Source organism: Bufo bufo, chromosome 5 (genome assembly GCF_905171765.1).
Source record: "Bufo bufo chromosome 5, aBufBuf1.1, whole genome shotgun sequence".
Taxonomy (NCBI): domain Eukaryota; kingdom Metazoa; phylum Chordata; class Amphibia; order Anura; family Bufonidae; genus Bufo; species Bufo bufo.
The window spans coordinates 135,015,474-135,303,831 of NC_053393.1; the positions used below are offsets into that span (position 1 = coordinate 135,015,474).

Here is a 288,358-nt window from a genome sequence, read left to right on the forward strand (position 1 = left end):
CTTGTGCAACACCTGAAGGGTTAACAAAGTTTGTAAAATCAGTTTTGAATACCTTGAGGGGTGTAGTTTCTAGAACGGGGTCATTTTTGGGTGGTTTCTATTATATAAGCCTCACAAAGTGACTTCAGATCTGAACTTGTCCCTAAAAATTGGGTTTTTGAAAATTTCTGAAAAATTTCAAGATTTGCTTCCAAACTTCTAAGCCTTGTATCATCCCCCAAAATATAAAATATCATTCCCAAAATGATCCAAACATGAAGTAGACATATGGGGAATGTAAAGTAATAACTATTTTTGGAGGTATTACTATGTATTAATATGTATTATAGAAGTAGAGAAATTGAAACTTGGAAATTAGCAATTTTTTTCAAATTTTTGGTAAATTTGGTATTTTTTTATAAATAAAAATGATTTTTTTTTACTTCATTTTACCAGTGTCATGAAGTACAATATGTGACGAAAAAACAATCTCAGAATGGCCTGGATAAGTCTGTGGCTTCGTTTCATAAAAAATCAAGCTTTTAAAATATGCAAATTACTTCACTACCAGCAGGTAGGGCGGTTACTTGCTGGTAGCCGCCGCATCCTCCTTTTAAAAAAACGCCCCCTCCTCCTGTTGATTGACAGGGCCAGCGAGCGCTCTCCTCCTCCAGCTGGCCCTGTCTGCAATTCAAATCCCGCGCCTTACGTGTCTTCATTCGGCGCAGGCGCTCTGAGAGGAGGCTCGCTTCCTCAGTGCGCCTGCGCCGATGACATCTTCTCTTTCGGGTTTAGAGGTGACGTCATCGGCGCAGGCGCACTAAGGGAGTGCTGAGGAAGCAAGCGTCCTTCTCTCAGAGCGCCTGCGCCGAATGAAGACACGTAAGGCGCAGGCGCGGGATTTGAATTGCAGACAGGGCCAGCTGGAGGAGGAGAGTGCTCGCTGGCCCTGTCAATCAACTGGAGGAGGGGGCGTTTTTTTTTAAAAGGAGGATGCGGCAGCTACCAGCAAGTAGACGCCCCACTTGCTGGTAGTGAAGTCATTTGCATATTTTAAAAGCTCGATTATTAATAAAACAAAGCCACAGAACAAGGTAAGAGCCCTATATAGGGAATAGTCGTCCAATAAGGATTTTAATATGCCCAAAAATGAGTTTTGGGGGGTGACAGAAGCCCTTTAAGGTGAAATAAGGCTGTGTCCTTAAGGAGTTAAAAGCAGAGAAATTGAAATTTTGAAAAAATTGCTAATTTTTCCAAATTTCTGGCAAATTTGGGATTTTTAATAAATAAAGGTTAAATATATATCGACTCATTTACCACTGTTATGGTGTACAATGTGTCACGAGAAAACTTGGATAAGTAAAAGTGTTTCATAATTTTTAACACAGTGATCTGCAAAAAAATGGCCTGGTCAGGAAGGTGAAACCTGGCCCAGGGTAGAAGGGGTTAAGCGGTGGCAACATCACGGCTTTGTTTCTCCAATGGACTGTGGAAGGCGCCACCGGCACCTGTCCGCTGTTACTAGGTGGCTGACCTATTCCCTAGAACAAAAGCAGTTTTCTGTGTTGTAACTGGGACTCAGCAGCACCCAGACTGGGCACCCAGGTCAAAATGGGAGATACAGCACAAGGACAGCCAATTCCCATTAGGTCCCTGTGACGCCCTGGTCTTCACAGCAGACTACCAGCAGCACCCACATCAGTCACCCTGCCTACAGGAAGACGTACTACATGGCAGCGCCTCATCCAACACTCTCACTCCGTGACGTCACGGCCTGACTGACAATCCAGCGCGCCGTCCCTCCCCTATCCCAGGTTCCCCTGTGAGTCTCTCCCAAACACCGCGAGATTTGGCCTTATTCTCGCGATGTTAGAGCGGCCACCGGAAAAAAGCAGCCTGAGCGATGCTGAGTCGTCAACAACAACAATAACAAGGAGATCTTCCTGAGTGGCGGCCGCACTGTGCCCGGGTATGATGGGGTGACGGCTGGTGGGTGGGCTGGTGGGGCGCCGGAGAGCCCCCATATGGCAAGCCCCTTTGTTGTGGTGTACATGTAGATGAGACAGCCAGCTGACAACTCCTCCCCCGGCCTGACACCCAGGCCCTGTCAGATGCTTCTCATTAATCCACCCTCAGCTGTAAACATGTCAGTGCCGAGTACATGTGTATACAGGAGGGGGCAGCGTCACCCCCAGCACGGAGACAGCTGCCCCCGGTAACACCTCCTGTCACTGCATTGTGTCCCAGCCCAGCCTGACCCCACACTACAGGTATCTACACAGAGCCAGCCTGTACACACAGGTACATATATACACACAGAGGTACATATATATACACAGAGGTACATATATATACACAGGTATATATATATATATACACACAGAGGTACATATATACACACAGAGGTACATATATATACACAGAGGTACATATATATACACAGGTATATATATATACACACAGAGGTACATATATACACACAGGGGTACATATATATACACAGGTATATATATATACACACAGAGGTACATATATACACACAGGTATATATATATACACACAGAGGTACATATATATATACACACAGAGGTACATATATACACACAGGGGTACATATATATACACAGGTATATATATATATATATACACACAGAGGTACATATATACACACAGGGGTACATATATATACACAGGTATATATATATATATACACACAGAGGTACATATATACACACAGGTATATATATACACACAGAGGTACATATATATATACACACAGAGGTACATATATACACACAGGGGTACATATATATACACAGGTATATATATATATACACACAGAGGTACATATATACACACAGGTATATATATACACACAGAGGTACATATATATATACACACAGAGGTACATATATATATATATATATATATATATACACGCAGAGGTACATATATACACACAGAGGTACATATATATATACACACAGAGGTACATATATATATACACACAGAGGTACATATATACACACAGAGGTACATACATATATATATATATATATACACGCAGAGGTACATATATATATACACACAGAGGTACATATATATATACACACACAGAGGTACATACATATATATATATATATATATATATATATACACGCAGAGGTACATATATATATACACGCAGAGGTACATATTAGGGCTGCACGATAAATCGAAAAAATAATCGAATCGCTATAATCGGCAAATGCGATATGGCGATTTGGCCGACCCGAAAATGCAGCGATTATATATGAAGGGGCCCCGTGCACATAACTGGCTTTGTGTGTAAAGTATTTTACTAGTGTGTGAAACAATCTCTCTCCTATTGATAACAGGTCCAGCCTCTGTACTCACTGTCACGATGAATGCACTACAGCGAGCAGGAGCGAGCGGGCCGGCCGGCACGTGACTGACGTCACTTAGTAACGCTCCTGCTTCCTGAAGTTGGAGGAGCGTTACTAAGTGTCGCGCGCCGGCCGGCCAGCTCGCTCCCGCTCGCTGCAGTGCATTCATAGTGACAGTGACTACAGAGGCTGGACCTGTTGTCAATAGGAGAGAGATTGTTTTACACACTAGTAAAATACTTTACACACAAAGCCAGTTATGTGCGCAGTTTAGGACACATGAGGGGACACATAGGGCCATGAGGGGGACCAGCATAAGATGCTATATGTCTTATGCTGGCCCCCCTCATGGCCCTATGTGTCATAGCACACATCCCCTATAACAGCGTCCTCCACGGATCCACCCCATAACAGTGCCATCCACAGGTCCCCATAACACTGTCCTCCACAGATCCCCCATAACAGCGTCCTCCACAGATCCCCCATTACAGCGTCCTCCACAGATCCCCCATAACACTGTCCTCCACAGATCCCCCACATAACAGCGTCCTTCACAGATCCCCCACATAACAGCGTCCTCCACAGATCCCCCATAACAGCGTCCTCCACAGATCCCCCATAACATCGCCCTCCACAGATCCCCCATAACAGCGTCCTCCACAGATCCCCCATAACAGCGTCCTCCACAGATCCCCCATAACAGCGTCCTCCACAGATCCCCCATAACAGCGTCCTCCACAGATCCCCCATAACAGCGTCCTCCACAGATCCCCCATAACAGCGTCCTCCACAGATCCCCCATAACAGCGTCCTCCACAGATCCCCCATAACAGCGTCCTCCACAGATCCCCCATAACAGCGTCCTCCACAGATCCCCCATAACAGCGTCCTCCACAGATCCCCCATAACAGCGTCCTCCACAGATCCCCCATAACAGCGTCCTCCACAGATCCCCCATAACAGCGTCCTCCACAGATCCCCCATAACAGCGTCCTCCACAGATCCCCCATAACAGCGTCCTCCACAGATCCCCCATAACAGCGTCCTCCACAGATCCCCCATAACAGCGTCCTCCACAGATCCCCCATAACAGCGTCCTCCACAGATCCCCCATAACAGCGTCCTCCACAGATCCCCCATAACAGCGTCCTCCACAGATCCCCCATAACAGCGTCCTCCACAGATCCCCCATAACAGCGTCCTCCACAGATCCCCCATAACAGCGTCCTCCACAGATCCCCCATAACAGCGTCCTCCACAGATCCCCCATAACAGCGTCCTCCACAGATCCCCCATAACAGCGTCCTCCACAGATCCCCCATAACAGCGTCCTCCACAGATCCCCCATAACAGCGTCCTCCACAGATCCCCCATAACAGCGTCCTCCACAGATCCCCCATAACAGCGTCCTCCACAGATCCCCCATAACAGCGTCCTCCACAGATCCCCCATAACAGCGTCCTCCACAGATCCCCCATAACAGCGTCCTCCACAGATCCCCCATAACAGCGTCCTCCACAGATCCCCCATAACAGCGTCCTCCACAGATCCCCCATAACAGCGTCCTCCACAGATCCCCCATAACAGCGTCCTCCACAGATCCCCCATAACAGCGTCCTCCACAGATCCCCCATAACAGCGTCCTCCACAGATCCCCCATAACAGCGTCCTCCACAGATCCCCCATACCAGCGTCCTCCACAGATCCCCCATAACAGCGTCCTCCACAGATCCCCCATAACAGCGTCCTCCACAGATCCCCCATAACAGCGTCCTCCACAGATCCCCCATAACAGCGTCCTCCACAGATCCCCCACATAACAGCGTCCTCCACAGATCCCCCACATAACAGCGTCATCCACAGATCCCCCACATAACAGCGTCATCCACAGATCCCCCACAACACAACGTCATCCACAGATCCCACCACAACAGTGCCATCCACAGATCCCCCACATAACAGCGTCATCCACAGATCCCCCACATAACAGCGTCATCCACAGATCCCCCATAACTATGTCATACCCAGCCGCGTCAGCGGCTCATTTGGGAAAATCCAAGCAAATAGACCTCAAGCACAATTCCCTTAAAATATCGCATCGCACATCGTTATCACAATTTTTAGGGCCCTAATCGCAATCGCACAAAATTCCCATATCGTGCAGCCCTAGTACATATATACACGCAGAGGTACATATATACACGCAGAGGTACATATATACACGCAGAGGTACATATATACACGCAGAGGTACATACTGTATATATACACACACACAGGTACATATATATACACACACACACACAGAGGTACCATATATATACACACACAGAGGTACCATATATATACACAGAGGTACATATATATATATATTTATATATACACACACACCCAGGTACATATATACACAAATAGGTACATACACACAGAGGTGTGTATATATATACATATATATATATATATATATATATATATATATATATATATACACACACACGTAGATACAGGTACACATACACACATATACGTATATACAGTACAGACCAAAAGTTTGGACACACCTTGTCATTCAAAGAGTTTAATTTATTTTCATGACTATGAAAATTGTAGATTCACACTGAAGGCATCAAAACTATGAATTAACACATGTGGAATTATATACATAACAAACAAGTGTGAAACAACTGAAAATATGTCATATTCTAGGTTCTTCAAAGTAGCCACCTTTTGCTTTGATTACTGCTTTGCACACTCTTGGCATTCTCTTGATGAGCTTCAAGAGGTAGTCCCCTGAAATGGTTTTCACTTCACAGGTGTGCCCTGTCGGGTTTAATAAGTGGGATTTCTTGCCTTATAAATGGGGTTGGGACCATCAGTTGCGTTGAGCAGAAGTCAGGTGGATACACAGCTGATAGTCCTACTGAATAGACTGCTAGAATTTGTATTATGGCAAGAAAAAAGCAGCTAAGTAAAGAAAAACGAGTGGCCATCATTAAGAAATGAAGGTCAGTCAGTCAGCTGAAAAATTGGGAAAACTTTGAAAGTAAGGGCTATTTGACCATGAAGGAGAGTGATGGGGGTGCTGCGCCAGATGAACTGGCCTCCACAGTCACCGGACCTGAACCCAATCGAGATGGTTTGGGGCGAGCTGGACCGCAGAGTGAGGGCAAAAGGGCCAACAAGTGCTAAGCATCTCTGGGAACTCCTTCAAGACTGTTGGAAGACCATTTCAGGGGACTACCTCTTAAAGCTCATCAAGAGAATGCCAAGAGTGTGCAAAGCAGTAATCAAAGCAAAAGGTGGCTACTTTGAAGAACCTAGAATATGACATATTTTCAGTTGTTTCACACTTGTTTGTTATGTATATAATTCCACATGTGTTAATTCATAGTTTTGATGCCTTCATAGTCATGAAAATAAAGAAAACTCTTTGAATGAGAAGGTGTGTCCAAACTTTTGGTCTGTACTGTATATACACACATGTAGGTACACATATACGTACATATATACACACATGTAGGTACATACACACAGATACATATATACACATATAGAGGTACATACACACAGAGGTACCTACTTTATTACTGATGTTGGCATGTGTGAAGAGGGGCACTGATGGTGTGCAGGTTGTGATGGTGCCCCCACTCGGTTCAGGGAATCATCCATTACTGGCTCAGCCAGTGCCGCTGATATAAGATACGCTGTGTCTGCTGATGAAGCAATGGCTTCCAGTACACGGGACCTTTCCCATCTGTCAGGACAAGGAGAGCCTATAGTTTCAGCTCTTCTGGGTATTCGCCCTGGTCCTGTGGTAGCGGTGAGCACGGCCCCTGTATCTGTAGTGACGTTCCAGTAATGACAGGTGTCACCACCTTCCCTCTACCACACTTTTCTGAGTACATGTCCGTCCCCAGAGCCTGCTCTGCCTAGAGAAGGAAGGGCCCTTACCTGCTCACTGGGGCTACGCTCTGGGGGTCCTGTCCCTGCAGCTTCTGGTCTCCAGTGTCCCGTCCATCGTCATGTGCACAGCTTAGTGGGGACACGTCCCCTATCCTATAAGATACAATACAGCAGCATAAAGCTCTTGTCGGGATTTCTCTGCTTCATGTCCCCAAGAGGCGTGTGGCCGGAGCACCGGGGAAGAGGCAGGACCCTTTCTTTTTTAGGCAGAGCAAATTCAGGGTCAAACAACCTCTTTAATTGTGTGGTTTTCACCACATGCTTGTCTGTGTCCTGTGCCGGACCATGTTACGTCCTCCATAGTGACGTCATGCTCCCTGGTCACATGATGCAGTCACATCTCCCGGCTAAGATGGACGTCAGTTAGCCTTAGAGCTCATGCACACGAACACATTTTTTTCCGTGTCCGTTTTTTTGCGGCCCATATGCAGAATCATTCACTTCAATGGGGCCCCCCCAAAAAAAACTGAAATGACTCAGTGTGCATTCCGTGTCCGTATGTCTGCATGGCCATGTCCTATTATAGTCCTCATTACAGACAAGGATAGGACTGTTCCATTAGGGGCCCGGCGGTTCTGTCCCGCAAAATGCGGAATGCACAAGTCCAGTATCTGTGGTTTGCAATTTGCGAACCACAAAACATCCAACGGTCCTGTGCATGAGCCCTTAGGCTGCATTAAAGGGGTTATCCAAACCTGAAATATCCCCCCGCTCCCCCCCCAATGCCTGGGCCCCTCATACAGAGAATAATTTCCTGGTCGCCGACGCCTGTGTCCTTCCGCATCTTTCCACGGCCATCTCTGCAAGATGGTGACCTGCCCCCTTGCGTCATGTGCGACGCCCCGCATCCCCGCTGATCAGCTGTTCTGCAGTAGCTCTGGGACCATTGTGTGTAGAGAAGGGAGCTGGTCAGTGTAGCGCTGCCCCCATTGCGGTGAGGCAGGCTATACATATAAGAGGACCGGAAAACCCTTTAAGGGTCCATTCACACGTCCGTATGTGTTTTGCAAAACACGGACATCGGCAATGTGTGTTCCGCATTTTGCGGACTACACATCGCCGGCACTCATAGAAAATGCCTTTTCTTGTCCACAACTGCGGACAAGAATAGGACATGTTCTATTTTTCTGCAGAACGGCAGTGTGGATGCGGACAGCACATTCCGGCCCCATTGAAAATGAATGGGTCCTCACCTGGTCCGCAAAATTGCCTGACGGATGCGGACCCATTTTGCGGACGTGTGAATGGACCCTAACAGATAAATTTTCATCACTCAACAGAAATAATAGGCTAACTTACTATATCCAGGAAACCCCTCTACAAATGACAGAACCGTTTACTTACCTTATGTTTCTCAGGGCAGCTTTGGGGACTCTTCGAGGAAGAGATTCTGGGGACCGGGGGATTACTGTATGACGTCACTTGCACCGCCATGTGATCAGTATGTTGCGTGTCCAGCACAGTGAACTGTAATGATGGGAGGAATAGCCGTGACTGCACCATTACGGCTTGTGGCAGTCCCAAGCAAACCTAGAACTGACAAAGGATTCGGAAGTCATTCTGAAGAACTCCCTAATCTTAAAAGGCATAGCCATAGGATAGGTGGTAAGTGTCTGATTGGCGGCGGTCCAGCCATTGAATCCCTTGGCAATCACAAGAACGGGTGCCTAGTGTTCTCCTGTGTGAATGGAGCAGTTGGGACACATGTGAGCTGTCTTTCCAGCAGGGTGGATTTGATTTAAATCACTAGTCAGTAAGGCTTGATTGTAGATGAAGATTTTTAGAATAACAACTTTTCATATTAGTTTGATTAGGTTGATTCTCCATTCATAGGTTTGTTGAAGTTAGGATTAAGGTATTTTGTTCATGTTATAACGTTTTTGCTGTGAAGAAGAGGCATGTGATCTCTGCTGAGTCCAATTCAGTTTTGAGAACTGCAAAAGTAAACCAAGCATCTGTGATAATATCTTGTAGGCAGAGAAACTGCCCAATAATCTTACAAAAACCTCTGGAAGAGCATGACATTATGAATGGATTAATGGAATTTATTTACCAAAAAAATTACACATATAGAAACATAGAATATGTCGTCAGATAAGAACCATTTGGCCCATCTAGTCTGCCCAATATACTGAATACTATGAATAGCCCCTGGCCCTATCTTATATGAAGGATGGCCTTATGCCTATCCCATGCATGCTTAAACTCCTTCACTGTATTTGCAGCTACCACTTCTGCAGGAAGGCTATTCCATGCATCCACTACTCTCTCAGTAAAGTAATACTTCCTGATATTACTTTTAAACCTTTGCCCCTCTAATTTTAATCTATGTCCTCTTGTGGTAGTTTTTCTTCTTTTAAATATTCTCTCCTCTTTTACCTTGTTGATTCCCTTTAAGTTTCTATCATATCCCCTCTGTCTCTTCTTTCTTCCAAGCTATACATGTTAAGGTCCTTTAATCTTTCCTGGTAAGTTTTATCCTGCAATCCATGTACTAGTTTAGTAGCTCTTCTCTGAACTCTCTCCAAAGTATCAATATCCTTCTGGAGATATGGTCTCCAGTACTGAGCACAATACTCCAAATGGGGTCTCACTAGTGCTCTGTAGAGCGGCATGAGCACCTCCCTCTTTCTACTGGTAATGCCTCTCCCTATACACCCAAGCATTCTGCTAGCATTTCCTGCTGCTCTATGACATTGTCTGCCTACCTTTAAGTCTTCTGAAATAATGACCCCTAAATCCCTTTCCTCAGATACTGATGTTAGGACTGTATCACTGATTTTATATTCTGCTCTTGGGTTTTTACGCCCCAGGTGCATTATATTACACTTATCAACATTACATTTTAGTTGCCAGATTTTTGACCATTCCTTTAGTTTTCCTAAATCCTTTTCCATTTGGTGTATTCCTCCAGGAACATCAACCCTGTTACAAATCTTTGTGTCATCAGCAAAAAGACACACCTTACCATCGAGGCCTTCTGCAATTTCGCTGATAAAGATATTAAACAATATGGGTCCCAGAACAGATCCCTGAGGTACCCCACTGGTAACAAGACCATGGTCTGAATATACTCCATTGACTACAACCCTCTGTTGTCTGTCCCTCAGCCACTGCCTAATCCATTCAACAATATGGGAGTCCACGTACAGCCTTATTCTACATAATTAAAAAACAAATCTTTATTTCATGATGGAATAACCTTTGTAAGGTAATATATTTTCCTAAAAAAGCATTTTATATAAAAAAAATCCGATATTAATTTTTTTTAAAATCATATATTTTTTTCCGCCCTGCTTTCCAGTCAACTCTGGCGCTGCTGGGGATATCCTAGTCCAACCACTGCGCCTTCTCTGGCAGATCCACAGAGGTGACTGAGGCAGCCCCTGTCAGGTCCCCTGCGTTACACTATTTGAGAGAAGCATAAGATAGATGGGGAGACCCTCAGCTCTGTTTTTTTGCGTAAAATGCTGTTTGACTGCAGCCAGAGAAAACCTGGGAGTCGTGCCCGCCCCGCTCCTGGAGGATGATTGACAGCCTTCCCAGCAAGGCTGTGTATATAAGGAAAACTGTCAATCATCCGGTGTGGGCGAGGCAAGCAGGACTCCCAGGCTTTGGCCTCATGCACACGACCGTTGTGTGGTCCGCAAATTGCGAATCCGCAAAATATGGATGGCGTCCGTGTGCGTTCCGCAATTTGCGTAATGGCACGGACAACCATTGATATAACTGCCTATTCTTGTCCTCAAAATGGACAAGAATAGGACATGTTATATTTTTTTGGCGGACCACGGAACGGAGCAACGGATGCGGACAGCACACGGAGTGCTGTCCGCATCTTTTGCGGCCCCATTGAAGTGAATGGGTCCGCATCCGAGCCGCAAAAACTGCGGCTCGGATGCGGACCAAAACAACGGTCCTGTGCATGAGCCCTTAGGCTGCATTAAAGGGGTTATACAAACCTGAAATAACCCCCCCCCCCCCAAAAAAAAAAACTGCGGCTTGGATTCGTGTGCATGAGGCCTTTCTCTGTGAGTCCTGGCATTAGTCAAACTGCATTTTGCACAGAAATGCTGAATAAAATTAAAGGGGCTGTCTCACTTCAGTAAGTGGCATTGATCATGTAGATATAGAGAAAGTTAATACAAGTCACTTACTAATGTATTGTTATCATCCATATTCCTTCCTTTGCTGTCTGGATTCATTTTCCCATCACATTATACACTGCACATTTCCATGGTTACAGACCACCCTGCAATCCATCAGCAGTGGTCGTGCTTGCACACTATAGGAAAAAGCACTGTCCTATGTGCGCTCCCACGGTCCCGGCCACCAGACAGACTGACAATTTCTCCTATATTGTGCAAGCACGACCACCACTGATGGATTGCAGGGTGGTCTGTAACCATGGAAACGAGCAGTGTATAATGTGATGGAAAAATGAATCAAGCCAGTAAAGGAGGCAATATGGACAATCACAATACATTAGTAAGTAACTTAATCTACCTGATAAATGTCACTTACTGAACAGCTCCTTTAAGGAAAAAGGGGAAAAGTGTCTCCCCAAGCTCAGTGTCTCCTCCTCTGGTACTATCGAAGACCTGATGTATCCTCTGAATGACAATATGGAAGGCTCTTCTGGGAGCAGCGCACCCTGGAAAAGTACAGAATGAAGAAAGCGTGAACATGTGTGGTCCCCTCTTCATGCAGAAACCCCTTTATCATCATGTAGGGTAGGTGCCCTGAAACATAACCATGTGCTTGGTTTCACGCAGGTAAGGTTTTCGGTGCACCGTGGATGGCGCACCGGGCTTTCCCTGCATGATCGCTACCAGTTCTGAAACGTCAGGGACTATTCATCATCACCCAGGAAGCCTGAGGCCTTACTGGTGTTACTGGGGAGGCGATGATGCACCTAAAGGGGCGGCCCTGTCCACAGAAAGGTATGGCCGTGTTTCTGGACCCCACCCTACATGGGGGTACGCTTAAGTTGAAACTGATTTTGGAGGTGACAGACTCCCTTTAAAATATGCAGGAAAGAAAACATGTTCAACAGGTTCCTATGTGGGTCAGTTCAAGTGTTTTCATGAGCGTGTTATTTCCTTTACAGTAAAATATTTCGGTAAATTTGTTGTTTGAGAAGGAACATTTAGCTATTCAGGGGGTCATTTACTATCCAGAAATACACCTATATTTGGCGTATTTCTGACGCAGATTGCGGCACAGAGGTTTTTTTGCGACTTTTTCCCGCCAGGTCTAAAAAAGTGGTCCTGGCGTGGAAGTGGACGGGCCGGAGTTATCCAAACCTGAAATACCCACTCACAATGCCCAAACCCCTCATACAGAGAATACTTTCCTGGTCGCCGACGCCTGTGTCCTTCCGGATCCCTCCACGGCCATCGCTGCATTTCCCTGGCGTGCAGATAACATCCATGGACCGAGGGGTGCAGCCAATAGCAGGCTGCGATGGTGGCCTACATTTAGACTGGTGCAGGAGGCGCCAAAGTTAGGTAGAGGCTGGCGCCTCTACCTAACTTCAGCGGATCCACCACCATCTATAGGGGATATTAAGACTGGCATCTAAAACACCAGTTTTAATAGATGACCCCCCAAAAATCCTCGCCAAAAGCACATGCAGAACTTCCCCATTGATTTCAATGGGGAATCTGCATGTTAAACTATACTACTATGTTTCTTTCTGCATGTGGTATTAGAAACCGCACCGTAGAAAAAAGTTATGTCTTGTCCATTTTTTATGTGGATTCTGCACAGAATCTGCATCCAGAATTCCACAGAAAATGGCCAGTAATTAAAATCCTTGCCGAAACCGCTTTAAAAAACTCTTGATGGAAAAAACCTCATGCGGATTCCTCGTCATGTTTTTTTTTCTTGCTCAAAATACTGTGTGAACCTAGCCTAAAGGGCTTTGCCATGGCTCCTTCACTGGTGAAGGCTGGACGGCAGGGATTCCCACTGATTCTTGAAGGGGTTGTCTGGACGGGTGGCACTCGCCTGCCCCGGTCATCCCTGTTCCTGTTAGGTATCTCCTTCCACTCCATGCTGCTTCTGGTTCTAGCCTGGCAAAAAACGTGAGGTGCCGACTCCCCGCACATCGCCGCTTCCAGCCAGTCAGTGGCCTCAGTGTTTCACAGTACCAGCAAAGTTAAAGAGGTCCCGCCAATCAGCTATTTGAGAAGGGGTCGATGCCGTGGCCTTCTCGCTGCTTCCCGCAGGCCAGTGACTCATGACTATGTCACATTGCCTGGGACGCCGGTCTTTTCTTTCCCACCTGCGCTGCTGGAGGATTCGCCTATTTTACATCGAGGCGCACCCCTCGTCATAAATTAGGCACCCCTCAGGCACTCCATGAGCCTGGAGTAAAAAGTACTCCAACCTCTGACTGGAGTCGTTTTTACTCCTCTTTTACGCCTGCTTTAGGCCTCATGCACACGACCGTTGTGTTTTTTGCGGTCCGCAAATTGCGGATCCGCAAAACATGGATGGCGTCCGTGTGTGTTCTGCAATTTGTGCAATGGCACGGACAGCCATTGATATAACTGCCTATTCTTGTCCGCAAAACGGACAAGAATAGGACAGGTTATCTTTTTTTGCGGACCACGGAGCGGAACAACGGATGTGCTGTCCGCATCTTTTGCGGCCCCATTGAACTGAATGGGTCCGCATCCAAGCCGCAAAAACTGCGGCTCGGATATGGACCAAAACAACAGTCGTGTGCATTAAGGTGTAAATTTGCCAGAGCTGAACTCCCAGCCCAGTCCCCGCCACTCACAAGTGGTGAGGATGGCCTAAAAATGTCTTTGTGACAAACTATTGTCGCACGGTTATTTAAAAAGTCACCAAAAGGGGTCTTTTGACCTTTTTAATGCCAAAAGCAGGCAAAGAGATCCTTATCTACACAATGCAGAAAAAAATATACTTGCATTCCCCATGTAATACCAATGCTGGGGCATCTATTCTTATGACTGTAGTTTGTGTCATTCCTTTATTATTCCTACTGGAAGTTTACAAATCAGTCGCCAGCAGTCTGCCGCAAAGGTCCAGTTGGGTGTTACCAGTTGGGGGTGTGTCCCTGCACAGTCTGCCACAGGCAGCACTGATTGGATAGTGTCAAGCTGTGCAAGGAAAAACTCCATTGGAATTTGATTTCTTGCTATTTTCATACTGTGACCCCGTTAGGCTACTTTCACACTAGCGTTTTTGACGGATCCGGCAGGGTTCAGCAAAAACGCTTCCGTTACTGATAGTACAACCATCTACTTCCGTTATAGAAGGATCCGTTTTCTATTGTGGCAGATTGTGGTAGCGTAAACAGATCCGTCCCCATTGACTTGTATTGGGGGTCATGCCGGATCCGTCTTGCTCCGCATCCCATTCTGTATTAAGTATGCTATTATTTTCCCTTATAACTATGTTATAAGGGAAAATAATAAAGATCGGGTCCCCATCCCGATCGTCACCTAGCAACCATGCGTGAAAATCGCACTGCATCCGCACTTTTTCACGCAGCCCCATTCACTTCTATGGGGCCTGCGTTGCGTGAAAACTGCACAATATAGAGCATGCTGTGATTTTCACGCAACGCACAAGTGATGTGTGAAAATCACCGCTCATGTGCACAGCCCCATAAAAATGAACGGGTCCGGATTCAGTGCGGGTGCAATGCGTTCACCTCACGCATTGCACCCGCTCAGAAAAAACGCCGTGGGAAAGAGGCCATATAGTGTACTGTACTGTATTTTCACTTTACAAAGTCTGATTAGAGTTCTGCCTTTAGCAGAAGTCTAATCAGCACCATGGACAGCCTCTGATCAGTACCATGGACAGCCGGATGCCTGTGAAGGCGTCCGGTTGCCATGGTACCCATCACTCGCTGCCACAGCAGAGCAGTGGGTGATGGGGAGGGAGGGGGGCCCCCTCCCTCTCCCATCGGGGGCTGAAAAGGCAAAGCAGCCCCCGATGGGAGAGGGAGGGAGCTCCCTCCCTCTTAACCTTTTCCATACAGCGGTCCCTACGGACCGCGGCATGGAAGGGGTTAAACGCATGGCATCTATGCCTGCACAGATGTCAGGCGTTTCGGGCAGAGTGTCAGCAATGTGCTGACACTCTGCAAACCGCTCGGCCATCCTGAGAGAGGGGGCGGGCGGATGATCGCATGCCTGTCCGCCCCCCCCCAAGCACCGCCGCCCGCCCTCCCTGCCGCACTCTCCGCACCCCCCCCCTCGCTGCGCCCGCCGGCAGATAACAAAGAGGGCAGCAGAGGGGGGTTAAGCATTAAAATTAAACTTATTTGAAGTTTCTGATCCCCGAAACCGCAGCAAACCGCAGGTCTGAATTGACCTGCGGTTTGCTGCGATCGCCGACATGGGCGGGTCACAGGACCCCCCGGCGCATCTAGCCAAGGTGCCTGCTCAATGATTTGAGCAGGCCCCGGGTTCCGATCACCGCCCGCCGGGCGGTGGTGATCGGAACCATACATGTGTCCTTAAGTACCAGGACAACATGACGTACCGGTGCGTCATGTGTCCTGAAGAGGTTAAACTAGCTGACATTAGTGATGTGCTAATGTCGGCTGAACCTAACTAGCCTATTCCTACTTTTATCTATGCCCCCGTAACTTTTGTAATATGCTAATTAGCCTCTAGGTGCAGGGGGCGTTGCCCCTGCTCTTAGAGGCTCCGTTCTCCCACCTCTGGCCACGCCCTGCTACACTAGATTGACAGGGCCAGACAGCGTTGGTCTCCTACTGCCGGCCCTGTCTGCCGTGTAAATCTCGCACCTGTGCCGTCTCGTTCAGCATTCGGTGCAGGTGCAGTGAGTGAAGGGCGCTCGCCGGCTTCCTTACTGCGCCTGCTCTGAATACTGAATGGCGCGAGATTTCCCCAGCGCACAGGGCCTGCAGTTGGAGGTGAAGGCTGCCTGGCCCTGTCAATCTAGTGTAGCAGGGCGTGGCCAGAGGTGGGAGAACGGAGCCTCTAGGAGCAGGGGCAACGCCCCCCCTGCACCTAGAGGCTAATTAGCATATTATACAAGTTGTATTTCTGGAGTAACGGGGGCATAGATAAAAGTAGGAATAGACTAGTTGGGTTCAGCTGACATTAGCACATCGATAATGCCAGCTAGTTTAATAGGGTTAATTCTGCTGACAGAAACCCTATAATAGTCTTTGTTATTCACAAACGTGCCTGATCTGATCTTATAGTGGCCCTCTGTACTGGCATACGGTGGGGACCCCTCTGCATAGGGATTGTATTCTTGAGACTACCCCTTTAAAGAGGACATTTTGGCTCTCCGAATATGTCTGCTTTACTTGTATCGCCCATAAAATAACATTTCTGGAACATTTTTTTCCGACTGCATTGTGCCATTCCCCTGTTATTTCACCTGAAAATTTAGAAGGCAGTTGACAACTGGGTGTTACCATTTCCTTTGGCAAAGGGGTGTGTCCCTACACTGATTGGACAATGTTAGCTTGTGTAGGGACATTCCCCCAACTGGTAAAACCCAGTTGTCAATTAAAGGGAACCGGTCACCAGGAAAGTCAGTGTTATACGAGGCACAAAAAACGGTCTTGGATTTGCCCATTTTATGACGAGGCGTGCATCTCGTCATAAATTAGGTGCACCTCTGGCAGTCCATGCGCCTGCTGTATAAACTGCTCCAGCCCCTGAGTGCCCTGGCCACGACCTCTGCCCTCACCATTCCCAAGTGGGGAGGACAGCGTAAAAACGCCAGTGTGACAAAATAAAAGCCGTACAAGACAAAAATGGGCTGTGCGACTTTTACGCCACGAGCTGGTGTAAAAATGTTCGTAAATGACCCCTAATGTCTTGTATGAACTTAATGATACCTTTTGCATAGTGATTCTTGCTGTATTCTGGAGAAAAAAGGACCTTTACTCCATATGCAAATGAGCAGTTCCCTTCACTGAGGGCATGTCCACGCCACTGTGTGCACGCTTGCTCCTCCTTCTTTCTCTGGTAGCCCCTCCCTCTCCTTGGTTGACTGGGTGAAGCGAGATGACGATGTAGGGGCCTAGCCCCATCAATCACGAAGCAGATAGAGAGGCTGGCAGGGTTTATCTGGGATTTACATATTGATGACTCAGGATTTCAGATCAGCAGTGGTCCGAGTCTCATTAACCCCACCGATCAACTGTTTGAGGAAGCTGCAGCGCCCACCGAAACTCCGCAGACTCACAAAGCACAGCGCCGTACGTTGTATAGTGGCTGTGCTTGGTATCGATTCTCAGCCCCGTTCAGTTTAATGAGGCTGAGCTGCGCCTAGGTCATGTGACCGATGAACGCGTCATCACATGGCTTAGGAAAATGTCTAAGTTCTCATGGACTGCCCCAGCCTCTTCGAACCGCCAATCGGCTGGGGTCCAGGGAGTCGGGCCCCTGCCAATCTGATATTGATATCCTATACCGGAATGGGTAAATCCTGGAAAACCCCTTTTAACTGCTCATTTGCATATGTAGTACTTTGAGTATTTTTTTCTCCACAATGAAGTGACAAATCGCTAAGGGAAAGGTATCATTACAACCTGCTGAGCTAGCCCTACAAGATATTGGGGGAGATTTATCAAAAGTGGTGCAAAGGAAAGCTAGCTTAGTTACCCATAGCAACCAAGCAGATTCCATCTTTCATTTTCAAAAGGAGCTCTGAAAAATGAAAGATGGAATCTGATTGGTTGCTATGGGCAACTAGGCCAGTTCCACTTTACACCAGTTTGATAAATGATCCCATTGCGCCTGGTTTATTTCAATCGTCTTACGACTATAAATTCCTGTTTCTGGTCTTGTCATTAAAATATAACCTTTATTTCTTTCTTTATTAAACAATATATACCACAAAAAACATAAAGTGAAATTGTTAAAAATACATCTGGAGGGCTTGGGACTGAGGGTGCAGTGTCTCTACTTTATTGGTGAATCAGAGGGATATTACTCCATATCTCACTGAAGACTAGTTTATACTCTGACCTGTGTTGCTACACTTTGATGCCTGTAATGTCACCCAACACCAAGCATTCCGTCATCTAAGCCGCACTGTATTAGCAGTTCACCCTATAGAGATGCTTCTCTAATTGTGTAAAGTCCCTCTCTAAAAGTCTCTCGGTGGCTGGACTTCTTATACGTTTCTATCTACACTGTCCCTCAGATACAACGCCGTCTGCAGATCGCCTTTTCCTATTCCATTTTTGGCCCTGCCATAATTCTTAAAAGTATTAAAGACGCAGCTCCCCCGACATGTTTCACCGCAGATGGAGCTACTATCAACACGAGCGCTTCCTGTCTAAGGTCCTTTATATCATTAAGGCGGATCTCACCTTCTAAATCACCTATCACCGATTCAGTCTCGTGTTGAATGATGTCTCTGGGGGCCAATCATATCCATCCTTTGTAACGGTGTCGGCGAACTGGGAAAGTCAGGTAAAATAATCTGCGCCTGCGTCCGATACTTTGATGCTTCTTCTGCCTCGGCAAGGCTACTGCGCATGCGTTAGAACTTATACTGAATTGCGTCTGTGCCCAAGGTCCATATACGCATGCGCTGGGACTTTGGATTTCCAACGCTCCAAAACCCATCGATGTATCTATATTCCAGGGGCATGCGTCAGAACTTAAAGTCCTTCCCTTCCATTTACAAGGTTAGTGCGCCTGCGTTGGAACTCTTACTCGGATCTGCCTATGTTCGGCGACCATATGCGCATGCGCTAGAACTTCGAATTTCCTCTCTATTGGAGGTGTGTACGTCTTAAGGCGCATGCATTTATACTTAGAGTATCTCGCGTCTCTGTCTGATGACAAAAGCGCATGTGCTGGAACTTTAAAATATGTTCAGATTTTATACTTTCAAGGGGCATGCGCTTGGACTTAGGAAATATCAGACCCTTAATTCCGATGATCCATACAACTTCAATAATAGGGCGCGCATGCGTGCGAACTCAGACTGAATCCGAGTTTAACAGGCTCCAGGGCTCAAAGAATTTTTTATATGTGTTCAGAGTCAGTCAGTGTCTTTCATTTCCAAACGCATGCGCAGGAACTTAGGAAATTTTAGTTTCTACGTTTTTGGTTAGTAAGTGTTTACATATATATGGGGATTATATGCCGCATACATATTCACTGGTCAGATATTTTTATTTCCCGTTTTTTTTTGTATATTTTTATATTTCCCAATTTTATATCTTGTTTACCCAGCAGCCATTTTTCTTGGCTGTATGCCCAGTCCTCATGTGTTCCTAGGATCTATATCTTAGATTGCCTGGATATTTATGCCCTATGTTTCCCTGGACATATTGACTTTTTAACCTTTTAGTAAACTTTTATATGATTCCTTAACGAAGGAGAGAGAGGAGAGACTTATTACAATTGTGCAGGAGTCCTTTGGACTCTTTTTACATATTCATAGTTTGTCATCTCCTTCTTGGGTATCATTTGAATGCTGTATACGTAAAGTCTTCATTTAGGCCAATTGGACTCATAGTATTGAGTCTCTGGATCCATCGTGCTTAATTCTGCAGGAGTTTCTTATCAAGATTGCCCCCTCTAGGGCCCATGGTTAATTTCTCAATCCCCCAGAAACGTAGAACTGATATTTTATTTTCATGTACATATTTTATGTCTTGCAATGGGTGTATCTTTTTCAGTTTCTATCGAGCTCAAATGGCCCGATATACGGCGTCTCAGTTCCTGTGTGTACACATGTAAAACGCAATGAGTTATATACATAGCATCATGTCCATGCCCCAGACTATATGTGGGTAAAACCACACAGGAACTGAGACGCCGTATATCGGGCCATTTGAGCTCGATAGAAACTGAAAAAGATACACCCATTGCAAGACATATAAAATATGTACATGAAAATAAAATATCAGTTCTACGTTTCTGGGGGATTGAGAAATTAACCATGGGCCCTAGAGGGGGCAATCTTGATAAGAAACTCCTGCAGAATGAAGCACGATGGATCCAGAGACTCAATACTATGAGTCCAATTGGCCTAAATGAAGACTTTACGTATACAGCATTCATATGATACCCAAGAAGGAGATGACAAACTATGAATATGTAAAAAGAGTCCAAAGGACTCCTGCACAATTGTAATAAGTCTCTCCTCTCTCTCCTTAGTTAAGGAATCATATAAAAGTTTACTAAAAGGTTAAAAAGTCAATATGTCCAGGGAAACATAGGGCATAAATATCCAGGCAATCTAAGATATAGATCCTAGGAACACATGAGGACTGGGCATACAGCCAAGAAAAATGGCTGCTGGGTAAACAAGATATAAAATTGGGAAATATAAAAATATACAAAAAAAACGGGAAATAAAAATATCTGACCAGTGAATATGTATGCGGCATATAATCCCCATATATATGTAAACACTTACTAACCAAAAACGTAGAAACTGAAATTTCCTAAGTTCCTGCGCATGCGTTTGGAAATGAAAGACACTGACTGACTCTGAACACATATAAAAAATTCTTTGAGCCCTGGAGCCTGTTAAACTCGGATTCAGTCTGAGTTCGCACGCATGCGCGCCCTATTATTGAAGTTGTATGGATCATCGGAATTAAGGGTCTGATATTTCCTAAGTCCAAGCGCATGCGCCTTGAAAGTATAAAATCTGAACATATTTTAAAGTTCCAGCACATGCGCTTTTGTCATCAGACAGAGACGCGAGATACTCTAAGTATAAATGCATGCGCCTTGAGACGTACACACCTCCAATAGAGAGGAAATTCGAAGTTCTAGCGCATGCGCATATGGTCGCCGAACATAGGCAGATCCGAGTAAGAGTTCCAACGCAGGCGCACTAACCTTGTAAATGGAAGGGAAGGACTTTAAGTTCTGACGCATGCCCCTGGAATATAGATACATCGATGGGTTTTGGAGCGTTGGAAATCCAAAGTCCCAGCGCATGCGTATATGGACCTTGGGCACAGACGCAATTCAGTATAAGTTCTAACGCATGCGCAGTAGCCTTGCCGAGGCAGAAGAAGCATCAAAGTATCGGACGCAGGCGCAGATTATTTTACCCGACTTTCCCAGTTCGCCGACACCGTTACAAAGGATGGATATGATTGGCCCCCAGAGACATCATTCAACACGAGACTGAATCGGTGATAGGTGATTTAGAAGGTGAGATCCGCCTTAATGATATAAAGGACCTTAGACAGGAAGCGCTCGTGTTGATAGTAGCTCCATCTGCGGTGAAACATGTCGGGGGAGCTGCGTCTTTAATACTTTTAAGAATTATGGCAGGGCCAAAAATGGAATAGGAAAAGGTGATCTGCAGACGCCGTTGTATCTGAGGGACAGTGTAGATAGAAAGGTATAAGAAGTCCAGCCACCGAGAGACTTTTAGAGAGGGACTTTACACAATTAGAGAAGCATCTCTATAGGGTGAACTGCTAATATAGTGCGGCTTAGGCTACTTTCACACCTGCGTTCGGGTGTCCGCTCGTGAGCTCCGTTTGAAGGCTCTCACAAGCGGCCCCGAACGCATCCGTCCAGCCCTAATGCATTCTGAGTGGACGCGGATCCGCTCAGAATGCATTAGTCTGGCGGCGTTCAGCCTCCGCTCCGCTCAGTGAGCGGACACCTGAATGCTGCTTGCAGCGTTCGGGTGTCCGCTGGCCGTGCGGAGGCAAGCGGATCCGTCCAGACTTATAATGGAAGTCAATGGGGACGGATCCGCTTGAAGATGACACAATATGGCTCAATCTTCAAACGGATCCGTCCCCCATTGACTTTCAATGTAAAGTCCGGACGGATCCGTTCAGGCTACTTTCACACTTAGAATTTTTTCTAAGTTATAATGCAGACAGATCCGTTCTGAACGGATACAAACGTCTGCATTATATGAGCGGATCCGTCTGGGCAGACCCCAGACGGATCCGCTCTGAACGCAAGTGTGAAAGTAGCCTTAGCGTTCAGGTGTCCGCTCGCTGAGCGGAGCGGAGGCTGAACACTGGCAGACTGATGCATTCTCAGCGGATCTGCCTCCACTGAGAATGCATTAGGGCTGGACGGCTGCGTTCGGGGCCGCTTGTGAGCCCCTTCAAACGGAGCTCACAAGCGGAGCCCCGAACGCAAGTGTGAAAGTAGCCTAAGATGACAGAATGCTTGGTGTCGGGTGACATTACAGGCATCAAAGTGTAGCGACACAGGTCAGAGTATAAACTAGTCTTCAGCCAGATATGGAGTAATATCCCTCTGATTCACCAATAAAGTAGAGACACTGCACCCTCAGTCCCAAACCCTCCAGATGTATTTTTAACAATTTCACTTTGTTTTTTGTGGTATATATTGTTTAATAAAGAAAGAAATGAAGGTTATATTTTAATGACAAGACCAGAAACAGGAATTTATAGTCGTAAGACGATTGAAATATTAAATTTGACCTCCTGGGTTCAGTGGGTCATCTGACATATTATGGTTTATACTAGATCTCATGCTGACAGACTACTTTTAATTCATAAACTTATCAGAGGAATAAAAGAGGAATGGCACTGGACTGAGCTCTAAGAAAAGATGCTTCATAATTGTCATTTAGAATTTACTTAAATAGACATTCTCACCTTTAAACACTGTTTTTGAGTATCTATGCGGGGGTCGATAGACCGGGCAGTGATTGGGGATGAGCATTTTACACGCAGCAGTGATCATTAGTACGATCATTCTTCCCCATAAAATGTCCTTGTTTGTTGTCACCACATCTCTCTTTACACAGGACAATGTGCGCAGACGACCAGGGATTTTATGGGCCACATTAGAGATGGGATCCACCCGACTAATGAACGTTTCTTGGTTATCTGACGATCAGCGTCACCTTTAGGTCCCATTCACACAACCGTATTTTTGCTCAGCAACTGATCCGCATTTTTTGCAGATCGGATGCCGACCCATTCATGTCAATGGGGCTTCAAAAAATGCAGACAGCACACCGTCACGATCCGTATGTCCGTCCCTCAGCCCTGCAAAAAAGATAGAAAATGTCCTATTTTGCGGACTAGAATAGGCATTGTTGCAATGGGTCCGCAAAAAAACGCATGCAACACGGTCGTGTGAATGCATCTTTACACCTCACAATTATTGGGATACAAATTAGAAAAAACAATAATGCGAAACAGCCCGCACACCGCGATATCCAGCATCATGAACCACTTTCCCAACTTCAAGACTGCGCGCGGCAGGAAACTCTGAATCACCAATGGGTCCAAGCTGTCACAAACATATCCAAAATTCCATCGTGATTTTATCAAGATGTGTCCTGGAGGAGAATTTTGTATATGTTTGTTTTTGCAATTGTTTTTTGATCCCCGACACGTGTAAAAGCGCCGTTATTCCGTACCTGTACTAATCTTTTGCAGTCCATCGTGATCCACAGCCGCATTACCAGTTCTGCAGAGCTCAGATCTCCCAGTTTCCCTGCGTCTTTAGCAGTTAGACCGCGTTTGTTAGGCTACTTTCACATTAGCGTTTTTTGCGGATCCGTCATGGATCTGCAAAAACGCTTTCGTTACCATAATAAAACTGCATGCATCCGTCATGAACGGATCCGGTTGTATTATGTCTTCTATAGCCATGACGGATCCGTTTTCTATTGTGTCAGAGAAAACGGATCTGTCCTGGCACACAATGTAAGTCAATGGGGGCGGATCGCACCACATCGCGGACAGCGTTGCAGCGTTATTCTGTCTGCGATGGGGACGCAACCAAACAGAACGGAATGCACTTTAGTGCATTCCGTTTCGTTCAGTTCAGTTTTGTCCCCATTGACAATGAATCGGGAGATCCTATGGCGGATCTCCATAGCGGAATTGAAAACACTAGTGGTTTTTAGGGCTCATGCACACGGCCGTTGTTTTGGTCCGCATCCGAGCCGCCGAGGCTCTGATGCGGACCTATTCAATTCAATGGGGCCGCAAAAGATGCGAACAGCACTCTGCATGCTTTCCGCATCCGTTGCACCGTTCCGTGGTCCGCAAAAAAAATATAACCTGTCCTATTCTTGTCCGCGTTTTGCGGACAAGAATTGGCAGTTATATTAATGGCTGTCCGTGCCGTTCCGCAAATTGCAGAACGTACACGGACGCCATCCGTGTTTTGCGGATCCGCGATTTGCGGACCGCAAAACACACAATGGTCGTGTGCATGAGGCCTTACTGTGATGTCCATTCTGGAAAGTATAGGTGAAACTCCAAAAATTAGAATATCGTGCAAAAGTTCATTTATTTCATTAATGCAACTTAAAATTATAATATTGTGAAAAGGTTCAATATTCTATGCTCAAAGTGGCACACTCTAGTCAGCTAATTACTCCATACCCCCTGATTAAAGGGTACCTGAGATTGGGACTTTGGGGTCTCATAAGCTGTAAGCCATAATCATCCAAATTATAACAAATAAAGGCTTGAAATATCTCATATGTTAGTTTCACCTGTAGTAAAATCTGATGTAGGAAAAACTCTCCTGTAGTGAGGCAGCATGATAGGAGCTCAGCCTCCAGGAATGTCTGTCAGCACGGCGACGACAGCCTCCAGTAACAACCAGCAGGGGCCTAATGCCCCTTTCACACGAGCGAGTTTTCCGCGTGGGTGCAATGCGTGACGTGAACGCATAGCACCCGCACTGAATCCTGACCCATTCATTTCAAAGGGTCTGTGCGGGGTTTTTTCACACATCATTTCTGCATTGCGTGAAAAACGCAGCATGTTTTATATTCTGCGTTTTTCATGCAGCCCCGGCCCCATAGAAGTGAATGGGGCTTCAGTGAAAAACGCACTGCATCCGGAAGCAAGTGTGGGTGCGATGCGTTTTTCACTGATGGTTGCTAAGAGATGTTGTTTGTAAACCTTCCGTTTTTTTTATCAGGCGCGTGAAAAAACGCATCAAAACGCATTGCACCCTGCGCCATATGGAAATGGTGGTCTGCTCAGCGACCCCTCTCTTATGTTTTACAAGTGTCTAGAGGCGTCCCGCTTCCTCCTATGTATACGGTACAAGGACGGACACCTCGGTCTTCTAATCTACTAGGTTCAAATGGAGATTCACTAATCCGTCTACTCCAAAATTTTGGCGCTCTTCTGGTGTAAAAATCAGTCTCAAAGTAAGCCACCCAATAGTTGGTATAGGTTCAGAGAAAAGTGCTTATCCCTGCAGCAGATTTCTCATCCGGCCTGAGCCCCCATCTGGTGCAGGTCCAGTCAGCCGGTCTCGAACCATCTTTGTGATTAGTACATCTGGGCCTCTGTCTCTAATTTAGAAGAGCATCTATTTTGGGTTACATGCGCTCTCTAAAGTGACTTCGGCCGTCCCGTGTGGCCAGATGCTGCATCTCCTGTCAGCACTTGCTCGTTCTGCTTGTTTTTTTGTACTTTGACCACTTTTTATGAATGTGGTACATACTGATGACTGACTTGCAGTTATTTATACCAAAATCATGAAAAAGAAGGTGTTAGTTGACGTTACAATTGAGATATATGTAAGGTATGGGCAGCACGGTGGCTCATGGGTTAGCACTGTTCCTGATCACGACTACATCCAGCTCCATAGATTTACCTGTGTAGATTTGTATAAGGATTGGCAGGTGCATAAACGATGGAGCGAAACCCGGTTGCCTGTGTAAGACTTTTAGGTCATCGCGGTGACTGTGATGACGTGGCTAGTGGGCCCAGCCCTGTGACCTTTTAGCTGTTTTGAAACTACAACTCCAAAAATGAGCAGCTTCTAAGGTTAACATTTTCCTTTTCTCCGCAGTTTCTAAATGAGCACAACAAGGTGTGAAGAAGGGAGAGGAACCTAGAGCAGTCATCATGAAGCTGTATGTGTTTCTGGTCAACACGGGAATCACCCTTACTTTTGACACCGAGCTTGCAGTTCAAACGTAAGAACAGTTTTAAAGTGTTAAGTTTTATTTTGTTAATAATTCCTTAGGGCCCTCTTACACAGGATGAGGATCGAGACAATTACTGTATTTTTCACCCTATAAGACGCACAGGCCCATAAGATGCACCTAGGTTCTAGAGGAGGACAATAAGAAAAAAATATTTTCATTAGACCTCCGATCAGACCGTTAATCAGACCTCACAGCCCCAATCAGACCCCCAGTGTAAATCAGACCTCAGCTCACAGTCCCAATCAGACCCCCAATGTTAATAAGACCCTCAGTCAGACCCCCAATGTTAATAATACATCAGCTCAGACCTCATTGTTAATGACCCCCAATCAGACCTCAGATAAGAGCCCCAATATAAATAAGACCCCCTCAGAACAGTCCCCCATGCCGCAGAGCAAATGAAAAAATAAATAAATCAACTTACCTCTCCTGCAGTCACAGCATAGCCGACGGCAGAGGACCAGGAAGCAGTGAGTACAGAGCCCGGGGAGCGCTGCATTCCCCACTTTCCTTTCCACTGCTGCATTCCCCGATTCCCTTTCTTGCACATGCACGGTGCGCTCTCCTTTAGGCTACTTTCACACTTGCATTTGGAGCGGATCCGTCTGGTGTCTGCACAGACGGATCCGCTCCTATAATGCAAACGCTTGCATCCGTTCAGAACGGATCCGTCTGCATAACTGGTTTTTACAGATCTGATTTTTCACTTCGTGAAAACTTAGATCCGACAGTATATTCTAACACAGAGGCGTTCCCATGGTGATGGGGACGCTTCAAGTTAGAATATACTAAAAGAACTGTGTACATGACTGATCCCTGCTGCCTGGCAGCACCCGATCTCTTACAGGGGGCTGTGATCCGCACAATTATAGTGCGAATCATAGCCCCCTGTAAGAGATCAGGTGCTGCCAGGCAGGAGGGGGCAGACCCCCTCCCTCCCCTGTATTAAATGTGACCAGTGCGGCCCCCCTCCCTCTATATTCATTGGTGGCCAGTGCGGCCCCCCCTCCCTCCTTCCCCAGTATTAAATGTCACCAGTGCGGCCCCCCTCTCTCTATATTCATTGGTGGCCAGTGCGGATTCTCAGTATTAAATGTGACCAGTGCGGCCTCCCCTCTTCCCCCCCCCCCCTAAGTAAAATCACCCCCCCATCATTGGTGGCAGCGGAGAGTTCCGATCGGAGTCCCAGTTTAATCGCTGGGGCTCCGATCGGTTACCATGGCAGCCAAGACGCTATTGCAGTCTTGGCTGCCATGGTTACTTAGCAATAAATAGAAGCATTATACTTACCTGCGATGTCTGTGACCGGCCGGGAGCTCCTCCTACTGGTGAGTGAAAGGTCTGTGCGGAGCATTGCTTATATCACAGACCTGTCACTTACCAGTAGGAGGAGCGCCCGGCCGGTCACAGACATCGCAGCTCGCAGGTAAGTATAATGCTTCGAAAAATTGCTAAGTAACCATGGCAACCAGGACTGCAGTAGCGCCCTGGTTGCCATGGTTACCGATCGGAGCCCCAGCAATTAAACTGGGACTCTGATCGGTACTCTCCGCTGCCACCAATGATGGGAGGGGTGATTTTAATTGGGGGGGGGGGGGAGAGGGGAGGCCGCACTGGTCACATTTAATACTGGGAATCCGCACTGGCCACCAATGAATATAGAGGGAGGGGGGCCGCACGGCACTGGTCACATTTAATACTGGGGAGGGAGGGGGGGCCGCACAGGCCACCAATGAATATAGAGGAAGGGGGGCCGTACTGGTCACCAATGAATATAGAGGGAGGAGGGCCGCACTGGTCACATTTAATGATGGGGAGGGAGGGAGGGAGGGGGGGCCGCACTGGCCACCAATGAGTTAAATACAGGGGGGGGAGGGGGGGGTCTGCCCCCTGCTGCCTGGTAGCACCTGCCAGGCAGCAGGGGGCAGTCATGTACACAGTTCTCAGTATATTCTACCTTGAAGCATCCCCATCACCATGGGAACGCCTCTGTGTTAGAACATACTGTCGGATCTGAGTTTCACGATCTAACTCAAATCCGATGGTATATTCTAACATAGAGGCGTTCCCATGGTGATGGGGACGCTTCAAGTTAAAATATACCATTGGATTGGAGAAAACTCCGATCTGATGGTATATTAATAGGGGACTCCTGACTTTACATTGAAAGTCAATGGGGGACGGTTCCGTTTGAAATTGCACCATATTGTGTCAACGTCAAACGGATCCGTCCTCATTGACTTGCATTGTAAGTCTGGACGGATCCGTTTGATCCGCACGGCCAGGCGGACACCAAAACGCTGCAAGCTGCGTTCGGGTGTCCGCCTGCTGAGCGGAACGGAGGCCAAACGGTGCCAAACTGATGCATTCTGAGCGGATCCGCATCCACTCAGAATGCATTGGGGCTGTACGGATCCGTTCGGGGCCGCTTGTGAGAGCTTTCAAACGGAGCTCACCAGCGGAACCCCGAACGCAACTGTGAAAGTAGCCTTACTTTGGTGGCTCCAGTTTAGAGATAGTTGTGGTTCCCAGAGGTGGAACCCGCACCTATCTGACATTGGTGGAATATTCTAGAGATGGGATGAGGTGAGACAACCCTTTTAAAATCCTCTTTTGTTGGCAGCAAGTTACCTGTGATTGAATCTGTATGGGGCTGAACGATCACTGTAAATGCAGCTCTATTATCATGCAGTCTGTTCTCAATCATTGCCCTATGCATCATGTACTGTATTTTTCGCTTTATAAGACATACCTTATAAGATGCACCTAAATAAAATAAGAAAAAAATATTTACTGGAAGCTCTCACTAGTATTCGCTTTTTAAAAAGTGAATTTTATAAAGCGAGCATCGGTACAGGGAGGAGGAGACGCCAGGATTTCTCAATGGGCGTCCCCTTCTCCCTGGCTGTGCCCAGATCCAATCATGGCGGAGAGCTTCACAGCCAGGGAGAAAAAAAACCTCACCTTCTCTCTGGCTGTGACGCTCTCCGCTGTGATTGGATCGCGGCACAGCCAGGGAGAAGGGGACGCACATTAAGAAATCCTGGCGTCTCCTCCTCCCTGTACCGAAGCTCGGTATTAGCATACTGAGCGGGGAAACTGCGGGGGGCCCAGGGGGGTGCAGGAGTGATATTTAAAAAAAACAGGCAGGGTGGCAGCATCAGCAGGGGGTACCCCGCAGGCAAAGGTATTTATCTTGAATAAAAAAAAAACGTGAAAGGTCCTCTTTAACAGCACTTAGAAAGCTTTAAGAAAATTGCTTTATGGCAGCCACATGGGCAATAGACACAATGGTCAGGAGGAGATCTTATTGACTTCTATGGGAGAGTTTTTTGGGCATGTTCTGTGTCCTGTGCAGAGGTTATTGTACAAGGAAAGAATAGATCAACACCTACTGTGAATGGTGGATCCTATCTTATCTATACACAGGGGTGATATCATTATAGGCAGGATTAGAATGACAGATAAGCAGGTAACTGCAGTACAGTGATCTGTACAGACTAATAAGTGGCGCCTATTATTAGGCTTAGTGGTCAGTGTAAAAACATTGGCATGGAAAAAAATCAAAATAGCATTTACCAAAAATTCTTTCAAAATTCTAGATATGATGCGTGTATTGAACATATAGCATCTGGACTAAATCCTGACCCATTCATTTCAATGGCTCTGTGCACATGAGCATCATCTCTGTGTTGAGGAAAAATCGCAGCCTGTTTTATATTGTGTGTTTTTCATTCAGCTCTGGCTCCATAGAAGTGAATGGGGCTAGTGTGAAAAATGGAAGGCATCAATAGTGAGATGAGAGTGCTGGATTCCTCTAGACGTGGTTTATCTCTCTTGAGAAACAAGGATCAGAAATGTTGGAATCCAGCTGTCAGATCCTTCTTTCCCCTGACATCTGACCAGAAAATACGGTTATGTGCATGGTGGCCTTAAATGAACGTCTCAAAATGACTTCCTCCATTTAACAGGTCAGAAGACAGAAAAGAAGGCATCTGTCACATAAAAGGTTACCACCGGCTACCATCTAGAAAACGGGAAAAACAATTCTTTTTTGGGTAAAATTGAAAGAAAAAAAATAATATTCCATCAAGGTTTTATAGGTTTTGATATTACCACATTAGGCTACTTTCACACTAGCGTTCATCACCATTTACTGACAGCCATAAGTTTTTTTTTTTTATTTCCGTCTACCTCTAGATGTATGAGGGCTTGTTTGTTTTTACGGGGTGAACTGTAGTTTTTATTGGTACCATTTTTGGGCTACGTACAACTTTTTGATCACTGTTATTCAGTTTGTTTGAGAGTACAAGTTGACATAAAAATGGGGAATTGCATGTTTTTATTTACTTATTTTTTCCCGTTACTGCGTTCACTGTGCAGGAAACATTTTAATAGTTCAGACTTTTTTTCAGTTGTGGAGATACCTGTTTATGTTTATTTTTTTCTTTATTGTTAATTTTTATATGTAAAATTGGGAAAGTGGGGTAATTTTGAATTTTTTTGATTTTTATTTTAACCTGCGTCCCCCAGCTGTTGCAAAACTACAACTCTCAGCATACCCTAATAGCTGTAGGCTGTCCAGGCATGCCGGGAGTTGTATTTTTGCAGCAGCTGGAGGCCCGCAGGTTGTCATCCCTGCTATAGACCATAGTAGAGAACTATTATGGTCTATGAGATTTTCATTGCCTATGAAGCTGTGTCTCGCGCACAGCTTCACAGGCAGTGTACCCTGACAGGCCTGGGAACCTTCAGCAAGCGTCAGGCTGTCGTGGTAAGCGATCAGAGCCCCCTTCCTCTGCCTAACCTCACATATGCCGCAGATTCTGAGGGGTTAAATGACCGGTTTCAGCGTAATTAAGGCTGGTTGCCTTAATATTATACAGCCGGCACCCGCTATGTATGGAGTGGGCTCAGCACAGCAGCCGGCTCCATACAAGCCCTTGTGCATTATGCCGTACATGTAGGGCATTATGTGTTAAGGGGTTAAAGAGTGTGAAAGTTTTTGGATGCCACCTGAACACACTTGATTTGGGTAGAATTTCTTTGTACTTGGTTATTTGTGGGGAAGGCAGCAGAGTTCCTTTTTAACTGCAATGTGGCAGTAGACTTCGTTACAATAAAGATATTGAGCAACTTAGGCTACTTTCACACTTGCGGCAGAGTGATCCGGCAAGCAGTTCTGTCGCCGGAACTGCCTTCCGGATCCGGCAATCTGCATGCAAACGGAAAGCATTTGTAGACGGATCCGGATGCGGATCAGTCTTATAAATGCATTGCAAGAACGGATCCGTCTCTCCGTTTGTCATCCGGAGAAACTAATCCGTTATATATATTTTTCACATTTTTACCAGTCTGCGCATGCGCAGACCGGAAGGACGGATCCGGCATTGCGGTTATTTGAATGCCAGATCTGGCACTAATACATTCCTATGGAAAAAAATGCCGGCATTCAGGCAAGTGTTCAGGATTTTTGGCCGGAGATGAAACCGTAGCATGCTGCGGTATTATCTCCGTCCTGAACAGTCAAAAAGACTCAACTGAAGACATCCTGATGCATCCTGAACGGATTGCTCTCCATTCAGAATGCATGGGGATAAAACTGATCAGTTCTTTTCCGGTGTAGAGCCCCTAGGACAGAACTCAGTGCCGGAAAAGAAAAACGCAAGTGTGAAAGTAGCCTAAAGATCCCACATCAAATTCACACTGGTCTTTCACAAGAAGATAAGGTAGAAAGAATATACCAACCGGCAAGTCCTCCACTTCGGTAAGCTAAGGTATTCTGTAGGTAACGAAGCTCGTAATAATGAGCAAGGTCCACTCCTTTCCCACATTTACTTGTACATTTAGGAATTCCTATCCTTGCTGTCAAGCTGGAAGTGTACTTCACTTACCTGGATGGACGCAGGTACAATCAGAGCATATAGTAGATTTCAGGCCTTAGTGATAAAGCTGGCGTGACGTAAAAGCAAAGATAATTGGGGTCATCACTGAAGAACGACGTGATAAAACCTAGGCATGGAGATGAAGGTCATCCAGTCTGTCTAGTTACATACGTCTATAGTTATCTCTGCCCGATCCTTCACTTCAGTTCCATCAGAAAATCTTTCCAATTAATAAATTGATCTTTTCATAAGGCTACTTTCACACTTGCGTTGTTAATTCTGGTTTTGAGATGCGGCAGAGGATCTCAATACCGGAATTAAACGTATCCGTTTAGATTTTTGCATCGGTTCTATTAGGATGCGGTTGTGTGAAATCAAAACGGAAAACAAACATGGATCCGTCATTAACTGCATTGAAAGTCAATGGGTGACTGATCCGTTTTCTTTAGGCTCCTAAACAAATGGGTCCGTCATTTTTGACTTACATTGTTTTCAGTGCTGGATCCATTTTTTTCAGTTTTTATGACCACCTGCAGCGGTTTTGTGTCCGGTCACAAAATGGAATGCCGACGGAACGGCATGCTGAACGAATTTCTTTTCATTTAGAATGCATGAGGACTGAACGGAAACCTCAATACCGAAAAACGACAACGCAAGTGTGAAAGTAGCCTAAGACAGGTTTTGTGTGCTAGAAACTTCACAGCTATTAATTTCTCATGTTAAGGCTACATGCACACAACCGTATGTGTTTTGCAGTCTGCAAAAAAAAACAAAAAAACGGATGCCACCTGTTTTTTTTTGGCGGATCCATTGTAACAATGCTTAAAATGGACAAGAATAGGAAATGTTCAAATTTTTTTGCAGGGCTATGGAACGGACATACTAATGCGGATAGCACACGGTGTGCTGTCCGCATTTTTTGCGGACCCATTGAAATGAATGGGTCCGCATCCTATCCGCAAAAAAAACTGAGCGGACACGGAAACAAACAACGTTCGTGTGCATGTAGCCTAATGCTCGTGACTCTCCAGTTCTATAACATTATCCTTACACGTTAGGAAATGCTAGCGATCACCCAAGAGCCCCCATAAAAATAGGTAGCGCTCTAAATCCCTTCGATACTTTGGTGGGGATTTATCGAGACCAGCATGTGGTATGCCAGTCTTGCTGGAGGATGCGCTTAATTCATGACGAGGCACAGGTTTTGTAAAAATCTAGGCGCTTCCTCCGGCAGTCTGTGCAACCAAACGAAATCTACGGCAGTCGTAGATTCCAGTCTTTATTTCGGCCAGTAAACGCACGCCGTCCAATCACATCTGAGCATGTCACAGCCATGGAGAGAAAACATGGGTGCGACTGGACAGCGTCATAGGCAGGGAGAAGCAGACGCCGGCATCTCCTCCTCCCTGTACCGATGCTGGAAATTAACATATGAGGCGCCAAAATAGCGTAGGGCATAGCTTGCATTTTGTGATTTATTTTTTTTTACATTTGGAGGCGTTCAGCTGTCTGGTAGGCATACCAGTTTATAATAAACCAATGAACTAGGTTTAAGTAGCAGTTATATTAAATGAGGTCTTTACATAAACCGCAGCTCTTGGTATACTATCAGTATACTGTCTCTTGTATCTGTCACCAGAACTAGAGATTCATTAACGCAGAGTATAAATTGTACAGTGAATTCAAATATGCCGGAGTGATTAGGTTGACACACAATAGTTAAAGGGCATCTGTCAGCAGATTTGTCCCTATGAAGCTGGCTGGCCTGTTGCATGTGCACTTGGCAGCTGACTGCATCTGTGTTGGTCCCATGTTCATATGTGCCCGCATTACTGATGCTGTTTTAATATATCAAATGAGCCTCTAGGAGCAACAAGGGTGTTACTGTTGCACCTAGAGGCTCTGCGCCCTCTGCACTGTGATTGACAGGGCCAAGTGTGATCATGTTTACGCTGCCTGGACCTGTCAATCAAAGTGCAGAGGGAGTTGGAGAGTGTAACAGCAACGCCCCCATTGCTCCTGGAGCAGGGGTCAGCAACCTTCAGCACTCTAGCTGTTGTGAAACTACAATTCTCTGTATGCTCCATTGATTTCTATCAGAGTTCTGAGAAGAGGAGGTATTCATGCTGGGGTGCCAGAGGTTGCCTACCCGTGTCCTAGAGGCTCACTTGCATATTATAAAACATACTTTTTCTCAGCAGTACAGGCATATACAGTCCTGATCAAATCCGAGCATGGCTGGATCTTAACAAGGTTCCAAGTAGAGCTTCAACATGCAACAAGAAGAAATGAGAGTGAGACAAACCATTTTTCGAGCATTCAATTAATTGAAAATAACGATTAAACTGAAACAGGCTGTTTTTCAGCTGATCAAAAGTTTAGGACCACATGCCTCTAAAAGGCCAAATCTGTGCAAAGATGTGGATTCATTGTCCTTTTCTGTCAGGTCGTCACACGTTGTGATGGCAAAGGCAAAAAAAAACTCTCCCTTTTTGAACGTGGTCGGGTTGTTGAACTGGATAAGCAGGGTCTCTCACAGCGCGCCATCGCTGCTGAGGTGGGACGCAGTAAGACAGTCATTTGGAATTTCTTAAATTCTTAAATGATCCTGAGGGTTATGGAACAAAAAAGTCAAGTGGAAGACCCAAAAAAATTTCATCAGCACTGAGCCAGAGGATCCAATTGGCTGTCCGTCAAGACACTGGACGATCCTCAACCCAAATTAAGGCCCTTACTGGTGCTGACTGCAGCCCCATAACTATCAGATGGCATCTGAGACTAAAGAGCTTCAAAAACAAAAAACGTCTTCAAAGACCTCGTCTCCTTGAACGCCACAGAACTGCTCGTTTGGACTTTGCAAGAGAGCACCAAACATGGGACATTCAAAGGTGGAAGAAAGTTTTATTCTCTGATGAGAATAAATGTAACCTTGATGCTCCTGATGGTTTCCAACGTTACTGGCATGACAAGCAGATCCCACCTGAGATGTTTTCTACGCGCCACAGTGGAGGGGGCGCCATAATGGTCTGGGGTGCTTTTTCCTTCAGTGGAACAATGGAGCTTCAGGAAGTGCAGGGGCGTCAAACGGCCGCTGGCTATGTCCAGATGTTGCAGAGAGCATTCCTCATGACTGAGGGCTCTCGTCTGTGTGGTAACGACTGGGTTTTTCAACAGGACAACGCTACAGTACACAATGCCCGCAGGACAAGGGACTTCTTCCAGGAGAATAACATCACTCTTTTGGCCCATCCTGCGTGTTCCCCTGATCTAAATCCAATTGAGAACCTTTGGGGATGGATGGCAAGGGAAGTTTACAAAAATGGACAACAGTTCCAGACAGTAGATGGCCTTCATGCGGCCGTCTTCACCACTTGGAGAAATGTTCCCACTCACCTCATGGAAACGCTTGCATCAAGCATGCCGAAACAAATTTTTGAAGTGATAAACAATAACGGCGGAGCTACTCATTACTGAGTTCATGTTTGGAGGTTGGATTTCTGTTTTAGGGGAGTTTAGTTTTTTTTTGGAGGTGTGGTCCTAAACTTTTGATCATCTGAAAAACAGCCTGTTTCAGTTTATTCGTTGTTTTCATTAAATTGAATGCTCAAAAAATGTTTTGTCTCACTCCCATTTCTTCTTGTTGCATGTTGAAGCTCTACTTGGAACCTTGTTAAGATCCAGCCATGCTAAATATGATTTTTTGCCATTTTTCAAGTGGTCTTTTGATTCATACAGGACTGTATGAACATGGGACCAACACAGGTGCCTTCAGCTGCCAAGTGCACATGTAACAGGTCAGACAGTGTCATAGGGACAAGTCTGCCGACAGATGGTCTTTAAAGGGAGTCTGTCACCTCCATATGGCCATATACAGCGCTTACATTGCCCTATAGCACACCTTATATGAATGTAATGGTACCTTTGTCCTTGTCTTTAGACTTGCAGAAGTTGGAAAAATGAACTTTGATTGATATGCCAATGAGCACTCAAGTGCCCAGGGGCGGCGTTCACTGTGTTGGTGCCCAGGCTGCCCTGCCCTTTTTCATTGTTCCCCCGCCCCAGCCTCTGCATATGCCCACCCTCCTATTCCCTTGTGTCATCCTAAGGTCCGGCCGAGATCCCGCGACACTGCCCTGCTTTGCTGGGCCGGAGCATGCGCACGGCATCGCTTTAACTACTGCACATGCTCCGGCGAACGGCGCAAAACCAGCCGTTCGCCGGAGCATGAGCAGTAGTTAAAGCGATGCCGTGCCAACAATGGGCATCGCAGTGCGCATGCTCCGGCCCGGCGAGGCACTGCACAGTCGCGGGATCTCGGCCAGACCTTAGGATGACACAAGGGAATAGGAGGGCGGGCATATGCAGAGGCTGGGGCGGGGGAACAATGAAAAAAGGCAGGGCAGCCTGGGCACCAACACAGTGAACGCCGCCCCTGGGCACTTGCGAATTAAAGAGGTTTTCTGGGCTATCCTAAGGATAGATCATCCATATCCAGTCAGCGGAGCTCCTGCACCCCCACCAATCAGCCGTGTCCTGCGGCCTCCAGTGGAAGCATATGTCCATTGAGAATGTAGCGGCTGTGCTGGGTTACCTTCGCTCAGCTCCCTTCGGTGGAAACAGCTCTGCAACCGTCCGTACGCTACACAGTGGATGTAGTTGTCTAGTTCTGGACGCTATTAGTGCCACTGCATAACTTGTGATCATCGGCAGGGGTGCCGGGTGTCCGACTCCGCAGATCAGATTTTGATGACCAATTCTAAAGGACAGCACTGGACAACCCCTTTAAATTCTTTGTCCATTCACTCAAGTGAAAAAAAAGTGACCCTTCACCAGGCTGAGTCTTCCCAGGTGCCCATTGGCTTCTACTTCCTGCTCCCTCTTGACATACAGGAAATGACTGGCCACACCGTTAACCCGCCTAGTGAGCTTGTTATTGTATGGTATTCTAAGGCTAGTTTCACACTAGCGTCAGACATCTCTGGCCGGCTGTTTCTGCAGGGGGCAGCCTGCCAAAGAGAGGTCTGCATCCCGTCTCTGACGTTTTCGTCTGGCAAATTCCTGCCAAGTTTGTGAATGGGGCCGGACGGCGATGCAGTAGCTTTCGGCAATGCTGGAATGCAGAGAGATCCGGCAGGGGAGAGCGCTTTTAGTAAAAATGGCCAGGGGCTGGAGAATCCATTTACAGCTTTTAGTTATATCTATAAAGTTACATAAAGAAATGAATTGCTGCAGAATTTTGGACCAATTTAGATTTCAAAAATATATTTATTTCTCTCCGGCTGTAATTCTCTAATGAATGATCTGCCGTCCCTTTATACTCTGTAAATAGCTCCTTGATTATTCCACTTTCTGCTCCAGTCCACATCATCTATGACCTAGTCTACATCATCTGTGACCTGTTAGCAGGAGCGCCATCATACGTGTCCACCCTGGTATTTCAATAAGTGGCATTCCAGATCCCGCCAGACAATGTCTGCTCTTGCTGTGTATTGCTGAAGCAATGTCCTGAGCTCATTACACAGAGAATACACAGACAACTGGAAAGAACATTTTAGGTGGAAATGAAAAAATGCTTTGAGCTGCTTGTTCCCTAATAGCGGTTGTGCGTTTTCTTCATTTTGGCAAAAGGTACAATAGCATCTGAATTAAAGGGGTATTAGGTTTAGGCCTCATGCACACGACCGTGCCATTTTGTGCGGTCCGCAAACCGCGGATCCGCAAACAACGGAAGCCGCCTGTGTTGCCTTCCGCTATTTGCGGAACGGAACGAGCGCCGGCAATATAAATGCCTATTCTTGTCCGCAAAGCGCGGACAAGAATAGGACATGTTCTATTTTTTTAGCGGGGCCGCGGAACGGAGCCACGGATGCGGACAGCACACTGAGTGCTGTCCGCATCTTTTGCGGCTCTATTGAAGTGAATGGGTCCGCATCCGAGCCGCCAAAACGGCGGCTCGGATGCGGACCCGAACAACGGTCGTGTGCATGAGGCCTTATACTGTTATCCCCCTGTTTCCACAGGATAGGGGACAAACAGAGGTTGCACTACATTTTTGGGGGAAAAGTAAAAATTGTCCTTTTACCATTTTTTTTGTATTTTTAGCTGAGGAGGAGTATGAAAATTTTAGTTATTCATATATATAATGCGTAGGCCTATATGACATTAAGGGGTTGCCATTTATGCAGGGAAATCATTACTCGTCTTCTCTATAATGTCTTCCGTGACGAAATAGCAAATTTTGACCATTTTAGATTTTCCTCTCAGAAGACTGAATCCCTACATTTCTCTAAGCACCAAATCTGTCACGTAGGAATCGGAGCGGTAAGTTGTGCAAAATTCAGTGCAATCAGAATTGAACAGGGCCGTCTGGTGGTTGTGGCAGGGAGCAGTAGTGGTCTGGGACGATTGCACAGGAGGCAGGACAGAAGAAAAAGAATAAAAAAAACCCTGCAGTTTCTCTAGATGAGCTTATGTTGATAGTAGTGTTAATAGAGTCTCAAAAGTAGGGTACCTGCTTTTATAGAACCCTGAGACTCTATTAACACTACTATCAACATAAGGTCATCTAGAGAAACTGCAGGTATTTTAATGTCTTATTTTCCTTTAAGTTACGTTTTAACGTAAGGGTCAGAAGCAGGGTTTTGTTTAGCCTCTTGGTTATTAGGTTTTCCATTCATAAACCTCCACATTGAGCTCCCTGTAGCAGATAGAAGCCTGCAGGGCATGCTGGGACTTCTTGTGTCCCATCACCTGGGCACATGGTCAGCAGAGGCTCCGTTCCCACCATTCTGTCCCTGGCACTTCATCCGCAGCCGGCAATGGCGCGGGGTGGCGCTCTCCCTGTTTTCATAATAACTGAAAAGGAATCTGCTGCTGCGTTCAGCGCGCGGAAGAAAGGGGGCGTGAGAGGAGCAGCCAATGGCACAGCAGCGCGCTGATACTGGCAAATCAGCAGCCTCCTCCCTAATGACAAAGCTCTGTACTGTACGGAGCTCTGTTATTGGAGCTTTCAGGCCCCCGCTCTATTGCTGCGCTGCCTATGCCGTTCACAGCGCTCCGTGCTGATGAATGGCAGTGAAATTATTGTGCATATTCATATGCATTAGACATTTTTTAGGGAGTAAAACTGGCTGTACAGGCGTCTATGGCGCTTGTACAGGTGTTATTGCGACCTCTGTGGACAACTATTAGATCGGTGGGGGTCCTACCGCTGGGAACCTCACCAGTCATGAAAATAGGAGGCCCCTACACAGTGCAGCCCCCAAAGTGAATGGAGCAGCTGATCAGGCATGCGCTCTGCCTGTCTATTAATATTTATGGGAGTTCCAGAGACAGTCAAGTACAGCGGCCATCTGTGGAACTCCCATAAAATCATAGAAATGAATGGTGTGGCCACATGCATGCCCGGCTGCCTGCTTTGTTTTGTTTTTTTTGTTTGTTTTTTGGCGGCGGGGGGAGGTTGCTGTACTGGTTAGGGCCCCCCTGTTCTCGTGATTAGTCGGGGTCTCCCACTGGGAGCTGTTGAGGCCTTGGGAGTGTAGCGCTCCTTGAAAAGAACTCTAGGATGCCATGGTTGCAATTTACCACAGCATCTGAGGGGTTAAATGTCCGTGATTGACGTTATCGCCAATCATGGACATTGCCTCTGGGTGTCTGCTGTGTAAAACAGCAGGCACCTGGCGGCTATGGAGCATGCTCGGCTTCTGAGCGGGCGCCACCTTTAAAGAATGGAGTTCCGCTGTACATGTACGGCAGAGATCTGGAAGGGGTTAGTAGACTATTCAAGCCTGTCCATTCACTATCAATGAGTGATCTGCAAAGACCTGCTGACAGACGTCCTTTAAAATCCACACCACGCTTCAATTTATGTTGCAGCGTGTGGAGGAGATTACTTCAACTCTAATCCACTTTAAAGGTACTGTAAAATGTGTGTTTGTCACAATCCATGGTGGAAAATCCACAGTGTACCCGCATCATGTGAACATACTCTTAATGAAGGAGCTTAGTCCGTTGCCTGTGATGCTGAATTTTCAAAGATATTTGTATTCCATCCCTGTCTATCGCAGTAGAAATATACTTAAAGGGAACCTGTCACCGGGATTTTGGGTATAGAGCTGAGGACATGGGTTGCTAGATGGCCGCTAGCACATCCGCAGTACCCAGTCCCCATAGCTCTGTGTGCTTTTATTGTGTAAAAAAACCGATTTGATACATATGCAAATTAACATAAAAGAGTCATATCTTGCTTGTGTGACCAGAGAAGAGTCATATTTTCAAGCTCTGACTCATCTCAGGTTAATTTGCATATGTATCAAATCGGTTTTTATACACCATAAAAGCACACAGAGCTATGGGGACGGGGTACTGTGGATGTGCTAGCGGCGATCTAGCAACCCATGTCCTCAGCTCTATACCCAAAATCCCGGTGACAGGTTCCCTTTAAAGGGTTCAGCTCTGAACCCAGACATACTCCCATTTTCACCCAGACAGCCCGCTGATATGAGCATTGCAGCATGCAAATCTTTTTGTGGAGATCCGGTGACGTACTGGGCTCTTCATAGAGTGACCTATGCAGAGGCTTCTGCCCAGCAGTGAGCCCAGTCATGTCACCCGCACTGATGGCCAGGCTTTAGCGCTGTCCTAGCCTACAAACCTCTAGCATGCGTTAAATAATCGCATCTAATATATAAAATTCAGTGTGTGTATGTCCGCAAAAGGAATCCGCACCATGGCATTTACAATCCTAACATTTGGCACACAGGTACAACAGTTGCCGGGGAAGGTTTTAGACCGGGTCTCGGCTCTCTAGCACATACTATTCCTGAGATATTCCCAAAAAAATCATTAGCCAATAGAAGCCTGGTCACATGACCCTTATCAGCCAATAGAAGCTTAGTCTCCACATACACAGTTTTACACCAGGTTTCCATAACAACCTAGCTGTTTTTCTTCACTGCTGTAGGTCAGCTTTAAAGGGGCAGGGCACTGTGGATGACACTGTTAAGGTAGCGGAGTGCTGTGGAGGTCACAGTTAAGGGGGCAGGTAGGGTGGCCATTCAGGCCACTTTCAAAAGCCACGCTTTGGCCCTGTTAGGCCATGCCCCCTCCCACCCCACAGCTTACGGGGATTGAAAAAGTGAAGTTAAAAACCAACTTCTGTCAGCTGCACGGGTGGGGGGGGGGGGGGGGGGAGGGTGACTTTCTCCCTGCAGCTCACGCTCAGACAGCACAGTGCTTAGGTCACATTTTAAGGAAACGGAGCTCTGTGGAGGTCACTGTTAAGGGGGCGGGTTATTGTGGAAATCACTGTTAACGAGACGGGGTCACTAATAAAGGGGTGGCCGCAATGGAGGTCACTGTTAAAGGGGCATGGTGCTGTAGATGTGACTGTTATAGTGGATACTGTCGATATCTTTTAACGACACACACAAACATTAAATGAAATAGATGAAATATACCCCTGCGAAGCCGGGTCATTCTGCTAGTCTTTTATATTAGTTGTTGTTTTTATACCACTGCTGAAAGATGATTTCCTCTTACCGAGAGTCCAAAACTAACAAAGGAACTTGGCACTTTTGTTAATTCTCTGTGGCCATTTTATACATTTGAGAAAGAAAGGAATATCTACGTGTCTTTGCTTGGTCACTATAAAGGGGAACAGTGCTGCAGTAACCAGGTGGATGGAGCTATGTAGGTCCGATACCTGATTCTGATGCTGGAGCTCTGCGGGAGGAGTGCCCCCTGATTTGCTATCTTAAGGGTAGGTCATCAGTAAGAAAGTCCCAGACAGCCCATTTAATGACTGAAGCGAAGCTGTCACCAGGTTCATGCTGCCCAATTCTTGTGGTCCGAAAAAAATACGGATGGCGTCCATGTGTATTCCGTATTTTGCGGAACAGAACAGCTGGCCCCTAATGGAACAGTACTATCCTTGTCCGTAATGCGGTTCAATAATAGGACATGTTCTATTTTTTTGTGGAAAGGACATGTGGACGGAATGCACACGGAGTAACTTCAGTTTTTTTTTTTTTTTGCATACAGTCCGCAAAAAAAACGAACGGACTCGGAAAGAAAATACGTTTGTGTGCATGAGCCCTAAATTGTACCAACCTCCTGTCAGAAAGCAGGTGACAAAAATGTGTTCTCCTCAATCTTGCATCCATTTCTTTACATTTTCATGTGTCCTTGAATCAGGGCTTTTAAACCAGTGCTCCATTAACTGTGGGAGCCAGAATTTCTTCGTAACATTGCTGTCAAGAGCACACACACTGACTGACGAAGGGCCTCCACCACAACATTGCTCGCTGCAGCCCCCTGTGACAGAATGGGGTTTTTGTGGCCAAGGGAATGTGAATGAAATAAAACATTAAATAAACTGTTTTTTTTCCCCTCTGTTTGTACACAGGGTGACTGACCTTAAACATGCTATTCAGTCTAAGTACAAGATCTCTGTTCAGCACCAGATACTTGTCGTAAATGGAGGAGAATGTATGGCACCTGACAGAAGGGTGTGCAGTTACAGCGCTGGTACTGTAAGTATTAATGTCTCATTATATTTTATAATCTGATTTAGATTTCAGTTTATGTTCATTAACCCCATAACAGTTTTGCCCGAGCTTGAAAAAAAGACCTAACAGTTCAAGTTGAGCAGAGTTTTAACCCCTAATATCTCGGGATCGGTAACAGCTAGAGATATGGACCTGGGATTTTTTTTTATAAAGCTGACAGTCTAAGCACACAGCATTATTTCCTCTACTTTGGGAGATATCGCTGTTAGAAATCCGGGCGGGAATGATAATATCTGAAAGTGAAAGCAGGTTTCAGCTGCTTTCACTCCTGTCCCAGTTTCTAACAAGTCTCTCTCCCGATATAGATAGTAGTGGAGCTATATCTCCCAATGTAGTGGAGATAATGCTGTGATTCTGGTCTTATTTTAAAAGTTAGATTGTCAGATCCATATCTCTAGCTGCCACCCAGGCCAAGATATGAAGAGTTAAAGCAGCCCTCTCCATTTCAGCTTGCTGTGATCTCAGCCAGCCTGGTGGAGGAGGGTCAGGCAATGGGGGAGCTGACTTGCTTTAGGGAGAAGAGAAAAAATATTAAAAAAAATATTAATTTGGCACACAGTGAACGCTGCAAAAATAAATTCCACAAAATAATGTGTTTTTTATCTTTCCCCCAAAAAAATAAAAGCAATTTAATACAGTATATGAACTAAATATGGTTCAAACAGGTCTCGTACAACTAAGGCTACTTTCACACCTGCGTTATGTGCGGATCCATCTGGTATCTGCACAGACGGATCCGCACCTATAATGCAAACGCTTGTATCCGTTCAGAACGGATACGTTTGCATTATTCTTAAAAAAAAAAAGTCTAAGTCAAAACGTTTTCAATTGCACCATATTGTGTCAGTGAAAACAGATCCGTCCCTATTGACTTACATTGTAAGACAGGACGGATCCGTTTGGCTCCACATCGCCAGGCAGACACCAGGACACCAAAACGCTGCAAGCAGCGTTTTGGTGTCCGCATCCAGAGCGGAATGGAGGCGGAACGGAGCCAAACTGATGCATTCTGAACGGATCCTTATCCATTCAGAATGCATTGGGGCTAAACTGATCCGTTTTGAACCGTTTGTGAGATCCCTGAAACGGATCTCACAAACGGAATTCAAGACGCCAGTGTGAAAGTAGCCTAATTTGAAGAAAAAAAAATACCATTGGTTACTGGTTCTTAAAGGGTTTGTCCAAGTCATGTAAAATAAAAATTAAGCACTGTAAATCTAATGGTCTGTTCTAGCCCTTTGTTTACATGCAGTTGCAGAGCTGTGGGGGTGTGAAACAACAATCTCTGAGGTTTTCCTCATTAATATTTTTGGGTGTCAATAAAGACTGCCTTTCCCTCCCCCTGCACTGCAAAAGGAGTGAATAAAATTGATACCTTGACTGCTGGAATCCTCATGTTGTATGTCTGGGACTACAAGTCTCAGCAGTGCAGTACAATGACATTGCTGATACACACAGGATCTTCCTTCTACCTGTTCTTGTGCAATGCTCTGCAGACACTTCCTTACAGCCAGCAGAAGAGTACAGAGGAGAGAACTCCTCCAGTCTTTGTCAGCTCTGTGTCTGCATGGTGAGGAGGGAGGGAAGATCCTATGCACAGCACTTGTCTCTTTACTGCCTGGAGAAGAGAAGACCCTGCAGCTTCTCAGTACTTGAGGCAGAGCCTCCAAACCTGTGCTGCTGATGGTGGAAGGGGTTAAACTTTGCTGAAGAATCCAATGGGAAGGGAAACACAGGGCAGGCAGCTCAGCCAGCAGATTGGGCAGTGCAGGGGGCACTGAAGCAGTGGAGGACTGTTTGGAGTTATTGGGATTAACTGAGAATATAGTCTCCCTTTGGCTTCTAAATATTTTTCTCCTTTTCTGCTCCTGGCTGGGTATGGGTGGGTGGAAGAATGCTGGGATGAAATTGGATTTATTGTAAATTGTAAATATGGGAACTTAAATAAAGCTTAAAGAAAAAAAAAACCTTCCCGGGAGGCGACCATGTTTGAGGCACACTGTGCAGCAGAGTGTGTTTGCTTTATGGCACCTTCATTGGAAAGGAAAGAGATTCCATTGCAGTCGATGGCACTACCAGACGTATCTTTCGTCATTCACAGTACAGTGGCACCTACACTTTGGTCATTCTGTATTATCGTTTGTTTTGCCAACACAGGACACCAATCCAATATTCCTCTTCAATAAAGAGATGATATTATGTGAACGGCCTCCGGTCATCCCGAGGACAACATTTTCTGCCGAGAATGAAATGGAATTAAAAGTTGAGGAGTCCCTTATGATGCCTGCTGTTTTTCACACTGTCGCCTCTAGGACACAGCTCGCAGTGGTAAGAAATGTGCTCTTTTTCTAATGGTCAGTGCTTAACCCCCTCTAAACTGGACTGGACAGAGAGGTGAGCAGTGTGCAAGTTGTAAGTAGGTTTGAGTACAGTTTATTTATTGGATTTTTTCGGAATTAAAATGAGGCGATATTTGCAGGTCATCACGTCCAATCCAAACAAACTAAAGCTGATCACAATCTCTTCTCAAACATGTATTAAGGATAAATTTACACAACTGTGAAAAATGGCAGTTTTCAGAACCATTGAAGACAATGGGCCTATTCACACCTATTATTTTAACAGCCAGTGAATAGCGACCGAAAAAATATGGGACATGTCCTATTTTGGGCCGTTTTCAGAGACCCCATACTACAGGGAGTGCAGAATTATTAGGCAAGTTGTATTTTTGAGGATTCATTTTATTATTGAACAACAACCATGTTCTCAATGAACCCAAAAAACTCATTAATATCAAAGCTGAATATTTTTGGAAGTAGTTTTTAGTTTGTTTTTAGTTTTAGCTATTTTAGGGGGATATCTGTGTGTGCAGGTGACTATTACTGTGCATAATTATTAGGCAACTTAACAAAAAACAAATATATACCCATTTCAATTATTTATTTTTACCAGTGAAACCAATATAACATCTCAACATTCACAAATATACATTTCTGACATTCAAAAACAAAACAAAAACAAATCAGTGACCCATATAGCCACCTTTCTTTGCAAGGACACTCAAAAGCCTGCCATCCATGGATTCTGTCAGTGTTTTGATCTGTTCACCATCAACATTGCGTGCAGCAGCAACCACAGCCTCCCAGACACTGTTCAGAGAGGTGTACTGTTTTCCCTCCTTGTAAATCTCACATTTGATGATGGACCACAGGTTCTAAATGGGGTTTCAGATCAGGTGAACAAGGAGGCTATGTCATTAGATTTTCTTCTTTTATACCCTTTCTTGCCAGCCACGCTGTGGAGTACTTGGACGCGTGTGATGGAGCATTGTCCTGCATGAAAATCATGTTTTTCTTGAAGGATGCAGACTTCTTCCTGTAGCACTGCTTGAAGAAGGTGTCTTCCAGAAACTGGCAGTAGGACTGGGAGTTGAGCTTGACTCCTTCCTCAACCCGAAAAGGCCCCACAAGCTCATCTTTGATGATACCAGCCCAAACCAGTACTCCACCTCCACCTTGCTGGCGTCTGAGTCGGACTGGAGCTCTCTGCCCTTTACCAATCCAGCCATGGGCCCATCCATCTGGCCCATCAAGACTCACTCTCATTTCATCAGTCCATAAAACCTTAGAAAAATCAGTCTTGAGATATTTCTTGGCCCAGTCTTGACGTTTCAGCTTGTGTGTCTTGTTCAGTGGTGGTCATCTTTCAGCCTTTCTTACCTTGGCCATGTCTCTGAGTATTGCACACCTTGTGCTTTTGGGCACTCCAGTGATGTTGCAGCTCTGAAATATGGCCAAACTGGTGGCAAGTGGCATCTTGGCAGCTGCACGCTTGACTTTTCTCAGTTCATGGGCAGTTATTTTGCGCCTTGGTTTTTCCACACGCTTCTTGCGACCCTGTTGACTATTTTGAATGAAACGCTTGATTGTTCGATGATCACGCTTCAGAAGCTTTGCAATTTTAAGAGTGCTGCATCCCTCTGCAAGATATCTCACTATTTTTTACTTTTCTGAGCCTGTCAAGTCCTTCTTTTGACCCATTTTGCCAAAGGAAAGGAAGTTGCCTAATAATTATGCACACCTGATATAGGGTGTTGATGTCATTAGACCACACCCCTTCTCATTACAGAGATGCACATCACCTAATATGCTTAATTGGTAGTAGGCTTTCGAGCCTATACAGCTTGGAGTAAGACAACATGCATAAAGAGGATGATGTGGTCAAAATACTCATTTGCCTAATAATTCTGCACTCCCTGTATTGAAGTATCGGTAAAGAATAAATCAAGGCAACTGGACTAACTGTAGATTTCTTGAAAACGTTTCACTCGTTCTTCCAACGAGCTTTCTCAATTCTGAGTGACTGTACAAGAATTCTCTGGGAATAAATATGTAACCGAATCAACATCTGGTAATTATACCCAGCATGGGGTCAGAGGTCATTATACCCAGCATGGGGTCAGAGGTCATTATACCCAGCATGGGGTCAAAGGTGTTGATACCATTATCCTAATTGGAGTCAGTAGGTGATAATGACCTCCCAGAAAAAGGTGTCAAGACCGCATTGTATGTGGCAGACAATAGATGTCTAAGCCCCCCGCCTCTATTCAAGCTTGGCTTCTCCATTTTTACGTAGATGGCCTCCTTCACACCTCGTTTGTACCAATCGGCCTCCTTATCCAAAACACGTACTTGACTGTCTTCAAAGGTGTGACCTGTTTCTTTTAGATGTAAGTGCACAGCTGAATCTTGACCAGAGGTTTTGGCTCTTCTATGCTGAGCCATACGCTGATGTAGTTGTTGTTTTCTTTCGCCGATATACAGTTCTGAGCATTCCTCATTGCACTGAACTGCATACACAATGTTGTCCATCTTGTGTTTAGGCGTTGGGTCTTTTGGGTGAACCAGTTGTTGCCTCAGTGTGTTGCTGGGTTTAAAGCAGACAGGGATGTGATGTTTATTAAAAATCCTTTTGAGTTTCTCAAACACCCCAGCTACATATGGGATAACCATATTCTTGCGTCTGTCATGCTTCTCACCCTCACTGGTAGTGCTCTTTCTTTTCCTTCCTTCTGTTTTGACAAAGGCCCAATCTGGATACCCACAAGATATAAGTGCGAAGGAGGCCATCTACGTAAAAATGGAGAAGCCAAGCTTGATTAGAGGCGGGGGGGGGGGGGGGGGGGGGGGTTTAGACATCTATTGTCTGCCACATACAATGCTGTCTTGACACCTTTTTCTGGGAGGTCATTATCACCTACTGACTCCAATTAGGATAATGGAATCAACACCTTTGACCCCATGCTGGGTATAATGACCTCTGACCCCATGCTGGGTATAATTACCAGATGTTGATTCGGTTTCATATTTATTCCCAGAGAATTCTTGTACAGTCACTCAGAATTGAGAAAGCTCGTTGGAAGAACGAGTGAAACTTTTTCTAGAAATCTACAGTAAGTCCAGTTGCCTTGATTTATTCTTTACAGATATACCATGACCTGGATAAATGAGAACCTTCACAGACATACTATTGAAGGGGGATGTTTTTAATGGCCGTAGAACGCACCCATATATATAAAAAAGAAAAAAAAACAGGCATTAAAAACATACAGTTTTGCTGTTTTTAATGGCCATTCTTTTAATATTCATGTAATGTTAGTTGTGCTCCATTTAAAAATGCTAGTGGCTGGGAGATACAGCTGATCCGATATTAATGTCCTGTCCTGAAGATAAGTCATCAATATTAGTTGCCCAGAAAGACCTTTAAGGCCTCACACACATGACCGTATGTATTTTGCAGCCTGCAAATTGCAGATACCTTCCCCGTTGCATCCACATTTTTTTAAGGACCCGTTGACTTCAATGGGTTTGTGGTCTACATTTGCAGCAAAGTATATGAAATGTTCCATTTTTCTGTGAAACGGAGATACGGATGCGTGTCCTTTCTGCAAAAAGGTAGAATATGTCTGCAAAATGTGGACCACGGACCCATTGAAGTCAATGGGTCAACAAAAAAATAAATGTGGCCACTGGCCAGCACACGGACTGCATCCGTATTTTGCGGATTTATGGTTTGTATGCCGCAAAATGGACACTGTTGTGTGCATGAGACCGAATGCTGCAGAAAACGTATTTTTATCTCCTGGAAAGGGTACAAAATCAAGGGTTAATAGACAGTCATTCTGTCACTTGGAGGAAAGAATTGCACAATACCCCTGCCCTGATATCACTTCTAGTATTTGTAATTTTGTAATCATAACTTAAGAAATGTTAAAATGAATTTTACACAACATAAAGTCTAGTCTTTATGTATGTCATTGAGGCAGAAGTGTTCATTTAAAGTGGTTGTCCGATCTCGGCCTTTCATGGCTGGGGGTGTCGGAGTGCCAGCTACTTGGATGTTTCCATATCACCACTTCCAATGGTTGGCAGTCATTGCGGTTATTCCCATCTTAATCATGAAAGGCTGAGAAAGGACAACCCCTTGAAGAGATTTATTTTATTTTTTTATCTCCTCGCAGGAAATGTATGAGGTAGCCAAGAAGCTTTGTTCCTTTTGTGAAGGTCTGGTACATGACGAGCATCTGCAGCATCAGGGCTGGGCTGCTATTATGGCCAACCTAGAAGATTGTACGCATTCATACCAAAAGCTGCTTTTCAAGTTTGAAAATGCCTACTCAAAATATATACAGTCTGTAGATGATATAAAGATGAAGTTAACCAGGTAAGTTGCCAGAATATGAGCGTCATCTGATTTATTACAAGGGTATTCCCATCTTGTAAAGTGATGACTAGAGATGAGCGAACTTCTGTTTTAAGTTCAGCGTCTAAAGTTCGGCTTCCGGTTAGCGGAGGATCCCGATATGGATTCCGAATTCCGTTGTGGTCCGTGGTAGCGGAATCAATAATGGCCATTATTGATTCCGCTACCACGGACCACAACGGAATTCGGAATCCATATCGGGATCCTCCGCTAACCGGAAGTCGAACTTTAGACGCCGAACTTAAAACAGAAGTTCGCTCATCTCTAGTGATGACATATCCACCGGGCTGTGCAAGGCATGCAGTCGGCCCTGTTCACTTGAGTAGCGCTGTACTGCGGTTCCTTCCAAAGCAGGTGCCTGGGACACTGAATTGCAGAGAAAAACAGTGATGGGGACTCAGCGCTCCACCAGTGCTGCAACCCCTTTCATTTTCAGGGCCATTGGTGGTCACAGATATTGGACCGCCGCCAAGCAATCCTAGCTGTTGTTACTGCTGTATTGCACATACACCTTTAGGGCTCGTGCACACCACCATGATTTTGTTGGCATCCGATCTGAATTTTTTGAAGAACGGATGCGGGCCCATTCACTTCAATGTCCGCATCCATCTGTCCGTACCGTGGCATCTGCAAAAACATAGAACATGTCCTGTTCTTGTCTGCATTACAGACAAGGATAGGACTGTTCTATTATGGACCAGACATTCCATTACGCAAATGCACACGGCCAGTATCCGTGTTTTGCCGATCTGCTAAAACGGCTGCGCTTGTGTACTCGAGCCCTTACACTGTGTCGTTTGTCTTAACAATGAACAGAACGGATTCTCATAGATTCAGCATCCTGATATATTAAATTACCTTTTCTGCATTGCCTGTTATATGCACTCATTATTTTTGACCTTTTTGTTTTTAATTTCTTTTTAAGTGTTTCTCATGAGGCAGACACGCTGCAGATTTTCCATCCTATTTAAGCAGACAATCCACAGTATTTCCAGTAGAAGCAAAGTGGATGAGCGTTTCCACACGCTGCAGAAAACATTGACCTGTGGTGCGAATCGTAAATCTGCAGAGTGCTACTTTATGCTGCAGATTGTCACTTTAGATTTTCGTGCTTAGGGTCAAGTCTCTGGCAAAATCCACAACAAATCTGCATGTCTTGCCACAAATTCATCTCAGATTTTTTTCTGCCCCAGTTACATCCAATGGGAAGATGACCTTATTAGTACTATGCAGGATATTTATCAATAGGGTACTGAGGGGAGGTAACCAATTGGGGGTGTGTCCCTGCACAGTCTCACTCTACCCAATCAGTGATGCCATTTTCAGTCTGTGCAGAGACACCCCCCCAACTGGTTACCACCCCTCAGTACCCTTACTGCAGACTGCTAGAAATTCATTCATAACTTCTAGTAGAAATAATAAAGGAATGGCACAATATACAGACATAAGAATAGATGCTCCAGAATTGTTATTACATGGGGAAGGCATGAAGCTATTAAAACAGGCACATCAGGAGTGCTGAAGGGGCTTCTTTAAAACGACTTTTTCAGGGGTGTACTGTTTGTGATGAACATAGTAACCCGAGTAATAATTTATCCAATCAATTTTTGTAGTAGTGCTTTTCTTTTAGAGCCATATTAAAGAACATAGAGAAAACCATAAATATCAGTTCTCTTAGGTGGAGAAGAATCTTGTATGTATAAAAAAAAAAGTAATGACATCTATATGTCTCATCTAGTTTAATGGTATCTGGCTATTGCAGCATTTACAGCGTCACTGTGGTTACGTTTTTATTACATGAATTAAAGGGGATGCGTCACCTGTTTTATGGTGTCCAAACTAAGGGCAGAATAAACTAGTGACACACATCCCCCTGAGCAAAACTCTGGGTTACTATCTATAATTGCCCGCGCTGGTTTGATATGATCTTGTACCGGGCAGCATGCCGATGAGTCCTGATATATGTGAGCTCCTAGCTTTCCACGACCACCTGCTGCTAAACTGTCAGTCAGAGGAGACCATTCATTTGAGGACTCATCGGCATGCACTGGAAATGTTAGGACTGACAACTTAGTCCGAAAAATTGGTGACAGATCCACTTTAATGCTCATGTTTGTCACCGCTCCTTACTCCATGTCTGTTTTTTTCCAAATACTTGTATTCCCCATGAAATAATACATAAATTGACAACTGGGTGTTACCCTTTGTCCCTGCACATTCTGATCCTGTCAGCAGTGATTGGAGCAGCATGGTAGATTTTGCTGATATTTGTCCTGTTTTTGCAGAGTTTCCGGTCCCTCTCTTGACACGTCTGTTGTAGCAAATTCTTGTTTTCCTTAGAATATAATAATTCTGGAGCATCTTTACTTGGAATGTAGTGTTCTCCCTCTATTATTTCTCCTGGAAATTATGAGGGAATTGACAAGTAGTTGTCACCAGTCAGGGGGTGTTTGATGATAGAGTCAGGGGTAGTCTGGCATCGGGTTTGGGCATGGACAGCCATGCTGAAATTTAGCTGAAAACTCACCGGTGGCTGCGCCCTTTCTGCCTCCCCCTTTTTTTCTATGGGAGCACTAAGGATCGCGGAGGGTTGGCTTAAATGTCCCTTCTCGTTGTGTGGCCGCTACTATAAACTGCCACTCCACAATCATTGGCGCTACCTCCCATTGAGAAAGAATGCATCCGCTGGCGGGTTTTCGGCAAAATTATGGCGTGGCTATTCATTCCAAAATTAGTCCAGGATTAGTAAAAAAAGCTCTGTTTTTTCTTTAAAACGTTGTCACTGAAATCTGCCATGCCTCACTTATAAATAAAATTGTCAGTGTTTTGGGGGAAAAAATGCAGATCTTTTCAGGCATTCATTCATGTAACGTCAGTGAGATGGAACGCACACAGTCCTAAGTCATTAAATTCTTTGAATTCTTTTTCTAGTTTAGGAACCGCTGTTTCTGTCATGGCCAAGATCCCGCTGCTAGAGTGTCTAACTCGACATAGCTATAGGATGTGTTTAGATAGGTTGATGTCTTCTACGGATGGAGAAGGTGATGAACTGGAAGCTGAGAAGACAACTGACTTGGTGCAATATGATGAAACAAAACAGAGAAATCCGGCTTTATTAGCGTCTCTGTCTACATCGGGAGAACATGTGTCGCAGGATGTACATGACAATCGTACAGAGCAAGAGAACCCAGAGTTTGTGGACCCTATGGACGAGGAAAGCCCACTCTTCAATGTGTCACTGCTGGACTGGATAAATGTACAGGATCGGCCCAATGATGTCGAGTCGTTGGTCAGGAAATGTTTTGACTCTATGAGCAGAGTAAGTGGATGACAAACCAGTCATGGTCATTGGATGTGATTATTTAGGGTTTCTCAAAACCGGTCCTCAGGACCCATCTACTGGTCAGGATTTCAGAATATCCCACAGTATGAATACCTGTGGTAAGTCCTGAATCATGGACACTAATTATATCACCTGCTCAATACTAAGGAAATCCTGAAAACATGACTGGTAGGTGGGTCCCAAGGACCGGAGTTGAGAAACCCTGACTTAGAATAAGTGTGATATGTCTATGGATTTACAGTCATCTCACCTAGCCTGGTCTATGTTCAGCCACATAAACTACACTTTAATAGTTTCCAGTGAGTGACTGAGTTGGGTGCTGAAATCCATTTCAATTTGGGAATTTAGGTGACCTTCAGACTTGGTAAAGTTGCAGATGACTACAGGAAGGAAAAGTTGTGCGACAGTCACAAGATTTCTGGTCTTGTTGCAGTGGTTGTAATTGTCGTACAAGTTATGTTCCATAAGGAAACATTGTGATCACACCAGCCCGCCACTTTACTGTGACTTCAGTGGGCCCAAAGACACATTGCAGTCCTAGAGAGGTGTTTTCGGGGTGGACGCAGCATTCACAATAGAACAATAAAAATCCCCAGACTTCAGTAGACTATTAGACCAGGTGCACATGCCTAGCACATCCGTTTTTTGTGTCCCAGCCCGAACGCCAGTTTACAGACCCGAAGTCACAGCATTATAGTTATCTATGATGCTGTGAGTTAGCTTCAATTAAAGAGGTGTTCTGCTTTTCCCATATTGATGATGTGTCCTCAGGATAGGACATCAATATCAGATCTGCGTGGCTCCAACTCTTGGCACCCCTGCGATCAGCTGTATGAAGAGAATGTAGCACTCCTGCGAGCACAGCATTCTCTTTAATGTTTACCTGCTCACCGTCGGTACTGCAGCGGCGAGCAGTAATTACGGCTCCTCCATCCCATTCATTTGAATTGGGACGTAGTGTAACTACAATTGCTGTGTTCAAAGTGAATGGGATGGAGGAGCTCTAATTACAACTGCTCGCCACAATGTTGACGGTGAGCAGGTAACCATTGAAGAGAACGCAGTGCTTGCAGATCGCTGCATTCTCTTCATTCAACTGATCGGCGGGGTTGCTTAGAGTAGGATAGGTCATCAATATGGGGAAAGCAGAAAACCCCCTTTAAACCTGCAGTCGGGCGTGGTCTGTCATATATCTTCTATATAAGAATCTTCATATAAAAGAGAGGATAAAAAAAAAACCATAAAAATTATATTATCCTTCGGGCGGACATAAACACACCTCTAAGTTCTTTTTATCAAGTATCTTAATTTGATTTGTGCAAGCAGTGAAACAAAGGGACAATTGTATATGCAAAAAGATATAATCGTTTATTCTAAAACAAAGAATATAAAAATCAATACAATTGCAAAACAAATGATGAAGTTACAAAATAATACCCAAAATGTACCACACGGTGGTGTGAACACACCCCTATCTGACCAACACAGTGTGACTTAGTGATTTATGACAACCAGTGTCATACTTTTAACAAACAGACTAATATACCAACAGAAACTTATGTTTATCAAACAGGCTATAGTAATAAAAACACGGATTATACAGGAAAATAACTGTTATCCCTTGACTCTGTTTTCCCATGACCAATCAAAAATATATGATATTAATATGATAAAAAATTCAGCTCGGCAATCAGACTATGGAAAATAACTTTCCAAGGGTTTTAGTCCTCTTTTCAAATAATGTCAGATATATAATATAATTATGAAACTATAAATTTAACCTCATACAGCAAGTGTGCCTCAAGGATATGAACCCTTATCATGTCATGGCTTAGCCATGAAACAACCTTGTTCCCTCCAGACAGACATGTCTTAGGAAGTTGGTATACTCCCCATAGATAACCCATATCCTTAGCAATAACTTTTAAATACAATGTCCATTTATGTTCACAATTATTTTTATATAAACTGAACTTGCCATAAGCTCATCTTGGCTTCCTCAGCCACATAATAGAACTTTGGTTCAAGCTGATTTTATTCTTAAAGGCAATGAGATGAGCATTCATTTTGGTTATAATGTCATTAGATAATATTGTATACGTATGAAAATGCACAACAGGTCACACATCCTAAACATGGAGGCATAAAACGGTATTCCAGTTAGATGAAATGATTCCTTATTCACAGAAAGGATGAGCTTGTGCTGTGCCGCTCCATTAATTCTCTGAGACTGCCGGAGATAGCTGAGTACAAGGGCTTGGCTGTCTCTCCAGGTCCCATAGAGATAAATGGACTGGCAGTATGTTAAGGGAAATATTAATTATTGATATTTGGGTCATCTCAATAATTAATATTCATGAATAGGTGTGAGTCGTCTGTAGATGACTCCGCCTATTTATACTAAAAATACTAACTACCTCAGTTGCCTTACCTATTTACTGAACTAAACTACGTGCGACTTACTGCTACAATAAGAGTATACACTGTATGTTATGACTAAAGAAATATTTATTACACAATACAAAGTCTATTGTGCTATATCATATATATATATATATATATATATATATATAATATCTCAATGGTTATAAATATATATACATATAGACGCACACACCACAGTACAGTAATACAACACAGCAAGATAATATTACACCTAACTACACTACACAGTACAATATAATTCCAATTCCACCCCACAATCTAACTATACATTACACACTTACTTACATACGTATATTTCAGAAACAGCCCAACCTGGCTACACACTGTGTCTTTACGGGGTAAACACAATAGTGGCACTGCAAGGGTTAATATATGATGCAGGCCAGGGATATACTACAGGGAACACAATGGAGGCTAGGGGTGAATTGGGGTAAATCAGGGCAGAGGTATTAGGGGTACATCATGGGTTAATATTGGTGGCAGCAGTAAAGGGGTTAATGCAATGCTGGAGGGAAAGGGTTAATTGTAGACACGGGGTATGTGGCACTGCAATGCAGGAGGGAAAGGGTTACTCAGCCATCTCCAGGGGCACGTGGGGCTCTGCCTCTCTTCATGGCCTCTCTTCCTTCATGGAGCTGTTCAGTCCATCTTCCTTCATGGAGCTGTTCAGTCCATCTTCCTTCATGGAGCTGCTCAGTTCATCTCTTTCTCTCCCATGTGTGTCTCTGTTTGTGGTCCAGTCCCAAGAAAAAGAGCCTTTTTCCTGGCTTGGGCTAATATAAGCCCAAAAGCAGCCCCCCTCCTCAACCTAAGGTGCATGGATATGACATCATCGTGTGCATGTGACGGAATGCATGCAATCAGACTGTAACGGATGACTGCTAGTTGACCCCCTGAAGCTCGGGATCTGTACAGACAAAGGAATCAAAGGAATTCCTGCCCAAGGTGTAAATGTGAGAGACTCCCCCCCCCCCCCCCCCCCCCCTCCCCAGATACACAATGGCACCACACACACACACCCATGTAAGGTGGGGGAGAGCATAATAACTAGGCTGATATATATTACACAACCTGGACATTATATAAGTGTGTGTATATATATATATATATATATATATATATATACACACACACACATACAGCGGATATGAAAAGTACACACGCCTGTTAAAATGTCAGGTTTCTGTGATGTAAAAAAATGAGACAAAGATAAATCATTTCAGAACTTTTTCCACCTTTAATGTGACCTATAAACTGTACAACTCAATTGAAAAACAAACTGAAATCTTTTAGGTAGAGGGAAGAAAAAATATAAAACTAAAATAATATGGTTGCATAACGGTGCACACCCTTAAACTACTACTTTGTTGAAGCACCTTTTGATTTTATTACAGGACTCAGTTTTTTGGGTATGAGTCTATCAGCATGGCACATTTTGACTTGGCAAGATTTGCCCACTCTTCTTTGCAAAAACACTCCAAATCTGTCAGATTGCGAGGGCATCTCCTGTGCACAGCCCTCTTCAGATCACCCCACAGATTTTCAATCGGATTGAGGTCTGGGCTCTGGCTGGGCCATTCCAAAAAGTTAATCTTCTTCTGGTGAAGCCATTCCTTTGTTGATTTGGATGTATGCTTTGGGTCGTTGTCATGCTGAAAGATGAAGTTCCTCTTCATGTTCAGCTTTCTAGCAGAAGCCTGAAGGTTTTGTGCCAATATTGACTGGTATTTGGAACTGTTCATAATTCCCTCTAGTTTAACCACTTCAGCCCCCCTAGCTTAAACACCCTTAATGACCAGGCCACTTTTTACACTTCTGCACTACACTATTTTCACCGTTTATTGCTCGGTCGTGCAACTTACCACCCAAATGAATTTTGCCTCCTTTTCTTCTCACTAATAGAGCTTTCATTTGGTGGTATTTCATTGCTGCTGACATTTTTACTTTTTTTGTTATTAATCAAAATTTTACGATTTTTTTGCAAAAAAATGTCATTTTTCACTTTCAGTTGTAAAATTTTGCAAAAAAAACGACATCCATATATAAATTTTTCTCTAAATTTATTGTTCTACATGTCTTTGATAAAAAAAAAATGTTTGGGTAAAAAAAAAAAAAATGCGTAACACAGTAGTGGATAGCTCACCACCTCTCCCAAACGGAACTGGTGCTCTAGCCTAATAACTGATCACCCAATCAGTCAGGAAATAATGCAATAGAAAAAATGTAAGGCTGGCACTCAAATATGTGGTACTATTGAAGTGACAATTTATTTAGACATAGAGTTAAAAACCAAATATGGTATGCACAATAAAATACAATCGATTAAAATATGTGGAAAATATAGAAAATATGAAGCCGCAGGATGAAAAACTCACTGTTGGTTTGCTACAATCAATGAATATTTGTAGCTATCCCCTTAGAAGGCTCAGATATGTCCCCTTAGTTGTATCTGCAAAGAAATCCTTTGGAGCAGTTGCTCTATAATATAGGATTATATCCTCCTTGAAATAGTCCTCTGATTGGAATACAAAATGTTCCGAGGTCGGCACTATGGCCGGGTGATACTAACAATTCAGGAAGAAATGTTCCGACTGGTGTTGATACACCACAAGATAAGTATAGGGCTGCAGGTGAGAGGTAAAGCTAAACCGTTTTTTTTACCCTTCTGGTTCGGGGCCGGTGGCTGCTTGTCGCTACTCACCACACTGCGCCGGCTTCTCCTCACGCTGTTTGGCGTCCTCGTTCGAGACGCGTTTCGGGGACGTCTCTCCCCTTCCTCAGTGGCTCACTGAGGAAGGGGAGAGACGTCCCCGAAACGCGTCTGGCATAGTTCACCCCCAGAAAGAAGGACCCGGAGTCATTAAGAAAGCTTTGCAAACTTTCTTTGGATGCTGGAGCGCTCCACAGGACTTTGACTTGAAATTACTCCGGAGAAGAAACAAAACCCAACAAACTGACGGGCAAATCCCGCGAGACAACCATCACGTGGTACGGAAGTCTCGAACGAGGACGCCAAACAGCGTGAGGAGAAGCCGGCGCAGTGTGGTGAGTAGCGACAAGCAGCCACCGGCCCCGAACCAGAAGGGTAAGAAAAACGGTTTCCCAGTCGGAACATTTCTTCCTGAATTGTTAGTATCACCCGGCCATAGTGCCGACCTCGGAACATTTTGTATTCCAATCAGAGGACTATTTCAAGGAGGATATAATCCTATATTATAGAGCAACTGCTCCAAAGGATTTCTTTGCGGATACAACTAAGGGGACATATCTGAGCCTTCTAAAGGGATAGCTACAAATATTCATTGATTGTAGCAAACCAACAGTGTGTTTTTCATCCTGCGGCTTCATATTTTCCACATATTTTAATCGATTGTATTTTATTGTGCATACCATATTTGGTTTTTAACTCTATGTCTAAATAAATTGTCACTTCAATAGTATCACATATTTGAGTGCCAGCCTTACATTTTTTCTAAAAAAAAAAAATGGTTTGGGTAAAAGTTATAGCGTTTACAAACTATGGTACAAAAATGTGAATTTCCGCTTTTTTAAGGAGCTCTGACTTTCTGAGCACCTGTCATGTTTCCTGAGGTTCTACAATGCCCAGACAGTACAAACACCCCACAAATGACCCCATTTCGGAAAGTACACACCCTAAGGTATTCGCTGATGGGCATAGTGAGTTCATAGAACTTTTTATTTTTTGTCACAAGTTAGCGGAAATTTTTTTTTTTTTTTTTTTTTCGTACAAAGTCTCATATTCCACTAACTTGGGACAAAAAATAAAAACTTCCATGAACTCACTATGCCCATCATGAAATACCTTGGGGTGTCTTCTTTCCAAAATGGGGTCACTTGTGGGGTAGTTATACTGCCCTGGCATTTTAGGGGCCCAAATGTGTGCGAAGTAGTTTGAAATCAAAATCTGTAAAAAATGGCCGGTGAAATCCGAAAGGTGCTCTTTGGAATGTGGGCCCCTTTGCCCACCTAGGCTGCAAAAAAAAGTGTCACACATCTGGTATCACCGTACTCAATGGGGCCGTAAAAAAATGTGGTCCGCTTTCGTATGTCCATGCCGCCGTCCCATAAAAAAGATTGAACAGGTCCTATTCTTGTCCATTTTGCAGACAAGAATAGTCATTGTTAAATGGGTCCGCAAAAAAACGGATGCAAACCGGACGACATTGGGACATCATCCTTATTTTTTGCGTATCTACATTTTGCGGACGGCAAAATGCAAACAGTTGTGTGAATGCAGCCCAAAACTCAGACAGGACCTGCAGCTCGCCAGCAGATCCCCGCACAGATTAGCCGCATTGTAATTTGCAGCGATAATGAAGCGCACAGAACTTTTAAGTGTTATGTCTATGCCCAGCCTTCGTGTTCACATGGCCAGCAGATCCGTATGATAGCCTAGAAGATCTTACACAACAGCGCTGCTTTGGCCTGTGAAACATCCTTGTGTAATCGGATGAAGTTCCTTGAAAATGGAAAAGTTGACGTTTCTTTACAGATAATATGTTCAACCTCGGCCATAAATATATCAGCACTCCTATGTTGTAGCAGATACGGCCAGATCAGAAGATGACGCAAGGGCTTTGAAACTAACTTTTTACTTCTGTTGACTATAAGGAATTAGAATTTCGCATAATGTCTGACACTTAGTATTTCAGAAAGTTTTGAAGGAATAACCTGGGGCAATATTTCACTGGAGGGGTAGGCTCTTTGCGCACAAAGGCATAGCGATCTAATTGATGCAGTGTGCCGAGAAGTAATCAGTTTAATCTGCTCACAGAGATGACAACCGCTTATTTCGGACCACTGAGTTATGAGCAGCGTAGGATACTTCTTCAGCTGCACCAAGTAGGACAGAGCCAGGTATCGGATGGCATCGCACCCCATGGCATTTTGGCATTGGGCACGTAAATAAATCCTGTATCATAAGCTGTCTAAAACCTGCACCGAGAAGGAGCATTTATGTTTGTATTAGTCTGGTGTGTTCCCCTCTTACCCAAATTGCTATATTTTGCCTGCCCCTCTTCTAACATGTCCGTTTTTGCAACTGCTTGTATTCCCCATGTTAAGACAATTCTGGAGCATCTATTCCTATGTGATGTGACATTCCTTTATTATTCCTCCTAGAAGTTATGAATTGATTGCTAGCAGATTGCAATGAAGGTCCAGATGGGTGTGTGTCCCTTCACAGTCTGAACATATCCAATCAGTGCTGCCATACCCCATCTGGACCTTTACCGCAAACTACTAGCCATTCATTCATAACTTCTAGCAATTCTCTGATGTGACATTCCTTTATTATTCCTCCTAAAAATTATGAATTAATTGCCAGCAGTTTGCAATAAAGGTCTAACTGGCTGTTTCCAGGTGGGATTGTGTCCCTTCTCAGTCCGGAACATATCCAATCAGTGCTGCCAGTGTCATGCTATGCAGGGACAACTCCCCCCCCCCCCCCCCCCCCCCAAAAAAAAAAAGAAGCTAGTAACACATCTGCCCATCTGGACCTTCATTGCAAAATGCTATTCCTTCATTCACAAAATAAATGGTACAACATAAATTCATAGGAATGGATGCTCCAGAATTGTTATTACACGGGGAATGCAGGTGGTTACTAATACAGGCATGGTGGCAGGTCTGATACTTCATAGATGCATGTGAGAAGATGGTACTGGAGAAAAATGGGAACTAGCAATGATTTCTGGAAGAAGAGGTCTCTATAGGTTGAGACCCCTTTGGCACTGCTTAGAGATTTATGTTACTGAATATCTTAACAATATTCTAAGTAAAGGGCTGTGCAAACCATTTACACTGTGTTTAGAGGGAACCTGTCAAGTCCATTATGCTACATTTGCTGAGGGCTACATAGTGTAGTTATATACAAAATGGTTTCAGCATTCTGTCACTTAAGGGTTAACGTGAAGTAGTTTTTGAGGACATACATATAAACTTACATAGTTTGTGGCCAGAAGGACATGGCCTCCACCTACAGATTGGCCCATTCTCGTTATGCTCCGTAATAGGGAGAAACCTGTTAATCAGCGGCCGGAGGGCAGGGAGAGCTGTGTGTCACTGGACTCCTCGCTGGCCACACACTGCACATGTCTGTCACTACACTATGTTCCCCCAGAGAGGGCAACACGAGGGACCTGAAAGTTTCCTTATGAAATCTAGGAGCATGCCATTGTGGTTTTAGCACTCACTTGCGAGCCCTTGCCTGCTGAAAAATTGGCGGTGGTCTGAGTTCGAATACAGAAGACGTCGTGATGGGCGCAATTGTCCGTCGCCCATATTTTTTTCGACACAGTTCAAAATTGTTCTCCTCAAAGCCTGTCTGTAACATATACCTAACCAGAATTATAAAATACATCTCAGTCCCAAAGACTTTCCTTGTGATCCATGTGCTACACATGTTGGTGGCACTTGCACACAAAAAAACACTTCTTGAAGGAAATTTATCACCAAATTTTGTATTTTCTGCCAGTTAAAACCAGATGGTGACATACATCTTTTTTTTATTTTTTATTCTGTTTCTTGAACATTATTATGGGGCGGCCATCTTGCCTGAGCTGTTCTTAACATCATTTAGAAATCATTAAGAAAATAGCTTTACGGCAGCCTCATGGTCCAAACACAATGGACAGGAAGGGACCCCATTGACTTCTATGGGAGAGTTTTCTAGACATGCTCTGTGCCCTGTGCAGAGGTCACTGTACAAGGAAAGAATAGATAACATTTGACAATCGCCTATCATGAATGGTGGATCCTGTCTTATCTACACAGCCTGTCCAGAAAAAAAGTCACCACCTTGATTTAACTAAGCAAATAGGTATTAGCCTCCTATTGGATAATTACTGCATGGGCGATTATCTTTCAGCTGGCAACAAGTTAGGCTACTTTCACGCTGGCGTTTCTGGGTCCGCTTGTGAGATCCGTTTCAGGGCTCTCACAAGCGGCCCAAAACGGATCAGTTCAGCCCCAATGCATTCTGAATGTATAAGGATCCGTTCAGAATGCATCAATTTGGCTGCGATTGGTCTCCGTTCCGCTCTGGAGGCGGACATTAAAACGCAGCTTGCAGCGTTTTAGTGTCCGCCTGACGATGTGGAGCCATCTTACAATGTAAGTCAATGGGGACAGATCCGTTTTCACTGACACAATATGGTGCAATTGAAAACGGATCCGTCCCCCATTGACTTTCAATGTAAGTCAAGACTGATCCGTTTTGACTTAGACATTTTTTTGAATGAATAATGCAAACGGATCCGTTATGAACGGATACAAGCTTTTGCATTATCGATGCGGATCAGTCTGTGCAGATACAAGACGGATCCGCACCGAACGCAGGTGTGAAAGTAGCCTTATTTAACCCCAACTCTTGCAATGAGTTGCTTCTCATTTCTTAAACAACCATGTCGAAAGACACATCTCGTGGTCGTGGAAAAGATGTTAGTCTGATTGAGAAGGGTCAAATCATTGGCATGCATCAAGCAGAGAAAACATCTAAGGAGATTGCAGAAACTACTAAAATTGGGTTAAGAACTGTCCAACGCATTATTAAAAACTGGAAGGATAGTGGGGACCCATCGTATTCGAGGAAGAAATGTGGTGATAAAAAAATCCTGAATGATCGGCGATCACTTAAACGTTTGTTGAAATCAAATCGAAGAAAAACAACAGTAGAACTCAGGGCTATGTTTAATAGTGAAAGTAAGAGCATTTCCACATGCACAATGCGAAGGGAACTCAAAGGATTGGGACTGAACAGCTGTGTAGCTGTAAGAAAACCACTAATCAGTGAGGCAAACCAGAAAAAATGGCTTAAATTTGCTAGGGAGCATAAAGATTGGACTCTGGAGCAATGGAAGAAGATCATGTGGTCTGATGAGTCCAGATTTACCCTGTTCCAGAGTGATGGGCCCATCAGGGTAAGAAGAGAGGCATATGAAGTGATGCACCCATCATGCCTAGTGCTTACTGTACAAGCCTGTGGGGGCAGTGCTATGATCTGGGGTTGCTGCAGTTGGTCAGGTCTAGGGTTCAGCAACAGTATGTGCTCCAAGAATGAGGTCAGCTGACTACCTGAACATACTGAATGACCAGGTCAATGGATTTTTTCTTCCCTGATGGTACGGGCATATTCCAAGATGACAATGCCAAGGATTCATCGGGCTCAAATTGTGAAAGAGTGGTTCAGGGAGCATGAGACATCATTTTCACACATGGATTGGCCACCACAGGGTCCAGACCGTAACCCCATTGAGAATCTTTGGGATGTGCTGGAGAAGGATTTGCGCAGCAGTCAGACTCTACCATCATCAATGCAAGATCTTGGTGAAAAATTATCGCAACACTGGATGGAAATAAATCTTGTGACATTGCAGAAGCTTATCGAAACAATGCCACAGCCAATGCATGCCGTAATCAAAGCTAAAGGCGGTCCAACGAAATATTAGAGTGTGTGACCTTTTTTTTTTTTTTTTGGACGGGCAGTGTATATACAGAGGTGGTATCATTACAGGCAGGATTAGAATGACAGATAGGCAGATAACTGCAGTAAAGTGATCTGTACAGACCAAGAAGTGGCGCCGACTATTAGGCGTAGTGGCCAGTGCGAAAACTGCATTATTTCATGGTTTTTGTTTAAATATAATAAACATGGAAAATTCAAAATAATATAAAAAATTATTTTAAAAATATCTTGAGCAAAAAAACAACAACGTGATTTAAACTGTAGGTCATTTTCTGATTCCCTTTAAATTTTTAATACGAGTCTTACACGGCCGTTAACGAAGCGGCAGGAGCATGCTCCGTCCGATGCTGAGATCATTTTATTCTCCCCTCAACAGTCAGAGAAAATCTGATCCTCATTTTCGATCTTTACGACATCTGTTTTACAGATCGCTGTGTCAGACAATACTGAGGGACATCTGTGTAAAAAGACTGGGTGTTAACGTTTTACGGAAACTGGCTACAGAATAATTGGGCGTATGAGCTGCTGCAGGGGCAATCCCCCTAGGCACACGACCCACAAGCTTGTAATTTTATCCTTAGTGTATACTTCTGTCTATAGTTCTGCAGAAAATCATGTGAGACTTGTAAAGCACGAAATAATCTTCACTGCAAAAATACTATTTCTAGAACTGCGTTCGAAATGTTCCATCTGGAGCTGCCTGACTAATGAGCTTAACTACTGGCACCACATGAAAGTAGCGAATCTCAAAAATGAATAAGGCCGCTATTGCATAATGCGGGCGCGCATGGATCATTTTAGTGGAATCTGTTGTGTTTGTGTTGGAGACACCACGTAAGGTCAGAGGAGGAGGTGACAGGCCATGAAATGGATTATTCCCCTTCACTTAGAAAAGCCGGTTCTCTCGCTCCAGCGTTCATCGCTCGGCTTGATAAGCACCGTCTTCATGAGGGATTTGATTGTATTTTTCTACTGTGTACATCTAATGGCAAATCTGACCAGAACAAGTAGAGGATCCCGAATATACTCCAATGATTTGGTCATGGTGGAGGCAGTTCAAAGCTTGATTACCACCAACATTTCCTCTAAGTAACCCATTAAAAATAAGTTAAAAGCTCCCAAGCGAAGCGTACAGCTTCATTTCCGCCGTTACTTCATACCTTTTTGATCTTAGTTCCCAGTGAAGTCAAGCGGTGGTTTTCCCATGATGATGTGAATTGTGGTATCAGACACTGAGGGTATGGGTGTTATTCTTCATAATGACTTCCGTCTTAGGTTGAGTTCACATCAGCGTTCAGCCTTTCCGTTCTCCTGCTCCATTATAGGAGCAGGAGAATTGAAAGGGCGCATTCGGCACATAACGGAGCCCACGGGCCCCATAGACTATAATGGGGTCCATTCGCTTTACGCTCAGAAGATGATTTTGGAGGGGAGACAAAAGTTGTGCATGCAGGACTTTTGTCTCCGCTCCAAAATCATCTTCTGAGCGGAAACCTAACGGACCCCATTATAGTCTATGGGGCCCGTGGGCTCCGTTCGGCTCAGTTATGTGCCGAATCCATCCTTTCCGTTCTCCTGCTCCTATAACGGAGCAGGAGAACGGAAAGGCTAAACGCGGATGTGAACTCCGCCTTAGGCCGAATGCCGAATGTTCTGTATTACTGTACAGCAGCGGCGGCATGAAGCGCACGGCGTCATAGCGACCAATGACGCCGTGCGCTCCTGCTCTGAACAGGAATCCAGCCCGGCATACCACGGACCGCTCTTAGTGTGTTGACCTTTAATATCATGTTACGGTCTCAACTTGCGTAAGATGATGGTTTACTCTAAGGCCTCATGCACATGACCGTATTTTTGGACCCATTTATTCTTATGGGGCCTCAAAAAATGCGGACAGCGCACGACTGTCATCTGTGTGCTGTCCGCATCAGTGCAGCCGTTACGCAGGCCACAGTATATGTCCTCTTCTTGCCCATTTTGCTGACCAGAAGAGCCATTTTTATAATAAGGACTGAGGAAAGAGCGACACACCCACGGCCAGTATCCTTATATTGCAGATTTGCGGTTTGCCAAAGTGAGATGAAAGTACCGCCAGCACATTTTATGGTATCTTTTTAGTGCCCTGTAGGTGTTTTGTGTGTGATAGACATGAAAGCTGTGTAGTTGGCACATTCTGACAGAATTTAGCAGTGCAGGTTTTTAAATCTGCAACATGTCAACTTCTTTTTCCAGTTTTCACTCCGGTTTTTACCCCTTTCAGGATAGAGCGGTGAAGTTGGGAGCAAAATCACATGCAGAATGTTCAGCAGTTTTTTGGACAAAGAATCAGCAACATGACCCTGCTTTAAAGGGGTTTGTTTGCCTCATGGGCATTTTAACCAGCCCCAGGAGCATAAACCTGTCAGGAAGATTACAGTCCGGGGGCCAAAAGATTGTGCACAGTGACCTGTTACCTGTTCATATGTGCCCGCGTTACTGAGTAGAATGAAGTTTTAATATATGCAATTGAGCCTCTAGGAGCAACAAGGGCGTTGCCATTACACCTAGAGGCTCAGCTCTCACTGCAACTACCGCAAAACATCATTTTTCTCAGCAATGTGGACACATATGGACTTGGGACTAACACAGATGCCTTCAGCTGCCAAGTGCACATGTAACAGGTCAGCCAGTGTCATAGGGACAGATCTGCTGACAGATGCCCTTTAGATTCCAGGGGGCTGGATTTCTACATCAAATCTGCAACAATAGTGCTAGATTGTGGATTTCTGCTGATTTCTTTTGGGAAAATCTGCAATAAATCTGTTCACTTTTTACGCAACAGAAGTTCACACACTGCAGGTCATCTTCCATGCAGACACTTTCTGCTGCACGTGTAGGAGATTCATTGAAATCTCATCCACTTGCCTTGTGCTGTATTTTGATGAGGATTTTTCCAGACCACAGTATACCTGTCTCCATCTATCCTCTTTTAGTCAGCTATAATATAATACAAAATGCCGTATACTGTTGGTGGAGAGCGACAAATACTGGCGTTCCTACCGTACACCAGGGAGTTTATTTTGTATATTAGGCAATGGCTATCAGAAAATGTGGGATGTGATCATTACTAGGGATGAGCAAATTTTATGTTATGAAATTCGTTTGCTCTCCGTTTGGTGGTAAAAGCAGAATTGCGTTATGGATTCCGTTACCAATTCTATGATGGAAAGCCTTTAGAGGCATTCCGTTATTCATTCCGTCATAATAGAAGGCTATGGCCTACATAACGGATCTGTCCCATTTCCATTATGCAGGAGAGGACTCCCCTGCATGACGAAAATCGGACGGATCCGTTATGCAGGCCATAGCCTTCTATTATGACTGCCTCTAAAGGCTTTCCGTTTTTCATTCTGTCATAGAATCGCCTTATGGTCCCTGGTAACGGAATCCATAACGCAATTCTGCTTTTACCACCAAACGCAGCGCAAGCAAATTTCAAAATACGAAATTCTCTCATCTCTAAGCATTACCTATGATTGTGTATATTCCTTGTCATGTGATCAGTTTATTCTCTGAAACATCTTTATTTTATTCTCTGAAACATTATCTTTTTTTTTTTGCTTTTTAAATTTGTAGCTGGATCCACGAATAATTCAATCATTCATGGCTGAGTGCAGACAAAATGTTGCCAAATTGGATAATCAGAATATGAAAGCCATCAAGGGGCTTGAAGATAGACTTTATGCACTGGATCAAATGATTGCTAGCTGCAGTAGGTTGGTTAATGAACAAAAAGAACTTGCTCAGGTAAGTGCGCACAGACTCGACTTTCTTGTTATGTGCCTAGGTCTGTTCAGGGGAATGTGTTCATTTACCTCATAGTCAGTACCTTTTATATTGAAGTACAAAAAACATAAAATTCCAGAACAAAACTTTTTCTTGCAATGTATGAGACCGTCAAAAGTCATTTATTGCGGTATCTTCCGTTTCTTTTCTCCATCGTGGTTGTAAGTACGAAAGCCTATGAACTGGTGGAATCACTGGTCGAACTGTGAAGACCACCATTCACATAAGAGAAAAGTCATCTGAATAATTTTTGGCGAGACTAGTCAACTATCTTGTATGTATTGAGGCCTCGACTGTTTCTGTAGCTCTAGCTCTAGCTGGTAAAAAATGGGGTTTACCATCTTAGCTATGAAATATCTGAAATTGGAATACTCTATCAAGTGATGCGTTTAAATCTTGGGACAACCCTTTTAAGCCTCCCTGTCTTGAGTCTGTCTTGCTCTGATGGACTTGGGATGTCCTTGCAAAACATTGACCGTTCTTCACCAGAATTTCTGTTTTTGGACAGCAGATGAGTAATTTTATTTCTGTTTGTAGAAACTTGCCTTTTGTCCTAGTGATTTGTGAAGCTGCTTTTTGTATCAAAAATATTTACTGTGTTGTATTTCTCACTCTATAAGACGCTCCTAGGTTTTAGAGGAGAATAATAAGAAAAGAAAATATATTTTTCATTAGACCCCTAATCTTCATCAGACCTCAGATCAGACCCCGAATCTTCATCAGACGTCAGATCAGACACTGAATCTTCATCAGATCAGACCCTGAATCTTCATCAGACCTCAGATCAGACCCTGAATCTTCATCAGACCTCAGATCAGACCCCGAATCTTCATCAAACCTCAGATCAGACCCCGAATCTTCATCAGACCTCAGATCAGACCCCGGTCTTCATCAGACCTCAGATCAGACCCCGGTCTTCATCAGACCTCAGATCAGACCCCGGTCTTCATCAGACCTCCGATCAGACCCTCAAGCTTCATCAGACCTCAGATCAGACCCTCAAGCTTCATCAGACCTCAGATCAGACAAAAAAATATAAATAAATCAACTTTCCACCCCATTGAAGTGAATTGCAGTTTGCACATAGCACCTTATCATGAGCGCCATTATGTGTAGAGAAAAAAATCCAAAGTGACCGCTGTGCTTTATTATGACTGTGTTCTTTACTAGACTACAATCCAAGGGTCCATAGGAGACCTACCCCCTCCATTAAGTAAATTATAACTTATCCTAGGCACTAGCTGTCATCCTTTAGCCAAAAAACATAGTCGGGGCAGGCACACAAAATCATCAGGCATTATCATATGCTTGGGGTGCGTTCACTGTAAAAACTGTATAAGTACATTCTTATCTGTATCACTGTCCTCTCTGTGGTGAAAGATCATTTCACGCAGTAAATGAGCGTTTTGCTCATTCATTGGGTGATCGGCAGCACATTTACACAGGCAGATTATCGTGAATGAGCATTCGTATTAACATTCATTCCCAATAATCTGCTCAACAATTGTTTGGTCTAAATCTGCCATTTCTTTGGTTGTCTCTGTCCTTTTCACGGTTGTGTCTTTGTGTTGCGTTCTCTGTCTTTCTGTTTTCTCCGTGGGTTTCTTTCATTGCCCCTCACTTTCTCCTTTTGTAGTTTACTGTCCACTTTTTTACCACAGACTATATCCTGCAAGTCAGCAGGCTTTGTCAACCTATGCAGGTTGCAAGCACTCCTAGGTGCCCTGTTCTATTATCAGATCCCTTCTACTCACCTTGGAGTCATTCCAGGACTAGACTTATAGTAGTGAATAACTGAAGGATACTTTACATATTAAGGACTCATGCACACGAACATATTTTGTTTCCGTGTCTGTTCTGTTTTTTTGAGGATAGGATGTTGACCCATTAATTTCAATGGGTCCACAAAAAGTGCGGACAGCACACAGTGTGCTATCCGTATCCGTATGTTCATTCCCTAGTCCCGCAAAAAATATAGAGCATGTCCTATTCTTGTCCGTTTTGTGGCCAAGTATAGGCATTGTTTCAATGGATCTGCAAAAAAAAAAACAGATGCAACATGGATGTCACATGAACGTCTTCCATATATTTTGCGGATCACAAAATATATACAGTCGTGTGCATGTAGCCTAAAGGTGTTTTCCCGAGACTTTTATAGTGATGACCTGTCCTCTGAATAGGTCATCAGTATCTGATCGGTGGGAGTCCTACACCCGGGACCCCTGCTGATCAGCTGTATGAGAAAGCATTGGTGCTCGCAGTAGCGTTTTGGCCTTTTCTCAGATTTCCAAGCACTGTGCCTTACATCGTACAGCGGCTGTGCTTGGTATCACAGCTCAGACCCAATCACTTCAGTGGGGCTGAGTTGCACCTAGGACTAATGAACCTGAAGTGACCAATTAAGCTGTGAGAAAGCCACAGCACTACCGCGAGTGCCGGTGCCTTCTCAAAAAGCGGATAGGTCCCCGGGCTCAGACCCCTCGACCATCAGATACTGATGACTTATCCAGAGGATAGCTCATCCAGTATAAAAGTCTCAGAAAACCCTTTAATAGCCTTGTTAATATATGTTTTTTTTATTGTAAAGTGTAAAAAAAAACTCCAGAATCTATAGCTTTGTTGCCATTAAATCATACATGAAAGGTGTTACCTACCACTGTCCTTTGACGCTACATGACTGTTGCACAATTAGTATTACATTTTGTAAATGAAGTGTGGATTTTATCAGAAAGGTCAGCCAAGGACTTGATTTGCTATAAATACCATAAAAAAAAAATAGCAGCCTTTGTAACTTTCCTGGGATTGGTCCCATTCCCATGTAATATCAGGAGATTGAGTAATCCTATTCCACAGCCTTGTACATGAACAGTGCCAAACCATTGCCCTCTCTGTGTACTGCTGGGGCATTGATTTGTGTGGTGGATGACGACGTCCTTCTCTTCTTGAACTTTCAGTAAACACCTTAGTCAGATGCAAGTTTCATAGCTTTGAGTCACCGCTGAATAATGGAATTACACATGTAGGTGAATACCGACGTAGTATGTTATTGCTGCCAGGTTTCCCTATTGTTTGTTTCACTGCCTTTCTTCTCATTTGCCACTTTCCGCTTCTCCTTCCATTGTTTTTGAAGGGAGACTATCATGTCGTACGTGCAGCATGTTATAGAACAAGAGTTGCTGAGCACCACTGTGAAAAACAGACAACAAATGGGAGCGGGATCCAACTCAAAAATTCCAGTCTCCCCCCCCCCCCAAAAAAAAAGCAGCACTCCAATAAAAGGTATATTATTTATTCACCATATGTCCACAATGCAATGTTTTAGCTGCTCCGTGCAGCTATTTTCAAGCCTTTTTTTTTTTAATCAGGGGGAGATTTATCAAATTGGTGTAAAGTAGAACTAGCTTAGATGCCCATAGCAACCAATCAGATTCCACCTCACATCTCCTTTGGAATATGAAAGGTGGATGCTCCTCTGCCTATCTTCTGAGTGCTAATCTGACACACACGTCAAACATGCTCCTGTATACCTACTGCCAGTGCTAATTGTTGAATCTCCTCTTTTCCCTGTGCTTACTATTTAACAGAGAAGGTAGAAATAGGCATAACTGCCAGTGATGAGCACCGGCTGCAAGTCAGACAGACAGGAACAGATCAGAAATACCATAGGGCAAATGTAGGGGGAGAAGAGGCAGGCTGAGAATCCTGCCTCTGTATGTCACACATAATAGTCTTCAGTAATCAGTATATATACGCAGTACACTCACTCAGATAACATTAAAAGTATATTACAAAAAAATTAATATAAATGGGTTCATTTATCAAACTGGTGTAAAGTAGAACAGGCTTAGTTGCCCAATCTACCCACCTTTCATTTTTGACAGCCTCATTTGGAAAATGAAAGGTGGAATCTGATTGGTTGCTATGGGCCAGTTCTACTTTTCACCAGTTTGATGAATAACCCCCAAAAGCGTATTACAAAAATGCTTAAAATCACTGTACCTTACACAGTATTACAAATAAAATGACAGATAATTTAAGTGAATAAATTACACCTCCAGCTTGTAAACTTCGAAGAGCCTTCCTTTTGGTTCCCCTACTCATATCTGTTGAGCGGGTAACTGTGGACGGCTACTTTGGAAAGAATTTTGTACTTGCTGAACAATCCCTTTATATAAAAAACTATTATAAAAATACCCTATTAGAGAATTGTATCCTAATAAAAGGGGCAACTACTTTCACGACCCTGAGTTCTCGAGTACTTTTCCCTTGTAGTGACTGGGTTCACCAGAGATTGCAGAACATTACTAAGGTCCTACCAAACTGTGATCCGTATATTGTAGGTCGACCCTTAACCGAAAATGGACAACCCCCTTTACTGGTATTATGATGGCAGTGCTCTTGAAGGCCTTTATTCGGGGTGGGTCTCAGCAAATGGATACACACCAATACACACTTTTGGCATTTCTCTGTAAGCATGTAGGTATGAAGACATTTGCATATGCTTTATGTCGTAATAATAGACCACACTGCTCTCAGTCAACAACGGTAGCAAAAAATAGTGGAATTTCTGAGAAATCCCTGGCTTGCTGATGAAGTAGGAGGCTAATACTGTGCGGCATTTAAATGATTACAGGCAAACGTAGCACAAAGTTTAGACATGATTCATCGTCCGGTCAAGACGTTGGCTGCATAAACCATTCTGAGAATTTGTCTTTGCTGTTTTTTAGGAATGGCTATACTACTTAATATAGTAATGGTACATGGGTTCTAATTGTGATCATGCGATTTCCGTGCATGTCTAAGTAGGTAGTAAGAGTCTATACATTAGTCATTGTGGCCCAGAACTGTCTACCCGTGTTTATCATTCTTTCTCTTTCCATCATCCACCTATTAAAGGTACTGTGAACTAAAATGTTTTTCTTATGTTTGTTTTCTTCTAGCTTTCTAAAGATGATGTGACTAGGAGCCTATGTTTAGCTTGTGAAAGTAGTTTTTTTTAGCAGGCTTTCAAGTGGGGAAAACAAATCTCATTCTGGTTGGTAAGCCAAGCTTCCAACAACTTCTGTATGATACTTAGTAATACATTTACTAAAATGGTAATATCAGGCTTTTTATCACCAACATCAACATAACATGTATTTATTGGAATATTTTCCGGATAAACAAACCCATACAATATATTGTTATTTTGAAGTCCGGGTTGGAGTCTGTACATTTCTTCCAATTCTGAATCCATCCGAGACTGGCTCCTGCTTCGTAATGCTCTTGGGGTATCATTATGCCACATTCAGACAACCATAATGTGGCCACATTTTAGTGTCTGTATGACATTCTAAACCTTAAAGGGGTTTTCCAGGATTTGTTCCGTTTTGAATTAGTCTTGGTAGCATGTTTAGCTAATGAAAGAATCATATGCAGCACTTACACATGGCGCCACGTGCTCAGTTGCACATAATCCAGCAATGACGTGCCGCTTGTCACCACTTTTGGCCACATTATCTAAGAATTCAGTTATGGATTCCGCTACCATGGACCATAAGCTATGGTCCGTGGTAGTGAAATCCATAACAGAATTCTTAGATAACCTACCCGAACCCAAACCTTGTACGCCAAACTTGAAAACACTCGTTAACTCATCTCTAATGATGGAGCCAGGTCGCTAGAGCAGAGTGGCGGGGAGCGGGTGAGTACGATTCTTTCGTTAGGTGCCACACTCTCAGAAATCCCAGTGCCACAAGCATCAGTAGAGAGACAGCTGGAGCTTAGGGAGTTAAGTAAGTGGCTCAGAAGGTGCAAGAAGGAAGGGTTTGCGTTCATGAAGAACTGGGCCGACTTCTCTGTCAGCTACAGGCTCTACAGTAGGGACGGGCTGCTCCTTAATAGGGAGGGTATTACCGATTTAAAATAGCACACTGAATGATGTATTAAAAATAATTGAAACAATATTATGCAAAAAACACATATAAGCAAAGAACACATCATCCACAAGTTGGGTCAGAATCTCAAATTGCAAGGAATGGACACAAAATACTAAGTTATATACATAAAAAATAACCAGGTCCAACCACTAAATAGACATAATACAGACCCAAATGTTGCACACACCTGTTCAGTCCAAGCCTGTTGCTTACTTGAGTATCTTGAGCATAGGTCATCAATATGAAAAAGCAGACAACCCCTTTAAATCCGACTGCTTTACGGCAATCTAAACATGACTCAAGCCAATGTGGTGCTACATGTATATCATCCCAGCTAAGCTTCAAGCTTCCAACGACTTCATCAATTAGATGCCTTTAACAGGCTAGTCTGTGAGCAGTAAATTAAAGAACAAAGCCTTATATGCAAATACCTGAGCAGCTTTTCTGATTTATAAAAAATACACCATCAAAGTGACCTTCTAATTATTGGCATGTTTTCTTGCCCCACGTACAGTCCTTTAAAGAAGCACGCCAACAAAAAATGTTATTCTCTGACCTGTTAGAAAAGTGCATGATGTAAACTGTAGTGAAGGTAATCCTCTTATCAGAGACTGTATTTGTGAGTTATCCCCTCCCATCTGGTCCTCAGCTGTGTCATGTGACCAGCATTCTGACTTTCCAAACAATACAGCGTCTTATATGTGGACTGGAAGTCAGTTTCTCTGTGTATTCCTATGGGAGCCTCAATGTCAGTCTGTTAGGAAAGAATAGAGAAGTAACTGACTTCCTGCCCTGTGTAAGTCGGAAATCCGAGTGCTGGTCACATGACACAGCAGAGGATCAGAAGAGAGGTTATAACTCACAATACAGCATTGCTAAGAAGATTACCTTCACTACAGATTACATCATGCACCTTCCTACGAGGTCAGAGAAGGAGTGCTACTTTAGGTGCTGCATGTTTGCAGGCTTTTGTCTGCTGTACTACCACGGACGTGTGCTGTTCGTGTTCTCCACGGACAGCACACTTCCCCATTCATTTCAATGGGTCTGCGCACATGAGCGTTGTTTTTCACGCATCAGTTCTGCGTTGCGTGAGAATCACAGCATGTTCTATAGTCTGCGTTTTTCACCCAACCCTGACCCAATAGAAGTGAATGGGGCTTTCATTGAAAAACGCATTGCATCCGCAAGCAATGCGTTTTTGACTGATGGTTGCTAGGAGATGTTGTTTGTAAACCATCAGGTTTTTTTTTCACGCTCGTGAAAAACGCATCAAAACTGATTGCACCCGCGCAGAAAAAAACTGAAACGCGGAACGCAATTGCAGACAAAACTGACTGAACTTGTTTGCGAAATGGTGCGAGTTTCACTGAAACGCATCCGTATCGTTCATATGAAAGGGACCTTATAGTTAGCTTCTGAATTATACCTGGGTCTCTTTGTCTCCCCCTTCTCCTCCCCAGTGCCCTCTCCGTAGACATGTCGGATCCTCCAATTAGCTAGCAGCCAGTCTTGGTCTTACAAGATAGGATTATCACATGAGAGAGAATGTTGGTATAGGAAAGGGGAGTGCGGTAGCTGACAACTGGAAAATAAGGCATTTTACGTTTCTTATATTCTCTTGTACTATGGATTTATGCAAGGTTGTGTGAAAGTACAGTGACCATTGAAAGCTGAAATAATTCACTGAGGGTGAGCTGCAGAGCAGCCTGTGAAATGTCATCTCTCTCCTTCATTCTTCATCCACTTCTCCTTCTTCATCCACTTCATCCACTTCTATTGAGGCATGCTAAGCCTAGTCATTGAGCAGATCCAATTACTTGAAATTTGTGAGAGAAGTACGCTGTATGTCCTGTAACAAAGTTACTCAGTGAAGTTTATGAATGAATTCCCAGAAGTCTGCATTGAAGGTACATCTGGGTCTTAGGCTACTGACGGCTGCGTTCGGGGCCGCTTGTGAGCCCCTTCAAACGGAGCTCACGAGCGGACACCCGAACGCAGGTGTGAAAGTAGCCTTAGTAGTTGCGGTGTGTCCGTGTACAATCTGACACTATCCAGTCAGTACTGACAGTGACAGACACCCTTCTGGTAGCATCAAGATGGACTTTTTTTTTTGCTGTTCATGGCAATTCATTTATAAACTTTAAGCAGGAATATTAGAGGAAAAGAACAACATAGAAGCAGCTAAGGGTGGGTTCACATCACGTTTTTTTTTTCCCATCCATTTAACGTATACAAAAAACATATACTTTAAACGGATGCCTCATACTGATGACATACAGGGGCATTGTAAAAAAAATAAAAATAAAAACATGTTATTTTACCATTGTAAAAAAATATATATATCCGATTATTTTTTTTTTTTACTGGACTGTGCAAGATACAAGAACGCATGGTATGCTGCGTTTTTATATCTTTTTTTCTAACATATACGTCAAACGGAGACCTAAAACGTGATGTTAACCCAGCCTAAGATATACATAGGTGGACAAAATTGTTGGTACCCTTCTGTTAAAAAAAAAAGCTCACAATAGTCACTGAAATACTGTATTTTTCGGATTAGAAGACTCACTTTTTCCCCCAAAAGTGAAGGAAAAATGTTGGTGCATCTTACAGTCTGAATACTAATGACCACTCTACTTACTCTCCGTGGTCTTCTTCCAGGGCCTGCTCGACACTGTGTCCAGACTCCGTACAGCGTCAGAACACAGTGCAGAGTGGGCCGCAAAAAGACCAGGGAGCAGTGAGTGAGTGGCAGCGCCATCCAGAGCAAGTAAGGTAAGTTGATTTATTTATTTATTATCTAACGCTGATGGGGGTCTGATCTGAGGCTGATGGAGCTTGGAGGTCTGATCTGAGGTTGATGGAGCTTGGGGGTCTGATCTGAGGTTGATGGAGCTTGGGGGTCTGATCTGAGACTGATGGAGCTTGGGGGTCTGATTAGGGTTTGATCTGAGGTGTGAAGAAGCTTGTGGATCTGATTTTGGGGTCTGATCTGAGGTCTGATGAAGAATGGGGGACTGATTTTCCTACTCCAAATCCTAGGTGCGTCTTATAGTTCGAAAAATACGGTAACTTTAAACTGACAAAAGTAATAAATAATTTACTGAAAACCAACTAATGAAAATCAGACATTGCTTTTGAATTGTAGTTCAGCAGAATAATTTATAAAACAAACTAATGAAACTGGCCTGGACAAAAATTATGGTACCCGTAACTTAATATTTTGTTGCACAACCTTTTGAGAACATCACTGCAATCAAGTGATTTCTGTAACTCTCAATGAGGCTTCTGCACCTGTCCACAGGTATTTGGCCCACTCCTCGTGAGCAAACTGCTCCAGCTGTCTCAGGATTGAAGGGGTGCCTTGTCTGATCTGTGTCTGCTCCTTCCGCAGATGTTCAATAGAATTTAGATCAGGGTTCATAGAAGGCCACTTCAGAATAGACCAGTGCTTTGCTCTTAGCCATTCTTGGATGTTTTTAGCTCTGTGTTTTGAGTGATTATCCCATTGAAAGACCCATGACCTGCAAATGAAACCAAGCTTTCTGAAACTGGGTAGCACAGTTCGCTCCATAATGCTTTGATAGACTTGGGACGTCATTGTACCCTGCACAGATTCAAAACACTGTGCCAGATCCAGCAGCACAGCTCTAAAACATAACCGAGCCTCCTCCATGTTTCCCAGTAAGTACAATAGGGGTCATTTGTTAAGACCGGTGTTATAGACTGATGTTCCTCATCTGTTCATAGGACATTCTCCCAGAAGCTTTGTGGCTTGTCAATATGCATTTTGGCAAATTCCAGCCTCACTTTTTTATGATTTGCTTTCAACAGTGGCTTCCTCCTCAGTTGTCTTCCATTAAGTCCACTTTGGCTAAGTCAGCAGTGGATTAGGCTATCTGACACTGATGTACTTTAACCTTGGAGTTCATCTCTAATCTCTTTTGAATTTGTTGTGGGCTCTTTGGTTACCATTCGTATTATCTGTCTCTTCAATTTATCATCAATTTTCCTCTTGCGGCCACATCCAGGGAGGTTGGCTACAGTCCCTTAGACCTTAAACTTCTGAATAATCTGTGCCACTGTAGTAACAGGAACATCGAGCTGTTTGTAGGTGGTCTTTAAATGGGTTCTACAATTTGTTTTACCTGCTGATCTATCCTCTGGATAGATCATCAGCATCTGATCGGCGGGGGTCCGACACCCGGGACCCCCGCCGATCAGCTGTTTGTGAAGGCAGCGGCGCTTCAGCAGCGCCGCGGCCTTCTCACTGTTTACTGCTAGCCCAGTGAAATCATGACTGCTATCAACTGGCCTGGGCGTGGCTAAGCTCCGTTCACTTGAATGGAGCTTAGCCCCACCCAGGCCAGTTGATACTAGTCGTGGTGTCACTGGGCCAGCGGTAAACATTCAGAAGGCCGCGGCACTGCTGGAGCGCCGCTGCCTTCTCAAACAGCTGATCGGCGGGGGTCCTGGGTGTCGGACCCCCGCCGATCAGATGCTGATGATCTCTCCTGTGTGCTTTTGAGTTTGGCTAAAGGCTGGCATAGTCCATGCATAACATTAGTTGAGCAGAGCACAAGAGGAAACACTTTTTTTTTTTCTGACGGGAAACCATTTAAAGAGGACCTTTCATCAGTTTAGCCATAGTCTAATTATGGTCTTACCTTATAGGGCGGCCCCCACTGATGCCATTCCAAATTAATTGTAGCAATGGTCATACTATATGGGGCAATTAATCATTAGTATGGTGCAGAGACACTGTCCTTTTTATGCCCCATAAAACATGAGATCAGGGAAACAACATTTGTGCCGTCGATCGTTGGCCCATGTAAAAATGCCTTGAAGGGAATTTTGTCATCTGAAATCAGGAATGTTATTATCTGCAGTCCTACTAAATTAGGACTACAGATAGGGAGTTTGGATCAGTACTTTTGTATTTTCATGCTGTGTGCTGGCAAAGCTCCACAGGAATATACTGTCCAGACTGCTGACAGTGTAAATCAGCGGAGCTTTGCCTAAGCACAATGGGGTAACAGGGAGCAGTATGAAGATAAAAAGTACCGTTCTGGACTCTAGCTACAGTACTAACTGGTATGAACACACGTTTTAGGCCACATTCACACAGGTGTCTAGGTGGACGCCTCTGGAAACCACAAGGTGTGCTCACTTGTGCTTTGTTCCATTCAGATCTGTGGCCTATACTGTAAATTGAAAAAACTTATCAAAATCTGCTGTGTGAACTAGCTCTTAGAAAGAAGTTAATAACACTTTATGATCTGAGTAGTTCTGACCTCTGGGTCCACAGATCTAAAGGATAAAAGCATCACAACACTGGTTTAGCCCTGCATCCCCACCCTCTTGACATCAACACTACGTTACTTTTATTCTCAGCAGCAGTGGGGGTCCCAGTCAGATGGAAATTACACTTTAAGCCCTTATTACTTGGAAGTTGCCAACATTTATGATGATGCCCAAATAGAGGGTTTTAATTGCAAAAAATAAAATTAAAAACCGAATTAAAATAGGTTTTTGGTTTACAGTTCTTTGTAATGTGTTTGGTCATCAAACCGACAGAAACATTTCTTATTCCCTCAAAGATTTACGGAAGAGATATGCACAGTAAGACGGTTAGTGCGCACAGGTCACGTAGCAGTATTAACCTTTACTAAAGATTGTCATTATTTTATAGAAGCAAATAACATTTTAGTGCATGGCAAGAGCTGAGAAGAAGCAGTAGCTGTTTTGGCATGACTCCACTGTAAAATACAGCTATATGATCTTTTGGCTTTGCTGAGGTAGATATATCTTGGGTGGAAAGTATTTTAATTATTTTCCATTAAAGGATGAAGTTGCATGATTATTTTTACACTGAGTGTGGGGGAAATCTAAACATTTAAGCCTGTCACAAACTTTTAGGATTATATTTTGTGTGTGGCTCTGTTAACATAACGCACGTCAGCAAATATGTCTATGTACCAGAAAAAATGTACACAGACATGTATTGTCGGTTTCTGTATAGCAGCTAAAAGGGTGTCTTTTGTCAATGAAAAAGTCTTTGCCCCTGATCGAATTTCTTCTTTTTTTAAAATAAAAACCAACATATTGTCCCGCAAAAAATGAGTCAGACCCCCACAAATGTGATATTGATGACCTATCCTGAGGATCGTTCATCAGTAGCCTGAAACCACAACACCCCTTTTAAACCCTAACGTTCTAGTTTTGTCTCATCCATCCACAAAACATTATTCCAATAGCCATCTGGCTTATCCAGGGTGATCTTTATCATACTGCAGATGGTCATCAATGTTCTTCTTTGTTGGTTGACCACTCATAGGGAGGGTAATAATGCTATTGAATTTCCTCCATTTGTACACAATCTGACTGGGGTTGGTGGAGTCCAAACTCCTCTTTTGAAGTCCTCAGACCTCTCCTTCGTTTGTGCCATCATCCACTTCCACGAACATGTGTTGTGAATATCAGTCTTTGATAGATCCCTGTTCTTTTAATAAAACAGATTACCCATACACACCTGATTGACATCCCATTGATTGAAAACACCTGTCTTTGATTTCATCTTCAAATTATCTGGTAATCCTAATGGTTTACATACCCTTGCCACTCTCAAACTTGATATTGGATCATTTTTCTGAATAGTTATATGACCAAGTCTAATATTTGTATCTGACAGTGCGTGTGGACCCACTGTGCCCACTAACCAGTTTGACATAAGCTAAACCCAAGGGTGTTGTCCTGGCGATTCCCTGGTATTCACCCTTTAACCCCTGTACAGGGATCTGGACTTAGCTGCAGGGAACCAGTCAGGCTGCTTCCTCCTGGAGTAGTCCTGGTGTAGTTGTTATCTGATCCATGGAGGGCAGAGACACTGTTGCAAAGCACCAAGATATCTGACAAAAGGCGTAGTCTGAATACAGTCCAAGGGCAGGGCAGGCTGAGTATGTGCGTATTCCATATAGTAGATCCAAAGTTAGGGCAGGTGGCAAGGAGCAAAACGAGACATAGGCCAAGGTCAGGACAGGAGACGTGAGAGCAGAATCAATAATCAAGCTGGGTACAGTAGATGTTTAGTCAGACATGAGAGTACACTTTCGCTGGTTACTAGATACTAAAACAACTTGAGGAGGAGGGAAGAGAGAGTGCGGCAGCAGGCGGGGACCTTCAGGATAAGAGTTGCGGTGGGCGTGAACTGCAGGCATAGCAATATTCTTTTGTCATTTGTTTGATTTGGTTATCTTTATTTTTAGCACTTGTGTTAAAATCTAATGTCATTTAAATCAAATTTATGCAGAAATATAGAAAATTCTGAAAGGTTCACAGATTCTCAAGCACCACTGTAAATATGAAACATTCTTGTAGCCTGGAGGCTTATAAGTCTGTGGTCACACGTTCAAAATATGACAAGGATGTAGACAAAGATTTCACGCCTAAATCCTCATCAAAGCCATTAACATTCTGAATCCCATTCACATGCTCCAACTAAAAAGCAACACATTTTGCCTGTGCCGCAAAAAAAATTCCAAACGAACAACGAACATGCACATTATTTCTGCAGATTTCGAATGGAAAAGCTGTGAATTAGGCCGAATGCACACGGCCGTGTTCCGCGGCCGAGAGCGGTCCGTGGTATGCCGGGCTGGATTCCTGTTCAGAGCAGGAGCGCACGGCGTCATTGGTTGCTATGACGCCGTGCGCTCCTGCTCTGAACAGGAATCCAGCCCGGCATACCACGGACCGCTCTCGGCCGTGGAACACGGCGTGTGCATTCGGCCTTATTCTCCTTCAAATGGGTTTAGACCTCAGGAGAATTGGATGGAATCTCCACAGCAGATATCCGAGTGTCAGATTTCTGCCACGGATCCTCTTGTAAATATATGTTGGATTTGTCATAAGCAGATCCTCTACATGTGAACTATGCCTGTTTGTAGTATGTTGGTAAAAAAATAAAAAAAATTTACTGCCAATTTGCCATTTTTGTCACAACTTCCCTAAAAAATCCCTTCAAAATGGTATCACTGAAAAGTTCAGATCGCCCCACAAAAAATTAGCCCTCACACAGTTCCGCTCGCATACAAAAAAGTTATATCAATCAGAATATGGTAATAAAAACAAAAAACACATATGTTTTCAAGGTTTTTAATATTTTTTCAGTATTAAAACGCATCTATAAAAGTGTGGTAACGTTGTAATTGTACTGACCTGGAGAATGAAGGTAACATTGTAGGTCAATTTTACCCTATAGTGAACACCGAAAAAAAAAAAAAAAAAACTGGCAGAATGAAGTTTTTTTTTTCCAATTCCATCCCATTTGAATTTTTTCCCCGCTTCCCACTATATTGTATGTAAGTGTAAATCGTGCCATTAGAAAGTAAAACTTGTCCGGCAAAAAATAAGCCATCATAAGGCTATGTGATCTGAAAAATAAAAAAAGTTATGACACTGGGAAGGTGGGGAGTGAAAAACAAAAACGGAAAATCGCCCGCTTCTCTAGAGGTTAATGAAAAAATCCATTGTGAATATATATTCAAATGAGCTGTTAAGTTCCCCAATGGTGGGTCTGAGCCCCCTTGATGCACCCTAGTTTCACTTCTTTTGTGAATGATTGACAGAGCCAGGCATCTGACCCTGAAATCTGAAAACCGTGAATGCCTTCGCCAAATATTACAACCGTGGTGCAAATACAGTACAGCACATTGCCTTGACTCAGCCCAAAAGAACTTTACTGCTCAAGCTCTACCAGGCATTGTGCCTAGTGTCACACTCACTTTCCTGCTGACAGATTCCATTTATGGGGAATCTGTCCCTTTTTTTTATTTGCTTTCCTAAGAGCAGCATGGATCTCTTTCCGAAGACTAGACGATAGCGGAGTGGCTCCCTTATGGGGGTAGTGCTGTGCTGGACGCCAGAGAAGGATTACTTGAAGAAGAATACATTACAGTGTAAATAAAAAGCATGCTGCACCGGAGGACTCCAATCAGATACTTGTTTATTAAAAATAAATAAAAATACACAGAACTACGCGTTTTTAGTGTCGGTCCATCACCATGATCGGCCTCTGTTGTCAGACCTCCACTGAACAGATACTGATGACCTATTCAGACGATAGTTCATCAGTCTAAAAATGTCTGAAAACCTCTATAAAACGGTGATCCAATATTAGTGCATAAATGTTGTTTGTATAATGAACAGTGATAGAGATCTTTCCGATGTTCTTTCTAAAGAGCGTTCTGTTCCTTTCAGGGATTTTTAGCCAATCAGAAGCGGGCTGAAAACTTGAAGGACCCCTCTGTGTTACCTGATCTGTGTTTGAGCCATGCAAATCAACTAATGATCATGTTAACAAACCACAGAAAGCTGTTGGATATCAAACAGAAATGTACCACTGCCAAACAGGAGCTTGCCAATAATTTACAAGTTCGATTAAAGTAAGATTGTGTCTTCTTCAGATACTTGGATGTTTTAGCTTTTTATGTTTTATTAAAATTTTGTTATCGGCATTTGAATTTAGTTATTGATATATTTAAAGGGTAATTAAACTTTTAGAGAACTCGTGACTTGTCAAAGGTTTTGATTGGTTTGGGTCTGGTTGCAGAAACCCCATCTAGTCGCTAGGGGCAGAGTTTTGCACAGTAATGGACTACCTGTGCTGTATGTAGTTGTTTACTTCCTTCAAATTGTGCAGTTCAGTGATTTATTTATTTTATTATTTTTTTTATTTAGGTGGTGCTGCTTCGTAATGCTGCATGCTGATCAAGATGGGGAGAAGCTCCAGGCTTTATTCAGACTTTTAACAGAGTTACTCGAAAGGATCAAAATAGTGGAGGCACTTAGCACAGTTCCTCAAATGTATTGCTTAGCAGTAGTTGAAGTTGTAAGAAGAAAGATGTTCACAAAACACTACAGAGAGGTAAGTCCGATTCATTTACTCATGTCTTTGTACTGTGAATGTGAAGTGGACACACACAATTCAAGGAGAACATACAGACTCCATTCGCATGTTGTTTTTGGTCAGATTTAAACCCAGGATGACAACCTCTGTCCATTAGCCTTAATAAGACATAGTGACATCAAAGAGATGGAGTCCTCTGCTGAAGACACCCTTCTATGTGTTCTGTTTGACCAGGCACATCCATGCATTACATGAGAATGGCTACTGTGTTTAGGTTTGTGTGGACCCGGCACATTTATCTTCACTTATGCCAGTGGTCTGGTGTAAGCGAAGACAGAAATCTTAGGACACCAAATACCAACCTCCATAAACCTAAGCATGTATGTCATCGGTGGAACCATAATAACTTCATATACCCACCCAATTAAACCACACATGTAATATAAAAAAAATAGACTTTATTGCACATAATCATATCAAACAATATATCACAGAAGCACATCAAAAAATCCGCGGGTGAAAACTGTAGAGTCAAAATCCCCCCCCCAGATACCGTCAGCCTATATTGCATGTACAACATCACATATAAATGAAGTTAATCATATATGCACACCAACAAGGCAACGCATAACAAAGTGCTAGTGATATATGATATGGCACAGTTATCTATAGCAGGTCAGTAATAAAGATCTGATACTCATCTCACAGATAGCCAAAACACATGCTGGGTCCTCCACCAAGTATGGTCCAAACAATGTGGCTCCAATTTGGGGACATCCCAGTAAATATCGCTAACAGCAATCAGAGTAGTATAAACAGATATTACCCAATACAAACATACAGTATACTAACCCTAGTATCCGTGGGGAGGGAGAAAGAGGACGATTCCCTGACGTACGTTTCGCCTTAGAGAAAAGATAAAGCTATCATATATCACTAGCACTTTGTTATGCGTTGCCTTGTTGGTGTGCATATATGATTAACCTTATGTATATGTGATATTGTATATGATAAAGGAAAGGATTTTAGCAGCTCTCACCTCTGGTCACCTGCCTGAAGCACGGAAAAGGAAAGTGGCTTGAACCTAGCCACACTTGATAAGTCCAAGAACAAAGAGAAAGGTTGATTCCAGCTTCAGCATATAAAAAGTTTTCTTTATTCGGCTTGTAATAAAATCCAACAAAGATGTCACATGGAGAGACACAAGATTGTGACGCGTTTCGGGCTGTGGTATTGAGCCCTTCTTCAAGACATATGTGATATTGTACATGCAATATAGGCTGACAGTATCTGTGTGTGGGGGGGATTTTGGCTCTACAGTTTTCACCCGTGGATTTTGATGTGCCTCTGTGATATATTTTTTTGATATGATTAATAAAGTCCATTTTTTTATATTACATGTGTGGTTTAATTGGGTGGGTATATGAAGACAGAAATCTATGGCAGCTCTGAGATGCAGCAGGTTTCAGTTCAGGTGCACGGACTGCCGGAGGATGCACCTGATTTGTGAAGAGGCCTGCGCCTCCTGCGGCAGTTTACAGTGGGCAAATGCCTTAGTAAAAGCACACGCCGGTCCTAATAAATCTCCCACAGTTTCCATTTGCCTTAGACAATCAATCCAAGAGCTGCATTAAAGAGGCCCTTTCACCTCTCCTGACATGCCTGTTTTAATAGCTTTATACATTCCCCATGTAATAACAATTCTGGAGCATCTATTCTTATGGCTCTATGTTGTGCCATTCCTTTATTATCTCTACTAGAAGTTATGAAGGAAATGCTAGCAGTCTGCAGTAAGGGTACAGAGGGGAGGTAACTAGTTGGGGGGGGGGTGTACCTGCACAGTCTGAAAATGGCAGCACTGATTGGGTAGAGTGAGACTGTGCAGGTGCACACCCCAAACGTGTTACCACCTCTTTGTACCCTTACTAAAGGCTAATATCAATCCATTCATAGCTTCTAGTCCAAATAATAAAGGAATGGCACAACAAAAGAATTAGATGCTCCAGAATTGTTATTACATGGGGAATGCATGAAGCTATTAAAACAGGCCTCTTAAAGTGGTTGTCCGGTTTCCTCAGTATAGTTCAGGGGTAGGCAACCTCCGGCACTCCAGCTGTTGTGAAACTACAACTCCCAGCATGCATACTTGCTTTGCTCATCTCAGAACTCCCATTGAAATAAATGGAGCATGCTGGGAATTGTAGTTTCACAACAGCTGGGGTGCCGGAGGTTGCTGAACCCTGGTATAGGTCATCAATATCAGATCGGCAGGGGCCCAACTCCCAAGCAGCTGTTTGAAGACAACGCTGCTCTCCTGTGAGCACTGCATTCTCTTCCTTGTTTAGCTGCCTGCTGTCGTCATTGCAGTGGCGAGCAGTTATAATTACAGCTCCTCTGTCCCGCTCACTTGAATGAGAAGGAGCAGTTGTAGTTCGAGTGAACGGGATGGAAGAGCTCGCCACTGAAATGTCGACAGTGAGTAGGTAAACAGTGGAGAGAATGCAGCACTCGCAGGAGCACCGCATTCTCTTCATACATTCGGGAGTCAGACCCCCATCATTATAGGAAACCAGACAACCCCTTTAAATGTATTCAATCGCTAGAATTAATTGGCAGTGTCGCTCTTTTGTATCACTGCAGTCCGTTTGAATATATAGATGAAGTTATTCAGGGATAATAAAACTTGAGAATTGACTACAAGCATTGCTTTAAAGGGGTATTCCGGTAGGTATTCTCCTTTTCACAGGTCGGATCTGCTGTCCAGCGGAAGGACCCCCACCGATCACGAGAACAGGGGTTCTGGACTCCTCTGCAGGCGCTCTTCTCGGCTATCTTCCGCACTCCTATAGAAATGAAAGGAGTGACCGTGTACATGTGTGACCAGCCGCTCCGGTCATTTCAGGGATGCTGCAGGTGGTACGGGACCCCCGTTCTCATGATCAGTGGGGGTCCCTCCGTTCTGATAGTTATGCTCTATCCTGTGGATAGGGGATAACTTTTCCCTACTGTAATACCCCTTTAATGTTTATCTGACAATTTATCAGTATAATATTGTGCACATCGTAGTAGTTAATACAGTCCATGGCGTGGCCCATGTTCTGAACAAATAAACATGTTTTCAATTGAGGTTCTTCACTTTTAACTTCAGTATTTCTTTCATTACAGTGGGCAAATGCCTTAGTAAAAGATGGAAAATCTCTTTATGAAAATGAGAAGGCAAAAAGGGAAACTTTTGGGAAAATATTTAGTAAGTCTTGTGATTTGTTGATTTGTAAGCCTGAGCTCATATCTGTGCCATTGATTCATTTGGATAAAAATGGCGGCATTATTTTACAGTGCTTTATGGAGTTTCTTCTGTCTAGTCTAGGACAAACTCCTAGTGGAAAGCAGGAAACACATAAAAGTATTGTGCACTTGGTCACAGAACAGTTGTGCAGACATCACGTCTTTTCTTCATCGATACCTACATTTATAATTCAAAAATTCAGTTTTTGTAGTTATGGATACGATGAACTAGTATGGTGTCAAATATAGTGTGTGTGTGTGTGTGTGTGTATATATATTTCTGGTCTCTTCATACTGGGTAGGCTTTTTCCAATTTGGGCTGTGCACCCGCTTTCTTTTTCTTTTTCTTCTATGTTCCCGGTGCTGCATATAAAAAAAATATATAATTTTTTTTGTTGATAATTTTTGTCAGTATGGCTTTAAAAAAAAAAAAAAAAAAACAGCATACCTCACCGATCCTCCTCCCGGTTTCTGCCACTTACGGAGTCCCCTGCTGTTTTCTACTTCCTAGTCCCTCTCAACACACAGGAATTGTGACTGCACCAATCATGGCTGATTGAGAGGGCAATATCTTGTTTTGTAAGGTGGTAGAGGAAGAAGGGGCTGATGGAGAACCCGGAGGCTGCAGAATGGGAACAGTGGGGAATAGTTTTTATTTAATTTTTTTACACTATTCTAATCCGGCTGGGCATTCAGGGGAGGAAGCCCTTTGCATTATAGACATTTCTTCTGTTTTACGTGGTGCTTTGTCGACTAATCCCATTTTTTTTTTTAAACAGGGAAATCCTATTTACGAAATCGTCTCTTTAGAGGACTCGACTCTTGGCCTTCATCTTTCTGTGTATGTATAATGTAATTACGTCTTAATTTCTTCTTTTGCTTGGCATTATATTTTATTGCTTCTCTCAGTCCTTATATTTACCGTCAGGATTTGTAGTACAAAATACTAAGTTTATATTAGGCATTTTCTCTGTTTTTCCTCATTTTTTACTGAAACTGTAGAGAAACATTTCCATTGACGTCACCATTGATTGCTTTAGGATTCTTCTATAGGCCAAATGCCATGAAATGGTTTCAGTTAGTCTTTGTTCCATCAGGTCTTCAACAACTCCCACCCCAACATGGACTCCAATTGAAGTTGTTTATTAAAGCTCACAAAATCTTTTTGCAAAGCCTGGAGTTCTTAGTGCTAAATGAAGATGACTTCTTTCCCATTCCATTGCTTTTTGTGGTTTGGATAGCTTGATCTACTATGGTAATCTACCCAGTAAAAAGCAGAAAGCTTACAGTCAATAAGAAATGTCACGCTCCAGTGGCTTTATGCTCAAGGAGAGTAGTTTGCCACGTTACAGTGGACATAAATGGCTCTACTTGTAAAATGACGTTACGTTATTGTAAGAAATTATGGGGCAGATTCATCATAGCCTGGCGGCATATGCCGGTCTATGATAACCAGGCACACTACCGGATGCTGCACCCGATTTAGGACGAGGTGTATAGCTCTTCATAAAGCAGCCGTCAGTCTGTGTGCCTATCCTGATATCTGCGCCAACCACTGTTCTTTTATGTCATAAAGCTGGCATAAAAGATGATAAATGCTTCTCCCCACCCTTACCGCACCACCTTTTTAGGAAAGTGGCGAGGCCGGCGGAGAAAAGCCACTTGTGCAAAGAACGTTGCGCAAGTGGCATTTAAAAAGTTGCAAATGCGCAGTTTGTGAGTCACAAACTGCACATTTTCAACTTTTTAATTGCCACTTGCGCAATATTCTTTGCACAAGTGGCGTTTCTCCGCCGGCCTCGCCACTTTCACTCCAAAAAAGTGGCATATTTAAAGGGAGTCTGTCACCTCCATATGGCCATATACAGCACTTACATTGCCCTATAGCACACCTTACATGAATGTAATGGTAGCTTTGTCTTTGTCTTTACTCGCAAGTGCCCAGGGGCGGCGTTTACTGTGTTGGTGCCCAGGCTGCCCTGCCTTTTTTCATTGTTCCCCAGCCTCTGCATATGCCCGCCCTCTTATTCCCTTGCGACATCCTAAGGTCCGGCCGAGATCCCGCAACTGTGCACTGCTTTGCCGGGCCGGAGCATGCGCACTGCAATGCCCATTGTGGGCATTGCATCGCTTTAACTACTGCGCATGTTTTCTATAGAAACCCATATCCTTTCAGAGCAGAAAATGCCACATTGCCGCTGGTTTTGCGCCGTTTGCCGGAGCATGCGCAGTAGTTAAAGCGATGCTGTGCCCACAATGGGCATTGCAGTGCGCATGCTCCGGCCCGGCGAGGCACTGCACAGTCGCGGGATCTCGGCCGGACCTTAGGATGACACAAGGGAATAGGAGGGCGGGCATGTGCAGAGGCTAGGGCGGGGGAACAATGAAAAAAGGCAGGGCAGCCTGGGCACCAAAACAGTGAACCCCGCCCCTGGGCATGTGCGAGTGCTCATTTGCATATCAATCAAAGTTTGTTTTTCCAGCTTCTGCAAGTGTAAAGACAGAGGTGCCATAACATTTATGTAAGGTGTGCTATAGGGCAATGTAAGCACTGTATATGGCCATATGGAGGTGACAGACTCCCTTTAAAAGATAAATCTGCCTCTATGCATTTTGGGTAGCAGTCTTAAAGGAAACCTGCCTGGAGATTCATGCTGCCCAAATCGTATGCATGATGAAGTCCCGCAAAGGTTGCTGGTTACAAACAGCTAAGATCAGAGAAACGATGGAGTCAGGAGCAGGTAGAACAGTGACTGGTGGATCTCCATTCCTTTCACCCAGCTCAGCTAGATTTGTAGAAATAGGAAGAGATCCGTCAATCTGATCCAGCCTGGCAGGGAGTTGTTCCTCTGGCCGGTTCTCCCCATTTCTGTTAGTTTTGTTTTCTATAGAAACCCATATCCTTTCAGAGCAGAAAGTAGTTGTAACTAGGGAGCCTGCCAGGATTTCATGATGCCCATGTTCTGGCAGATTGAAGCTCCTAACAGGTCCCCTTTAATGCTTTCAGCGATCTGTATTTGCTTTCTTATTCCAAGCTGTTCCTCATACATTAGACTGATGTCAATTGTAGCACAATGCACAGTATTTTATATCTGGTATTCCTCCCTTTCTTTGGATTTTTCTAATGTATATTTTAAAAGTGAATCTCAGAAATGTGGCATTACAATTTGTAGCAGTTTTTATTATTTCATTCTTTTTTTTGTTACTTTTGTAATTCAGACACGAAAGCCACGAAGGTTCGATAGTGAGCTTCCTGATATCTCTTTAAACGACCTGCAGTTCTTACAGACGCTCTGTCCTCCAGAAGTCCAACTTTTCCTCAGGTATCGACTCTCATATGGTTTCATTCCCAAAAGGGTTTTTTTTTTTTTTTTTTTTTTATGTTTGTGACTTTTAGATGTTTGCGACTTCTTAAGTGCAACTGAGACTAAATGTACACGCAAGTTTAAGCGCAGTCATTTTCTGTAAGGGGGCTTAGTGAGGGCAAGAGAGGTCATCGCCAGTGGGCTTAGCACATTTATCTTATTTTACGCCAGTTTTTGTGCATGAATGAAGACTGAAACCTACAGCAGCTATGAAATGCCATAGGACTGCCAGAGGATGCCTGTGCCATGCCATAAATTATACTCATCCTCCAAGACAGGTGTACCACAAGCGTCCTTCATGTTCAGAAGTTCTGGCTTTAGGATGGAAATGCACTTGCAGATTTTGAGTTAGGGCTTTGAGCCAAAGCCAGAAGTGGATCCAGCTGGAAGAAGTACAACTCTTTTCTTTATTTCTGATTCCTCTTGAATCCACTCAAGACTTTGGCTCAAAGCTGTTATTCTCTGTGGGGAAATAATATGAAAAGAGGTATCTCCTGGAGAAAAAGAGCCAACTATTGGACAGCAATCCCTATGAGCCAGGTTTCAACTTTTTAACAAGCCTTGGAACATGACGAGGGAAAATAGCCAAGCCAAGTATCCATCTGCAGACAGCTGTTTTGGGTGCCCTTTTCAGTAGGTGGCAAACTGGGAGATACCTCTGCATGTATTCCACATAAAAAGACAATTCTGGAGCACTTATGACTCTCTGTTGTGTCATTCCTCTGTTATTGCTACTAGAAGTTAATTAAAGGGGTTCTTTACCTGGGCGCAGATCAGCCCCATTCAATTAGATGAAGCTGAGCTGCGCCCAGGCCACATGGCATAGTTATGACGTCACTGGTAGAGATGAGCGAAGCGAACTTTGGATGTTACATCCGAAGTCGCTTTGTTCATAACTTCGGATTAATACTGTACGGAGATCCGTCTTTGTACAGTATTAATATGTATGGGCTTCGAAGAGCCGAAGTTAGTTATTCGTGAAGTCACGCGTGCCTTTGTTTAATAACTTCGATAATTGATTTTTAAAGTGGAAAACCACTTTAAAACTTGAAACCAAACTCTTCTTCGGTTCCAAGGTACCAGTCGGAACAGAAGCCGAGTTAGGTTTCAAGTTTTAAAGTGGTTTCCCTCTTTAAAAATGAATTATTGACACATCAACATGAGATTTAATACTGCCAGGTAGACGTATATGCCAAAGCTGTACACTGGGCATGCACATTAGTTATTTTGGGTTCACATAGTCCCTATACATGTACATGGTGTAATCAGAGCTATTAAGAAAAGTGCTCCAGTAAACCAAGCTATGGGAGTCATCAGTTCGTGTTACTAATGTCCCATGAGGTGTGATGGCTTAAAGGGGTTGTCTCACTTCAGTAAGTGGCATTTATCAGGTAGAGAAAATTAATACAAGGCACTTACCGTATTTTTCGCCCCATAATACACACTTTTTCCTCCCCAAAAATGGGAGGAAAATGCCCCTGCGTCTTATGGGGCGAATGCTGACAGTTTTAACATCGCTGGATGCGATGTACGGAGCGGGGGCCGGGGGAGGGACTGGGAGGAGGAGCTGGGGGCCGGCAATAGCGGTGGGGCGGTCCGGTCACTGTACTATAGCCCCGCCCACCGCTCCGGTATACTAATATAAAATGTATTATTGAATTAAAAGTTATTAAACATTGCCCCCTCACTCCTAATAGTACCGTATATCCTAATTTCTTCTGTATAATGCCAGCAGGCAGGAGGGGCGGGCGGCAGCGTAACTTCCTGATGTCACGTGCCTGCGCCGCCTGCTTTATGAATGAAGCAGGCGGCGCAGACAAGTGACGTCACTGAGGGACACGCCTGTCGGCATTATACAGAAGAAATTAGGATATACGGTACTATTAGGAGTGAGGGGGGCATGTTTAATAACTTTTAATTCAATAATACATTTTATATTTGTACGCGGGGGGGGGGGGGCACACGGAATTTGTGGATGGCACAGTTAAGGGGTGGGGGTCTGTGGATGGCACTGTTATGGGCTGGGGGGGGCACTGTGGATGGCACTGTTATGGGGTCGGGGGTCTGTGGATGGCACATATTTAACAGTGCCATCCACAGATCCCCCCCCCCCCCCGTAACAGTGCCAGCCACAGATCCCCCCCCTTAACAGTGCCAGCCACAGATCCCCCCCCTGTAACAGTGTCCGTCATCCACAGATCCCCCCATAAGTGTCCGTCATCCACAGATCCCCCCCATAAGTGTCCGTCATCCACAGATCCCCCCATAAGTGTCCGTCATCCACAGATCCCCCCATAAGTGTCCGTCATCCACAGATCCCCCCATAAGTGTCCGTCATCCACAGATCCCCCCCATAAGTGTCCGTCATCCACAGATCCCCCCCCCCCATAAGTGTCCGTCATCCACAGATCCCCCCCATAAGTGTCCGTCATCCACAGATCCCCCCATAAGTGTCCGTCATCCACAGATCCCCCCTATAAGTGTCCGTCATCCACAGATCCCCCCATAACAGTGTCCGTCATCCACAGATCCCCCCCATAACAGTGTCCGTCATCCACAGATCCCCCCATAACAGTGTCCGTCATCCACAGACCACCATTAGTTCCAAACCCACCAAAAGCACACCTTTTGGTTAAAACATTTTTTTTCCTTATTTTCCTCCCCAAAAACCTAGGTGCGTCTTAATGGCCGGTGCGTCTTATAGGTCGAAAAATACGGTACTAATGTATTGTGATTGTCCATATTGCCTCCTTTGCTGGCTGGATTCATTTTTCTATCACATTATACACTGCTCGTTTCCATGGTTACAGACCACCCTGCAATCCATCAGTGGTGGTCGTGCTTGCACACTATAGGAAAAAGCATCACCCTCTCTGATGGCCGGCACCATGCTAGTGCACATAGGCCAGTGCTTTTTCCTATTTTGTGCAAGCACGACCACCACTGATGGATTGCAGGGTGGTCTGTAGTCTGTAACCATGGAAACGAGCAGTGTATAATGTGATAGAAAAATGAATCCAGCCAGCAAAGGAAGCAATATGGACAATCACAATACATTAGTAAGTGACTTGTATTAACTTTCTCTACAAGGTAAATGCCACTTACTGAAGTGAGACAACCCTTTAACAAGGTAATCGGACCACTTACGGTATATGCCTAGCAAAATGCAGATTAAAGTGGCTATATAGAGCTACAGGTGCCAGGGTAGCTGGGTCAGTAGGGAGTACACACTAAGGGTACTTTCACACTTGCGTTAAAGTTTTCTGGTATTGACTTCCATCCTAGGGGCTCTATACCGGAAAAAAAACTGATCAGTTTTATCCTAATGAATTCTGAATGGAGAGCAATCCGTTCAGGATTCGTCAGGATGTCTTCAGTTCAGTCACTCTTACGGTATTTATGGTATTTTCTCCATCCAAAATTCCAGGACACTTGCTGGAATTCCAGATCCGGCATTATTTTCCATTGAAAGGCATTAATGCCGGTTCCAGCACAACGGATCCGGTTTTCCGGTTTGCGCAGAACTTTAAAAATGCAAAAAATAAATAAATACTGCATCCATTTTTACGGATGACACCGGAGAGACGGATCCGGTGTTTTAATGCATTTGTTAGACAGATCAGCATCCAGATCCGTCTACAAATGCAATCCGTTTGCACACGGATTTCCGGATCCGGCAAGCAGTTCTGCCGGATCTTCACAACGCAAGTGTGAAAGTACCCTAACACCCTTCTGGTATAATCCTATGGGATGTAGTGTCGTCAGTGCACTAGTTATATTTCCATCTGGTATTATAGGTCTTTAGTGGCATATAAATAATAGCAGAAAAGAGTAGGGACACACCGAGGCAGATTCACCTTAGTGTAGCTGCCGTTTCATTTAGTATACCCTAATGGTATAGTACACCCTGCTGTATAAGTGCTTTAGGGCTCATGCACCTGAACTTATTTTCTTTCAGTGTCCGTTCCGGTTACTCCATGTGCATTGCGTTTCCGTATGTCCGCATGTCCATTCCGCAGAAAAATAGAACATGTCCTATTATTGTCCGCATTATGGACAAAGATAGCGCTCATCTATTAGGGGCCAGCTGTTCCGTTCCACAAAATACGGAATGCACGCGGATGTCATCCATATTTTTTGCAGACCGCAAAATACATACGGTCATGTGCATGAGCCCGTAAAAGCTCATCATTTTCAGTTTTACCTGATAGCTCCCACAAACGTGTGCTACTTTCCTATTCTGCAGCCTCTTCGCACAGCATTGTCGTGTGCAGCCATCTCCTCTGTATTATAAAGAAGAGGGGGGGGGGGGGAGTGGACGGGGGAGGGCTGCTTCAGATGGAGATCTCTCCTGAATGGTATCACTTTCTGTTTTAAAAGCAGAGAAATTAGAAAATTGTCAATTTTTCCAAATTTTTTGTCAATTTTAATATATTTTTTTTATACATAAAGGTGAAATATATTGACTCAAATGTATGACTGTCATGAAGTACAATGTGTGACGAGAAAACATTCTCTGAATGACTTGGATAAGTCAAAGTGTTCCAAAGTTATTACCACTTAAAGTGACACATGTCAGATTTGCAAAAAATGGCCTGGGCAGGAGGGCGAAAACTGGCCCGGGGTAGAAGGGGTTAAAAAGATCTCTTCATTTATATTGCATGCTGCCTTTTGAAATACTGTGTAGTCCATCTTTCATGTTCCCGTTCCTATTGACATTTCATATAGCTACAATGGTGAGTCATAAGAGCAAGCAGGTGGTGACCTGGATGAAAATAAATCTTATTAAATGATGGTTGCATTCAAAAGCAGCACATATGATATCTGACATTTGAAATATTGTGCAAAACAAAATGAATCCCATTTCACTTTAGAGGGTGGAAAAAGATTTACGGTTTGCATGATTGTACATCTCTATTTCAACTTTAATAGTTTCATCAAGCAGAAGCCCTTGGGGATCATTGCAGTTGTCTATTATTTATGAAGCAGAAAAGTGATCTTTAAAGTGGATCCATCCATCTGGGAAACAAACTTTTTTTTTTAATATATGTATTAGGCCATCGTTTAGATACCATAATAATGGTAGGATAATGGGTGCTGCTGAGTGGGCTGTGGGGAGCGTCACACGGACTTGCAGATTAGGCTACTTTCACACTGGCGTTTTGGCTTTCCGTTTGTGAGATCCGTTCAGGGCTCTCACAATCGGTCCAAAACTGATCAGTTTTGCCCTAATGCATTCTGAATGGAAAAGGATCCGCTCAGAATGCATCAGTTTGCCTCCGTTCCGTCTCCATTCCAAAACGCTGCCTGCAGCGTTTTGGTGTCCACTTGACAAAACTGAGCCAAACGGATCAGTTTTTTCTGGCACAATAGAAAACTGATCCTTCTCCCATTGACTTTCAAAGGAGTTCATGACGGATCCGTCTTGGCTATGTTACAGATAATACAAACTGATCCGTTCATAACGGATGCATGCGGTTGTCTTATTCTAACGGATCCGTTTTTGCAGATCCATGACGGATCGACCCAAAACGCGAGTGTGAAAGTAGCCTTAGAATACAGAGCAAATCCCCTTTATGGGTTTTAGGAAGCCATACCACATGTAGCAGGGTTAGCACTCAAACTCTTAACTCAAATTTCTTAAAGGGCTTCTACCACCAGAAATACTGTTATGTAGCTGACTGATATAGCGATGCGCTAATGTCAGCACTACATAACAGTATGTTTCTAACGTTAGTCCCTGCAGCCGTTTTTGTTAAAAAAGCACTTTTATTATATGCTAATGAGCCTCTAGGTGCTATGTGGGAGTAAAATCAGCACCTAGAGGCTCCGTCCACTCACCCATTATGCCGCCCAGGTCCAGTGTTGTGCCCGCCCAGCTTCTCTTGATTGATGGCACGGTCCGCCGCATCGCTGCCGAAATCCCACGGCTGTGCCGTTCACTTCCGTCTTCGGTGCAGGCGCAGTGAGTGAATGATGCGATCCTGGTGCCGGAATCCTCACTACGTCACAGTGAGGAAGCCGGCATCAGGAGAGCGGCCTTCACTCACTGCGCCGAAGACAGAAGTGAACGGCGCAGGCGCAGGATTTCGGCAGCGATGCGGCGGACCGTGCCATCAATCAAGAGGAGCTGGGCGGGCACAACACTGGACCTGGGCGGCATAATGGGTGAGTGGACGGAGCCTCTAGGTGCTGATTTTACGCCCACATAGCACCTAGAGGCTCATTAGCATATTATAAAAGTGCTTTTTTTTAACAAAAACGGCTGCAGGGACTAACGTTAGAAACATACTGTTATGTAGTGCTGACATTAGAACATCGCTAATGTCAGTCAGCTACATAACAGTATTTCTGGTGGTAGAAGCCCTTTAAATCATCGTGATATCTTGAAACAAAATCCATTGAAAAGCAATTGAAGGTGTTTGTTTAGTTTTAACACATCTCAGAAAGCATGAGTGTTAACTCTACTACATCGGGTACTTTGGGTGAAATTTTTACTGAATCTTTTCCCACCAAACTATATATCAATCTGAGTTGAGCTTCTCCTGCTCTATAACGTGCTGCCTGTAGATTGATCTGCATTTTAGGGTGATAGGTCCTCCTTAAGGCGGTTGTCCCAAATCAGCCTTTTATGGCCAATACGGCAGTAAAATACGGCAGAGTTACAGAAATGGATGAGCTTCTGGTACTCCACTGTTTCCATAACTTCAATAGCAGTTAATGGGAGCTACTCAAACAGTGCTATGCTGTTTCCGTGACTCCGGAGGCGACTGTGGTTATTCCCATCTTGGCAATGAAAGACCGAAATGGGACAACCCCTGTAAGGACCACACCAATTTTTGTAGCAACATCTTTGTTTTTCCCCTAGAATCTCAGGGCCATAACTCAACCATAGGAGGGCTTGAATTTTGAAGATCAAGTTGTACTTGTATTATATTTCATATAATAAGAAACAGCTAAAAAAATATATGGAATGAAATGGGAAAAACACAGTTCCCCCGTTATATTTTGGTTTCATATTGGGATTTGCATTGTAAAAAAAAAAAAAAACACGTTAAATATCCATTCACACGTCCGCAACTTGGGTCCGTATCCGTTCCACAATTTTGTGGAACGGGTGCGGACCCATTCCTTGTCAATGGGGCCGGAACGAATGCGGACAGCACACTATGTGCTGTCTTCATCCGTATTTCCGGATCCGCACTTCCGGATCCGCAATTCTGTTCCCGAAAAAAATAGAACATGTCCTATTCTTGTCCGCAACTGAACGCACATTACCGGTGTCCGTGTTTTGCAGACCGCAAAACACATATGGACGTCTGAATGGACCCTTAAGGGGTTCTCTGATAATGATTTAAGATGGCCATAAGCAACCTAACCTAGAATGTGAGCAGGACTAATTGACTCGGCTTGCAGAGCTGCCTATAGCATATACTACACATTGGTGAGCGTTCCTGTCAGGCTGCTCAGCAATGGTGGCATATTATAGGCAGGATCCCATCGCTACCATCTATTGTAGAGGCGTGTAGTGCAGCCAGTCCTGCCCACATTCTAGGACAGGTTGTTGGTAGCCATTTTAAATCCTGGAGGACCCCTTTAAGTTTATTTTGCAGGTCAGTATAATTAGAGCGATGCCAAACCTTTTTTTCTGTTTTGCTACTTTAAATAAAAAATAAAAAAAAATTTAAGAAAATGCTTTCTATTATCATATTCTGACACCCCTAACTTTCCTTGTTTTTTTTCTGTTAACATTGCTGTGTCGGGGCCTGAGAGAGGAGACCAAAAACAGCCATTCTGGCATTGGGATTTTTTTTTTTCTTCTTGATGGCATTCACCATGCGTGATAAATAATGTCATATTGTAATATTTCGGATATTTTAGGATGTGATAATTCCAAATATGGTTAAAACTTAATTGAGCCTTTTTTGTTTTTGTTTTATGTAGTGGGCAATTAGGACAAAAGGTGCTTCTTCTTCCTTTGTCTAACCGCACAAATGCTGAAGTCGCTATTGACCGCAGTAGGGTTGTTTCGGTATCGAACTTTCGATACCCAATCGATACTTTTAGCCCGGTATTGATACGATACCGGTATTTGTCTTTTATCGATACTAGGCTGTGCTACTCCACAGCCCAGTATCAGAGAATATGGATCGCACTGCTCTCAGCGTGCGCCATGTTCCCTCAGCAGCACAGGGAAAAAGGAAGCAGTCTCTCCCTCCCCCTGTGCTGCTGCCACCAATGATAACTAACGTTTAATACATTACGAATGCAGGCGGCGGAAGAAACACATTGCCGGCACCCTGCCTCTGACAGGGCTCTGCGATCCACGGCAATTAACCACTCAGGGGCCACATCTGAGGGGTTAACTGCCGCTGATCGCAGCTTCCTGTCAGAGGTCGGGTGCCGGCAATGCGTTTCTGTCGCCGAATGTATTTGTATAATTAACGTTAATTATAATTGGTGGTGCAGTGCGCCCTCCCCACCACAGTATAAAAAATATTGGTGCCGCAGTGCCCCCCCTCAACAGTATTAAAAACATTGGTGGCGCAGTGCAACCCCCCCTTCCCAGTATTAAAATCATTGGTGGCAGTGGCAACAGAGTCCCCTCACCTCCTCTCATTGGTGGCAGTGGCAGCTTCTGATCGGAGCCCCAGCAGTGTAATCCTGGGGCCATGGTAAGCTCCATGCTGCTGTGTGTACTATGCACAGGGCAGCAGGGAGTGTGTAAGATCCTATTCACCCTAATAGAGCTCTATCAGGGTGAATAGACAAGGGATTAAAAGATCCCAGGTTCTAGCCCCTAAGGGCGGAAATAGTTATGAAATAAACTGTAAAAAAAAAAAAAGTTTAAAAAAACACACCAAAATATTAAGTATAAATCACCCCCTTTCCCAATTTTACATATAAAATATATAAACGATAAATAAATAAAATATTACATATCGCCACGTCTGAAAAGTCCAAACTATTAAAATATAAAAAAATCTCTCCTATGCGGTGAACGCCGTAAAAGAAAAATGGACACCTTTTCCCATCTTTTTCCTTGTTTATCTTAAAGGGGTTGTCTCACTTCAGCAAATAGCATTTATCATGTAGACAAAGTTAATACAAGACACTTACTAATGTAATGTGATTGTCCATATTGCCTCCTTTGCTGGCTGGATACATTTTTCCATCATATTATACACTGCTCATTTCCATGGATACAGACCACCACCCTGCAATACAGCAGCAGTGGCCGTGCTTGCACACTATAGGAAAAAGCACGTCCTGCGGTCCTGGCCACCAGATAGGCCACTACGTTTTCCAGTAGTGTGCAAGCACAACCACCACTGATGGATTGCAAGGTGGTCATAATCAGGGAAACGAGCAGTGTATATTGTGGAAAAATGAATCCAGTCAGCAAAGGAAGCAATATGGACAATCACAATACATTAGTAAGTGACTTTTATTAAGTTTTTCTACATAATAAATGCTATTTGCTGAAGTGAGACAACCCCTTTAATCATGTATTTGAATTATGTTGGATGATTTATATTCTTGCACTGTGCACTTTATCCTGATATTCTGGCTATCATTTTGTATTGCAGCCTGCGTTCATATTCATTATTTCTTGTGGATTACTGGTCATAGAGGTTGTACCTATCATTGCACACTACTTGTGTGTGGTTGACACAGTTCATGTGTTTTGAACGTCTGCTCAATTATTTTTGTATAATAAAAGTACATTATTTTGCTAATTATTGAGGAATGCTTCCATTTGATACCTCCTCCCCTGTTCTTTAATTATTACTTGATCGCCATCACTGGGTTCGGGCTCTATTGCTGCCCAACCAGCTCTGCAGGTCCCAGGTCTCCCTGAGTCAACATCCAGTTTGACGCGTATTTAAAGGCTATGTACACCTTTGGTGGCAATTTTTGTTTATGATTGCATTTTACAAATTTTTTGCTAAAAATCATATTTTTAATTGTCCTTTATTAAAAATATTGAGCCATTCTGTCACAAAGGGTTAACTGTTTTTCTAACTGTGTGACTGGTACTTTCACTTTCGTCATCTAATAATCCTTATCTCCAAACTACTAAGAGATCATATACACTTATTTAAGCCACATTCTTATCAGTAAGATAAGGATTCAGCTTTAATGAGTGTTTATGAGAGCAGAGATAAGGAGTCTGTCTTGTCCCCAGATGACGGAAAAGACAGAAAATCCACAGGCTGCTACTACAGCATCTCAGCTCTGTACACATAAAAAAAATCTATAAAAACGTCATATTTTTAAGACCAATTGAAAAAAAACATTTTTAGCTCAAAATAATTACAATGCAATAATAAAAAATTGTCCCGAAAGGTGTACATAGCCTTTAAATGACTCTTGCAGCCAGTGACGGGCTGCAGCAGTCACATGTCACCCATGTAAAATATGAACCAATGATGTGCCTCATGGTGTTTGGCTGCATCATTCGCGTGACTCCGCGTCAAACCAGATGTTCATGTAGGGACACCTGGAACCTGCCGAGCCCGCGGGTCAGCAGTGGAACCAATACGCAGCAGTGGGGATCAAGTATGATTACCCCCATAAGTCCAGCTTCACTGGCTAGGGTGTCTGAAGAAACACTTACCAAAGGTGAATAATCCCTTTTAAGGGGTTACAGGGGACAATGAGATTCAGAACTATACCTCATTGTGCAAAAAATAAAAAGGGCAAGTTTCCTTTTGATCAGAATATCCATTCAAAAAGAATCCTCCATTCTTATTGGAAGTCATACGGTCAGTATAGGTGACTTGATTCCTGGAAACTTTCTGAATGCACCTCTGCTCTGCATGTTGTACGGAGTGAATTGTCCTGCCTCTCATTGTATAGGTTCTCCTCTGGAAATAAGCACTTTTCATAAAATTTCATTTAGCGGTTTGTCTTTTCCCCCTTTAGGGTGCCCTTACTTTGTGATTTTGAGCCTCTACACCAGCATGTACGTGCTCTTCATAACCTGGTAAAAGCTGCACAAAGTTTGGATGAAATGTCACAGACCATTACAGATCTTCTGAATGAACAAAAGGTATAGCATTTCAAAAATTGTATTCCTTACTGGCAAAAGGAAACATTTATGTAAAACACTGGCTGAATAACATCACATTTAAATTTTTGTAACCTCAGTAATAATATTTCTTTGTCGAATACTGTCACCTTACCTCATATCTCTGCTTTTATTTTTAGGCTTCTAATGGCCAGCTTTCCCCCCAGTCTACAACGACACCAAGGATTGAAAATGCAACCGAAACTACAGCTACTACCTCATCCAAGTCTCCTCCATCACTCAGTCTTCAGGGTCCCATTTGTCCTTCTGTTGCCATTCCAGGACCTTTAGAAGAACTGTCTCCAGACAGCATTGACGCTCATACATTTGACTTTGAAACAATTCCCCATCCAAATATTGAACAGGCTATTAAACAGGGTTCTTTGGATTTGGACTCATTAGCAGATAGTCCAGAATCAGATTTTATGTCTGCCGTCAATGAGTTTGTTATAGAGGAGAATCTTGTCTCTCCCAATATTAGCGATACACAGAGTCCAGAAATGATGGTGGAGTCCCTGTATTCCTCTGTTATAAATGCAATAGACAACAGACGTATGCAGGATACAAAAAGTAAAGCAAAAGATGACAGTGTTGAAAATGCTTCTTTAAAAATTTGTCTGGAGAAATGTAAAATGGTTGCCCAGGAATCACAAGCTAACTTGAGGAATTTCAAGGAAGAGCTTTGCCATTTGAGGAAGCATGTACAAAGAGAGCAGAGTGAATTTGCAAATGCTGTTAAGACTGTTTCTGCTGAAGTTCTCAATATGATTGAACGCGCCAAGGTTTCTCTTGAAACCGCCTTAAAAGCAAAACATTTGGAGGAATTGCAGCTTTTGGAGGAATCATATGAGAAGCAACTTCACGTATCAAAACAAGATCGTGAAGTAAATGAGGAAACCATGGCCAAGTTGAAACATGACATTGCTGCCCTAAACGAGGATTTGCAGAGTAAGGATAATGAATTTGCTGCAATCAGAAGGGAAAATGAAACCTTCCTTTGTTTACAGAGTGAAAAGGATGAAAAAGTTATCCGCCTTGAAAGTGCCATGAGGGAGCAGACGTGTGAAATTCAGATGCTGAAACAGTCTCGAGAAGCGGCGCTTGAGGATTTTAAGAAGCTTCATGCCGAGAATGAAGAAAAACTCCGGCTACTTAAGGAGGAGTTCGCGATTTTGGAACAAACACATTTGAAAGAGTTGGAAGAAAATTTAAAGCTCCAGCATGCACAAGAACTCGAAGGTATAAAAGCAGAACATAAATGTGGGTTAGGAAAGTTAAAGAATGATACTAAGCTCACGATTGACCAATTGCGAGAGTCTTCGACAGCCTCGGCTCAGGAGAAGGAATCTCAGCTGCAAGAATTAAATTGTAGACTTTCCGAACTGTCCACAGTTCGATGTAAATTGGAGGTTGAGTTAGCAATTAAAGAAGGAGAAATCGACGAAATGAAGTTAATCCTGAAGGAAAGTAAAATGCAACAACAGGATGACCTAAAATGTCAACTTGATGAGAAGACAGAAACCCTGAAGAAAGAGATTGAAAAACTGAATAGCTTGATCCAAATTCAGAAAGAGGAGCATGAGCTAGGGCTTGGCCAACTTAAAACACTATTGACAGCTGAAAAAAATCTGTGTATTTCAGAGATTTTAGAAAGGCATGGCGCCGAAGCCAGTTCATTGCAAAGAGACATTTGCCATTTAACGTCTGTCCATCAAAAAGCTCTAGAAACAGAGAGCAGGCTCCAGGAAGAGATAAGTGTCCTACGTCGCCAACTGGATAGTAGTTTGAAAGCACTTGAAGATCACGAGAGGTCTTTGAAGGAGCAGAAAGACAGTTATGAATCATCCATTCGGAAACTTGAGGAAGAGCGAGATCAAATTTTCAGCGCACAAAAGCTAGAAAGAGAATCGCCTGCACAGAAGTGTGCGTCTGATAAAGAGGAATGTGCGCGCCCTGCCCTTAAAGACTTTGACATAAACAGGCAATCTGCTGAAAAAGAACTTTTAGAAAAAATTCAACTCCTTGAGCAGGAGTTAAGCAAGAGGTAGGAAGAGGTCATTATTTCTTTTTCCATGCTTGGTAAAAGAAAATCTATGTTTAATTAGTTTTCTGTCATAATCCAATACTTTTACTAATTATTTACATTACTTGGATAAAATTTGTGAACATTATTTTTTTGGACACAAATGGCTAATAGGCCTGGGCCCTATATTTGATGAATGGTTTGCTGCGGAATACTGCCTTAGAAGTTGGCACCAGAGCAGAATTTTTTAAATTACTTGAAAGGTTACTCTATTAGGCCTCATGCACACGACTGTATGTTTTTTGCGGTCCACAGAAAACGGATCCACAAAAAATACAGATGCCGTCCATCTGCATTCCGTATTTTGCAGAACGGAACAGCTGGCCCCTAATAGAACAGTCCTATCCTTGTCCTTAATGCGGACAATAATAGGACATGTTCTTTTTTTGTGATACGGAAATGGAATGCACACAGAGTAACTTCCATTTTTTTAGCCTTATTTGTCTAGTTTATATAGTCAGCTATTTCTTTCTGAATCTGTACCAGATTTTTGACAGCCTTTGACAAGTAGCAGGCTTTCCTTTGAATTTGAGTCCATTCACTTCACCACCCACTTAGTTTTAAATTATTTCCTTATTTTCCCACCCTGATCTCTTGTTTTATATCCTCCCAAGTTACCACCATCCGTTTTCTATTTCTTCTCATTTCTTGACATGCGGTTATAATTGCTGTCATGCATGCTGTTATAATTCACCCATCAAACCTTTAAAGGGGTTTTCCCATCTCAGACAATGGGGGCATATCGCTAGGGCACCTATGGAACCCGCACCTATCTTGTAGACACAGCTGATAAAGTGAAGGAGGGCGCATCGCACATGCGTTGCCGCTCTCCATTTATTTCTATGGGCCCACTGAAAATAGCTGAGCGCTGACTCGGCTATTTTCGGCGGCCCCATAGAAGTGAATGGAAGCGGTGGCCATGCAAGCACAGTTCGCTCCCATTAGTTTCTATGGGGACTCTGAAAATAGCTGAGCGCGCTGCTTGTCTATTTTCAGCAGGCAAATAGGTGGCCGGACCCAGCACTGCTGGCCACCATTTTTCAGGCTTCGTTTTAGAGATAGGTGTGGGTCCCAGAGGTGAGACCTGCCCCTATCGGACAATGGGGGCATATTCTAGAGATGTGCCTTATTGTCTGAGATGGGAATACCCCTTTAAAGGGGTTGTCTCACTTCAGCAAATAGCATTTATCATGTCGAAAAAGTTAATACAAGGCACTTGCTAATGTACAGTGATTGTCCATATTACACTGCACATATCCATGGTTACAACCACCCTGTAAATCCATCAGTGGCGGTCGTGCTTGCACACTATAGGAAAGAAAGCCGGCCGGGACCACAGGAGTGCACATAGGCCAGCACCGTTTCCACATAGGCCAGCACCGTTTCCACATAGGCCAGCACCGTTCGGCCACTGCTGCTGGATTGCAGGGCGGTGGTAACCCCTGGATATGAGCTGTGTATAATGTGATGGAAAAATGAATCCAGCCAGGAAAGGAGGCAACATGGACAATCACACTACATTAGTAAGTGCCTTGTATTAACTTTCTCTACATCATGAATGCCATTTGTTGAAGTGACACAACCCTTTAATATAATAATATGTTTCTGTTACCTTACTTGCTTCTTTTTTCAAGCCAAAGCAGTTTCAGTGGCTCTATTGGAAAAGCCACAAGGCGTCTGACTACCCTTCTGCTCGCTAATACAAGGCATAGTGGACGAACTCTCTCCCACTTTATTAAGAAGTATTCTGGTTTCAGCAGTTAAAGTTTATTTCTTGTGCGTTGAAAAGCTATGTAACTTTCTAATTGTGTGTCAATTCACCAAGAGTTTTCTGGAGCTCATGTTCTGGTCACGTGACGGACCCTTCTGCTGGCCATGGGCATAGCTTGTGATCATGACATGGCCAGGGCAGAAGTAAACCGCATTACATAATATGGCTACTCTTTGAAGAGAATCTGTCACTAGAGAACCCCCGAACCACTAGAATAGCTGGATAGCACAAAAGAAGGAAATTCATAGTATGTCAATTTTTATCTTTCTACTCTTTAAAATTGAGGGCATCAACTCTGAACTTTTGAAAAGGGATTATCTGGGATATTCTGCACTTGCTCATTGGAGAAGGAGATTCCAATTTCTGAAATTAGAACGGCCCAAGATATACCGGTCCTGGCCTTCTCCCACTGTTCGTATTCAGACTGCAGCTGTGACTTGCAGGTGTATGACATGTGACCACTGCAGCCAATCACTGTCCTCAGCTGTATTTGACATGAGACCTCTGAGGACAGTGTTTGGCTGCAGCAGTCACACGTCACCGTGCACATCACCATCATGTAAAGTACATGGCATGTGACCACTGCAGCTAATCGCAGTACATCTGAGGACAGTGATTGGCTGCAGCAGTCACATGCCGTATATAGGCACTGTCACTGTGAACATCACTTGACTGCTGCAGCCAATCACAGTGCTCAGCAATCTCACACACCATACGCCTCTGAGGATAGTGATTGGCTGCAGCAGTCATGTATAACTGCTCCTCACCACCTCCGTCTTTAAACAACCAGCGGGAGATGGATCGGACTGGTGGTGCTGAGAACTGAGGCAGGGAAAGAGGTGTATGTAATAATTTTACAGTATTTGGCAACATTGCTCAGATTTTTCATTATTATGTACAACCCCTTAAAGAAATCTCTCCCATGACATTCACACCAAGCTTAATGAGGCTTTTTTTTTTTATAATTGCCTTACTTGCCTCAACTTACTAATGTTTTCAGATGAGTTTCACAGCAACCTCCGTTTTGTGCTCTGCAGTGTTGTGAATTGGTTTCTTAACATCCAAGGTTCTGTCATCCATGAAGTCCTTCCTTAAAGGGGGTCTCCGGGAATTAAGAAAATGACTTAATGAAATACTAAAATATTACTTCATAATAAATGTATTTCCATATACCTTTCATTAGTTATAATGGCTCATTTTGTCTGGGGAGCAATCATCAGGGGAAACAAAATGGCCGCTGTCCTACCAGTACACACTGAACCTGTCCTAATCACACAGCAGGGCAAGTTACTTCACAACACTGAGGTAAATGGCTCCCTCCTCCGTCTCTCTACTTGTCAGGGATTATGATCCTGAATACAGCTGATAAGAACTTTAGCTGAATCTCTAGGAAATTTAGTTCAGAGGAGACATGAAGTACAGAGAGGACGGGCAGACTGTGGTGATATGGGGCTGTGGTAATGGAGACTGCATACAAGTGCTGCTGCTCATTACCCCCACCCTCCTCTTTGTACTTCATGTCTCCTGATTTCCATTCCCGCAGAGCAGAGAGGAGGATGAGGCAGCTCTTCAGCTCAGTGTTGTGAAGTTACTTGTCCTCCTGTGTGATTAGGACAGGTTCTGGTAGGACGGCGGCCATTTTATTTCTCCTAGTGATTGCTCCGCAGACAAAACTAGCCATTCTAAGTAATGAAAGGTATTAAAATAAAGTAATACTTAAGTACTTTTAATTTTCTTAATTCCCAGAGAACCCCTTTAACCCCCCCCAATAGCTCATTATATCACATCCAGACTCTTTCTAGTCAGTGCACATGTGGGAGAGTGGCATTGCACGGTCTCTGTACCTTATAGTACTTCTGCAGTGACTGAGGGCACAGCTAATATGACATGTCTGGAGAAGCACTGAATTCTGGGATCATGCACGCTATAACAGACCAAACTAAGGGAACCAAGGCACCCTGAAAGTACAGTGGTCCCTCAAATTACAATAATAATTGGCTCTGGAATGACCATTGTATGTTCAAACCATTGTAACTTGAGTCCATAAGTCTACTGCAAATCAGTAATTGGTTCCAAAGGCCCAAAAGGTCATCTCAAAACAAGAAAAAGTGAATTATTAAGAAAAATAAGCAGATAACTAAGACAGATAAAGCAAGTCATTCTGTAAAACAGGAATAGGTGCTGGAAGCTGTAAAACAGGTTCTATGGTGAGGGCAGGAGCTTCTTCAGGGTCTTGCATAGTACATACGGTACAGTACACGTAACGGAAAAATAAAGTCGCAGCTCACCTAGTGTCCAAAGTCGCAGCTTATCCCGACACAGACAGGGGGCAGTCTACAGGGGAGCCAATAGACAACCAGTAAAGGTGTTTTGCTAATAAAATGGCCGTGTTGATTGGTTCGATCTGAGCCTGAGCTATTGTATGTTGAGTCTAGTTTCCACTTACGATGGCCCAAAAAAGACTATTGTATGTTGAAAATATTGTATCCTGAGAGATGACTGTATATGAATACCAGAAAAACAGTGTAAAATAGAGATTTGGCATAATAGGCATTACATTTTGGACATGCCAGAATCAGATCTTTTGTTGGAATTCTGATACCTCAGAAAGCTTGTTTCAAGAGGACCTGCCACCATGAAATGCAGTGAATTCTGCAAGCAGCATGTTATAGAGCAGATTGATAGATGGCTTAGCTGGAAAATATTCAGTTCATCTCTGTCATTTTAGTCTGTATACACATAGTCATTGCCATCTTACCCCATGTACAAGGAAGTCAGAAATAGCAGAGATATAAATGTATAAATTACAAGTTTTACTGATATTTTTTCCCATAAAACTATATATCAGTCTGCTCAGCTCCTCCCGCTCTATAACATGCTGCCTGCAGATTGCACTGCACTCTGTGGTGACAGGTTCCCTTAAATGGTTGTGTTAAGAGACTAAGTAAAAGATGTAATTACTGAAAAAAACTATTATTTTAAGAAAGTAATGTAATCATATTGTTAACATTAATGTTGTTTCATTGGTTTGTTATTAATTCTCTCTTCTCCGTTAAGTTCTTCTGGGTTTGCACATAGTCTGGTTTGTGAGCTTCAGGAAAAGCTTCAGCAGGAGAAACAGCTAATTTCTGAGCAAATTGACCAGCTGGATAGGGAAAAAACGGAAGAATTGCAGAACCTCAGGATCTCCCTTATAGCAGAACAACAGGTCTGTAGCAACAGAGTGTCTTGTTTTAAGATACATTTAGACCTCATTTACACATTGCAGATTTGAACAATATTTTACATCAGCATTTTATTTTTAAGCCAAAAGTCTGGATTGAATTAAAGAGAAAATTGATGATTCTTTCTCTCCATTATATTTGCCCTGTGCTTAGGATCCAGTCTTGGCGATTGCTTACAAGTACTGAAGAAAAATACTGCCCATATCTGCAGTGTGTGAATGTCTTAAAGAGAGCCTGTCACAACAAAATGCATTGCAATCTGCAAGCAGCACATTATAGAGCAGGAGAAGGTGAGCAGATCGATACATAGTTTTACTGTTCAAGATTCAGTAACACTTGTAATTTATACATTTAAACCTCTGCTCTTTTTGAGCTACATTGTACACAGGGGCGGACTAAAATTCAGTAAGAGCAGAGGTTTAAATGTATAAATTTCAAGTTTTGCAGAATTTTTTCCTACAAAACTATATATCAATTTGTTCAGCTACTCCTACGCTATAATACGTTGCCTGCAGATTGCACTGTGTTTTGTGGTAACAGGCTCTCTTTAAAGGGATTTTCCATTGTTGAAATGATAGATATTTTTCTGATATTTCTTCTGTTTACTTCTATTTTGGGGTCTCTACTTGTAGTCTTTGAATGCAAACTTCTGTTTAAAAGGGTTCTCGTGGACCTAAAGGGGTTATCCAAGTTCTATAATGCCCTCCCCCATGCCTGGGCCTCTCACATAGGTTATACTTATCTCGCTCCCCAGCAGAGCCGCCGCTGCATCTTCCTGTCGCCCGGATTAAAACATTCGGTGTGTGGAGGGGGGCTGCCAATAGCAGGCCACAACAGAAACAAGCCTCCCTAGAATCGCAGGTGATGCTAGCGAGGCTTGTTCTTGTCTCGGCCTGCTATTGGCTCCCAGCCCCCCCCCCCCCCTCCCCCGACACCAGATGTTTTCATCCGCCCGCTGGGGAGATGCAGCAACCGTGCCGGTATGGGGAGCGAGGTAAGTACAACCTCTGTGATGGGCCTGAGCTTATGGGGGGGCATTATAGAAAAAACTTTAAGTAGTGAGCTATCTTTACAACCTACATCATCAATATCAGCAGTTTGCAAGAGCTGCGCTGCCAGAACAAAGCATCAGAACTACACAGCTCCATCTTTCATGTAGTGGCAGTGCCTAATTGCTGTAGTGGTGGGGATGCCAGGCCTGTCCACTGCTAATCTGATATTGATGACTTGGGCTACATGCCGTTCCGCAAAACAAGGATGGCGTCCGTGTGCATTCCGCAATTTGCGGAACGGCACGGACAGCCTTTAATATAACTGCCTATTCTTGTCCACAAAGCGCAGACAAGAATAGGACATGTTATATATTTTTTTGCGGGGCCACGGAACGGAGCAACAGATGAAGACAGCACACAGAGTGCTCTCCGCATCTTTTGCGGCCCCATTGAAGTGAATGGGTCCGCATCCGAGCCGCCAAAACTGCGGCTCGGATGCGGACCAAAACAACGGCCGTGTGCGTGAGGCCTTATCCTAAGGATAGGTCATCAGGACTAGGTCAATGTAATTTTAACAGACTTTGCATTAATCAATTGAACAGGTGAATATAAGAAACTTAGTAGTATATCATCAATGAAAAATGCCTCTTTCTCCATCTAGTAGCATTCTTTCTCCCCTCTCCATAGACTTTTTTTGTGTCGTCTTTTGTCTTCCTCACCCTTCCCTCTACTTCTATGGGCAGAATGTAATCTGATACTTCAGTGATTGGCCATCTTGCCTCTCAAAGCAAGGCAGAGAATGTTAGTTTTTGTAGAGGCAATGGAGGGTGAAAAGAAGCACTGATACGATATATGATCAGATATATTACAAAGTTTCTTACAATGATTTGTACTATCAATTTATGCAACATTTGTTGAAATGACATTGACCATTTAAGGTTCGGGAGAATCACTGTAAAGGAACTCTGCCATCACGATCCTGAACTGTTACCTTCAGTAATTCATGAGTAGTACTGCAGATAAGGAGTCCAGATCACTCTTTTTTATTTTGCTACTGCTCCTCGTTCCTCAAAGCTGCACTGAAATACATTGTCAGGACTGCCATGCGTGCGCACATGAGTCCTCTCCATTATGTCAGCATAGCACAGCAGTCCAGACTGTGTATTTCAGTGCAGCTTTGAGTGCTGACAGGGGGGGGGGCGGACGGGGAGCAGTAGGAAAATAAAAAATGTCAATTTGGACTTATGTTCAGTACTGCTCATGTATTACTCTAGGTAATAGTTCAGAATCGTGGTGAAAGTTTACTTGAACCAGAACCAGAAGTTCAAGATGAGTATAAAATGTACAATGTACGGAATATGAATCTCCTGAGCACCATGAGATGAAGAAGAAATATGGTCTTGTTGCATCACCTATTAGCACAGTCATACAGTGCCTCTCGGGGGCTAGTTGATCAGCAGTGCTCATGACTTTAGTGCGCTTGGTATGGTTGCAGGATCTGTTATGTATTCTTATGTTTCCCTTTATTTCTCATAAATCACAATAAAAAAAAGACTAATCAGTATCCACGGGGAGTATTCTATGAATAATTAGTTTCATTACTGGACTTCTCTTTCCCATAGACAAACTTTAACACTGTTTTAACGAGAGAGAGACTTAAAAAAGAAAATATAATTAGTGAACTGAATGAGAAGCTGAAGAGTGTCACACAGCAGCAGGAAAGAGATAAAGGTAAGTGTTATGCTCACCATCTTAATCCTTGCACATTTGGTAGAACATTTCAGCTTTACATACGTAATGCAGAAGAATCTTGCGGTTTTTGTCCGGCCACCTCTATTATAGTGAATAGCTAGCGTTAGTACGGATGCCGGACAATCCTAACGCTAATGTGAAAGAAGCCTTGGTAATCTATCAGGGGACCATGTACACGGAGAATGCTTCCCCATCCTAATGACAGGAGCCGCCATTGGGTAACCCTTTCCTGCTTGTGCACAGCTTCATATATGACCGTGCCTTCTCTGACCTAGAGCGTACATCAGCTGTCAAGGAGTACGTTGATCCAGCTTAACCCTTTCAGCCCTGGAAGGTTTTTTGTTTTTGCGTATTCGTTTTTCACTTCCTGCCTTTCCGGGGCAATGTAATTTTTTATTTTTCCGTTCAGCTGAGCGTATGAGGGTTTGTTTTCTAATTGCACCATATAATATTGCATAGGATGTATTGGGGCGCTGGATAAAAAATTCCTAATGGGCTGAAATTGGGGGGGGGGGGGAACGCAATTCCGCAACAGTTTTATGGGTTTTGTTTTTACGGCGTTCCCCATATGGTAAAACTGAACTGTTATTTCCATTCTCCAGATCAGTATAATTACAGCAATACCACATAGGTATAGTTTTTGTTGCATTTTAATACTGAAAAAATAAAAATAAAAGCCTTGAAAAATAATTTTTTTTTTCTTTTCATCGCCAAATTCTGACCCCTATAACTTTCTTTTGTAGTTATGTTTACGGAGCTGTGTGAAGACTTATTTTTGCAGGGCGATCTTTACTTTTCATTGATACTATTTGGGGGGGGGGACTATTTAATCACTTTTTATTACATTTTTTGTGGGAGGTGAAGCGAATCAGCCATTTTGACTTCTTTTTTTTTTTGTTTCTTCATTTGCCACATGGGATAAATATTTTTACATTTTAATAGTATATGATTTTTCACATACCCATGCTATATATTTTTTTGTTTTCATATTTAGGGTCATTTTTTTTATTTTTTTTTCATTTGTATAGCAGCCTGGAATTAATGACACTTTAAACCATGTAATCATTTTTCTCACCTATGTTTACGGTGTTACTGTGCAGATCTAATTGAAACACTATCTGAAGACCGAGCAAGTTTGCTCGAGGAGAAGAAGAGAATTGATGATGAACTCAGCAAGCTAAGGAGTTTTGTGTCTTCAGCTCACACAGTTCCTGCCTCTGAGCCTAGTGGAGCTTTTGTGCCTGAACCTCCTTCTGAAGATGAAGACAGGATGGAGCACGCTTTAGAAATCAGCATGACAGCTGTTCAGTAAGTGCAGTCACTGGTTTTCGGTTAACTGTTTAAGTGGTTTAACGCTTTCGACCCCTCAGGCTTTTTCGCCTTTGCATTTTCTTTTTGCACTCCCTGCTTTTCCAGAGCCATAACTTTTTTATTTTTCCATTATTGCCATATGAGGCTTGTTTTTTGTGGGACAAGTTGTAATTTCCAACACCACCGTTTAATATTGCATAGGATGTAGTGGGAGGTGGAAATAAAATTCCAAATTGGGTGGAATTGGAAAAAAAACCCAATTTTGCCAGAGTTTTACAGGTTTTTTTAAATTTATTATTTATGTCTTTCACTATGTTGTAAAACTGACTTGTAATTTTCATTCTTCAGCTCCGTACGAATCTGGCCATACCACATGGGGGAGCCGGAGCATTACCGGAAGTACGCGCTTCCGGTAATACAGGCTCTCAGATGTGGTAGGTTTGACCACGTCATCTGAGAGGTTAAATGTCCACGATTGGCATTACCGCCGGTCGCGGACATTAGCTGTGGGTGCCTGCTGTATGAAACAGCAGGCACCCGGTTGCTATGGCGCTCGTTCCGGAGCGGGCGCCATCTTTAATGACCCGACATGTGAAATACTATTACGTCACATGTTGGGAAAGAGTTAAACCTTTTAAGATTAATTCACACTTCAGTGTTTTGGTCAGTGATTACCGTCAGTGATTGTGAGCCAAAGCAAGTAGTGTAGCTACACAGCCATGAGGTATAATGGAATGTGTTTTGGCTCAAAATCACTGATGGAAATCACTGACCGAACACTGACTGTGTGAATGAGGCTTTACTCTTTTTATCAGTAGTAAGCTACTGAGTTGCATGTTGAAGAACATACAGAGAAGATTTCCCTTTTCCCCCTCGCCATTCTAGTTTAACTGCTGAGTAAATGGGCCTGTAATATATATTGTTATCTAGGCGTTGTTTTTTAAAGCTTTCTATTTTATAAGCCAGATCTATTTTGAGTGCAAATTCATAAAAACTATTTTACATTTGTTATCCCATGATTGCTGTAAAAAATGAAAATCAGATATCATATAATACATGACCATCTCTTTCTAACAACGCTAGGACCAGCCCTGTATCTCACACGGATCCAATGATCTCATTTATTGCTTCAATTGCTTTGCTAGATTTTCTTCAGGCTGTCATATCAGGCGGCACGTCTCCCTATCGCAGCTCATGGGGGTGTCCTCTCTGCTGTGGCGCTCTCCCTGTAACTGTCACAGCTTCTAACCATAGATATGGCTGGTGGCATTTGAAGGAAGGAACGGAGCATGTGCAACCACCTCAGTAGGTGGACATGCACATTTGTGTGGACATCATCACGCAGGGCAGTCAGCCAGTGGAAGATCCATCACCTCTCATTGCTGACAGTCCTGTGCGATGACACAGTGTCCATAATAGCGTCAAGTGACTGCTGGTCGGTCACAGCCATCCTTGTGATTATACTATCTGCTATGATATGAAACATTTCGCATTGTGTGATTGGATCAGTGCGCACTTTCTTTTCTTTTTCTTTCAGTGATATTACATTGTCAGAGGAGAAACAAAAGATTATTCTGCTGGAGAGAGTAAGTACCAGGCGTCTCTCTGTACTGTTGTCTTCTTCTTCTTCTTTTTTTTTCAGTTGTGTTTCCGGTTAAGTAATTACATAGAAAAAATTGGGCTGGACATAAAATGTTCTATAGATGGTTCTGCAAAAACAGAACGGATACGGAAGACATACGGAGTACATTCCGTATGTGTTCCGTTTTTTTTGCGGACCCATTGACTCGAATGGAGCCACGGAACGTGATTTGCGGGCAATAATAGGACATGTTCTATCTTTCAACGGAACGGAAATACGGAAACGGAATGCATATACGGAGTACAGTTTTTTTTGGCGGAACCATTGAAAATGAATGGTTCCGTATACGGAACGCAAAAGCCGGCCCGTATACAGAATGCAAAAAACGTTTGTGTGGACGAGCCTCTACACTGAGGCATGAGGACAAGGGTCTCTCTGGGAACATTCTGGCAAGTTTGTTTTGTGGACATGCAACTATTAGATGAAGCTTTTGCATACACAATTGACTTCTTTCCAGACGATGAGGGTCTGATAAAACGGCTGTTGGTAAATTTCACCTAACCAGTGATCATTTTAATTGAAATAATCTGTTTGAGCATCTTTAGACGAATTTCAAGGGCAGCACTTCTAGGAGTGTCCTCTCCTGCTCAGCTTCAGTCAGGCTTGCCTTGAAACCAACCTGAACTGGATCCACAAATTTTCAAAAAAGAGAGGGGAAGCGGCACGCCAACACATTCAAGCCGTAATCTTGATGTAGTCTGCTGCCGTATGGATCCCATTGAGAACAATGTGGGCGGTTTGTTCCCATTAGTAAATTCACGCACAGACTCCGCATTGTGAACGAGCCCTAATACTACATTGGAAATCACCAGGTGATCCCATATGAGCCGTAATTGAAAATCAGTAGGGGAGCCCCTCATGTGGCAATATTCTAGTGGTTGAGGGGCGATAAATGTGTTCTCCTGATTTGTACTGTTACATATTCACATATTGTTAGGTAATGACTGCGATGGTTATTCTCTCTTTTCCTATTTTCAGACATTGCAGCAAAAAGAAGAGGAAAATAAGCGACTAAACCAGAGATTGGTAAGAAGTTACCTTTGCCTTTAGCAGTTTTAAGCATGCACTCTCAAAGATAATGCAGTTGGGGAATAAAGCCAGAATCTCAATTCGAATAAAGTTTGGCGCGTGCAACTTTTGGGGGCTTTTTCTACCTACTTGCCACTTTTCCAAAAAAAAGTGGGTGCTGCGAGGCCAGACATAGCTGACCCTACACGTTTCTTCTAATGTACGCCAGGAAGCTGATTACACCTCAAATCTACACCGGCTCCCTGCACAGATATACTAGTGTGTAAAACGCCAGCCACGGACCCGTCTCATAACCCACACTACTTCTCAGCGTGTTTTCCTCAGTTCATTACTTAATCTGTTTTCAATCTTGAATCTCTCTCTCTTTTTGCTAAAGCCTGTTTTTAGTACCAGCAGCATCTCCAATTCAGCTTCCACTGACATCACATCAGCCTTGTGTTTCCCGTATTTGTGCCCTATTAGAGTAACATTAAAATTGGGGGGGAAATTATATGCTTTATCCCTGTTTGTTTTTTTTATAGCTAATTTTGAGCATCAGTTTTGGGTTAAGTTTCACTTATTTTTGACTGGAGAAAAAGTCTGTGTGCTTGTTTTTTCTTCTGCCAAAAATAATGGAAACTTGACCGCGGGAAGAGCATTTTAAGTTTTCTTTTGTAATATTGTAGTCCACGAATGATGGATAGGAATGGAAGATATTCCATTTGTATTCGTTATTTAATCCTTCAGTGTTTTTCTTTTCCTCAGATGAAGCAGAATAACACAAAAGTCATTGCACATGTGAACGCAGCCTCACTTGTGCTGTCTACAAAATGGAATCTGAAACATTTCCAATTTGGTCCGTAAGACATTAGGGGAGATTTATCAAACTGGTGTAAAGTAGAACTGGCTTAGTTGCCCATAGCAACTAATCAGATTCCACTTTTCATTTTTCACAGCTCCTTTGGAAAAGGAAAGACAGAATCTGATTGGTTTCCTACCGGCAACTACGCCAGTTTTACTTTACACCAGTTTGATGAATCTCCCCGACTATGTAAAGACAATTAATACTAGCGCAGTTTTCACCCTGTAATAAGGCTCGGTTCATACCAGCGTTAGCAAATTCTACAACGAAAATAACATAAGTGCCGTATTTGCCACACTGAACTGAAGGGAGCCAAACAGGACCCCATTGAATAAAATAGAGTCCATTTGGGTTGGGGCATCATTTTTTTAACGGACAATAAAATTGCACTCTTTTTGATGGAATCTGCAACAGAGACCTCAAACAGATTCACCGGCACAGATGTGAACAAGCCCTAAGAATATTTATTGTGTGTAAGAAATGTGCTTTGTATATTCTATGGTAGTGGATTTATCTGTTCCAGAATTTACCAGTGAACCCATTACTACAGCAGGCTTAGCAAATCCTAAATATCAGGTGTGTAAAACCTGTCAGTAATTCTAAACTAATTATATGTGCTATGAAAACCTTCAGTCCTATCTGGTGAAGTGGTCAAGGTATGGCCCATAATTCACTTTGCTGACTGCTAGCTTTTGCCATCTTGATGGAAACATGGAGAAAGAAGTGCCAATATGCAAAATGTAACCAGTGAGATGCAGAATTAGATTACGATTTTCTGTATTTTAGAACATCTTGTATGGTAATTCCATTCACATTGGGAATTCCTTTGCTAGACATAGGCCCTTTTTTGCACTGTGGATTTTGCCTTGAATCCTCTCCCTTTTTGCACTATATTTCCTACACAGAAACAATTAATGCTAAAAGTAGGTTTTCCAAAAACTATAGTCATGCAGCTTAAGTCTTTAGTTCTACAAACATTCAGAATTTTGGCCCCAAGGAGAAGTAGATATGTAGTTATGTCAATACATCTAAGTGGTCTTGGACTCTTGAAGGAACCACATCTAAGTGGTCTTGGACTCTTGAAGGAATGTTATTTCTGTTCCATTGCTCTTTCTTTTAAAAAAAAAAACTTCTGGTCACATTAGTTCATAACTTTTTATAAAACAATAAGCAGCATGTAGTGATGGAAGAATTAGTTTGTGGGCCTAAAGGGGTATTCTAGAATTTTGCTATTGATGCCTATCGTTAGGATAGGACATCAATTGGTTTGGCAGTGAGTGAGGAACCTCTGTGTCAACCAATAGATTTGGCTGTGGTCTATTTCTAAGAGCATTATATTAGAAGTCCACTGGTTTTCATCTTTTAACCCCTGGATCTAGACTTCGCTGCAGGTGAACCACCAGACAACTACCTCCTGGAATAGTCACTGTGTGATGGACAGCAGACACATGGGGGTAAGAGACATCAGTGCAGGGCACTAGTCAAGATAAATCATAGTCAGAGACTGGCCGAGGTCAGGGCAGGTAGAGTACAAGCAGTTCAATAAACAGTCCAAGGTTAGGGCAGACATCCAAATATCTATGGAGGTCAGGTAGCTGAGAGTCAGTATCCAGGAAACAGGCAAAAGTCTGTACACGGGCAGACAAACTAATACATAACTCCTTTGCAGGGTAGCAAGCTAGACAACCTATTACTCAGGTACGTTCCCTCAGGGAAGTACCCAAAGGTGTCCCGCCGCTGGCTTGTATAAACTATAGTGTGCAGGCTGGCCTTTTAAGAACTGGTAAAGTGTGCAATTGCCCTACAGTCTGAGAAGGAGGGGCTGAGCCAGCAAGCAGGCCTCAGCGAGGTTCACTGATAAATTCTGGAAAAGATAAATCCACTACCATAGAGGCCTACCATAGAGGGACAGACCTACCCCTGCAGCCAGGCCCTCCAGGAAGAATAGAAGGCAGTACCACGCTCTCGGGAGCCAGTGGACTGGGGGAGGTGAGTGAAGCAGCAGCAGGTGTCCAGCACCCCACACTCCCGCCTGTGGCGCAGGCACTACACTGCTCCATCCATTGGGTAGTGTACGGAGCTAGTAACTGCAGTGCTACTACCATTAATTTCAGTGGATGAAGCTGCTTGGGAACAGCTGAAAGGCGGGGATGTGGGGTGTCGGACCCCCACCGATCAGATATTAATGTCCTATTTAAGTTTTTATTGCCGCTTGTTTTCACTTCATTTTAATTGTACATACATTGAATGGTGCTTGATAAAATACAGTCATTTCTATTGTAAGAAGTAGTTTTACTGGGTTATCTGAAATTTTATGTAGATTTGGGAAAAAGAGGCTTTCTTGCAATCCACAGATGATTCTTCTAGAATCTCAATATACCTGAGGCACCATGGGACGTGACAAAAATTAGTAGTTTGTTTGACTTTGTAACCTAGCAGTATCTTAAATATTGAGGTATAGAAGTACTCCAACCATATTCCTGCACCCCTGTACAAAAAAAGAATACTGTCATACTATGACTTGTTAATACGATGGTATTATGGCAAATACCTCCACACTGTGACTTTGCAGTGTACAGACAGTTGGCATGGTGCTTGCACTAGATCCAGCCTAAATGACATGTATTCTGTATAAGGACATAACACAAGTGCGAACAGAGCCTTACCAAGTAGCATTGTTCTAATCCAGTCGTAAACCTAGTGCAGCATATGCACCTCATAAGTGACCAGAGATGGTCACAAGTGCAGGTCTTACTACTTTGATTTGTTGACCATGTTAATAACTGAAGGAAATGACAGAGTGAAGATAGGAGTTAGGCTTCTTTCACACTGGCGTTAGGGCTGTTCCGGCAGTTTTTGTCCAGCTGCCTTTCGGTATGTTTGCCATGCTTCGGCCGCATCTCCCGCCCCGGCTCCATTATAGTGAATGGGGTCGGGGCGCACTTCCGGCAGTACACGTGTACAAACGTTAGTACGGATCCGGCAGGCTGTTCCCCTGTCGGAACACAACAGCTTCCTGGACGATCCTAATGCCAGTGTGAAAGAAGCCTTGGTGAAAATGAAAGACAGTTCGAAAACCTAGACCTGCATCAATCCTCTAGAAATAATAACCGCAGGCGTATGTCAGAGTTGTAAGGCTCAGCATTATGTATCGTCTGCGTATGTGGTATTGTATAGGCCGCCATGTATAATAATTCTAACCTTTGCACTAACTGCGAGCAGTGTAAAACACCAAATTGTTCATTAAAATGTAATGTATATGGTTTTGGTGCAAATTCAAATCTAATATTTGACTGTTTATTCTGTTTTAGATGTCACAGAGCATGTCATCCGTTTCTTCAAGGCATTCTGAGAAAATAGCAATTCGAGAGTAAGTTATTTTTTTTTTTTATTGCATTAAATACCAATTAAAAGAAAAAAGAATCCATGTCTTTCGACCTTCGATTTTTCTGTCTATGTTCTTACATTCTAGAGCATTTTGTCTCTGCTGCTTGCTTACCTACGGATGTAGCAGGGTTAACACTCATGCTTTATGAGACATGTTATCTAAACTAAATGCAACTAAATGCGTTAAGCAATAGCTTTTCAATGGCTTTTGTTTCAAGATAACGCGATGAGTTAAGAAATGTGAGTTAAGAGTGTGAGTGTTACCCCTGCTACATCTGTACTTTCAATGAAAGGGAATCCGTCTGCTAAACTAGAGTAAGGGTCCATTCACACGTCCGTATGTGTTTTGTGGATCCATTCCGCATTTTGCGGTCGGCACATCGCCGCCACTCTCATAGAAAATGCCTTTTCTTGTCCGCAACTGCAACTATTTTTGGCGTAACAGAAGTGCGGATCCGCAAATGCGGATGCGGACAGCACATTCCGACCCCATTGAAAATGAATGGGTCCACAACTGTTCCCCAAAATTGCAGAATGTATGTGGACCCATTTTGCGAACGTCTGAATGGACCCTTAGCCATGTACAGTGTAAGTGGTGCTGAGTCCAGTGATGTAATGTTTATCTTCATACTCGGGCTGAGTTTACATCAGTGTTCAGCCTTTCCATTCAACTGCCCCATTATCGGAGCAGGAGAACAGAAAGGATGGATTCGGCACATGCACGACTTTTGTCTCCGCTTCAAAAATCTTCCTCTGAGCGGAAACGGACCCCATTATAGCAATAAATGCATTGAGAGGACTCCCATGCTAATGCACATAATGGAGAGGACTTAAAGAGGAGTCCTCTCAATGCATTTTACTGTCGGTTTCTCAGAGCACAGTGTCTGAATGCAAGTGAATATGAAGATAAAAATGACATAATCGGACATAGCACCACTTGAACTATATACTGCTTATTCTAGTTTGGGGTGGAAGTGTTTTGGATCTGACAGATTCCCTTTAAAGGGAACCTGTCGCCAGGATTTGATGTATAGAGCTGATGACATGGGTTGCTAGATGGCCGCTAGCACATCTGCAATACCCAGTCCCCATAGCTCTGTGTGCTTTTATTGTGTAAAAAAAAAACTGTTTTGATCCATATGCAAATTACCCTGAGATGAGTCCAGTGTGAAGGAGACCAGCACCGCCCCGCATCCTCAGAATCTCCTCCTTGCTCCCCGACGTCAGAAAGCCAGAGCGCCGTAATCTCGGGATGTGCGAGCTAGCGCATGCGCAGTGTTGTCACAGTGTTCCTTCCTGTGCTGGCATCAGCCTCAGGGAAGGAACTGCACATGCGCTAGCTCGCGCATGGCAAGATTACAGCGCTCTGGCTTTCTGATGTCGGGTAGCAAGGAGGAGATTCTGAGGATGCGGGGCGGTGCTGGGCTCCTTCACGCTGGACTCATCTCAGGGTAATTTGCATATGGATCAAAAAGTCCTTTTTTTTTTTTACACAATAGGAGCACACAGAGCTATGGGGACTGGGTATTGCGGATGTGCTAGCGGCCATCTAGCAACCCATGTCCTCAGCTCTATACACAAAATCCCGGTGACAGATTCCCTTTAACCTTTTGAATAGAATATCATTAACTGCACACATATAGGCAAATCTATGCCTGTTTAATATTCAGTGGCTGCTTACCTTTTAGTTACATAATCACTGGGCATGCTGTGTAGAGCAGCACTCAGCCCGCTTGGCTTCTTCTCTAGTGTACTAGTTATTACAGCCAGGAAAGTAACACATCTTTGATTAGAGGGCGATTTCCTGTGGATTGTTAATGACCCCTAGTTTGTACTCCTTGCTATAACTCGGGAGCAGTGGAGAATTAGTTGTGTAGTTATACAACTTACTACATTTACCGGGGAACCTTATTATTAGCTTTCCAGGATGTTTCTCAGTGGTGAAAATAACTGCTTCAAAAAGTATTTCTAGGTCAAACCTATGACATCAGTGTCCACTGTTTGATGTTCCTCATTTCAAGGAGCTTAGAGTCAGTTTTAGAGAACCCCTTCGTAATCGGTGGGGGTCTGACACTCAGAAGACTCACTCATCAGTTGCTCACAGTAGCCGCCAGCATTGAACTGAACTGGAAGTACAGCACAGTTCTCTGTGGCCAGGTTACTCCAGCTCAGCTCCCATTCGGATGAGGCCACCAGAGCGAGAGTCAACGTCCATATGTCCTAATAGGCATATGTCCTAATAGGCATTAAAAGGGTTGTCCGGGTTCAGAGCTGAACCCGGACATACCCATAATTTCACCCAGGCAGCCCCCCTTATGTTAGCATATTACGCTCCGAGGCGCTCCCTTGCCCTGCGCTAGATCGCGCAGGGCACGGGCTCTTTTGTTTACAATAACACACTGCCGGTTAGAAGCTTCTGCCCAACAGTGTGTTCGGTGATAACACCGTCTCTGATGGGCCTGCTTTAGCGCTGCACTAGCCGTTTTACAGGGTAGGGCAGTGCTAAAGACCGCCCATCAGTGGCGGTAACGTCACCGGGCTTTCTGGCAGCCCCATGGAGAGCCCGGTACGTCACCGGAACTCCGGAAAATGCTTTTTCCCTGCGCAATTTAGCACACAGCAAAGGAGAGCATCGGAGCATGAACTGCTCTGATGCTCAAGCAAGTCAGGGGGGCTGCCTGGGTGGAAATGGAGGTATGTCCGGGTTCAGCTCTGAACCCGGACAACCCCTTTAAATAGGGCATGCCATCACTGTCCAATATTTGATGTCTCAGGGTTATCAGACACTCCTGACAGAAACCTTCTGGTTGAAGAAGGAGAAGGAAGTTGGTTGAAGAATTTTCAAGCCCGGTCAGACGATTGTTTTTAGAATCCGATATCTTCCAATCTGCTAAATGTTTGTATTCTGTATTCTCTTTCCTCATCAGATTCTCCATGTTTTTGGCCTTGGCTCATTTAGAAACATCTCATTTCATTTCTTGCACAGTACATATATGTATAGTACAAGACTGGATGTCCTCATTTGCTATCAATATTGTTATGACTTTCATTTTCAGACTCCTTTTTTCTATTTTTATAATGGCTGAGATGAGTGTATTTTCTGGCTGGACCTCTTCAGAGTATGTCTTCATTTATTAAACCGTATCTGACTGGCCAGTTTACATGTTATTGTACTCTATATTTCCTGCAAGGAAGGATTATCATGTAGATGTATATCTTCTCTCATATATTCTCTGCCCCAGGTTTTAATAAAACATTTTGTAAACAGATCAGTTCAGCGCTGTCTTTTTCTCAACGAGAACTGAATGTCAATTAGTTGTACAGTTTTCCTGATAAAAAGAGTATTAAGTAGGACCCTCACCCCTTTTTTATTGGGTTCTTCATAGGCCGAAAGCTTATTAAAACCCATCTCAGAGAACCATTTTATATATAATCTGCATAAAATGTTGATGCAGTCACAATTCTTTTGAATATTATTGGAAACGGTTGACAAGCGCCCTATAATGATGCGGCAGAATTTGTTTTTCTTACCTAAAATTACTTTATGCCACTTAGTATATGTGTGTCTATAGCACTGGACTATAACATTTTTTAAGATAAGATCAGTAGTGCAGTAACCATATTTGCAAATATTTGACTATTTTTGTATAGATTAACCCCTTCCCGACTGCCCACTGTGTATTTACGTCCTATCTGCACATGCCCCGTGCAGATAGCACATACATACACGTGCAGGCAGCGCTTTAGGCCCAATGCACACAGCCGTGAGTGGTCCGTGGTAACACGGCCTGGATTCCTGCTAAGAGCAGGAGCGCACGGCGTCATTGGTTGCTATGACGCCATGCGCTTCATGCCGCTGCTGCACTACAGTAATACACTCGTATAGATCATACCAGTGTATTACTGTAGTGCAGCTGTGGCATGAAGCGCACGGCATCATAGCAACCAATGACGCCGTGCGCTCCTGCTCTCAGCAGGAATGCAGACCGTGTTACCACAAACCGCTCACGGCCGTGTGCATTCGGCCTTAATCCCAGTGCTGATCAGCGCTGGGATTAAAGCTCCTGCTCCTGCAATCTAGCAGGAGCAGGTCGGGTCCTGGCGGACAGACACAGCAGGGACCCTGAGGAGAAGACAGGAGAGGTTTATTACCGCTTCTGCCTTCTGCTGTGCCATCAGGAGAGCGCTGAACGAGCGCTTGTTGCAGGGAGCGGCAGAGCCGCTTCCTCTTTTAGTCCCGACGGTCACGTCACCTTCGGGGGTGTCCTGGAGCAGGGGCAGGAGCAGAGCTGCAGGGTCTAAGGAGACCCTGATCAGCTCTGCCTGTGTGTCATGCCCCTACAGGGGGCTGTTTTTCCCTGTAACTGAGGCTCCTATGGTGAAAAAAAAAGTAAAAAATATAATTAAAAATGCAGTTGCTAACAGAAACTATAGTCGCCCCGATCTCTCAAACCTACACATGTTATATATGAAAACGATCGTCACAAAATAAGGAACCCATTGCAATAATTAATTTTTGTGTCAGTTTTAATATTTAAGAAATAAAAAGCTATAATAAAAAAAAAAAATCCTAAGTGTCAAGGAAGAAAATTGCAAAAATTATTTTGGTAGTCAAACAAATAAAAAAGCTACGGTCACTAAACCACCACATGCACAAAATCACAAAAAGTTGCCTGGCCTTTTTGGGCTTGGTCATGAAAGAGTTAAAGGGGGGGTTATATTTTTGTAAAAGAAAACTTTTCCTCTTAACCCCTTGATTATTGGAGTTTTTTTTGTTTCTTTATTTTATTTTTTCCCGGAGCCATAACCTTTTAATTTTTTCGTTCACATAGCTATAATCTGAGCACTTGTTTTTTACGGGTCAAGTTGTACTTTCTAAAGCCACCATTTCATGTGGCATACAATGTAGTGGGAAGCAGGAAAAAATTGCAAATGGAGTCTGTGATCAGGGAATCCAGTGGCTCGAAAAACAGACAGAGAAGGACAAGTTCAGCAGAACGCACTGATACCTTTCACTCATTACTTCACTCTGGCACAAAAGTGATTTTAATCCATATGCAAATGAGCACTTTGTGCACCCTTGCTCCTCCGCCGACCTCTGCCAGTCGCTCCCTATCATTGATTGACTGGGCCAGGTTCCTGCATATTCATCTCGTCTGGCCCTGTCAAAAAGGAGAGGGAGAGGTTAACTGAAGAAGCAGCGATGGCAAGGGTGCACAGAGTGGCTTGGGCTAGTGCTTCTTGCACTTAACTGTTCATTTGCACAAGGAATAAAAGTGCTTTTTCTGTAGAATAAAGAAGTGGCTATCTAAGTGAAAGGTAAGTTGTACTCCACCTCACTCATTTTGGCCAATGTCTATGATGAAAAGCTTTTTCACCCATATGGCGTTCATTCTGAACACTGTATTTTGCAATGTGTGTATCCTACACAATCGGCAGAAATATATTGATAAATCTCTCCTATGCAGCTTTAAATCTTGTGATTTTCTTCTCATAGTATGTTATACTCCTGGCTGTTTGCAGCCACCACTAGATGGAGCTCTGTGAATTTGAGATTAGACGGTTACCATTGAACTTTAGGGAAGTTGTGAACATTTTTCTTGGAGCTCCTCCCTGTGATGGCTGAAGGAAAATGTAGTGAATTTACATAATGAAGCACAAGTTATTGTTTAGCACTGGGATCCCCTGACCATAGGCCTCACACCAGCAGCAATGCCTGACCCCATGGTAAGTATATACTACACAACCCAGCAACTACCATACAAGCAGTTGGTATCCCTGACTGCCAAAAGAACCCGAACCATAACCTAGACTTGTTATTTAAGGAATGAACAGTATAACATTTTAAAAACAATATTATAAAAGTGCCTTTTTTTGGTAGTAAAAAGGAATTGAAATAGATTAAAATTGTGTCTAAAAGAAGAAAAGTTTATCTTGGCAAAAAGAAAAGCAATGGCTCTCGCAGCTATGTACAAAAAACAAATAAATAAAAAGAAGTTATGACTGGCAGAATAATGAGACACAAAAAGGAAGAAATCATTTGTGACCTGAAGTATGGTACATATAAAATTTGTTACATCCTTAAAGGGGTTAGCCTAGAAAAGATATGTATGATTTATCCTGAGGATAGGTGATCATTGTCACATCAGCGGGGGTCCAAGTCCCAGCATCCCCGCTGATCAGCTGTTTCAGGGAGCTGCTGCACTTACAGGAGGTCTGGTGAGTGATGCAAGCTCCTTATATCGTATAGTGCTTGGCATTGCAGCTCAACCCCATTGACTTGTATGGGACTGAGCTGCAACTAGGCCATGTGACTGATGTACAGTGATGTCACTGGCCTAGGAAGAGGCTGCGGTGCTTAAGGCCTCTTCTAACAGCAGTTTGGCGGGGGTCCCAGGTGCCACACCCCCAGCAGATCCCATACTGATCACCTATCCTGAGTCATAAATATCTCCTCCTGGATAACCCCTTTAAGGGGTTAAGATCATAAATGTCTTTATAAAACATGTCTATGTCATCTCCATTAACCCATAATAGACAATTAATCCCCGCTCCTGCTGGTTTCCTCTTTTTGTGGTGGATTTTTTTTTCCACGTGTATTCTTAGCTGGACCCACTGCTCTTTGTTGAGATAGCTGGTGCATTAGCCATATAATAGGATGACAGCGTACCATTAAATGCAAGTATATACAGTTATGTCTTAAATATTCTTTCTATAAATAAGCCATTAAACTGCATGCAGGAGCTGAAGTTTTTATTAGGAGAAATCATAGCATTTACAATCAAATCCTAAAATATGTGCACATGAGATATTTAAGGGACTGTATCTTAAAACTTTATGTTGTTTCCATGTTAGAAAAAGCATGACTTTAAAATGGGATGTGACTATTGTAGCTTCTACTTCTGTAGTTCACATCATAGTGATCGCTTTGTTTTGCTGTATTGTACAATTACACCTGTATTATATACACCTTATGTATTGTGTGTTTTTTTTATGTGGCTAGAAAGTATATTTGGTTGTTCAGTTCCATCTAATGAGTTTCTGAGCAGCTGTCTTCTCCAGGATAATCAGACATGAGCTGACCTATACACTGAGCTCTGTCCAACCATAAAGAACATGTATCGGGAGAACACCATAGTCATACTTGTGTGTGTCGGCCTTCACTGAATGTCCTATGGTAGTCAAGAGCAACAGTTTAGAGCTCCACAAAATGTCAGATTGACCACCACGACTGTTTTCTGGTGACATCAGTGTACTGTTAACCAACCAGAAGTTTCCTTAATCAGATGAGACAGTCATTTACCACCTATTACCGTACCACTCGCATTGCCAGTCTCTTCTATATTTGGCTTTCATACAGTTATCACATATCTTTGTGCATAGGTGATAAAGGATCTTTATTGTGAACCCCTTTAATGGTAGTGGTCCAGTTTCAACAGCCTCTAGCCATATGTACAGTTGGAATTTATGACTAAAAGGGGTTGCTCCATCTTGACATTTATGGCAATGTACCATAAATGCCCAATATATGCAGGTCCCTACTCTGGAACCCACTACTATTTCAAGAACAGGGACCCACTGCGAACGAAGGGCACACCATGCAGGCTTGGCATCCTTTACATTCCATGCCATGGGACTTCAGAAAATAGCCAAGTGAAGTCCCATAACAGTGAATGAAGATTAAGCTGCGAATGTACAGCCACCACTTTATTTGCCATTATGAGACTTCCAAAAATAGCCAAGCCAAAGCTCAGCTTTCTCTCCATTCTCTTCAGGGACCCGATGTTTAGATAAGAGCATATCCCAGAGTTGGGTCCTATGTCCAGATGGAAATACCCCTTTATCAAGGGAAGTCTTCTGTTCAGAACCCAGTTTTTCAGGGGATACCAGTTAATCAGGGGGTATCCTAGAAGCACTTCCAGCAACTAGCTAATTCAGGGCCTCTTGTATCTGAACTTGACACCCCCTTAGTATGCAAAAACTGTTAAATGCATTTTCCAAAAGTAATTCAATGCACTTATCCAGTCAGGAATAGCACCGCCACATTCTTACATATTCTACTTTGTGTTCATGTCTTAACAGCTTCCAGGTTGGGGACTTGGTTCTTATTATCTTGGATGAGCGTCATGACAATTATGTGCTATTTACTGTCAGCCCAACGTTGTATTTCTTGCATTCAGAATCACTTTCAGCATTAGATCTTAAGCCAGGTGAGTGTGGTAAGTGTCACCCATAAGTAATTCAGTTCAATTCAAACCATTAATAAATTGCCATTTTATGTTATGGAAATTCTGTATGTCAGAGCAGAAATAGGCCTGAATGTTACAAGAGACACTATTTGGAGGGGATGCATACATTTTTGGCCACATTATTCACTCTAATAGTGTTTCCTTATGTGTCTTTTGCTGGAGCAAGCATATCACACGGTTTATAATTTGTATTATATATGACACTTTGTTAAGCATTGTACGACTGTACAGGGTATACAGAGAACGTCAAGACATATAAATTTCATCTGTTGTATTACTGTAAAAGGATATTTAATTTCCCTTGTAATTATTAAAAATCATCTTTTAATATGCAATACCTGGAAGAAGCCCCGGTCAGTAAATAATGACTGCCCTAAAAATGTAGTCCTCTGCGTAAGGCAGGGCTGGGGAACCTTTTTGCTGCCGAAGGCCATTTGGATATTTGTGTAAAATCGTTTGTGGGCCATACAAAAATCTCAACTTAAATATTTAAGTGCTATATTTGGTCAAACATATAACTGACCTATGGGTAAGTTACAGAAATTGCACTTCAATAAAAAATATAATCTAGAGCGCTGTAAATTTGCAGCACATTTTGACCAAACATAGAAGTCTAATTTTTAAGTTCAGAATGTTATTTATTTAGTTCTTTATTTAGCATTAAAGACAGCCAAACGGGTTCACCCAGCTTTCACACTGCCACTGGCTCTTCCTTGGCAAGTTTCCCTGCCTTTGTCCCTTTCTCAGTCTCAGATCTCCCCCCCCCCCCCCCACCTGCATCAGCCTCCTATCAGACCCCCCAACCTCCATCTGACCGCTCAGCCTCAGATCAGACCCCCATTAGACCCTCCCTAGCCTCATATTAGACCCTCCCCAGCCTTAGATTAGACCCCCTCAGCCTCAGATCACACCCCCATCAGACCCTCCCTAGCCTCAGATCAGACCCTCCCTAGCCTCAGATCAGCCCCCATCAGAATCCCCACCCTCAAATCAGACCCAGCAGCCTCAAATCAGACCCAGCAGCCTTAGATCAGACCCCAGCCCCAGATCAGACCTTACGCACCCTCAATCAACCTTAGATCAGCCCCTATCAGACCCCCCAACCTACATCAGACCGCTCAGCCTTAGATCACACCCCCATCAGACCTCCCAGCCTCAGATCACACCCCCATCAGACCTTCCCTAGCCTCAGATCAGCCCCCATCAGAATCCCCACCCTCAAATCAGACCCAGCAGCCTTAGATCAGACCCCAGACTCAGATCAGACCTTACGCACCCTCAATCAACCTTAGATCAGCCCCTATCAGACCCCCCCCCCCTCCCCAGTATACAATCAGACCTCAGATAAATAAACGTACCTCTCCAGATTCACTTACGCTCCCTGGTCTTCTTCCCACCGTGCTGTACTGTGACCTGACAGGTCAGATCGCGTCAGAACACCTCCCTTGCCTCCCGCTTGCTAATGACCGCTTCCATAATGAAAGCGGTCATTAGCATTTTCACTATATGTTATGGCATGGGGCCGGGGGCCACATAAATTGATCCCGGGGGCCGTATGCGGAGGTTCCCCACCCCTGGCGTAAGGTCTCGTCACCATGTTTGCAGTGGACATTGGACATTTAGGAGCACATTTTTTAAGACAGGCGTATAGAATTGCTCCTTTCCATACTGTGGAGGAGATCACAGCATGTAAATGCAGAGGTCTGCTCCATTGACGAGCAGGTGATTGTCAGGAAGGAACGCTTCCCTGCCGACAATCATCTGCTCCATCTGGCCATGTAAAGGGCCCTTTGGTTTACTCGACAGAGAACAGATAAGGAGAAGGAAAGTATTACACAGTGATGTGTGAGAAATGCTTCTGGCCTCCCCCAGAGATAGACATGATCAAGTCTTGTAATTGGTGATAAAAAGCGCTGAACAATGGCTAGCTTTGTCTTCACGCTAACAGCTAAATTGCTCTGCTGACTCTCCTCATCTGGTTTTGTTCCTAAACTGGAACCGTACAGAACATTTTGAGTTGAAATGGTTTTATGTCACAAGACAGAACTTGTTTTCGCATGAAAAAAGGAAAGATAAAGTTATGTGTTTTTGTGTACAGAAGTCCTTTCTGATTATGAGATGGGGAATCTGGGACCTATACGGATCATTTATCAATAGATATACGCCGCAGATTCGGTATCAAAAGGGATTTGCGACCTAATCCGCGAGTTCTTCCACACCACGTACGCCAGTTCTAAAAGAGGGAATGGGGAAGGGGTCTGGCCGGCCCATCTCATTTATCATTTTCTACGCCTGTTTTAGGTGTAGAAAATTATCTAAATCTACACCAGCAAGGATGCTGGCATAGATTTAGGCCGGCAGTGGATGCGCCTAAGTTATGTATAGGCCGGCGCCTTACATATCTTAGGCGCATCAAGCGCCAGCACTAGGGTATTAAGACCTGCGTTTAAAACGGCGGTCATAATAAATCACTCAATATGTGTCATTCTAGGCAGAAGGGTTATTTCTGCCTATCCGTAACCGTATGGCAGCTAATACTACAATATGTCAATGTCAAAACGTATTTTTCATTCTCACTTTTAAGTACTGAAGTCAAATCCAAGGCAGATAGTTTGGTTTTCAGCTTCAGGAATGTGCTTTATAGCCCAAATGTTTTTTAATAAAATCATGCTATTAGTGCCAGCATATTACACAATAGTGTTTAAAGGGGTTGTCCGGAGCTGAACCAGGACATATATCCCCATTTTCACCCAGGCAGCCCCCCTTGATGTTAGCATCGGAGCAGTTCATGCTCTGATGTTCTCCTTTGCCCTGCGCTAAATCGTTCAGGGCAAAGGCATTTTCTGGAGTTCTTGTGACGAACCGGGCTCTCTATAGGGCTGCCAGGCGGAGGCTTCCGCCCAGCAGTGAGCCCTGTGACGTCACCGGCACTGATGGGCAGGCTTTAGCCCTAAAACGGCTAGGGCAGTGCTAAAGCCCGCCCATCCGGCAGAAGCCTCCGCCCGTAAATAAAAGAGCCCTTGCCCTGCACGGTCCAGCGCAGGGCAAAGGAGAACATTGGAGCATGAAATGCTCCGATGCTAACATCAGGGGGGCTGCCTGGGTGAAATTATGGGTATGTCCAGGTTCAGCTCTGAACCCGGACAACCCCTTTAATGTCAAATGTCACCTTTTGGGGCCAATTTACTAATATATTAGGTAACTGCATTATGAATTATTTCTTAGGTCCTACTATTAAATTATCTTTAGAGCCCATTTAGGGTCACATGGAATCTACTGCCCTCTCCGTGGGAGGCCATCCTGCCGTTCATGTACCTGAAGTTTATAGACATGTCCTTTCTTGGCACAGTTGTGGCCGTAAACTACGGCCACCCCACGGAAAACAGTGATAGGCGCAGCCGACGGCAGATTTTTAGCACCAAATTTCCACTGTCAAGATATACAGCATGGACATTCTTATTGGTTAAAGCAACTGGTGATAATGAAATACAAATTCACTACAACTGCTCTCCTGGTCTTAATCAGAAATGCATTTGCTGCATCTTTTGGTAGTCCCCACACCAGAGAAGCAACTATCTGCTAGCTATAAGCTGGTGTAGGTTTGCTCTATAACTCTTATAATAAATCTGTCGGGTCGAGGGCCCCTCCACTGAGCCATGCACACTTTTTAAACAGTAGCAAGTGCAGCATAAAACTGAAAAAAGTAATTTTTTCCCCAATTTTTTTTCTACACCAGGAAACTGATGCAAGTCACTTAATAAATGTAAAAAAAATTTTTTTTTTTTTTTTTTTTTTTTTTTTTTTTTAAGGTTAAGAAGCACTGATTAAAGGAAAGGTGTCATCAGAAAATGACCCATTGTTTAAATCACATTTTTACCTAACACATTTTTTAAGAATTTTTGGTGATATTTTTACTTTTCCATGTCAATATCTACCGTATTTTTCGCCCTATAAGACGCACTTTTTTCCCCCCAAAAGTGGGGGGGGAAATAGCAGAGCGTCTTATGGGGCGAATGCTGCATTCTGCCGAATTTTCAATGATATGCCGCGCCGCGGCGCGATGCCGCGGCGCGGGTGTATCAGCTGAGAGGGAGGAGGGGCTGGGGGCCGGCATTTGGTTTTATAATGACAGCGGGGCCCGTGCAGTGACTGTATTCTACTACACGGGCACCGCTCACTGTATATAATCGTATCTGTAATTGTAGACATTGTTAATGTATAAAAATTCTGGGTAATCAGCGCCTGTATTATGGTACTTACAAGCGCTTGGTAGCAGAGAGGAGGCAGGCCGGGAGGACGGGCGCTGGCAGCGTGAGTCACTACCTCACGCGCCTGCGCTGCCCACTTTATGAATGAAGCAGGCGGCGTGGGCGCATGACATAGTGACTCACGCTGCCAGCGCTCCTCCTCCCTCCTCTCTGCTACCGAGAGCTTGTAAGTACCATAATATAGGCGCTGATTACCCAGAATGTTTATACATTAACAATGCCTACAATTACAGATACGATTATATACAGTGAGCGGGGCCCGTGTAGTAGAATACAGTCACTGCACGGGCCCCGCTGTCATTATAAAACCAGATGCGACCCCCACCCCCTGTATTGGGGGTCATTCACACTACAGGGACACTGTTATGGAGGGGATCTGTGGATGACACATAGCATAAGATGCTATATATGTGTTATCCACAGATCCCAATAACAGTGCCATCCAGAGACCCCAATAAGAGCCATCCAGAGACCCCAATAAGAGCCATCTAGAGACCCCAGTAAGAGCCATCTAGAGATCCCCATAACAGTGTCACCAACAGATCCCCCCATAAGTGTCCTCCACAGTTGCCCCCATAATAGTGTCATCCACAGACCACCATTAGTTCAAAACCCACCAAAAGCACACCTTTTGGTTCAAAATATTTTTTTTCTTATTTTCCTCCTCAAAAACCTAGGTGCGTCTAATGGGCAGGTGCGTCTAATGGGCAGGTGCGTCTAATGGGCAGGTGCGTCTCATAGGGCGAAAAATACGGTATATGTAATTTTTAAAAAAACATAATATCCTGCAGTTTTTGCACTGGCCACTAAGCCTAATAATAGGAGCCATGTCTTGGTTTGTACAGGTCACTTTACTGCAGTTATCAGCTCATCATTACAATGCAGAATTAGAATGGCGTGTATCACCTCTGTGTATAGATAACAGGATCCTCCATTCACAATAGGTGATATCATAGCTAATCTCCTCCCTCTTGAACACTCTGCACATCATAGAGCATGCCAATAGAAATCAATGAGGTCCTCTCCTGTCCATTGTGTCTGTGGCCCATGGGGCTGCCGTAAAGCAGTTCTCTAAAGGCTCTCAATTATAGCTTAGGCAAGATGACCGCCCCTTTAATCATGTTCAGGGAATAGAATTTACAATCGGAAAGTAAAAACAGATTGGGAAAAAAGAATATGTGCTGCTATTTGGTTTTAACTGGTAGAAAAAAAAATTGACGACACACATTGTCTTTAACTACTAAATATATATTCTATAGTAGTCAGAGCTCCATTCTTCTGATTTAAAGTTCCCAATCCCCTCTACATACACTTAGCTTTAAAGGGGTGGCCGCCCCTATGTCCCACCTAATCTGACATTGGGCTTGGAGAGACACTGATGTATGCAGGATGGGACAGTTGTCCGATGCCCGGCACGTATCGTGCACTTGTGCTATTAATTACAGTTGGAAATATGCATGATATTTGCTCCGATTTTTGCCTTGCTAACTTTCCCTCCTGGCGTGCAGCAGTGCGTCTCCATACCTAGTGTCAGATGGGGCGGGTAAGAGGGGCCGAACAACCTCTTAAAACAATATAACATCCTGGCTGGCTGTAGTTATGTGAGGAAGTATATAGATAAGAAATACTGATTCAGAATCCATGTCCTATACACCGGTTACTGCCTACTTTAGTGGGGGGGGCTTCCAAGATGACATATTCCATTTAATAAGTGCACGGTATTCAGTAAGCATCTAATCTCCCTCTAGTGTTAATATCATTTAAATAAATGTCCATACCAGGAATCAGAAAATAGAGCTCGGACCTTAAAATGACATTATTGTAAAGGTTTGATGCCATTTTTGATTAGTAGTGCAACACGACTTAGGCTGTCACTCCCACGAAATCCAGGCTTAAAGGATAACTAACCTTTTAGACAACTATATTTCAAAATGTTCTAAATGCTCTGAAACGTATTTTTGTAATATATGTATTGATTTTACTGAAAAAGTAGGCACCTTAAAGGGATTCTGTCATCAGAAATGAGCCCTATAAGCTAAACATATGGCGATGTCCCTTGTAAAACACTGAATCCTAAAGTGAGTTTATCAAATGCCCCTGTGGCTCTATATTCATAAAAAAGCGGTTTATATCACCTGTCAATCACTTCAAAATGTGTCCAAGGGAACGTCTCATGGTGAAAGGTGCCCGGCTGCAGCAATCTCGTTTAGGTGCCCAGCGCCGCCTTCTGAGCTGAAATCGCCGCCCTCCCTTTCATTCGATCCGCCTACCTCAGGTGACTAACCTTCCTTGTGCCCAGCCACGCCCGCGTGTGAAGGAGCCCAGCACCGCCTATGTCTCCTGCTTTCATCTACGATAGCCGTAATCTCGCGATGCGCAGTTCTTTCCCTGAGGCTGATGCCAGCACAGGGAAGGAACACTATACCGGCACTGCACATGCGCGAGCTCGCGCATCACGAGATTACGGCTATCTATGGTAGATGAAAGGAGGAGACATAGGCGGTGCTGGGCTCCTTCACAGGCGGGCATGGCTGGGCACAAGGAAGGTTAGTCACCTGAGGTAGGCGGATCGAATAAAAGGAAGGGCGGCGATTTCAGCTCAGAAGGCGGCGCTGGGCACCTAAACGAGATGGCTGCAACAGGGCACCTTTCACCATGAGACGTCCCCTTGGACACATTTTGAAGTGATTGACAGGTGATATAAACCGCTTTTTTTATGAATATAGAGCCACAGGGGCATTTGATAAACTCACTTTAGGATTCAGTGTTTTACAAGGGACATCGCCATATGTTTAGCTTACAGGGCTCATTTCTGATGACAGAATCCCTTTAAAGAGAACATGTCACCATCAAAGTGCTGTGAAATGTGCAGGCAGCATGCAATAGCGCAGGAGAAGCTGTGCAGATTGAGATCGAGCTTTAGGAGAAAAGATTATAGTATAGCTATATTATTCATTGGAATTTTCTGTTCACTCTAGGCTTTGGAGTCAAGGAGATGGTCCTATCAGTGTATACACAGTCATAGAGGGCAGGCTGTCAATCACTGACTTCAGAGCCCAGAATGAGCAGGAATTTAAAAGAATGAAATACAGACTAGGCTGAATCATTTCCCACAAATCTATATATCAATCTGCTCAGCTCCTCCTGCTCTATACCATTTTGCATGTGGCTCAGACAGCATGTTCAATGTACAGGTTGTCTATATCTCGTTGGAATCTGTACTTTTGTACACCACTGACTTGTACGGTGTGCAGATTCCACAGTACTGGGGCCACAATGAGCTCAGTATTAGCAGGAGCACACGTTGCTGCTCCTGCCTGTGTAGGGTCTCCTGTACAATATGCTTTTCCTGGATTTAGCTGAGCAGAGCAGGTACAGACAAGAGCTCTGCATGACACATTGTTGCTCCGCTCAGCTAAGTCGCGGCATAGCACATCAGTACAAGAAACCCTGCGGCGATGTGCTATGCCAGGATTTGGCGAATGTGTGCCCCTGCCGGTACTGAGCTCGCTGCAGCCCCTATTCTAGCATTTCTCTGGTATATGTACACCCCACCCATCAGCTGTGTACGAGTGTACATATTCCAAAGCGCTACAGACACCCTGAACTTCAGGTGCCTATTTTTTCACTGAAATCAATAAATAAAGTACCATATTTTTTGCTTTATAAAACACACTTTTTTACCCCCAAAAGTGGGGGAAGAAAATCTCAGTTTGTCTTATAAAGCGAATACTAGTCAGCGCTTCCATTATAGAAGCGCTCACTAGTGTGCGGGGAGTCAGGAGTGAGGCGGTGCCGGTATTCACCCTCCCTGGTCCCTGGGGCCGCGCTGCACTGTCCTGACTGCGTGCAGCGTCAGGACCTAGTGCACCTTTATGACCTGACGCTGCATGTTGACAGTGCAGTGCAAGCCCAGAGAAGATTAGGGAGAGAAGAATGCAGGGGAGTTCAGAGGTAAGTGAATTCATTTATTTTAAGATCTGATATGGGGGTGAGATCTGAATTCTGATATGGGGGTGATGTGAGGTCCTGATATGAGGTCTGATGAATTTTATATTTTTTTTCTTACTTTTCTCATCTAAAACCTGGGGTGCGTCTTATCATCCCGTGCGTCTTATAAAGCTAAAATACGAGTATATAACAAAAATGAGTTTCAGAGCATTTAGAGCATTATTTTAAAATAGAGTTTAGTTACCCTTTAAATGCTGCAAGGAGATCCGCGCCCATGCACAGTTAGGCCTCATTCACACATCAGTGTTCGGTCAGTGATTTCCATCAGTCATTGTGAGCCAAAACCAGGATTGGAGCCTCCAAAGATATAAGTTATAAGGGAAAGATCTGCACCGGATCTGTGTTTAGAGCCGCACCTGGTTTTGGCTCACAATGACGGATGGAAATCACTGACGTGTGAATGAGGTATTACTCTTTTGTTGCCTCCCTTTATCCCAGTTCAAATAATAGATGCTCATCATGAAAACATACACTCTGGAATTCAGCAGTGCACAAAATTGCACGTTTTCACCTGTCAATTATAATTCCAATTTCTTCCAAGCAGAGAAGTAATTTTACTCTGCATCAAGTGCTATGAGGTGCACCTCTGCCATACCGCACAGCGCTTGGCTGATGAGGCTCTTGCCGACAAGACATATGGCTTGTTAATATTCTGATGACATAGTATTAGCTGCTGATAGTTGTTTGCCAGTTCTCAAACATTTTAACTGTCCAGACGGGAGATTGAAGCTAATATTTAGAATATAAACTCATGTATTTATGGTTGGACATTAACCTGCAGAGTTTATGTTTAAGCCGGGTTAGAATAAATAACATAAAGCAGCAGCGCTAAGTAAGGCAATTGGTAGAGGAACCTTACAGGGTCGCCGTTCTAATACAGCTTGGTTTTATTTGAAAGATTATTACATAATATATAATGATCCCTCAAGAACTCCTGCTGTGCCTTAAGTCGTGATGAAATGATGGAGTCATCTGAGGCTAAAGTCATAACTGTAAAGAATGCTGCTTCTGTGTTCAATAAAGAACTTTTCTCACTAAAATGTAAAGGCTTCACGTTGCCCTCATTTCCTATATATGCCTAATCATCAGAAAGCTGGGTGATGATCAGAAGCTCACATTTCTAAGACTGGTGTATTTTACTGGAAGGGATAGCTGAAGTGACTTGGAACACATTTGTTAAAAGAAGCACATCTCATTGAGGCTGAAAAGTGAAATCTGTGCCTGGTATAATTCATTTGTACCATTACTTTTAGTTAATGAATGTGGCCTAATAAATGCCTCCTTGGAGACCACGTCCACTTTTCTTGTCACTTTTTTTAAAATTTGACAAATGAGGATAAAACCTCATCCACACAACCATGTCTTTGGTTCGTGTCCGATCTGCATTTTTTGCGGATTGCACAGACACTTATTTATTTCTATGGCTCTGCAAAAAAAACGTCATTCGTGTGCTGTCCACATCGATGCGTCTGGGCCACAAATTATGAAACCTGTCCTATTCTTGTCTGTTTTTGCAGAGTCCTGTGAAAATTGTAGGATGCACATGGACCACATCTGTATTTTGTGGATCAGCAATTTGCAGACCGCAAAACGGATACGAGGCCTAAAAGTGCACGTTTGTGTTAATCTGTTGCACATCTATGAAATGTTTTAAAGTTTTCAGAGCAGTGATGTAGGGATTATTAGACTGCCTCTGCAGGAGCTGTAATGGCTGCTACTGTCTCTTTTCATCTTTGGAAATCAAGAACAAGTAGTTATAAGAGCCGTGCTGTCATGCTCATCAACATGGAAGGTGGCCATGATTGACACCTACATTCCTGCACCTAAAAACTCTGATCCCAGTGGTTTTATTGCTCTGACAACTGGAGGGAACAAGGAACAGTAAAACATAAATATATTTGGTCTTTCTATAGTCATAATGATGCATAAAATTATACACTAGAAATGGGAAAACAATCCCATAGAAAACAGGGTCATTGATACACTGCATGACCAAATGTAAGTGGACACTTATAGGAATTGGTTGGACATCCCATTCCAAATCCATCGTTGTTCATACAATATGGACCTTGTCCTCCTTTTGTGGCTGTAACAGCCTCCACCCTTCTGGAAAGGCTTTTCACACAATTTTGGAATTGGCCTGTAGGAATTTGTGCCCACTCAACCAAAAGAGCATTCAGTCATGTACTGGTGTTGGATGGAAATGTCTGGAGCGTAATCAATGTTCCAATTCATCCCATTGGGGTTTTTGGACATTGCTTTGTGCACAGAAGCACAATCATGCTGGAACAAGAAATACCCTAGTTTTTAAAGGAGTTCTCTATTTAGAAAATGCAAATACTTAAATATTACTTTATTATAAATATATTCCCAAATATCTTTCATTAGTGATAATGGCTTGTTTTGTCTAGGGAGCAATCATTAGGAGAAATAAAATGGCCGCCGTCCTATTAGTACACACACAACCTGTCCTAATCACACAAGAGGGCAAGTTACTTCACAACACTGAGCTAAAGAGCTGCCTCAGCCTCCTCTCTGCTCTACTTGTCTGGGATTTCGATCCTGAATACAGTTTAATATGATCTTCAGCTGAATCTCTGTAGGAATGGAGCTCATGATGAGACATGAAGTACAAAGAGGAGATGGGGATGTGCCTGGTGAACAGCAGCACTTGTATGCAAACTCCATTCCCACAGAGATTCCACTGAAGATCTTATCATATTTATTCAGGATCATAATTCTTGTAGGATAGGAGAATGAGGCAGCTCTTTAGCTCAGTGTTCTGAAGTAACTTGTCCTCTTGTGTGATTAGGACAAGTTTTGTGTGTAGTAATAGGACAGCGGCCATTTTATTTCCCCTGATTGCTCCCCAGACAAAATGAGCTATAACTAATGAAAGTTATTTGGGAATATATTAATAATAAAGTAATATTTAAGTGTTTTAATTTTATTGATTCCTGGAGAACCCCTTTAAGGATAATTATGTCTCTGTCTTTAATTTATTATGTAGATAAAGTTAATACAAAGCATTTACTAATGTATTGTGATTGTCCATAATGCCTCCTTTGCTAGCTTGATTAATTCTTTCATTGCATTATACACGGCTCGTTTCCAGGGGTTACAGCTATCCACAGTCCTGGCTACCAGAGAGGCTGGTGTTATTTTTCTATAGTGTGCAAGCACTGCCACCATTGCTGCATTACAGGGTGGTCGTGACCCCTGGAAACAAGCAACGTAGAATGCGTTGGAAAAATTAGTCGATCCAGCAAAGGAGGCAATATGGACAATCACAATACATTAGTTAGTGTCTTGTATTAACTTTCTGTACATGCCATTTGCTCAAGTGAGGCAACCCAATTTAAGGGTTTAATTTAGAAGTTTTTATTCATTTTTTATACGTTCTGGTTCCCGAACTGCACCCGAAGAGATGATCTGTGGGGGTGCAGTGTTTCGGACTCCCACTGATTTGATATTGATGACCTCTCCTGAGGATTGGCTATCAGTACAAGGTTTTGATTGCAGATTTTGTACACTGTATGCCAGTTGTGGCTTTGTTCTTAGATCATCACTCAGCTTTACTATTATTCTTAAAATGTAATGCTTACTATGCTTTGTATGTGCTTCCTTGTTTTATGTAGCTTCTGGTTCCTCTAGAAGACCCTGGGTACTTGGTAAAGTGATGGAAAAGGAATATTGCCAAGCAAAAAAGGTAAGCAGCGCAGTTGGTTTTTAGGTCTCACTTACTTGGGAATGGAGGGTTCTGGTATTAATCAAATCCGTGCAGATATTGTCCATAACCGGGTGTAGAATATGGCTTGTAGCTGCCATTTCTTTTTAGTATTTTGACAGAACAAGTCAACTGTAAGTAAATATCCTAGAGTTGAAGTACATGAATCCTAAATTTAAATACCTGAGATTTTCTTGCATTAGAAGACTTTGGTTTTTAATAATAGAATTTTACAGGTGTGTACATGCCATCTTGTATGTTGCAGTGGAGCATGTGTGCTTCCCTGTGGGACTGCCGAAGAGAAGCGAAGTACAGCACTCAGCCATCTTCGACAGTCCCATAGAGATGAATGGAGCATCACATGCTTGACTGCCGCTGCATTCATACAGGGTAACACTAGACTTCCTTGTGATCGGTAGTGGGACGGCAGTAAGACCCCTGCTGACCAGACCCTTATCGCCTGTCTTGTGGATTGTTAAGTTTAAATCTTGGAACAGCACCTAGATCTTTCTAGGCTCTGTTCAGATTATGATCCCAGCTTCTATTCTTTACTAGGTCACGACCATGTCCATTGAGTTTCTTTTTGATGGCAAGGTCTTGGCTGTAGACTGGTACATTCTTACGATTACATTTGTAAGAATTCTGACAGATATGTTGTAATGTATTTCTTGTGTGACATAAACCTCTATTTGTCACAATTTCATACGCCGACCATGCTGCAGACAGCCCTTCGGTCCCCATTTGTGGGCTGCATAAACATCATTACTTGGCCCATGCTATGTCCAAGATGGTGGCGATGACAGGATTCACCCTGGTCACTGCTGTCTGAGCTGCTCTGGGCAAAACCTCTTCTTACGCATGAACAGTAAATGAATTGTTACGTCCAAGCGCAGAAGAGCAGTCAACACCATCTTGCACCCTATGGACACAGCGCTAGCAAGTACTGATGTTATGAAACCCACAGATTGGAACCCAAGGTCTTTCTACAGCGCAGCTAGTGTAAGATATTGTGTGATATACAGATGTATTTCACGCAAGAAATACATCACAACATATCCACAACACTACTGAAACCCTATAGCGTCTAAGCAAGGAAATATGTGCTTTGATAATACAAGACAAATTGTACCTTTATGGTAATGCCGTAGCACTCACACTTTCTAGTATTTGAGCTGACTGGTGTCCTTTCTTCCTTGTGTCTTTGTTTCAGGCTCAAAATCGATTTAAGGTTCCCCTGGGTACAAAATTTTATCGCGTGAAAGCAGTGCCATGGAACAAGAAGGTTTAAACTGCCCCCCTATATTACTGTCACACATTTATACCCTGGCTTGTTTTACCCATATCTATCCATAACATAAACATCTACTCGCCCGTTTTCTCCGAAGATTGGAATTTAGGACCTTAATGGTGTTGTATAATGATTTCATTTTCAGGTTTTAGGTTTAAGAAATGTAAATCTTACACGAGAGGGTTCATTATATCTTCCCAGTTTTATTTTTTTTATCCAAGCTCCTTAGAAATGCGGACCAAGACATGTTTGTTCTTTCAAAGGGCAGGTGATATGGATATTTTTTTTTTACATTTTTATTTTAGCCATACTTTCTGCCTGATAAATATAAATGAGCTTGTACTTGGATGTTAAATGTTAGTTATACCATTATTACCAGCATTTGTCTCTTTGTGAAACACATTTATCTAAAGTACTGGCACTCTTCAACACGTCCTTTATAACCCTTGTAATTTTTCCAACAAAAGGGAAGTGTGTATGGCATGCAGATAATCACCATTTTATTTACTATGAGTTTGCCTCCATAAAAAAAAAAAAAAAAAATGGGGAAAAAAAAGTATGATATATATATTGGAATTTGACTATTTACCTAAAATGTGGCTTGGTAATATCATAAGGAAAAAAAAAAGAAAGAAAAAAAATAATATTGCCTGGTTAACGCAGCTTTCCAATGCACTTTTGGTTGATTTCTTTAGGACATTTTGAAGGGAAGAATGTATACAGCACTACACAGCATAAACCATACTAAAGCAACCCCGGCCATATGGAAATCCTTTGTTATGTTAAATAGATCATATTGATAAAATTGTATTTTATGGTTGAGTTTCAGGCAAAAGAACTTCATTGTACATTAACCATACTCGAGTAACAAAATTATTGTATTGCAAAGACATGTAGAGTTTTAAAACAATAAAGATTTGAAACTGTAAATGTTTGAAAATCGGTCTTTTAAAATAAAAATGTATACTGTACATATAATAAAACACAATATTATTGTGCATAATTTTATTCATGCATCTAAGTTATGTGAAATGTTATGCTCTAGTAATGTTTTCCAATAAAACAAGGGAAAAATTGTGTATTTTGGTTTACTAATTGAAGATTTATATTTCCGGGAAGATAAATACTCCCAGGGGTTATAATAGGGGTTCTTTATGTCTAGCCGTTTATAAGATTAAACTTATATTGTATATTATATTTTCATTGGCTTCAGAAACGCTCTTATACTTTCACATATGATATTAACTCCAGGAGTTATAGTTTATAGTTAATATTATGTAATATTTTATCAGGAATGTTTATCAGGAATTTATGCAAAAGCCAACAAGTAGTATGAGAATCCTAAGAAGGAGATTTATCAGATATCTGATATATTGATATCTCCTGCACTGCTGGAGGATGCTTTTACTTTATGGCTAGGCACAGGTCTCATCACAAATGAGGAGCATCCTCTGGCAGTACATGCCGCATAGCTGCCATAGATTTTTGCCTTACATTTATGCCAGAAAATAGGTGTAAAAGTAGATAAATTAGCTAGGACTGTTGGTCTTGCCCCCGCCATGCCCCCTTTTCTGAACATTGATCTACAAATGCCAATTGAGACTACATTTTGGAGCACTGGAGTTTAAAGTTGCAACCACAGACAGGGAGACGATAAATCTCCCATTTTGAGTTTTTCTGAGTTGTAAGATGGTACCATATCCACGTCCTGATTTCATGCATACATTTTTCTGTCAGTTTTCCATATAAAGTTAGAAATGGTAAATTTGTACATGCTCCATCTAATGCAGTATTATTTTGATATTCTCACCTTGAAGCTTGGTGCTGCACTGAGGCACCATACAGTGGCATACCGAATGTCAACTGCTCCATACATCTCTTTATTCCACCATACAGACCACATTCACACAGCTCCAAGATGTGCAAAGAGACTAGGGCTCACCAAACTAATAAAAAATATAATATGAATGAAGCAGTATGACTTCTGTAAGCCATGGACTTCGGTTGCAACTTTGAAAATGAATAGCATATCAGGTAAAATGGCAGTATAGAGCAACATAAATAACACTGCTTGTGTAACAAAAGCCATAAACAGTTTGCAATGCCTGAGTATCTAATAACTAGCACAGTAGTTTAGAAGTGAGAATAAGAAGGCCAGGCAAAATATAAGGCTATGTTTGTGGTTTCCGTGCCGGGAGGGGTTGCATCTGATAAAGACAAGAATAGCATAGTTTGCAGCACTGTTCTTACGGTTAGAATTCTGGAACCCAGAAGGAAACCTAATAGACTCCTTTATAAGAAAGTGAGACCCATTTAAAAATGGATTGGACACAGCTGTCATTACTCCCAACAGGAACAGAAGCCGGTTGTGTTTCCCTACAAGGACAAAGAAATTGATGGATTATTAGTACCCTAGTCTTTGTATGCTTTTAACCATTATTATTATTATTAATAGGAATGGGACTAGGTGGCCCCCAGATTTTTTTTAAAAATTATGGGTTCCCCATGATAAAATTTCAAATCACTGTTCTAGTTAGAAAAATGTTTTCATGTAACACCAGTATCTTTTAAGAGTTCTGTAGAAAGGAAATAACATTTAATGTTTCGTAGAAGAAGCCTATAAATAGTTTTTATAGCTAAATGCAAAGCAAATTTGGCATAAAAGGTTTGCATATTTCTAAACTAATCTATGGGTAGAGCTTGTACATTTGTTCGACAAAGATCTTTGACCTGTCTTGTTGGTCAGCAATAGGATACTTTCTGAGACTTTCTAACTGATTACATACCGTATTTTATAAGACGCACCTAGGTTTTTGAGGAGGAAAATAAGAAAAAAAATTTTTTTTAACCAAAAGGAGTGCTTTTGGTGGGTTTTGAATTAATGGTGGTCTGTGGATGATGCACTGTCATGTGGGGGTTCTGTGGTGGCACTGTTATGGTTGACCTGTGGATGGCACTGTTATGGGGGATCTGTGGATGGCGCTGTTATGGGGGATCTGTGGATGGCGCTGTTATGGGGGATCTGTGGATGGCGCTGTTATGGGGGATCTGTGGATGGCGCTGTTATGGGGGATCTGTGGATGGCGCTGTTATGGGGGATCTGTGGATGGTACTGCTATGGGGTGGGAGATCTGTGGATGGCATTGTTATGGGGTGGGGGGATCTGTGGATGGCATTGTTATGGGGTGGGGGATCTGTGGATGGAACTGTTATGGGGGGATCTGTGGATGACACTGCTATATGTCATCCACAGATCCCCCTCATAACGGTGTACCCCAAAATACACAGGCCCTCTGCTCACCAAATTATTTATAAACATGATTCCTTATCCTGTTATTAAGTTTAACGCTGCACTCTCCCATGTCCCCCTGTATCCCCACAGCACTTACGAACAAACTTCAATAGCAGGCAGAGCAGACGGCAGCAGTAACGTCACTCACTGATGTCTCGCGCCTGCTCCGCCTGCTTCATTCATAAAGTGGGCGGAGCAGGCGCTCGACGTCAATGAGTGACGTTACTGCTCCCGTCCTCTCTGCCTGCTATTGAAGCTTGTTCGTAAGTGCTGATGGGATACAAGGGGACATGGGAACATGGGGGAGTGCAGCGTTAGTAAAACTTAATAACAGGATGAGGATTCATGTTTATAAATACTTCGGTGAGCGGCGACCCTGCCCCTAGTTCCGGACTCCAGCCCCTCCTCTCTCCCCACTCATACATCGCAGTCTGCGATGCTGCAGCGTCGCAGACTGCGATGTAAAATGGAAGCATTCGCCCCATAAGACGCAGGGGCATTTTCCCCCCACTTTTGGGGGGGGGGGAGTGCGTCTTATGGGGCGAAAAATACGGTATCTTCTGGGCCATGTGACCAATGTACATGACATCTGACTCCACCAATCATACTGTTGCAGACGTACCGAGACATATGGACATTCCCGCGACAGGTGGCAGGAGATCTGTGAGACTGGCAACACGTGGTTTGATCTGACATGTTTTCCTTTTGGATCAAATGACGTCTGTGTTGTTTCTGGTGCTTGCCACACCTTCTTTCCCCAGGATTGGCTATTGTGATCATTTGACCTTTTCTATTTATTGTTTTTTTTTCCCACTATGCTATGCGGTTTATAGCTTCTGTTGGACTTGTGGTTAGCTTGTGTTTGGTTCTCGGCTGATTTCCTGGTGCTACCGAAGCTTCATTGAAGATAAGTGTTTCTGTTCCCTTTTGTATTTTGTTTATATACACTCACCTAAAGAATTATTAGGAACACCATACTAATACGGTGTTGGACCCCCTTTTGCCTTCAGAACTGCCTTAATTCTACGTGGCATTGATTCAACAAGGTGCTGATAGCATTCTTTAGAAATGTTGGCCCATATTGATAGGATAGAATCTGGCAGTTGATGGATATTTGAGGGATGCACATCCAGGGCACGAAGCTCCCGTTCGACCACATCCCAAAGATGCTCTATTGGGTTGAGATCTGGTGACTGTGGGGGCCATTTTAGTACAGTGAACTCATTGTCATGTTCAAGAAACCAATTTGAAATGATTCGAGCTTTGTGACATGGTGCATTATCCTGCTGAAAGTAGCCAACAGAGGATGGGTACATGGTGGTCATGAAGGGATGGACATGGTCAGAAACAATGCTCAGGTAGCCCGTGGCATTTAAACGATGCCCAATTGGCAGTAAGGGGCCTAAAGTGTGCCCAGAAAACATCCCCCACACCATTACACCACCAGCCTGCACAGTGGTAACAAGGCATGATGGATACATGTTTTCAATCTGTTTACGCCAAATTCGGACTCTACCATTTAAATGTGTCAACAGAAATCGAGACTCATCAGACCAGGCAACATTTTTCCAGTCTTCAACAGTCCAATTTTGGTGAGCTCGTGCAAATTGTAGCCTCTTTTTCCTATTTGTAGTGGAGATGAGTGGTACCCGGTGGGGTCTTCTGCTGTTGTAGCCCATCCACCTCAAGGTTGTGCGTGTTGTGGCTTCACAAATGCTTTGCTGCATACCTCGGTTGTAATGAGTGGTTATTTTAGTCAACGTTGCTCTTCTATCAGCTTGAATCAGTCGGCCCATTCTCCTCTGACCTCTAGCATCCACAAGGCATTTTTGCCCACAGGACTGCCGCATACTGGATGTTTTTCCCTTTTCACACCATTCTTTGTAAACCCTAGAAATGGTTGTGCGTGAAAATCCCAGTAACTGAGCAGTTTGTGAAATACTCAGACCGGCCCGTCTGGCACCAACAACCATGCCACGCTCAAAATTGCTTAAATCACCTTTCTTTCCCATTCTGACATTCAGTTTGGAGTTCAGGAGATTGTCTTGACCAGGACCACACCCCTAAATGCATTGAAGCAACTGCCATGTGATTGGTTGACTAGATAATTGCATTAATGAGAAATAGAACAGGTGTTCCTAATAATTCTTTAGGTGAGTGTATGTGTGTGTGTTGGCTTTCCCTGTTTGTCATTAGGCCTGAGGGAGAATCCTGTTCGTCCTTCTCTTTGGAGAAACAGGTAGACTCAGTCCTGAATTAGTTCCAGGGTCCCATAGGGTGAGATAGGATTCTAGGTATCTGGTGTATGAACTTGCATACCTTTGGGGCCTGTTCATACTGGTAGTCTGTCAGGACTTTAGTTAGGGTTTTCTCTAGAGGTTGTCCATCTTCCTTCCCTAGTTTCCAGGCCTTATTCCAGTATCCCCTTTCCCTCCTATGCTCGATGTGGTGTTTTCCTCCCACACACAAACGTGACAGATACTGATGACCTACCGAGAGGATAGGTCATTCGTTAAGTCTCGGAAAACCCCTTCAATTAAATTATTTGTAAAGTTGTCTTTAGATTCATTATAATGCATTACAAAGGTTTGTACTTGCAATTAAATATTTTTTATTTATTTTTTACTTCATTTTCTCCCATTATTAATGACAGCTAATATAAGTAAATGTCTAATGAAAAAAATATATATTATTTCAACTGAAAATAATGAAACAATTGTCTAAAATATCCTAACCTCTGAAGAACAATACAAAGGAGTAATAACCAAAAGCAAATACATTAACACAGCCTAAAGTGGTATGGCAGTCATAGATATTTTTGGATATCAATTTCAAGAGAATGGAAGCCCAGGGATTCCCATTTTGCATAAAAAGTTGAGTACCTTGCCTTGCTTTAACTCCCATGAGCTTTAATGCTTCTCTTCATTACTATGCTCTTCATTTATATAGCACTTATATGTTATCACCATATTTTTGAATGTCAGAGGAAACCCACACAAACATGGTTAAAATAAACTCTGTGCAGATGTTGTCTTTGTTCGGATTCAGACCCAGGACCCCAGTGCTAACCATTGATCCTCCAGCTACAACTTTCAAAATACAACTCACACAAATACATTCTTCTGATGCCACCTTTGATGCCTGCGGCATGTCAGAGGTTAGCCACAGTGTAACTGGAATTAATAGAAAACACATTTAACTGAGGCGTTGTATGTACTTTATGATTTAACTGTTGTTCTCTCCATTTCTAGCAGTATAATCGGACAATTTAGCTATGAACAAAAAACAATTGATGTGGAACATTGGCTCATAGATCATATAAAGTTGGTCATATCAACACCAGCTGAAGAGTGATATCAAGACCTTATGTAAAGTGAAATGTTTAATTCAGTTACACACCATTTTACACAACTGGGCACCTTATGGACACCTTTGTGCTAATGTTATTTGCTTATTAATTGCGACATTTAATTGTTTTTAATCATTTTGCTGCTGCAGAGTGTAGCTTCACCTAGCTCTGTGCCCTGCTGAATCTGATACAGATCTGACAGAGCATTCCTTCTAGCTGTGTGGTCTTTCTGTATCCTCTATTTAAGCACTGGGCCCATTTTTTGTTTTGCATTTTCATTTTTTCTCCCCACATTCCAATAGCTATAACTTTTTTTAAAATTTTCCATTCATATAGCCATATGAGGGCTTATTTTTGGCGGGATAAGTTGTATTTTTTAAGGGCACCATTTTATTTACCATGTCTGTTACTGGAAAACGGGAAATTTTTTTTTGTGGTGTTCACTGTGCACTAAAAATGATATGACATACTTCTTCTGCGGCTCAGTATGAATACAGCGATACCAAGCTTGTATATTTATTTATTTATATTTTTTTACTATTGAAAAAAAATAAAGTAAAAATTTGGAAAAAATAAAATTTTCTTTGCATCGCCATTTTCTGACAGACCTTACTTTTTTATATTTTTATATTTCGGTCTAGAGAGTTGTATGAGAGCTTGTTTTTTGTGGAATAAACTGTAGTTTTTATTGGTACAATTTTTGTGGTACGTACAATGTTTTGATCACTGTAATTCAAATTTTTGGAGGTGGAAAATGTGACAAAAAAATTGTGAATTTTTTTTTTTCCATTACGGCATTCACCGCACAGGAATTTAAATATTTTTTTTAAATAGTTCAGACATTTTTGGACGCTACAATAAGTTATTTTTTTTATTGTTAATATATTTTTATTTGTAAAATTGGGAAAGGGGGGTGATTTAAACTTCAACTTTAAAACTATAAAACTAATATTAAAACTTTAATATTTTAATGTTAGATTTTTTTTTTTTTTACTTTAACAGTAATACATTTTAATCCCCTTTAGGGTGCTAGAACTTGAGATATGTTGATCCCTTGTCCTTTTCACCCTAATAGAGATCTATTAGGGTGAATAGGATTTTTACACGCTTCCTGCTGAGCTGTGCTTACCATAGCAGGCCTGGAAAGCTTCAGAAGCGTCCTGGCTGCCAGGGTAACCGTTTGAAGCTCCATAATTTTATTGTAGGGGCTACCATCTGAAAGCAGAGAGAGACATATCCCTTTGCCTGACTCCACAGATGCCACAGTCAGTGGTGTTCGCGGGATCTGAGGGTTTAAATGACGGGGTTCAGCGCACTTGCCCTTACACGTCATTGAGGCCGGGTGCCTGCTGTATTATACAGCTGGCATCCTCTGTGTATGGAGCGAGCTCTCTGCAGTAGCCCACTCCATACATTACCTCAGCCACAGTGACTTAGGCTACTTTCACAATAGCGTTCGGTGCGGATCCGTCTTGTATTTGCACAGACGGATCCGCACCCATAATGCAAACGCTTGTATCCGTTCATAACTGATCCGTTTGCATTATTCATTAAAAAAAAAGTCTAAGTCAAAACATTGTAAGTCAGGACGGATCCGTTTGGCTCCGCATCGTCAGGCGGCCACCAAAACTCTGCAAGCTGCGTTTTAGTGACCGCATAAAAAATGCAACGGAGACCAAACACAGCCAATCCATTCAGAATGCATTGGGGCTGAACTGATCCGTTTTGGGCTGCTCGTGAGAGTCCTGAAACGGATCTCACAAGAGGACCCAGAAACACCCGTGTGAAAGTAGCCTTACCGGTATGTCACAGTGATTTAAGTGGTTGTGTAAGTTTGGGGGTGTTGGGGAGACCCGAAAAGGGAAGCATCTGCTTCCCGATGCTGGCTCCTGGCCCATGCGCTCTCCAGCCTCCGCTGCTTTGCTCGGGTCCCTGGATGTAAACTTCAGTTTTGACACCACCTGTAGCCAATTGCTGGCCACAGCAGTGACCTGCTCCTTTTGCATCATGACAAATCATCACATGACCCATGGGGAGAGGTCACAGCATGCAAGGGTGGAAGGAAAGCAGAGTGCCAGTGGCAGATTCTGTAGGAGGAATCACACACTTCTCAGCATTACGGAATTATTATGCAAATTATATTTTTCTCTGATTTTGCTAAATGGTCAATGCAAATGACAGTCAGTATAATTTTTAAGTCATCAACCATTAGTGTATAAATCAAATTTTATTGAACAAACTTCCCAATGAAGGCAGAGTTTCAAAAAAAACATTTTATAGCTTGTAAAGAACTGAAAAAGGTAATTTCTTGAATTTGCAGCATTAGAGGACCTTTCATGAGATTTTATTAAGGGAGATATATACCTGTACTTGCGGGGTACCCCACGCTGATGCTGCCATCCTGCTTGATTTTTTATAATATACCTGCTGTGCCCTGCCGGATTTCTCCCGCTCAGTATGCCAATACTGAGCATCGGAGCAGTGAGGAGGAGACTGAGTCTTTTTCCGTGGGCGTCTCCTTCTCCCTGGCTGTAGCGCTGTCCAATCGCAGAGAGTCACAGCCAGGGAGAAAAAAACCTCTGCGCTACAGCCAGGGAGAAGAAGGAGACGCCCACGGAGAAAGACTCTGTCTCCTCACAGGATGGCAGCATCAGCATGGGGTACCCCGCAAGTACAGGTATATATCTCCCTTAATAAAATCGCATGAAAGGTTCTCTTTAAAAAATTTACTGAAATCAAAAGCTATTTCAATCAAAAACTTCTTAACAGGCCAAGTTACATGTTAACATAGGACCCCATCTTTGATATCGCTTTCCCAATTTTTGCATCCATTGAACTTGTGAGTTTTAGGAGAGTTTCTGCTTGGATTTCAGGATGTCAGAATAGCCTCCCAGAGCTGCTGTTTTGGTGTGAATTGCCTACCACACTCATAGATCTTTTGCTTGAGGATAGTCCAAAGGTTCTCAATAAGGTTGACGTCAGAGGAGGATGGTGGCCACACCAGGAGTTTCTCTCCTTTTATGCCCATAGCAGCTAATGACTCGAAGGTATTCTTTGCATTTGTGCATTGTCATGCATAAAGATAAAGGCACAGTTCTTTTTGTACCTTAAAGAAAGTGGTTGGTCAGAAACACTATATACGGATGTAGCAGGGTTAACATTGGGGCTGTCAGCTGAGGTCTGATTAACGTTGGGGGTCCGATTGGTGATCTGACCTGAGGTCTAAAAAAAAAAAATTCATATTCTCTAAAAGCTAGGTGCGTCTTATTATACAGTACATCTTTATGACACTCAAATCCAATTTGCATAATAATTTGTAGCAGCATCTTGACCACATTCTCACACACACAGCTTATATGCAGCATGTATAGACACATCAACATGAAGTCGGAAACTGGGAGTAAACTGCATATCAGAGAGTCTGAAAAATTTTTTATTGAGAGTTCAGCTTGAAAGTTTATGCAACAGTTTTTTACATACTGTATGTAAAAATAATTTTTGCTGTCAAATATGTTCTTAGCCATAGATGTTAATTATAGCTATCTACCTATTTATACTGCATATGTATATTGTGAAATCCTTTTTTGTCCAATAGGTATGCTTTTATTCTTTAGCTCCCAGCACCTTTTAAAAGTAGATTTCTTCAATCTTGGGTGACTTGCAAAATTGAGCTATATATAAATCAAATGAATGATTGCTCTGTAGTTCATAAGTAGGTTGAATTCTTTTCAATGAGAGAATTGAGCAATATATAAATCTAATGAATTACGGCTCTGTAGTTCACAAGTAGGTTGAATTCTATGAATGAGAGGAAGTGTATGCGGTAATACATAAGGATTCTATTTGTATTGTATCAGCCAAAAATAGATTTTATAATCCTGGGATTTATAAAGTCTGGTGTATCCTGTCAACCGGATCTATCACAGAAATGGCATCACAAGATATATCTACTGCAATTAATCATTAACATTATTGTTTTCCAACATTAAAATTGATGGCAGATCAACATTGACTATGGAGTCTCACAGAAACAGCAGCCCACATTTACTAATATACACTCACCTAAAGAATTATTAGGAACACCATACTAATACGGTGTTGGACCCCCTTTTGCCTTCAGAACTGCCTTAATTCTACGTGACATTGATTCAACAAGGTGCTGATAGCATTATTTAGAAATGTTGGCCCATATTGATAGGATAGCATCTTGCAGTTGATGGAGATTTGAGGAATGCACATCCAGGGCACGAAGCTCCCGTTCCACCACATCCCAAAGATAGTCTATTGGGTTGAGATCTGGTGACTGTGGGGGCCATTTTAGTACAGTGAACTCATTGTCATGTTCAAGAAACCAATTTGAAATGATTCGAACTTTGTGACATGGTGCATTATCCTACTGGAAGTAGCCATCAGAGGATGGATACATGTTCTCATTCTGTTTACTCCAAATTCGGACTCTACCATTTGAATGTCTCAACAGAAATCGAGACTCATCAGACCAGGCAACATTTTTCCAGTCTTCAACAGTCCAATTTTGATGAGCTCGTGAAAATTGTAGCCTCTTTTTCCTATTTGTAGTGGAGATGAGTGGTACCCGGTGGGGTCTTCTGCTGTTGTAGCCCATCCGCCTCAAGGTTGTGCGTGTTGTGGCTTCACAAATGCTTTGCTGCATACCTCGGTTGTTATTTCAGTCAACGTTGCTCTTCTATCAGCTTGAATCAGTCGGCCCATTCTCCTCTGACCTCTAGCATCCACAAGGCATTTTTGCCCACAGGACTGCCGCATACTGGATGTTTTTCCCTTTTCACACCATTCTTTGTAAACCCTAGAAATGGTTGTGCGTGAAAATCCCAGTAACTGAGCAGATTGTGAAATACTCAGACCGGCCTGTCTGGCACCAACAACCATGCCACGCTCAAAATTGCTTAAATCACCTTTCTTTCCCATTCTGACATTCAGTTTGGAGTTCAGGAGATTGTCTTGACCAGGAGCACCCCCCTAAATGCATTGAAGCAACTGCCATGTGATTGGTTGACTAGATAATTGCATTAATGAGAAATAGAACAGGTGTTCCTAATAATTCTTTAGGTGAGTGTAATTGTGCCTAGAATTTGGTGTAAAATGTGCCATAATTTAGTTAATTTCTAGCGACACGTTTTAGACATGCATATATGAAAGAAATGTGCTTAAAATAATAACCCACTGTGTATTGCTTAAACCCGGAGTTTTCAACAAAAAAAAAGTTTACATCATGACTGTGCTTCTTTGTACAATAATAACTATGAAGAAACTATAGTGTTTTTTTGAACTTCCCTAAAGTCTCTTTCAGCCATATTTTTCCTGTTTCAGCTGCACAGCTAGATGCATTTCACTCATAAGCAGGCGGGGTGTACCTTCTGTAAAAATCTACCAGCACTGTACTGCTCTGACATCCTTTCCATTACTTCCCACTGTTTGATTTCAGCTCTTGAGCTCACAAAACACATAAGGAGGGGGAAATCACACAGACACACAAGAGGCTCTTATGATCTTCAAAAGCAGTGTAGATGCAATTCTTTTATCAGGCCCTGGTCGCTCTGACATGCCCCTATTTCCTGTGAACCATCTTGTGAGTCTCTGGTACTAGGGATGGATCTTGCCTGACAACAAGCAGTGGGTTGCAAATTAGATGGAGGTGAGACCCCTAGTTGTCATGACAGCTTTTGTCAGGTGGATGCAGGTATATTTCTTTAAATAAAATAATTTAGAAATTTGCCAGTTACACCATTATCTATAAAGATAAATTTAATTATGTGAAAGTACAGTGAATCTTTACCGGGGCATGGCTTAGCTGAAAAGGGGCATAGATGTGACAAATTGATGTAACATTTTGATACAATATTCCATTGCAAATAAGCCAACTAAATAGATGGTAAAAACTTAGACAAAAGTGTCTAGTCCTAGCGTAGCCCTGGCCTAACAGATTTTTTTTTCCTTTTTTAGCACAGCAATTCACAACTGTATTTAGGGTGTCAAAGCCGTTTGGGGCAAATATACATATCATTTTCTCAAAAATTGTTCAGACTGACTGGTACAATTTTTAAATACTGTTACATTTTTATTCTCTGTAATAATAAGACCCCATTCTCAATAAGCTGTGTATATGGAATGTAAAAATAAATCAAGTGGTCACATTTATTGCAGTGTTAGGGCTGTTTCACACGAGCGAGTCCTTTGCGGTAATCACGCTCCTTGTGTGAGTGTGATCCTCTGCTCTGGACTTACAGGAGTGCACAGCATTATCATGATTTATAATGCTGTGTGTCTCTGCATGGCCTTTTTTCCACAGAATCATAGTGACATAAAGCTGTCAGTATGATTCTGTAGAAATAAGGTCAAGCAGAGGCACATAGTATTATAAATCATGATAATGCCCTGAGCTCCTGCAAGTCCACAGCAGAGGATCACACTCACACACGGAGCGTGATTCCCGCAATAGACTCGCTCCTGTGAAACAGCCCTTAGGTTTTGATTTTTACCATATTTTTAAAATCAACATTTTGATCATAGTAAAGAATAAATAAGGGTGTTGTTTTACACCGTAATTATTGTATTGTGATTTGTAAAGAACCAATCCGTCAAAATTTTCCAGGCTTTACAATCGCACGTCATCTATTACCAAGACTTATACTCTGTAAAACTATGCTGCTGTTGAAATCTAAAGCAGAGAATACAAGCTAGGAAACTCTCACTATTAATAGCTCCACACTATAAAATCTTAGTTTGTGTTCAATATTTAGTCTACCAGTACAGTAGGTTCTTAGAATAAAATAAAAAATCCTAAAGAAGGAAACAGATAAAAAGAAGTTCCACAGAAGCAAAATAGAGTGACAAGATTTGTCCATTAACCAACCAAAATTGTTTTAAGGAGTGTCTGTCATGAGAAATAACATTATGTAGCTAACTGACATTAGCGATGTGCTAATGTCAGCAGTACATAACAGTATGCTTTATAACTCCCTGCCTGCGCCGTTCTCTTAAAATAAACACTTTTTAAATATGCTAATGAGCCTCGAGGTGCTATGAGGGCGTTGCTTCAACACCTAGAGGCTCGGTCCACTCACTCTTTGGCACGCCCATGTCTCATTGATTGACTTGCAGTTTCTCCTCTTCGTCCAGTAAATCCCACGCCTGCGCCTTCCCGTTTACTATTCGGCGCAGTGAGTGAAAGATGCGCTCCTGCTACCGGCCTCACTCACTGCACTGAGTTAAGGAGGCGCTCGGAGCACGTACTTCACTCACTGCGCCTGCGCCGAATACTAAACGGACCGGCGCCTGCGCAGTGAGTGAAGCCAGCGCACTGAGGGAGGCCGGCAGCAGGAGTGCGTCCTTCACTCACTGCACCTGTGCCGAATAGTAAACGGGACGGGGCAGACGCAGGATTTACTGGACAAAGAGGAGAAATCGCAAGTCAATGAAAGGGACCTGGGCGTGCCAAAGGGTGAGTGGACCGAGCCTCTAGGTGCTGAAGTAACGCCCTCATAGCACCTAGAGGCTCGTTAGCATATTTTAAAAGTGTTTATTTAGAAAGCCCACTGTTATGTACTGCTGACATTAGCCCATCGCTAATGTCAGTCAGCTACATAACGTAATTTATGATGACAGAAACCCTTTAAAGGGGTTGTCCCACAAATAATATTCTGAGTTTTTCAACGTCTGTATAGCGCCACCTTTTCTTATTTTTTTTCTATTTCTCTGTCCACCTTGCTGAGGTGGACACAGATGCTCAGTTCTATCTTTCATCTGCCTTCTAAGCTGTCATAGGGAAATAATTGTAGCAGAAAGGACATGCCCCCTGAGCTGCCAGCTTGATACAAATCTATCAGAGCAATTGGAAAAATGGATGGGAGGATCTCTGGTTCCAAGTGTGGTACATGGTTGGTTCTAGCTTTGTTAGGAAGAGATTGTCATGTACTATATGATGTCTGATTTTCATTTTTTACATGAATCATGAGAACTATTTTAATTGTGTAAGTTTTCTGAAGCCAAAAGTACGTTTCAATGCAGGTTTTCTGCCTATTCCCCTTACGGCGAAACAGAAAAAAAAACTTTAAATATCCGATTTACCATTTTTGGTAGCTTCATTTCCCATAAAAAAATTATAAAAAGTGATCAAAAAATTGTACACATCCCAGAATGGTATCAATGAAAAGAACAGATCGCCCCACAAAGAATGAACTCTCACTACAAAAAAAGTTATAGGGGTCAGAATATGGCAGCAAAAAAATAAAACAGATTTTTTTGAGAAGGTTTTATTATTTTATCATCAGTATCAAAAACACAAGAAAAACTGTACTTATAAGGAATTGCCGGATTAGTACTTACCTATAGAATAAATGTAACTGGTCAGTATATCGAACATCGTAACTAAAAAAATAAATAAATAAATAAAACTGTGGCGAGTTTGCTTTATTTCCATTTGGAATTTTTTTCCTGCTTCTCACTACATCATGTGCAATGTTAACTCCTTAAGGACACGGCCATATTTCACCTTAAGGACCAGGCCATTTTTTGCAAATCTGACCAGTGTCATTTTAAGTGGTGATAACTTTAAAACGCTTTGACTTATCCAGGCCATTCTGAGATTGTTTTTTCGTCACATATTGTACTTCATGACACTAGTAAAATGGAATAAAAAAAATTCATTTTTATTTATAAAAAAATACCAAATTTGCCAAAAATTTGGAAAAATTAGCAAATTTCCAAGTTTCAATTTCTCTACTTCTATAATACATAGTAATGCCTACAAAAATAGTTATTACTTTCCCCATATGTCTACTTCATGTTTGGATCATTTTGGGAATGACATTTTATTTTTTGGGGATGTTACAAGGCTTAGAATTTAGAAGCAAATCTTGAAATTTTTCTGAAATTTTCAAAAACTCACTTTTCAAGGACCAGTTCAGATCTGAAGTCACTTTGTGAGGTTTACATAATAGAAACCACCCAAAAATTACCCGATTCTAGAAACTATGCCCCTCAAGGTATTCAAAACTGATTTTACAAACGTTGTTAACCCTTTAGGTGTTCCACAAGAATTAATGGAAAATAGAGATTCAATTTCAAAATTTAACTTTTTGGGCAGATTTTCCATTTTAATAATTTTTTTCCAGTTACAAAGCAAGGGATAACAGCCAAACCAAACTCAATATTTATGGCTCTGATTCTGTAGTTTACAGAAACACCCCATATGTGGTCATAAACAGCTGTACGGGCATACGGCAGGGCGCAGAAGGAAAGGAATGCCATACGGTTTTTGGAAGGCAGTTTTGCTGGACTGGTTTTTTGACACCATGTCCCATTTGAAGCCCCCCTGATGCACCCCTAGAGTAGAAACTCCAAAAAAGTGACACCAATCTAGAAACTACACCCCTCAAGGTATTCAAAACTGATTTTACAAACTTTGTTCACCCTTTAGGTGTTCCACAAGAATTAATGGGAAATAGAGAGACAATAAAAATTTCACTTTTTTGGCAGATTTTCCATTTTAATATTTTTTTTCCAGTTACAAAGCAATGGTTAACAGCCAAACAAAACTCAATATTTAGGGCTCTGAATCTGTAGTTTACAGAAACACCCCATATGTGGTCGTAAACCGCTGTACAGGCATATGGCAGGGCGCAAAAGGAAAGGAATGCCATACGGTTTTTGGACCATGTCCCATTTGAAGCCCACCTGATGCGCCCCTAGAGTAGAAACTCCAAAAAAGTGACCCCATTTTAGAAACTGCGGGATAGGGTGGCAGTTTTGTTGGTACTATTTTAGGGCACATATGATTTTTGGTTGCTCTATATTTCACTTTTTGTGAGGCAAGGTAACAAGAAATAGCTGTTTTGGCACCGTTTTTATTTTTTGTTATTTACAACATTCATCTGACAGGTTAATTCATGTGGTATTTTTATTGACCAGGAGACCAGGTTGTCACGGACGTGGCAATACCTAATATGTATACTTTTTATTTATTTATGTAAGTTTTACACAATGATTTCATTTTTGAAACAAAAAAAATCATGTTTTAGTGTTTCCATAGTCTAAGAGCCATAGTTTTTTCAGTTTTTGGGCAATTATCTTGGGTAGGGTATGATTTTTGCGGGATGAGATGACGGTTTGATTGGCACTATTTTGGGGTGCATATGACTTTTTGATCGCTTGCTATTACACTTTTTGTGATGTAAGGTGACAAAAAATGGTTTATTTAGCACAGTTTTTATTTTTAATTTTTTTACAGTGTTCACCTGAGGGGTTAGGTCATGGGATATTTTCATAGAGCCGGTCGATGCGGACGCGGCGATACCTAATATGTATACTTTTTTTTTATTTATCTAAGTTTTACACAATAACAGCTTTTTTAAAACAAAAAAAATGATGTTTTAGTGTCTCCATATTCTGAGCCATAGTTTTTTTTATTTTTTGGGAGATTGTCTCAGGTAGGGGCATATTTTTTGCGGGATGAGGTGACGGTTAGATTGGTACTATTTTGGTGGGCGCACGCCTTTTTGATCGCTTGCTGTTGTCCTTTTTGTTATGTAAGGTGACAAAAAAATGGTTTATTTAGCACAGTTTTTATTTTTTACGGTGTTCATCTGAGGGGTTAGGTCATGTGATAGAGCCGGTCGATATGGACGTGGCGATACCTAATATGTATACTTTTTATTTATTTATGTAAGTTTTACACAATGATTTCATTTTTGAAACAAAAAAAATAATGTTTTAGCGTTTCCATAGTCTAAGAGCCATAGTTTTTTCAGTTTTTGGGCGATTATCTTGGGTAGGGTATGATTTTTGCGGGATGAGATGACTGTTTGACACTATTTTGGAGAGCATATGACTTTTTGATCGCTTGCTATTACACTTTTTGTGATATAAGGTGACGAAAAATTGTTTATTTAGCACAGTTTTTATTTTTTACAGTGTTTACCTGAGGGGTTAGGTCATGTGATATTTTTATAGAGCCGGTCGATATGGACGCGGCGATACCTAATATGTATACTTTTTTTTTATTAATGTAAGTTTTACACAATAATATTTTTGAAACAAAAAAAAATATATCATGTTTTAGTGTCTCCATATTCTGTGAGCCATAGTTTTTTCAGTTTTTGGGCGATTATCTTAGGTAGGGTCTAATTTTTTGTGGGATGAGATGACGGTTTGATTGACAAAAAATTGTTTATTTAGCACAGTTTTTATTTTTTATTTTTTACGGTGTTCATTTAAGGGGTTAGGTCATGTGATATTTTCATAGAGCCGGTCGATACGGACGCAGCGATACCTAATATGTATACTTTATTTTTATTTATGTAAGTTTTACACAATAACAGCTTTTTTAAAACAAAAAAAATGATGTTTTAGTGTCTCCATATTCTGAGCCATAGTTTTTTTATTTTTTGGGAGATTGTCTCAGGTAGGGGCTAATTTTTTGCGGGATGAGGTGACGGTTAGATTGGTACTATTTTGGTGGGCGTACGCCTTTTTGATCGCTTGCTGTTGTCCTTTTTGTGATGTAAGGTGCCAAAAAAATGGTTTAGTTAGCACAGTTTTAATTTTTTATTTTTTATGGTGTTCATCTGAGGGGTTAGGTCATGTGATAGAGCCGGTCGATACGGACACGGCGATACCTAATATGTCTACCTTTTTTTCCCCCCCTATTTTTTACCAATTTTTTTTTAACTTTATTTGGGGAAAATGATGTTCTTGTCTATTTTTACTTGAAACTTTAAATTTTTTTTGGGGGGGGGGGAAACTTTATTTTTTAAACGTTTTTTTTTTCACTTTATTTTTTTTCCCCCCACTTTGGGACTTCAACTTTTGGGGGTCTAATCCTTTACAATGCATTCCAATACTTCTGTATTGGAATGCATTGGCTGTATGAGTAATACTGTGTGTATTACTCATACAGATTCCGGCCTGTGAGATCCAGGGGGCTGGATCTCACAGGCTTGTCACCGGAAGGCAGCGCAGATGCCTCAGGAAGGCATTGCGCTGCCTTCCATGCCATCGGGTCACTCCTACAGCCCCACGGGGACCCGATGGCACCGCCTCCTCCCGCAACATGAAAAGCTGCAAACCGCAGGTCTGAATTGACCTGCGGTTTGTGGCGATCACCGACATGGGGGGGTCACAGGACCCCCCCACGCATTTAGCCAAGGTGCCTGCTCAATGATTTGAGCAGGCACCTTGTTCCGATCACCGCCCGCCGCGGCGGCGGTGATCGGAAATACACAGGGAGTACAGGTACCCCCTGTGTCCTTAAGTGTCCGGAAGAGGTTAATGGTGTTGGAAAGTACAACTTTTCCCACAAAAAACAAGCTCTCATACTGCTATGGGAACGGAAAAATAAAAAAAGAAGTTACGGCTCTGAGAAGGCAGGGAGAGCAAAACGAAAAAGCAAAAACGAAAAAGCCTCTGGCGTAGAAAGGGTTAATGTGGGACCAAAAGGGGCTGCACAGCATGTTGGCTTTTTTTTCCTCCTAAACATGGGCTCTGAGAAACCTGAACTTGGAGCTTAGTTCAACCCAGGAGAATTTGGATGTTAGACTCAAAGAGCACATAGATTGGTGTTTGAACACCACTAAGGCTACTTTCACACTTGCCGCAGAGTGATCCGGAAAGCAGTTCCGGCAAAACGTATGCAAACTGATGGCATTTGTAAGACTGATCAGGATCCTGATCAGTCTTAAAAATGCGTGATCAGTCAGAAAAATGCATTGAAATGCCGGATCCGTCTTTCTGGTGTCATCCGGAAAAACAGATCCGACATTTATGTTTCTCACCTTTTTGAATGCCGGATCCGGCACTATTACATTCCTATGGAAAAAATGCCGGATCTGGCATTAAGGCCTCATGCACACAACCGTTGTTTGGGTCCGCATCCGAGCTGCAGTTTTTGCGGCTCAGGTGCGGACCCATTCACTTCAATGGGGCCACAAAAGATGCGGACAGCACTCCGTGTGCTGTCCGCATCCGTTGTTCCGTTCCCAAAAATATAGCATGTCCTATTCTTGTCCGTTTTGCGGACAAGAATAGGCATGTCTACAATGGGCGGTTTGCGGACCGCAAAAAACGGCACAGTCATGTGCATGTAGCCTCAGGCAAGTCTTCAGTTTTTTTGGCCGGAGATAAAACCGTAGCATGCTGCGGTTTTATCTTTTGCCTGATCAGTCAAAATTACTGAACTGAAGACATCCTGATGCATCCTGAACGGAATGCTCTCCATTCAGAATGCATGGGGATATAACTGATCAGTTCTTTTCCGGCATTGAGCCCTTTTGACGGAACTCAGTGCCGGAAAAGAAAAACGCAAGTGTGAAAGTACCCTAAAATGACACCCATAGTGTTTCAGTGTGTAAAGTGTAGGAGCAACCATTCAGGCTCCACACACATTCCTTCAGCACCTGGTGATAGTCTAACATATAGACTCACATTTACTGCCAGTGCACCATGACGATGTATACTGCACCAAAATTTGGAGCAATTTGGAACATCTAGTTCTTGAGAAACGCTCTACACCTAGCTCAATCAGAGGTGCGCCCTAATATGTCACATTTAGTTCCAAAATTGTTCAGCAGTTCAGGCATAAAATTCTGATGCAAACTAATACAGCCAATAGTATAAAGTTAGCCAAAAGTTCCAATTAACCCCTTCACTACCATAGATTAACAATGAACTCCTTTTCTGCTGAGGACAAGACAGAACCCTAACGTGTTACTTGTGGGGTATGCCATGAATTGCTCTATGAATTACCAGTGATAGCTGAGGCCATATCTGCATTAATTCTCCGTGTCACATAAGGCCTGTAACAGTATGGGAATGGAAATTGTCTCGGAAAATTTTGAAATTTACAATGTGTGAACATTGGTGGACGAGATCATTTCAAAGCTATTTTTTTTTCATGATAAACTTGCACGTATGCGCTATCTTACTGAGGGTTACAGAACGTTATACATATTTTCTAATGTAGGATATGTCTAGCGAACAATTAACAGGAAATGTCTGGCCTTTAGGGTGGGTTTACATATTGCGACTGTGGTACGGTTTTTGCCGTAGTTGTCAGAAAATCACAGAAATGCATTTGGCCGCAAAGTGTAAATCCAGCCTCAGGGCAGCAGAACAGTACAGTATGTGAAAAAGTGTGGCGCACAGGAATGACACACCAATCAGGATAGAGGTGCTCACAGTAAAGAGGAATCACCCTTCCTCTGAATGAATAGTGTAATTGGATAGGAATACTGGGCACTCTCAATATATTGGGACCATACGAATTTAATAAGTAAAATATACACAGTGAGTGACAATAGATAAAATGGCCTAAATGCCAAATAAAAGGTTCAAATAAAAAGTTGATAGCATAAAATATCAAATTGCATGCAATATCCTAAATACCAAGTAAAATCCACTTAGGTTCAGGTTAATAATACATGTACGAATATGTAAAGCTGGATGGTACAGTATTTGTGGCTCAACTATAGGTCTGCCTATATTGTTAGTAAGGTCTGCAAAATTGAACAGCAATAGTCTTTAATAGTAAAACTTTGCCTCCATTTGTGTCTTATGGAGGCTCTCTGTTCAATTGCAGTATTTAAATATCCTCCAAGTGTGATCGTGGCACAATATCAATGTGTTGGATAATTAGTAATTGTTTAGCGGCGTCCCGCTATACTCACAGATCAGCGGCAATGGGATGGTACATAGAAAGAAAGAAACTTAGCAACTAGAAATGGACAACACTGACGAATCCATGAATTTTGAAAATCCGTACCAGATTTTGAAAAAAATCCACACCAGAGTTTGGAGAAAACCGTAACCCCTATATAAAGGGTGATTTTATGGGGGACTGAGTACCACTGAGGAAGGGGTGATTTAAAACCCCGAAACGCGTTTGGTTCAAGACCCCCCCGATGTATTGGAATATTATCTGCTAAAGAACTTGATGCCAAACCAACCCTGAGAATCAAACCTGACGCGCGACGAATTGAAAATAACTGCACTGCCATAAACCAGGCGAACACGTGCAAACAAACGTCAGCGTGAGAGAAGGAAGGTCCGAGCTCGTAAGACACCGGCTCTTTGCTACACCGGAGCGGTTTCCAGAGCTACTGAGGGATACGGAGAAGGCATACAAGAATATTTCGAGCAGCATACTAACCAAAGTGTGAACTATTGGAAATACAACAATTGGAACAGCTCAGCGGGACGCCGCTAAACAATTACTAATTATCCAACACATTGACATTGTGTCACTATCCAACACATTGATATTGTGCCACGATCACACTTGGAGGATATTTAAATACTGCAATTGAACAGAGAGCCTCCATAAGACACAAATGGAGGCAAAGTTTTACTATTAAAGACTATTGCTGTTCAATTTTGCAGACCTTACTAACAATATAGGCAGACCTATAGTTGAGCCACAAATACTGTACCATCCAGCTTTACATATTCGTACATGTATTATTAATATGAACCTAGGTGGATTTTACTTGGTATTTAGGATATTGTATGCAATTTGATATTTTATGCTATCAACTTTTTATTTGAACCTTTTATTTGGCATTTAGGCTATTTTATCTATTGTCACTCACTGTGTATATTTTACTTAGTAATAAATTCGTATGGTCCCAATATATTGAGAGTGCCCAGTATTCCTATCCAGATACAGTATAGTGGTGAAACTTTGTGAACCCGGTAGACATGCGCTGCAAAGTCGCGCCCCCTAACAGGATGCAATGCTCTGTTTCTCTCCACAGCGGTCGTGTGCTGGAGGAAGCTTCCATTACTGATGATACAACCATCTGCATCCGTTATGAACGGATCTGGCTGTAATACCTTTAACATAGCAATGACGGATCTGTCATGAACTCCATTGACAGTCAATGGGGGACGGATCCATTTTCTATTGTGTCAGAGAAAACAGATCAGTCCCTATTGACTTGTATTTTGCTCAGCACCCCATGACAGAAAGAAAACCGCAGCATGCTGCGGTTTGCTCTCCGGTATGGGGACTCAACCAAACAGAATGGGATGCATTCCGGCGCACTCCGTTCTGTTCCGTTCCATTTTGTCCCCATTGACATTGAATGGGGACAAAACAGAAGCGTTTTTCTCCGGTATTGAGACCCTATGACGGATCTCAATACCAGAAAAGAGAGACGCTAGTGTGAAAGTAGCCTAATAGAGCACCGAGTCATGGACCTATCAGGTTCTGATCCTGGGACTCGGTGCTCTATTTAAATCACTTGCTGGTAATTCACCCTTGCCAGTTATAGGTTTACTCCCTTGTTGTGCTCCTGGTTCTGTCTGTGAGTGTTTTGGTTTGTTTAGTATATTGACCTCGGTTTGCCTCTGACCTTCCTCTGTCTTGTGATTTTGTACCGTGATACCCATCTGGTTTCCGACTTGGGCTTGGCTATTTTGACTACTCTATATTCTATCCAAACAGCTCTCACTTGTAATGCTATAGCAGTCTGATTCAAAGCTTATCAAACCGGCTCTCACGTGTATATCTTTAACAGCCTGATTTGGAGTCTCAGGCCTCACTTTCACAGTCTATGCATTGTGATCAGCCGTATTTATTATCAGTGATTTTCAGTATTGTTTATAGTTTTTTTTTATATATAGTTTCGCACCCTGGTTCTAAAAGTAGATAAAGATAACCATATAAAACAAATGGGTCAAAATATTAGACTTGGTCATTTATTTATTGAGGAAAATGATCCAATATTACATGTCTGGTGTAAAAGTATGTGAACCTTTTCTTTCAGTATGTGGTGTGACTCCCTTGTGAAGCAATAACTGCAACTAAATGTTGATTCGTTTTGCACGACAGCTCGGAGGAATTTTAGCCACAAAACAGCTTCAACTCTGTTATGCTGGTGGGTTTCATCCCATGAACTGTTCACTTCAGGTCCTTCCACAACATTTCTAATGGATTAAGGTCAGGGCTTTGACTTGGTAATTCAAAAACCTTAACTTTATTCTTCTTTAACTATTCTTTGGTAGAACGACTTCTGTGTTTAGGGTGATTGTCTTACTGCATAGCCCACATTCTCTTGAGATTCAGCTCAAGTACAGCTGTCCTGATATTGTCCTTTAGAATTTGCTGGTATTATTCAGAATTCATTATTCCATCAATGATTGCAGGCTGTCCTGGCCCAGGTGCAGCAAAACAGGCCCATACCATTATGCTACCACCAGTGTGTTTCACAGATGAGTTGAGGTTGCTGAAACGTTCTATTTTGGTCTCATCCAAAGCATTGTTCCAATAGCCTTCTGTCTTGTCCAGGTGATCTTTAGCAGAATGTAGACAGGCTGCAATGTTATTTTTTTAGAGCAACACACCGTTGTTGTTCAGTGTCCTCCTCATGATGGATTAGTGAATAGTGATGGACGAACATCGGCCGGGACGTTTTGCAAACGCGCGTTCGCGATCAAATGTTCGCGAACCGAGCGATCGCGGCGGGCCCCCCTGACTTTAATGGCAGGCGAACCTTAAAAACCTTTAGGTCATATTTGCAGCCACCAAATACTTACTGGAATTGCACAACATGGACAGTGACATACCAGAGGGGGCAAAAACTCCCACAAAAAAATATGTATTTTAATCAGGGGCCATTTTTATGCGTCTTAAAGGGAAACTCTCAAAAATGTGCCCTGCTGGAGCCTAGAAAATTTTATTTTAGGCCACGGGAGTACAGGCGCCAAAAATTCGGCATTCACCTGACAGAAAAGAACTTGTGATTATGTGGCTGCAGGTATATTAGGCGGTCACTTGCTAAAAACTTGACTGTAGGCCAGTACAGGCCCCAAAAATTAGGCATTAACCTGACAGAAACGAACTTGTGTCTCTCCCGATGCGGTTCGCCGTGACGTGGTTTGTGCCCCCTCTCAGGCAGTATTGTCTCCCTGTGGGTATTCAGGTCTGTTGTGCCCATGTGCTCTGGCTGCGGCATTCTGCGCTTGCTGGTTGCTAAGGGCAATGTCCTGTATCGCAGCTTCTTGCTGCGGTTTCTTGTTTATCCCTGACCTGATTAGGTACCTCCCTGCTTGGTTCTGATGGAGTTAATCTCTCTCTTCGGTTCCTGGGTGTGTCCTTTCAGGTGCGCTCGTTAACCACCTCAGCCCCTATAGCTTAAACACCCTTAAAGACCAGGCCACTTTTTACACTTCTGACCTACCCTACTTTCACCGTTTATTGCTCGGTCATACAACTTAACACCCAAATGAATTTTACCTCCTTTTCTTCTCACTAATAGAGCTTTCATTTGGTGGTATTTTATTGCTGCTGACATTTTTACTTTTTATGTTATTAATCGAAATTTAACGTTTTTTTTGCAAAAAAAATGACATTTTTCACTTTCAGTTGTAAAATTTTGCAAAAAAAACGACTTCCATATATAAATTTTTCTCTAAATTTATTGTTCTACATGTCTTTGATAAAAAAAAAATGTTTGGCTAAAAAAAAATGGTTTGGGTAAAAGTTATAGCGTTTACAAACTATGGTACAAAAATGTGAATTTCCGCTTTTTGAAGCAGCTCTGACTTTCTGAGCACCTGTCATGTTTCCTGAGGTTCTACAATGCCCAGACAGTACAAACACCCCACAAATGACCCCATTTCGGAAAGAAGACACCCTAAGGTATTCGCTGATGGGCATAGTGAGTTCATAGAACTTTTTATTTTTTGTCACAAGTTAGTGGAAAATGATGATTTTTTTTTTGATTTTTTTTATTTTTTTCTTACAAAGTCTCATATTCCACTAACTTGTGACAAAAAATAAAAACTTCTATGAACTCACTATGCCCATCAGCGAATACCTTGGGGTGTCTTCTTTCCAAAATGGGGTCATTTGTGGGGTAGTTATACTGCCCAGGCATTCTAGGGGCCCAAATGTGTGGTAAGTAGTTTGAAATCAAAATGTGTAAAAAATGACCGGTGAAATCCAAAAGGTGCTCTTTGGAATGTGGGCCCCTTTGCCCACCTAGGCTGCAAAAAAGTGCCACAAATGTGGCATCGCCGTACTCAGGAGAAGTTGGGGAATGTGTTTTGGGGTGTCATTTTACATATACCCATGCTGGGTGAGATAAATATCTTGGTCAAATGCCAACTTTGTATAAAAAAATGGGAAAAGTTGTCTTTTGCCAAGATATTTCTCTCACCCAGCATGGGTATATGTAAAATGACACCCCAAAACACATTGCCCAACTTCTCCTGAGTACAGCGATACCACATGTGTGACACTTTTTTGCAGCCTAGGTGGGCAAAGGGGCCCACATTCCAAAGAGCACCTTTCGGATTTCACCGGCCATTTTTTACAGATTTTGATTTCAAACCACTTCTCACGCATTCGGCCCCTAAAATGCCAGGGCAGTATAACTACCCCACAAGTGACCCCATTTTGGAAAGAAGACACCCCAAGTATTTCGTGATGGGCATAGTGAGTTCATGGAAGTTTTTATTTTTTGTCACAAGTTAGTGGAATATGAGACTTTGTAAAAAAAAAAAAAAAAAAAATCATAATTTTCCGCTAACTTGTGACAAAAAATATAAAATTCTAGGAACTCGCCATGCCCCTCACGGAATACCTTGGGGTGTCTTCTTTCCAAAATGGGGTCACTTGTGGGGTAGTTATACTGCCCTGGCATTTTCCAGGGGCCCTAATGTGTGGTAAGTAGGTAAATGACCTGTGAAATCCGAAAGGTAATCTTTGGAATGTGGGCCCCTTTGCCCACCTAGGCTGCAAAAAAGTGTCACACATGTGGTATCTCCGTACTCAGGAGAAGTTGGGCAATGTGTTTTGGGGTGTCATTTTACATATACCCATGCTGGGTGAGATAAATATCTTGGTCAAATGCCAACTTTGTATAAAAAAATGGGAAAAGTTGTCTTTTGCCAAGATATTTCTCTCACCCAGCATGGGTATATGTAAAATGACACCCCAAAACGCATTGCCCAACTTCTCCTGAGTACAGCGATACCACATGTGTGACACTTTTTTGCAGCCTAGGTGGGCAAAGGGGCCCACATTCCAAAGAGCACCTTTCGGATTTCACCGGCCATTTTTTACAGATTTTGATTTCAAACCACTTGTCACGCATTCGGCCCCTAAAATGCCAGGGCAGTATAACTACCCCACAAGTGACCCTATTTTGGAAAGAAGACACCCCAAGGTATTTCGTGATGGGCATAGTGTGTTCATGGAAGTTTTTATTTTTTGTCACAAGTTAGTGGAATATGAGACTTTGTAAGAAAAAATAAATAAATAAATAAATCGTCATTTTCCGCTAACTTGTGACAAAAAATATAAAATTCTAGGAACTCGCCATGCCCCTCACGGAATACCTTGGGGTGTCTTCTTTCCAAACTGGGGTCACTTGTGGGGTAGTTATACTGCCCTGGCATTTCAAGGGGCCCTAATGTGTGGTAAGTAGGTAAATGACCTGTGAATTCCGAAAGGTGCTCTTTGGAATGTGGGCCCCTTTGCCCACCTAGGCTGCAAAAAAGTGTCACACATGTGGTATCTCCGTACTCAGGAGAAGTTGGGCAATGTGTTTTGGGGTGTCATTTTACATATACCCATGCTGGGTGAGATAAATATCTTGGTCAAATGCCAACTTTGTGATTTCACCGGCCATTTTTTACAGATTTTGATTTCAAACCACTTCTCACGCATTCGGCCCCTAAAATGCCAGGGCAGTATAACTACCCCACAAGTGACCCCATTTTGGAAAGAAGACACCCCAAGGTATTTCGTGATGGGCATAGTGAGTTCATGGAAGTTTTTATTTTTTGTCACAAGTTAGTGGAATATGAGACTTTGTAAAAAAAAAAAAAAAAAAAAAATCATCATTTTCCACTAACTTGTGACAAAAAATATAAAATTCTAGGAACTCGCCATGCCCCTCACGGAATACCTTGGGGTGTCTTCTTTCCAAAATGGGGTCACTTGTGGGGTAGTTATACTGCCCTGGCATTTTCCAGGGGCCCTAATGTGTGGTAATGTGCTTTGGGGTGTCTTTTTACATATACTCATGCTGGGTGAGAGAAATATCTCGGCAAAAGACAACTTTTCCCATTTTTTATACAAAGTTGGCATTTGACCAAGATATTTATCTCACCCAGCATGGGTATATGTAAAATGACACCCCAAAACACATTGCCCAACTTCTCCTGAGTACGGCGATACCACATGTGTGACACTTTTTTGCAGCCTAGATGCGCAAAGGGGCCCACATTCATTTTATGAGGGCATTTTTAGACATTTGGATCCCAGACTTCTTCTCACGCTTTAGGGCCCCTAGAATGCCAGGGCAGTATAAATACCCCACATGTGACCCCATTTTGGAAAGAAGACACCCCAAGGTATTCAATGAGGGGCATGGCGAGTTCATAGAAATTTTTTTTTTTTGGCACAAGTTAGCGGAAATTGATATATATATTTTTTTTCTCACAAAGTCTCCCTTTCCGCTAACTTGGGACAAAAATTTCAATCTTTCATGGACTCAATATGCCCCTCACGGAATACCTTGGGGTGTCTTCTTTCCGAAATGGGGTCACATGTGGGGTATTTATACTGCCCTGGCATTCTAGGGGCCCTAAAGCGTGAGAAGAAGTCTGGAATATAAATGTCTAAAATAATTTACGCATTTGGATTCCGTGAGGGGTATGGTGAGTTCATGTGAGATTTTATTTTTTGACACAAGTTAGTGGAATCTGAGACTTTGTAAGAAAAAAAAAAATAATTTCCACTAACTTGGGCCAAAAAAATGTCTGAATGGAGACTTACAGGGGGGTGATCAATGACAGGGGGGTGATCAATGACAGGGGGGTGATCAGGGAGTCTATATATTGATCACCCCCCTGTCATTGATCACCCCCCTATAAGGCTTCATTCAGATGTCTGTATGTGTTTTGCGGATCAGATCCATGTATCAGTGGATCCGTAAAAATCATACGGACATCTGAATGCAGCCTGACAGGAGGGTGATCAATGACAGGGGGGTGATCAATGACAGGGGGGTGATCAGGGAGTCTATATGGGGTGATCACCCCCCTGTAAGGCTCCATTCAGATGTCCGTATGTGTTTTGCGGATCCGATCCATGTATCAGTGGATCCGTAAAAATCATATGGACATCTGAATGCAGCCTGACAGGGGGGTGATCAATGACAGGGGGGTGATCAATGACAGGGGGGTGATCAGGGAGTCTATATGGGGTGATCACCCCCCTGTCATTGATCACCCCCCTATAAGGCTCCATTCAGATGTCCGTATGTGTTTTGCGGATCCGATCCATGTATCAGTGGATCCGTAAAAATCATACGGACATCTGAATGCAGCCTTACAGGGGGGTGATCAATGACAGGGGGGTGATCAGGGAGTCTATATGGGGTGATCACCCCCCTGTAAAGCTCCATTCAGATGTCCGTATGTGTTTTGCGGATCCGATCCATGTATCAGTGGATCCGTAAAAATCATACGGACATCTGAATGCAGCCTTACAGGGGGGTGATCAATGACAGGGGGGTGAACAATGACAGGGGGGTGATCAGGGAGTCTATATGGGGTGATCACCCCCGACATTGATCACCCCCCTGTAAGGCTCCATTCAGACGTCTGTATGCGTTTTGCGGATCCGATCTATCTATCAGTGGATCCGTAAAAATCATACGGACATCTGAATAGAGCCTTACATGGGGGTGATCAATGACAGGGGGGTGATCAATGACAGGGGCGTGATCAGGGAGTCTATATGGGGTGATCAGCGGTGATCAGGGGTTCATAAGGGTTTAATAAGTGACAGGGGGTGGTGTAGTGTAGTGGTGTTTGGTGCTACTTTACTGAGCTACCTGTGTCCTCTGGTGGTCGATCCAAACAAAGGGGACCACCAGAGGACCAGGTAGCAGGTACACTGCTCCAAAAAATAAAGGGAACACAAAAATAACACATCCTAGATCTGAGTTAATTAAATATTCTTCTGAAATACTTTCTTCTTTACATAGTTGAATGTGCTGACAACAAAATCACACAAAAATAAAAAAATGGAAATCAAATTTTTCACCCCATGGAGGTCTGGATTTGGAGTCACACTCAAAATTAAAGTGGAAAAACACACTACAGGCTGATCCAACTTTGATGTAATGTCCTTAAAACAAGTCAAAATGAGGCCCAGTAGTGTGTGTGGCCTCCACGTGCCTGTATGACCTCCCTACAACGCCTGTGCATGCTCCTGATGAGGTGGCGGACGGTCTCCTGAGGGATCTCCTCCCAGACCTGGACTTAAGCATCTGCCAACTCCTGGACAGTCTGTGGTGCAACGTGGCGTTGGTGGATAGAGCGAGACATGATGTCCCAGATGTGCTCAATTGGATTCAGGTCTGGGGAACGGGCGGGCCAGTCCATAGCATCAATGCCTTCGTCTTGCAGGAATTGCTGACACACTCCAGCCACATGAGGTCTAGCATTGTCTTGCATTAGGAGGAACCCAGGGCCAACCGCACCAGCATATGGTCTCACAAGGGGTCTGAGGATCTCATCTCGGTACCTAATGGCAGTCAGGCTACCTCTGGCGAGCAAATGGAGGGCTGTGCGGCCCTCCAAAGAAATGCCACCCCGCACCATTACTGACCCAATGCCAAACCGGTCATGCTGGAGGATGTTGCAGGCAGCAGAACGTTCTCCACGGCGTCTCTAGACTCTGTCACATCTGTCACGTGCTCAGTGTGAACCTGCTTTCATCTGTGAAGAGCACAGGGCGCCAGTGGCGAATTTGCCAATCTTGGTGTTCTCTGGCAAATGCCAAACGTCCTGCACGGTGTTGGGCTGTAAGCACAACCCCCACCTGTGGACGTCGGGCCCTCATATCACCCTCATGGAGTCTGTTTCTGACCATTTGAGCAGACACATGCACATTTGTGGCCTGCTGGAGGTCATTTTGCAGGGCTCTGGCAGTGCTCCTCCTGTTCCTCCTTGCACAAAGGCGGAGGTAGCGGTCCTGCTGCTGGGTTGTTGCCCTCCTACGGCCTCCTCCACGTCTCCTGATGTACTGGCCTGTCTCCTGGTAGCGCCTCCATGCTCTGGACACTACGCTGACAGACACAGCAAACCTTCTTGCCACAGCTCGCATTGATGTGCCATCCTGGATAAGCTGCACTACCTGAGCCACTTGTGTGGGTTGTAGACTCCGTCTCATGCTACCACTAGAGTGAAAGCACCACCAGCATTCAACAGTGACCAAAACATCATCCAGGAAGCATAGGAACTGAGAAGTGGTCTGTTGTCACCACCTGTAGAACCACTCCTTTATTGGGGGTGTCTTGCTAATTGCCTATAATTTCCACCTGTTGTCTATCCCATTTGCACAACAGCATGTGAAATTGATTGTCACTCAGTGTTGCTTCCTAAGTGGACAGTTTGATTTCACAGAAGTGTGATTGACTTGGAGTTACATTGTGTTGTTTAAGTGTTCCCTTAATTTTTTTGAGCAGTGTATATTAGACGCTGTTATCAAAACAGCGTCTAATACACTGCGTGCAGAATTATTAGGCAAATGAGTATTTTGACCACATCATCCTCTTTATGCATGTTGTCTTACTCCAAGCTGTATAGGCTCGAAAGCCTACTACCAATTAAGCATATTAGGTGATGTGCATCTCTGTAATGAGAAGGGGTGTGGTCTAATGACATCAACACCCTATATTAGGTGTGCATAATTATTAGGCAACTTCCTTTCCTTTGGCAAAATGGGTCAAAAGAAGGACTTGACAGGCTCAGAAAAGTCAAAAATAGTGAGATATCTTGCATAGGGATGCAGCACTCTTTAAATTGCAAAGCTTCTGAAGCGTGATCATCGAACAATCAAGCGTTTCATTCAAAATAGTCAACAGGGTCGCAAGAAGCGTGTGGAAAAACCAAGGCGCAAAATAACTGCCCATGAACTGAGAAAAGTCAAGCGTGCAGCTGCCAAGATGCCACTTGCCACCAGTTTGGCCATATTTCAGAGCTGCAACATCACTGGAGTGCCCAAAAGCACAAGGTGTGCAATACTCAGAGACATGGCCAAGGTAAGAAAGGCTGAAAGACGACCACCACTGAACAAGACACACAAGCTGAAACGTCAAGACTGGGCCAAGAAATATCTCAAGACTGATTTTTCTAAGGTTTTATGGACTGATAAAATGAGAGTGAGTCTTGATGGGCCAGATGGATGGGCCCGTGGCTGGATTGGTAAAGGGCAGAGAGCTCCAGTCCGACTCAGACGCCAGCAAGGTGGAGGTGGAGTACTGGTTTGGGCTGGTATTATCAAAGATGAGCTTGTGGGGCCTTTTCGGGTTGAGGATGAAGTCAAGCTCAACTCCCAGTCCTACTGCCAGTTTCTGGAAGACACCTTCTTCAAGCAGTGGTACAGGAAGAAGTCTGCATCCTTCAAGAAAAACATGATTTTCATGCAGGACAATGCTCCATCACACGCGTCCAAGTACTCCACAGCGTGGCTGGCAAGAAAGGGTATAAAAGAAGAAAATCTAATGACATGGCCTCCTTGTTCACCTGATCTGAACCCCATTGAGAACCTGTGGTCCATCATCAAATGTGAGATTTACAAGGAGGGAAAACAGTACACCTCTCTGAACAGTGTCTGGGAGGCTGTGGTTGCTGCTGCACGCAATGTTGATGGTGAACAGATCAAAACACTGACAGAATCCATGGATGGCAGGCTTTTGAGTGTCCTTGCAAAGAAAGGTGGCTATATTGGTCACTGATTTGTTTTTGTTTTGTTTTTGAATGTCAGAAATGTATATTTGTGAATGTTGAGATGTTATATTGGTTTCACTGGTAAAAATAAATAATTGAAAGGGGTATATATTTGTTTTTTGTTAGGTTGCCTAATAATTATGCACAGTAATAGTCACCTGCACACACAGATATCCCCCTAAAATAGCTAAAACTAAAAACAAACTAAAAACTACTTCCAAAAATATTCAGCTTTGATATTAATGAGTTTTTTGGGTTCATTGAGAACATGGTTGTTGTTCAATAATAAAATTAATCCTCAAAAATACAACTTGCCTAATAATTCTGCACTCCCTGTATACCTGTTAGGGGTTAAAAAAATCACATCTCCAGCCTGCCAGCGAACGATCGCCGCTGGCAGGCTTGAGATCCACTCTCTTACCTTCCGTTCCTGTGAGCGCGCGCGCCTGTGTGCGCGCGTTCACAGGAAATCTCGCGTCTCGCGAGATGACGCATATATGCGTGACTCTGCGCAGGGCTGCCGCCTCCGGAACGCGATCCTGCGTTAGGCGGTCCGGAGGCGGTTAAGGTGTGACTTCTGTCTTTGGGTGTGGAGGTTCAGGGATCAGTTTGCATAGCTTGTGGTCAGTTTTGTTAATTCAGTCTGTTCCTGTTCTTGTGTGCATTCTGGGGGTCAGTACTGTTAATTCAGGCTGTCCAGTACCCTGCTATGTTTTTGCTCTTCCTGTTCATGCCACGCCATGCCATTCCTTGAGGGTGTCTGTACCCTGCTATGTCTTTGTTCATGTCTGTCCTTGTCCATGCCCGGTGGGTGTCATGCCCTTTTGTCTCTGTCATGTCTGTCTATGTTTTGCTTTGCCAGGTTTTGCCTTTGCCTTTGTCCTGCCATCTAGGTCGCGGTATGGGCCAGCTAGTTCTGCATTGTTGTCTTCTGTTCCGTTCCATGTCTTGTACCTTGCTTTGCCTGTTCATATTTCTATGCTATGTTCATGTCATGATGGCTGCGCTCCTAGTCGGCTCCAGTTGGCTCCAGGTTCACCTTCGGAAGAGGGTCCCAGGTGTTCCCCGGAAGGAAATGCCCTTTCTTTGCGATGCCTTGTCCCCGCCTTGCTAGCAAAGTGTCCTGGAGGTACCCCGGGACCTCCGGCACGTGACATTGTGATTATTTGCCTGGAGGTACATTAGGCGCTATAGGATTGGTACCCGCACCTGTTTAGTTGTGGGAGGAAATTCCTCTGCCAGTGCCCGCAACAGCAGAATGCAGCATCTCTTGCAGCAAGGCCTGGAAATGCTGCATTCTGACAGCCCTCTGTGATGCTGGTAACATGTCCGCCATTTTGTGTTTGTACAAGGCAGACTAAGTACGATGCCACCCAGTACTGGTCCTTGCCCTTTATGCTTTTTATACGGGGGTCCCTCTTCAAACACTGGAGCATGAAGGCCCCCCCATTTGCATTAAATTGGAAGCGGAGGAGCTCCATGGCTCCTGCTCATCTTCCAGGAGAATATTGTTCTCGGTCTCCTCCCCCCAGCCACGGAAAACATCAGGGATCCCCAAAAAGTTTAAAGTCCCCCTCAAATCATGCTCTTCTTGCTCCTCCTCCTCCCCACCCCAGCCACCATCCTCCTCTGACTCCTCTTCAGACTCCTGATGGAGTAGCCCCCCCTGGGAATTCATTCAGCATTGCGACTTCCTCATCTTCCAGCTCCTGCTCTTCGACGGCTTGATCAATGACACGATGCAATGCACGCTCCAGAAAGAAGGCGTAAAGTATGATGTCACTGATAGTGACCTGGCTGCGACTGACCAGTTTGGTGATCTGATCAAATGGCCGCAGAAGTCTGCATGCGTCGCGCATGAGCAGCCACTGACACAGTGAAAAAGAAAAACAAGCTCCCCAGAACCTGTCCTGCCGCAGAGTTTGTACAGGTAGTCGTTAATTGCATGTTTCTGCTCGAGCAGCCAATCAAGCATATACAAGGTGGAGTTCCATTGCGTCGGGCAGTCACAAATCAGACGTCTGACGGGCAGGTGGTGTCGCCGCTGAATGTCAGCAAGGCGAGCCATGGCCGTGTAAGATCTTCTAAAATGGCCAGAGATTTTCCTGGCCTGCTGCAAGACGTCCTGGACCCCGAGGTATTTGGCAATGAATCGCTGCACGACTAAGTTCAATACATGTGCCATTTTGGCCTGTTTCAGCGCGCTCAGCAGATTGGCACCGTTGTCGCACACCACTTTGCCAACTGTCAAATTGAGTAGAGTTAGCCACTGATCGACCTGTGACCCCTCAGCTGAAAGCAGTGCAGGACCGGTGTGACTCGGCTTCCAGGCACAACAGCCGCAGCACAGCACGGCAACGTCTCATCTGGCATGTCAAATAGTACTGGGGAGCTTGGAGGGTGCAGCGGAAGAGGCGGTAGCAGTGGAAAAGGAGGAGTCAGCTGATGAGGAGACGGAGGATGGAGTAGGAGGAGGAGAAGAAGAGGCAGGCCTGAATGCAATCCGTGGCGGTAACACAAAATCCACACGGGTGCCACGGGTTACATGCTTGACGGCCGTCAAAAGGTTCACCCAGTGGGCAGTAAAAGTTATGTACCTTCCCTGCCCTTGTTTGCTAGACCACGTGTCTGTGCTCAGATGTATCTTGGCACAGACACTGTGTGCCAGAGATATGTTCAGCTATATATACACAGTATATATATATATATATATATATATATATATATATACACATATACATACAGTCAGGTCCATAAATATTGGGACATCAACACAATTCTAATATTTTTGGCTCTACACACCACCACAATGGATTTGAAATGAAACAAATCAGGTGAACGGTGTAGGAATTACAACAGTTTGCATATGTGCCTCCCACTTGTTAAGGGACCAAAAGTAATGGGACAGAATAATAATCATAAATCAAACTGTCCCAATATTTATGTACCTGACTGTACATACATACACTCAGCTTTATATTATATATATAAAAAGAAGAAAAATGTGGCAGCACCAATTCTCAATGTGAACAACGGGTGCTATGTCCAAGGGTGTCACTGCTTACCCACAAATGTAGATGGAAACGGACAGCACATCCAGCAGAAAAAATAAATAATTCATTGGACCACAGTGGCACAGTGAGGCGACGTTTCGGCTCAAAACAAATCTCAAGGCTTGAGAATGGCTCTGTGTTTTGAGCCGAAACGTCGCCTCACTGTGCCACTGTGGTCCAATAAATAATTTTTTTTTTCTGCTGGATGTGCTGTCCGTTTCCATCTATATATATATATATATGGGGTGTGGCTATGGGATCTAACGTAGCACCTACGTATGCTAATATCTTTATGAGGTGCTTTGAGGAAGATGTCGTCCTTGTATCACACCACCGCAGCCATTTGCTGCGGTGGTGGAGATACATCGACGACATCTTCCTCATATGGACAGGTAGTGTTGCCCAACTTGATGATTTTCATCTATTTCTCAATAGTGTCAACAGGGACCTTCAATTCACCTTGGTACACTCTGAGACTGAATTGCAGTTCCTGGACACCACGGTCATTTTCAATCAGGGCAAGCTGCATACACGGTTATACACCAAGCCCACAGATAAAAACACCCTTCTTTGCTTTAATAGTGGACATCCTGGAGTATGCTTAAAAGTTTGCCTTTTTCTCAATTTCTCAGAGTTAAACGCATCGTTTCTGAACCTGAACAGGTTGACCTGGCCTTGGACAATATGTCCAAGAAATTTCAGAATAGGGGGTATCCCACCCAGCTCCTGGATTCTCACATACAAAAGGTCCGTGATATAGACAGGAGCAGCACTTTGGAGAGGAGGGTGTCCGATAGGTCCGTCAGTCGGATACCCTTCACCTCGAAATATACGGAACAAAGTGAGGCCATTAATCGCATCATCAAGCGACATTGGGGTATTCTGGGTGGTTGTCATAGTGAGATCTTAGAATTTAGATCCCCTCCCCTCTTCTCTTTCTGTCGATCTAGGAATCTATGTGATCAACTTGTCAGAGCGGACATTGGGCCTAGGTCCAAATCTGTTCAAACTTCTTTAACTACACATGGCAAGGGTAGTTTCCCCTGCTTGTGTTGCATTGATTGCAAATACATGGGTAGGGGTTCTACCTTTGTCCATCCTACCACTGGAGTTTCTTACCCTATCCGATTTCACCTTACATGCAATTCAAACTATGTAATTTATGTGTTGATCTGTCCGTGTAAATTATTATATGTGGGTGAAACGTCGACGGATCTCAGAACGCGGTTGAACAATCATCGATTGTCAATACGCAAAAAAAGAAAGGACCTCCCTGTTGCCAAACATTTTACGGAGCTTCAACACTCCGAAAGAGATCTCAAATGTTGGGTCATTGACCACATTCCCATGCCCAGACGTGGGGGCAACAGGGTGTTGATCCTGAGAAAAAGAGAGCTTTTTTGGATTTATACCCTCAACAACTTGAGACCCAATGGTCTCAATGCGGATTACAACCCGGGGTCATATGTTTAGTGGAGTAGTTTGCCCCACAATTGTCATATATGCGATATGTGTCTATCTTTTGAGGGTATTTAGTGTATTTTGAACACTATTAAGCCAGTTTCTTATTTCTATTCTTTTTTCTTTCACTCACAGACACGAATGATGCTGCAGGTTGGAGTAGTGAGACGTACCCAAGATGTCCCGTATCTGCCTACATGTTTCCATACAGAGTTTTTGTTGTTTTTTGCTGTGGTCATACTTTTTTCAGATTTTTATATAATTGGTATATTGCGCTGTATACTGTGTGTCCTATATGACATGTGTGTCCATGGGGAACTGTGGGCCTTTTTGTGGCATGCCCGCAGCATGATTGCTGCTGGGTATATTGCTTCAGATGGCTCACTTGGGGAAGCATGTTGCATTTTGTTATGCACTCGTTTCTCTCTGTTCCTTATGGATACACAATTAGGTGAACGGCACTGTTTCCGTTTTGCGCTACTCTGTTCATTGTCAGGCTATGCGCACACACAGTGATCATCATTAGTTACCTTTTTTCTATTTGATTTAAGTAGTGCCATTCTGCGCATACTCCCACTGTGATTTGTGAGGAGATCACACTACAGTATATCGCGTTATTGTTGCGGTCTATTGTCTGCGTTTTTTCCCACATGAAGTTTTTACCACTTTCAAGATGGCCGACACAGCTTTTGACACTCATGCGCATGCGCCAGTTACGTCATTTGAGGAAGCTACATCTTATCCCTCACGCGACTCGGCGCCTGCGCATTGCATCCACCTGAACGCCGGACGTGGCGGCTATCGACATGTGTGGCATCGAGCGACATCGGGTATGTCATTGCTCCTCCTCCCTTTGGCAGCATCGTTTTGTTCTTCCCACTCATTATATATCCCAGGATACACCTGATGTTTATTGATTCATCAATTTATCTTTATGCACTTTATTGCGATTACGCATTGATTTTATAATATATTTGATATATACCACTGATCTATTGATATTTTGTACATTGATATACTTATGTTTTTATGTATCACATATGCACTATTTGCACTTTGTTGTATTTGGCTGATAATTGATCACATTGTGATGTCATAGGGGTTGGCCTATATATACCCCCTTTTGTATTGTGTTCATTGCTTGACAAAGGCTCTTGTATGAGCTGAAACGTTGCCATCCACATGGGTGAATAAACACCATCAACTTTTACCTGGAGTGCTGTCCGTTTTTCATCTATATATATATATATATATATATATATATATATATTCCAGTGTTTCCTTAAATTTGCTTCCCTCAGTGGAAAATCAGATTAGACCTACAAGTACCCACAGGACTCCATGTGAGGCTGGTCTACCATTATGCATGTACGCACAGAGGTGTTACTGTCACCTTTACCATACACAGTCCACAGATTCCACAATAACCATTACATGAAGATACACATTCACATACATATAACACACAGAGTACACACATTACACATACAGTACACTCACCATTTCTGTAAGTGGCTGGATGTTATGTGAGCTTTCAATCATGGTGTAGTGTAGGGAGAGGTTGCTGTGTGGAGCAGGGATGGACTGTTAGGGACACCAAATGCTAGCTAATAGGGCCACAAAAGTCCTTTTAAGGACTGGTATAGGTGTGCTATTGATAGGTGTGACTTACTGAGGGGTGTAATATACTTATACTTTTTAACATAGAAAGTATATTATAGTGCATTTGTATTGTGCAGCAGTTGTGTGCGGTTCTGCTGCGATACTGCAGCTACACAGAGGGGCAAACGTTATTGGAACAAATAATTTCTACTGTTGTAATATACCAGTTGCCCCCCAAAAAAACTGATTGAAGCAGGGGTGTTATATACCAATAATATACTTTCTATATAGTGCATTTAGGTAGTGCAGCATTGGTTTGCGTTTTGCTGTGTTACCTCAGCTACACAGAGTGCCAAATGCCATTGGAACAAATAATTTCTACTGTTGTGATATACCAGTTGCCCCCCCAAAAAAAGTGATTGAAGCAGGGGTGTTATATACCAATTATATACTTTCTATATAGTGCATTTGGGTAGTGTGGCATTTGTTTGAGTTCGCGAACCGTCCCGGCCGATGTTTGTCCATCACTAGCCATGATACACTTCCACAAACATGTTGTGATGATCAGATTTGGATAGATCCTTATTCTTTAACTAACACAGGTTGTCATCCCATTAATTGAAAACACTTGTCTTTGATTTCACCGAAAAAATCCTCAATGCAAATTTTTTGCATCGAGTATTCGTTTGTGTCATGTGACCACGAACCAGGAGTGAAGCGCTTGCTATTAATCACAGCTCCGTGGTCACCCGCCGGCCCGCACTGCACTTTCCTCCTGACACATCGTCTATGACTAGAGATGAGCAAATTTTTTAAAAAAATTAGATTTGGTCGGTACGCCGAATTTTTCAAATTTGTGGTTCGAACCGAATTTATTTGCGGCAAATCGCGTTAAAAAATGGCTATTTCCTGGTTGCAGAGAGCCTTTAAAGTGGTGTAGAACACTGTGCCTTGCAGTAACACGCATAGGGAGTCTGCTGTGGTAGTGAAAAAATACTGAGAGTCAGAATGACATGCAGATGACAGGCGTTGCTCTAAGATTCACTGCACATTTCACTTATTTGGGCAGTCACGGGGCCAAAACTGACCAAATAACTCAAGTATGAACTCAGCCTTAAAGGTCGATGTTAGCGCCAAGAAGAAGCGCACTCCTATTACACAGTCGTCAGCTGATTCCACATAGATGTCTACAGAACCTTCTCTATTAAACGCTTATACAAGTAGAGCCCCCCGACAGATTGGAGAGGGTATCAGCAGTAATTTTGTGTTGATGTCATTTTGCCCTTCCTCTGATCCGTCAGAACAATAACCCCCAAAAAACGGATCCTGTCTGTTGAGCATTCGCCTTCACTCGGTCAGCATTTGGTCAGTAATCCATCAGTATTGCTAATGCAAAAAAAAACAGGAGTGGATCCAAAACAGAGATGACACGTGAATGGAATATTTTCATGCCTTCTGTGTTTTGTACCCACTACTGCTTTTGGCAACCAAATCATAAGCTAATTCTGATGGGACCATACAGGCCTTACAGCTGCTACACAGACAGGATCCGTTGTGCGTGTCATTTTACCTTTCTTCTGACAGATCAGAAGAAGGGTCAAATAAATGATAATGTCAGCCAGGCCAAAAGGCAAAATAGTGGCCCAGTCATGAAGTGGGGAGGGTGTGAACAGCATGAGAAGTCGACAGAGTGGCCCTATGACATAGTGGTGAGGGGAAAGCAGCATGAGGAGGCCACAGAGTGGACAACATTTTGGGTGGACAGGCGAGTTCTTCTTGGGGTAACTATTGCCCCCGCTGCACTAAACTCCCGCTCTGATGCCACACTACTGGCCGGACAGGATAGCTTTTCCAGGGCAAACTCTGCCAGTTGTGGCCAGAAATCTAGTTTGGCTGCCCAGTAGTCCAGCGGATCTTCAATGTGGGGTGGCAGGGTACTGTCCAAGTATGCCACCCCCTGCTGGTTCAGATCCTGTTCCAGGTCTAGCTGCCGCTGCTGCTGGTGAATAGTTTCTTCACTGGGTGGGTGAAGAAAGCTGCTCATCAGCGGCTCTAGACTCAATTTGCTGCTGATGGAGCTGGAACTGCTCCTACCCCCCCCCCCCCTTCCACCCACCCTGCCACAGCAGCCATTGCAGAGAAACGTGAGCGCAGAGGGCCCCCAGGTCAGACCTGCGAGAGGATGGATGATAGCGCAGATAGGCAGCAGCCAACTGACTACATAGGATGTCTCTATAGTAGTTCAGTTTGTCCTCTCTATAAGCAGGTGTAAAAAAGACCCCCATTTTGGACCGGTAGCGAGGGTCCAACAAGGTGGAGAGCTAGAAGTTATCCCTCTGCCGAATGGTGACAATTCGGCTGTCACTACGCAAGCAAGTGAGAATGCATTGGGCTATTTGTGCAAATGACTCAGAGGGACTCCCTGCCTCCATCTCCACTGCATACTGCCACGGTGTGTCTGGGTCTTCTGCCTCGTCTTCCTCATCGCCCTGTAGCTCCTCTGGCTGTTCCTGCTCCTCATTTCCTGTCACCTGTGTAGAAAAACCACCCATTTTGCTACACATTGCTTGTGCTTCAATGTCCTCCTCCTCCTCCAGTTCAGCCCCCACAGGGCTCATGTGGCCGTCAGATCTAGGTGCCATGTCTCCAGTCCCCTGACCAGCCAGATTTACCAGCATCTGTTCCGGGACATGAAGCAGTGGAATGACTTTGTTCATCCCATAGTCCTGGCGACTGACAAATAACATGTCAGTCCTCAAAGGGCCTGAGCAAATGGCAGGTTTCATGCATGAGCTGCTACTGGCTGACATCGAAGTTACACAGAGGAGTACTCCTGTCCGCTTGGATCATCAAGAAATCTTTCATGGCCTTTCTCTGATCGTATAGTCGGTCCAACATATGGAAAGTAGAATTCCAATGGGTGGAAACGTCGCATATCAGCACCCTGGCCACACTTCACCTTCTCCCCACAGATTCTACATATTACCATGTTCAACTCCTCCAGTGGCTTAACAAAAAAACTGCCACATAGCCAAGTAGGTGATTTTACCCCCAACACTACACATTGACTGACTGCTAGCGCAGCTGCTTCCGTGAACCCGTGCACAACTACTTTCTGGGCAGGTAGGCTCCTGCGAAGCAGGTGGTCTACCCAGGGCTTGTTTGGCTCCCGACCTTCCACTGCTGCCACCCTGCTGACTCCCGGCCATGCTAGCGACTTGCTGGCTCCGCCACTGCCTCACGGACAAGCTGCCACCCTCTTCTCCCGATAATGATGAAGCCCTTAATTCACCCGGCTCCCAAGTGCAATCAGCTACATCATCATCATTGAGTACTGTCTGCACGTGATGTCCTCCTCAACGGTCTCTGGGTCAGGAGCCTCACCGCTCACAACACCAGCTCCCACGCCACTCTACTCATGACTACTTGCCTGCCTAGCGGAGGAAACAGCGGATGTCTCCTCCACATCTTGGCTGGCCAGTAGCTGCTGACTGTCCTCTAGTAGCTCGTCCTCGCTGTATAGTGGGGGGGGGGGGGAAACAGAAAAGGACAGAGGCAGGCTGAGGACAGGTGACGGCACAGGGCCTGCTTCTGGGCCATGCCACTGAACAGCAAATATATTTTTCTTTTGCCACTAATACATGACAAAAAGGGCTTTAGAACATATAACTGCACCGCTGAATGACAAATAGGCCCTTATTTTTTCCACTTATACACAACACAAAAGGCTTTAGAACATATAACTGCACCGCTGAACGGCAAATAGTCCCTTATTTTTTTCCACTTATACACTCCACAAAAAGCTTTAGAACATATAACTGCACCGCTGAACGGCAAATATATTTTTCTTTTTTCCACTTATACACTCCACAAAATGCTTTAGAACATATAACTGCACAGCTGAACGGCAAATATATATTTCTTTTTTCCACTTATACAGTCCACAAAAGGCTTTAGAACATATAACTGCACCGCTGAACGGCAAATATAGATATTTTTTTCCACTTATACACTCAAAAAAAGGCTTTAGAACATATAACTGCACCCCTGACCGGCAAATAGGTCCTTATTTCTTTCCACTAATACACTCCACAAAAGGCTTTAGAACATATAACTGCACCCCTGAACGGCAAATATATTTTTTCTTTTGCCACTAATACACTCCAAAAAGGGCTTTAGAACATATAACTGCACTGCTGAACGGCAAATATATTTTTCTTTTGCCACTAATACACACCAAAAAGGGCTGTAATTTTTGCACTTCTCCACACAACAGCTAATAAGCCCTTTTTTCCCCCACTAATACAAGCCAAAATATGCTTTAAAACATATACACTGCTCAAAAAAATAAAGGGAACACTTAAACAACACAATGTAACTCCAAGTCAATCACACTTCTGTGAAATCAAACTGTCCACTTAGGAAGCAACACTGAGTGACAATCAATTTCACATGCTGTTGTGCAAATGGGATAGACAACAGGTGGAAATTATAGGCAATTAGCAAGACACCCCCAATAAAGGAGTGGTTCTGCAGGTGGTGACCTGACCACTTCTCAGTTCCTATGCTTTCTGGCTGATGTTTTGGTCACTTTTGAATGCTGCCGGTGCTTTCACTCTAGTGGTAGCATGAGACGGAGTCTACAACCCACACAAGTGGCTCAGGTAGTGCAGCTTATCCAGGATGGCACATCAATGCGAGCTGTGGCAAGAAGGTTTGCTGTGTCTGTCAGCGTAGTGTCCAGAGCATGGAGGCGCTACCAGGAGACAGGCCAGTACATCAGGAGACGTGGAGGAGGCCGTAGGAGGGCAACAACCCAGCAGCAGGACTGCTACCTCTGCCTTTGTGCAAGGAGGAACAGGAGGAGCACTGCCAGAGCCCTGCAAAATGACCTCCAGCAGGCCACAAATGTGCATGTGTCTGCTCAAACGCTCAGAAACAGACTCCATGAGGGTGATATGAGGGCCCGACGTCCACAGGTGGGGGTTGTGCTTACAGCCCAACACCGTGCAGGACGTTTGGCATTTGCCAGAAAACACCAAGATTGGCAAATTCGCCACTGGTGCCCTGTGCTCTTCACAGATGAAAGCAGGTTCACACTGAGCACATGTGACAGACGTGACAGAGTCTGGAGACGCCGTGGAGAACATTCTGCTGCCTGCAACATCCTCCAGCATGACCGGTTTGGCATCAGGTCAGTAATGGTGTGGGGTGGCATTTCTTTGGAGGGCCGCACAGCCCTCCATGTGCTCGCCAGAGGTAGCCTGACTGCCATTAGGTACCGAGATGAGATCCTCAGACCCCTTGTGAGACCATATGCTAGTGCGGTTGGCCCTGGGCTCCTCCTAATGCAAGACAATGCTAGACCTCATGTGGCTGGAGTGTGTCAGCAGTTCCTGCAAGACGAAGGCATTGATGCTATGGACTGGCCCGCCCGTTCCCCAGACCTGAATCCAATTGAGCACATCTGGGACATCATGTCTCGCTCTATCCACCAACGTCACGTTGCACCACAGACTGTCCAGGAGTTGGCAGATGCTTTAGTCCAGGTCTGGGAGGAGATCCCTCAGGAGACCGTCCGCCACCTCATCAGGAGCATGCACAGGCATTGTAGGGAGGTCATACAGGCACGTGGAGGCCACACACACTACTGAGCCTCATTTTGACTTGTTTTAAGGACATTACATCAAAGTTGGATCATTGTTGTTTTTCCACTTTAATTTTGAGTGTGACTCCAAATCCAGACCTCCATGGGTTAAAAAATTTGATTTCCATTTGTTTTTTTGTGTGATTTTTTTGTCAGCACATTCAACTATGTAAAGAACAAAGTATTTCAGAAGAATATTTAATTAACTCAGATCTAGGATGTGTTATTTTTGTGTTCCCTTTATTTTTTTGAGCAGTGTATATATATATATACAGTACAGACCAAAGGTTTGGACACACCTTCTCATTCAAAGAGTTTTCTTTATTTTCTTTATTTTCATGACTATGAAAATTGTAGATTCACACTGAAGGCATCAAAACTATGAATTAACACATGTGGAATTATATACATAACAAACAAGTGTGAAACAACTGAAAATATGTCATATTCTAGGTTCTTCAAAGTAGCCACCTTTTGCTTTGATTACTGCTTTGCACACTCTTGGCATTCTCTTGATGAGCTTCAAGAAGTAGTCCCCTGAAATGGTTTTCACTTCACAGGTGTGCCCTGTCAGGTTTAATAAGTGTGATTTTTTGCCTTATAAATGGGGTTGGGACCATCAGTTGCGTTGAGGAGAAGTCAGGTGGATACACAGCTGATAGTCCTACTGAATAGACTGTTAGAATTGGTATTATGGCAAGAAAAAAGCAGCTAAGTAAAGAAAAACGAGTGGCCATCATTACTTTAAGAAATGAAGGTCAGTCAGTCAGCCGAAAAATTGGGAAAACTTTGAAAGTAAGGGCTATTTGACCATGAAGGAGAGTGATGGGGTGCTGCGCCAGATGACCTGGCCTCCACAGTCACCGAACCTGAACCCAATCGAGATGGTTTGGGGTGAGCTGGACCGCAGAGTGAAGGCAAAAGGGCCAACAAGTGCTAAGCATCTCTGGTAACTCCTTCAAGACTGTTGGAAGACCATTTCAGGGGACTACCTCTTGAAGCTCATCAAGAGAATGCCAAGAGTGTGCAAAGCAGTAATCAAAGCAAAAGGTGGCTACTTTGAAGAACCTAGAATATGACATATTTTCAGTTGTTTCACACATGTTTATTATGTATATAATTCCACATGTGTTAATTCATAGTTTTGATGCCTTCATAGTCATGAAAATAAAGAAAACTCTTTGAATGAGAAGGTGTGTCCAAACTTTTGGTCTGTACTGTATATACACTCACCTAAAGAATTATTAGGAACACCATACTAATACGGTGTTGGACCCCCTTTTGCCTTCAGAACTGCCTTAATTTTACGTGGCATTGATTCAACAAGGTGCTGATAGCATTCTTTAGAAATGTTGGCCCATATTGATAGGATAGCATCTTGCAGTTGATGGAGATTTGAGGGATGCACATCCAGGGCACGAAGCTCCCGTTCCACCACATTCCAAAGATGCTCTATTGGGTTGTGATCTGGTGACTGTGGGGGCCATTTTAGTACAGTGAACTCATTGTCATGTTCAAGAAACCAATTTGAAATGATTCGAGCGTTGTGACATGGTGCATTACCCTGCTGGAAGTAGCTATCAGAGGATGGATACATGTTCTCATTCTGTTTACGCCAAATTCAGACTCTACCATTTGAATGTCTCAACAGAAATCGAGACTCATCAGACCAGGCAACATTTTTCCAGTCTTCAACAGTCCAATTTTGGTGAGCTTGTGCAAATTGTAGCCTCTTTTTCCTATTTGTAGTGGAGATGAGTGGTACCCGGTGGGGTCTTCTGCTGTTGTAGCCCATCCGCCTCAAGGTTGTGCGTTTTGTGGCTTCACAAATGCTTTGCTGCATACCTCGGTTGTAATGAGTGGTTATTTTAGTCAACGTTGCTCTTCTATCAGCTTGAATCAGTCGGCCCATTCTCCTCTGACCTCTAGCATCCACAAGGCATTTTTGCCCACAGGACTGCCGCATACTGGATGTTTTTCCCTTTTCACACCATTCTTTGTAAACCCTAGAAATGGTTGTGCGTGAAAATCCCAGTAACTGAGCAGATTGTGAAATACTCAGACCGGCCCGTCTGGCACCAACAACCATGCCACGCTCAAAATTGCTTAAATCACCTTTCTTTCCCATTCTGACATTCAGTTTGGAGTTCAGGAGATTGTCTTGACCAGGACCACCCCCCTAAATGCATTGAAGCAACTGCCATGTGATTGGTTGACTAGATAATTGCATTAATGAGAAATAGAACAGGTGTTCCTAATAATTCTTTAGGTGAGTGTATGTACATGTGTGACAGATAGATAATAGAAAATAACTTATACAAGCAACAAGCAGCAACTTACATGTTGGATACCACTGGGGCCAGGATGGAGGGGGTTAACCTGCAGTCTGGAAGAAGCTGATGGCTGATGGGGAAGTGGGAGATCTGCCCTCCTCAGTGACTGTCTGCTGCTGTCAGAAGGTCTAAGGGCACAGTGAGGTCATTAGGAACAGAAGCTTTGGTTGTGGGGAAAAGCGTAAAACGTGTGTGCCCTAGCTGCCTGTCTCCACCATCCCCCATCCCTATGAACTGCAGTGCTAGAAGGTGCTGTTTGACTGTGCAGCCAAACGGGGACTGAGTCGGGAACAACATCCAGTCAGCAGAGAACTGGGAGTGCTCTGCTCTCTGCCAAATTTCCCACTCTGCGTGTGTCTGCCTCAGAGGATCTGCAGCCACCACTTCCGGATCCTGGATACAGGGAGAGGGGCGGGCATCAGAAGCCACTGCAGCTAGGAAACAGCAAGTACCTGCTTAGAGCGAGGAGGAGGCTGTCAGGAGACGCAATCTCTCTCCTTAGCTCCCAGATTGTAGGTAAAACTGCTAGTGCTGCATCCCGACATAGCGCAGCTGTTGTGGGTGTTAGCCGGAGTGACTGCCCAAAACATTCACTGATATAGGCAGTGAGCTGTATATTGTCTGTGCTGCTGGGCGCCCCCTTGCAGTTTGGCACCCGGGGCAATGGCCCCCCCTGCCCCCCCTGCCCTCCCACGCTACGCCACTGCAGCAAGGTGTAATAGGAACTGAACCCTGTTCTACATAAATGTTGTGTAATGTTTCCTCCCTATCCTTTTCCTAAATAATCTTTTCCTGAACTTGTAAATCGTTTTTTCAGCACAATGAAGTCTCTCCTAGCACTTTCCCTAGCGCCTGCTGACATCTCTCCCTGCACTAAGTACACTGGAAAATGGCAGAATCCAAGACGGCTGAGGTTATTTATAGGTCTATGACATCACAGGGCTGGCTAGCTGCTGCTTGGCTGCATGCATGGCATTGTGGGTGATCCAGCCTTACCAGAGTTCCTTGCTCCATGTCATCACACCTGCAGCAGCCGTTTTAGGAAAAAATGTGATTTGTTACCACGAAGCGTGAGGAAATTAAGATTTGGTGTGAATCGACTTTTTTTTTAATGAATAATGAAAACGGATCCGTTATTAATGGATACAAGCGTTTGCATTATTGGTGCGGATCCGTCTGTGCAGATACAAGACGGATCCGCACAAAACGCAAGTGTGAAAGTAGCCTAACTATGACCTGACGCTGTGTGACGTCAGGACGACTGTCACGGGGTTCCGAAGGTGCACTCGGTCCCCCATTGCCCGCAGAACTGTTGCTTAGCTTTTGGAATGAGGTTCTGTGTTTGACCTCATTCCCAGGGCGGCTTTACTAGCTGGGTGGCTCCTTGCTCCTAAGTCTGCCTTGAGCGCCGAGCTGATCACTCGGTGCTCGACTGGTTGGTCTGTCGGTCATGTGACGCTGGCCATGTCACATGACCCTCACTCCCCACTATAAATACAGGCAGCCTGCTGGCTACAGGTTGCCTGTTAATTTCTAGGTTCCTGGTATTTGTTGGACTGCTGAATACTTACCTGATCCTGTTCCTTGACCATCCTTTTGCCTGATCCTCCTGTACTGCGCATCCGTCCTGGTATTGTGACCTCGGCTCCCACCTGACTACTCTCTTAGGACTCCTCTTGTACTTCTCTGCTCTCCTGGTATTTATGACCCCGGCTTCTCCTGACAATTCTCTGCTTGCTCCATTTGTACTTTGCAGCTTTCCTGGTATTGACTCGGTCCGTTCACGTCCTGTTGTTTGTCTGTCTGTCATCCCTGCACTTACTCCAAGTTAGGGATTGCCGTCCAGTTGTCCCCTGTCATTAGGACTCGCGAGGCAAGTAGGCAGGGCCAGGGGTAAGGGTGGAGCGCAGTGGTCACTTCCCTCCCCCCTGTGTGTGTGTGTGTGTGTGTACGTGACCATTACAGATTAACAGGCCCAATAACCACTGTATTATGAATCCTCTGGTGACCCTGACTGACTGTCTCTAATCTGACGCAGATGGTGCAGGAGTTAGGGGAAAAACTCAGCTCTTTTGAGTTAGGGCAAGGCTCTTCCACTCAGGCCTCCAGTCCGCATTTTGAGCCCCAGATTAAGCTCCCAGAAACCTTTTCTGGAGACCGGAAGAAGTTTCTCTCTTTTAAGGAGAGTTGCAAACTTTACTTCCGTTTGCGCCCCGTGTCCTCTGGCCCCGAGAGTCAACGCGTGGGCATTATCATTTCCCGATTACAGGGTGATCCCCAGGACTGGGCGTTCTCTTTACCTGCTGGCGCCAGTTGTTTATATTCTGTGGAGGGGTTCTTTCAGGCCCTAGGTACCCTCTATGATGAACCAGACAGGGCTCTAGTAGCCGAGACGGCTCTAAAGGCACTGGTTCAGGGCAATTTACCAGCGGAGGATTATTGCACCCAATTCAGAAGGTGGTGTGTCCCCTCAGGATGGAACGAACCAGCCCTGAAGAGTCAGTTCAGGTCAGGTCTGTCTGATAAATTAAAGGATCTTCTGGTCAGTTATCAACTTCCAGAGACCTTAGAGGAGATGATGACCCTTGTTGTCCGACTTGACCGACGGGTTAGAGAGAGACGACAGGAACAACAGTTCTCTTCCCAGATGGTGGTCCAGCCAGAGGCCTATCCCAGAGACAATGCTGAGGTCTCCACCGAGGAACCCATGCAGGTTGGCATGACCCGAGGGAATCTTCGCCGCAGACGTGGAGAATGCTTTTACTGTGGAGATTCTGACCATTGGATCAACCAGTGTCCTAAGAAGGTCCTCTCTGTCAAGTCTCCTAAGGCAAGGCAACCTAAAGACCAGGTACACCCTGAATTTTCTAAATGTAAGCTTTCGGTACCCATTACGATTTCTCTGGGAGTAGATAAATGGGCGGGTAAGGCCTTTATTGATTCTGGCTCAGCGGCTAGCTTTATTGACTCTGAGTATGCTGTTAGATTGGGTATTCCTATGTTTGCCTTACCAACTCCTATCCATGTCATGGCTATTGATGCTACTCCTCTTATTGGTGGTACGGTGAGCTTATGTACCTCGGAGATTTCTCTAACCGTGGGTGTGTGCCACTCAGAGAGATGTTCGCTTCTAGTCCTGGAGAACCTACCTGCTGAGGTGGTACTAGGGTTGCCTTGGCTCCGACTACATAACCCCACTATAGATTGGTCCAATGGGGAGTTGGTGAGATGGGGGCCTAAGTGTGACTCGTGCCTGTCCGTGGTACAGGCTGGGGTCTCAGTAAAGTCTGATACTTTACCCTCTGTTGTTAGAGAATATTCTGATGTATTCTCATCACCAACCCCAGAGGTTCTACCCCCCCATAGACCTTATGATTGTACCATAGAGCTAGTAGAGGGGGCCAAGTTTCCTAAAGGACGAATTTATAATCTTTCTATGCCCGAACGCAAGGCCATGGAAGATTATATTAAGGAGAGCCTTGGTAAAGGGCATATTAGACCTTCTGTCTCTCCTATGGGGGCGGGGTTTTTCTTCGTTAAGAAAAAAGATGGTGGTCTTAGGCCATGTATCGATTACCGGAGATTAAATAAAATCACTGTCCAGAATAGATACTCCCTCCCATTGATTCCGGATTTATTTAACCAGGTCCTGGGGGCAACCTGGTTTTCCAAAATTGACCTGAAAGGGGCATACAATCTAATCCGAATCAAGGAGGGAGACGAATGGAAGACGGCGTTCAATACTCCGGTAGGACACTTTGAATATCAGGTGATGCCTTTTGGACTCAGCAATGCCCCAGCTGTGTTCCAAAACTTCATGAATGACATTCTTAGGGAATTCTTAGGTAAATTTGTTATTGTCTATCTTGACGACATTTTGATATTCTCTCCTGACTTCGAATCCCATGTGTCTCATGTTAGACAAGTATTAGAGGTGTTGAGGGAGAATCAGCTATCCGCTAAACAAGAGAAATGTGTCTTTGGTGTGCAGGAGATTCTGTTTCTAGGGCATGTTCTGACTCCTTACGCCTTCAAGATGGATCCTGGTAAGGTACTAGCAATTAAGGAATGGGTAAGACCTTCATCCTTAAAGGCCTTACAACGGTTCTTAGGTTTCGCCAATTACTATCGTAAATTTATTATGAATTTTTCCGTAATTGCTAAACCGTTGACCGACCTTACTAAGAAAGGGGCGGATTTGGAGAATTGGTCTACTGAGGCCATTTCTTCATTTGAAAAATTAAAAAAGGCATTCAGTAGCGCTCCCATTCTGATCCAGCCTGATCAGGAGAAACCTTTTATTGTGGAGGTGGATGCGTCCGAGGACGGCGCAGGAGCAGTCCTTTCACAAGGTCCTGCCAGCCTCACGAATCTGAGACCATGTGCCTTCTTCTCCAGGAAATTCTCTCCCATGGAGAGAAACTACGACATAGGGAATAGGGAGCTGCTGGCCATTAAATGGGCATTTGAGGAGTGGAGGCATTTTCTGGAGGGGGCAAGGCATTGTGTAACTGTTGTCACTGACCATAAAAACCTTATGTTTCTCGAGTCTGCTAAGAGGTTGAATCCCCGTCAAGCCAGATGGGCTCTGTTTTTTACTCGTTTTGATTTTTCCATCACGTTCAGGCCGGGAAGTAAAAATGTGAAGGCGGACGCATTATCTCGGAGCTTCCAGGCTTTTCAACCTACTGAGGTACCACCTGAATCCATCCTACCAGCAAAAATCTTCTTAGCAGCTCTTACCCAGGATATCTCGGCTCGCATTAGGTCGGAACAACATCTGGCACCGGTATCCACCCCAACAGATAAGTTGTTTGTTCCCGTACAATTTCGTCTCCAGCTGTTGGGTGAGTGTCACGATTCTGCCTTTTGTGGACATCCGGGTGTTGAGGGCACTAAGGATCTGGTTTCTAGATCTTATTGGTGGCCCACTCTAACTAGGGATGTCAAGTCCTATGTGTCAGCCTGTGAGGTTTGTGCCAGGTCCAAGACACCTAGGACTCGCCCTGCTGGTAACCTACGACCCCTACCCATTCCCAGTAGACCCTGGTCCCATATCTCGATGGACTTTATAACTGACCTACCGCTGGCGGAGGGTAAGACTGTAGTGTGGGTAGTGGTGGATAGGTTTAGCAAGATGGTCCATTTCATTCCCCTGTCTAAACTCCCGAATGCCAAAACTCGATTGCATGGTATCCCGGAAAATATTGTTTCGGACAGGGGTGTGCAGTTTGTGTCCAAATTCTGGAGGGCCTTCTGTCAAAGATGTAAAATTTCGTTGTCTTTTTCTTCCGCCTACCATCCTGAGAGTAATGGGCAGACTGAACGCCTTAATCAGTCTGTGGAACAATTCCTGAGGTTGTATGTTGCTGATGATCAGCAATTATGGGTCAAATTCCTTCCGTTGGCTGAATTTGCTCTGAATAACCGTGTCAATTCTTCTGCTGGGGTCTCCCCTTTCTTTTGTAACCATGGTTTTCATCCCCGTTTTCATTCTGGGTCGTCCGTCTCCTCCTCTAACCCTGAAGCTGATAAACTCTCCTCCGAACTGTGCACAGTTTGGGCCCGGGTTCAATCGAACCTAGAAAAGGCTCAATGTTCTCAAAAACTCAAGGCCGATAGGAGACGTTCAAGGGGGGTAAACTTTCAGGTTGGGGATAAAGTATGGTTGTCCTCCAAGAATCTATCTCTCAAGGTAACTTCTAAAAAATTTGCTCCTCGTTTTATTGGACCATATAAGATCACGGAAGTGATTAACCCGGTATCTTTAAGGTTGGAGCTGCCTGAGTCATTCCACATTCATAATGTGTTCCATAAATCTCTGCTTAAAAAATATTTTGAACCGGTAGTACCATCAAAAGCCTCGCCTCCGCCAGTTCTTGTTAATGATGTTGGACGTGGCCAAAGAGGTGTGGGAACAATAACCCACTCCACATAAAAGTGTCATTGAGTATGTTACCCAGATGCAAGATCTGATAGAGACAGTGTTGCATCTTGTTAGGGAGCATATGGAGGCAGCTCAGCGAGCCCAGAGTCGGGTCTATAATGGGCAGGCTCGGGTCCGGAACTTTAACACGGATGATCGGGTTTTGTTTTCTTTGCTGACCGTGGACAGTAAGTTCCTGGCTAGGTGGCAGGGGCCCTACGAGGTACTCGAGAAAATTGGAGATGTAAACTACAAGGTACACCAGCCAGAGCGGCGAAAGCCAGAGCAGGTTTACCGTGTGAATTTACTCAAACCGTGGAAAGATAGGGAAACCTGTACAGAAGACAGCTCGCGGCCGGGTTTTCTAGGAGAAAAGGTAACGGCCCCTCTGTCTGATGCAAGAGAGGCGGCTGCCACAGTAAAAGTTACTGACAGCCTCTCCTCTAAACAGACTCAGGAGGCCAGGGAGTTTGTTTTTGCGGTTTTGTAATGATTTTTGAAAACTTAACGAGGTTTCCAAATTCGATGCATATCCCATGCCCCGGGTGGATGAGCTCATTGAGAGGGTAGGACAAGCCCGGTATCTTCCTGTTTTGCACCCCACGAAAGGGTACTGGCAGGTGCCCTTAAAGGGAACCTGTCACCTCTAATTGACCTATTAAACTCAGCCTTAAGAATTAATAAATGCGTTTCCACAGTCATATACAGTACAGACCAAAAGTTTAAACACACCTTCTCATTCAAAGAGTTTTCTTTATTTTCATGACTATGAAGGCATCAAAACTATGAATTAACACATGTGGAATTATATACATAACAAACAAGTGTGAGACAACTGAAAATATGTAATATTCTAGGTTCTTCAAAGTAGCCACCTTTTGCTTTGATTACTGCTTTGCACACTCTTGGCATTCTCTTGATGAGCTTCAAGCGGTAGTCCCCTGAAATGGTTTTCACATCACAGGTGTGCCCTGTCAGGTTTAATAGGTGGGATTTCTTGCCTTATAAATGGAGTTGGGACCATCAGTTGCTTTGAGGAGATGTCAGGTGGATACACAGCTGATAGTCCTACTGAATAGACTGTTAGAATTTGTATTATGGCAAGAAAAAAGCAGCTAAGTAAAGAAAAACGAGTGGCCATCATTACTTTAAGAAATGAATGTCAGTCAGTCAGCCGAAAAATTGGGAAAACTTTGAAAGTAAGGGCTATTTGACCATTAAGGAGAGTGATGGGGTGCTGCGCCAGATGACCTGGCCTCCACAGTCACCGAACCTGAACCCAATCGAGATGGTTTGGGGTGAGCTGGACCGCAGAGTGAAGGCAAAAGGGCCAACAAGTGCTAAGCATCTCTGGTAACTCCTTCAAGACTGTTGGAAGAACATTTCAGGGGACTACCTATTGAAGCTCATCAAGAGAATGGCAAGAGTGTGCAAAGCAGTAATCAAAGCAAAAGGTGGCTACTTTGAAGAACCTAGAATATGACATATTTTCAGTTGTTTCACACTTGTTTGTTATGTATATAATTCCACATGTGTTAATTCATAGTTTTGATGCCTTCATAGTCATGAAAATAAAGAAAACTCTTTGAATGAGAAGGTGTGTACAAACTTTTGGTCTGTACTGTATATCTTACTCAGACTCCAATCTTCAGCCTTTTTGACCATCTCATCATCTTTTTAACATTTCCCGCCATATATGCTAATGTGCCCAAAAGAGTCATATTTTACCTCTCACAGATAGAGGAGTCTTATCTTTCCAGAGTCATATTCTTCATCTCCGCCTTAGAAACGCCCACAGCCATGTAATCCCGCGCAATCGCATTACTCTGCATACTGAAAACGAGGTTGTGATGTTATCATTTGTTACTGCTGTATACTGACTCTGCATTTTGGAATGAAAAAGGACAATGTATTGTTTTAAAATAAGATGCTTTTATTTGATTAATAAAAATGATTTGATTTAAAAAAAAGAAAACGAGGTTGTGCTGGTTTTGGAGCGTAACCACGTCATATATATGTCAAGGCCAACGTAATTGCACAGTCTCAAATTCCTTCTGGACTCCCCATGCCACAAAGCCTGCTTTAATTGTAAGAATATATATTTTTTATCTTTGGTCTTAGCAAAACATTTTTTACAGCCGCAGCCTTCCGCCTGGGATATTTGTCACCCCGTCTGTAAGCCGTAGTGTCCGGGCAAGAGCATTGGGCTGCCGGTGTCCAAAGTTACCTCTGCGGCTGGCATGGAGGAGACGCGGGACAATGTTTCTTCCTCCGGTATAACTCCTGTGGAGTACAGGCCGGGGGAGGGAGCGGAGACCGGGGCCCTGTGAGCGCTCATGGCAGCACGCAAGATCAGCCTGCAGCAGGAGCCCGTAGACTGCAGGTCATCCAGGCCAAGCAGGTGGAGCGGCACGTCAGGCAGCAGCTGGCCGGGCTGGTGGAGGTTCGGCTGTGCTGCCTGGGTCCCCACAAATGCAACTGGCCTGGTTGGCTAGCATATCCTTACCCCGGAGCGGCGGGAGAGGAGTGAGGAGGAGCCGCAGCCAGCCATAAAGTGAGTGCTGCACGTGTGCCCGCCGGGGATGCACCTCCGTATACTGGGCACACAATGATGACACCCCCCCCCCCCTCAGACAGGACGAAGGTAAGCGCGGGCTGGATGTGGTGGATCATTTTACTTTAGCTGTACTCCTGGACGCACAAGCAGCTGTATCAGTATGATATTTATTGCTCTAAAGGTGTCATAGCAATGTTAAAGGAATGCATGTCAAATGTGCTGTTCACACTGCAGCTACGGGGGCCTATGTCAGCCCATAGAAGTCAATGGGGCCGTGTAATAGAAGGGGTTATCCTATGAAGTCCTTATCACATGGCCACAGGACATAGCCTCTACCAGCCCACTAGAATACCCCCTCTTGTATACTGGGCACACACTGCTGCCCCCCCCTGTATACTAGAAACACACTGCTGACCTCCCCCTGTATACTGACACTGTGCAGGGTATATACTGTACACACCGATTACTCCTTTATACGGACACCATGCAGGGTAGCCCCCATACAGTATAACGTTTCCTTGTGGCTGCCCCCTATACGGTATAATGTCTCATAGAAACATAGAATGTGTCGGCAGATAAGAACCATTTGGCCCATCTAGTCTGCCCAATATACTGAGTACTATGGATTGCCCCTGGCCCTATCTTATATGAAGGATGGCCTTATGCCTATCCCATGCATGCTTAAACTCCTTCACTGTATTTGCAGCTACCACTTCTGCAGGAAGGCTATTCCATGCACCCACTACTCTCTCAGTAAAGTAATACTTCCTGATATTACTTTTAAACCTTTGCCCCTCTAATTTAAAACTATGCACCGTTTTGCAGCCGCATCCGTGATCCGTGTTTCCTGTCCGTCAAAAAAATATGACCTGTCCTATTTTTTTGACGGACAACGGTTCACGGACCCATTCAAGTCAATGGGTCCGAGAAAAAACACGGATGCACACAAGATTGGCATTCGCGTCTGTGGTCGTAGGCTACTTTCACACAGACGGATCTGCTGATCCGTCTGCATAAAATCTTTTTCAGAGCTGTTTTCACTTTGTGAAAACTCAGATCCGACAGTGTATTCTAACACGGAGGCATTCCCATAGTGATGGGGACGCTTCTAGTTAGAATATACTTTAAACTGTGTACATGACTGCCCCCTGCTGCCTGTCAGCACCCGATCTCTTACAGGGGGCTGTGATCTGCACAATTAACCCCTCAGGTGCTGCACCTGAGGGGTTAATTGTGCGTATCATAGCCCCCTGTAAGAGATCATGTGCTGCCAGGCAGGAGGGGGAACACCCCCCTCCCTCCCCAGTTTTAAATTCATTGGTGGCCAGTGGGCCTCCCCCCTCCCTTGTATTTAACACATTGGTGGCCAGTGCGGCCGGCCCCCCCCTCCCTCCCCTGTAGTTAACACATTGGTGGCCAGTGCGGCCGCCCCCCCCTCCCTCCCCTGTAGTACTGTAGATTCATTGGTGGCCAGTGGGCCCCCCCTTCCTCCCCCTCATAATTAAAATCTCCCCCCTATCATTGGTGGCAGCGGAGAGTACCGATCGGAGTCCCAGTTTATTCGCTGGGGCTCCGATCGGTAACCATGGCAACCAGGATGCTACTGCAGTCCTGGTTGCCATGGTTACTTAGCAATTTTTAGAAGCATTATACTTACCTGCGAGCTGTGATGTCTGTGACCGGCCGGGCGCTCCTCCTACTGGCAAGTGACAGGTCTGTGCTATATGCAATGCGCTGCACAGACCTGTCACTTACCAGTAAGAGGAGCGCCCGGCCGGTCACAGACATCGCAGCTCGCAGGTAAGTATAATGCTTCTAAAAATTGCTCAGTAACCATGGCAACCAGTTGCCATGGTTACCGATCGGAGCCCCAGCGATTAAACTGGGACTCCGATCGGTACTCTCCGCTGCCACCAATGATAGGGGGGAGATTTTAATTAGGAGGGGGAGCCCACTGGCCACCAATGAATCTACAGTACTACAGGGGAGGGAGGGGGGGCCGGCCGCACTGGCCACCAATGTGTTAACTACAGGGGAGGGAGGGGGGCCGGCCGCACTGGCCACCAATGTGTTAAATACAAGGGAGGGAGGGGGGGCCGCACTGGCCACCAATGAGTTAAATACAGGGGAGGGAGGGGGGGGCCAGCCGTAATGGCCACCAATGAGTTAAATACAGGGGGGAGGGGGGGTCTGCCCCCTGCTGCCTGGCAGCACCTGCCAGGCAGCAGGGGCAGTCATGTACACAGTTCTTTTAGTATATTCTAACCTGAAGCGTCCCCATCACCATGGGAACGCATCTGTGTTAGAATATACTGTCGGATCTGAGTTTCACGATCTACCTCAAATCCGATGGTATATTCTAACATAGAGGCGTTCCCATGGTGATGGGGACGCTTCAAGTTAAAATATACCATCGGATTAGAGAAAACTCAGATCCGATGGTATAAAAGGGACTCCTGACTTTACATTGAAAGTAAATGGGGACGGATCCGTTAGCAATTGCACCATATTGTGTCAACGTCAAACGGATCCGTCGCCATTGACTTGCATTGTAATTCAGGACGGATCCGTTTGGCTCCGCACGGCCAGGCAGACACCAAAACGACTTTTTTTTCATGTCCGTGGATCCTCCAAAAATCAAGGAAGACCCACGGATGAAAAAACGGTCACAGATTACGGACCTACGGACCCCGTTTTTGCGGACCTTAAAAAAAAACGGTTGTGTGCATGAGGCCTTAGTAGAAAATATGGATGACTTATGTTTGGAGTCTGTATTTGAAAAAGCAAATCAGGTGATTCTATTAATTTTGATTTAAACATTTTTCAAACAAAAAAAATAATTTGTAACACGCATTGCAATAGTTGGTCTATGTTATGACTGTGTTACGTAACAGACGCACACACTTGAGCCCATGTAGTTCTTCTATATTGTTTCTTTATGTGAATAGACATTTCTATAAAGTAGTACACGCAATATTTTATAGACTGATGTGCACTATCTTATTAGCATAAGTCGCCAAGATCCAAATCATTGAGTCTGCATTACTCCTGCAATATCTACTTGGTCAGTATCTTAAATATGCGTGCAGCTCTAATAAAAAATAAATAAATTCTCCGACTCAATGTGCAATAATTATATGTTTTTAAACCTTTAGGATAATATTTACACATCATATCTATTAAATATCCACATATATATAGCGGATTTTCGATCCTATTACAAAGTACATTTCATAAATTTGATCTATATAATTGATAACAGGATGAAACGACATCTGCGGATAAAAAAGATCAAATTATTGTGTCAGTTAATACTGCAGCTAAGCCGTTATTTGAATCTAAATACATCCATGATATAGTCTTTAACGAACCAAGCAATCGGGATGATGAGGTATATACTTTATTTTTTTTTCTTCAATTTAGGAATGTATTACAATAAAAGCATATTTTTTTTATAAATCTCTCTCTCTCTCTCTCTCTCTCTATTTATCTATCTCTATATTATATAATATTTATTTATTTACCATAAATTTTTATTTTTATTTTAGATGCAATTGCTTTTTCAAAATCTGCACAAGAAATATTCCTCACATTCGAAGAATTTGAATTGTTTTCCTAATAATCCTAGAATATCCGAAAATCTCAAATACATCGAGTTTGATACACCTGTCATTGAGGGTAGAAAAGGCAATGTGGAATGGTGCTGCTGTAGACAGTGTGTGATTATGCCAACAAATTTAAAATAAATTTGTTGTAAAGAGATAGAGAACGCTATACCCTACATACAAAATGATGTTTGTATTTCACAACACGAGTTTTTCAAAATATTCTGTACTCGCGAAGACACCGTAGCTATTACTCTGCGAACAGTTGGAGATGTGAAACGTCCCCCTTCATCTAAGGAAAAAAACTGGTGAAATAAATCACAAACGTATTAAAATATATATACACTGCTCAAAAAAATACAACACAATGTAACTCCAAGTTAATCACACTTCTGTGAACTCAAACTGTCCACTTAGGAAGCAACACTGAGTGACAATCAATTTCACATGCTGTTGTTCAAATGGGATAGACAACAGGTGGAAATTATAGGCAATTAGCAAGACACCCCCAAAAAAGGAGTGGTTCTGCAAGTAGTGACTACAGACCACTTCTCAGTTCCTATGCTTCCTGGCTGATGTTTTGGTCACTTTTGAATGCTGGTGGTGCTTTCACTCTAGTGGTAGCATGAGACGGAGTCTACAACCCACACAAGTGGCTCAGGTAGTGCAGCTTATCCAGGATGGCACATCAATGCGAGCTGTGGCAAGAAGGTTTGCTGTGTCTGTCAGCGTAGTGTCTAGAGCATGGAGGCGCTACCAGGAGACAGGCCAGTACATCAGGAGACGTGGAGGAGGCCGTAGGAGGGCAACAACCCAGCAGCAGGACCGCTACCTCCGCCTTTGTGCAAGGAGGAACAGGATGAGCACTGCCAGAGCCCTGCAAAATGACCTCCAGCAGGCCACAAATGTGCATGTGTCTGCTCAAACGGTCAGAAACAGACTCCATGAGGGTGATATGAGGGCCCGACGTCCACAGGTGGGGGTTGTGCTTACAGCCCAACACCGTGCAGGACGTTTGGCATTTGCCAGACATCACCAAGATTGGCAAATTCCCCACTGGCGCCCTGTGCTCTTCACAGATGAAAGCAGGTTTACACTGAGCACATGTGACAGACGTGACAGAGTCTGGAGACGCCGTGGAGAACGTTCTGCTGCCTGCAACATCCTCCAGCATGACCGGTTTGGCATTGGGTCAGTAATGGTGTGGGGTGGTATTTCTTTGGAGGGCCACACAGCCCTCTATGTGCTCGCCAGAGATAGCCTGACTGCCATTAGGTACCGAGATGAGATCCTCAGACCCCTTGTGAGACCATATGCTGGTGCGGTTGGCCCTGGGTTCCTCCAAATGCAAGACAATGCTAGACCTCATGTGGCTGGAGTGTGTCAGCAGTTCCTGCAAGACGAAGGCATTGATGCTATGGACTGGCCCGTCCGTTCCCCAGACCTGAATCCAATTGAGCACATCTGGGACATCATGTCTCGCTCTATCCACCAACGTCACGTTGCACCACAGACTGTCCAGGAGTTGGCAGATGCTTTAGTCCAGGTCTGGGAGGAGATCCCTCAGGAGACCGTCTGCCACCTCATCAGGAGCATGCACAGGCGTTGTAGGGAGGTCATACAGGCACGTGGAGGCCACACACACTACTGAGCCTCTTTTTGACTTGTTTTAAGGACATTACATCAAAGTTGGATCAGCCTGTAGTGTGTTTTTCCACTTTAATTTTGAGTGTGACTCCAAATCCAGACCTCCATGGGTTGAAAAATTTGATTTCCATTTTTTATTTTTGTGTGATTTTGTTGTCAGCACATTCAACTATGTAAAGAACAAAGTATTTCAGAAAAATATTTAATTAACTCAGAACTAGGATGTGTTATTTTTGTGTTCCCTTTATTTTTTTGAGCAGTGTACTTCTAATATATACAGTACAGACCAAAAGTTTGGTCATTCAAAGAGTTTTCTTTATTTTCATGACTATGAAAATTGTAGATTCACACTGAAGGCATCAAAACTATGAATTAACACATGTGGAATTATATACATAACAAACAAGTGTGAAACAACTGAAAATATGTCATATTCTAGGTTCTTCAAAGTAGCCACCTTTTGCTTTGATTACTGCTTTGCACACTCTTGGCATTCTCTTGATGAGCTTCAAGAGGTAGTCCCCTGAAATGGTTTTCACTTCACAGGTGTGCCCTGTCAGGTTTAATAAGTGGGATTTTTTGCCTTATAAATGGAGTTGGGACCATCAGTTGCGTTGAGGAGAAGTCAGGTGGATACACAGCTGATAGTCCTACTGAATAGACTGTTAGAATTATTATTATGGTAAGAAAAAAGCAGCTAAGTAAAGAAAAACGAGTGGCCATCATTACTTTAAGAAATGAAGGTCAGTCAGTCAGCCGAAAAATTGGGAAAACTTTGAAAGTAAGGGCTATTTGACCATGAAGGAGAGTGATGGGGTGCTGCGCCAGATGACCTGGCCTCCACAGTCACCGGACCTGAACCCAATCGAGATGGTTTGGGGTGAGCTGGACCGCAGAGTGAAGGCAAAAGGGCCAACAAGTGCTAAGCATCTCTGGGAACTCCTTCAAGACCGTTGGAAGACCATTTCAGGGGACTACCTCTTGAAGCTCATCAAGAGAATGCCAAGAGTGTGCAAAGCTGTAATCAAAGCAAAAGGTGGCTACTTTGAAGAACCTAGAATATGACATATTTTCAGTTGTTTCACACTTGTTTGTTATGTGTATATAATGCCACGTGTTAATTCATAGTTTTGATGCCTTCATAGTCATGAAAATAAAGAAAACTCTTTGAATGAGAAGGTGTGTCCAAACTTTTGGTCTGTACTGTATATACACTCACCTAAAGAATTATTAGGAACACCATACTAATACGGTGTTGGACCCCCTTTTGCCTTCAGAACTGCCTTAATTCTACGTGGCATTGATTCAACAAGGTGCTGATAGCATTCTTTAGAAATTTTGGCCCATATTGATAGGATAGCATCTTGCAGTTGATGGAGATTTGAGGGATGCACATCCAGGGCACGAAGCTCCTGTTCCACCACATCCCAAAGATGCTCTATTGGGTTGAGATCTGGTGACTGTGGGGGCCATTTTAGTATAGTGAACTCATTGTGACTTTCAAGAAACCAATTTTCCAGTCTTCAACAGTCCAATTTTGGTGAGCTCGTGCAAATTGTAGCCTCTTTTTCCTATTTGTAGTGGAGATGAGTGGTACCCGGTGGGGTCTTCTGCTCTTGTAGCCCATCCGCCTCAAGGTTGTGCGTGTTGTGGCTTCACAAATGCTTTGCTGCATACCTCGGTTGTAACGAGTGGTTATTTCAGTCAACGTTGCTCTTCTATCAGCTTGAATCAGTCGGCCCATTCTCCTCTGACCTCTAGCATCCACAAGGCATTTTTGCCCACAGGACTGCCGCATACTGGATGTTTTTTCCCTTTTCACACCATTCTTTGTAAACCCTAGAAATGGTTGTGCGTGAAAATCCCAGTAACTGAGCAGATTGTGAAATACTCAGACCGGCCCGTCTGGCACCAACAACCATGCCACGCTCAAAATTGCTTAAATCACCTTTCTTTCCCATTCTGACATTCAGTTTGGAGTTCAGGAGATTGTCTTGACCAGGACCACAACCCTACATGCATTCAAGGAACTGCCATGTGATTGGTTGACTAGATAATCACATTAATGAGAAATAGAACAGGTGTTCCTAATAATTCTTTAGGTGAGTGTGTATATATATATATATATATATATATAAAAATGTATATACATTTATTTTTTTATAATAATTTTTGTTAAATCGTTGTAGTATGCACCGTAGATTTCCCTGTATTAGACCTATTTTTTTACCTCAAAATTGGGTGGAAAATGACGGTGCGTCTTTTAATGCTAACTCTGATGGCGCTGATACATTGCTGCCGCACTGTGATGTATCAGCGGGATGGGAGGAGGGGATGGAGGCTGGCAACACTCATGGCGGTGCCCGATGCAGTCACTGTACTGTAATACATCGGGCCCCGCACACAGCAGTTTTCATAAGTAAAGTTATGGTACAGTAATCCTTTTCAAGCAGTGTTTGTATCCTCTGTACAACTTACTATGAAAGCGGCAGGCAGGGCGGCAGCGTAACCTTGCGATGCTCACTCATTCCCACTCCCGCTCTGCCTTCATGAATGAAGTGGGAGGAGCGTGAATGATGGAGCATCGCGAGGTTACCCTGCCGCTTTCATTGTAAGTTGTAAAAAGGATTGCCTGAGTTTAAAGTACAAATTGCCTGAGTTTATAGTACATTGCCTGCCTCCATCCCCTCCTCCCATGAAAACTGCTCCATTACACAAAAAGCAGAGTGTAATGGAGAATTACATTAAAAGATTTTACATACAGCAGAAAGACTGCTGTAAGTGGGTGGACAATGGTTTAATGGGGGTCACTATTCACACAGGACAATTTACTGTGACACATCTGATACTGTGACCAGCATAAGATCACTTTATGATAGTCACAGGATCATATGTGTCACAGTATATTGTTCCTGTGTGAATAGTGACTACCATTACATAATATGCTATATGTGTGTCATCCGCACATCCCCCAAACTAGTGTATGATCCACAGACCACCCCCATAAGAGTGTCATCCACAGCTCCCCCCCATAAGTGTCCTCCACACGTCCCCCATAACAATGTGTCTGCCACAGATCTCCCCCTATAACAGTGCCATTCACAGATCCCCCTTAACAGGGCATCATCCACAGATTCCCATAACAGTGTGTCATCCACTGTGTGCCTATTTGGATCCACCACCTCTACCCATTGTGGTCCATGTGGATGAATCGGCAACACGTAAGCTCATAGGTACTTGCAAAATGGCTTATCGGACTGGCTGTCCACTCAAGCCTGGAAAATTTGTATAATGAAAGTTGCAAATTACCTGGATACTACATATGGTTGTGGGATAATGTATAGCATTGTCTACATCATATTTTCTTTCAATAATCCACATATACACTGAGGGCATTTCGTGAGTATATACCATTGTTCAGTTATGGTGTCGTGATCAAGTAGTGTGACAACCGCCGATAGCAAGAACAGAGTCTACACAGTAAATTATTGTGCACAGTGCATCTTGTCTGAATAATTTTTAAATAGGGTATCCAATAGATTACAAGCGCTGTCTGGTATAGTTCTGTTGGCTGCACAGATGTATATGTTGACGTTGTCCTGCAGTGTATAGTATTTTGTAAAATTTATTCGATTTGTTATGTTGGGACAAGAGTCCTCCTGCCATCGCCTTGTTTGGATAATGTCTTTATATTGGTTCAGCTCACATCCTTTTTGAATAGCAACAATAAGACATTTTTGCAATATGCTCAATATATGCACCCAATGTCTCTACATAGTCATCCTAAATAGTTTTGTCATATAATCTTTGGCTTTAATAACTTAACTTTTATTATTTGTATAGGCTTTTAAGAAAAACAGCATACCGTGCTTTTGCAGCATGGGTACATGGCTATCTGGGAATGGGGAATCATCAGCCAATTCCGTCATGTGCTGTACGCCAAGTTCGAGCGGCATTCCCAGACCCATCCCATGAATACATGGGATATTTACCAGCTAAAGATTCTCCTGCAGAATTTATGGCCTTTGAATAATATTAAATATTATTTAATAATGGTCATGTATTCTTGGTCCCGGATTTGCTTGTTGTTGCAAAATTCGATGGCAGCATAAAGTTCTGTAATTTGAAGGTCTATCCCTGGCTTTATTTGTTGATTCTCTATACTCAGGATAGTGAATAAATATCATATAGTCGGTGGTCCAAAAAATGGCACTCCACCTCCGTTTTCACCCCAGCAGCCACCGTGACAAGGGTATCGGAGCAGTCTATACTCTGAGGCTCTCCTTTGGACGGCACTACATTGTGCAGGGCAAAGGAATTTTTTTTTGTTACGTTCATGTACCGTGCTCTCACTGGAGCTGCCAGAAACACCGGTTTTGTAAACTGCACTGATGCCTGGGCTTTAGTGGCGCTCTATCCAGTAAAATGGCGAGGGCAGCGCATAAGACCGACCATCAGAGTCGTTGACGTCACATAACACACTGCCGTGTGGAAGCTTCCGCCAAGCAGTGTGTTATGGTTAACAAAATAGCCTTTGCCCTGCGCGATCTTGCACAGGGCAAAGGATAGCATCGTGCATAAACTGCTTTGATGCTCTTGTTAGAGGGGTTGCAAGGATGGAAATGGAGGTTTGTTTGTACTGCCTTTGAACATGCACGACACCTTTAAAAAGACTGTTGATTTAACCTTCTGCTCTTTCTCTTGTGAGTTGGCTATCCTTTGTCCATATAACTATCCCCATTACTTGCCAAAGACGCAACTCATCAGCACTACAGCTAAACTAGTGAAAGATATGCTATTATTTCTGACACAAGAGCCTGTCAGATATCCCTGCAACTAGTGTCAAAGTACCCAAAACAGTACTAATTTTCAAGTAAGTAACTTTCAAGATGTCTAAGGCTACTTTAACAACTGTGTTAGGTGCTGATCCGTCTGCTATTTACATAGACGTATCCGCAACTATAATGCAATAGTTTGTATCCGTTCAGAATGCATCCGTTTGCATTACCTTTTAAAAAAAATTTCAATCTCAACATTGGTCAGTTTTCAATTACTTTGAAAGTCAATGTGTAATGGATCAGTTTCCAAATGCACCACATTGTGTCAGTGAAAAGTGAAACGTAACCATTTACTTACATATTAATTAAAAACTGATATGTTTTGATCATTTTGGTCAGACCTACATCAAAACGCTTCAAACATTTTTTTGTACGTCTCCATGACGGAATCCAAAACACAGGTGTGAAAGAAGTCTAATAGGTAAAATTCGATTGTTATTTCAATGGAAAACACGATTTTTCTACTTTAGATACATTAGTTATCAAATGAATAATCACAGACACGTAGAATTTGGTTAACAAATTGATTTAACCCCAAAAAAATTTTGATAAATACAACTTTATTAGTGAAACTTTGAACAATGTATCAACAACTAAATTGAATTAACTCATTTAAAGGGAACCTGTCATCAACTTTATGCTGACCGTACTGAGGGCAGCATAAATTAGTCACAGAAATGCTGATTTCAGCGGTGTGTCAAACATCAGCTAAAATTAAGTGCTTTCAAAAACCAACTTCACAATCAGTGCTGCACAGGCATTGTAAACAGTCCTGGCCACTTGAGAAGTTGAGAAGAGTCATGGTTTTCATGAATTCCTAGTTTTCACCTTTTATCTCTAGGAGAGAACTGTCAATGATCAGCAGATGGGTGAGAGAGATGGAGATTATGAATAACCATGACTCTTCTCAGGTAGATTTGACTCTTTTCAAGGCCCGGGCTGCAATGATTATGATGCTGGTTATCATCAACCACTATCTTTTATCCGATGAGTGACACACCGCTGAAATCAGCATTTCTGTCACTACTTTATATTGCCCTAAGTACGGTCAGCATAAAGTTGATGACAGGTTCCCATAAAGGTGTGCCACATTCTCCGTTAATGAGTAGGTGATTGACATTGATATTGTAATGACTTAATTTTACACTCCTATGCTAATTGTAATCAGATTTGTTTTTTGAGTCTTAACGTTATACAAGTTTCCTGTTTTATTCTATGTGGTTGTGTTCATTCTGCCGGCAATAGTAAATGCTGAATAATGTTGATTGTTGAGTAGATATTACAGTTTGTTAATTCCTATATTTTAATCAATTGTTTGCCTATAAGAAACATTGCAATAATTTCAGACTGACCCTGGAAAAGTATCCGCAAGCATAGAAAAGTCCTGTTTATTGTTTAATTCAAGTTCTTAGGCCGAATATGTGGTATCCCGGCCTGAAATCCTGCTGACAGCATGAGCGCATGGCGTCACAGGTTGCTATGACGCTGTGCGCTTCATGCCGCCGCTGCACTACAGTAATACACTCGTATAGATCATATGAGTGTATTACTGTAGTCCAGCGGTGGCATGATGCGCACGGCGTCATAGCAACCGATGACGCCGTTTGCTCCTGCTGTCAGCAGGATTTCAGGCCATCTTTAATGTACAACTGCTGTTGATGGACAATATTTTACATACATTTATTATAATTTACTTTCTAGAAGAGAAATTCATTTCCACAGTCGATCGACTATCGAACTAGATATTTATATCAACCTACACTCTTCTAAGTTAGGATAAAAATCTGGATGAAAGGGATTCTGTAATTAGATTTTACACATTCAAGTAAAGCGTATGTACGTGTCCGTCAAGATGATTTTTTTAATATGTCAATGACTAACAAAAGGTGTCAAATTTGGGGTTGTTACATACGCTTTACTTCAGTGGGTACAATCAGATAACATAATCCCTTTAAAATGTTTGAACTGTGATGATAATAATTATTCTTCTTGAAAGCCATCTATTCTAAAATAAAATTCAATTAAAGGGAACCAGTCATCAATGTTATGCTTATCGCACTGAGGGCAGCATAAAATAGTGACATAAATGCTGATTTCAGCGGTGTGTCACTCATGAACTAAAAGTAAGTGGTTGCTGACAATCAGCATCATAATCATTGCAGCACAGGCCTTGAAAAGAGTCAAATCTACCTGAGAAGAGTCCTGGTTATTCATCATCTCCTGCTCTCCCACCCATCTGCTGATGATTGACATTTCTCTCCTAGAGAGAAAGGGAGAAAACTAGGTAGAAGACTGTCAGTCATCAGCAGGTGGGCGGGAGAGCATGAAATATTTTTATTAACCAGGACTCTTCTCAGGTGGCCGTGACTCTTTTCCAGGCCCAGTCTGCAATGATCGTGATGTTTGTTCTTGGCAACCACTTACTTTTAACTTATAAATGACAGACCGCTGAAATCAAATCGCCTGTCTCTACTTTATTATGCCGTTAGTATGGGCAGCATAAAGTTGATGACAGGTTCATTTTAACAGACCAAAGAATGTGTTAAAAGTATTATTGTTTATTATTTTTTTTAGTTACTTTTTATTTGATGTATGTAATATTTTTTGATAATTGGAGTACAATGAGAAGTGTTGTTTAATAATTTATGTAAAATTGTATTTATTCAGTTATATATTTATTGTTTAGGCTAAATTATTTGAAATGTATTTTGAACATAGATCATTATGTTTACTATGCCAAATTTAGGTTTTTTGAACTATGTAAAGGCATTCTGTTATCGGATTTTACCCACTCTAGTAAAGCATATGTACATGTCCGTCCAGAATAATAGTAGATGCTTTAGATGCCATTATTATCTCCAATTGTGGCTATATTAATTCATAAATTTGTTGTTTTTATATGTAAATGAATCGCATAAGGTGCCCAAGGGGAGGTCCTTTAATACACACTGTATTAAAGGACATCCCCTTGGGCACGTTATGTGAGTCATTTACATATTACAAAATTCAAATTTGTTAATAAATAGAGCCACTATGGAACATAATAATGGTATCTAAAGCATCTACTCTTCGGGACAGACATGTACATATGGTGTACTTTATGTGGTAAAATATGATGACATAATGCCTTTAATTAACATTAACATTTAATTAGAAGATTTCTTCTCTAATAAAAAAAAATTTAAATTATAAATGTTAATTAACTGTTGTGTGTATTTTAAGTATTTAACTTGAAAAAATTTGAATAAATATTTTCAAGAATGATCTTCCGAGATGTGTAGTTAATCTGTAAAATAAAGAAAACATTATATTAAACATCTCATTCACATTAATAACTTTAATCAGTTATATAAGTACTATATTTAACATCATCGATATTGGAGTCACTAATTTGAGCACAATAATTATACAAATTATAAATTATAATTTTGATTTACCTTTCATAAACTTGAAGCAAAATAGTCGACAATCACGGAAGTTTGAAACTCTGAAATATACAGAAACAAATTTGTGAGCTATTTCAGCTTTTTAAGTAAAGATTATACTCTGTGGATTAAAACATTCATATGTTGAAAGCTAACCAACGTTCAACAAAATTAATGATATAACACCAACATAATAAAATACTAATTTTAAAAGTCTAAGAACATGAAACTATCTGAAGAAGCATATAATTTTCTGTTAGTACTAATAACACTCAATTGTCAACAGCTCTTGATAAATTCCTGAATCACATAATGTGTTTGTTTTTGATTTAATCTTTGTTTGGACACTCCATATTTGCAATATTGGGTGGTAGAGTCGGTGTTCGTGAAGTCCATTGTGATTGTATTTTCTGGTTCACTAAATACAATACTGTTATTGTCAAGTCTTCTAGATACTTTACATCCATTTTTTCATAAACATTTTTTACCGACCACCTGCTTTGGGTTTTTGGAAGAAATAGCTTTGTTCTGACGGTGCCCTTAGGTTCTGTATTTCTTTTTGGAAATTTCACGGTGGCTAGTTCTCTTCCTATGTTATAATTGTGGATGAGGGCAGCCAACTTTGTTCTTGCCTCCATCGCATCTATCATGAAGTGAATCCTCTTCGTCCTATATTTGTCACTACCAGAGCTTTGAGACGTTCTCACAGCTCTGTTTCTCAACCCCTGTGATGATGTCACTACTAGAGCTTGGAGGAGTTCTCTCTGCTCTGTTTCTCCGCCCCTGTGATGAGGTCTTTACTTTCTGTTTCCTTCCTCCCAGCTGTCCCTCCTGTGTTTGATTTCTCTGCCTTTAAATCACCCCTCCTCCTTTGTAGGGTGCGGATTATATTCTTCATTTGAGTTGTATCTCTCGCTTGAGTATCTTCACTTGTGTGATATCTTTTCACTGGACCTGTGTTCTGCTGAAGCAAGTACTCCGGATATTGCCAGCTGTCTTTGGATCTGTTTTCACTGCTGCTGCAGCTCCTTCAGTTAAGTGTGCAGACATTGTGTGTTTCTGTTTGTTTGCTGACTGGCTCCGAGGCGACCCCGGTTCCGTCCATATACTGAGCAGGTCACCGGTGGCCGAGCCCCTTCCACTATTGTAGGGGTTACAGTGGTCATCAGCCTTAGGTACGCGGGCATGTCTCGATCCACCATTTGGATTCGGACATGTGCTTAGCAGCATAGGGAGAGCTTTTAGGGTCTGACAGGGGTCACCCTTTATCCTCCCTAGTTTGGGTCCGGTCAGTAGCTAAATTCACTGTGTATGCTCTTGTTGCTCACATACAGCCGTGACAATATTTTAATACCAAGCTGTGAAAGCTTTCTAATTTTCCGGTATGACAATTATTTACAAGATGTTTCAAATCATCCAAAAGGGTTTGGTTACTTACAATTTTTTGAATGCTTTAAAAGGGTTGATGTTCGGGATTTAACCAAAGAACTTTTTCTTCTTCTTTATCCATTGACAATGTACCGTGGCTACAATGATTATATATATCACTGTCCCATTCATGTATGTCCGTTACATGGATCCGCTTTCTGGCCTGGTTGACCGCATGCAGGGTCTTTCTTTGGAGGTAGCGGATCTCCGTCAATCTATGACTCAGCTTCAAGCATTGGGCTCTGCTCCGGCCCATGGAGTCTGTTGCGAGCCAAAGGTCTCACTTCCGGAAACGTTCTCCGGGGGCAGTGAGAATTTTGTTCGCTTCAGAGAGGCATGCAAACTCCATTTTTGCTTGTGTCCCCATTCCTCTGGTAATGAGGGGCAGAGGGTGAGGATTGTCATCTCCCTGCTCAAGGGTAATGCTCAGACTTGGGCTTTTTCGCTGCCATCGGGGGATCCCTCCCTTCGATCCGTGGAAAGATTTTTTGTGGCCCTGGGGCAGATATATGATGATCTGGATCGTGTTGCTCTGGCCTAATCTAACTTACGTTTTTTATGCCAGAACAAACTGTCTGCGGAGCTTTATTGTTCTGAATTTCGGAGATGGGCAGCTGATTCAGGTTGGAATGATGCTGCACTCCGGAGTCAGTTCTGTCATGGCCTCTCAGAGAGATTGAAAGATGCGTTTGCTTTCCATGAGAGACCAACGTCCTTAGAGTCTGCCATGTCATTCATTGGCGGTACGCCTTGACAGGCGTCTAAGAGAAAGAAACGAGACCTCTCTGTCCAGCCATTCTCAGTCTAGGGGCAGTGGTGCGGACTCATTCAGTGTGCAGGGGCCTCATCCTGTCTCGGTCCCCTCTGAGGAGGAGCCCATGCAGCTAGGTCAACTTGCCCCTGATAAAAGAGGATTTAGTCCTCAGAGTATGGTGTGTTTTTGTTGTGGGGGCATAGGTCATTTGGCAAATGTTTGTCCGTCTAGGAGATTCATGAACTGTACTAAGAGTGATAATAAGAGAAAAACCTCAAAAGGTAAATCATCAAACTCTGCTTCATCTGCTACTTTGGGCAAAGTTGATGTAGGAATTGATGCTTTTCCTCTGACCTGCAGTTCCCGTTTTCTCCTTTCTGCCAGGGTGGCGCTAGAGAACAAAGTCATTTCTTGTGAAATTTTGGTCGATAGTGGAGCGGCCGTCAATTTTATTGACACTCAATTTGTAGCCATGCATGGTTTTCAGGTTTGCACATTAGAAAAGGATATACCTGTTTTTGCTATTGACTCTGCTCCACTCTCACAGAGATCCCTGAAGGGCATTGTTCACAATATCCTGTTAGCTGTAGGTGACACTCATGTGGAGGATATATCTTGTTTTGTCCTTAACGGATTGCCTTCTCCTCTAGTTTTGGGGTTACCCTGGCTCACTAGACATAACCCCACTATTGATTGGCAAGGAAGGCAAATAAATGGAGTGGGAGTGACTTTTGTAGAGAGAATTGTCTCACAGCGACTTTTGCAGAGGTGTCTACTAAAACTGTGCCATCATTTCTCTCTGATTTCTCGGACGTGTTTTCCGAGAGCGGTGTTCAGGAGCTACCTCCTCACCGGGAGTTTGACTGTCCCATTAACCTCATTCCCGGCGCCAAGCTGCCAAAAGCACGCCTCTACAATCTCTCACAACCGGAAAGAATCGCAATGCGAACCTATATCTCCGAGAGTCTCGATAAGGGGCATATTCGTCCCTCAAAATCACCTGTTGCCGCTGGGTTTTTTTTTTGTTAAAAAAAAAGATGGCTCTCTGAGACCTTGCCTAGATTTTAGGGAGCTGAACCGTATCACAATTCGCGATCCCTATCCCCTTCCTCTGATCCCGGACCTCTTCAACCAAATTGTTGGGGCCAAGGTTTTTTCCAAATTGGATTTGAGAGGCGAGTACAACCTGGTCAGGGTCAGAGAGGGGGATGAATGGAAAACAGCATTTAATACCCCTAACGGGCATTTTGAGAATCTCGTTATGCCTTTTGGCCTGATGAATGCTCCGGCTGTCTTTCAGCATTTTGTTAACAGTATTTTCTACCATTTAATGGGGAAATTTGTATTGGTGTATCTTGATGATATTTTGATTTTTTCCCCTGATGTTCAGACCCATCAGGATCATCTTTTTCAGGTTCTGCGGATTCTGCGGGAAAATAAATTGTACGCCAAGCTCGAGAAATGTGTTTTTATGGTATCAGAGATTCAATATCTGGGTTTTCTCCTCTCTGCTTCTGGTTTTCGCATGGATCCGGAGAAGGTCCGTGCTGTACTTGAGTGGGAGCTTCCTGAGAATCAGAAGGCATTGATGCGCTTTATGGGTTTTGCGAACTATTACAGAAAGTTCATTTTGAATTATTCCTCTGTTGTCAAACCCCTCACTGACATGACAAAAAAAGGGGGCGGATTTTTCCTCTTGGTCGGAGGAGGCGCTTGCAGCTTTTTCTAAGATTAAAGAGAGTTTTGCGTCTGCTCCCATCTTGGTGCATCCCGATGTTTCCTTACCTTTTATTGTTGAGGTGGATGCTTCCGAGGTGGGTGTGGGTGCGGTTTTTGTCCCAGGGCCCTTCTCCTGCCAAATGGCGACCCTGTGCCTTTTTCTCTAAAAAACTCTCCCCGGCAGAGAAAAACTATGATGTGGGAGATAGGGAGTTGTTGGCCATCAAGTTGGCTTTTGAGGAATGGCGCCATTGGTTGGAGGGGGCCAGGCACCCTATCACCGTTTTTACCGACCATAAGGATCTGGCGTACTTGGAGTCGGCCACGCGTATGAATCCGAGACAGGCCAGATGGTCTCTGTTCTTCTCCAGATTCAATTTTGTCATTACATTCCGCCCTGGGATCAAAAATGTGAAGGCTGATGCTCTCTCTCGCTGTTTTCTGGGAGGAGGAAACTCCGAGGACCCGGGTCCCATTTTGGCGCAGGGGGTAGTTGTTTCTGCTCTGTATTCTGATTTGGAGGCCGAGGTCCAGGCTGCCCAGACTGAGACACCTGCCCGTTGTCCTTCTGGGAAGTTGTTTGTGCCTCCTGAGTTACGTCACAAACTCTTCAAGGAGCACCATGATACTGTTCTTGCTGGTCACCCCGGGAGTAGAGCCACGGTAGATCTCATTGCTCGGAGATTTTGGTGGCCGGCTCTTCGTAAGTCGGTGGAGGGTTTTGTGGCTGCTTGTGAGACGTGCGCTCGCGCTAAGGTCCCTCGTTCACGGCCTTCAGGTCCCCTTCTCCCGTTACCCATACCTTCCCGTCCTTGGACACACCTGTCCATGGACTTTATCACGGATCTTCCTCGTTCCTCAGGGAAGTCGGTGATCCTGGTGGTGGTGGACCGTTTTAGCAAGATGGCTCATTTCGTACCTTTCCCTGGTTTACCCAATGCTAAAACGTTGGCGCAAGCTTTTGTCGACCATATTGTTAAATTGCATGCATTCCCTCTGATATTGTTCCGATAGAGGCACGCAGTTTGTGTCCAGATTCTGAAGGCTTTCTGTTCTCGCCTGGGGGTTCGGCTGTCCTTCTCTTCTGCTTTTCACCCGCAGTCGAATGGTCAGACTGAAAGCGTCAATCAGAATCTGGAGACATATTTGCGCTGTTTTGTGGCAGAGAACCAGGAGGATTGGTGTTCATTTCTCCCTCTTGCTGAGTTTGCTCTGAACAACCGTCGTCAGGAATCTTCTGATAAGTCATCATTCTTTGGTGCATATGGTTCCATCCGCAGTTTGGGACATTCTCGGGAGGGGCTCCTTCTGTTTGCCTGAGGAGGAGAGATTTTCCTCGTCTTTGTCTACCATTTGGCAAAAGATTCAGAGTAATCTTAGAAAGATGAGTGAGAAATATAAGCGTGTGGCTGATAAGAGACGTGTGCCTGGTCCGGACCTGAATGTGGGTGATCTGGTGTGGTTGTCTACAAGAAATATTAAACTGAAGGTTCCCTCCTGGAAATTGGGTCCCAAGTTTATTGGGCCTTATAAAATCTTGTCAGTCGTCAATCCTGTTGCCTTCCGTCTTGATCTTCCACGGGTTTGGAAGATACATAATGTATTTCACAGATCTCTCTTAAAACCATATGTCCAGCCCACGGTACCCTCCTCTTTGCCTCCTCCTCCGATTATGGTTGATGGCAATCTGGAGTTTGAGGTTTCCAGAATTGTGGACTCTCGCATTGTCCGTGGTTCTCTTCAGTACCTCGTTCATTGGAAGGGTTATGGTCCTGAGGAGAGGATGTGGGTTTCGGTGTCGGACATTAAAGCCACTCGCCTCATCAGGGCATTTCATAGGGCTCATCCTGAGAAGGTGGGTCCTGGGTGTCCGGAGTCCACCCGTAGAGGGGGAGGGGGTACTGTCACTACCAGAGCTTTGAGACGTTCTCACAGCTCTGTTTCTCCACCCCTGTGATGATGTCACTACTAGAGCTTGGAGGAGTTCTCTCTGCTCTGTTTCTCCGCCCCTGTGATGAGGTCTTTCCTTTCTGTTTCCTTCCTCCCAGCTGTCCCTCCTGTGTTTGATTTCTCTGCCTTTAAATCACCCCTCCTCCTTTGTAGGGTGCGGATTATATTCTTCATTTGAGTTGTATCTCTCGCTTGAGTATCTTCACTTGTGTGATATCTTTTCACTGGACCTGTGTTCTGCTGAAGCAAGTACTCCGGATATTGCCAGCTGTCTTTGGATCTGTTTTCACTGCTGCTGCAGCTCCTTCAGTTAAGTGTGCAGACATTGTGTGTTTCTGTTTGTTTGCTGACTGGCTCCGAGGCGACCCCGATTCCGTCCATATACTGAGCAGGGCACCGGTGGCCGTGCCCCTTCCAATATTGTAGGGGTTACAGTGGTCATCAGCCTTAGGTACGCGGGCATGTCTCGATCCACCATTTGGATTCGGACATGTGCTTAGCAGCATAGGGAGAGCTTTTAGGGTCTGACAGGGGTCACCCTTTATCCTCCCTAGTTTGGGTCCGGTCAGTAGCTAAATTCACTGTGTATGCTCTTGTTGCTCACATACAGCCGTGACAATATTTTAATACCAAGCTGTGAAAGCTTTCTAATTTTCCGGTATGACAATTATTTACAAGATGTTTCAAATCATCCAAAAGGGTTTGGTTACTTACAATTTTTTGAATGCTTTAAAAGGGTTGATGTTCGGGATTTAACCAAAGAACTTTTTCTTCTTCTTTATCCATTGACAATGTACCGTGGCTACAATGATTATATATATCACTGTCCCATTCATGTATGTCCGTTACATGGTGTAATAGAAAGATCCATCTTTCTTTCAAATTTTCTACGTCGTCCCCGCAGGTTTGGATTGACCACCAGAAATGTAAAACAATCTTATCGATCCAAGGTGTAATTTCCTTGCAGAACTTCTGTTTGCTGGCTGCAGTAAGTTTTTTCCTTAGAGATTTGGCATAGTGCCAGACATCAAATTGGTGATTAATATTGGATTAATCTTGTCGCATTTTATTTCGTATTCCGACGTGTCTATCCCAGGCAAATACATGAATTTTGTATCCCCTTGAAAGCAATCTATCCATAGTAATTTCAAAGGCATATTTCTCCATCGCTACTGAGGAAGAACACTGTGATAGCTGAACAACTTCAAAATCTATAATCTTCTCTGTCATATTGTCCATGACAGTGTAGGTACAATATTTGGCATTGTGTCCTGGGCTGTCACATTGCCCATCTCCAGAAATGCAAAGGGGAGTATTTTTTAACTCTTCAAAGTTTCGTGATTGTTCTTCAATCCAGGCCAGAGCTGTTGCTGGAAAAAGACATTTTGATTGATATCTGTAGTAAGATTTTTCGGAAATACTTACCATACCAAAAATGTCAAGAAATTCATTTACTTTTTGGAAATTTAAGCCACTGAATAAAATAGAGGAGGCTAACAATATGTTTCCAGAGCTGTATCGAGAAATTCTGGGCTGCGATTCAAAGACTGTAAATGGATGTCCTAGGTAACACTTAGGTTTGATCCTTACGGAGGATCCCTCAATAGATTTAGAAAATGAATTTACAAGATAATTACAATCCAAATACTGACATTTAACTTTACGGATAAGATTATCCAAGCAGGATTCAAAGACAATGAATTTCCTTTCTTGCACAATTTCTGATTCTGTTAACTCTATTATCACTGGCTTTTTTTTGTTGTTCTTTGTTGTACATTATCGGTGAAAAACTGTCAAAATCTGAATTGTTAAAACTTAGTTCTTCAGGTTGATAATCTTCATCATTTTCATCAAATGTTGGTACATCCAAAGAAATCAAAGAATCATCTTCTAAAGGAACCAACAAATTTGTCAACGGCGACAAAGGATCATTGTTCTCCTCGGCTGGCAAAAATAAATCTTCATGGTCTTTAACCAACATTTGTTTTTTCTTCAACGGTGATTCGAAATCTGATATAACTACCTGTATCGGTGTACTTGTAATTTGCTTACCGGAATGACGATTGTAATTCTTTGTTGGTGAACGAAAAGCACTTTCAGGTGATTGAATTGTATGATAAATGTGGTCGTGAGTTTGGGTTGGAATGACTACAGAGTTTTCTAAGTTGAAATCCGTTTCAGTAGAAACAGATACTTTTCCATCAACCGAGTTATCCATATAACTATCCTGAACTTCTTCTGTGTTTGGCAGGCTGGATTTATCATTTGAACCTCTCACATTTTTTCTTTTTCTTTTTTGTCTCTTCTTTTTCTTCAAGTCTTCTTCTATTAAAATTCCACCTTCTTGCGCTGTAGAGAATAACGTAGGTATTTCTTACTTTGGTCGCCTTGTAACTTTCCTCACAAAAATGTAATGAGCACATTCTGTATTTTTTAACTTGTTATCTTCAGAAATGGTTTTAACAATTTGTTCTAGGTTGTCAAATATTTGGCCGGTTTGTATTAGCCATATTTTAATTCTATTTGGATCTGCTGGGAAGGGATATAGACGAATCGATTCAGCCTGATCTTTCTTTCCTGTCTTGCTTAGACAATTTTTTATAACACACGAAGGCATTTTTTTAACCTGAAAAAAAAAAAAGTACAGTATTATTAAAAATGAAATCGCTTCGGTATAAAATTGTATACTATTAAATATTCTAAGTTGCCTTTGATAACCAAATTAAATTTGGTATTATCATATTTCGATTATTAATATTTCGTTAGCTAATATTGATAAATTAAGATGCTCAAAATATGATTTTTATTCAATTTATGTAATAACGAGATGCCTAAGAGTGGAACTATGTGCATCATTTTATTACAAAACACATAGCGAAACTTTATATAATTGATGTGTATGACACTTAAATATTTAATTAATACATATTTTATAAAATCTTTATTACTTACCAGTTATCGGTCTAATGGATACAAACCAATAATTTTGTCCACTATGAGCTGTTAAAAGTAAAAATATAAAACTTTAAATTTAAATATATATATATTTATATTTTAAAATAAAAAAAATTATTTGTATAAATATATATTTTTTTATTTTTAAAAAATTTAGATATTAAAATTTGTTTCCTACTTACAATATTTTGGTCTAAATGATACAAACCAATAATGTAATTCGCTGAGCTGTTAAATTCTATATATATATATTTCTTCTAATATATATATATTTTTAAATATCTTTCAAAATATTTAATTTCTTTCATACTTACCAGTTTTTGGTCTAAATGATACAAACCAATTTTTTAATCCTCATGTGAGCTGTTAAAAATAAATAAAATTATTAAAATTTACATATATATTTTTTTTCTTTAAAAAAAAATATATATATATTTTCTTAATAAAATAAATAAATATATATTTTTTTTTCACAAAAATGTTTTATTGTCAAAATGGCAATAATTGAAATACAACAGCTTCTTTGTGGACGCAGCCACATATGGTGAATTGCATATACATCAAACCATTAAAGAGTGGGCGCAGCCACCAATGAAATGCCATACTCCAAATATTAAACGGACAACTTGTCCTACGGCACCCGCTTGGGTGCTGCCAACGTAGAACGGAGACAATTAAAATAAGGTAACACAGGGGGAAGGAAAGTCAGGACACATAATGACAAATTAAGGAAAAGGAAGGAAAGAAAGAAAAGAAGGAAATAAAAGTGGTAAAAGTGTTAAAATGGATGGTCAGCTAATTAGTTTCATTAGAGAACCGGATCCATGTAGAAGAACCTTTCTATGGTCAGTTAAGGAGGGTTAAGTTAACTAGGCATAGGGAATTTTGTAAGCCAAGGAGACCAATATGAATGGAAATAACGTATCCTGTCTGTCTGCTGAGCCCAGAGATGTTCGAATATAGCATGGGTAGAAATTTTTTCGATGAGGTCATTCTTGGAGGGGATTGAGGATGTTTTCCATTTTTTAGCAATTAAGAGTTTAGCTGTTAGTAATATATGGCAAATCAGTAAACTCAATTGTCTTGGAATCAGGTCGAGATCCAATGAGAGGAGTGCCATAGCCGGGGATAGAGAAATTTTGTGACCTGTCACCTCTCCTATCAGGTCTTCAACTTCTGTCCAGAAGGGTTGGAGCGTGACACATTCCCAGAAGATATGCAATAGATTACCTGGAGATTTCTGGCAGCGCCAGCACACATTTTCAACATTGGGGTAAAATCTACTCAGTTTAGTGGGAGTAAAATACCACCGAGTGAGTAGTTTGTGATAGCATTCCAATAAGTTTGAGCATTTTGTAGCGTGGTGTGTAATTTTGATCGCTGTTAGCCATTTAGATTTCGGAAATGAGATCTGTAAATCTCTCTCCCAGTTCAAGAAGTGTGCTTTTTTAGACAAGTGTACATCTCCTATCACGGTCTTGTATATTGCATTTGTGGGAATCTGCGACGCCCCTTGTGTGCACATCAAATAATTAAGAAGAACAACTGGAAGCCTTACAACCCTGTTGGGCCAATTCGATAAAAAGTGAGCAATTCTAGAATAATTATACTGGTAAGAGTCTGGTATCTTAAAGGAAACCTGTAAGTCTGAAAACGACTTCATAATATCGTTAACGTAAAAGTCATTTATTACCTGTATCCCCGCTTTCCGCCAGCCACTCACCGAGAAATCTACTATATAATATTGCAGGATCTCAATGGGAACCTGAACAATTATTTTTGGAGATGTCTGATCAATACGTTGTAATAATATATAGTGATGGTGGTGGCTACTCTCCTATATAGCCTATGGTATGGTGCTGCAAGCTCAGGGAGAGGACACCCTACCTCTCTGAATAAAATAGGGAATAAATAAATATATTTGGGCGAGCACTCTACCATAAAGCACACATTTATTACAAGTAAGTAGATATAAAACAAATGAATAAGTATAAGTAATAAGTTTTATACTTATTAATTTGTTTTATATCTACTTACTTGTAATAAATGTGTGCTTTATGGTAGAGTGCTCGCCCAAATATATTTATTTATTTATTCCCTACGTTGTAATAATAGTTTCCACGTTTGTATAGATGATTTCAGAGTCTGTGCTGTGGGAAGCGGAAAGCTAGGATCTATAGCATGTAATAAAAGAAGAGAATAAAGTGGAATCCCTTTGTTAAGGTCCACTTCTATCTGTTGCCAGCTTGGGGTCTGTTTCTGGCTACACCAATATCTCAGGACAAAGGAGTCATAGTAACCCTGAAGATTCGGAACTCCTAATCCTCCGTGGGATCTATGGTTGTAGAGTATTGAAGCCGCTATTCTGTGAGGGCCTTTTTTCCAAATGAATGAAAGCATTTGAGATTTAAATTTTGCTATGACTGAGGTGGGTATTGGGATGGGTAGAGTACGAAATAGGTATATAATCTTTGGAAGCACCATCATTTTGTATATTACTATTCGCCCTAACCAGGATAGGTCCAGTTTAGAGTAACGATCTATATCAGTTTGGAGGGAATTATATAAAACATCATAGTTACTTTTAATTAACCGTGAGAGGGGGAAGCAAATTTGTACGCCTAAATATGTGATTGAGTCTACTGCCCATTGAAAGGGAAATTCACTCTCCAATGCCCTCTTTAAAGATGGGGAAACCTTAACAGCTAGGATTTGGGATTTTGATTAGTTTATTTTATAGTAGGAAACTTCTCCGAATTCCCTAATTATCTGCAATGTAGCCCTCAGTGAAGGCAAGGGGTCAGTTACGGTCAAAATGACGTCGTCAGCAAAGAGTCCTATCTTGTGTTGTCTATTACCTGCTGAAATGCCACGAATCGAATCTGACATCCGTACCATTTCTGCGAAGGGTTCCATTACCATTAAGAAAAGGAAAGGGGAGAGAGGGCAACCTTGACAGGTACCGTTGGTAATTAAAAAAGGGGAAGAGAGGGAGCCATTAGCCAATACCCTAGCTGATGGGGTGGAATATAATGCTTGAATCGCATTTTTGATAGGGCCCCAGAGCCGAATTTATCCAAAACCGCTGACGCAAAACCCCAATGTATACGATCGAACGCCTTCTCTGCATCTAAAGTCAGAAGCAAAGAAGGCGTCTTCAACCCCCCAGCCTTTTGCAACAGACCTAATATCCGACGGGTACCATCCGGTGCCTCCCTACCCTTTGTGAATCCCACCTGGTCCGTATGTATTAACAAAGGCAATATTTTCAAAAGCCTACGGGCAATCAATTTTGCATAGATCTTCACGTCACAATTGAGGAGAGAAATCGGGCGAAAGTTTGCAGGGTAGTCGGTCGGTTTCCCTGGCTTCGGTATGGTAACTATCGTAGATTGCAACATTTCCGAAGGGAATTGTTCTCCAACTAATATCTTATTAAAAAGTTGCACAAGATGAGGTTGTAACAGGGGTGAAAACAATTGGTAGTATTCATTGGAATACCCATCAGGGCCAGGTGATTTATTTGGTTTAAGAGATCTGATTGTAGCCTCAATTTCTGAAGCCAAAATTGGGGAGTTTAATTCATCAACCTGTTCACTATTTAAAGAGGGAAGATGCACTTTTTGAAGAAAGGAGTTAATTTTTTCCAGGGATGGTTGATAAGTAGATGGATCTTTATTAAGATTGTATAACTTAGAGTAAAAATGGCTAAAAGCTTCTGATATTTCATTTGGATGAGTAATTCTAGAAATTTTGTCAGGTGCAAATAAGTAGGGAATATTTATCTTTTGAGATATTGGTTTTATTTTCCTCGCCATTAACTTACTCGGTTTATTATAGGATTGGTAGTATGAAAGCCGCATAGATGTTAATTGGCGGTCGTAATCCATTTGTAGGGTGAAGTGAATATTATGTCTCAGGGACATTAAATTCTTGTGGAGAGATAAGGAAGGATCTGATCTGACCCGCTCTTCTAGCCTAGCTTCTTCATCTAGAAGGGATGATTGCTTAGCCTCACGTGCTCTCTTGAAGTGTGAGCTTTGTTTTATTAATTCTCCTCTAATGGTGGCTTTATGAGCCTGCCACAGAGTAAAAGTGTTAATATTTTCAGTATCATTGAAAGAGAAATAGTCTACTATGGCGGATTCTGTGAGTGGTTTATACTTGGGGTGCCGCAGGAGAAAGGTGTTATTCCTCCAGGATTTTTGAGTATTGACAGGCAGAATTTGGGTGATTGAGCACGAAATTGGTGCATGATCAGACCATGATGTGGTCCCAACAGAAGATTTAGATATCTTGGATAGTAGTGGTCTATCAGAGAGAAACAGATCAATTCGGGAGAACGACCTGTGCCTCGCTGAATAAAAGCTAAATTCTTTAGAGTTTGCGTTTAAACATCGAAATGTGTCATATAGCTGATTATCTCTCAACCACCGCCCCAGTGTTGGAGCTTTTAGCCTGGCCGGATTTGATGAGTCCAGAATCCCATCTGGCACTATGTTAAAGTCCCCACAGAACATTAGATAACCTTTTTGTATAGTGCGTGTCTTCCTCAGGACTTTGTTTAAAAACCTTATAGGGGATTTGTTGGGGGCGTATATATTAACATGGGTAATTGCAACCGAACCCACCAAGCCCACCAGAACAATGTATCTTCCCCCCTCGTCACATAGCACTTAATCAACCTGAAAGCCCAGGGAGTCTTTAATTGCAATAGCTCCCCCTGCTCTTTTCTTGTTAGAGTTGGCTAGTAAGATATTAGAAAAACCTTTACGGGAGAAATCAGGATGTTTGTCGCGTACAAAATGTGTTTCCTGAACACATAAAATATCTATTTGGGAGGAGCTAACTTCTTTCCAGAGTGAGGATCTGTTATAAGGGGAGTTTAATCCCTTAGCATTAATAGACAATACCTTGACTGCCATATAAATGGAAATTATCCAAGAGCTGAATACATAATACAAATCTTACATATCTGAGCTGAAGTGGTGAAGGGATTACCAGCAAATGACCATTAAAAAGGAAAAGAGTAATAGGACAAAAAAAAATAAAAAAAATAAAACATTAGTAGATAAACAACCTGTGAAGAAAACATAGGTTAGCAAAAGAACAAACTCGGTCTGGTCTAATGAGGGTTACAAGAACCTTGGACCAGAAAAATCGGGGATGAACAGTTCGACCTTTTTCCACCATCCCTAACGTTAATAATGACATCTTGACTAGGAGGAAATAGTGAACCATAGAGGAATTACTTTCAGGATCAGTCTCCCACTGAGGTCCAGTCCGGGACCACATGGGTAGTTGGTTTCTTTCTTGTTGGAACTGGTGATGATGAACTACCAATGTTCCAAGTTTTGAGCAGAAATTCGCCTTCTTCAGGGTTCCTGATAACATACGTTTTCCCGTCTTTGTGTAACAAAAGCTTCATCGGGAATCCCCACTTGTATGGGATTTGAAGCTCCCTCAATACTTTGGTAACTGTGGATAGCTTCTTTCTAGCGTGCAGTGTCACTTGCGAGAGATCAGCGAAAATTTGAATGGACTGAAATGGCGCTGGTAGATTGCGATTTTTCCTGACATAGGAAACTAGTTCCTCTTTTGTGCAGTAAAAGTGAAAACATCTTTAGGCGTTGCAGCTGGTAGATGTTTAGGTTTGGGCAGATGATGAGCCCTGTCAATCAAGAGCATTTGAGGATCTTTATCTGGGAATGCCAGCTGAAGCATTTCTCCCAAATATTGTTGCAGGTTAGCCGGGGAAATTAAATCTGAGATGCCCCTGAATTTTAAATTGTTGCGTCTATTCCTGTCCTCCAGGTCAGCCATCTTAGCTCTCAGCCCTGCCACTTCATCCTCTAGAGAATAGTGCGCATAAATAAGATCATTGTGGGAGCTGGTTAATTCCCCCATTTTATTTTCAATGTGATTCACTCTGGATCCCATATCTTCCAAGGAGGAAGTAATAGAAGAGGCCACTTGTTGCAGCTGCGAAATGAGAGAGTGATGAACCGCTGACATCATCGCTTTCAGCGAGTTTTCTGACACTGTTTGATCAGAACAAACAAAGTCCTGCAAAGGATCCAACACCGCATCCACTTTAGTTGTGGTCTTAACTACAGAAGGGGAACGGGGCTTAACTAAGGGGTTAATATTACTTGCCACATTGCCAGCTATGGAGTCACTCACCGGCGATTCAGGATACATGGCGTCCCTTTGAACAGGCCTGGAGATATCATGGGGTTTATTTCCCCTTTCATCGATCGATGAGGCGTTTGTGAACGCGTGACATTCCCCTCTGTGTCTCTGCAATTAGCTGCCAAAGAAGGAGAGCTTCTCTTGTCTGTGGGTGACCTGTAGTTCTCGGCCTCTTGCAGCGCGGGTGAAGAGACGGCGCGTAATGGCGGGAAACCGCCATCAGACTCCTGAGCAGAAAAGAAGTCTGTGAGGCGTCGGAGACCCGGACGAGAGGCTTTTTTCCTGGTCATCATGTCACTGTGGAGGTAGGAGACAATCTGGTGGCTCAATCCCTCTTTTGTCAAGGTGCTTTGGGTCGCTTAACAGGGATGGTGAAGCGGAGCTCCCTCACCAAGCAGCCATCTCGGTCCGCAGCAGGCCACGCCCCCCAAATAAATAAATATTTTAACACTTACCAATTATTGGTCTAAATTATCCAAACCTATTATGTAATCCGCTATGAGCTGTTCAAAATAAATATAAATTTTATGATTTGGTAAACATACGGTAATTTAAAAATTAAATCTTTAGCCAATGTTAACCAAAATGTGAGCAATGTCAATCGTTTATAAACCAAAATAGAATTTTTTTAATATGTATAATAAATACATACCGGATACAGTCAGTCAATCACAACGTTCAAAACACTGTCTCATGAAAAAGGACAGAGTGAAGAATGATTGGTTTTCCTGATTAGCCAGAAGTGAGCAGTCCGTAATAATGCGGCCAGGATTAGTGCTGTACTGCAGGAGCATACAGCTTCAGTGGTTGCTTTGACCATGTACGCTACCTTCCACCGCTTGAGGACAGTAATACACTGGTTTAGATCACAACAGTGTTTTACAGTACTGCGGCGTAAAGGAAAGCACGGAGTCATATCGACCACCTATGCCGTCCGCTCCTGCTGTTCACAAATACTCCGGACTGCTCACGTCCAGGTTTCACTGACATGTGAAACTAGCCTAATGGTGCAACAATTGCTTTTGGAGAGTCTACATGCAGAACCAGTACATGGCAACATGTGTCGATATACACAAAAAATACTGGTACCCCATAGTGCCCCCCATATTGTGACAGTATATAGGGCCCCCATAGTGCTTCCCCTTTTCTCCATAGTGACCCCAATATTGTGCCAGTATATACAGTATATAAAGTCTATCAGAGGAACGGACAAGGCAGACGCCTCTCCCCTGCTCCTCCGCACCATTCATCTGTATCGCTTTCCTGAGGACGGCAATACAGATGAATATGGAGATGAGCGCTTCCGCAATGGAAGCGCTCATGTCCATTGCTGCTGCCTGTTGACAGAACGGGTCCCCCTCTTGCTAGGGTTGAACGATATAAAAAATATTCACACAATAACGATATTAAGAAATTTATCGTGATAAATACCCATTTTAAATAAAATTTTATAAAAAGATACATTATACTGTATGGGGGGCAGCCAAAAGGAGCCGTTAAACCATTTGGGGCCAGCCACAAGCAGCCATTATATATTGTATGGGGGCAATCCCACGGAGATATTATATACTGTATGGGGGCTGCCGCAAGGAGACATTATATACTGTATGGGGAAAGCCGTAAGTAGATATTATATACTGTATGGGGCAGCCAGGTGACGTTATACACTCACCTAAAGAATTATTAGGAACACCATACTAACACGGTGTTGGACCCCCTTTTGCCTTCAGAACTGCCTTAATTCTACATGGCATTGATTCAACAAGGTGCTGATAGCATTCTTTAGAAATGTTGGCCCATATTAATAGGATAGCATCTTGCAGTTGATGGAGATTTGAGGGATGCACATCCAGGGCACGAAGCTCCCGTTCCACCACATCCCAAAGATGCTCTATTGGGTTGAGATCTGGTGACTGTGGGGGCCATTTTAGTACAGTGAACTCATTGTCATGTTCAAGAAACCAATTTGAAATGATTCGAGCTTTGTGACATGGTGCATTATCCTGCTGGAAGTAGCCATCAGAGGATGGGTACATGGTGGTCATGAAGGGATGGACATGGTCAGAAACAATGCTCAGGTAGCCCGTGGCATTTAAACGATGCCCAATTGGCACTAAGGGGCCTAAAGTGTGCCGAGAAAACATCCCCCACACCATTACACCACCACCACCACCAGCCTGCACAGTGGTAACAAGGCATGATGGATACATGTTCTCATTCTGTTTACGCCAAATTCGGACTCTACCGTTTGAATGTCTCAACAGAAATCGAGACTCATCAGACCGGGCAACATTTTTTCAGTCTTCAACAGTCCAATTTTGGTGAGCTCGTGCAAATTGTAGCCTCTTTTTCCTATTTGTAGTGGAGATGAGTGGTGCCCGGTGGGGTCTTCTGCTGTTGTAGCCCATCAGCCTCAAGGTTGTGCGTATTGTGGATTCACAAATACTTTGCTGCATACCTCGGTTGTAACGAGTGGTTATTTCAGTCAATGTTGCTCTTCTATCAGCTTGAATCAGTTGGCCCATTCTCCTCTGACCTCTAGCATCCACAAGGCATTTTCGCCCACAGGACTGCCGCATACTGGATGTTTTTCCCTTTTCACACCATTCTTTGTAAACCCTAGAAATGGTTGTGCGTGAAAATCCCAGTAACTGAGCAGATTGTGAAATACTCAGACCGGCCCGTCTGGCACCAACAACCATGCCACGCTCAAAATTGCTTAAATCACCTTTCTTTCCCATTCTGACATTCAGTTTGGAGTTGAGGAGATTGTCTTGACCAGGACCACACCCCTAAATGCATTGAAGCAACTGTCATGTGATTGGTTGACTAGATAATTGCATTAATGAGAAATAGATCAGGTGTTCCTAATAATTCTTTAGGTGAGTGTATACTGTATGGGGCAAACAGAAGGAGACGTTATACCGTATGAGGCCAGCCACAAGCAGACATTATATACTGTATGGGGGCAGCCGCAAGGAGACATTATACTGTATGGGGCAGCCAGAAGGAGATGTTATACCATATGGGGATAGCCACAAGGAGATGTTATACCGTATGGGGGCAGCCACAAGGAGACATTATACCGTATGTGGGGCAGCCAAAAGGAGCCATTATACCGTATGTGGGGCAGCCAAAAGGAGCCATTATACCGTATGTGGGGCAGCCATATGGAGTCATTATACCGTATGGGGGCAGCCATAAGAAGCCATTTTACCGTATAGGGGGCAGCCACAAGGAGACATTATACCGTATTGGGGGGCAGCCACAAGGAGACGTTATACCGCATGTGGGGCAGCCAAAAGGAGCCATTATATCGTATAGGGGCAGCCATATGGAGTCAGTATACTGTATGGGGGCAGCCACAAGGAGACATTATACCATATTGGGGGGCTGCCAAAATGAGACATTATACTGTATGTGGCAGCCAGAAGGAGACGTTATACCGTATAGGGGCAATTCCAACGGAGACATTATATGCTGTATGGGGGCAGCCGCAAGGAGATATTATATACTGTATGGGGCAGACAGAAGGAGACATTATACCGTATGGGGCCAGCCACAAGGAGACGTTATACCGTATGGGGGCAGCCAGGAGGAGACTTTATACTGTATGGGGGCTACCCTGCACAGTGTCCGTATACAGGAGTCATCGGTGTGTACAGTATATACCCTGCACAGTGTCAGTATACAGGGGGAGGTCAGCAGTGTGTGCCTAGTATAAAGGGGGGGGGGGGGGGTCAGCAGTGTGTGCTCAGTATACAGGGTGGGGTCAGTAGTGTGTCCCCAGTATAAAGGAGGGGGGGTGGTATTCTAGTGGGCTGGCAGAGGCTATGTCCTGTGGCCATGTGATAAGGACTTCATAGGATAACCCCTTCTATTACACGGCCCTATTGACTTTTAGGGGCTGACATAGGCTATGTCCTGTGGGCAGATGATAAGGACTTCACTGGATAACACCTTCTAGTATGTTTGATACTCAGGGTCATACACAGGGCACTTGTCAGACCTGCTTTTGCTGCTTATCTCCCTCAGATCAATACTTTGCACTTTGTTCTAAGGGAGACCTAATGAAGCACGAACCCAACACCCCCCCCAAACCCACCCACCCGTAGCTGCAGTGTGAACAGCACATTTGACATGCATTCTTTCAACATTGCCATGACACCTTTAGAGCAATAAATATCATACTGCTACAGCTGCTTGTGCGTCCAGGAGTACAGCTGCAGCAAAATGATAGACCACATCCAGCCCGCGCTTACCTTCGTCCTGTCGGAGGAGGGGGGTGTCATCATTGTGTGCCCAGTATATGGAGGTGCATCCCTGGCGGGCACACGTGCAGCACTCACTCCATGGTTTGGCGCGGCTCCTCCTCGCTACTCTCCCGCCGCTCCGGGGTGAGGATATTCTAGCCAACCAGGAAAGTTCCGTTTGCGGGGAGCCAGGCAGCACAGCCAAACCTCCACCGTGCCGCTCCACCTGCTTGGCCTGGATGACCTGCAGACTACGGGCTCCTGCTGCAGGCTGATTTTGCGTGCTGCCATGAGTGCTCACAGGGCCCCGGTCTCCGCTCCCTCCTCCGGCCTGTACTCCACAGGAGTTATACCGGAGGAAGAAACATTGTCCCGCGTCTCCTCCACGCCAGCCGCAGAGGTTACTTTGGACACCGAGAGCCCCCTGCTCTTGCCCGGACGCTACGGCTTACAGACGGGGTGACAAATATCCCAGGCGGAAGGCTGCGGGATTGGAAAGGTAAGAAAAATTGCAAATATGCGGGACATGATTAAATATAGATAGTTAATACCTGTGAAATTGTGCACAATAGTAGTCAGTGGATCCTGTGAGGTAGGAACTCTAGCTCTGGATCTACTATGGCTGGGGGACAGGATTGTTTGGAACTTTCTAGGACGTTGTGGCGTGAGGGGGAGGATACATAAAACAAGCTATTTTATTGGTGGAAGGAAAAGAGAGGAGAGAGCATGCGCGAGATTTAAGAAAAAAGAACGAGATCTACTGGAGATTAGATGAATAGGGGCGGGGAATAGGCTATTACGTTCGGATGAAATCGAAAGCATTATGCTAATGAGGATTACGGCAGGAAAGCGTTCTGGGGGCCAAATATTAGGAACGGGGGTGCTGATAAAATTATGGACGCATCGCTTTAAAGAGTATTCGAAGACAAGTTTGGAGGTACCTTTACTTTTATATGTATAAACATGGTGACAGGTTCCCTTTAATGGAGGCTGCCAAAGAGAAAACTGCTTTCATCACGCCTAAGGGACTGCATCAATATAAGGTCTTACCCTATCGCCCGCCACTTTTCAGCGACTAATGGACATTGTGCTTCGTCCACATCAGCTTACCTGGACGATATTGTCATCCACAGTACCGACTGGGAAAGTCACCTACCCAAAGTGCAGGCTGTAGTGGTCTCCCTTCGGAAAGTTGGCCTAACCGCTAACCCTAAGAAATGTGCAATAGAAGAGACTAAGTACCTGGGGTATGTCATTGGGCGCGGAGTCATCAAACTCCAAGTGAACAAAATAGAGGCGATACGGAATTGGCCCCGACCTGTCACCACTAGGCAAATAAAGTCATTCCTGGGAATGGTGGGCTATTACATGAGGTTTGTTCCCCACTTTGCTACTCTAGCCGTGCCCTTGACAGGACTCTTGAAGGGACATAAGACAATGATGGTTCGCTGGGAAGAGGCTTTCTCCGCTTTGAAGTCGGCCCTGTGTGGGTCCCCGGTTTTGGTGACGCCTGACTTCAAAAGGGAGTTTATAGTACAGACCGATGCCCTTGAAGTAGGCCTCAGTTCTGTACTGTTTTAGGAAGTCAACGGGGAGGAGCATCCCATTGTCTTCCTCAGCCGTAAGCTCAACCCAGCCGAGACCCGGTATAGTATAGTGGAAAGAGAGTGCTTGGCTATCAAGTGGGCACTAGAATCTCTCCGCTATTATTTATTGGGGAGAAAATTCTGCATGGTGACTGACCACTACCCTCTCAAGTGAATGAGCCAGGCCAAGGACAGAAATGCCCGGGTCACCCAATGGTTTCTCTCTCTACAAAACTTTAAGTTTTCGGTGGAACACAGGGCAGGCCGGTTACAGGGACATGCGGATGCCCTGTCCCAGGTACACTGTTTGGTGTGTGTTCATGGGTATGTGACACAGTGAGAGGTTTGGTCTGGGAAAACAGGTATTTTCCTCCCAGCATGTGCTGCTGGGCTGATTTACAGCCAGGTGAGGTCAAATACCGGACCGAATTTTAAATGCCGTTCCGGGTTTTGGCAGCACCTGGCTGTCCTTTAATAGGCAGCTGGGCTCAGAAGCCAGGTCTCTGTGTTGGGATCTGGAAGCCTTGTGTCTTGATTAAGGCTTGCTACCTGTTTGGCGTGAAAACAGGTTAGTGCTGCTATCGGCAAGGACTCTTTGAGGCAGAATTGCCACATGGTGTGAATTACCACCAACACCACAAGGTGACTTTTTGTTTGAATATGACTGCTTGTTTTGTCATTTGTCTAAAGTGTGAATAAAACACTGAACTGTTTGATCCAAAGAACTTGTTGTTGCCTCTATACTGCGTCCGCTAATCCTCTCTACCAGAGCGAGTCCTCACAATATATCTCATGAAACAGTGGTGGATGTGCACTGCCATACCGACACATGGCCTTAGATACACACCCACACATATGCGACAATCAGCACACATAGCTTACAATAAAGCACGTATATATTGTAAAAATAAGTAAAATGAGCCCCAGTTGTGCTCTCATATATAATGCCCCTGCTTTCTCCCATCCCCACTAGTGTTGACAGTAAAAAAAAAAAGTAAGAAAATATCTTATCTACCTGAACACCCGGGGACACTCACTCCTCGAACCCTTGCCATTTTCTGTATGCAGCAGTACCTGATGTTCCCAGTGTCGTGATGTCATATGTTATGTCACAGTGCTGGGAAGTGCAGGTCCTGTTGCATTCAATGAATATCAAGAGTACGAAGAGTGAGTATCCATGCTTGTTCACAATCAGGTGCAGCTCTAAACACAGAACAGGCACAGATCTTTCCCTTAGGCCTCATGCACACAACTGTTTTATTCCATGTCCGTTGCACCGTTTTTTTGTGATTTTCAATGGGTCCGTTGAAAACTCGGCTAATGCACCGTTTGCGATCCGCGTCCGTGATCCGTGGTTCCAGTCCGTCAAAAAAATATAACCTGTCCTATTATTTTCGCGGAAAACGGTTCGCGGACCCATTTAAGTCAATGGGACCGCTAAAAAACGCGGAGGCACACAAGATTGTCACCCGCGTCCGCGTGTCCGCGTCCGTTTTTTCCCTATCATTTGCATGGCAAACCTGTCTTAGACTTTTTTTTACATTCCTTTATGTTGTGTGGTACTCCAAAAATAAAGGAAGACACACGGAAACAAAAACGGAAACGGATCACAGAACAACGGAACCCCATTTTGCAGAACGGAACACAACAACGGTCGTGTGCATGAGGCCTTATACCATATCTCTGTGTAGCCTCCATTACTGGTTTTGGCAGCACACGCCAGTGCTTGGTCAGTGATTTCTATCAGTGATTGTGAGCCAAAACCAGGACTGGAGCATCCACAGACATAAGGTATAAAGGAAAGATCTGCACCTGTTCTGTGTTTAGACACGCACCTGGTTTTTGCTCACTGAATGAAACACTGACTGTGTGAATAAGGCCTCTTTCACACGAACGTGTGCGCTCCGTGGCCGTATTGCGGACCGCATTTGCAGATCCGTAATACGCGGGCGGCCTTCCGTGGGCATTCCGCATCACGGATGCGGACCCATTCAAGGAGATGCGGCATGGTGCGAAACGGAAGCGCGGAACGGATCCCTACGGAAGCACTACAGAGTGCTTCTGTGGGGTTTCGTCCCGTACTTCCGTTCCGCAAAAAGATAGAACATGTCCTATCTTTTTGCGGAAGGGTGGATCGTGGACCCATTAAAGTGAATGGGTCCGCGATCCGCTGCGGCTGCCCATCGCACTGGCATACCGCTCATAGCGGCAGACCACGCAGTTGCTATGGGGCCCAGGCAGGCTGATTGGCCCTGCTCCCTTTCCAATCGAAGTACGTCTCCCTTCCTCCTTGGCCCTGCAGCCAGCCACCAAATCCTTTCGTCTGCTGTGCTCTGTTGCTTCCCCTGCCTAGTATCACTACAGCAGCAGAGCACTGTGTGAGAGAAAGGGCCCGGCAAGGTCCTGACCACTGACCTGGAGAGCACTGGCCTGCAAGGTAGTACAAACTCCATGAGCTGTTGGAATTCCCATATCCCACAGGGACACAAGCAGCAGACTGCACACTCTATATCACCGTTATCTAATCGCTCATACGTAGAGTTGCAGAGGGGGAGGGGACACACTAGGGTGCTGACTGGTCAAACCTATGTGTGTTATGTAGGTGTAGCAGGGAGTTAGTGGTTGTGCTGGTCTGTGTGTGTGAATGTATATATACACACAGACCTGTTCACAGCTTATTCACCTCACAGCAGCTTCCCATAGACTTCAGACCCCCCATAGACATATGCTTAAAATTCTGCAGGGGGTTTAGTCCCTGCCCTTCATTGCCTTATTACTATTTCTAATAGGGCAATGAGGGGCAGGGACTGGATTGCCCTCAAAATTTGAAGTATATGTCTATGTATTCTTATTAGTGTTGAGCGGACTTGTGTTTGGAAGTTCGGCGTACAAGGTTCGGGTTATCTAAGAATTCCGTTATGGATTCCGCTACCACGGACCTTTAAGTTCGCTCATCCCTAATTATTATGTGTGTATATAATTATATATATATATATTTGTGTAAGGCGCTTACAATAGTACAGTGAGGAACCCTAGGAAATAGGGTAATGAACGTAGTCGGTTGTGGTGTGCCGAAACCGAGGATGAGTAAAACCCAAGGGCAGAATATAGAATATTTGACACAGTCCTGACCTCAGTATCTGAGGAAAGGGATTTAGGAGTAATTATTTCAGAAGACTTAAAGGTGGGAAGACAATGTAATAGAGCAGCACGAAATGCCAGCAGAATGCTTGGATGTATAGGGAGAGGTATAAGCAGTAGAAAGAGTGAAGTGCTTATGCCGCTGTACAGAACACTGGTGAGACCTCACTTGGAGTATTGTGCGCTGTACTGGAGGCCATATCTCCAGAAGGATATAGATACTCTAGAGAGAGTTCAGAGAAGAGCTACTAAACTGGTACATGGATTGCAGGATAAAACTTACCAGGAAAGGTTAAAGGACCTTAATATGTATAGCTTGGAAGAAAGAAGAGACAGAGGGGATATGATAGAAACTTTTAAATACATAAAGGGAATCAACTCGGTAAAGGAGGAGAGCATATTTAAAAGAAGAAAAACTACCACAAGAGGACACAGTTTTAAATTAGAGGGGCAAAGGTTTAAAAGTAATATAAGGAAGTATTACTTTACTGAGAGAGTAGTGGATGCATGGAATAGCCTTCCTGCAGAAGTGGTAGCTGCAAATACAGTGAAGGGGTTTAAGCATGCATGGGATAGGCATAAGGCCATCCTTCATATAAGATAGGGCCGGGGGCTATCCATAGTATTCAGTATATTGGGCAGACTAGATGGGCCAAATGGTTCTTATCTGCCGACACATTCTATGTTTCTATGTTTCTATGTTTCTATGAGGTAGGCCTGAGAAAGAAGAGGGCCTACCCAAGGAAAAGATATAGAAAGGAATGAGTGTGAATAAGTGGAGTGGTGGGAGGGTCAAGCAGTTCAGACCTCAGACGGTACAGGTGCCAGGTAAGGGGAGTGCCTTAAATAGGCTGGAGGTGGATCTCAGCCCCTCCCACAAATCCAGGCAAATTGCCTTAATACTTGTGTAAGGCGTTTACAATAGTACAGTGAGGAACCCTAGGAAATAGGGTAATGAACGTAGTCGGTTGTGGTGTGCCGAAACCGAGGATGAGGTAGGCCTGAGAAAGAAGAGGGCAAAAATGAAGAGGACAAGTTTATTGGAGACAATCAATACATGTATTTCTCAACCAGACATGTTTTTGAAAGCAACCCTAACCTCCTGAACTGGATGGGTATGTATCGCGAGTGAGCGGATGATTTTCAGCGCCCTAATGTTTTGATGACATGAGTTGGGATGTTGGCACTGGAGGCTGTGGATGCAGCTCTCATACGAAAGGAGTGCCCTGAGTAGTTGGCCGCGTTGAGGCTTAGTTGTGAGTGGGAAGACCTGACATAAGTCATGAAGGTGGTGGTGGTGAGTACAGAACTTGCAGCTGTAGAAATGGCTGTGAGGGTAGAAGGTTATGACGCTGCCTGTAGGCATCAAGAACCCTGACTGGACACCATCTGTTGTGCGTGGGGTAGTACAGAATGTTGATAGGAATGTGCTGACTGTTCTTGGAGTGAGGTAAGGTCAGTATGTAACGATCCATGTGTTTTGACAAGTGGGAGACAAGGAGGAAAGGCGTAGCTTGGGTCGTGGAAGATGTAGTGAATTCACCCGGCCTTAGGAATCTGTAGAAAGCCAAGTATATCGCTGTTTTGAAGATGGAGTTTGTATCTGTGTCAAAAGGCTTTGCGTCTAGTGGTCGGATAACGCCTTGAAGGCATGATTGTCTATGGGTAGCCTCTGGGCTGTGCATACGGGTTCCGCTTTCTGAATACCTCTGAGTATGGTTTTGATTTTGTGAGAGGCCATGAAACTGATGTTATTAGGGTGTAAGATTAGCATGTGGTGTTGAATGCCAGTGAGATAGAGTATGATGGCGTTGTATGACTTTTGAGTTTAAGGTGGCAGAAAGAAGCAAACCCCAGAAGAGAAGACATGACAAAAGAAAGGGGGCGTGATGTTATGTTCCAGGAGGAATCTGACAACCTAGACAATAAAAGTCAGAGAAACGATAACGTGAGAGAGACTCTAATGGCGCAAGCCACGCGTGCGAGTCACCACAAGATAATTGTATTGCAAGCCACAGATGACCAAGCCATGCGGGCGGGTCTGAAGGCAGAAAAGACATGGAACCTACTGGTTATGGGACCACGCAGCCGACCTCGACTGGCGGAGTTATGTGTGTGGAATTTGAATGGGGAAGCGACACGTGAGAGACTTTAATGGCGGAGCCATGCGTGAGAGACTCTGATGGCGGAGTCATATGTGTAAAATTAAAACGGAGAAGCCATGCGTGAGAGACTCTAATGGCGGATCCATGCGTGAGAGACTCTAATGGCGGAGCCATGTGTGTAAAATTGATACGGAGAAGCCATGCGTGAGAGACTCTAATGGCGGAGCCATGTGTGTAAAATGAACACGGAGAAGCCATGCGTGAGAGACTCTAATGGCGGAGCCATGCGTGAGAGACTCTAATGGCGGAGCCATGTGTGTAAAATTGATACGGAGAAGCCATGCGTGAGAGACTCTAATGGCGGAGCCATGTGTGGAAAATTAACGCGGAGAAGCCATGCGTGAGAGGCTCTAATGGCGGAGTCATGTGTGTAAAACTAGAACGGAGAAGCCGTGCGTGAGAGGCTCTAATGGCGGGGCCGTACGTGAGAGATTCTACTGGCGAAGTCATATGTGTGACACTAAACGGAGAAGTCATGCGTGAGACTAATGGCGGAGTCATATGTGTAAAACTAAACTGCAAAGTAATGCGTGAGAGACTCTAATGGCGGGGTTATATGTGTAACACTGAAACGGAGAAGCCATGCGTGAGAGGCTCTAATGGCAGGGCCGCGCTTGAGAGATTCTACTGGCGAAGTCATATGTGTGACACTAAATGGAGAAGCCATGCGTGAGACTAATGGCGGAGTCATATGTGTAAACCTGAAACGGCAAAGTAATGCGTGAGAGACTCTAATGGCGGGGTTATGTGTGTAACACTGAAAACTGAGAAGCCATGCGTGAGATTCTACTGACAAAGTCATATGGGTGACACTAAACGGGGAAGCCATGCGTGAGAGACTCTAATGGTGGAGTCACATGTGTAACACTAAAATGGAGAAGTCATGCGTGAGAGACTCTAATGGCGGAGTCATATGTGAGAGACTCTAATGGCGGAGTTATTGTGTAAAACTAAAACGGCGAAGTGATGCGTGAGAGACTCTAATGGCGGAGTTATGTGTGTGAAAGTAAAACGGCGAAGTAACGCGTGAGAGACTCAAATAGCGGAGTCGTATGTATACAACTGAAACTGAGAAACCATGCGTGAGCGACTAATGGTGGAGTCGAATGTGCGTACTAAACCGGAGAAGCCACACGTGGGAGACCAATGGCGGAGTTCTGTGTGTAAAACTAAAATGGAGAAGCCATGCGTGGGCGACTAATGGCAGTTTTTTTTTTTTTTTTTTTTTTCCCCGAACCCAAGGGACTGAACTGGATGACCTCACAGTGATGATAAGTAGTTAAACATGAGCCAGACCTGATGGAAAAGGCATGGACAGTAGTGATCCGAACCACGTGCACAACCAAAATATTAATCAACCGCGAACTGTGAAAATTGAACCGATGGAGAAATCAAGAGCCAGAGGCATTGCATCTCGCTAAGAGAAGACCCTTGTCGTGACAAACGAATAACCAACTTGTGAACATAGTAGGAACACACTCTTGTGGCCTAGAAATGAAAAGAAATGCAGCTTTAGTGGAAGCAGGGTAAAACGCATGATGTAAGAACAAGTGGGTGAATGCAGCACTGGATGTGAGTGGTGCCTCACTCCTATAGGCCTAGAAATGAAAAGAAATGCAAATCGTAAGAGCAGGTGTACGTACCTGGTGGTAAGAAATTCACAGAACACATTTGTAGAGAAAAATATGTCTATGCTAGACCGCCTGACCGGGCTTAAAAGAAAGTGGTAAGACGAGTGTGGACTGTGGTGCGAACGGACGCATGACCTTGATGGGATCATGAACATGAGTATGAAAACAAGTACATGCTTGCGCGTGTGGCTGGTTGGATCGAGACGTGAGAAATGAGGCTTAGCATGTGGGGTGAAATGACCGTCATGAACGTGTGACCGCATGGTCTACGTAGGCGCCATACCAGGGTTTTTATTTTTTTATTTTTTGGAATGCGTGACCCTGAGGACTATATGGCGTTTTTTTTTTTTTGTTTTTTTTTTAACCCAGGACCTGGCCTGACAACCGGGGTGCGAGTCCGCTAGGTATGCGGTCCCCCATGAGAGCTGCTGACCTGATGATGGCGGTATGCCTTCGACATGAAAAGGTTCCCGGAAGCAACCATGACTTGGATGCCCCCACGAACCGTGCTGTCTAAGTGGGTGGGGGTGGGTAGGCTGATCGCCGGCTCCGGAGCTCCGCCGGCCAGCCGGGAGGCCGGACAACAACGCCGGCAGCCCCCTGTACTAGCTGCGGCGGCGGACGCCCATCGGGATACTGCGCATGGGCCAACGGTATACGCCGTGCATGCGCAGTACCGCCGGCCGCGCGTGCGCAGACCAGCCATGGAGACGCGGCCGGCCGCCATCGGCAGCGTGACAGGAGAGACCGAGGTAACGGGAACGGAGGCAGAGGGGGCCCTGTGGCCGTGTGCGTGCCGTGCGGTAATGTCCATGGAAAGGAAGTGTGTATTGTGCAGTATATCACATGATACATTGAGCAACCGATAAGTCATGTATACAAGTGTATGAACTTCCTGGTCATGGTACTAGCTGATCAAGAAAAAGGGGCACGTAGTGTATTGAGTTTGCAGGTTGGTGGACCGAATGAGAAATAGGATGGGTGGACAATACAATACTGGAAAAACAATACCCCTGTGGTGGCTTGCTGCTGGGTTAGTACCTGGAGCGGAGCTCCTGTACGGTCGCATTCCTGTGCATGATCCTAGAAAGGCATGACAGACATATGAAATCTGGCAACTGACTTGCAAGCGAAAGCCTGACATGAGTCCAACGGTGGTGAAATGAAAATGAGTTGGTACAGGGGGACAAAAATGGTGAGGCCCCATGCTGTACCGTATGGATGACTCCCCGTTTGACGGGCAAACGCGACCCACAGTGAAACCGGGTGGAGCAGGACGAATGGAAACAGGTATGCTCCAAATCCAGAACACCGATGGCGATGAACTTCCAGAAATTCAGCAACTCGTAAGTAATTCTCCAGTGACTCCTCAAGTGACCCTCTCTCTTCAAGCAGTTCAGACCTCAGACGGTACAGGAGACAGGTAAGGGGAGTGCCTTAAATAGGCTGGAGGTGGATCTCAGCCCCTCCCACAAATCCAGGCAAATTGCCTTAATACATATATATTATTATTATCATTATTATTATTATTATTTTTTTTTACACACACATACTACTAATGACAACCAGTGATGGCCAGTTCTCATTGTTCGCCCGCGAACAGATGCGGGCTGCCATCTTTTTTCACAAGTCCGTCGAGGCACAGGTAAGCCCTTACCTGTGCCTGTGCGCGAGCCAGTCTGAAAACAAGTGCGGTCAGCGGGAGCAGGCAGTTCCAAGAACAGCCACCGGGGCCTTCATCGGGCTGTTCTCGGAACTGCCTGCTCCCAGTGACCGCATTTGTTTTCAGACCGGCTTGCGGCACAGGCACAGGTAAGGGCTTATCTGTGCCTCGCCGGACTTGTGAAAAAAGATGGCAGCCCGCATATGTTTGTGGGCAAACAATGCGAACTGGCCATCACTGATGACAACATCTGCATGTATTTTTTATGGGGGGGGGGGGCAATTCTGAGTTTTGCTATGGGGCCCCATGATTTCTATGTACTCCCCTGGCCCCACGGTTGGTGTTCGTGCATGGTGCAGCACGGCCACGGAGCGCAAACGTTCGTGTGCAAGAGGCATAAGGCATGAAGCATTTCACAGCACATTAAAGATCCTGAGTATTTCTGAGCTGTGAAAGAAATATTTACTTTTGCTGAAGTGTTTATCAGAAATGTTAAAACATATCACATTATAAAAGTGTTTCATCTAAGTGATATTTGCAAAAGCAAGGAGACGAGTGCTTAGTATGTCCACAAAAAGTGCCGTCAGTAAGTGTGAAATTGCCAGGATTATGCTCATCTCTTAAGAATGAAAACATACTACAATTACGAAGAATTTAAAATATATCTATCCTGTCATATGTCTTATTTTACAACCTCTGTATATTTAAAATGGAAATTCTGTCAAACAAAACTGTGACATGCTCTGTACGGAGTCACAAGAAGAAAATGCAGTTTACATATTTGTTTGATGGCTCATATTTCCCAAACGTTTGATTAGAGGAGGCTCCACCTTTCTCACCCCCTTTTCAGGCTATATTGTGTTCAAATAAAATGTATTATGGAAGTGACATTTATACAAGTTAAAGGGATTCTGTCCTGACATTTGAGGCCTATAACCTAAACATATGGCCAGGTCCGTCCAAATAGCATGAATCCGAAACTGTACTTATTAAATGTGCTTGTGGCTCTATTAGCACATAAAACAGGTTTTTATAACCTGTCATTTACCTACCTAAGGTGCCCAAGGGGACGTCGCTTCATACAGGGTGCCTGGCTGCAGCCATCTCCGTCTGGTGCCCAGCGCCGCCTTCCCAGTTGAAATCGCCGCCTTCCTCACCTCAGCCCCGCCTCCGCAATCGTCCAGGCCCCTCTGCCAGATCCCGCGCGTGCGCACTAGGCATAACCTGAGGGACCGGACGATTGTGGAGGCGGGGCTGAGGTGAGGAAGGCGGCGATTTCAACTGGGAAGGCGGCGCTGGGCACCAGACGGAGATGGCTGCAGCCGGGCACCCAGTATGAAGCGACGTCCCTTTGGGCACCTTAGGTAGGTGAATGACAGGTTATAAAAACCTGTTTTATGTGCTAATAGAGCCACAGGCAGATTTAATAAGTACAGTTTCGAATTCATGCTATTTGGACAGACCTGGCGATATGTTTAGGTTATAGGCCTAAAATGTCATGACAGAATCCCTTTAACTTTCTCTCCAAAAGGGCGTACTGTAGAGATAGATGATGAGAATATAATTCTACCACTTTACAAATCATTAGTCAGACCTCAGTGAGTACTGTGTACTGTATTGGTCACCACTGCACAAGACAGACATAGCAGAGCTGGATGGATTCAGAGAAGGGCATCTAAAGTAATAACAGGAATTGGTGGACTACAGGACCCAGAAAGATTATCAAAATTAGGGTTATTTAGTTACGAAAAAAGACGACTGAGGGGAGATCTAATAACTATGTGTAATCATATCAGGGGTCAGTACAAATATCTCTCCCATCATCTATTTATCCCCAGGACTGTGACTGTGACGAGGGGACATCCTCTGCGTCTGGAGGAAAGAAGGTTTGTACACAAACATAGAAGAGGATTTTTTACGGTAAGAGCAGTGAGACTATGGAACTCTCTGCCTTTCCAGGATAATACTAATGGCTGCATCCAAGGCGGATCGGGAACTAAAACCATTGTAAGTCAATGGGCGCCGGATCCATTTTCTTTTGTGTCCGAGAAAACGGATCTGGCACCATTGACTTGCATTTTGTTTCATGCCGAATCCGTCTTGATCAGTGTCCATTGACGCACACAAAAACGATGCGTGCAGCATGGGAACGGAACTTAAAGGGCTTCTGTCACATTTTTCATTTTTGTGCATATTAAAATCCTTATTGTACGACTATTCAATATATAGGGCTCTTACCTTGTTCTGTGGCTTTGTTTCATTATAAATCGAGCTTTTAAAATATGCAAATTACTTCACTACCAGCAAGTAGGGCGTCTACTTGCTGGTAGCCGCCGCATCCTCCTTTTGAAAAAACGCCCCCTCCTCCAGTTGATTGACAGGGCCAGCGAGCGCTCTCCTCCTCTGGCTGGCCCTGCCTGCGCCTTACTTGTCTTCATTCGGCGCAGGCGCACTGAGAGAAGGACGCTCGCTTCCTCAGCACTCCCTCAGTGCGCCTGCGCCGATGACGTCACCTCTAAACCCGAAAGAGAAGACGTCATCGGCGCAGGCGCACTGAGGGAGTGCTGAGGAAGCGAGCGTCCTTCTCTCAGAGCGCCTGCGCCGAATGAAGACACGTAAGGCGCAGGCAGGGCCAGCCAGAGGAGGAGAGCGCTCGCTGGCCCTGTCAATCAACTGGAGGAGGGGGCGTTTTTTTTAAAAGGAGGATGCGGCGGCTACCAGCAAGTAGACGCCCTACTTGCTGGTAGTGAAGTAATTTGCATATTTTAAAAGCTTGATTTATAATGAAACAAAGCCACAGAACAAGGTAAGAGCCCTATATATTGAATAGTCGTACAATAAGGATTTTAATATGCCCAAAAATGAAAAATGAGTTTTGGGCGGTGACAGAAGCCCTTTAACTGCATGGAATGCAGTTTTGTCTCTATTGAAAATGAATGGGGACAAAACAGAAGTGTTTTCCTCCGGTTTTGAGATCCTATGATGGATCTCAATACTGGAAAAGAAAAAACAGATGCCAAAGTAGACTTATAGTTATTACATTTCTGAAGTAGGGTTGTTGATCCAGGGAATTGTTCTGATTGCAAGACTTGAAGTCAGGAAGAATTGTTTTCCTCAAAATGAGGAAAATGGGTTTTCCTGGAATGGATCAACTTTCCAGGATGATCGGCTGAACTGGATGGATGGATGTCTTTTTTCAGCCTTACAAACTGTTACTATATTACTATATATGTCACATGCGGAGGCAGAGGTGGTCGGGGTTATGGAAACAGCCGAGCAGACTGGACTACTCTGTTTCCATGTCTCCTGTTAAATTTGGTGGCAGTTTCAGAAATAATGTAGCACAACCTACTGTTTCCATAGCCCCAACCACCTCTGGCCATTACAAACAAAAGATCTCAACCATAACAGATATGAAAAATGCCCCTTTAACCACCTCCGGACCGCCTAACGCAGGATCGCGTTCCGGAGGTGGCAGCGCTGCGCACAGTCACGCATATACGCGTCATCTCGCGAGACGCGAGATTTCCTGTGAACGCGCGCACACAGGCGCGCGCGCTCACAGGAACGGAAGGTAAGAGAGTTGATCTCCAGCCTGCCAGCGGCGATCGTTCGCTGGCAGGCTGGAGATGTGTTTTTTTTAACCCCTAACAGGTATATTAGACGCTGTTTTGATAACAGCGTCTAATATACCTGCTACCTGGTCCTCTGGTGGTCCCCTTTGTTTGGATCGACCACCAGAGGACACAGGTAGCTCAGTAAAGTAGCAACAAGCACCACTACACTACACTACACCCCCCCCCCCCGTCACTTATTAACCCCTTATTAGCCCCTGATCACCCCTAATCACCCCTGATCACCCCATATAGACTCCCTGATCACCCCCCTGTCATTGATTACCCCCCTGTCATTGATCAACCCCCTGTAAAGCTCCATTCAGACGTCCGCATGATTTTTACGGATCCACTGATAGATGGATCGGATCCGCAAAACGCATCCGGACGTCTGAATGAAGCCTTACAGGGGCGTGATCAATGACTGTGGTGATCACCCCATATAGACTCCCTGATCACCCCCCTGTCATTGATTACCCCCCTGTCATTGATTACCCCCCTGTAAAGCTCCATTCAGATGTCCGCATGATTTTTACGGATGCACTGATACATGGATCGGATCCGCAAAACGCATCCGGTCGTCTGAATGAAGCCTTACAGGGGCATGATCAATGACTGTGGTGATCACCCCCCTGTCATTGATTACCCCCCTGTAAAGCTCCATTCAGATGTCCGCATGATTTTTACGGATGCACTGATAGATGGATCGGATCCGCAAAACGCATCCGGACGTCTGAATGAAGCCTTACAGGGGCATGATCAATGACTGTGGTGATCACCCCATATAGACTCCCTGATCACCCCCCTGTAAAGCTCCATTCAGATGTCCGCATGATTTTTACGGATGCACTGATACATGGATCGGATCCGCAAAACGCATCCGGTCGTCTGAATGAAGCCTTACAGGGGCATGATCAATGACTGTGGTGATCACCCCCCTGTCATTGATTACCCCCCTGTAAAGCTCCATTCAGATGTCCGCATGATTTTTACGGATGCACTGATAGATGGATCCGATCCGCAAAACGCATCCGGACGTCTGAATGAAGCCTTACAGGGGCATGATCAATGACTGTGGTGATCACCCCATATAGACTCCCTGATCACCCCCCTGTCATTGATCACCCCCCTGTCATTGATTACCCCCCTGTAAAGCTCCATTCAGATGTCTGCATGATTTTTACGGATGCACTGATAGATGGATCGGATCCGCAAAACGCATCCGGACGTCTGAATGAAGCCTTACAGGGGCATGATCAATGACTGTGGTGATCACCCCATATAGACTCCCTGATCACCCCCCCTGTCATTGATCACCCCCCTGTCATTGATCACCCCCCTGTAAAGCTCCATTCAGATGTCCGCATGATTTTTACGGATGCACTGATAGATGGATCGGATCCGCAAAACGCATCCGGACGTCTGAATGAAGCCTTACACGGGCGTGATCAATGACTGTGGTTATCACCCCATATAGACTCCCTGATCACCCCCCCTGTCATTGATCACCCCCCTGTCATTGATCACCCCCCTGTCATTGATCACCCCTCTGTAAGGCTCCATTCAGATATTTTTTTGGCCCAAGTTAGCGGAATTTTTATTTTTTTTTCTTACAAAGTCTCATATTCCACTAACTTGTGTCAAAAAATAAAATCTCACATGAACTCACCATACCCCTCACGGAATCCAAATGCGTAAAATTTTTTAGACATTTATATTCCAGACTTCTTCTCACGCTTTAGGGCCCCTAGAATGCCAGGGCAGTATAAATACCCCACATGTGACCCCATTTCGGAAAGAAGACACCCCCAGGTATTCCGTGAGGGGCATATTGAGTCCATGAAAGATTGAAATTTTTGTCCCAAGTTAGCGGAACGGGAGACTTTGTGAGAAAAAAATTAAAAATATCAATTTCCGCTAACTTGTGCCAAAAAAAAAAAATTTCTATGAACTCGCCATGCCCCTCATTGAATACCTTGGGGTGTCTTCTTTCCAAAATGGGGTCACATGTGGGGTATTTATACTGCCCTGGCATTCTAGGGGCCCCAAAGCGTCAGAAGAAGTCTGGTATCCAAATGTCTAAAAATGCCCTCCTAAAAGGAATTTGGGCACCTTTGCGCATCTAGGCTGCAAAAAAGTGTCACACATCTGGTATCGCCGTACTCAGGAGAAGTTGGGGAATGTGTTTTGGGGTGTCATTTTACATATACCCATGCTGGGTGAGAGAAATATCTTGGTCAAATGCCAACTTTGTATAAAAAAATGGGAAAAGTTGTCTTTTGCCAAGATATTTCTCTCACCCAGCATGGGTATATGTAAAATGACACCCCAAAACACATTCCCCAACTTCTCCTGAATACGGCGATACCACATGTGTGACACTTTTTTGCAGCCTAGGTGGGCAAAGGGGCCCATATTCCAAAGAGCACCTTTAGGATTTCACAGGTCATTTACCTACTTACCACACATTAGGGCCCCTGGAAAATGCCAGAGCAGTATAACTACCCCACAAGTGACCCCATTTTGGAAAGAAGACACCCCAAGGTATTCCGTGAGGGGCATGGCGAGTTCCTAGAATTTTTTATTTTTTGTCACAAGTTAGTGGAAAATGCTTTTTTTTTTTTTTTTTTTCATACAAAGTCTCATATTCCACTAACTTGTGACAAAAAATAAAAACTTCCATGAACTCACTTTGCCCATCAGCGAATACCTTGGGGTCTCTTCTTTCCAAAATGGGGTCACTTGTGGGGTAGTTATACTGCCCTGGCATTCTAGGGGCCCAAATGTGTGGTAAGGAGTTTGAAATCAAATTCTGTAAAAAATGACCTGTGAAATCCGAAAGGTGCTCTTTTGAATATGGGCCCCTTTGCCCACCTCGGCTGCAAAAAAGTGTCACACATCTGGTATCTCCGTAATCGGGAGAAGTTGGGGAATGTGTTTTGGGGTGTCATTTTACATATACCCATGCTGGGTGAGAGAAATATCTTGGCAAAAGACAACTTTTCCCATTTTTTTATACAAAGTTGGCATTTGACCAAGATATTTATCTCACCCAGCATGGGTATATGCAAAAAGACACCCCAAAACACATTCCTCAACTTCTCCTGAATACAGAGATACCAGATGTGTGACACTTTTTTGCAGCCTAGGTGGGCAAAGGGGCCCACATTCCAAAGAGCACCTTTCGGATTTCACAGGTCATTTACCTACTTACCACACATTTGGGCCCCTAGAATGCCAGGGCAGTATAACTACCCCACAAGTGACCCCATTTTGGAAAGAAGAGACCCCAAGGTATTCGCTGATGGGCATAGTGAGTTCATGGAAGTTTTTATTTTTTGTCACAAGTTTGTGGAATATGAGACTTTGTATGAAAGAAAAAAAAAAAAAAAAAAATCATCATTTTCCACTAACTTGTGACAAAAAATAAAAAATTCTAGGAACTCGCCATGCCCCTCACGGAATACCTTGGGGTGTCTTCTTTCCAAAATGGGGTCACTTGTGGGGTAGTTATACTGCCCTGGTATTCTAGGGGCCCAAATGTGTGGTAAGGAGTTTGAAATCAAATTCAGGAAAAAATGAGGAGTGAAATCCGAAAGGTGCTCTTTGGAATATGGGCCCCTTTGCCCACCTAGGCTGCAAAAAAGTGTCACACATCTGGTATCCCCGTACTCAGGAGAAGTTGAGGAATGTGTTTTGGGGTGTATTTTTACATATACCCATGCTGGGTGAGATAAATATCTTGGTCAAATGCCAACTTTGTATAAAAAAATGGGAAAAGTTGTCTTTTGCCAAGATATTTCTCTCACCCAGCATGGGTATATATAAAATGACACCCCAAAACACATTCCCCACCTTCTCCCGAGTACGGAGATACCAGATGTGTGACACTTTTTTGCAGCCTAGGTGGGCAAAGGGGCCCATATTCCAAAGAGCACCTTTCGGATTTCACAGGTCATTTTTTACAGAATTTGATTTCAAACTCCTTACCACACATTTGGGCCCCTAGAATGCCAGGGCAGTATAACTACCCCACAAGTGACCCCATTTTGGAAAGAAGAGACCCCAAGGTATTCGCTGATGGGCATAGTGAGTTCATAGAACTTTTTATTTTTTGTCACAAGTTAGTGGAATATGAGACTTTGTAAGGAAAAAAAAAAAAAAAAAAAAAATCATCATTTTCCGCTAACTTGTGACAAAAAATAAAAAGTTCTATGAACTCACTATGCCCATCAGCGAATACCTTAGGGTGTGTACTTTCAGAAATGGGGTCATTTGTGGGGTGTTTGTACTGTCTGGGCATTGTAGAACCTCAGGAAACATGACAGGTGCTCAGAAAGTCAGAGCTGCTTCAAAAAGCGGAAATTCACATTTTTGTACCATAGTTTGTAAACGCTATAACTTTTACCCAAACCATTTTTTTTTTACCCAAACATTTTTTTTTTATCAAAGACATGTAGAACTATAAATTTAGAGCAAAATTTCTATATGGATGTCGTTTTTTTTGCAAAATTTTACTACTGAAAGTGAAAAATGTCATTTTTTTGCAAAAAAATCGTTAAATTTCGATTAATAACAAAAAAAGTAAAAATGTCAGCAGCAATGAAATACCACCAAATGAAAGCTCTATTAGTGAGAAGAAAAGGAGGTAAAATTCATTTGGGTGGTAAGTTGCATGACCGAGCAATAAACGGTGAAAGTAGTGTAGGTCAGAAGTGTAAAAAGTGGCCTGGTCTTTCAGGGTGTTTAAGCACTGGGGGCTGAGGTGGTTAAAGGGCTTCTGTCACATTTTTCATTTTTGTGCATATTAAAATCCTTATTGTACGACTATTCAATATATAGGGCTCTTACCTTGTTCTGTGGCTTTGTTTCATTATAAATCGAGCTTTTAAAATATGCAAATTACTTCACTACCAGCAAGTAGGGCGTCTACTTGCTGGTAGCCGCCGCATCCTCCTTTTGAAAAAACGCCCCCTCCTACAGTTGATTGACAGGGCCAGCGAGCGCTCTCCTCCTCTGGCTGGCCCTGCCTGCGCCTTACTTGTCTTCATTCGGCGCAGGCGCTCTGAGAGAAGGACGCTCGCTTCCTCAGCACTCCCTCAGTGCGCCTGCGCCGATGACGTCACCTCTAAACCCGAAAGAGAAGACGTCATCGGCGCAGGCGCACTGAGGGAGTGCTGAGGAAGCGAGCGTCCTTCTCTCAGAGCGCCTGCGCCGAATGAAGACACGTAAGCCGCAGGCAGGGCCAGCCAGAGGAGGAGAGCGCTCGCTGGCCCTGTCAATCAACTGTAGGAGTGGGCGTTTTTTCAAAAGGAGGATGCGGCGGCTACCAGCAAGTAGACGCCCTACTTGCTGGTAGTGAAGTAATTTGCATATTTTAAAAGCTCGATTTATAATGAAACAAAGCCACAGAACAAGGTAAGAGCCCTATATATTGAATAGTCGTACAATAAGGATTTTAATATGCCCAAAAATGAAAAATGAGTTTTGGGGGTGACAGAAGCCCTTTAACTGCATGGAATGCAGTTTTGTCTCTATTGAAAATGAATGGGGACAAAACAGAAGTGTTTTCCTCCGGTTTTGAGATCCTATGATGGATCTCAATACTGGAAAAGAAAAAACAGATGCCAAAGTAGACTTATAGTTATTACATTTCTGAAGTAGGGTCGTTGATCCAGGGAATTGTTCTGATTGCAAGACTTGAAGTCAGGAAGAATTGTTTTCCTCAAAATGAGGAAAATGGGTTTTCCTGGAATGGATCAACTTTCCAGGATGATCGGCTGAACTGGATGGATGGATGTCTTTTTTCAGCCTTACAAACTGTTACTATATTACTATATATGTCACATGCGGAGGCAGAGGTGGTCGGGGTTATGGAAACAGCCGAGCAGACTGCACTACTCTGTTTCCATGTCTCCTGTTAAATTTGGTGGCAGTTTCAGAAATAATGTAGCACAACCCCCTGTTTCCATAGCCCCAACCACCTCTGGCCATTACAAACAAAAGATCTCAACCATAACAGATATGAAAAATGCCCCTTTAAGGCCAAATCCACATAACTATAGTACCCCACTATGTACAAGCTTCTAATTAAACTGAGCCATAATATGGCACTCGTAGATGTCTACAGTGACATTCTGCACCTCAATATGCATCAATCCCATATGTCAATTCATATGGAATATTACAGTGAACAGAACTGTGGCATGTTCCCTTGGATGCCATGTTACAGGGATATATACCTTTAAAATATGGTAATTTGTTAATCTGTTTCAAATTGTTCACTGAGGTTTGAAAGTCATCTACCCTCAGCCTAATGTCCATACTGTTCCATCAGCAGTTTCTCATGTTAATATCATTCTCATATTTGATCCATCAATTTCAGCTGCTGTGGCAGTTCTAAACAGTAGTTATAATATTGAACAGGAGGTTGTCAAAGTGCTGCCCTTTATGCTGTCGCTGGATAGCAATCAAATCCTGGATGCAATAACCTTGTTTTGTCGATGCTCCTTAACAATTCTTCCTTCATAGCACAGACCCAGCTCCATCCTGGTGGAGGGTCATGGGCCCCTAATGTTGATTGTCTGAAATGTTAGGTATGAACAATGTTCTTTTTCTGGAATTTATTTATGGAGTCTAATGATAATAAGGTAAAGTATCTTGCTGCACCAGAAATATTAGGCAGTTTTGAATTGTTTACATGGTTCATCAAATTGTATTCCATATTTTTCGACTATCTTATCAAGTTACAGTTGCATCTTTGGTTTCTTCCATAATAAGTGAGATTTGAGGACAGCACATATGTCTCTATATTTGGTGTTCCCATTAATCTAGAATTCTGAAGTCATTGTATGTTGCTCAACAGAGATCGCCTAAAATCTGGATCATATTCTATAATCAAGTTTCTTTTCAATCAGGCTATTAATGTCAAAAAAGGAGTGAATGACTGGTTTCAATAGCCGTTACCCAGACTCGTTTTACATAGCAAAGTATAAGGCTACCTACTGTATTTACACATGTAACAATGTATCACACGTTTCAAACCCTTCCCTGTGTTACAACAAATCACAAAACTGTTGTAATAAATAGCAGTGCCCTGTAAAATAGATGTGAGAAATTCATCAGCAGAATATACACTCACCTAAAGAATTATTAGGAACACCTGTTCTATTTCTCATTAATGCAATTATCTAGTCAACCAATCACATGGCAGTTGCTTCAATGCATTTAGGGGTGTGGTCCTGGTCAAGACAATCTCCTGAACTCCAAACTGAATGTCAGAATGGGAAAGAAAGGTGATTTAAGCAATTTTGAGCGTTGCATGGTTGTTGGTGCCAGACGGGCCAGTCTGAGTATTTCACAATCTGCTCAGTTACTGGGATTTTCACGCACAACCATTTCTAGGGTTTACAAAGAATGGTGTGAAAAGGGAAAAACATCCAGTATGCGGCAGTCCTGTGGGCAAAAATGCCTTGTGGATGCTAGAGGTCAGAGGAGAATGGGCCGACTGATTCAAGCTGATAGAAGAGCAACGTTGACTGAAATAACCACTCGTTACAACCGAGGTATGCAGCAAAGCATTTGTGAAGCCACAACACGCACAACCTTGAGGCGGATGGGCTACAACAGCAGAAGACCCCACCGGGTACCACTCATCTCCACTAAAAAATAGGAAAAAGAGGCTACAATTTGCACGAGCTCACCAAAATTGGACTGTTGAAGACTGGAAAAATGTTGCCTGGTCTGATGAGTCTCGATTTCTGTTGAGACATTCAAATGGTAGAGTCCGAATTTGGCGTAAACAGAATGAGAACATGTATCCATCCTCTGATGGCTACTTCCAGCAGGATAATGCACCATGTCACAAAGCCCGAATAATTTCAAATTGGTTTCTTGAACATGACAATGAGTTCACTGTACTAAAATGGCCCCACAGTCACCAGATCTCAACCCAATAGAGCATCTTTGGGATGTGGTGGAATGGGAGCTTCGTGCCCTGGATGTGCTTCCCTCAAATCTCCATCAACTGCAAGATGCTATCCTATCAATATGGGCCAACATTTCTAAAGAATGCTATCAGCACCTTGTTGAATCAATGCCACGTAGAATTAAGGCAGTTCTGAAGGCAAAAGGGGGTCCAACACCGTATTTAGTATGGTGTTCCTAATAATTCTTTAGGTGAGTGTATATATCAGTTTCTGAAAAATAGACTGAATAGCAAATTTTGTAGCCAGTGTAACTGGCCGATTTTGCAAGTTTGCACTTTCTTTTTGATGACTATGGTCAGAGTTGTAATGGCAGCATTGTTATTTTTCACACTTTTTAAAGGGAATCAGTCATTAGCAATGTTGCTTTTAAACCAGACGCAATGCCTGGATGTGGAGGCTCAGTCAAATAATCATGCCTTGGCATGCATGGCAGATAAATAACTAATTTACATATGAATAAAAAGACTAAGGGTCCATTCACACATCCGTGTGTGTTTTGCGGATCTGCAAAACACGGACACCGGCAATGTGCGTTCGACAAGTTGATTACTACAACAAGAGGAATGAGGGCCCTGCTCACAAGAGCTTACAATCTATGAGGGGATAGGGGTGACACAAAAGGCAGAAGTGCTTGTTATGTACGATAGTCCAGCCATCTTGGGAGAATAGGGGAGCAGATATAAAGCCACATGAGCCGGTCAGCAGCCAATATACGAAGTGCTTCTGGGTGCAGTGGAGACTCAGCTTCAGGGAATGATAAATGGGCTTTGAGGAGGTTAGATCAAGGGACAAGAATAGGGCATGTTCTATTTTTTTCGGGAACGGAAATGCGGACCCGGAAGTGTGGGTCCGCACATTGTGCGGCGCCATAGAAATGAATGGGTCCGCAATTCCGTTCTGCAAAATGCGGAACGGAATTGCGGATGTGTGAATGGAGCCTTAAGTACATTAATAGAGTACGCTAGCCTCGCCCCTTCCCTTGCCAGCCCCTCACTATCCCTTCTTGATTGACAGGGCCAGGCAAAATGGCGATACTGATTTCCAAGTCCCCTAATTATCTTACACAGTTGTAGACTTATATGGCAAGTTTCTGACTGCCACAACTACTACTAGGTAAAGATGAAGAGATTATTAAAGGAGTTATCTGGTACAAAAAAAATGCCCCCCATATGCCAGGGCCCCTCACTCTGATTCTACTTACCTTCCTCCCCGCTCCCCGTGCCACTCCTGGTCCCCGCACAACCGTTGCTGCTTTTCCCTATGCGCGGATAAAAACCTCCGGTGGTAGGGGCTGGGGCGGGGACCAGGAACGCCGCAGGAAGCCAGGTAAGTAGATTAAATGTGAGGGACCTGGGCATATGGGGGCCATTTTTTTTCCTCGTGTAACCCCTTTGAGGTCTGTTGGAGTTATGAGAACAGCCTAGCAAGTGTACATGCTGGGAGTTGTGGTATCACAACAGCTGGAGTGCTGACTGATCCCTATGTTATATGGATGTAGGTTGCTGACACTATTAAGATCCATTTGAGCAAGGATCAGCAGCTTCCGCACTCCAGCTATGGTGAGAGTATGATTCCCAACATGCACACTGTCACGCCCGTATGTGGGAGAGAGACACCACACCAGATGAAGAAGGAGAGGGAACAAGGAACAAGGCCTGAAAGCAAGGGAAGAAAGAAGGACACCGCATAGTCAAATACCTAGTCACAGTCCTGACTGGCTATCAGTATGAACAGACCCCAAAGGTACATGAATTCATACGCAGGAGTACCTAGAGTCCTAACTTACCCTATAAGACCTTGGCAATAGTGACAGGACTGAGACTACCTGTCCCTCAAGCCTACAACAAAGGGCAGGGGAAAAACAACACACAGATAAACCAAAACAAAATGCAAAAGGGAAAGGAAACCCTTAACTTTCCAGTAGCTATGGCAGCAACAGGAACTCAGCCAAGAACCAAACACCAGCAGACCACAGATACCACTGAAGCTATAAAACGCACAGCATTGTGGGAAAAGCAACTATAAATAAGGAAAGTTAAATGACCACAATTGCAACACCTGGAGGTTAGAGGTGTGGCCAGTATTAGAAACAACACAGACATCTATTGATCCACAAGGAAACCTATCAGATCACAAAGCACGTGTTGCCAGTCTCACAGATCTTCTGTCACTCATTGTCGTGGGGACGCCCGTATGTCTCGGTACGTCCGTGACACACACTTGCTTGGCTGTTCTCACTTCTTCCATGTCAATGAATATAGCATGCTGGGAGTTGTAGATCTACAATAGCTGGAGTTCCGGAGGTTGCTGACCTGTCTCCTAGAGCAGACAAGTATGTGCCCCCTAAATGGTTTACATTAAAATAATAAATTGAAAAAAAAATGCCCAATCCTTGGTGTGAACCCAGTCTAAGGCTACTTTCACACTAGCGTTCTGCCCAGACGGATCCGCTCATATAATGCAGACTTGGGATCCGTTCAGAACGGATCCGTCTGCATTATATTGTAGAAAAAATTCTAAGTGTGAAAGTAGCTTCAGACGGATCCGTCCAGACTTTACATTGAAAGTCAATGGGGGACGGATCCGTTTGAAAATTGAGCCATATAGTGTCAAATTCAAACGGATCCGTCCCCATTGACTTACATTGTAAGTCTGGACGGATCCGCTTGCCTCCGCACGGCCAGACGGACACCCGAACGCTGCAAGCAGCGTTCAGGTGTCCGCTCGCTGAGCGGAGTGGAGGCTGAACGCTGCCAGACTGATGCATTCTGAGCGGAACCGCGTCCACTCAGAATGCATTAGGGCTGGATGGATGCGTTCGGGGCCGCTTGTGAGCCCCTTCAAACGGAGCTCACAAGCGGAGCCCCGAACGCTAGTGTGAAAGTAGCCTAAGAGGATGGTTTTGATCTTGTATCAGTGATATTAAATATAAGAAATTTCTTGTTGTTTTCTAGATTATTACTTATGTAGTAAATGCATACTAGTCATAAAACAATGAATTGCCAGTTTATTCTCGCAAACTTTTTTCTCTCTCAAAAGCAAATTGATTGACTAGACAATTGTTTTACCATCGACAAGAGAAATGTAATATGATATTTGGAGAGACTTCAGCAATGTTGATGACTGATAGCAAAACTCGCTTTGTAGAAATCATGATAGCTTTATCCATTTTTGGAACAGATTTTTTGTTGATGACTGTTTGCTTAAAAGTTCTCTGCAAAATTCAATTGGGGCCAATGAAAAGGCAGGAAAATTTGGCACATTTCTGGCACATAATGTCAACCTTTTTATGAAGCAAATGTGTCAAAAAGAATAATCCACTGCACCTAGTACACTTGTTTTGGTTTCTGAGCTCAACAAGGGGGTATGGTGTAAGATGCAGTAATGTGTACTAAAATTGTGCCAAAATTCAGCCATGCAGCCAATTTATCATCCCGCCTGAGCTGCCTTAATAGATTTGGCGCTTCTTTATACTGTATAAGGTCATGTTTTCTACATTTTAGATAGAAACTGACCCAATGTGTTTCTCAAATAAAAGGGTAAGGTAAATGGATTAACTAAATACTGTGAAAAATTTCGAGGAATGTATTGTGGCTGGTGTACTATATTTGGTGAAATATCTGTAATAAACTTACCTGTCCGGGCTCCAGCGGCGTGATCCTCAGCCTTGACATGGCCATGTTGGGAGAGACGCGCTGCTGAGTCACTCTTCCTGGTAATGAGACCACATCCTTAGAAAAAGGATGCAATGCTCCATTTCTTCCTGCAGCGGCCATGTGCTGGGGGAGATTAGAAGTGAACTGCTCCATTATAGTGTACTATTGTTTCTGACTAATGGAGCCCCAAGTCATGGATCTATCAAGTTCTCATCCAGGGACTCAGTGGTATATTTAAATCCCTTCCTGGCCATACACCATTGTCAGTGATGGTCTTGTTTGGCTCACTAACAAGGTTTCTTGTTCTCTGTTCCTGCGTTTGCATACTGATTCCTCTGTGCTTCTGACCCCAGCTTGTCTTCTGACCACTCTCTGTGTCATGTGTTTGATACTGTGCAGCCTGTGTTTCTGATCCTGGCTTGTCTTCTGACCACTCTCTTTCTCTTGTTTGGTACTGTGTACCTGTCTGGTTCTGACGCATTTCCGTTTGACTCTGGGATTATACTCAAAGTAAGGAGCGCGGACTGGGTTCTAAGTTAGGGCTCACTGTCCCTGTCTGTCCCTACCTACAGGTATTACAATACATTCTACATTCTACTTTCTAAGAGCTGTTACTGAACTTTCTAGTGATAACTAGACATGAGCAAAGTTTTGAAAAATTTGATTCGGCAACTTCACCTAAGTTAGCCAAGAAAGTTAATTTGCCCCAAATTAATTTGTCACCAATCGCTGTAAACCAGGTATACCCAGGCCACTCTGCCTCAGGGTATGGCCACATTGAGCGGCCGTGCTGAGGGTGGTTTGCGCCCATGTTGTGGTTAAGAATTGCGCTGCGAATTTGCCTGCAGCTGCCTTTCATTTAATAATGAAGACCACACTGTATAGTCCTTCTTCACTGTTAATAGCCACGAGGCACCTTTAAACAGGGTCTGTTTCTGGTATGATGTTTTGGCTAGTTAGGTGGGGGAACCATACTCATATTATTGCTGTTCTGGCCTGCAATCTTTTGCAGGTTATTTGACAGTAAACACAGAATATTAATCAGCTCTGGCATACCCACTTCTCCAACCCCAGAGCTCTCCTTCCCTACAGGCGGGAGCCCTTCTTCTGCTATCTGCTTTACCTCCTTTTCCACATCATCTCTAATATTGATGTGAATATGTCATCAGGAACGTCCAGATACTCCTCTCCCTGCATCATGCTGACTTTTCTAGGACATGGAGACTTTGAAGGATGATTTGGAAGAAGTAAAGCCAGCAAAAGAAGAGGATGGTCATCATTAAGATATGGTCCCTCTAAGGGGTGCAGACTGGATGGTATTGGTTGTCACGCTGGCAGTGGAATAATAAAGGCTTCCACCTCATTGGTATTTAATTACATATCTTAGTTTACGGCTGATGTAGGAATAAGTAAATGTAGGAATAAATAAGTAAAACTGACGCAGAATAAGTCTCCCTGAACTCTCCCTGCAGTCTCCCTTATCCAACGTTCTATTAATCGTTTTCAGCAACACTGACGAAACATATGATCGCTTGCCACGTCTTTCCCTATGGACAGTGGTGGAGACCGCGGGGGATGAGGGTTTTATAGGGATGTGACATCACAGGGGATGGCTATCTTACTTCCACTTTGTAACATGTGCAACCATGATTTTAGGAAAAACTGATTTGTTACCACAATGAATGAGAAAATTCAGATTCATTGCAACTTAATGTTTTCCTAAACTTCAGACCAAATTCCACTTTGAATGCTTCGCTTCACTCTACACTAGTGATATCCTTCCTGAATAGCTGTAATGATTAAGATTAGTGTTGAGCGAAGAGAAACATTCAAAGCTGAATTCAGTCTGAAATTTAGGAAAACTTTGATGCTATCTGCAAATTGCACTGCCTTTTCATTATGACAGGTTTTCTTTAACAAAAGTAATTTTTATAAAATATAGAGATATCTATATATACACACTCACCTAAAGAATTATTAGGAACACCATACTAATACGGTGTTGGACCCCCTTTTGCCTTCAGAATTGCCTTAATTCTACATGGCATTGATTCAACAAGGTGCTGATAGCATTCTTTAGAAATTTTGGCCCATGGGGGCGTGGCCGGCGGCGCATGGAGCAGGACGCACACTAGCTGAGCTCCGGTGCCATTAAGCCTGTATAGCGGCTCATAGCGAATTTTCAAGGATAGCTGGTGAGCTGGTTTTTCCCCAGCAGGAGACAAAGTCGGGGAAGAATGGTTAAGCCGAAAAAGAAGCCTGCATCATCAAAACTCACCGAGTTCTTCCCAGCGGTAAGCGGCAGCCAAAATGGCCTTGCGCACCACGGCTGAACAGACTTACATGAGCCCTGCAGCTTCTTCCTCACTGCAGGCGAGCATCGGATCCCCAGCGAACCGGCTGACTCCAACCCAGAGTGAGCATATCGGCATACAAAATGTCGTCAATGCAGCCCTGTTAACAGGTACTGGGGGACAGCAGCACAGCATAAGGCATGGGCAAAGCGGGAGTCCAGAGGCACAAGGCAGATCAGCTTTGATGAGAGCTCAAGAAGATCACCTGTTATCATCTGGGTCAAGATGTGGGGACAATCCCCTTACAGAATCCATGCTAATTATGCTGATGGGGGACCTGAGGAAGTCCCTGCAAGCGGACATTAAAGAAATGTTATTGCCACTGCAAAGATAGATTACAGCTGTGGGTCACAGAACGTCTCACTTAGAAAATAAAATGGCGGAGTTCGCCAGAGCGCATAATGATCTTGTAGATTCACAAAACGAGAAAGAGGAGGGGCTAAAGTTTCTGAGAGCGAAAGTAATTGATTTACAGGACCGTTCTCGCAGGAACAATATCCGTTTTCGCGGCATTCCAGAGACGGTTAAACAGGAGGAGCTGCACACTTTTTTAACGGATCTATTTGTGGCCCTACTTCCAGACCTGTCGCAAACTGAGTTATATATTGACAGGGCTCACAGGATCCCCAAGCCCAAAAGTCTGCCATCTGAGGTGCCAAGAGATGTTTTAGCGCGGATTACTTTCTACCACGTAAAAGAAAGAATAATGGCGGCTGCCAGAGAGAATCCCAGCTTACCTGATAGGTTTCCCTATACACATATCTGTCAGCTGCTACACTAGCAAAGAGAAGAGAATTTCAAGAGGCGGCCAAGATTCTTCGCCATCATGGCGTCCAATATAGATGGGGGTTCCCGGCAAGACTACTCATCTCGTACAAAGGCAGGAAATTTGTGGCTTCGACAGTAAAGGAGGCTGTGTCTTTACTAGACAATTGGAATTTGTCATCAACCAATATACAGAGGACCAAGGTTCCTTCACCGGCTAAGTTGGATGGCGAGTGGTCAGAAGTGATAAGCGGATGTGCACCAAATACTTGAAGAGGCTCTATGTAGTGGAAGAGTATTTAACTCCTTTATTACCAATTACACAGACACTGTGTCATAGTCAGGCTTAAACGGTCGTAAGTGGTTATTACAACCCCCACTAGGACGCATTGTTGTCAGCGTCCAGATATGGAAAAGTTGAGGTTTACTTGTTTTTTTTTTTTTTTATTTACCATGGTACAGAAATATGTACTTGCAATGTTATATGTTTATATCCCACAAGGCACAATAGAGGTTGACGGGAGATTAGGAATGAGGCCCATACTAACTAGCGATTATTATTCTTGTCAAAATGGTGATTAAGTTTACCACTATTAATGCTAAGGGGCTTAATAGTCCTTTTAAAAGATCTCAGCTGTGGAGGAATGCGCTACTAAACGGATCGGATGTCCTGTGTGTGCAGGAGATTCACTTTGTCACAGCTGACGCGCATAGATTTAGACATAAAAAATATCCGCATGTTTTCTCTTCCACTCTAGTGGATAAGAAAAGAGAGGAGTATCAATAGCCATAAAAGATTCTGTGGCATTTAGGATGATAAACTCTAGAATAGATGCTGGGGGGCGGTACATTATCTTGGTCTGTGAGATTAATAATGTCCCATTTACATTAGTAGCACTGTATGCGCCGAATAAGGGGCCTTTGAAATTTATACGCAAATTGTTTAACACTGTTTCAGGTCTCAAATCAGGTTCCTTAGTAGTCATGGGGGATTTTAATTCGCTGATGTGGCCAGCGTTAGATTCTTCAGCTGCTGAGAAGCAAGATGCGCCCTCCAAATTATTTGCAGTCACGCAACAGGAAGGATTAGTTGATATTTGGCGGGCCAAACATGCTGATGAACGTGATTATAGTTACTTCTCTCAGAGGCATAAAACTTACTCTAGAATTGATCTCATTTTATCTGATTTAAACACTTTGCCTAGAGTCATATCTTGTGACATAGGATATATCAGTTGGTCTGACCATGCCCCAATTCATATTTCGCTTAGGGAGCAATACAGGTCAGGTACTCGCACTTCGTGGCGTTTAAATGAGCGAATTCTTCATTCAGCAAAATATATTGAAGGGTCACACAGATCTATCAAAGAATTTTTTATCTATAATGACACGGGGGAAGTTAATATTAGGTCGGTATGGTGTGCTCATAAAGCCTTTGCTAGGGGGCATTATCTTAGTTTAGCTGCCAAAGATAGAAAAGAAAGAGAAGCGCATAGAGCACGGCTAGTTAACTCTATCATTAGAGTTAGTTCCCTAAATAAAAGTGTGTTCTGTGCATCACATGAGCAGGAACTAAAAGAGTTGAGGCATGAGCTACATATCTTGGATCTACACAAGTACGCTTTGCCGCTCCGGCGGATGAAAGCCCAATACTACGGGAGGGATAATAAGGCGGGTTCTTTATTAGCTTCTAGACTAAAAGCAAGGCAATGTAAAATGAAACTTCCCTATATACTTAGTGAGAATGGTACAAAAATTTTTGACCCTCAATTGATAGCTGAGGAAATGGCTCGATTTTACTCGTTGCTTTATAATTTACGGCTTAATGACACAATGATTCAGCCCTCCATAGAGGGAATTGATAGATTTTTAGAGGGGATAAATTTACCGGCGGTATCACAAGCTCACCTAGAGGTTCTTCAGGCAGAAATCACTGATGAGGAAATAAATTGTGCCATTAGAGGTTTAAAACCAAACAAAGCTCCTGGTCCAGACGGCCTTACAAATAGTTATTATAAGGAATTTAAGGAATATCTTGTACCTTCGCTTAAAAAATGTTTTAATGAAGTGAGAAGGGGGGAGGGGGACTTCCCGGCTGAAAGAGGCCACTATTATCACACTCCCGAAGCCTGGGAAGTCTCCGGATAAACCAGAGAACTTTCGTCCAATCTCATTGCTGAATACAGATTTAAAATTGTATGCAAAGATTCTAGCTGTGAGATTGGCGGAGGTTCTCCCTAGTTTGGTCCATAAAGATCAGGTTGGCTTCGTAAAAGGCAGAACTAATTGAATTGGTTGAGCAACGTCGAACGCCTTCTCTACTTCTATCTCTGGATGCGGAGAAGGCGTTCGACAGGGTCCATTGGGGATATCTTGATAAGATCTTAGATAAATTTGGAATTGTGGGGGTAGCGAAAACTGCAATTTTGGCTATGTACTGTAAACCATCGGCTAAAGTTCTAGCCTCTGGTTTCATGTCTAGGGCGTTCCCCATCACAAACGGCACGCGACAAGGGTGCCCGTTATCACCCCTAATCTTTACCCTAGTCATGGAACCACTGGCAGAATATATCCGAGGGGGGCGTAATGTCTCGGGAGTCCAGGTAGGAGGGAAGGAGCATAAAATAGGCTTATTTGCGGACGACGTCATTATAGCATTAACGGAACCGGCCAGCTCTTTAGTAGCAGTTTTGTCCATACTGGAGGAATTTAGTACCGTTTCGTACTACAAACTCAATGTTAATAAGTCAGTAGTATTAAATATGGGATTAGTACCTGCTGATCAGTCATTCATAGCATCTAAATTCCCGTTTAAATGGGCAAAAGAAAGTATTACGTATTTAGGGGTAGAATTGTCATTCCCTTCTAAAAAATTATTTAAAGTAAACTATGAATCGCTGATAGATACAATAACTGAGGACATCACAAGTTATGCATGTAATGAATTATCGTGGGTAGGTCGGATAGCTACGATAAAAATGATGGTGTTGCCGAAAATTCTATGTGTTTAGAAATGTTCCGATTTCTGTGTCCAAGAAATACATTGCGAAATTGCAATCTTTGCTGTTGCGTTTCGTATGGAAAAATGCCAGACACAGGGTAACGGCTGTCACCCTCTATAAGCCAATTGCTCAGGGAGGTCTTAGTTTTCCCAATTTACTATATTATCATTATGCGGCACTTTTGACGTCCTTAAGACAAAGCCTGGTAGATCCGGATCCTCCACTATGGGTGCAGGTAGAGGCGAACACGTCAGCTGTAAAGAATACTAGGGTGACATTACAATGCCCATATATTGATCCCACTAGTAGTGAATCAAAGTTAATACTGTTCAAAGCAGGGTTTGCGTTGTGGAAGAATGTAATTCTCTCCAAAGATTTAATTCATATGAAACGGTCAGACATACAGTTAGAAGCTATAGAGCAGATGATACCAGATATATCCTTTAACTCATGGATGCAAAAAGGACTTAGGACAGTAAGAGAGGTGAGGGACGATTCAGGGATGATGCAATTTTCTGATATCTCTCATAAGCTTGGGATTTCTAGCAGAGAGTTCTGCAAATACTTAAGATTGAGATCCTTGTTGAATTCCCTACCAGAGGAAGTAGGTAAACCTGACTCATTATTTGCAACATTCTTTTTTAGTGCGGGAAATAAGGAGAAGGGTATATCTAAGTTCTATAGGCTGCTTCTAGGCGCTTATAACAATGAAACCGTGACAGGTTTAGATAAATGGGCCAAAGATTTGGAAATACCTGCGGATCAAATTGCGTGGGAACATATATTTTCGCTATCTCAAAAACACTCTAAATGTTCGTATCACCTGGAGGCTATTAGGAAATTAATTTACAGATGGTACATGACTCCAGAAAGGTTGTCCTTGATATATCCGGAAGTATCAAACTTGTGTTGAAGGTGCGGGAGGAATGTGGGGGGTATGATGCACATTTTTTGGGAGTGCGTCAAACTGAAACCCCTCTGGAAAGAAGTGTTTAGCATGCTTGCCTCGTTTCCTCAATTAACTCTCCCCTTTACTTCTGACTTGGTTTTATTACTCAATGGGTTACACTTAGTGCCGAAAGCATACCACACGATTGTTTTTCATGTATTAATGGCTGCCAAAATCCTCATAGCTAAATATTGGAAATCTAATAAAGTCCCCTGCATCTCAGAGGTTGTCAACCGTGTCAGTTACCATTGTGAAATGGAAGGTACCTTGGCATCATGTCAGGGCAGGTTTAAACATTATTTGAAAAGCTGGGGGGGGGGGGGGTGGAAAGAGAAATTTCCCACTCCTAACGGACAAAAGAGAGAGATGGGGAAATCTTTGGGAGTAGATGTTCTTCTTTTTATGTTCTTTTTATGTCATTACGAGGGATGTCAAATCAGCATGTGTAGTTGGAGCACGTTGTCACGAGGGTGTCAAGAGCCACGCCTGACTCCGTTATACCCGGGGTTAGGAAGTCGCAGCGGGTGGCTGCGCGCTCTATGTCTATCACGGTCGGCGTGACTATCACATACGTGACACAGAGGGAGGGAACAAGGAAGGCCCTGCCCAAGTGAGAGGGAAGGTGGTGACCCCTGACTCACCTAGCGGCTGGCACCTGGCTGCCCTGACGTCCCTAGACGGGTTCCTCACCCGTACGCCGATCACGTGCCTAAAGCCCTGGCTTTCCCTAAGCTGAGCCCTAGATAGTGAACAGGGCGGTGGGAACACTAGTCCGCACCACTAGCTCTAAAGGAAAACACCAAGGGAAGGACAGACAATACAAACTCAACATATAATCCCAGGTGGGCGACAACAGGAGACAACAAGAAGCCCAACAGGGATCCGGAGGGAAGCACTCTGGAACGACAACCAGGATTCACAACTCCAATGGGTCAGTATAGATGTCCAGGCAGGAAGCTCTATAACTGGCAACTAGAGAAGAGTGAGGGGAGAATATAAGGAGGTTGGGAGTGGCAGACAAGAAACAGCTGAGGAGGAGAAGCTACGGATCCCTGATTGAGACAAAAAGGATAGCAAGGCAAACACAGAAAACAATCACTAAGAAACAACGTGATCTTTAGATATAGAGCGCGCAGCCACCCGCTGCGACCTCCTGACCCCGGGTATAACGGAGTCAGACGTGGCTCTTGATACCCTCGTGACAATGTCTAAAGACAGTGCTGTTTATTAATGGTAGCTTTCTGGGTTTGCCTTGCAATCCTTTTTGGCTCACTCAGGGATCCGTAGCTTCTCCTCCTCAGCTGTTTCTTGTCCAGCAATCCCAACCTCCTTATATTCCCATCTCTCACTTCTCTGGTTGCCAGATATAGAGCTTCCTGCCTGGACTTCTATACTGACCCACTGGAGCTGTGTAGCTGTGTTCCCTGGTTGTTGTTCCAGAACGTTACCCTCCGGATCCCTGTTGGGCCTTGGTGGTCTGCTGTTGTCGCCCACCTGGGATTATATGTTTGTCTGTATTGTCTGTCCTCTCCTTGGTGTTTTCCTCTTAGTGTCAGTGGTGCGGACTAGTGATCCCACCGCCCCGTTCACTACATAGGGCTCATCTTAGGGAAAGCCAGGGTTTAGGCACGTGATCGGCGTATGGGTGAGGAACCCGTCTAGGGACGTCAGGGCAGTCAGGTGCCAGCCGCAAGGTGAGTCAGGGGTCACCATCTTTCCCTCTCCCTTGGACAGGGCCTTCCCATTTCCCTCCCTTAGCGTGACGCCGGTCATTACACCTTCATTTTGAGACCAAGGATTATCTCGTGGGCTTACTGAATACCATTCGTGCATAAAGTGTAATATGCAGCATATATGACTTCGGACCTTGGATAGGTTGTTGTTGTTTATATTCTCCCCTATGTCCCTCCCACTATCCCTCACCCTGATACGGGCAATTAATGGATGTAGAGCCATGATTGTATGTAGCATCAAGATCATTGAATGTCTGTATATGCTGCTATTACCACAATGCCTGTATTGTTTCACTCATTAACTAAAATATTGTGAAAGAAATGTTGGCCCATATTGATAGGATAGCATCTTGCAGTTGATGGAGATTTGAGGGATGCACATCTAGGGCACGAAGCTCCCGTTCCACCACATCCCAAAGATGCTCTATTGGGTTGAGATCTGGTGACTGTGGGGGCCATTTTAGTACAGTGAACTCATTGTCATGTTCAAGAAACCAATTTGAAATGTTTCGAGCTTTGTGACATGGTGCATTATCCTGCTGGAAGTAACCATCAGAGGGTGGATACATGTTCTCATTCTGTTTACGCCAAATTCGGACTCTACCATTTGAATGTCTCAACAGAAATCGAGACTCCTCAGACCAGGCAACATTTTTCCAGTCTTCAACAGTCCAATTTTGGTGAGCTTGTGCAAATTGTAGCCTCTTTTTCCTATTTGTAGTGGAGATGAGTGGGGTGGGGTCTTCTGCTGTTGTAGCCCATCCGCCTCAAGGTTGTGCGTGTTGTTGCTTCACAAATTATTTGCTGCATACCTTGGTTGTAACGAGTGGTTATTTCAGTCAACGTTGCTCTTCTATCAGCTTGAATCAGTCGGCCCATTCTACTCTGACCTCTAGCATCCACAAGGCATTTTTGCCCACAGGACTGCCGCATACTGGATGTTTTTCCCTTTTCACACCATTCTTTGTAAACCCTAGAAATGGTTGTGCGTGAAAATCCCAGTAACTGAGCAGATTGGGAAATACTCAGACTGGCCCGTCTGGCACCAACAACCATGCCACGCTCAAAATTGCTTAAATCACCTTTCTTTCCCATTCTGACATTCAGTTTGGAGTTCATGAGATTGTCTTGACCAGGACCACATCCCTAAATGCATTAAGCAACTGCCATGTGATTGGTTGACTAGATAATTGCATTAATGAGAAATAGAACAGGTGTTCCTAATAATTCTTTAGGTGAGTGTATATATATATATATATATATATATATATATATATAATTTTTTTGTTTTCATCATTTTTCAAATGATTTGTTAAACATTTTATTGGCATCAAAATGAAAAGGCCAGTTTCACATTTGCGGTAAACAGTTCTAGCTGGTAACAGCGCTGTCTATATACCATCCAGCTCCTTTCACTATAATTGGGACTGGCAGTCATCTGGCCTCAACCCAGAAAATATGCAAAGGAGCGGCCGGACAAATACCACTGCACGCAGCAGTTTTGGTACTGTCGCTTCTCCGCCGGTTCCCCTTATAGTGAATGGCCTGGACGATATCTTGGCAGCGCACGTTAAGCACCCGGTATTCACAGATCCGGAAGGCTGTTCCCAACCGGAATAGCCTGTTAGATTTGTTTACCGCAAATGTGAAACAGGCATTAAACTTTTCTCCAACATAACTGTTGCAGCAAGTGGTGGCTGTCAATAACAATCTTCCTTTGTGATTGTACAAACCTCTGCGCCAAGAGGTTAAAATAAAATTAATGCATTGTAGCCAGCCATATAAAACACTTCTACAACATTATAACATATAACATAGACATAACTACTCTAGGCTGAAAACTTGAAGACATCTGCAAAGACTTTCCTACATCAATTTATTGCATTTAATTGCTTAGAATGCACAATGGAAGGTTAACCACTTCAGTACTGAGCCTCTTTTCACCTTAAATCCCAGGCCGATTTTTGCAAATCTGACATATCTCACTTTATGTGGTAGTAACTTTGGAATGCTTTTACTTATCCAGGCCATTCTGAGACTGTTTTCTCGTGACACATTGTACTTCATGACAGTCATAAATTTGAGTCAATATACAGTAATTCACCTTTATTTATGAAAAAATCCCAAATTTAAAAAATTTCAATTTCTCTGCTTTTAAAACAGAAAGTGATAACTCATAAAATATTTATTACTTAACATTCCCCATATCGGCTTTATGTTGGCATCATTTTGTAAATGTCATTTTCTTTTTTTTAGGACGTTAGAAGGCTTAGAAGTTTAGAAGCAATTTTTCAAATTTTCAACAAAATTTCCAAAACCATTTTTTGAAGCACCAAGGGCTTGTTCACACTAACGTAAGGGCTCCGTGCCCGTGCTGTGGACCACAAATTGTGGTCCGCAATGCACGGGCACCAACCGTGGGCCAGCTGCATGCAGATCGCGGACCCATTCACTTGAATGGAGTCCGCGATCCATCCGTTCCGCAAAAAGATAGAGCAAGTTCTATCTTTTTGTGGTGTGGAGGCACGGAACGGAATCCCACAGAAGTACTCCGTAGTGCTTCCATGGGGTTCCATTTCCATTCCGTGCTTCCGTTCTGTTCCGCACCGCAACTCCGGGTTTGCGGACCCATTCAAGCAAATGGGTCCGCATCCGTGATGCGGAATGCACATGGCCGGTGCCCTGTGTACTGCAGACCCACCGTATGCGGGCCGCAATATGGCAACGGAGGGGCACTGGTCGTGTGAATGAGACCCAATTCAGTTATAAAGTGATTTTGAGGGGCTTACGTAATGGAAACCACCCATAAATGACTCCATTTTAGAAACTACACCCCTCAAATTATTCAAAACTGATGTTGCAAACGTTGTTAACTCTTTAGGTGTTCCACAAGAATTAAAGGAAAATGGAGGTGAGATTTCAAAACTTTAATTTTTTGGTCGATTTTTTATGTTAATCAATTTTTTCTTGCAACACAGCAATGGTTAACAACAAAATAAACTGCAATATATATTGCTCTGACTCTGCAGTTTACAGAAATACCCCATATGTGGTGGTAAACTGCATGGGCATGTGGCAGTGGTCAAAAGGAAAGGAGCGCCATATGGATTTTGGGGACAGATTTTGTTAAAATGGTTTTTAGGTGCCATTTTGTATTTAAAGAGACCCTGACGTACCCCTACAGTGGAAACCCTCAAAAAGTTACCCCATTTTGGAAATTACACCCCTTAAAGAATATATTAAGGGGGGTACTGAGTACTTTGACCACCTAAGCCTTTTAAAGAATTTGGAAACACTAGGCTGTGAAAATGAAAAGTTTAATTTCTTCCAATAAAATTTTTCATTTTCACAAATGGTATTAGAAGAAAAAGCATCACATAATTTGCTACCCATTTACTCCTGAATACGGCAACACCCCATATGTGGCGGTAAACTGCTGGGGGGGCACATAGCACGATTCAGAACAGAAGGAGCACCATATGGCTTTTGCAACGCAGATTTTGATGGATTCGTTTAGGGTTGCCATTGGTTTTTATTTTTTAAGTGATTGTCTTATGTGGGGGCTAATTTTTTGCGAGATGAGGTGACATTTTCATTGGTACCATTTTGGGGTACATAAGACTTTTGCTTGCTTGATATTGCACTTTTTGTGAGGCAATGTGAAAAAAATGGCATAGTTTTTTGAATATTTTTCTTACGGCATTCACCGGGGGCCATCTTTTGTGATATTTTTTATAGAGCAGGTTGTTATGGATGTGACGATACCTAATATATCTATCATTTTTATTTTTGTTAAGTTTTACACAGTGGAAGCCTTTTTGAACAGAATAAAATCTTGTTTTTGGGTTGCCATTTTCTGAGAGTCATAGTCAGGGGTGCACCTAGCCTTTCTGCTGCCTGACGCAAACATTTAAATGGCGCCCCCCATGCCAAATTCTCGACCTAACCCCCTTCTCTCCAGCCCTACTGTTAAAGAAATACATGGATAACATTAAATACAGCTCTACAAAATACATAGGGTAATACAGTGCCACATACTGTACCTATTACATCCAGTGACGTCTTCTCTGATATACAGTCATGTGAAAAAATTAGGACACCCTTTGAAAGCATGTGGTTTTTTGTAACATTTTTAATAAATGGTTATTTCATCTCCGTTTCAACAATACAGAGAGATTAAAGTAATCCGACTAAACAAAGAAAACTGAGGAAAAAGATAGGACACCCTTGCCCCTAATAGCGAGTGTTACCTCCTTTGGCTGAAATAACTGCAGTGAGACGGTTCTTGTAGCCATCTACCAGTCTTCGACATCGGTCTGAGGAAATTTTACCCCACTCCTCAATGCAGAACTTTTTCAGCTGTGAGATGTTTGAGGGGTTTCTTGCACGTACAGCCCTTTTCAAGTCACCCCACAGCATCTCAATGGATTCAAATCTGGACTTTGACTTGGCCATTCCAGGACTCTCCATTTCTTCTTTTTCAGCCAATCTTTGGTTGATTTACTAGTATGTTTTGGGTCATTGTCATGTTGCATGGTCCAGTTCCGCTTCAGCTTTAATTTTCTAACTGATGGTCTCACATGTTCTTCAAGCACCTTCTGTTACACAGTAGAATTCATCGTGGATTCTATGATGTTGAGCTGACCAGGTCCTGCTGCAGCAAAGCAGCCCCAAACCATGACACTTCCACCTCCATGCTTCACAGTTGGTATGAGGTTCTTTTCTTGGAATGCTGTGTTTGGTTTACGCCAAACATGTCCTCTGCTGTTGTGTCCAAATAATTCAATTTTGGACTCATCTGTCCAAAGAACATTATTCCAGAAGTCCTGGTCTTTGTCAACTTTATCTCTGGCAAATGTCAGTCTGGCCTCGATGTTTCTCTTGGAAAGCAAAGGTTTCCTCCTTGCACACCTCCCATGCAAGTTTAAACTTGTACAGTCTCTTTCTGATTGTAGAGGCATGTACTTCTACATCAACAGTAGCCAGAGCCTGCTGTAGTTCTCGAGATGACACTTTAGGGTTTTTGGAGACCTCTTTTAGCATCTTGCGGTCTGCTCTTGGGGTGAACTTGCTGGGGCGACCAGTCCTGGGCATGTTGGCAGTTGTTTGAAAGCCCTCCACTTGTAGACTATCTTCCGGACAGTGGAATGGCTGATTTCAAAATCTTTTGAGATCTTTTTAAATCCCTTCCCAGACTCATAGGCTGCTACAATCTTTTTTCTGAGTCCTCTGACAGCTCTTTTGCTCTCACCATGGTGCTCACTCTCACTTCAACAGTCAGGAGCACACCAAACTAAATGTCTGAGGTTTAAATAGGGCAAGCCTCATTCAACATGCAGAGTAACGATCTACTAATTATGTGCACCTGGTGTGATATACCTGTGTGAGATCTGAGCCAATTTAAGAGGGAATACATGTGAGGGTGTCCTATCTTTTTCCTCAGTTAGAATAGGCATTTTTTGTAGAATGACATTTACAGAAGATCTTGAAAAGACTTTTCTTCAGTTTTCTTTGTTTAGTTGGATTACTTTAATCTCTCTGTATTGTTGAAACGGAGATGAAATAACCTTTTATTAAAAATGTTACCAAAAACCACATGCTTTCAAAGGGTGTCCTAATTTTTTTCACATGACTGTAGATGTTCTCATCCTCATCTTCTCCATTGGAAGCAGACCACCTTGACAACATCTTTCAGCTGCGTCTCTGCAGAGTTTTGCACATAGACATCTTAGATTCCTCACTTTTTCATCATCCTCCTCCTGTAGGTGCCCCAACATTGTCCTCCTGCTGCTACCCCCAATACTGTGTCAGCTGTGCTCCCCAATACCCCCAACATATACTGCATAAAATAAAAGCCCTACAATAATAATAGCCCCTATAAAGCCCCCAGCAATAACAATGCCCAGTTGTACAGTCCCATTTAAATGACATCATTCTCCTCCCTCCAACATGCAGTCCAATGTAAATAACATTACTCTCCTCTCCCCAACCTCCTTCAACATACAGTCCCAACCTCATAAGAGCCCATGCTACCTGGATATCTGGCTAAAATTTCATGTTTCCTGGGGCCCAGACGTTTTGGCAGTATTGAAGTCCTGCCAGTTAATGGCGGCACTGGCGGGTCAGTGAGATTGTCATGTGATATGTCAGTAAGGGGCAGACACTGCCTGGCTGCTAGTAGAAGCAGCGTCCCTCCCGAGTGGAGCGAGCAACAGAAGATGATTCAGTAGCAGAGAGGGAGTGTGGCTACCTGCAGGTATTCACTGATAACAGCCCCCAGCAGGATTCAGTCACTTTCTGCCTCTAGCTGAATGCTGCTGGTTCAGGTGCGGCGATGCCCCTTTATCCTGGTGGAGTGATGCACCCTGTGACAGCGAATAGAGTACAGTACTCACCAGGGGCAGATTAAGGGCACTGTATGGGAAGTGTGGGCCCCTTCTAGCCCAGTGCACACCGATGTGTCAGCTCTTAGGGTCCATTCACACATCCGTAAGTGTTCTGCGGATCCGCAAAACACGGACACTGGCAATGTGCATTCCGCAATTTGCGGACCGCACATCGCCAGCACTATAATAGAAAATGCCTAATCTTGTCCGCAATTGCGACAAGAATAGGACATGTTCTATTTTTTTGCGGAAACGGAAGCACGGATGCGGAAGTGCGATCCACAAATGCGGATGTGGACAGCACATTTCCGGTGTTGAGTTCCGTCACAGGAGCTCAATACTGGAAAGAAACTGATCAGTTTTATCCTAATGCATTCTGAATGGAGAGCAATTTGTTCAGGATGCCTCAGTTCAGTCCCTCTTACGTTTTTGGCTGGAGAAAATACTGCAGCATGCTGCAGTTTTCTCTCAGGCCAAAACACTTGCTGGAATGTCGGCATTAAAATCTTCTTGCGAGTCTTGACTCCGTGCAGAGGGAGGACTGTCAACCACCCTAGCGCCCCCTCTGGCCACATGCCCCGTCTTCCTTCCTCTCGATTACCCAGCACTTAGTGAAGAGGGCCGGAGCAGCAAAACAGTGTCTGTGTGCAGGGCATGTCCTGTGATGGCAGGTCTTTACTTCTCTATGACTTTTCTGTTTTGGATTGCGCCCCCTCAATTTTTTTCTTTTTTGGCCGATTGTCTTAGGTAGGGTCTCATGTTTTGCAGAATGAGATGACAGTTTGATTGGTACCATAATGGCTATAAACCCATTTTTGATTGCTTGGTATTACACTTTTTGTTTGGCAAGGTGACCAGAAAGTTTTAGCACTGTTTTTATTTTTTTACAGTGTTCACTTGACGGGGTGCATCATGTGATATTTTTATAGAGCCCGTCGATATGGACATGGCGATACCTAATATGTCTACTTTTCTCTTTTTTCCTATTTTTTTAAAAAAAATTCTTTTGGGAAAAGGATGCTTTTTTTTTTACTTGAAACTTTTCATTTTTTATTTTGTAAAACTTTTTTTTTGTAACTTTTTAAACTTTTTTTTTTTGTCCCAGTTTGTGGACCTTTGGGGGTCTGATCCCCTTTACAATGCATTACAATAAATTTGTATTGTAGTACATGGCTGTAAGTGTATTACACAGTGTAATACACTTAGGCCCCTTTCACACGGGCGTTGCGGGAAAATGTGCGCGAGTGCAAAACATTGTAATGCGTTTTGCACTCGCGTGAGAAAGTTCGGGCTTGGGATCGTGTTCTGTAGATGTTATTATTTCCCTTATAACATGGTTATAAGGGAAAATAATAGCATTCTGAATACAGAAAGCTTAGTAGGTGATCAATTGAGGGTTAAAAAAAAAAAAAAAAAAAATTAACTCACCTTCTCCTCTTGTTCGCGTAGTTCCCGGTCTCTTCTTTACTTCTTTAATGATGAGCTGTGGGCTAAAGGACCTTTGGTGACGTCAGATCACATGCTCCAATCACATGGTACATCACCGTGGTGATAGACCATGTGATTGGAGCATGTGATCTGACGTCACCAAAGGTCCTTTAGCCCACAGCTCATCATTAAAGAGTAAAGAAGAGACCGGGAACTACGCGAACAAGAGGAGAAGGTGAGTTAATTTTTATTTATTTTTTTAACCCTCAATTGATCACCTACTAAGCATTCTGTATTCAGAATGCTATTATTTTCCCTTATAACCATGTTATAAAGGAAAATAATTCAGTGAAATAGACTGTCACCTAGCAACCATGGCGTGAAAATCACACCGCATCCGCACTTGCTTGCTGATGCTTGCGATTTTCACGCAACCCCATTCACTTCCTTTGGGGCCTGCGTTGCGTGAAAAACGCAGAATATAGACCATGCTGCGATTTTCACGCAACGCATAAGTGATGCCGTGAAAATCACTGCTCATGTGAACAGCTCCATAGAAATGAATGGGTCGGTATTCAGTGCGGGTGCAATGCGTTCACCTCACGCATCGCATCTGCGCGGAATACTCGCCCGTGTGAAAGGGCCTTACAGTTTGCTTGACTGTGAGATCTAGGGGGTTGGATCTCACAGGGATGGCAGTCATGATGCCTAAAGAAAGCATCAGGCTGCTGTCCAAGCCATAGGGTTCCAAATCACAGCAGCGCGGGGACCCAATAGACATCGGGACCCGTCAGGATACCGCACGTGCCGCAGTCAGCGCTGACCGTGGCAGTGCGAGGGTTAATGCATTGTGTGTTTTCACAGCCGTACCCCCTGCAGCTGACGGGCGGGGCACAGCTCATACATGTACAGCGTTGGTATCCTACAGGTTAATAACCTCTTTTCATATAGAATACATATGTATATATTTAAAGTTGCAAGCATAAATTGTTATTTGTCAGCACTTTTGCAATTCAGTTATTTTTTTATTGCCTTCAATTTTAACATTTTTGATGTACAATTAATATTTTTTAGTCTTCTTTTGAAATGGAAAATAAATACTACTCTTAAAAGGCTTGGTCTTTCGTACTGCTTGGAGTACTACAGCAACATAAAAACAAGAATGCACATAAAGTATTTTTGGTAGACTATGAATAAATTCCAAACAACTGTTCTCAATATACAAGTATTATGTTGCAAGATTGAATTTATTTCATGTTAAAGTAGATCAGCTCATGCATAATTGAAGGAATTATACTTATAACATGGAATAATATGGAAATACAATGTTAATGTCATTTATTTACAATTTATATCTAAGTTAACACCTTACCGACCAGCGCCATAATAGTACGGCGCAGCGGGACGTGACTTTCCGCCCATCACCGTACTATTACGGCAGGCTGATCAGGCAGGTGCAGGAGATGTGCCCCCGCCCTGGACCGCGGCACATGCGATGTATGGGGAGGGAGGGAGCAAGCCATCGGTCTCCGCGCTGCTGTGATGAGGACTGTCCTGCCCCATAGGCTGATTTTTAATTATTTTCAGTATAAAGCTGTGGCCTGCTCTCACTACATTCATTGGAAGCTGTCTAGCACCAGGAAGGTTATAGAGTGGGCTCAGCATGCATGTTGGTACCTGCATCCTTGTAATGGAGGCCATTTTTTGGCACAAAAAATGGAAAAAGACAGAGTGGATCCAACATGCTTGTGGGTCCAACACTCCCTGAATTTTATGGCGGTCATTATGGCGCATAACAGGTAGTATTTAGTGTTAGGACCCGTGTAACAGAGATCGCCTTGACGTTTGGCATACAGGCTTAGATGGTTTTGTACAAAATGCATTGACCAGCATCTCGCTTTTATAAATGGGCGTAATATTGGCACATAATTTTTGTAAGCATTGTTATACTTTGTCTGATTTGCAGAGTGCTGCTGCATTGTCTCTTTTTTCCTCTAGGTCTTTGCCATGGCAGCGTGCACCTGCGCACTGGGAGGTGCTGACTAACCCTCTTTTTTTTGCAGATTTACAATGCTGGAGATGTGGCACTCCACCGAGTCGTGCACTCCTGATTAGCCTGTCTGCCCCATAGGCTGATTTTAATTATTTTCAGTATAAAGCTGTGGCCTGGCTCTCACTACATTCATTGGAAGCTGTACTAGCACCAGGAAGGGTAAAGAGTGGGCTCATCATGCATGTGGTACCTGCATCCCTTGTAATGGAGGCCATTTTGGCACAAAAAATGGAAAAAGGCAGAGTGGATCCAACATGCATGTGGGTCCAACACTCCCTGAATTTTATGGCAGTCATTATGGCGCATATCAGGTAGTATTTAGTGTTAGGACCCGTGTAACAGAGATCGCCTTGACGTTGGCATACGGGCTTAGATGGTTTTGTAAAAAATGCATTGACCAAGCATCTCGCTTTTTTAAATAAGCGTAGTATTAGCACCATAATTTTTGTAAGCATTGTTGCACTTTGTCTGATTTGCAGAGTGCTGCTGCATTGTCTCCCTTTTTTTTCCTCTAGGTCTTTGCCATGGCGGCGTGCACCTGCGCACTGGGAGGTGCTGACTAACCCTCTTTTTTTGCTGTGATGGGGACCTGATGGCAGGGAAGGCAGCCCAATGCCTTACTTAGTCATCGTGGCTGCCTTCCCTCTTAGCCTGTGAGATCCAGCCCCCTGTATTACACTGATAATACACTTACAGCCAATGCATCACAATCAGAAGTATTGTGATGCATTGTAAAGGGGATCAGACCCCCAAAAGTTGAAGTCCCAGAGTGGGACAAAAAAAAAAAGTGAAAAAAAAGTTACAAAAAAAATTTCAAGTTTCAAGTAAAAAAAAAAAATGCGGCCTTTTGCCAAAATAAAGTAAAATATATATATTTTTTAAAATAGGGAAAAAAAGAACAGCAGACATATTATGTATCGCCGCTTCCAAATCGACTGGCTCTATAAAAATTGACACATGACCTAACCCCTCAGGTGAACATCGTCCAAAAAAATTAAATAAAAACTGGGCTAAAAAACAAATTTTTTTGGTCACCTTACATCACTAAAAGTGCAGCACCAAGCAATCAAAAAGGTGTATGCCCCCCAAAACAGTACCAATCTAACCATCACCTCATCCTTCAAAAAATGAGCCCCTACCTAAGACAATTGCACAAAAAATAAAAAATAACTATGGCTCTCAGACTATGGAGACATTAAAACATGATTTTTTTTTTGTTTCAAAAATGCTTTTATTGTGTTAAATGTAAAAAAAAATTAAAAAAGTAGACATATTAGGTACTGCCACGTCCAAAAAACCTGCTCTATAAAAATACCACATGACCTAACCACTCAGGTTAACACCGTAAAAAAGATAAAATAAAAACAGTGTCAAAAAAGCCTTTTTTGTCACCTTACATCACAAAAAGTGTAATAGCAAGCGATAAAAAGTCATACACACCCCAAAATAGTCCTAATCAAACCGTCATCTCATCCACAAAAATGATATCCTACCTAAGACAATCGCCCAAAAAACTGAAAAAACTATGGCTCTCAGACTTTGGAGACACTAAAACATATTATTTTTTTGTTTAAAAAAGGATATCATTGTGTAAAACTTACATAAATAAAAAAAGGTAGACATATTAGGTATTGCCACATCCGTAAGGACCTGCTCTATAAAAATATCACATGACCTAACACCTCAGATAAACACCGTAAAAAAATTAAATAAAAACGGTTTGTGAAAGCCTTTTTTTTGTCACCTTACATCACAAAAAGTATAATACCAAGTGATAAAAAAAGTCATACGCGGGGGCGTGGCCTGCGCTTGGAGGAGATGGCCGCTTGAGCTCACAGCTCCCTCCAGCCATAACGGTTAAAGCGACTAACCCCAGCATATGGTTCCTTAATTCAGCATTTGGGACCTTAATTTTAGAGCCAGGATGCCCAAGAGAAGAAAGACCAATGTAGGTCCGAAGAAAATATCGGATTTTACTTCTCTCAGCAGCATGAGTCAGCGCGGGCGGGAGCGACATCGCCTGCTTCTTCTCCGGCATCCGAACCTTCTCCGTGCTCAGAGATGAAGAGATTCAGATTTCTAAAGGGAGACGCAGCGGATCGGAGCCCCGAACCCTTCCTGCACATGCGGGTAAGCAGAGAAGCCCTTCAGCACACTTGGGGGGTCAGGATGCAACACACAGCAAGCTCACAGACAGAATCAGTTTTTTGGGGTTATTGTTCTGATGGACCAGAGGAAGGGTAAAATCGTCTGTGACACCCTCTCCACTTGTATTAGTGTTTATTAGAACAGGTTCTATAGAAATCTATGTGAAATCAGTGAATCAGTGTAAAAGGCTTGTGCTCTTTCATGCTATAGTAGGATCTTGGGCCTCTGCACGGTTCTTTATGCCTAGTGATAACATTGACCTGTAAGGCTGAGTTCACACTTGAGTTATTTGTCAGTTTTCACCCCCCATAACTGCCCAAATAAGTGAAGTGTGAAGTGATTCTAAGGCCTCTTTCACACTGGCGTGTGCGCCCCGTTGCCGTATTGTGGACTGCATTTGCGGATCCGCAATACACAGGTGGCGTTCTGTGGGCATCAGCATCACGGATGCGGACCCATTCACTTGAATAGGTCCGCAAATCCGGAGATGCAGAGTGCTTCCGTGGGGTTTCGTCCCGTACTTCCGTTCTGAAAAAAGATAGAACATTTCCTTGCTTGCGGATGCTTGCGATTTTCACGCAACCCCATTCATCTTGATGCGCTAGCAAGCCGCAATCTCCTGCCCTGCATAATGTCTACGAACATAGAGAGGCTCTGGAAGAAGATACTGCTGCTCTTCTAACATCAAAATTCAGTTGTGTGTTTGAAGACATTCCAGCTTCAGAGCAGAATGTTACTGAAATCTCACTTAAGAATATGCTGCAAGCTTTTAAATATTCTCTACACTCTTCATTGAAAGATGTGGTCCAGCCGCTCAATGCAGCAATAAATGAGGTGGAAAACAGAGCTGAGCATACGGAGACTAAAATGGAGAGTTAGTCTCATCACATAATGAGCTGATAGATGCGCACTATTCTTTGAAAGAAGAAGTTAAGATGATGCAATCTAAGATGGCCGACTTAGAAGATAGATCGCGCCGGAATAATGTTAAACTCAGAGGAGTGCCTGAGTCAATCGCACCAGCAGATCTTCAAGCATACCTACAAGAGCTTATTAAACTTCTTATACCTCAGTCATTGCCAGCAGATCTTGTCATAGACAGGATATACAGAATAGCTAAACCTGCATTCCTAGCTGATTCAGTGCCAAGAGATGTGCTTGCACGTGTGCATTTTTATCACGTAAAAGAGCGGTTTACTTCAGGCTGCTAGGAATCAAGTCCGTTACCTGAGCCATATAGCAAAGTTGCACTCTACTCAGATTTATCAGCAGCAACTCTGCGCCAGCGCAGGGAATTTCTACCAGTCACTACAGCTTTGAAAGAAAATAATATTCTATATAGATGGGGCTTTCCTACACGTTTGATCATCAAATATAACAAAGATCTGCATGTGATCAAAAACCTCACTGAGGTGTTAAGCTTCTCCAGGATCTCCAGATCAAATCATCGGCGGAAGAAAAGAGAAGACCATCTCCGCAGCACGCAGTACAAGATTGGCGCCGTGCACCAGATTGATGGAGTACATCATTCAGTGCTCCGATTTTCTCAGTTGTTGGTTTGGGGGGAACCTGTTCGTGTTCAAGTTGAACATTCCCCTTTCCGTTTAGGATGGAAGATGAGGATATGGACTCAACCCATCCTTATTATCAGATAAGCTTTATTACAGATCAGTCCTCTGCACTATAAGCTCTCTGTTCCAGCAAGGAGCCGAAACAACAGAGAAAGTTTGCTTTATTTACTTTATTTGCTGTTTTTTGTATGTTATATATGTTTTACTTTATTATTTGTTATAACAGTCGACCAGAGATCAGTGATGATTTGTATGAGAATAGGAGATACGTGGAATATCAGAGATGTGGGTTTGGAACCTCCGGACATCCTCTGATGTTAGCTAACATTCTAATACTAAAATGGTTCTGCATATAACGGCTCTTAATGTAAAAGGGTTGAACAGCCCATATAAGCGGAAAAAATTGTGGAAGGGGGCAATGAACCAAAAAAGTGATATTTTTTGTGCAGTTTGAAACACATATTCTGCTCAAGGATGCACATCGCCTGCGGAACCGGGGATTTCGGAAGTGTTCCAATCCCATTACTCTACTAAATCCAGAGGCGTCTTAATTGCAGTAAGAAATACTGTGGCATTCAAGTTAATAGACCAATACAAGGATGATAACGGTAGATATGTAATCTTAATATGCTCCCTTAATAGTGCTGTTTACACAATAGCGGCGATATACGCACCAAATATAAATGTCCGATACGATTTACACAAAAATATGACCCGTATAAATAAGGTGAAGCAAGGTAAACTCCTTGTACTGGGAGATTTAATTGCATAGTAAACCCTCAGTTAGACACGACAACACCTTCTAGATATACGTCCACTAAATCATTGAGGGAAATGATATGGCGAGAAGGTTTGTTTGATGTATGGAGAACATTACATGAGTCAGAGAGGGGATTACTCATTCCACTCGGCATCACACAACAGCTACTCCAGAATTGATATTATATTAGTAGATAAAGATGTACTTCTCCAGACTACCAAAACATCTATAGGTATGATTTCATGGTCGGATCATGCCCCAATTAACATTGAGGTAGAGGAAAGGTATAGAAATACGCCAGCCTCAGTGTGGAGGTGCAACTCATACCTTTTGAGTGATCCATCATCCAAAAAAAGTATTGAACAAGATATCAAAAACATATTTTGAGCTCAACCACAATTCAGTTAATGATCCGTTCTGTCTCTGGAATGCACACAAGGCAGTTATCAGAGGGTCATTTCTAAAACTGAACTACTCAGTAAAGAAATTAAGATCCCAGAAACTGCAATTATTGACCCCAGAAATACAAAAACTTGAATCCCAGAACAAAACTTTTCAAACTCAAACTCTCCAAACACAATTACACACCCTTAGGTTACAATTAAGAGACCATTTACTAGCAGATTATAATAAGCAACTATTCTATACTAAAGCACGTTATTACTCACAAAATAATAAAGCTGGGAAGCTACTAGCTACCAGACTTAAACAGCAGATTCAAAAATCCGGATTCCTTATCTAATAGACCAACATACTAAGGGGAAAATTCACATCCCACAAAAATTGCTGAACAATTTAGATGTTATTATGAGTCCCTATATAATTTCAAAATCAGATCCACTTATCACTCAGCCTTCTACATCGGATATCCAATCCTTTTGCAAAAGGTAAATCTTCCATCCCTTACAGATAAACAAATAGATACTTTAAATGAGGTAATTTTACTAACAGAGGTAACCTCAGCTATACGAAATCTACCAACAGGAAATCGCCGGGTCCAGATGGACTGACGGGGAGTATTACAAAACGTTACCTCACTTATTAGCGAAGCATCTCCAAGTGATTTACCAACAGGCTATGGTTGGAGGTTCATTCCGCGAGAAAACCAAGAAGCACTGATAGTTTACTTTACCCAAGCCAGGTAAAGATCCTGATAAACCTCAAAATTCAGGCCGATATCTTTACTAAATATAGATCTAAAGATATACGCTAAGATTTTAATCTATGAGAATAGCTCCTCTATTATTGAACCTCATACACGAAGATCAAGTAGGTTTTGTTATAGACTAGACAAGCATTTGATAATACCAGAAGAGTGCTGAATATATTGCATTATGTCACATCTTCTAAAATTCCATCTTTGATGGTATCTTTGGATGCCGAGAAGGCGTTTTAATCGCATAGGCTGGTCGTATGCTTTCTCGGTTCAATCTAGGTTTGGATTTAAGGATGGAATTTTACAAGCTATCAGGGCCCTATATTCAGCACCTTCGGCAAGGGGTGCTAACTAATGGAACACTCTCAAATAGATTGGATATTACAAACGGCACCCGTCAAGGGTGTCTGCTGTCACCACTGATATTTGTACTATGCATGAACCATTAGCTACTCTCTTGAGGTCGGATCCAGAAATAAAGGGGATAAATATAAGGGATCGGGAACACATTGTTTCCCTATATGCCGATGATGTTATCTTGACATTAGCAAATCCGGAAATATCATTGGCTAAATCGCTGGAGTTGATCCAAAAATTCGGGCAAATATCTTGTACAAACTTAATACTTTCGAAATCTCAGGCTATGCCATTGGGCCTTACATCCCATCTGTAGAAAGATTAAAAACCCAGTTTCATCTGGATTGGCAAACTGAAAATATTGGTTATCTGGGTGCAAAATCCCCTCCACATTTAGTCAACTCTATAAAAATAACTATTACCCATGCTATCTAATATTAAGAAGAGTCAATTCGATTGTCCAAATGTGAAATCTCGTGGACCGAAGAATAGTGGCCTTTAAGATGCTATTGCTGCCAAAACTACTATATCTGTTTTAGAACAGTAACCCATAAAAATACTGACTAAATTCTTCACAGATCTTCAAAATGTGTATCTAGGTTTATATGGGCAGATAGAAAACCTAGGGTCAAATACTCATTATTAACCAAACACAAATGTGTGGGGGATTGTGGAGTTCCCAATATGGAAGCAATACTAGCATGCAACGCAATTGGAATTGTGATTGCAAAATGGAAAAGAGAGGAGATCACAAACTGGATACATATAGAGAATAGCCTATATATCCAACAACATTACACGCCCTTACTTTTGAGAATAGGGATATAATACCCGATGCTAACACAAATTTCTCCTTTGACACGAACTACATTGCAGTGTTGGAGGGCCTTTCATAAAAAAGTGGCTGGAAAGGGTAATACTTCCTGGACTTAGTACCATTAGAGTACTTGAATTTACATATCAGGGACTTAGATCTCTCAAACTGGAGGGAAAAAGGTATTTTATGTATATCTCAATTATATGAGGCGGGAATGTTACAGGCTTATGAGCAATTAGCACATAAGTATCATATTCCTAATACTGACTTTTTTAAATACTTACTATAAGACATTTCCTTAGCAGTCATCACGAAGGTATTAACACTGGTGATACGCAGATAGCGTCTATTCATAAGATTAAAGCGAAAAATTACGAGTATGCTTATGGCTTGATAGATTCCCAATTCTCCTTCCATAAATCACAACCGTTTACAAGTTGGGAAAAAGACTTGGGTGATACCTTTGAACCTAAACAATGGGAATCCGCTCTTAAAACAGTTCACTTAGCTTGCAAATGCAGTACACATTATGAAGCAGCAATGAAAACATATTTACGATGGTATATGACACCTGATAGGCTGCACAAGATATACCCTACAACACTTCACAGTTATGTTGAGAAACTGTGGTCAAAAAGGTTCCTTATTACATACGTTATGGGAGTGTCCCGTTCTCAGAATTATTGGGGAGGAAGTGTTTCGCATCTTGTCTTCCACTGTGGGAATCACCATTCTTAATAAAGCTCATATAGCATTATTATATTTGGACCTAGGGATATTACCTCCAAACAGTAGAATACTAGCATGCAAGATCTTAGTAATATCCAAGTTGTGATCACCAGGACATTGGAAGGAGGTGGTGGCTCCTGCAGTGGAGGAGACGATATCTGCTATAAACACTACTTGGCAAAATAGAGAGAGCATTAACCCCCTCTATTTATCAACAAAAATATCTAAAGAATGTTTGGCAATTGTGGGCTGCTAACATACTTAGCAAGTAAACCTTAAAAAACCAATTGGTACACAGTTTACATATGTTTCTTAGGCATAAATGTCTCATATCCATAGATACTGTAACACAATGTAAATCAGGATATCGCTGATCTAATCAATACTGTTCTTGTCGACTTTTCTTTCCCTTTTCTTTGTGCTTTATTGTTCTTCTTTATGTTCTGTTTGTTAATTATAATTTAGTAGTATATCAAGGAATATAACAACAGGGTACCATAGAGTCTAGCTAATCGAGGAGATACATGCATATACACTATATATTATGGTGGTTTAATTATTAGCAAAGTGTGGTCAGGTCACATGCCAGTGGCTATAAACACTTATGTGTTAGAATTCCAGGTTGTTACATCTTAGTGGATGTCCTGGATTTCGTTTATAATGTAAAGAATGTATACCTTGCTTTACTATCTGAAACTTATGAATATGCCAATGGTGTTTTTTTTTCTTTTATTGATATGGATATCCCTGCGGTTGCGTCCGCTACTTTTTGCTTTATATTTGTCTTAAAAAATAATAAAAACTATTGGATTTAAAAAGTCATACGCACCCCAAAATAGTACTAATCAAACCGTCATCTCATCCCGCAAGAAATTAGACTCTACCTAAGACAATCACCCAAAAAATACTAAAAGTATGGCTCTCAGAATATGGAGACCCTGAAACATGATTTTTTTTATTCAAAAATGCTGTTATTGTTTAAAAAATAAATAAAATAAAAAAGTATACATATTAAGTGTTGCCGCGTCCAGAAGAACCTGCTGTATAAAAATATCACATGAACTAACCCCTCAGATGAACACCATAAAAAAAAAATATAAAAACGGTGTAAAAAAAAAACATTCTTTGTCACCTTACACAACAAAAAGTGTAATACCAAGCGATCAAAAAGTCATACACACCCTAAAATAGTACCAATCAAAAACCATCATCTCATACCAAAAAAATGAGCCCCTACATTAGACAGTCGCCCAAAAAAAAACCCCAAAAAACTATGGCTTTCAGAATATGGAGACACAATTATTATTTTTTTAACTGCTTTATTATGTAAAACTGAAACAAACAACCAAAAATAGTAGTCATATTTGGTATTGTCGTGTCTGTAACAACCAGCTCTATAAAAATACCACATGATCTAACCTGTCAGATGAACATTGAAAATAAAAAAATTATAAAAACGGTGCCAAAACAGCTATTTTTTGTTACCTTGCCTCACAAAAAGTGTAATATAGAGCAACCAAAAATCATATGTACCCTAAAATAGTACCAACAAAACTGCCACCTTCTCCGGTAGTTTCCAAAATGGGGTCATTTTTTGGGAGTTTCTACTCTAGGGGTGCATCAGGGGGTCTTCAAATGTTACATGGCAGCTTAAAATTATCCCAGTGAAATCTACTTTCCAAAAACCATATGGCGTTCCTTTCCTTCTGTGGCCTGCCGTGTGCCCGTACAGAAGTTTACAACAACATATGGGGTGTTTCTGTAAACTACAGAATCAGGGCAATAAATATTGAGTTTTGTTTGGCTGTTAACACTTGCTTTGTTAGTGGATTTTTTTTTTATCAAAATAGAAAATCTGACAAAAAAGTCAAATTCTGAAATTTCATCTCCATTTTCCATTAATTTTATTGAGCACCTAAAGGGTTAACAAAGTTTGTAAAATCAGTTTTGAATACCTTGAGGGGCATTATTTCTAAAATGGGGTCACTTATTGGGAGTTTCTACTCTAGGGGTGTATCAGGGGGTCTTCAAATATGACATGGCAGCTTAAAATTATCCCAGTGAAATCTGCTTTCCAAAAACCATATGGCATTCCTTTCCTTCTGCGCAATGCCATGTGCCCATACAGCAGTTTACGACCATATATGAGGTTTCTGTAAGGTAAAGAATCATGGCAATAAATATTGAGTTTTGTTTGACTGTTAACCCTTGCTTTGTTAGTGGAAATTTTTTTATTAAAATGGAAAATCTGCCAAAAAAGTTAAATTCTGAAATTTCATCTCCAAATTCCAGTAATTCCTGTGGACAAAACTTCAGGAAAGTTACGGCACTCTGGTTCTTGTATCAAAGCTTAGTGTTTAAGTACACCGAAAAAAAACAGCAACGTTTCGACACACAGGTCTTTCTCAAGCTACATGTGTGTTGAAACGTTGCTGTATTTTTTCGGTGTAATTAAACACTAAGCTTTGATCCAAAAACCAGAGTGCCGTGACTTTCCTGTAGTTTTGTCTACGTTTGAGGGGTCCCTGAGGCCGGGACCTGACGCCACGAGCACCGCCGCCATACCATGGACTATCAGTCCCAGTAAGTGGTGCTGTCCTATTCCATTTTATTAATTCCTGTGGAACACCTAAAGGGTTAACAAAGTTTGTAAAATCAGTTTTGAATACCTTGAGGGGTGTAGTTTCTAAAATGGGGTCATTTTTGGGTGGTTTCTATTATGCAAGCCTGCCAAAGTGACTTCAGACCTGAACTGGTCCTTAAAAAGTGGGTTTTGACAAGGCCGCAAATTAAGGATTTTGCCCAAAATGGGTGTTTATTTAATACCAGAATAGCACAGTAGTATGTAAAGGGTGTATCTCACAATGAAAGATGCAGCAAAGGCTGCAAAATTAAGTTTTTTGCCCTAAATTTGTGTTTTTTTTAATACCAGAATATGACCGCAGTATATAACGCTTGAATTTCACAAGTACAGATGCCGACAAGGCCGCAAATTAAGTACTTTGCCCAAAATGGGTGTTTTTTTAATACCAGTATAGCACAGAAGTATCTAAAGCATGTATCTCGCACTGACAGATGCAGACAAGGCCGCAAATTAAGTATTTTGCCCTAAATGGGTGTTTTTTAAAACCCAGAAAATTATAGCTGTATTTGTAGATTAAATTGCACACTGACTAATGCGGCAGAGGCCCCAGATGGAATATATTGCCAAAAATTGGTGTTTTTTCAAAGTCAGAAAATTATTGAAGTATTTCAAGCTTAACAATCACAGATGCAGCAAAGGCTGCAATATTAAGTATTTTGCCCAAAATAGGTGTTTTTTGAATAACAGAATATGACAGCAGTATATAACGCTTGAATTTCACACGCACAGATGCAGCAAGGGCTGTAAAATTGTGTATTTTGCCCAAAAAATGTGTTTTTTAAAACCCAGAAAATTATAGCTGTATTTCTAGCTTAAATTACACCCTGAGTAATGCGGCAGAGGCCCCAGATGGAGGGTATTGCAAAAAATAGGTGTTTCTTAAAACCCAGAAAATTATTGAAGTATTTAAAGCTTGCTTTAACAATAACAAATGCAGCAAAGGCTGCAATATTAAGTATTTTGCCCAAAATGGGTGTTTCTTTACTAACAGAATATGGCAGCATTATATAACGCTTGAATTTAACACGTACAGATGCAGCAAGGGCTGTAAAATTGAGTATTTTGCCCAAAAAGGGTGTTTTTTAAAACCCAGAAAAATAAAACTGTATTTCTACCTTAAATTGCACCCTGACTAATGCGGCAGAGGCCCCAGATGGAGGGTATTGCAAAAAATAGGTGTTTCTTAAAACCGAGAAACTTATTGAAGTATTTCAAGCATGTTTTTAGCAATCACAGATGCAGCAAAAGCTGCAATATTAAGTATTTTGCCCAAAATGGGTGTTTTTTTTTATTAACAGAGTATGACAGCAGTATATAACGCTTGAATTTCACACGTACAGATGCAGCAAGGGCTGTAAAATTGAGTATTTTGCCCAAAAAGGGTGTTTTTTAAAACCTAGAAAATGATAGCTGTATTTCTAGCTTAAATTGCACACTGAGATGTAGGATATTGCCAAAAATGTTTTTTTTTTTAAACCTAGATTATTATTGCAGTATTTCAAGCTTGGATTTCAATGTCACGAAAGCACATATACAGTGCTGGTGCGCTGAGATTGCATAAAATGGCCGCCGCCGCCCACCTAACTAACAGACGGATAAAAGTTAGTTTTCTCTGTCACTGGGCTCAGGGCAGGGTAAAAAGATTGTGCACTGCACCCACACAACTAAATCTGTGTAAATCGCTGAGTTCAATTGCTGTCCTGATTAAAGTTTCTTTCCTATTCTCTACCTCACAGCAGCAGCATCCTCTTCCTACACTAGTAACATGCAGCGCTACGTGACTCCAGCTTATATAGAGGCTGGGTCACATGCTGCACTGGCCAATCACAGCCATGCCGTTAGTAGGCATGGCTGTGATGGCTTCTAAGGGCACCGAGTTAAACGCTTGTTGATTGGCTGCTCTGCAGCCTTTCAAAAAGCGCCAAGAAATCGCCGAACACCAAACCCGAACCCGAACTTTTACTGAAATGTTCGGGTTCGGGTCCGGGGTCCAAAAATCCTAAAGTTCGGTACAAACCCGAACTTTACAGTTCGGAGTCACTCAACAGTAATCAAGGGTTAACAACAAAACAAACATCAATATTTATTACCCTGATTCTGTGGTTTGCAGAAACACCCCATATGTGGTCATAAACCACTTTATGGGCACACAACAGAGCTCAGATGGCAAGGAGTGCCATATGGTTTTTGGAGGGCAATTTTGCCGGAATGGTCTTTAGGCGCCATGCTGCAGTTGAAGAGACCATGAAGTACCCCACAGTGAAAACTCCCAAAAAGTGATCACATTTTTGTAAACTACACCACCCAAGAAATTTTTAAGGGGTGCATTGAGCACATGACCCAACAGGTGTTTCATAGAATTTATAGTACTTGGCTATGAAAATGAAAATTTACATTTTGTTTTACAAATAAATGGTTTGTTAAGCCCAAACTTTCTTTTTCACAAATATAACAGGAGAATATTCCTACAATTTGCTAGCCATTTCCTGAATACAGTAACACCCCCAATTGTGGTTGTAAACTGTTATTTGGGGAAATGCCAGGGCTCAGAAGGGAAGGAGCGGCATCTATATTTTCTAACATGGATTTTTCTGACATGGTTTTTAAGAGCGATAGCTTTTTTATTTTTTTGTTGACTGAGCTGCGTGAGGGCTTATTTTTTGCCGGACAAGCAGTAGTTTTTATTGGCACCATTTGGCTTTCTGATCGCTTTTTCTCTCATTTTTTGTGAAGTGAGGTCAGAAAAAAAGCTGTTTGGTGTCATCTTTCTATTTTTTTTACACTGTTCACCTGATATTTTTATATATCTGATTGATACAGACGCAACAATACCAAATATGTCTATTTTTTTTTTTATGTTTTACACAATAAGAACATTTTTAGAAAAAAAAATCATATTTTTGTGTTGCCATTTTCTTAGAGTCATATTTTTTTTTTTCTGGCTATGGTCTTGTGTGAGGGCTTATTTCTTGCGGGATGAGGTGACGTTTTTAGCTGCTACCATTTTTGGGTACATATTGACTTTTTGATCGATTGACATTTATTTTTTTGTGAGGAGAGACTTTTTTTTATAGGTCATTCACCTGATGGGGTAGATCATGTGATATTTTTATAGAGCCGGTTGTTATAGACACAGTGATACCAAATATGTCTGATTTTTTTTCTATTTTTAACATTTTTTAATTGACTTTATTGAGGAATTTTTTTTTTTACATATAAACTTTTATTTTTTTAATAAAATACTATGGGGGCATTGAAGTTCATTTTTTTTTTTTTACTATTGATTTCTAGTGTAACGGGCTGACATACTACCCCCAATTACAGGAATGCAGCCCTCAGAGAGGCTGTACAGCATAATACTATACTGTACAGCCTCAGTGCAGGGCTGATCGAGGTCTGTGGAAGACCTTAAAGCTCCTGCACTTCCCCTGCCCGTGCGGTCAAGACAGGAAGCAGCACTTTGCTTTCTCAGCTATATACACGAGTGCACGGTTCAGTACTGTATACTGTATATACAAAGATCTAGAAGACAGGGACACCCAGTAACGTTGTCACGAAACAAATTTATTTTTGAAATTCGGGAAGCAGCCGAAACAAGGTTTTCTAAACTTTGCTCATCTCTATAATGATAAACGACACCAGATTCCCTGACATTTCACATCCACAATGGCACTAGACAGGGGTGCACTCTATCCCCCTTACTGTTTGTGGCTAACATAGAGCCCTCTTACAGGCGTTTCGTTAGATCTGATCAAAAGTGACACTCTTCAATAGAAACTAAAATCAATTTGTGGCTTTTGCTAGGGATGACCAACCCGTTTTTTGGGGGGATGTTCTGTTCGCCCGTGTTCAGACGAACTCAGGTCAAAGTTGGGTTTGGGACCCGAACTTGACAGCCGAACCTAACCCCATTGAAGGTTAGATATATACTGTGGGACTCGCTGGTTCAATTTCAAGCAACTCTCTCTAATACAAAGATACAAATCCTTGATGTGCTCATTAAACTGGGGGCCAAGTTACACTTGACAGGCTTAAGGATTGAGCAATGCTACGTTCCATCACCCCTTTCCATTTGCACGATATTTTACTCTTCACAAAAGTCTAGTCGCCCCCCCAATCTCCTGATACACCCACTATGTTTGAGTCAATGGCTATTTCTCACAGAGCTCCTTCCAAGAAAATCTCTTGCATATATATTTAATGCTAATTGGCAGATCACCTCTTCAGATTATAGATTTCTAATTCATTGGGAACAAGATTTCAGGGTTTAATTTTCTCTAAGAGAAAAGAAACATCTGCTGGCTCAAACAACTAGGGTTTTCCAGAATTGTGGGACTTCAATAAAATTACTAATTAGTAATTAAACACTGTTAATATACCCCTAACAACTACATAAACTATTCCTAGCTACTAGCTATATACACTTCTCAAAAAAATAAAGGGAACACTTAAAACAACACAATGGTAACTCCAAGTCAATCACACTTCTGTGAAATCAAACTGTCCACTAGAAGCAACACAGAATGACAATCAATTTCACATGCTGTTGTGCAAATGGTATAGGCCAACAGGTGGAAATTATAGGCAATTAGCAATAAAGGAGTGGTTCTGCAGGTGGTAACCACAGACCATTTCTCAGTTCCTATGCTTCCTGGCTGATGTTTTGGTCACTTTTGAATGCTGGCGGTGCTTTCACTCTAGTGGTAGCATGAGACGGAGCTCTAACAAACCCACACAAGTGGCTCAGGTAGTGCAGCTTATCCAGGATGGCACATCAATGCGAGCTTGTGCAAGAAGGTTTGCTGTGTCTGTCAGAGTAGTGTCCATAGCATAGAGGTGCTACCAGGGAGACAGGCCAGTACATCAGGAGACGTGGAGGAGGCCGTAGGAGGGCAACAACCCAGCAGCAGGACCGCTACCTCCACCTTTGTGCAAGAGAACAGGAGGAGCACTGCCAGAGCCCTGCAAAATGACCTCCAGCAGGCCACAAAATGTGCATGTGTCTGCTCAAACAGTCAGAAACAGACTCATGAGGGTGTATGAGGGCCCGACGTCCAAAGGTGGGGGGTGTGCTTACAGCCCAACACCGTGCAGGACGTTTGGAATTTGCCAGAGAACACCAAGATTGTTTAGGGTCGTTGTCTTGTTGAAAGATCCAGCCCCGACGCAGCTTCAGCTTTGTCACTTATTCCTGGACATTGGTCTCCAAATTTGCTGATACTGAGTGGAATCCATGTGTCCCTCAACTTTGACAAGGTTCCCAGTCCCTGCACTGGCCACACAGCCCCACAGCATGATGGAACCACCACCATATTTTACTGTAGGAAGCAGGTGTTTTTCTGGAATGTTTTTCCTCCATGCATAACGCCCCTTGTTATGGCCAAATAACTCAATTTTAGTTTCATCAGTCCACAGCACCTTATTCCAAAATGAAGCTGGCTTGTCCAAATGTGCTTTAGCCCACCTCAAGCTGCACTTTTTGTGCTGTGGGCGAGAAAAGGGCTTCCTCTGCATCACTCTCGCATACAGCATCTCCTTGTGTAAAGTGCGCCGAATGGTTGAACGATGCACAGTGACTCCATCTGCAGTAAGGA

The 288,358-nt window shown here is 43.2% G+C and overlaps 1 protein-coding gene across 3 annotated transcripts; it reads left to right on the plus strand.

Moving 5' to 3' along the window:
- Window positions 1–1,829: 1,829 nt before the first annotated feature.
- RB1CC1 (RB1 inducible coiled-coil 1) lies at window positions 1,830–141,776 on the plus strand. Of its 3 annotated transcripts, none has more exons than XM_040434505.1 (23): window positions 1,830–1,948; window positions 26,119–26,245; window positions 42,548–42,674; window positions 44,868–45,038; window positions 49,231–49,433; window positions 52,404–52,791; window positions 67,361–67,531; window positions 82,750–82,934; window positions 83,230–83,416; window positions 86,564–86,645; window positions 87,463–87,524; window positions 89,903–90,006; window positions 100,978–101,104; window positions 101,263–103,166; window positions 108,034–108,184; window positions 110,815–110,923; window positions 112,045–112,252; window positions 113,793–113,841; window positions 114,876–114,923; window positions 119,079–119,137; window positions 127,237–127,373; window positions 139,321–139,391; window positions 140,620–141,776. In XM_040434505.1, exons 2-23 carry the CDS (start codon window positions 26,175–26,177, stop codon window positions 140,695–140,697), a joined length of 4,692 nt encoding a protein of 1,563 aa, XP_040290439.1. In that variant the 5' UTR covers window positions 1,830–1,948; window positions 26,119–26,174; the 3' UTR covers window positions 140,698–141,776. The 3 variants fall into 3 exon arrangements, with proteins under 3 accessions (XP_040290439.1, XP_040290441.1, XP_040290440.1); XM_040434507.1 differs by having other exon boundaries at window positions 127,237–127,364; XM_040434506.1 differs by lacking the exon at window positions 1,830–1,948 and adding an exon at window positions 8,792–8,932.
- Window positions 141,777–288,358: the final 146,582 nt, after the last annotated feature.

Excerpts from the sequence above, each read along its gene's own strand:
- RB1CC1 (XM_040434505.1), top strand. The coding sequence starts at position 26,175 with ATGAAGCTGTATGTGTTTCTGGTCAACACGGGAATCACCCTTACTTTT. Across the intron at positions 26,246-42,547 it reads ACCGAGCTTGCAGTTCAAAC|GGTGACTGACCTTAAACATG; the intron begins GTAAGAACAGTT and ends GTTTGTACACAG. Across the intron at positions 83,417-86,563 it reads TCACAAAACACTACAGAGAG|TGGGCAAATGCCTTAGTAAA; the intron begins GTAAGTCCGATT and ends CTTTCATTACAG.